Here is a 210449-nt window from a genome sequence, read left to right as displayed (position 1 = left end):
TAAAATAATTAGCAAAATCTGAGAGAACTCGTTCAAACATTTCTGAGACTTCAGATATTTTGGCTGCAAGACCCATTGAATACAATAGTGTATATATTTGTTCTGCTTGAGATTTAGTATTTAACTTTTAAGCAGACCTATTTTCTCCTAGATGTCCAATCTTGTGTTCTGTTTAGCTTATTTATGACATTAAATCTTGATCGTGATGTCATGATAATGGATCAAAACTCTAAAGTATCATGGACATTGTTAACTTCTAACTCCAAAATGTGTATGTGTATTTTTAAGAAAGTAAGCTGCAGCCAAAAAATGACTACAGATGTAAATTCAGTCGCTGTCTGGCAAAGTCATGAGTGGGACCCATGTGTTGTAGAATGTCTGGGAAATCTCAAACAGAAACAGAATTATTACAGAAAGAGATAATAAAAGAGCTGGTCCAAACCTTAGCAGAAAGAACACCTTGTAGAATATTTTTGTTTTGGCCTTCCAGGAATACACAGCGAAGGGCTTAAAAACTGATTGCAATATTAATATATGTGTTAACAGTCGAATATCCTAGTGTGTGAGTTGGTGTGCTGTGAGTTTCACAGCTCTGAGAATAGCCATCCAAAAATCCCTGCAAGCAAAGAAAGAGAAAAAGATTTTTCCTCACTTTTAGTGGTGCCAGTCAGTCACTATTGAAAGGAATCGGACCGAAAGAGTTTTCATCAAACTACAAAGCTAGGAACCTCAAAACTAGCTGTTTAACTTACAGCCCTGGCAACGTCCTTTCCTACTTTTATCTTTTTACACTTGCATCTTATTTCTAATCTGTGTGTACATGAATGGCTGTTTCTTCTCGCATTTAGTAATTAATAAACTCAATCTTCTTGTTAATTCAATTAAGCCTGGTTAAATTAGCTCCTTTAAAAACATAAGTTTATTTAGGTCTAAGAGAAAAATATTCACAAGAAGAGGGAACATTTTAAAATTAGCCTTAATGTGAACTTATTTTGCGGGCAGGTGAATAAGGGAGGGTGAGCCAGTTCATGACCTCACCACTCAAGGGCTTGAGGTATCCTACTTGGAAGTGATTTATTGATTGAATTATTGTTGTCATATGTACTGAGATACCGTGAAAAGTGAAACAAATTAGGGAATTTCACCCAGGTATAGGTCATAACAATGGTAATATTATTTCTTCTGCCAATTCTCCTCAATGTGGTTATTATTCTTATTACAGTCAGTTCTCCTATAACACAATGATTGCGTTTTTGTGCAACCCCTTGCTATAGAAACATCACACTTTAGAAACAGTGCTTAAAGAATTGGTCCTGTAACCGCATTATAGGAACACACATTTTAAAGGTTTGCACTTTAGAAACTGCGTTCCCAATTTGTCAACCGCATGACAGTGATTTTGCATTGACGAAAGGCGCAATATAACAGAACGACCTTACTTTAAAGCTATTTTTAAATCTGTAATATCTCAATGCTGTTTGTTCTACTTCCCTCTGGGATTTAATGATTTAGTAATAGATAAATGCTGATGGCTTTTAAAGCTTGTAAGCTTGCATCAATGAAAGCTGTTTTAATTCTCTTGCCTTAAAGTCTCTTTAAACTTGGGGCTTAAGCACGGTGGCTCAGTGGTTAGCATTGCTGCCTTACAGCACCAGGGTTCCACTTTCGATCCCAGCTTCGGGTGGCTGTGTGGAGTTTGCACATTCTCCCCGTATCTGTGTGGGTTTCCTCCAGGTGCTCCGGTTTCCTCCCACAGTCCAAAGATGTGCAGGTCTGGTGAATTGGCCATTCTAAATTGCTCATAGTGCTAGGTGTATTAGTCAGAGGGAAATGGATCTGGATGGGTTACTCTTCGGGGGGTCAGTGTGGACTGGTTGGGCCAAAGGGCCTGTTTCCACACTATAGGGAATCTAAAAAAAAGCTATGTTGTAATTTTTGCTTTGTCTCCAAGCCTTTAAATGCTGTATTAATGCAGTACTATTACATTTCATTCTAATAAAGCTTTGAATTATGTATATGACGGTACTGGAATGGTTTATTTCTTTTAAGTTTTATTTTTTTTTAATTGCAGTAAGTTATCTCTGTGCTGCTCACTGGGGATTTTCGCACTTTTGTCCAGATCACATTGATTTTCTACCTTCTGAATTCCAGCCTTCTGTAGCCAAGATGAATACTGCTCGCTTTTTCACAGGCAAACTGCACGTTTTCCTCCCTTTAACAATCTAAAACACAATGCTCACTCCCCTCGCAAAAATTTTTTAAAACAAATTCTCTGGCTGCAGCTTTATAAACGCAGCCACCAAAATCGCAGGTTAATTCGTACAATCTTAAAATTTGTCTACCTTCCTCTGTTAGAATTTTTCTTCAAATTCTTTTATATTGGCCTTTAGCAATCCAATACAGTGATCTCTATACAACTTACTCCTCTGGATATTGGAGGAGAAAGTGAGGACTGCAGATGCTGAAGATCAGAGCTGAAAATGTGTTGCTGGAAAAGAGCAGCAGGTCAGGCAGCATCCAAGAAGCAGGAGAATCGACGTTTCGGGCATGAGCATGATTCCTGAAGAAGGGCGCATGCCCGAAACGTCGATTCTCCTGCCCCTTGGATGCTGCCTGACCTGCTGCGCTCCTCTGGACATTGCTCTATCTACTGAGCTGTGCATTGTGGAGTCTGTTCACGTGGCAGTGATGATTGTTTTGATAAGCATGCACTTCATTTCATTTTCTATCCCTGCCAGATGGTCTTCAGCGCCATTACTGTTTGCTTATTCACGTTGCCCATAGGTATTTCTAACTTTATTCATGGACCCATGAATTTCTACCACAAGGCTGGTTAGATCTCATGTTAGATCTCATGGAATACAGGGAGAACTAGACATTTGGATACAGAACTGGCTCAAAGGTAGAAGACAGAGGGTGGTGGTGGAGGGTTGTTTTTCAGACTGGAGGCCTGTGACCAGTGGAGTGCCACAAGGATCAGTGCTGAGTCCTCTACTTTTTGTCATTTACATAAATGATTTGGATGCGAGTATAAGAGGTACAGTTATTAGGTTTGCAGATGACACCAAAATTGGAAGTTTAATGGACAGCAAAGAAGGTTACCTCGGATTACAACAAGATCTTGACCAGATGGGCCAATGGGCTGAGAAGTAGTAGATGGAGTTTAATTCAGATAAATGTGAGGTGCTGCATTTTGGGAAAGCAAATCTTAGCAGGATTTATACACTTAGTGGTAAAGTCCTATGGATTGTTGCAAAGAGACCTTGGAGTGCAGGTTCATAGCTCCTTGAAAGTGGAGTCACATTGAAAAAGGCATTTGGTATGCTTTCTTTTATTGTTCAGAGTATTGAGTACAGGAGTTGGGAAGTCATGTTGCGGCTGTACAGGTCATTGGTTAGGCCACTGTTGGAATATTGCGTGCAATTCTGGTCTCCTTCCTATCGGAAAGATGTTGTGAAACTTGAAAAGGTTCAGAAAAGATTTACAAGGATGTTGCCAGGGTTGGAGGATTTGAGCTACAGGGAGAGGCTGAACATGTTGGGGCTGTTTTCCCTGGATCGTCGGAGGCTGAGGGGTAACCTTATAGAGGTTTACAAAATTATGAGGGGCATGGATAGGGTAAATGGAATAAAGTCTTTTCCCTGGGATCGGGGAGTCCAGAACTAAAGGGCATAGGTTTAGGGTGAGAGGGGAAAGATATAAAAGAGACCTACGGGGCAACATTTTCACACAGAGGGTGGTGCATGTATGGAATGAGCTGCCAGAGGAAGTGGTGGAGGCTGGTACAATTGCAACATTTAAGAGGCATTTGGATGGGTATATGAATAGGAAGGGTTTGGAGGGATATGGGTCGGGTGCTGGCAGGTGGGACTAGATTGGGTTGGGATATCTGGTCAGCGTGGGCAGGATGGACCGAAGGGTCGGTTTCCATGCTGTACATCTCTATGACTCTAAATTAAGTTGCTTATTCCCACTACATTTCTGGTAAATCTCCTCTGTACAATCTCCAAGATCATGGCAGCCTTCATAAAGTGCAGTGCCCAGAAGTGGACACAATAGTCCAGATGGGGCTCTCGCCATTCTATTCCTAAAATAATTGCTTTCACTTACTTTGATAATCAGCAGAACAAGTTATATTCCAGATATAGGGAACACTAATACAAACAGAATGGTGTAAATACTCAGCAAGTCTACCTAGATCTGTGGACTGAGTTAAAATTTCAACTGGAACACAAGTCACCTTGTGTAGTGATTGTAACGAGGTCAGCCAGGTGGCCCTCCTAGAATGTCAGACATGATTGAATGGCGGAGTAGACTCGATGGGCTGAGCTGCCTAATTTCTGCTTCTGTATCTTATGGTCTTAACATGGGTTCCTTGAATAGGGCTGTTAACCAGGTCCAACCAGGAGCCCTGGCTGACAGATAAAAACAGGAGTGTCAGATTTTCTGTTCACTCTGAGAGCTGGCACTGAGGGAGCTGGATCAGTGTCAGGGAACTCTCCACGTATAAGTAAAGAGTGATTTGATGATGGGATAAAGCCTCTGAGAGTTATTTCACCTTGGTTCTGAATTTTTGCAGCATTTTCTGTTTTTATTTCACATTTCTAACCACTCCTAGTATATGGCTTTTAGGTATTTTCCTAATCAACGTGTTGAGGTAAGTTATTACACAACTCTGTAGCAGATGGCACTTGAACCCATACACTACCATTACACCACAAGAGCCCTCAGTGTGTTGTTTTTATCATAGGAAGTGCAAAGTTCATTTTGGACTCAATAACCTGATTTCTGGTAAGAAGGTGTGACTGCATCACATTACTGCTTTAAATCAGAGCTGGAATTACAGGATATATCATCAATGCGAAAATACAGAAACTGATTTTACTTGGTTTTTGCAGAAATGGAAGTTTTTAAAAATCAGCAGAGATTGAATTCAGCAGCAGAGTGGATACAGATCTAAATCTAGATGGAGAAAGTTTTGATTCAAATCTCATCAGTATTCAAACTGCAGCCTTTGTTTCAATATGGCTATGAAAAGGGCAGTTCCTGACTCCAAATCTTATCACTGTTCTGTCTATGGTTTGTTTGTCTAAGCTAATGTTTCGATGCATTATGGTTCAAAAGCAGCCTCCAGAATTCAATTAGAGAATCTAATCAGCAGGACAAAACACAGAACCATGAACTAACTAACACTGTGTAAATGGATAAAAGTTTACAGGCATAAGCAATTTACATTGCTGAATATGTACTTAAAAGTCCATTATATTTTTGCCAAATGACAACCAATATTCATAGGAATAAAAGTATCCATCTTTATTCTGCACTGTGTTGCTTCTACATTTACCAATATTGTTCATTGCAGGGTTTGAAAGGTTTTGTCAACACAAGGTGCGCTGTAACACTTTGCCAAGGTTGCTTTGACAGTACCAGGCAAACCTGCCAACATCAGCACCTGCAAGTTCCTCTCTGAGTCACAACTATTCTAACTTGGAAATCATTGCTCCCTCACTTCAAAATCCTGAAACTCCCTTCCTAATAAAGCCGTGGGTGTATCTACACTCTAGAGTATACAGTTATTCAAGAAAGCAGCTCAACTCTGCTGTTTCAATGGCAATGAGGGATGAGCAACAAATCCTGGCCTGGCCAATGACAACTGCATCCAAAGAACAGATTTTTAAAAACTAAATCAATTGAGCTACTCTTTAACAATCACTTACAGCTGTCCATTAAAAACATCCAGATAATGTAATCACCTTGGAGGTTCTATGTTAGCAGCACAGGTATAAATTGATCATAAGCATTCGAAGGTGGATATTGCAATTCACTTTAATAACAAAGAAGGACTCTATTGCCAGGGGACAAAGGTAAAAATTGTTTTATGGGTTAAACACTTAACACCAAATTTGCATTATCACTTACAGGCATGAAAATTGGGTCTGTCCATTTCATTAAGAAAATCTATTCCACTCCCATTTGCTCTTTCTCTTCTAAAGTTTGTTCTGGTGACAGCTGTTTACTTTAAGATTCTAATACTTGTTTCCAAATCCTTCCAAGGCCTAACCTATCCCAAAAGCTGGGATCTCTTCCAGCCCTGTAACCGTTGGAGATCTCTGCAGCTCTCCACGCTAGTCTCTTGTTTATCCCTGATTTTCATTGCTCCACTTTTAGCAACTGTGCCTAAACCTTAAGCTACCTAAATGTCTCTTCCTCTCTCTTTTCCTTTCAGATACTATTTAGGAGCTACAATGTTAGAAATGTGAAGTCACACATTTTGGTAGGAGTAACAGCAAAACAGATTATTACTTGAATGGTAAAACGTTGCAGCATGCAGATTTGCAGAGGGATCTGGATGTCCTTGTGCATGAATCGCAGAAGTTTGGTTTGCAGGTTCAACAAGTAATTAGGGAGGCAAATGGAATTTTGTCCTTCATTGCTAAAGGGGTTGAATTTAAAAGCAGAGAGGTAATGTTACAGCTGTACGAGGTGCTGGTGAGGCCACACCTGGAGTACAATGTGCAGATTCGGTCTCCTTGTTTAAGAGAGGATGTACTGGCACTGGAGGGGATGCAGAAAAGGTTCACGAGGTTGATTCCGGAGTTGAGGAGAGGCTGAGGAGATTGGGTTTATATTCATTATAAATCAGACAAATGAGGGGGTTATCTGAGAGAAAAATATAAAATTATGAAGGGAATCGATAAAATAGAAATAGAGAGGATGTTTCCACCAGTAGGTGAGACTAGGACAAGAGGGCAATGCCTCAAGATTAGAGGAAGCAGGTTTAGAACTGAACTGAGAAGAAGCTTCTTCACCCAGAGGGTTGTTAATTTATGGAATTCCTTGCCAAGGGAAGCAGTTGATGCTACTTCAATAATCGCCTTTAAAGCAAAAGTAGATACTTTTTTGAAAAAAAGGAATTAAGGGATATGGTGAAAACATGGGTAAGTGGAGCTGAGTCCACGAAGAGTTTAGCCATGATCTTATTGAGTGGTGGAGCAGGCTCGAAGGGCTGGACGGCCTACACCTACTCCTAGGTCTTATGTTCTTATGTACCTCATTGGCCAGGCTTTGGTTATCTGTCCTAATAGGCTGAATTTTACATCCACTAAAGCAGTTGGGTTGGACACAGTCTCCCACTCTGCCTGAACATAAAATGAGGGTTGCAATATGTCATCATCCCAGTCTTCAAAACCATGGTTAGCAATTGGACACTGAATTGCCACTTTTTGAAATGACTAATTACAAAGCTTGTCAATAATCCAACCACCTGCAATTTCCCCTGATCACTGCATTATCTCGGGCATTGGATGTGAAAGGTTTCAATGCATTTTCAGAAGCCTGTGATTAGGAAGAACGAGGGCAGCAGAAAAGGCCCTGTTGCTAGGACCACAGCACTGTGTAGTAGGAGGTTCTGTTGGCAGACGAGATAAAATCTGTTCATATCTCTAACTTTGTGGATCTAGCCGTATGAAATTACGAAACATTTTAACAGCAGGGAGCCTTTGCCATTCCAGCCCATTCACTGTACACCTCTTCAATACATGATGTCCTCCCTCCATCCTCCCAGCTCTTCTAATTGACCAGTTGGTTAGATTCCCTACAGTATGGAAACAGGCCCTTCGGCCCAACAATCCACACTGACCCTCCGAAGAGCAACCCACCCAGACCCATTACCCTACCTCATATTTACCTCTGACTAATGCACCTAACACTTTGGGCAATTTAGCATGGCCAATTCACCTGACCTGCACATCTCTGGATTGTGTTAGGAAGGTGGAGCACCCGGAGGAAACCCATGCAGATCCATTGCCTTATCTTAACAAATTTGCCGCGTTAGCTATCTACCAAACCCCTATTGCACCTTCTCACCCAATTCTAGCCCCTTTGAAATATTTACTATTCCCAGAACAACTTGCCACTTACTGCACCTAAAACCTCTGCCTGTGCTGGCTGCTCCTCAAATCTTGCTACTGCTGTACGAGGACTTGCCATTAGCTCTCATCCTAATGTATCCACCATCATTTTGCCTAGGAATCAACATCTCACTAGCAGTTGGATGCATGATTCTTGGTGAAAATGAACAAAGCAATTATTCAAGGTACTATTGTTGAAGAGGGGTGGTAGGACTAAACCAGGAAACTACAGATCAGTGAGTCTAAGTCTGTGGTTGGGAAACTATTGGAAATGATTCTGAGGGACAGAATTGATCTCTATTTGGAGGGGCAAGGATTAATCAAAGATAGTCAGCATAGCTTTGTAAGGCAGAGATCATGTTTAACAAATTTGATTGAAATTTTCGAGGAGGTGACTAGATATGTAGGTGAGGGTAATGTCGTTGATATAGTCTACATGGATTTCAACAAGTGTTTTAAAAAATTTCATATAACAGACTAGTTAAGGAGCTGAAAGACTATGGGATCCTAGGTAATTTGACAAATTGGATCCAAAATTAGCTTTGTGGCAAAAAGTAGAGGGTGATAGTTGAAGAGTGCCTTTGTGACCAGGAGCCTGCGTCTAGTGGTGTACCACAGATTCGGTGCTTGATCCCTTGTTGTTGTGTTCTTTAATGAACACAAAAGATATGACAGCCCCTCCTTAACTGAACCAAAGACTAGCCCCTACTCAGTTTTCAATATGAATGGACGTGCATTGCATTTGCCATGCAGGTAGCCAGTACATGTGGTAGATGTAAGATTGATATCTTGATATGCCATAGACAGCAAGAGTTCACCCATCCACCAGATAGATCCCTGCTGTCAAGCTGTCTGTATGTTTGTATGTTTTCATACAAAAACACGTTAATATGGCAGCACTGATGGACTTTATAGGCTTTGGCTGAAGAATCAATCGACTAACAGGAAAGGCAAGGCTGGATGCTGTAAGCGTAGAGGTAGGCACTAAATGAGTGAATGTAAAGAGAGCTAGTAAGAAACCCTAAGGTTCAGCCTGGTATAATCTGTGAGCTGGCTGCCTGTCTCTACATACACTGGCCTTTCAATTCTAGTTGATGGTCTGCCTGGAAATCAGATCTTTGTAATCATCCTACAAACAGATCAGAGATGTGGACAAAGGTACGTGTGGTTGATACTCATGGATCTTACTCTGAGATGCTGTTTTGCGCTGCTCAGCATGGAAGCTCTTTGCAGTAAGCTGATGTTGCCAGGTACCCACTGGTCTATGGTACAATGGTAAGAATGTTGGAGTCTGTACCATAGCTATCCACAGCTCCAGACCTCAGCATCAAGGTAAAAACTGCATGTTGCAACAGCAACTCAAACTCCTTGAGTGAATTGCAACACATGCCAGATAAGCACGAGTGATAGTGGAATAGAAGCATATTGTGATGAAGTAAATAGATGGAGCGAGATATACGTGGAGTATAAACATTAATACGCAGTCAACTGGTCTGTTTTTACTAAGTAATCCTCTGTAGTAGTTTGATTTGACCAACCATTTTTTTTGTCATTTCTACCTTTCAGTTATGTAGGAGAGGACAGTGTCCTTATACTGCTCATTTGTTTCACTGTTACAATGGGGAGCTGGCCCCAGGAGGTGTGGTGGTATAGGAAATCCAGCAGAGAACACAATGGGCAGGTCTAGCTCCCTGTGTTTACCATTCCAAAACTAGCTCATTACCCTGACAATGAAATCATAGAACAAGATGTACATTTGGAACAGGTGAGTTTGGCTTGTTTATACTGTGGACAGAGCTCAAGAATATTCATAACGTATTTGCTAAGCTCAGGTAACTCACTAATGTGCTTCGACAAGGTTCATTTAAAGCATTATGTGTAAACAAGTTAATACTAATGTTGCTATCTGCTGCAAAATTAAAAACAAACGTGGTTTTAATAAACATTGATTGCTGAACCTATTCAGATAAGGTGATCTCAGGTAGATCCAGAAAAGCTGATATTACCCAGAAAGCTAGTCACACACCCTTCTCTGTGCTATAGGCTGGAGTGTGTGTCCCTCTGAGTGTGTTTGTCCTGTTTATGCTGCCTGGCAACTCTACAGCTGAATCTATTTCAATTGTGCCTTTTTACTTTTGTTCATAGGCTCTATTTCTACAATATGTGTTACAGAGAGTTAACAAACAGAAACAGGCCATTCAGTCAACATATCTACATCACTGTTAAACTCCACAAGTATTCTCCATTGTATTAACATTGTCTCACTCTATATCCTTATATTTCTTTTCTTGTCACTGCCTTTCCAGCTTCCTAATTTACACTTCTGTATTTGAAATAAATCCAGAGAGACTGGTATCCTGTCACCAAGTCACCTGTTATTTTCACGTGGAGAGTCCTTGACACTGATCCAGCTCTCTTAGAGCCAGTTCTCAGAGTGAACAGGATGTCTGACATTCCTGTTTATTTTTTATTTTCTTTTTTTGTTTTTTCTGCGGTAGTGCTTATTTTTTCCCCACATTCCTGTTTATTTTTTAAATTTTTTTTTCTTTCTTTTTTTTCCCCTTTTTTTCTAACCCCCACACTACCACCTAAGTGCGGTAGTGCTTATTTCACATTCCTGTTTATATCTGTCAGCCAAAGCTCCCTGATTGGACCATATTAACAGCCTCTATCAGGGAACTCATATTCTATGAGGTCTACTTGGCTGACCTCATCACATTCATTACATCCCTCCTGCGCTGAATCTGAGGACATAGGCCTGTTCATTTTTTTGTGGCTCCTCCTGGGGTGTTTTAGCACCGGGTCAGGTTTCTCCAACTCTACCTCTGCTACGGGTGTGTATAACACCTCGCCTCATGTACCTGCAACGTCTCAGAAGAAATTAATTCTCCTCTTCAGGTGGCAAAGGCGTCAAGGCAGCAACATCCACCATGTCTATTTTAGATTCTGAGGTATCTTTAACGCTTGATGGAGACGGAGAACCCATGCGTTCTGGAACAGTCAGAAAGGCAGTCGAGGAGCCTGGCACGTTTTGCCCCTGCACTGTTTGCAAGTTTGCAGCTTTCATATGGTCCATGTGCTTGTTCAGGACCGTCACACCTACCTGAACTTTATATGTCACTGGACCTGAGCTCACACCGACTATGCCTCTTACTCATGCAGGGCCACTCCCGTAGTTCCTACATCCTCTGAAGTAAATTGTCTCTCTCGGTTAGCAGAGTCTTGTGTCTGGCATTGGTATTCCTAATGCCATTTCATTCTCGTCCCCAGGTCTGATGGAACATCAGATTTAACCTGATGCAGGATCCTTTCCCCATTAGTAAGTCTGTTGGAGATAACCCCATATTTGCATGAGGGGTTGTCCTATAATCAAGTAGGAACTGGGACAGTTTGGTGCCCAGTGAGGCTGTAAGCTTTTTCTCTAAGACTGCTTTCAAAGATTGGAGTGCTCTTTCTACCAGACTATTAGATAATGGATGGTGTGGAGTTGTCCTTATATGACAAATACCATTTGACTTTTTTTTCATATTTTATATAATATATTTTTATTAAGAAAAAATAGATTTTTAAATATTACAACAAATACAAAACAATGCAATTCAAAACAGTACAAAAATAGTACAAAACTAAACCCAAATAATAAGAAAAATTCCCTAACCCACCCTCCTATACGAATGTATAAACATATATAGAGAAGTATAAAATTAAAAAAAAACCTAAACTAGCTCTTTAACTAACTAAATAAATACCTAACAACAAACAAATTAAATAGTAATAACTCATCCCAGCCAAACAAAACACTCATACATTCACAGTTCCTCCTCCCTGGATATTAGACTCATGAAACACAATTGTTACAGCTATATAAAAGCCCTTGTTAGTGTGGCAGATAAATCTGTGTCCAGATATTTCAAAAAGGGTTGCCATATCTTGTAAAAATTCTCAGTTTTGTGGTGTACCATATTTGTGAGAAAATCCAAGGGAATATGCTCCATAACAATCTTCCGCCAACCCGACAGGCCTGGGGGGGGTTTCTGATATCCAACCTAGCAAGATATTCTTACTTGCACAGAATGTAAGAATATTGAAAAGTTTTGCCTTATGTGACTCTGCAGGAAATACAATAGGTAAGCCCAAAAGGAGCGAAATAGGGTCCTTCTCCACCCCTACACCTAAAATCCTCTCCATTGCACCCACCACAGCGCTCCAATATGTTTGAAGCCTGTCACAAGACCAAAGACAATGGGTAAGAGTACCCGTACAGACCTTGCACTTGGGGCATGCTGAAGATACCCCTGGTTTAAATTTTGACAAACGGTCTGGAGCTAAGTGGACCCTGTGAAGAATCTTCAACTATAAAGCATGGGTCCTACAGCAAATTGATATCTTCCTTGCATTCTCCCAAATCTCCTCCCATGCCTCTGAAGAAGCTTCAACACCCAGCTCTCTTTCCCACATCTTGCAGAGTCGATCAGACTCATCTGAGGTGGCACCCCCCAATTGGTGATATAGAGTACTGACAGAGAGTGTACTCTTAGCCCTTAGTACCCCTATTTCTATGTCAGATTTGTAGGGATCAGTCAAAAGTGTGGTCTTTTTTTGAATAAAATCCCTAACTTGAAAAAAAGAAAGATAACTCGTACTTCCGTACTAACTGATCGAAGGACATCATTACATCTCCCTCAAATAAATCACCCATGCAAGATATACCCCTAGCTGCCCAACGTTTAAATCCTGAATCTATCATACCTGGTTGAAAACTCGGCATACCCACTAAAGGTATAAACAAAGATGTTTTGCCGATATTACCTTCCCTCTGCCGAATTGCCCTCCATGCTTTAACAGTATGATGACTATTGGGTTATGGCAATATTCCCTAACTGTCCTCACCTTGTCCAAAAACAGCAAACTGGTAAGGGGGCACCTTGCCTGGGAGACCTCGGTATCTAGCCATATTGAAAGAGGGTCCCCACAAACCCAATCACTTACGTAGGTCAAAAGCGAGTTTAATTGGTAATTTTTAATGTCCGGAAGGTCTATTCCCCCCAATCTGTGAGGCAACTGCAGTTTGGCTAATTTAATGAGGGGCCGTTTACAGTGCCAGATAAAGGAGCTGAACCAACTGTTCAGTCTCCTGAGTGTTTGTTTATTGAAAATCAGGGGGAGCATCCATATAGGTTATAGCAAACAAGGGAGAATATTCATCTTAATAAGCGCTATCCGACCCAACCATGAGACTGGAAGTGCCTCCCGTCTTTGGAGATCTTGTTTAATTTTTTCAAATAATTGAGTAAAATTGGCTTTGAACAGCCAATCCAGAACTGGAGTAATGAATATGCCCAAATACACAAACCCCCCCTGTGACCACCTAAATGGGAATCTATAGTCACTCTCAAGAGCCAACTCTTTCGTAAGACCACCCATAAGCATAGCCTCTGATTTAGCAAAATTAATCTTATACCCTGAAAAAGCGCCAAACGCATGAATGCATTGTATCAGGCAAGGCACTGAAACTGCTGGATTTGTCAAGAAAATTAGAACATCATCCGCACACAGCGAGATCTTATGTAATTTTGACCCCACTTCTGGAGCTGATATATTGAGATCCCCACGAGTGGCCTCTGCCAACGGTTCAATCACCAACGTAAAAAATAATAGTGAAAGGGGACAGCCCTGCCGGCTGCCCCTAGAAATATTAAAATTGCTTAATCATATCCCATTGGTAATGACTACAGCGAGAGGTACATTGTACAGAACCTTTACCCATCTTATGAAAACTTCGCCCAGACCAAACCGGTCTAGAATATAGAAAAGGTATGGCCACTCAACTCGGTTAAATGCCTTCTCTGCATCTAAAGAAATCACCAATCCCTGTATTGACTGCTGTTGGCATGCTTGAATTACGTTAAGCAGCCTCCTAACGTTATTGGAGGATCTGCGACCCTTTATGAAGCCCATCTGATCCTCTTTAATAATAGAAGGTAACACAGTCTCCAGCCTTAACGCAAGAGCCTTAGAAAGGATCTTAAAGTCCACATTTAAGAGCTAGATGGGCCTGTATGAAGCACATTCTTCCGGATCCTTCCCTTTTTTAAGGATAAGTGAAATATTGGCCTCTCTCAGAGATGGTGGGAGACAAACATGACTGTATGAATCATTAAACATATTCAGCATCGGGCCTGACAGTATACTTATAAATTCCTTATAGAATTCACTGGGAAGACCATCAGGACCGGGTGCCTTTCCACTCTGAAGCTGCCTCACAGCTTCCTACAATTCTTGCTCTGATAATGTTAGAATCACATGTTAGGTTCCCAGACCCTTCCCTAATTGATGTAATGGTTTGTGGGGCACTTCTCTTTCTGGCAAGGTATGCTAAGTATTTGCCGGGCTTGTCACCATGCTCACATAACCTTTACTTTGCAAAACCCAGCTCCTTCTTTGCCGTCTGCGTGAGCACAGAATTTAGTGCAGACCACAGTGATGTAATCCTCTGTAGTTTGACCAACGAGGGTCTGTCAAAATAGGCCTTCTTCGCTGCCTTCAACCGTGCTTCAAGGAGACGTTACTGCTCACCCTTCTGCCGCTTCCTACTTGTGGAATATGGAATAACTAACCCTCTGGCATAAGCTTTGGCAGTTTCCCAGAGAACAGATGAGCTATCAACTGAGCCTATGTTGATGTCTAGGAATGCCCGAAATTCCCTAGAGAAATATTCCACAAACTTGCTGTCCATGAGAATAAAGGGGTCCATTCGCCAGTATCTTGAATCCACTGTAACATCCTTAATTTTAACCATGAGGTACACTGGAGCATGATCAGAGATGGCAATATTACCAATCATACAGGATGCCACCAGATCCAGGGTTATCGCAGGGGTCAGAAGAAAATCAATCCTCATGTGACATCTGTGCGGATTGGAGAAAAATGTGAAATCCCTACCTGTAGGGTGGAGACACCTCCAGACATCCACCAATCCTAATTCCCCACAGAAACCCAATAACTGTTTAGTTTGTGCAGAGGATATCAAGGGATCTTTAGGCAAACTGTCTACTGTGGCATCCATGAGGCAATTAAAATCTCCCCCTATAATGATGTGCCGAGACTTGAGACTTATCAGTTTAGAAAAAGCATCTACCAAGAATTTAAGAGGATGAGCTGGGGGACAACAAACATTTAAAATGCCATTTTCTTCCCCATTTATCAAGGCTTTAAGAATTACAAATCTCCCGTATGTGTCTTTAACACATTCCAACAATTTAAATATAGCCACTCCCCTATTTCTGGTATTAAATGATGAAAAATAAACTCGGTCAAAGCCATTCTGCTGTAATTTCAGAAGCTCCTTGTCATCCAAATGTGTCTCCTGTAACAAAGCAGTATCCACCTTCTCCTTTCTAAGACTCAAGAGTACCTTCTTCCTCTTAATTGGTGAGTGACTTCCCTTGATATTCCAGGTACACCATTTAATCAAATCATTAGCCATAATCTTCTGCAATTACATTTAAATTCCAGAGAGGAGGAACCCAAACCACAAATTGCTGAGCCTTAGTGTCGCATGATCCACCAAATATAAAAACTACATAAACTAAAACCACTACATTTAACAAACATACAAAATTATTAAAAATAAAAAACAACAAAAACCATAAAACAAACCAACATATAAAGCGCCAATAGCGCTGAGTAGGGGAACTCACCCCCTTCCCGGAGGGGGCAACTACCCATCCTGAACTGCCCATAAATAGGCATCTAACCATCTCAACCACCTTCACTTCTCCCAGCTAGAGCCACATCGCAAGCACAAGCTAAAAAGAATAAACACCCCATAGAATATCAATATGAATAAAAAAAAATCCTTTATTAAAAAAAGGGGGAATAAATACCCCACCCATTCTTTGGTATGTCCTAACTTAGAAATTTAAAATGTACATCTTAACCACCGCCAGACATAGTTTGAACCAAATTATTATCAATAGAGGAAAAAAAAGGGGAAAAACAAAGCTCCAACTGAATTTCCTCCATTTCTTTTACAGAATGATATACGCATGCCCAAGCAACAATATTTATACATACTACAATTGTTTAACTTAGGTTAGTTTGTCCACAACGTCTCTTGCCTTCTCCGATGTGTCAAAGAGATGCATGGATCCATCTAAGGTGATCGGAAGCACTGCTGGATATCTCAGGGAGTACTGAATCCCAAGCTCCTTCAATCTTCTCTTGACACCATCATACGATTTTCGTTTCTGGATCACCGCCGCTGAAAAGTCCTGAAAAAACATGATCTTAGACCCCTCGTAAATTAGGGCCTTTGGATCCTTCCCCTGGAGTCTGGAAGCCTCCATGACTCTCTCCTTATCCCAGTAATGATGGAACCGCACCAGGAAAGGACGAGGGCGTTGACCCAGACGCGACCTCCGTGCTGCGACCCGATGAGCCCTCTCTATCTTCAATCCTCTCATGCCAGTCTCCAAGTCAAGGAATTTTGGAAGCCAATCTTCAACAAATTCTGCAGGCCGCTCACCTTCCTTACCCTCAGGCAGACCGATGATCCGAATGTTTTTTCTCCTGCCCCTGTTTTCAAGATCATCCACTTGGTCACGCAAATTTTCAGCTGTCCAGAAATGCCTAAAAAGGGAGGAGGAGCATCTGAGGCTGGGCCTGCAGTTCAGCCTGCAGCAGCCTCAGAGTAGATTACTCTCCAGGTAATGGTGAACCAGCTCTCGAAATCTCGCGAGATGTTAGGGAAACAGATTGAAGAGAAGCTGGTTCCAGTCTCTCTCCTGCTGCAGAAGCATGAGCAGCATCTGGGAGACCTGGAGAAGAGGACGGATGAGGTGGAGCACAGGGTCACAGTGGTGGAAGCTGATGCCAATTCATCCAAGGAAGAGATCCAAGCCCTGAAGACGCAGGGCTTGGATCTCTTCCTTGGATGAATTGGCATCAGCTTCCACCACTGTGACCCTGTGCTCCACCTCATCCGTCCTCTTCTCCAGGTCTCCCAGATGCTGCTCATGCTTCTGCAGCAGGAGAGAGACTGGAACCAGCTTCTCTTCAATCTGTTTCCCTAACATCTTGCGAGATTTCGAGAGCTGGTTCACCATTACCTGGAGAGTAATCTGCTCTGAGGCTGCTGCAGGCTGAACTGCAGGCCCAGCCTCAGATGCTCCTCCTCCCTTTTTAGGCATTTCTGGACAGCTGAAAATACAGGTAAGTCAATTTTTAAATGTTTCTTGGGGCTCCACAATCTTTCCAATGCCCCAAGAAATCCTGATGACCTGGGTTGGGTGGGTTAAAGGACCGTCCTGCTCCTGCTGCGATGCGAAGCTCTGCAGTGTGATCTTCTCAGATCGTCGCCATCTTAGATCCCCCCACCATTTGACTTTAAGAAATACTCAAACTCCCCGCTGGTAAACAATGGTCCGTTTTCTGTGACAAATACCTCTGGGAGTCCATGTACTGCACAAGATATGCACAGTTTTTGTATCATTATCCCCTTTTGACAAACTCAAGGCATGTCCAGCTGTTTTGAGTGGGCATCCTCAATGACTAAGAACATTGAGCCCATGAAAGGTGTAACCAAGCCCAGGGTTTACTTGGCCATTACCATGAATGTGGGAAGCTGCTGGTGGTAATGTTTGTCTTTGTTGGCACTCTGAGTACTGCCCCACCAATACAGCTATGTCTGCACTCAATCCTGACCACCAGATATAACTTCTCGCCAACATCCTCCTGCAACACCCTGGCAGAGTTCAGCCAGTACTGTGATCTGGTTTCTCTGTGTCCAAAAGGGTTTCAATTCTGGTTGTGATGGCCCTTGACCTGGGGTAGACCTTGTAAAATGTTCTCCATCATCTGCTGAAAAATTGCACAGGCTGACTATACCCCAATTGGCAGTCTTGTATCTTGGTACAAACCCTTATGGGTGTAATTAATTTTAACAGACATTTGGGAATCCTCATCTAATTGCAAATTCAAGCATGCCTGGCACATGTCCAGCTTTGTGAAGAACAGCCTCCCTGTGAGCTTTGCGTATAAATCCTCTATGCGAGGGATTGGGCATTTATCCAGCTGCAAAAAGCTGTTTACTGTCTGTTTAAAATCCCCACAAAGGCAAACTGACCCATCATTCTTCACAACTGGTACAACTGGTGCTGCCCATTCCACAAAGCGGACTGGATTGATGATTTCTTCACTTTCCAGCCTTCTCATTTCTGCCTCTACTTTTGCCCATATGGCAAATGGGACTGGGTGGGCCTTGTAGAATCGTTGAAGTGCTTCCTGGTCAACATGTGAGGTGACCTTGGCTCCTTTGTTAGTCCCTAGACCTTGCCGAAAAACTTCCAGATATTTAGACAACCATTTTCTAAAGGAAAAATGTTGAGCCAATCAAGGTGAATCTTTCTCCACCATCAAGCACTGACCTGAGCCTTTTACTACAATCAGTTGGAACTGAACCAGCTGCTTCTCATAAGGGACTGGAATCAAAGTTTTACCCTTAATCTGTAAAGGTTCCCGGCATAGATACTCTGTCTGGCTGAGATCTTGTGCAAACTTAATGATTGAAGTTAGAGCAAATTTTGTTAAAGCCTGGTTCTGCGATTACTGAAACATTAATACTGGGTGACCATTTAACCAAATGTTTATTTTTATTGGCTCTGATTTGGATGTTGCTAAGCAATGTAACCGTTCCAAGCCAGATGAATGTGGACCTTCCAGGGTCTGTGCTCTTCTGGATACTGGTCTGAGTTATTTTACTCCATTTAGGTTTAGTGGGACTCTTTTGCTGTCTTGAGTCTGCATACCACCAGCAACTACAATGGCTTACTGGCCCAAATCCTGAAGAAAATTTTAACCATTTGCCCAAGGCTTGGCTTTGTTTGGGGTTTTGCTGTGTGCTGACCTGGAATCCCTCTGTTCAGGATCTGTCCAGAATGAGGCTATGCAATTGCATTTACACAAGTGCCTTTACCCAAGCACTGTCGGATTGGAGAGGTTGCCCACTTTCATCAGAATACTCTACAACTCATACGTGCCATTTGCCACTTTTTCTAATGATAAAGCCAGTTGCAGTGCCTCTTTGAAGTTGAGTTGGGCTTCAGCTAGTAGACACTTTTGCAGAGTTACATCATTAATCCCATATATCAAACAGTCTCTCAGCATTTCATTAAGGGTTAAAACAAACTCACATGTCTCTGCCAGTCATCTTAAACCTAATCAAAAATCCTAATACGGATTTCCCCAGTTCTCAAATTGTTGAGGAAAACCTATAGTAACTCAGAATTCAAGGAGGCTTGGGTTGTAATAATCCTAAACTAAATCTGTCAACTCTTGAAAGGTTTTTGTATCTGGTGCCTCAGGGAAAGTTAGGCTCCTAATACCTAAAAAAGCTGTGGGTCCACAAGCTATCAGGAGAATTATTCATTCCTTTACATCTGCCCCAATGTTATTTACCTGGAAATGGCCACACAATCTTTCCACATACTGGGCCCAGTCTTCGGTGGTAGGATTGAATGAGTCAAGCTTCCTGAATAATGGCATGATGCCAGAAATGCTTACCCCAACTCAAAGATGACTGTTGTGAGCGGATTTCTTCAGAAGTATGATTTTCTCTCATTGGCACTGAAATAACTCCACAAAAACTGGTATCCTAACAGTTGCCCTTTATTTACAAGTGGACACTGATCCCACTCCCTCAGAGCCAACTCTAAGTGTGAACAGAACCTCTGACACTGCTGTTTATATCTGTCAGCCAGAACTCCCTGATTAGACCACAATTACACTGTCAATCAGGGAATTCATATTCTATGAGGACCATCTGGCTGATCTCATTACAATCACTATAGTATTCACCTCAACTACTCCACATTCTCACCATTGTCTGGGGCAAGAATTTTCTTCCTAAATTTCCTATTGGATTTATCAGTGACACTTGTATTTATGGCCTTTAGTTTTAGATTCCCTGACAAATGGAAATATTTTCAAAGTCTATCTTAAACCTTCAAAATATTAAATTGTCCTATCAGGTCACACCTTGGTCTTCTCTTTTCTAGTGCAGAGTCTCACCCTATTTATTCTTTCCCTGATATTTTATAACATCATAGAATCTCTGCAGTGTGAAATCAGGCCATTCAGCACATTGAGTCTGCACCGACCCTCCGGAGAGGATCCCACCTAGACCCTACACTATCCCTGTAAACCCTGCATTTACACTGGCTAATCCACCTAGCCTGAACATCTTTGGAGTGTGGGAGGAAACTGGCGCAACCAGTGGAAACCAGCGCACCCAGTGGAAACCCAGACAGACACAGGGAGAATGTGCAAACTTCACACAGTCGCCCAAGTGTGGAATCAAACCAAGTCCCTGGCTCTGTGAGGTAGCAGTGCTAACCTAATATCTCCATTCTGGTATTATACTTGCCAATCTTTTTTACATCTTCTCCAGTGTTTCTACATATCATTTATATAACTTAGAACAATGATCCCTCCAAGCCGCACCTACAAAATGCCATATAAATTCAAGGTTTTGTTGTAGCACTGCTTCTAATATTAACCACACCCAAAGCAGCAATGGATAAATGCATCAAGTGATTTGGAACTGAGGCAAGCAGAGATTCATGGTTACAATCTGTGAAGACCTCATTGCAAGTATGCACACACCAGAGCATCTGCTGAAGTTATTACAATTTACTGCCTGCAAAAGCTATTGGGATATTCCTGTAAGACATAAATCCTACTCTTAATGTTTTCCTATTTCTGACAGAAATGGGGCACTAATGGGCGTCACTGGATTCAGCTTCAATGACTCTGGAGGAAAGGGTCAGCCAAGTTATTTGCTTTATTGACCAAAACTTTTTCTCGTTATGTGTTAGAAAGAAAGAATTACATTTATAGAGCACCTTTCACAACCTTCAGAGTCTCAAAGTGCTTTACAGCTAAAAAAGCAATTTTGAAGTAATGCTGGAAATGTGGTAGCCATAATGGTAATGTTGCTGGACTAATAACCCAAATGACTAGGTTCATGTAATGACCATCTGGATTAGTGGTGCTGGAAGAGCACAACAGTTCAGGCAGCATCCAAGGAGCAGCGAAATCGATGTTTTGGACAAAAACCCTTCACCTCATGTAATGAGCAACATAAGTTTAAATTCTACCATAGTAGTTGAATTTCAATTCAGTCAATAAAAATCTGAAATTAAATGACTGGTTAGCAAGGTTAGATCTCATGGAATACAGGGAGAACTGGTCATTTGGGTACAGAACTGGCTCAAAGGTAGAAGACGGAGGGTGCTGGTGAAGGGTTGATTTTTAGACTGGAGGCCTGTGAACAGTGGAGTGCTACAAGGGTCGGTGCTGGGTCCACTACTTTTCATCATTTATATAAATGATTTGGATATGAACATAGGAGGAATAGTTAGTAAATCTGCAGAGGACACCACAACTGGAGGTGTAGTGGACATTGAAGAGGGTTACCTCAGATTACAATGGGATCTTGATCAGATGGGCCAATGGGCTGAGAAGTGGCAGGTGGAGTTTAATTTAGATAAATGTGAGGTACCGCATTTTGGGAAAGCATATCTCAGCAGGACTTATACACTTAATGGTAAGGTCCTAGGGAGTGTTGCTGAACAAGGAGACCTTGGAGTGCAGGTACCTAGCTCCTTGAAAGTAGAGTCACAGGTAGATAGGATAGTGAAGAAGGCATTTGGTATGCTTTCCTTTATTGTTCAGAGTTTTGAGTACAGAAGTTGGAAGGTCATGTTGCAGCTGTACAGGATGTTGGTTAGGCCACTGTTGGAATATTGCGTGCAATTCTGGTCTCCTTCCTATCAGAAGGATGTTGTGAAACTTGGAAGGGTTCAGAAAATATTTACAAGGATGTTGCCAGGGTTGGAGGATTTGAGCTAAAGGGAGAGGTTGAATAGGTTAGGGCTGTTTTCCCTGGAGCGTCGAAGGCTGAGGGGTGAGTTTATAGAGGTTTACAAAATCATGAGGAGCATGGATAGGGTTAAGGACAAAGTCTTTTCCCTGGGTGGGGGAGTCCAGACCTAGAGGGCATAGGTTTAGGGTGAGAGGGAAAAGGGATAAAAGGGATCTAAGGGGCAACATTTTCACATGGGGTGTGGTGCGTGTATGGAATCAGCTGCCAGAGAAAGTGGTGGAGGCTGCTACAATTGCAACTTTTAAAAGGCACCTGGATCAGTATATGAATAGGAAGGGTTTAGAGGAACATGGAGAAAGTGAGGACTGCAGATGCTGGAGACCAGAGTTGAAAAATGTGGTGCTGGAAAAACACAGCAGGCCAGGCAGCATCCGAAGAGCAGGAGAATCGACGTTTCTCTTGGTCCTCGGATGCTGCCTGGCCTGCTGTGTTTTTCCAGCACCACATTTTAGAGGAATATGGGCCAAGTGCTGGCAAATGGGACGAGATTAGTTTAAGATATCTGGTCAACATGGACCGAAGGGTCTATTTCCATGCTGTACATCTCTATGACTCTAAAAGCAAATTTCAGTCAGGATGAACAGGAGACTATCATCAACTGCAATAAAAACACAATTGGATCACTACTGTGCTTTAGAGAAGGAAACCTGCTTCTCTTAACTGATCTGGCCTACATATGACTCCAGAACCACAGCAAAGCCACGCAATTCTGGTGAAATTAGTGATAGCAACAATGGTCAGCTATGCCTACATCCTGGAAAAGAAACAAAAGAGGTAAAGTCACAAATAGTAACATAATAAAGATCAGATATTCTGTTTTGCTGGTATTAAATCATGAATATTGACCAGAATCTCAGAGAGAACTCCCTGCTCTTCATTAAAACAGTAACACGGAACGTTTTACATCCTAATGAGCAGGCAGCAGGATGTTTGATCTGAAAGGCAGCGTCTCCGACAGTGCAACACTCCCTTCATGATGCATTGGTGTGTCAGCTGAGATGTTGTTTAAAGATAACTTTTGTTTCTTTGAACCGAAGATTGAAAAATGGGAAGATATAATGTTTTGAGCCAAGGAAACTGTGGAAATGATGTTGCAGTTTTACAAATGAGTTAATGGAATTTAATGAGTTGTGGCTGTCCCGTTGCCTTATTCAAGCAGTTGGGGCTAGGGGTTTGGGCAGGGGTAGTGGGGAATGTTAGACGGAATGACACTATGTGGGTGCCTTCTGGACAGCTGTGCCCAGGAACAAGTCTTTTGGTTCATTTTTCAATTGAACATCTGTATGGGTTGAAAGGGACTCAGTATAGTAAAATGGATGAAAGATGGCATTGATGGGCAATCAATCTCACCTCAGCAACAACAATGTCCAATCAATTAAAGACTGGAATTAAGATTCTTATGATGACCATGAATCCATTGTCAATTGTCAAGAGAACCATCTGGTTCAGTTTTGGGAAGGAAACTTCTCTCCATGCCTGATCTGGCCTTCATTTGAACTCAGACTCACAGCAATGTGTTTGAGCTTCTCCTGCCATCTGGTTAATTGGGATGGGTAACAAATGCTGGCCTCGTCAGTGATGCCCACCTCCCATGACACAATAAGAAAATGGAAAGAGGAAAGCAAAATGGAAGCAGCTAAAAGTAAAATATCGGATCAACTCCTATTTTCCAGATTGGTCCTTCTAGGATTAGAGTCACAGAGTCAGAGTGATATACAGCACCAGAACAGACCCTTCGGTCCAACCCGTCCATGCTGACCAGATATCCCAACACAATCTAGACCCACTTGCCAGCACCCAGCCCATATCCCTCCAAACCCTTCCTATTCATATACATATTCAGATGCCTTTTAAATGTTGTAATTGTACCAGCCTCCGCCACTTCCTCTGGCAGCTCATTCCATACACGTACGCCGTCAGCTTGAAAAGGTTGCCCTTTATGTCTCTTTTATATTTTTCCCCTCTCACTCTAAACATGCCCTCTAGTTCTAGTTCTTCCCCACCACAGGGAAGAGACTTTGTCTATTTATCCTATCTATGCCCCCCACAATTTTATAAACCTCTATGAGTCACCCCTCAACCTCCGAAAACAGCCCCAATCTATTCAATCTCTCCCTATAGCTCAAAACCTCCAACCCTGGCAACATCCTTGTAAATCTTTTCTGAACCCTTTCAAGTTTCACAACATCTTTCCGATAGGAAGGAGACCAGAGTTGCACGCAATATTCCAACAGCGGCCTCACCAATGTCCTGTACAGCCGCAACATGACCTCCCAACTCCTGTACTCAATACTCTGCCCAATAAAGGAAAGCATACCAAATGCCATCTTTCACTATCCTGTCTTCCTGTGACTCTATTTTCAAGGTCTGAACTTGCACTCCAAGTTCTCTTTATTCAGCAATGCTCCCTAGGATCTTACCATTCGGTGTATAAGTCCTGCTAAGACTTGTTTTCCAAAAATGCAGCACATCACATTTATCTAAATTAAACTCCATCTGCCATTCCTCAGCCCATTGGCCCATCTGGTCAAGATCTTGTAATCTGAGGTAACCTTCTTCGCTGTCCACGACACCTCCAATTTTGGTGTCATCTGCAAACTTAACAACTATATCTCTTATGCTCACATCCAAATCGTTCATGTAAATGATGAAAAGTAGTGGACCCAGCACAGATGCTTGTGGCACTCTACTGGTCACAGGCCTCAAGTCTGAAAAACACCCTCCACCACCACCCTCTGTCTTCTACCTTTGAGCCAGTTCTGTATCCAAATGGCTAGTTCTCTCTGTATTCCATGAGATCTAATCTTGCTCACTAGTCTTCCATGGGGAACCTTGCCGAGCGCCTTACTGAAGTCCATATGGATCATGTTTACTGCTCTGGCCTCATCAATCCTCCTTGTTTCTTCAAAAAATGCAATCAAGTTCATGAGACATGATTTCCTACGCACAAAGCCATGTTGACTATCCCTAGTCAGTCTTTGCCTTTCCAAATACACGTAAACCTTGTCCCTCAGGATTCCCTTTAACAACTTGCCCACCACTGATGTCACGCTTACTGGAATATAGTTCCCTGGCCTGTCCTCACCATCTTCCTTAAACAGTGGCACCACGTTAGCCAACCTCCAGTCTTCTGGCACCTCACCTGTGAAGACCCATGATACAAATATCTCAGTAAGAGGCCCAGGAATCATTTCTCTAGCTTCCCACAGAGTTCTAGGGTACACCTGATCAGGTCCTGGGGATTTATCCACTTTTATGCATTTCAAGACATCCAGCACTTCCTCCTCTTAATATGGACATTTTTCAAGATGTCACCGTCTCTTTCCTTACATTCTATATTTTCCATGTCCTTTTCCACAGTAAACACTGATGCAAAATACTTATTTAGAATCTCTCCCATCTCCTGCAGTTCCACACAAAGGCCACCTTGCTGATCTTTGAGGGGCCCTATTCTCTCCCTAGTTACCCTTTTGCCCTTAATATATTTGTAAAAACTCTTTGGATTCTTCTTAACTCTATTTGCCAAAGCTATCTCATGTCCCCTTTTTGCCCTCCCGATTTCCCTCTTAACTATACTCCTACTGCCTTTATATTCTAAGGATTCACTCGATCTCTCCTATCTATACCTGATTTATGCTTCCTTCTTTTTCTTAACCAAACTCTCAATTTCTCTTGTTATCCAGCATTCCCTACACCTTCCATTCTTTTCTTTCACCCTTCAACAGGAATATACTGTCACTGGACTCTCGTTATCTCTTTTCTGAAGGCATCCTATTTTCCAGCCGCCCCTTTACCTGCAAACATCTGCCCCCAATCAGCTTTTAAAAGTTCTTGCCTGATACTGTTATAGAGTCATAGAGACATACAGCATGGAAACAGACCCTTTGGTCTAACTTAACCATGCTGATCAACATCCTAAATAAATCAAGTCCCATTTGTCAGCATTTGGCCCATACCCCTCGAAACCCTTTCTATTCATATATCTATCCAGATGTTTTTTAAACATTGCAATTCCATCACTTCCTTTGGCAGCTCATTCCATACAAGCACCACCATCTGCCTGAAACATTTGCACCTAGGTCCCTTTCAAATCTTGCCTCTCTCACTTTAAATCTATGCAGTCTAGTTTTGGACTCCCCCACCCTGGGAAAAAGACCTTGTCTATTTACCCTATTTATACCCCTCATGATTTTATAAACCGCTGTGAGGTCACCCCTCAGCCTCCGAAGCTCCAGGAAAAATAGCCCCAGTCTAGTCAGCCTCTCTCTATAACCCTCCAATCCTGGCAACATCCTTGTAAGTCTTTTCTGAACTCTTTCAAGTTTCACAACATCCTTCCAATAGCAGGGTGACCAGAATTGCACACAGTATTCCAATAGTGGCCAAACCGATGTCCTGTACAGCCACAACATGACCTTCCAACTCCTATACTCAAAGCAATGACCAATAAAGGCAAGCATACCAAATACAGCCTTCGCTATCCTATCTACCAGCAACCCCACTTTCAAAGAATTATGAACCTGCACTCCAAGGTCTCTTTGTGCGGCCACACTTTCCAGGATTTGACCATTAAGTGTATAAGTCCTGCCCTGATTTGCCTTTCCAAAATGCAGCATCTCAGATATATCTAAATTAATCTCCATCTGCTACTCCTCGGCCCATTGGCCCATCTGATCAAGATCCCACTTTACTCTGAAGTAACCTTCTTCATTGTCCACCACACCTCTAATTTTGATGTCATCTGAAAATTCACTAATCATACTTGAACTGTTTCTCCTTGATTTGCCAATATTTCCCATCCTTCATATCCTGTCTATTTGTGTTTCAGTTTGTTTGTATATCGATGTTTCCAAATGGGGTAGATTTCAAGCTTTAGTGTTCCTTTCTGGTTAACTAAAACATGTGGTGTGCATATTCTGTTAACCTGATTTAGACAGTTATGTAAAATTGAGCAATCTGATGATATAATCAAATTTTCACATTTGTGATGACTCTGGACCTCCAGCAGACAGGCCCAGTGGTTCATGAGAATTGAATTTAAATTTCTGCAGTGGGATTTGAACTCACAACCTTTAGTCCAGGGCCATTAGAATCAAGTCAGGTTTTACAATGATGAATCAGAACCCCAAAATATTTATAGACGTGTTATTCTTTTGATTTCAAACATTGTTTATTTTTGAAAAGGACGGCTACAGAGAGGAAAAATAAAATTGTATATCAGTTGATTGTCTGGCAAAATTGTGTGTGAAGCCCATGGAATGTTGTACCTGCAAAGTGTCAGGGAAACTTCAAACAGAGAGAGTCACATTCTGGCATGGTGGCTCAGTGGTTAGCACTGCTGACTCACAGCACCAGGGTCCCAGGTTTGATTCCAGCCTTGGGCGACTGTGTGGAGTTTGCACGTTCTCCCTGTGTCTGCATGGGTTTCCGCCGGTTTCCTTCCACGGTCCAAAGATGTGCAGGCCAGGTGAATTGGCCATGCTAAATTGCCCATAGTGTTAGGTGCATTAGTCAGACCGAAATGGGTCAGGATGGGTAACTCTTCGGAGGGTCAGTATGGACTTGTTGGGCCAAAGGGCCTCTTTCCACACTGTAGGGAATCTGCTCTAATCTAAATTGCAAGAAGAGATAATAAGAGACTCACTGTCCACCTTTTCATCAGAAAGTCACCTCCTGTCAACTTGCCTGTTTTAATCCCTCAGAAATATGTAAAAATACAATATTAAAAATTAACTTCAGCAATATGTCTATGTGTTATTATCTGAACATCCTAGTGTCTGCATTACAGTGCTGTTGGGGTGGGGGGGGGGGGGGGGGGGTGGTGGTCACAGCTTTGAGAACATCCATATTAAATACACCTACACTGCAGGTAAAACACTGCAGGGGAAGACACACTCCTACCCTGAATATTGGAATTCAGTCATATTGAAAGGAAGCAGATCAACAGAATATCTACCAACTTGCAAAACAAAAATCTCAAAACCAACTGCACAACTGCCAACATCAACACTACTGTGCCATCCAATAATGACTGAAATATCATTGTACCTGCTCTACACAAACAATTCAGACTCATACCATTTCCTTCACAATTATCTTCTTGGACTCGGTAATCCAAGATGGAGGATGGAAAAACTCTCTGGCTGTAAGAGCTGCTCCTTTTTTGAGGTATTTTATGTGTTAGAAGTGATTTCCTCTAATTTCAGGAGCAGCAACTACTGTTTTATATGTTGTTGCATTGTTTTGGAACTTTGGAGAGAAAAAAAAAGTCACAGCAACAGCAGTTATAAAAGGGAGAAGAACAGACAAAGGAAGTGCATGGTAAGGTCAGTGCAGGAGAGAGAGAGAGAGAGAGAGAGAAAGATACCCACATTGCTAACTGACAGAGCTAGCAGTTACTGCCTTTGTTGCTGAATTCTTGTATCGCTGGACATCGGAGAGTATCTGGGAAAATTACAAAACAGTGAAATTCACAACTGATCTTAGAGGAACCTTTCTGGGTGAGGTCACAGCACAGAAGCAATTAAGTGGAATTTAAAGCGTGGGCTTAAAATAAGTCTGCTGAAGTGAGTCGAGCGGGTTCTTTCTTGATTACATGTTTTATTGAGCCATGTCTCTTGATTAAACTTAAAATATAAGCGATACATACTAATTTAACCTGGAGTAGTTTTTGTACAGAAATAGGACAGTGCTATTTTCTGGGTCTGTAGAGTGAAAGAAGCAAAAATGGCCCTTAGTAGAGTGATATGCTCTTCTTGTCGGATATGGGAGTTTAGGGAGAGTTTATGGGTTACTGAGGTTTATATCTGCAATAAATGCTGTTGGTTGTGAATCCTATCAGATCGAATGGATCAGTTGAAGAGGCAGTTAGAGGCAATGGGGAATTTACAAGAGCAAGGGGATATGATGGATGGCAGTTTTAGGATGGGGGAAAGTCTCAGATACAGTCACAGTGATGAGTTAACTCCAAGAAAGATAAGAGAGGAAGGCGGCTAGTGCAGGATTCTTCTGTGGCTATCCCCATTTCAAACAGGTATGCTGTTTTAGAAAATGTAGGGATTGATGGATTCTCAGAGGAATGTAGCACAAACAGCCAGGTTTCTGGTATTGAGACTGGCTCTAATGTAATGAGAGGTTCCAAGCAATCGATTGTCTTTGGGGACTCTCTAGTCCGAGGTACAGACAAACGTTTCTGTGGCCAGCAGCAAAAAAGCAGAATGGTGTGTTGTTTCCCTGGTGCCAGGATCAAGGATGTTTCAGAGAGGGTGCAGAATGTTCCCAAGGGGGAGAGGGGCCAGCAGGAGGTCATTGTACACATTGGAACCAATGACATAGGAAGGGAAAAGGTTGAGATTCTGAAGGGAGATTACAGAGAGTTAGGCAGGAATTTAAAAAGGACGTCCTCGAGAGTAGTATTATCTGTATTACTCCTGGTGCTATGAGGTAGTGAGGGCAGGTATAGGAGGATAGAGCAGATAAATGCATGGCTGAGGAGCTGGTGTAAGGGAGTAGGATTCACATTTTTGGATCATTGGAAGCTGTTTTGGGTTAGAGGTGACCTGTACAAGGAGGACGGATTACAACAAAATTGGAAGTGGACTAATATACTGGCAGGGAAATTTGCTAGAGCTGATCAGGAGGATTTAAACTACTAAGATGGAGGGGGTGGGACCCAAGGAGATGGTGAGGAAAGACTTCAATCTGAGGCTGGTAGAGTTGAGAACAAAGGCGAGTCAAACAGTCAGGGCAGGCAGGGACAAGGTAGGACTAATAAATTAAACTGCATTTATTTCAATGCAAGAGCTGAAAAATGTGTTGCTGGAAAAGCGCAGCAGGTCAGGCAGCATCAAAGGAGCAGGAGAATCGACGTTTCAGGCATAAGCCCTTCTTCAATGCAAGATGCCTAACAGGGAAGGCAGATGAACTCAGGGCATGGTTAGGAACATGGGACTGGGATATCATAGCAATTACAGAAACATGGCTCAGGGATGGGCAGGACTGGCAGCTTAATGTTCCAGGATACAAATGCTATAGGAAGGATAGAAAGGGAGGCAAGAGAGGAGGGGAGGGTGGTATTTTTGATAAGGGATAGCATGACAGCTGTGCTGAGGGAGGATATTTCTGAAAATACATCCAGGGAAGTGATTTGGTGGAACTGAGAAATAAGAAAGGGATAATCACCTTACTGGGATTGTATTATATACACCCTAATAGTCAGAGGGAAATTGAGAAACAAATTTGTTCGGAGATCTCAGTTATCTGTAAGAATAATAGGGTGTTTATGGTATGGGATTTTAACTTTCCAAACATAGACTGGGACTGCCATAGTGTTAAGGGTTTAGATGGAGAGGAATTTGTTAAGTGTGTGCAAGAACATTTTCTGATTCAGTATGTGGATGTACCTACTAGAGAAAGAGTAAAACTTGACCTACTCTTGGGAAATAAGGCAAGGCAGGTGACTGAGGTATCAATGGGGGAGCACTTTGGGGTTAATTTTAAAATAGTGATGGAAAAGGATAGACAAGATCTAAAAGTTAAAGTTCTAAATTGGAGGAAGGCCAATTTTGACTGTATTAGGCAAGAACTTTCAAAAGCTGATTGGGCGCAGATGTTCGCAAGTAAACAGATGGCTAGAAAATGGGAAGCCTTCAGAAATGAGATAACAAGAGTCCAGGGAAAGTATATTCCTGTCAGGATGAAAGGAAAGGCTGGTAGGTATAGGGAATGCTGGATGACGAAAGAAATTTAGGGTTGAGTTAAGATAAAGAAGGAAGCATATGTAAGGTAAAGACAGGATAAATTGAGTGAATACTTAGAAGAGTATAAAGGCAGTAGGACTTTACTTAAGAGAGAAATCAGGAGGGCAAAAAGGGGACATAGCTTTGGCAAATAGAGTTAAGGAGAATCCAAAGGGATTTTACAAATACATTAAGGACAAAAGGGTAACTAGGGAAAGAATAGAGCCCCTCAAAGATCAGCAAGGCGGCCTTTGTGTGGAGCTGCAGAAGATGTAGCAGATACTAAATGAATATCTTGCATCAGTATTTAATGTGGAAAAGCAAATGGAAGATATAGAATGTAGGGAAATAGATGGTGACACCTTGCAAAATGTCCATATTACAGAGGAGGAAGTGCTGGAGGTCTTGAAACGCATAAAAGTGGATAAATCCCCAAGACCTGATCAGGTGTACCCTGGAACTCTGTGGGAAGCTAGGGAAGTGATTGCTGGGCCTTTTACTGAGATATTTGTATCATCAATACTCACAGGTGAGGTGCCGGAAGACTGAGGTTGGCTGATATGGTGCCACTGTTTAAGAAGGGTGGTAAGGACAAGCCAGGGAACTATATTCCAGTGAGCGTGACATCAGTGGTGGGCAAGTTGTTGGGGGGAATCCTGATGGACAGGATGTATATGTTTTTGGAAAGGCAAGGACTGATTAGGGATAGTCAACATGTCTTTATGCATGGGAAATCATGTCTCAGAAACTTGATTGAGTTTTTTGAAGTAACAAGGAGGATTAATGAGGGCAGAGTGGTAGATGTGATTTATATGAACTTCAATAAGGCGTTCGACAAGGTTCCCCATGGGAGACTGGTGAGCAAGATTAGATCTCATGGAATACAGAGAGAACTAGCAATTTGGATACAGAACTGGCTCAAAGGTAGAAGACAGAGGGTGGTGGTGGTGGGTTGTTTTTCAGACTGAAGACCTGTGACCAGTTGAGTACCACAAGGATCGGTGCTGGATCAACTACTTTTCATCATTGATATAAATGATTTGGATGTGAGCTTAAGAGGTGTAGTTAGTAAGTTTGCTGATGACACCAAAATTGGAGGTATCATGGACAACGAAGAAGGTTACCTCAGATTACAACGGGATCTTGTTCAGATGGGCCAATAGGTTGAGAAGTGGCAGGCGGAGTTTAATTTAGATAAATGTGAGGTGCTGCATTTTGGGAAAGCAAATCTCAGCAGGATTTATACATTTAATGGGGCGGTCCTAGGGAGTGTTGCTGAACAAAGAGACCTTGGCATTCCGGTGCATAGCTCCTTGAAAGTGGAGTCACAGGTAGATAGGATAGTGAAGAAGACATTTGGTATGCTTTCCTTTATTGGTCAGAGTATTGAGTACAGGAGTTGGGAGGTCATGTTGCAGCTGTACAGGACATTGGTTAGGCCACTGTTGGAATATTGTGTGCAATTCTGGTCTCCTTCCTATCGGAAAGATGTTGTGAAACTTCAAAGGTTTCAGAAATGATTTACAAGGATATTGCCAGGGTTGGAGGATTTGAGTTATAGGGGGAGGTTGAGTAGACTAGGGCTTTTTTCCCTGGAGCGTCGGAGGCTGAGGGGTGACCTTATAGAGGTTTATAAAATCATGAGGGGCATGGATAGGATAAATAGACAAAGTATTTTCCCTGGGGTGGGGGAGTCCAGAACTAGTCGGAATAGGTTTAGGGTGAGAGGGGATAGATATAAAAGAGGCCTAAGGGGCAACTTTTTCACTCAGAGGGTGGTACGTGAATGGAATGAGCTACTAGAGGATGTGGTGGAGACTGGTAGAATTGCAACATTTAAGAGGCATTTGGACGAGGTATATGAATAGGAAGGGTTTGGAGGGATATGGGCCAGGTGCTGGCAGGTGGGACTAGATTGGGTTGGGACATCTGGTCATCTTGGACGAGTTGGACTGAAGCGTCTGTTTCCATGCTTTACATCTCTATGATTCTATGACTTAGCTCTTATTTATAATGTGTGTGTGAGTTTCTTCTCATGTTCAATAATGAATAAACTTATTCTTTTTGTTAATTCTGGAAAGCCCAGTTAAATTAGCTTCTTTTAAAACAAAGTTACTTGAAGTTCTGGGTGAAAGACATCCACAAAGTAAAGGATCTTTTAAAATGACCTTGTTTTGACCAACTGAAGGGGAATAACCAAGAGGAGCAATTCATCCGTCCTCATCCCAGAGCTTGACAATTTGATGTGCCCCATCTGGAACCAAAACAAATTGGGGAATGTCTCATGAGGATTCATCATAACACTGAGGAGAACAAAACAAGGTAGCTGCTTGTTTTCCAGGTTAGAGTGAACCTACTGACTCTTCCAATGAATACTGATTCAATAGCAAGCTAACATCTTCCTGGTTGGGATGGAGATACATTATTACCTGTGGAGAATTGTGTGCCCAGTACCACAAGTTTATGTTGATGAGATTTCCTGGATTAGTTTTGATCATTTAAAAGGACCAGAGAAGAGTTTTTCAGGTATCCCCTCCCCCAGTACTGCAAATTAGTTCATCTGATTTTCTTCTCTATATTCACTACATCTCTTAAGATATTACAAACTTCTAAGAGGTTAGTTGTAGATGGTGACAGTACTCTTTATGAAAGGCAGAGCCATCACAATTATATGTGGATGGACTAGTCGCTCTGATCATGTCTGATGTTACTTTGAAATGTGTGTTTATTGGGATGAGAGTGTCACCCATTTGTTGTCCATCCCTAATAGCTCCTGTGGTGAGTGAGCTGCTTTCTTGAATCATTGCCCCCTATGTGGTGTAGGGACATCCACAATGCCAAAGGGAAGGAAGTTCCAGGATTTTGATCATGAAGGAAAGGCCCAATTCTTTCCCCACAAGATGTTACCTAGATGTGCACTTCCTTAGTACTGCACTGCAGTGTAAGCCTATATTTTGATGCTCAGGTTTCTGGAGTGAACCTTGAACCCACAGCTTGGAGGGAACAGTGTTAACCACAGTGCACTAGGAGTGGCTCAGAATTGAGGCAGGACGAGAATGGAGCAAACTCAGACCAAGAGTGTGGGACAGTGTCGAAAAGAGAACAGGGACAGTTTCAAGGGGAGACAGAAAGAGGAACAGTCTCGGGGAGAAGGAGAACAGTATCTGGGGAGAGAGTGGGAGAGCCATTGGCAGGAGAGAGTGGGACAGTATCAAGGTGTATAGAGTGGGACTATCTGACAAGGAGAGAGTGGGACAGTCATGGGGGTGAGAGGGGAGAGAATTGGGTAGTAGGACCACTTGAAGAAAATGCTGAGAAATTGAATCTTAAAGCCACATGGTAATTCTTATTTTAGTTATCTGGATTCCAAGATTGTTATCATATCATCAGCTACAGTCCAGTTAGTTTAAGCAATTATTGAGTAATGAATTTTCGATTGCCTTACTTCAGGAGTTTATATGTCTGATTATTAGTGTCATTGCAGACACAGAATGCACATCAGAAAGGAGGAGATACCGACATCCCATATTGAGGATAAATATTATTGGGTTCATTTATCCTGCTATTGCTAAAAGGTACATTAAATACATTTTAATTCTTGCAGCAACTATAGGGCATCATTTTCTTAGATTAATTGATATTCATTTGTTTTGATTTGACCAAACATCCACGAAGCTAATAGGTAGAAAGTGGCCTGGACCACTCTGTCTGCAAGCAGTCTAATGGATTGGCACCTCATTCAGCATTTTCAAAATTCACTCCCTCCAATGGGTGTGCAGTGGCAGAAATGTATTCTGGATCAGTGGTGCTGGAAGAGCACAGCAATTCAGGCAGCATCCGAGGACAGGCAAAATCGACGTTTCGGGCAAAAGCCTGTCCTCGGATGCTGTCCTTGGATGCTGCCTGAATTGCTGTGCTCTTCCAGCACCACTGATCCAGAATCTGGTTTCCAGCATCTGCAGTTATTGTTTTTACCCAGTGGCAGAAATGTAAACAATCTACAACAGGCACTGCAGCAACTCACCAAGGCCCCTTCAACAGCTCCTTCCATACCTTCCAGGATTTTGATCATGAAGGAAAGGCCCAATTCTTTCCCCACAAGATGTTACCTAGATGTGCACTTCCTTAGTACTGCACTGCAGTGTAAGCCTATATTTTGATGCTCAGGTTTCTGGAGTGAACCTTGAACCCACAGCTTGGGTTCCATACCCTTCCATACCCATCTGGAAGGACAATGACAGCTGATACATGGGAACTCCAATACCTTCAGGTTCCCCTCCAACCTACACACTATCCTGGCTTGGAACTATATCTCTGTTCCCTCACACTGGCACTGGGGTCAAAATCCTGGAACTCCCTTCCTCCAGCACCTTTTGATGTACCTGGGCCACATGGACTGCAGCAGTTCAAAGCACCACCTCCAGGGCCATTAGGGATGAGCAATAAATGCTGGACCAGGGAAGACAGTCTCCCATGAGCCAATAAATTGAATGAATTCAAGGCTGACCTTCTGTCTCAACCCCACACCCTTCAATTCCCCAAAAATCAACTGATCGCAGTATTGAATAAGTGAAACCATTCCGAAGATTCACAATCCTCTGATTTCTCATCATGTGTGTGCTAAATGTCTGACCTTTTACTCTGACCCGATGGTCTATGTACCCTAACTAGGTGAAAACCAACCTCAACATCTACCTTGGTAAATATTTTTAGCAATAAAAGAATTTACATTTGAACACGGAGTTTTAAAAAAAATTAATCCGTGCAGAGCATTGCATTGCAGCTTGACAATGCCATTCTCCCTCTGAGGCCATTTCTGTCAGATATAAATACTCAATGCCAGTTTTTCTTTCCAGTCACCCCTTTTCTCGTGCCCTAGCCTGGCACTTACACGGAATGTAAAGAATTTGCTGAGATCCAGGAGCAGTCAGTCTTTCGGGGACACCCCGTGTCATTATCGGCGAGATTTTCTCCAGAGCTGGAGAACCTGTTTCTGGGCTTCAAGATTCCCCCACTATGTTGTGAGTTTGGAAGTTATTTGCAGATTGCTGCAGGTACAGAGGAGGCTTGGGAAAGGTTTGGGAAGGGGAATTGCTTAAATGACAAAAGGGATGATGAAGGTTGAATTCTTACTTACTGAAGGCATGCAGAATGTTATTTTGCACGAAGAGACTTAGATGCACAGAAAATAACACATTTAAAGAAAAAAAGGGCACAGATGCGGGAAATTGCCGCACCCTGTTATTGCTGTGTTACGTGTGAATACTGCAGCTGCTGCGTGTGTGTGTGAGAGAGAGAGAGAGACTCCGCCTTGTTAAATCTCCTTGCTTTCAACTCTAGTCTGCACAAAGGGAGGAGGATCATCACTATCTGCTACCCTCTCAGTCCTAGTTGCAACGTTGAGTGCCCCTCTCTTCTCTGGGTGCCCTTTCTCCCTCTCTCTTTAAACCAGCCCCACCTCTCCCCCCCCCCTCCGCCGCCGCCTTCTCTGGTCCTGCCTGGTACTGACGGCATGTTTTATGAATGAACATTGGACCTCGGCAGAAGCTCAGGGCTTTCAAGTCACCCCGGGAAGCTGCTAGCAAAGGAACGGGCACGATATTTTTGAACAGGAACAAAAGGGGGAAGAGAGAAAGAAACTTGAGCTGGTGCTTAGCTTGTTACCTGGCTGTGTGTGTGAACCTGAAGGAGTGCCTGCAAGGTAAGAAACAACGAGAGAAAAAAAACATGGCCAGGCAATGTAAATAGAGACTTAAGTACCTCACCTGTCCTCCTGCCTATCAGTTACCTTTTACATGGGCATTATTTAAACAGTAAGATTGTTGTATAAATGCTCATGACTGGCGATAAGACAATACCCTATTCTGTTGGCGCAGGAAGGTAAATCATCTCCCACTCTTGTTGCTATTTGACCAGAACAGCAACGTTAATAATAAAAGAATGATGGGGTAAAAGAGCCGAAGCCGGCACCTGTTCAATGAAAATCAGCCCCTCACTTCCTTCAGCCTCTTGAAGCAAGATCATGTCTCTAAACAAAAATATCCTGAACCCACAAGGCGCCTAGCCCCCCCCCTCCCCCGCAAAAAAAAACTACTTAAAAAACGAAAATGTATAATTCCTTTCTGATTGTTAAATGTACACTTCTTATATTGCTGTATGTTTACTAAGCTGTTCTGCCTGCCCTTTCTCTGAGATGAACGTTGCTTTTTTTCAAAAAGAACTCGTGTTGTTTTTTATTATTTGGCCATGTTTCCTAAACTCAGTCTTGCCCTCTCCTGGATCTACTGGAGTGTGACACCTGCATATGTTGTTTTAGTAAATGTGAGATTCCTGATTCAGTGAGTTTGAACCTTCAAAACCCCCGTTCCTCTGGTGGAGAAAATTTTTCTCCCTGGTTACGAACCCGCAGGCGGCAGGATCCCCACCCTGTACCCTGTAGCGTTAACCTTCTCCCCTCCTGGATCTCAGACTTTCTTAAATTCTTATCAATTGTTCACCTCCCCTGTCCTTTGGCTTGGTGACCCTACATTAAACTGCCAGGTCTCAAGCTCCAGTATTCTGTTTTAAGAGTACTTAAAACCTGCCTCTTTGATCAAACATTTGCCTCTCTGTTTTCATGTCTCCTTAAGTAAATCACTTGTCAAATTTTGTCATAGACCATTCCTGTGAAACGTCTGGGAATGTTTTCACTATGCTCAAGGCACTATATACTGTAAATGTGAGTTGTTGCAGGTAGTCGGACGCAGTGTGTTAAAAGTAAGTCCTATAACAGAGTCCTGGAGTTATACAGCAGAGAAACAGACCCTTTGGTCTGACTTGTCCATGCCAACCAGATATCCTAAATTAATCAAATTATTTGCCAGCCCATATCCCTCTAAACCCTTCCCATTCATGTTCCAATTCAGATGCCTTTTAAATGTTGTTATTCTACATGCGCCACCCTCTACGTGAAAAAGTTGTCCTTTAGGTCCCTTTTAAATCTTTTCCCTCTCAGCTTAAGCCTGTGCCCTCCAGTTTTGGATTCCCCTACCAGTGGAAAAGACTTTGACTATTCACCCTATCCACGCCCCCTCGTGATTTTATAAAGCTCTGACGCTCTGAGGAAATAGCCCCAGCCTGTTCAGCCCCTCCCTATAGCTCAAATCCTCGAACCCTGGCATCACCCTTGTAAACCTTTTTCTGCACCCTTTCAAATTGAACTACATCTTCCCTATTGCAGGGAGACCAGAATTGAATTGTGTCTGTAATAATCTTTGATAGAATGGAAAATAATATATACTTGTGGTTTGAGCCTAAGGGAAAGTAGCATGGAAAGAAGTTAGTGTAATGGACTGTTTTCATCATTGTAAATATGTTATAATGAAGTTACTGCTTTAGAGATAGCAGTCTTTGAGAGAGATTCAAGTTATTTCAACCAACAACACAATATTTTCAGATTTGCATCCAGTTGGTGATGGCAATGAGGTCAGGAGGTTAAAATTGTCATGGTTTATAGTCCTGATGAGTAACCAGACACTCCTACAGGAAGTGTGCATGAGGATGGCCTGGGCCTCAGTGGTGTAGCAGTCACACTTGTATGGTTGGCAGGTCTGTGCTGAGACTGAAACCGGAGACATGAAGACTTAATCTGTTTCTCTGTGGAGCTGAAGACTATACTAGAGTCCAGAAATTCAAGAATACCGGCAAGGAAAATGTTTGTTAAAAGTGAGTGGGTGCAGCAGACGTGATCACTAGGGCAGTGGACGTAAGAGTGCCTTCTCTTTATTTTGATGAGAGATTGCCCCACATATCAAGAGCTTAAAATGAAAGCATTTGTAATGCTAATCTAAATTTGTGGTGGCAAATCATCTAAAATGTAATAGCCAACCGTTAATCCTGCAGTATAAACTCCAAACGATTATTGATATACATCCTATGCCCCACCTTCTTTAATCCAATTTCAAAGAACGTTAATAGGAAGTGTTGTAATTCTAATTTCAATGTAATGGATACAAGACTGATCCTTCTCTCCCCTTGCACCAATATTATTAATTTGAAAAATTCCAGAGATGCAGGACTCTGTCTTGTACAGTTCTTGGAATGCCAGCTCTGATTAAGTGCTCCATTTCTTGGAGCTGAACTTGGATGGTTGAACTTCAAATTCACAGGTTAGCAGAGAATCGGAGTGTGAATGTGTACGGAGGGGGCATAAAATTTGACTTGATTCAAAAATAAGCTGTAGCACAAATCAATTCCTCTCTTCCCCTCTTTGTTAAAGTTAAACATTATGTCATCTTATGAGGATAAACTGTTCAAAGCTATGCATTAGTTTATGACAATATTCTTCAAACAGTCTCAATTTACAACCTCTCAACCTTGTTTTCAATCCACTCTATGTAGTCCCCTATTTCTTTCGCCTCCTCCAGTCTTAAAACTCCCCAACATATCTGCACTACTCCAATTTTGATTCAATGTGCATCCCAGATTTTAATTTCTGCACCAAAGGCAGCTGCATGTATTGCAGACTGGGCTTTAAGCTCTGGACTTTACTCCCTTCACTTCTGTCTTCTTTCCCCCTTTTTGAATAGCCCCTAAAATCTACCTCTTTCATCAAGCTTTTGGTTGTGTATCCTCCTAGCTCCTTATGCAACTTGTCTTACATTTTGTTTGATTAATCATGCTGTGAAGTGCCTTGGGATATTTTGAAAAGCATTCTTGCATAGGGGATGGGCAAAGCCAGCATTTTTTTTTTCTCCCAATTTTAAATGCTTTGCTGGGCTATTTCAGAGGGCATTTAAGATTTAAACACATTGTTTTGGATCTGGAGACATGCATATATTTCCTTTCTTAAAGGACATAGTGAACCAGGTGGATTTTTACAACAGTTGGTGATGCTTTCACAGTTAGCACCATTGAGACAAGTTTTCAATCCCAGATTTATTGACTGTATTTAAATTCCACTGCTGCATTGCAATTTCAACCCATGTGACCAATGCATGAGCTTTGCCCTCTTGACTTCTAGTCCAGGGATATTACTATGATGCCATCCACTTTCACTGCCCATCTAATAACTTCAAAAGGTTCTAAATAAATAAAGGTTGTTGCTGAAACTGATCATTGGGCAAAAACAAAGTAAAAGCCCCTTTTCAAGCAGAAGATAACTGTATGGCCATTTGTTGCTGTTATGTATTATCTAATGTATTAAAAATGAGGATTTTAAAAATTACCTTGTTTGTAGTCTGTACTGTGCCTTCTCACAGCTAGTGGTCAGGTCAACAGAGTCAACTGCATTTCGCTATTTCAGGAACTGGAGCTGTTGCAAAGCTCCAAAAGGATGCAGCAATGACTTTTAATCAACTGTCTGTCCTGTGGGTGGAAGATAATTATCATATTTTACTTAATGCACACTACTGAAGCTATTGTGCTAAAGATCATTTAGATGTCTTTGAACTGTTAATGTATGGATGAGAGAAATGGGCTAAATAAGAAGATTGAAAGTTCGCCTCGTCTGGGACTGTTGTGGACTAATTGCAAGAAAGACTGCTTGCTATGATTAGTCAGTAAAACTGTTCTATCATGTTGTATTCAAGATGATAGAAGACAAACAAGCTGGGTCTTGACCTTTTATCTTTGAGCAGTGTCTGTAAATGGGCGTATGTACTCAGACAGTAATGTAATAATTCAATTTGTAAAGTGATCTTTAAGGACTCAGATGACCAGAACTGCAAAATCATGTTGCAATCCATGAAATACAATTGCACATCTTTTTATTTTGCAAAATGTTTTTGTTTTTTGAATCAAAGTAGTTGTACCTTGATGTTTGTCCATCTTATATCTCCCTTTGTTCTTACTTGGAGCCAGTGCATGTTGTCCACGTGATAGATCTAGTTTACTTAAGTATTTCTGCACAGGCTTTTGGTTTTTCATTGAATGTGAGCATTGGTCCAGCATTTCTTCTGCATTCCTAATTGCCCTTGAGAAAGTGCTGGTGAGTTGCTTTCTTGAATAGCTGCATTTCACGTGATGAGGAGTGGAAGTTCTAGGATTGCACTCAGTGACAGTGAAAGAATGGCATTATACTGTACTTTCTGTGGTATTTCCCAGATGACCACTCCTAGTATCGTGAAAGTATTTGCAATCATCAGGATTCCTGATGAAGGGCATGTGCCCGAAACATCGATTCCCCTGCTCCTCGGATGCTGCCTGACCTGTGCTTTTCTAGCACCACACTCTCGACTCTGATCTCCAGCATCTGTAGTCCTCACTTTCTCCCTGCTTATGATAAAGGAGAACGCAATTATGGATGACTAATCGACCAATAAACTGAAAAAAAAAATCAGATCGGCGGTAATATCCTGGGTGAGGAGTTCATGAAATATTTTGAGATGATTTTTTTAGAATAGCATAGTAGCTGTGTGGTGAGCACTGCTGCCTCATAATATTAAGGATCTGGGCTCGATTTCTCTTTCAGACGACTGTCTGTGTGGGTTTTGCACATTCTTCCTGTGTCTGTGAGTGTTTCCTCCCATAGCTCAAAGATGTGCAGGTTGGGTGGATTGGCCATGCTGAATTGCCCGATGTGCAGGAGGGATAGGGTGGTGGAATGGGTCTGAGTGCGATGCTTTCTGAAGGGTTGGTGTAACTCAGTGGGCCAAATGGACTGCTTCCACATGGGAGGGATTCTATCACATTTTGGAACCAGCCAAAGGGCAGGTCATTTTCTAAGTACTCTGTCAGATATTATTATGTGCCTCTGAAGCAGGCGGGACTTGATTTCAGGTCTCCTGGTCCAGAGGTAGGGACATTACCATTAAACCACAGGAGCAGTTCATATTAGAATAAGGGCACAGAACTGTGGATGCTGAAAATTTGAAACAAAACTGGAGAATACTGGATAAACACAGCAGGTCTGGCAGAATCTGTCGAGAGAATGCAGAGTTAACACTTTTGAGTCCAATGACATTTTTTTAGAACTGATGACAACTGGGAAAGGTTGAGTTTATGCTGATGACAGTGGGAGGGGAGTGAATAGAATACTTGGAGATAGAACCCAGAAAGAGAGAGAATGATAGACAAAGAAAGAGCTGATGATAAGCTAAGAGAGAGATCTAAATGCTAAGCAAGGTGCTAATGAGATGTGTGAATAGTTAAAAATGGTTTGAAAATTGTCCATCATTGTGGAATGCTGATGGTATGTGTTCGTGGTTATCTCACTGAATCTTTGCTGTGGTATTCCTTCAGCACAATACTAGTGAATGCTAGCACAGTCTTGGTCAGTCTGTCGCTCTTGTCAAATTTGATTGAGCCTCTGTTGGCTTGCTTCTTTGCCATATCAAATGTTTCTTTCACACCATGGTAGATAATCTCAACAGATTATTTCTAAAACAAAGTATAAGAAACCCAATGAAATCTTCTACAGGTTGCCTCTTATCTAGTTCTTTGACAAAGATTTACTTCTGGATCAAATTGTTCTTTGGAAGGTAGTCAAACTCCAAATCTCTGAAGGAAGTTGAAGCCATGATATGCCTGCAAGTTCAAAAGTGAAGTTGATTGATTGAAAACAACATAGACATTTCAATTGTCTTAGTGTTGTCTTCTAGTGTAATGTAGCATTCTAATACTTCGAAGTTATTCCATGGCTGAGCCATGGAATCTCATCTTTGTAAGCTATAACTGCTGCTTCAGCTATGGTAATTGGACTGATAGATAGTGATCTTGACATTGATGTCAAGCTTAAGTTTAATAGGCTGTCTATTGAGATAGGAGAAAGTGAGGACTGCAGCTGCTGGAGATCAGAGTGGAGAGTGTAGTGCTGGAAAAGCATAGCTGGTCAGGCAGCATCAGAGGAGCAGGAGAATTGACGTTTCGGGCACGAGCCCTTCATCAGGAATGAGGGATGTCTATTGAGATAAACAAGTTCTGTGAATCCCAGGATGCTAGAATCACTAATTTCTGCTATTACTGTCTTGGTTACCTTTTTTGAATGAGATTGCTATTCTATAATAAGGTTTTTAATATGTGTTCTCCTCCATTCGTTTCACTCTCGGTGGGCTTCTTCTGGACTCAGTATTTGACTTTGGGCATGAGTTGAAAGTGCCCGTGTTGGACTGGGGTATACAAAGTTAAAAATCACACAACACCAGGTTATAGTCCAACAGGTTTAATTGGAAGCACTAGCTTTCGGAACGTCGTTCCTTCATCAGGTGGTTGATGGAGTGGTGCTCCATAAGCTAGTGCTTCCAATTAAACCTGCTGGACTATAACCTGGTGTTGTGTGATTTTTAACTTTGATTTTAGGGAAATGCTGTGTCTTTAGAAGTCTCGCCTCCATGAAGCCCAGTCTGGTGTTTTGTATGGTTGATTTTCTGACCTTGAGTATGCTAGGAATTATATCTTTTTCCATTTCTTAATGGGCTGATTAATCCCAGTAAGCTGTTTTAAATCTATCTGTATTATCACAATATTATTTGTAATCTTCTATTGCTTAAGCTCATCTTTTATATTCACAAATGTTTTCTATTGGTGTCAAGCTTGCAGCTTTGTGCAGCTTTCCCTTTATCTGTCGTCCTTTTATTGTATTTTTGTGTGACCATGTTAAATTCTTCTATAAAGTCTTAACTTGTAAAATTGGGAGTTTTGCAGTGATTTACTGCTGTCAAGTTTTTTAAAATTTCATTTATTTATCTTTTGATACTGTGTTTCTATTATGCTTATTGGATTTCCCTACCTTTATAATCAAAATGGTGGCTGCCTGATTCTTCTAAATGTTTTCCACTTTCTACAGCCAAGTTGGAATTTTCCCACTTCTTCCCTGATGAAATGGTGCTCTTCTGTCTCTTAATGGTCCAAACCATCAAACATTCTCTGGCTGCGATCATCATAAATCTTGCCCAGCTTAACTACCAGTCCTCCTTAAATCTTGAATTTTACCTGACTCTTCTAGTGCTAGAATCATTTGATTGATTTCTTTTAAATTTACTTGTTTTCAGCTTAAATTCTGAAGCCTTCGTGATTCTGTAGCCCTGGTCTAAATTTCTTTTTTGGCTCTTTCACCACTACTTGCAGCTGCACCTTGTCAATGTCTATGACACTCCTTGTGAGATCTCGGTTTCACTCCTTTGCTTTCCCATTCTGATCTTTTCCCTTAGTCATATAGATAGATAGATAGATTGGGGAGTTGGGTGGAGAGGTAGTAGATGGAGTTCAGTCCGGACGGGTGCGAGGTGATGCATTTTGGAAGATCCAATTAAAGAGCGAACTATAAAGTAAATGGAAAAGTCCTGGAGAAAATTGATGTATCGAGAGATCTGGGTGTTCTGGTCCATTGTACTCTGAATGTGACAACACAGGTCGATAGAGTGGCCAAGAAGGCATACAACATGATTTCCTTCAGCAAATAGGGTATTGAGTACAAGTGTTGGCAGGTCATGTTCCAGTTGTATTAGACTTTGGTTCAGCCACATTTGGAGTACTGCATATAATTCTGGTCGCCACATTACCAAAAGGGTGTGGATGCTTTGGAGAGGGTGCAGCGGAGGTTCACCAGGATGTTGCTTGGTATGGAGGGTGCTAGCTATGAGGAGAGGTTGAGAAGAGTAGGATTATTTTCATTGGAAAGAAGGAGGTTGAGGCCTACAAAATCATGAGAGGTGTAGACAGATTGGATAGCAAGACAGTTTTTCCCAGAATGGTGGACTCAATTACTAGGGGTTACAAGTGCAAAGTGAGAGGGGAAAGGTTTAGGGGAAATATGCGTGGCAAGTTCTTCACACAGAGGGTGATGGGTGCCTGGAACGCGTTGCCAGTGGAGGTGGTAGGGGCGGGAATGATCACGTCTTTCAAGATGTATCAAGTCATGATGGGCAGGGAGCAAAAAGGGGCCAAAGGTTTGGTGCTGGAGAGGCGCGGCCGGTCGGACAGCATCCGAGGGGTGGGAGGGTCGACGTTTCGGGTAGAAGCTCTTCGTCGGGAATGAAGGAATCTTGGTGGGGGGCTTTTGCCCAAAGCGCTGATCTTCCTGTTCTTCAGATGCTGCCTGACTGGCTATGCTTTTCCAGCACCACACTCTTGGCTCTAATCTCCAGCATCTGCAATAATCACCTTCACCTTGGGAACAAAAGGATACAAATCCTTAGAAAATAGGTGACAGGTTTACTTAAAGGAACTGGATCTTTGCATACTTGAAGAGCCTGTTCCTGAGCTTTAATGTTCTTTGTTCATGATCTCTAACATCGCCTGCTGGAGTCTCCTGTTGCTTTCTACAGAGTCTCCTTGGTGAAGGCCTCTGTATTTTCTAAGTGTACAAAGTTAAAGATCACACAACACCAAGTTATAGCTAGCAACCTGCCGAAGGAGCAGTGCTCTGAAAACTAGTGCTTCCAAATAAACCTGTGGCACCACAACCTGGTGCTGTGTGATTTTTAACTTTGTCCAACAATGGCACCTCCACATCATTTTCTAAGCTTGCTTTTCGGTCTTTGTTTTTTGCCTAGCACACACTCTTAACCCAATCCATCTTAGAAGCTTCTGGATGAAGTTTCAGATTTGGATTGAATTTGCTGGACTTGCATTTTTTTTTTGCTGCTCCCACAGATATTGTATTTCAGCTGCAGACTGTCAATGTAATCCTAGAATAATTAAATTCACTGGTTTGAGATTTTTCCCTTGTGATTTTCCTGGTTTTCTTGTGGTGGGAGTCAGACCTGCAGCATTGCAACCATGTGCTGTTTCCCAGATGACCACTGCTGACACCTGAGGAGTTTGATACCTTTACTAATGTGTGGAAAGGACTGTTTGTAGTACTGTAGTTTGCTGCAGTCAATTCTCCTTTGTCATGGGCCTATCTAGTGACGAATGGATAAGAATACATCACGTCTTTTAGGAGTCATTTTAGAAGTTGTTTTTCTTAAACAACAAGGTGCATTGCACAATAGCAGAACAAATAATTGCTTTTTCATTCGGCTTAATTGCTAGGACCTTTGGCAACTAATCAAGATATGTCTCCTTTCTTCAAAATCTAGAGTAGAAAACCTCTTCTTGATAAACAAACTAGCAAAACATGAACATTGTGATTTTTAAAAGTTGTGCAGTTTTGGGTGAGTGAGTTCCCAGTAGGTGAAAGGAAAAACTTGTGTTTTTATTGCAAGTTCCACAACCTCGGCATATTCCCAAACTGTAGCCAGCAAAGCACTTTTTAATTTAGTTTTTAATTCTCCTGCTCTTCAAAATAGTGGCTGTGGGGTACTTTGCATGCATCCAAGGACAGGCCTCAATTTACTGCCTCTTCGTAAGGATGGCATCTCCAACACTGTCGCTCTCTTCCCATATGGGATCTGGATGTAGGCTGTCTCATATGATACAATATTTACAAATGATGATTGCAAGATCTGGAACTTCAAAATTTGATAAGTGTTATTGATCTGGTTCTGATGTTTCCACGGGCTATAAATCCTTGTAAAGATTGGACAGATTTCTTGGCTAGAATTTGACATCAGAAAAATGGGAACCCTTTCAAATTTATACTTGTATGCTCACAGAGGAAATGCTGGGCCGTGAGATTAAACTGCAGTAAATAGTATTCTATCTCGTACTATATTCCATTCACCCTCTCCTGAACTTACTGAATTACATCAGTCCTCATAACTATTATTTTGTTTCAGCCTAGTACAGTCACTTTAAATAGTTTCATTTTGTAATTGTACATATTAGCACTGGCCTGGCCAAGGAACAGATTCTTTACAGACCTCATGCCTCCACCCACTCCATCCTGCCTTATGGTCTGTTTTGACCATTTTCAATGGGCAAGGGCAGGTGATGGAGAAAGTGAGGTCTGCAGATGCTGGAGATCAAAGTTGAAACTTTATTGCTGGAACAGCACAGCAGGTCAGGCAGCATCCAGGGAACAGGAGATTCGACGTTTCGGGCACAGGCCCTTCTTCAGGGGAGGTGATGGCCAAGTGGTATTATCGCTGGACTCTTAGTTCAGAGACCCAGATAAAGTTTTGGGGACCTGTGTTCGAATCCCACCGCAGTAGCTGGTGTGATTTGAAATCAATAAATAGCTAGAATTCAGAGTCTTATGATAACCAGGAAAAACCCATCTGGTTCACTAATGCCCTTTAGGGAAGGAAACTGCCTCTCGGCAATTAGAGGTGGGCATTAAATGCTGGCCTATCCAGCAACACTCTTATCCCCTGAATGAATAAAAAAAATTCCAAGCACTCAGACAATATAAAAAGAGACATTAGCAATGAACTATCACCTGGTTTGGGTGAAAGACCCTTTAATGCTGAACTGAATATAGAATCTATAAAGTTCAACATTTTAGTCCTACAAACTGAACAAAACTTAAACATCATATTAATATTTTTTAAAGAATATTGTGTTACATTCAGAGACCAAAATTTTTAAATTTCTTTACTGTATTTCTTGTTTGACGTTCGTTAATTTATTTATGGGGTTTGAATCATGGAAGTAAAAGCAGCAGCTTGCAACGAGGCTTATGAAATGTAACCCTAAAGCAAATCTTTGCTGTAAAAAGCAGGTTAAATAATGTCAATACAGGTTAATTGGAGAGGAACGATGGACCAATATATTTTCTCACAAATTAACAAGACTATCGCCATATGTATATGATATGGAAGCTTCAGTTGAGGGGCAGGTGCAAGGTTTAACTGTGGATGTTCTAATGTATTTGTCCAATTTTTGCACCTTTCCAATATCTGTCTGCTTCACATAAACTGCATCTTGCTTTTATAATTCCAATTTTTTTAACAGGCAAATTGGTTGTATTTGTCCATTAGTTGCTGCTCAGACATTAGTGAAGTTAGTAATTATCATGCAAGTAAGTGCCTTTATATTAATGTGCTAGATGTTAATTGCTGTCAGCCAGCTGTCATGACTCTGAAAATGATTCTTTACAAATGTTAAAAAAAAACAGGTTTTGAACCTTCAGGGAGACATTTAAAAAATGCCATTTTTAAAATTAAAATTTAATGTTTCTCTCGCTCATCTTTTGCTTTCGTTCTCCATGTCCCTCTGAAGAGGTTGTTAGTTCAGTTCCATAGATAGCCAGTATGTAGTTCAGAACAACATTAACATCATGGATTCAATAAAAACCAACAATAAAAAACAAAAACAGAATTTGACAGAGAAACTCAGCAGGTCTGGTAGCATCTGTGGAGAGAAAAACAGAGTTAACGCTCTGAATCCAGTGACCCTTCTTTAGTTCAGATGTTCTCAGATCTGCTGAGTTTCTCCAGCAATATCTGTTTTTGTTTTCTTCAGATCTTCAGCTTTCAGAGTTCTTTGTTTTGTTATCATGAGTTCAATTCCTGCTCTGTTGATGTTGATTTAGGATCTGTCTCCTTGCCCTCTTCCCTGAGATTGGAAGAGGGTGGCAAACTGCCACTGATGAAATTTGCCAAGAAAAACAGTTCAGGGTGAACCATCAGCCAAAGACCAGCTTTTTGGCAGAGTGCACACAGAATATAATTCTTCCTCTTATGACAGTCTTTGTTTCCCTTTTGGTATTTCTCGTTCTTATATTGAATTGAGCCTCTTGAATTCGCTATCTTTCTCAGACTTACAGTCATAGAGATGTACAGCACGGGAACAGATCCTTATGTCCAACTCGTCCATGCCGACCAAACATCCCAACCCAGTCTAGTCCCACCTGCCAGTACCCGGCCCATATCACTCCAAAACTTTATTTACGAATCCTCCAATCTCACTGTTAAGATGATGACCTGTTGCTTGCCTCATTCATTCTCGTCTTTATGTCCTATTACCCTCACTGAAAGTGGGAGCTTATAATGAAGCAACCTTGGGGGCAAATATTTTTTGAACTGAGAGATGCAGGGGCAGTTCAAACTCATTGCAATTTCTGCTGAAATGGGGGCCCATTCTGTTATCAGATGCTCCTAGTGCCTCAAATGCACGTAAATGTTGTGTGGTTTAAGTAAGACATGCCTTTGATTTGTTTGGATAGTCAAACTCCAATGTTTTTGTTTCCTTGATGTGCAATGTACAGAACCATTTGTAACTATGTATGTATAAAAAGGTTTTTTATGAATAAATTATAATTTTGAAATTAAAAACATCATTAAGCACCCTGTTATTGTGTAAAACTGGCCTATGTTCATGTAAAGAAGTGACTGAGGGGTTTGTCTTCTTTGTTTGACAGTTGATAATGTGAGGATTCCAGTTGCATGATGAGTAGCAGCAGCTTTCAATTTGTATGTTCACCTGTAGGACAGTGCAACAACTGAAATCAACTTTGGAGTGTGGTTAAAAGATTGGTCAGATCTCTTACCACCTCCACAAATAAAAGCAAAATACTGAGATGATGGAGATCCAGAATAAAAACCAAGTGCTGCAGAAACCCAGCAAGTTTGGCAGCATCTGTGCTGAGTTAATGTTTCAATTTGAATGTGACTCTTTTGAGGTTCTGAGTTCCAGGGTAATTCAAAGAAAAGCTGCAAGAAATACTGAATTGGCTCACAAACTCTTAGCATTTGCCTGTACCTGTGTTTTAGTTTTTGCCGCTGTTTACCTATTTAGTTACTTATCTATGCAATTTAACTCTGTGATCTGCCTGTATTGCTCGCAAGACAAAACTTTTCACTGTGCCTCTGTACACGTGACAATAAATTCAATTTAATTCAAGGCTGGAAAGGTATTTCTTTGGTTTCAGGGGAAGGATTCCTATGAACAGATGTTTAAAACAATCCTATCTTCTGTCTCAAAAGTTTTGACTGATACCCCACTCCGTGTTGACCAGAGATGATTGAGTGAGGAGAGACATTGAGATTTCCATTAATCTTTTATGTGAAAAAGTGTCTTCCTCTTGTTCGTAAGTGACCAATATCTAATTAGTACATTTGGCCCTTTTGTTCTTGATTTCTCCACTCACTGAGACAGGTTTTCGGTACCTATCTTACTTGAATCCCTTTATCATTTTTAATCATCTCAACTTGTAAACTTGAGAACAAAAGAACAATGTTGTCTAGAAATTGTTGTTAACCATAACAAATCAATGCAATCATGAGGCATTCTCTTGTTTACAGTCTTACTGGAGACATTAAGCTGTTTATCTACATTTGTTAATGGCCTATAAATGTGCTAATGTTTTCTGTCATCAACAAATGATTTGGAGGTGCTGTGTTGGACTGGGGTGGACAAAGTTATAACTCTCACAATACCAGGTTATAGTCCAACAGATTTATTTGAAAGCTAGTGCTTCCAAATAAACCTGTTGGACTATAACCTGGTGTTTGTATGATTTTTAACATCAACAAATGATGATGCATTTGTGTGACGCTTTATCAGAAAATGAGCTCAAGGTCTTGTTTAGATGCCACTTATCCCTCTTGACACAACTTAACAATAAGGAATTTAAAATCATTCTTTCAATGCAGAAAATTTAAGCAAAAAAAGCTTCTACCTGCTGAGGTTGGGAAGATTAAGAGATGATTAGATTAGATTATCTTCAGTGTGGAAACAGGCCCTTCAGCCCAACATGTCCACACCGACCCTCCGAAGAGCAACCCACACAGACCCATTCCCCTCTTCACTTAACACTACAGGCAATTTAGAATGGCCAATTCACCTAACCAGCACATCTTTGGACTGTGGGAGGAAACCCACACAGACACAGGGAGAATGTACAAACTCCACACAGACAGTTGCCCAAGGTGGGAATTGAACCCAGGTCTCTAGCGCTGTGAGGCAGCAGTGCTAACCACTGTGCCACCGTGCCAACTTGAAGCACGTGAGACTCCAAGAGATCTTAACAGGGTACATGAGGAGAGAATGCTTCCTCTTTATAGGAGAATCAAGAACTTGGTGTCACTATTTTTAAACCAGAGGTTGCCTGTTAAAACAGAGTCTGTGGAAATCCACATGGTAGAAGCAGAATCCATGAATACTGTTAAGCAGAGATGGATAGATTCTTGTTGAGTAAAGGGGGTTGTGGTGAAAGGTTATTGAGGATAGGTGGGACTATAGAGATTACAATCAGAACCAGCCATTGTCCTTTTGCAGGCAGAGCAGCTGAATGGCTTTTTTGTGTTCCTTGTTGCTATCCCATAGCACTATTTCAGGGCACAATATTTATTCTTCTACCAACGTCATAAAAAAGAACATTTTCAGTTCATCATATTATAGTTTGGCACTAACTGTACAAATTGTGTTTTCTACATAACAACAGTGACTACACTGGCAAAAGATATTTCACTGGCTGTAATCATTTTGGGATGTCCTCAGGTTACGAAACTTCAGAGTGCTTTGGTGCAGAGGGATCTGAGTGTCCTTGTGTGTGACATGCAGAAAATTAATATTCGAGTACAGCAGGCGATAAAGAAGCTTTGGAATTTCTGGCAGAAAGGATAGAGTTTAAAAATAGAGAAGTGTTACTGTAATTGTACAAGCCTACCTGGAGTATTGTGTACAGTTTTGATCACCTTATTGAGGAGGGCTGTAGTTCCATTGGAGGCAGTTCAGAAGGCGTTCACTACAATGATCCCAGAGAAGAGGGGTTTGTCTTATGAAAAAAGATTGAGCAGGTTAGGCAACACTCTCCAGGGCATAGAAGCATGACAGGAGATCTAGTGAGGTATATGAGATGCTAAAGAGGATTGACAAAGTAGATGTGTAAAAAATGCTTCCTTTTGTGGGGCAGTTCAGAACGAGAGGTCCAAGTTTCAGGATAAGAGATAGCAGATTTAAAACACAAATGATGAGATATTTGCCACCAACTGTTCCATCTTATGTTCATATGCAAGGTGCTATATAAATGCAAGTGTTTCTTTTTGTGATATTCTTATCACAACTTTGTACATTATACAAGATGTCAGTTTGCAAGTTTACGAGACCTGTCGAGTGGTTAGGTACTAACGAAAGGAATTGGACCCTGTGAAGTTGCGTCCCAAATTTGTGGGCAGCTGCTGGGTGGAAGGAATTTGATAGTTAACGTTCATTTTCCAGCCTGGAACAAATCACTTAGATAAACTGAAATGCACTTTAACCTTGCTACTGAGTGGAAAGAAAAATCGATTCTTCATAAACAATTTTTGTTTTAAGTGTCAACATCACTACTGATCATAGATATCAGGCTGTTTCATGAGGGACTAAAAATGGGAAATGAATAGAATTTTAAAAATGTACATAAAAATAAATGGAACAAAGAACAACACAATGGAATTTTAAAATGTTGAGTTCAAGAACATTTAAAATTAAATTGTTTGAATGTTGGCACTACTGGCTAGGCTGGTATTCATTAACTGTCCCAAATAGCCCTCCTCGCTAAGTTAGTGGTGAGCTGCTTTTCTTTTTCAGCTATGTCAGTGAGGAAGTTTCATGATTTTGACCATATAATAGCGAAGGAATGATGATCCAGTTCCAAATCAGGATCGTATGTGGTTTGAGGAGAACTTCCATGTGCTGATATTTCCATGCATCTGCTGCCCTTGTGTTCTGGGTGTTAGAAGCCATGAGTTTGGAAGATGTTCTCAAAGGAGCTTTGGGGAATTGCTGTAGCATTTCTTGTGGAAGGTGCACATTGATGCCACTCTTCTAGTGGTTATGCTGCATTTTGAGATGATTGAAGGATAAACATTAGCTAGGACACTGGTAGATGACATCCTTGTTCCTCTTTAAAATAGTGCTGTGCGCTCTTTTAAAATGCACCCGAGATGGTGGACATGGTCTCGGTTTAACACCACAACTGAAAGACAGCACCTCTGGCAACATAACGATCAGTCAACACTGCTCCAGGAGCATCATTTTTGATTTTTATGCTGAAATCCTGAATCCACATCCTTCCAGGTCAGGTAAGTATGCTGTCCATGGAGATCGAGCTTAGAACTTGTTTCCTTGTCCTATAAGCTATTTGTAAATGATTACATGGTGGATTGACAATATTTGCCTTTTGTTTAAAATGACAGCAATGAACAAACTAAATTACTATAGACGACTTTGTCAAGCCTCTCAAACCTTAATAACTTATTGGAATCGATTCTGAGAGACAGGATAAACAGTGACTGAAAAGGCACGTGGGTTAATCAAGAAATTTTAATTTTATATGAGCCCTCTGTACTCCTGCTCATCATATTGTGTGAAGTGTGTTGTTTCTCATTATAAGACAGATTTTATATCATCTTCCTATTGGAGGGATCCACAGGATTCGATTCCTTTCATGTATTAGAGGAAAACCACTTGTACTCTCATGAGACAAGGCTCTTGTCTTCAACTAGATTCAGTTCATTGCTTGATAGTTACATTGTGGTAGGCCATTCACCCCTTTGAGTCTGCTCCTTCATTCGTGAAATTGTGGCTGAGCTGATAACCTTTAACTCCACTTTTCTTCCTTTTCCCCATATCCCTTGATTCCCTTTCTGATTTAAAAATCTTTCTATCTCTGTTTCTCTGAGGGTAGTGAATTAATGGAATTCTTTAGCAATGAGGACTGCAGAGTCTCAGTCATTCATATTCAAGGCAGAGATAGAAAGATTTTTAAATCAGAAAGTCCTCCTCATCTCTGTCTTAATTGGGTGATCTCTGAGGGTTCACCCTGTGGTCCGACTCCCCCAGGGTGAAACAACCCATCCACATCTATTTTGTCAAACTCCCTGAGCATCAGTGAGGTTTAGGGTTGGAATTAGGTCCCGTGCAGCTCAAGTCACAGCCTTCTACAGAAATGTAATTTAAAGTTGAAGACTCTTGAGATCAGGATTGGAAGAGAGTAGAGGTGTCAGACTGTTAGTGCTGGAGGAAGTTATAAGATAATGTGCTGCAAGACAATGGAGGAAGTTGTCAGTGAGCACTGCAGTGATGAATGACTGGAACTTGCGAGTCAGGACATTGGCAGGTTAGATGGTGGCTGAGTTAACTTTCAGAGGCAGAGGCTGCAACATTAGCACCTCAAAAGTTGTTCACATCGAATAACCCCAATAATGAAATTAAAATCAACTATGGCAAGATGAATTGTTGCCATTAAAAAATGCGCCAGGGTAGAATTACTTTCTTAAAAAAGTGTTCACTTGGAAACTTTTTAAAATTAACTTGTATAGACATAGCTCAGTCTATAGGGATTTATTAATACTGAGCAAATAGGTGTTGTAACTATGAAATTAAACAAAAATTCTGTTCGATAATTACTTTCGTGGACTCTGTGTTGACATTGTATTAGTTCATGACAGCTGAATGAATAATACTTTGACTCTGGGGAGGCAAGATAGACTGTATGTATTATAAGGTGGATAGTAGAACAGTATGGGGCACATAACAAAAAGCAATGCTAAGCCAAGATCTTTCTTTCCCTTAGATTATCAACTTGAACATTCCCTTTCTCCACCACCGACAACAGTGTACCAGTTACAAGATGCACTGCAACAGCATGTCAAGCATCCTTTAAAAGCACTTTCTAAATCTATCAGCTTCATGCCCTCTATCCTGCAGAGTAAATGCTGGAGAGTGGGATCTGGTTGGATGACATTTCTTGGGTGATAAAGACATAATAGGTCAAATGACTTTTTTTTTATGCCGTAAGCTTTTGGAGAATTTCAATGGGAATGATAGTTTGACAATAAAACAACTCTTTTACTGTTTCCTGCAGATTTGGATTTGATGCAAAATTGCACAGAGATCTCAGCTGTGTAAAATTGTAAATGCCTTTGCAAAGCCACCAAGCCACTGACAACAATATTAACATAGCATCTTTAACAAGATACTTGAAGTAGCAACTGTCAAATAAGATCCAACATTTAAAGTCAGTTATAAAAAGAGAGAGTGAGATTTAGGAAAAGCTTAGGGTTCAGGCAGCTGAAGGAATGGCCATCAGTAATGGAGCAAATAAAATTGAGGATAATCATGGATAACAGATGGATGGGAACACCACAACCTACAACACCTTCACACTTTCTCTCTCTCTCTTTTCACCCCCCCCCCCCCCCTCCCAATAAAAGATACACACTGACTGCCTTGGAACCATATTGCTGTTCTGCGCTGCCTCTGAGTCAACATCCTGGGACACCTCCCAAACAGCACTGTGGGTGTCCTGACGTCACATGGACTGCAGTGGACTTTTTGAGTAGGGCTCACTATCATCACCTTGAGAGCAAATCCGGATGGGCAACAAATTCTGGCCTTGCCAGTGACATATGAAAAAATTTAAAAAATCATACTGAATGATGCTGTGGTTCTGTTCGCCGAGCTGGAAGTTTTCGTTCCCTGTCTAGGTGACATCCTCAGTGCTTGGGGGCCTCCTGTGAAGCGCTTCTGTGGTGTTTCCTCCGGCATTTATAGTGGCCTGTCCCTGCTGCTTCCGGTTGTCAGTTTCAGCTGTCCGGTGTAGAGGCTGGTATATTGGGTCCAGGTCGATGTGTTTGTTGATGGAGTTTGTGGATGAGTGCCATGCTTCTAGGAATTCCCTGGCTGTTCTTTGTTTGGCTTGCCCTATAATGGTAGTGTTGTCCCAGTCGAATTCATGTTGCTTGTCGTCTGTGTGTGTGGCAACTAGGGATAGCTGGTCGTGTCGTTTCGTGGCTAGTTGATGTTCGTGGATGCGGATCGTTAGCTGTCTTCCTGTTTGTCCTATATAGTGTTTTGTGCAGTCCTTGCATGGAACACCTGATCAGCGGATCCAGACACTCTATACAATCAACACAGGAATTCTTGGAAATCATCAGAAATATACACATGGACAAGGAAGAAACCATGGTCTCATTCGACATAACGGCACTGTTCACCTCTATTGACAAAGCCCTAGCCAGAGAAACAATAGCCAACCTGCTGAACAGACACAACAGACAACAGGACGTTGAACCCATCAACAAAGACGGCATACTTAAACTACTGGACTTGTGCCTCACAACACACTTCACATTCAACAACCAGATATACGAACAAATCAACGGAACACCCATGGGCTCACCGATCTCGGGACTCATAGCAGAAACAGTAATGCAAAGGTTAGAACAAACAGTCTTACCACAAATTCAACCCAAACTCTGGGTCAGATACGTTGATGACACCTTTGTAATCATTAAAACACGGAAATAGAGAAAACACACCGGATCATCAACTCCACACTCTCAGGAATCCGATTCACTAGAGAGGAAGAAAAGGATAACCAACTCCCATTTCTAGACGTAATGGTACAGAGAATACCGAATGGAGAATTCACCACAAAGGTATACAGGAAAGCCACACACACGGACCAAGTCCTGAACGATGAAAGCAACCACCCCAACACACACAAACGAAGTTGCATCAAAACACTATTCAAAAGGGCCACAACACACTGCAGCACACCAGAACTGCAAAAAGAGGAAGAGGAACACCTATACAAGGTATTCGCCAAAAACAGATATCCTCGCAATTTCATCAACAGATGCCTAAGGGAAAGACAACGGAACGAGGACATGCCGCAACCCAAAGGACTAGCCACACTACCATACATCAAGAACATCTCTGAAATGACAGCCAGACTACTGCGACCACTAGGACTTAGCACACAAACCAACAGCCACACTTAGACAACAACTCACCAGAACAAAGGACCCGATACCCAGCATGAGCAAAACTAATGTAGTGTACAAAATCCCATGCAAGGACTGCACAAAACACTATATAGGACAAACAGGAAGACAGCTAACGATCCGCATCCACGAACATCAACTAGCCACGAAACAACACGACCAGCTATCCCTAGTAGCCACACACGCAGATGACAAGCAACATGAATTTGACTGGGACAACACTACCATTATAGGGCAAGCCAAACAAAGAACAGCCAGGGAATTCCTAGAAGCATGGCACTCATCCACAAACTCCATCAACAAACACATCGACCTGGACCCAATATACCAGCCACTACAGCGGACAGCTGAAACTGACAACCGGAAGCGGCAGGGACAGGCCACTATAAATGCCGGAGGAAACACCACAGAAGCGCTTCACAGGAGGCCCCCAAGCACTGAGAATGTCACCTAGACAAGAGACGAAACGTTTGCAACAAAAACTTCCAGCTCAGCGAACAGAACCACAGCAACGAGCACCCGAGCTACAAATCTTCTCACAAACTTTGAATACGGAGGGTCCAGAGAGAGCAGGGCGGTTGCTTGTTGGAAGTTCAAACTTTCCAAGCAGTTGCCATGGAGATCAGTGCATCAGGATACCCATGAGGCTCCAAAGCAGATCTTTGGTCGTATTTGTTGTGTCCGATGATCCAGAGTCCAAAAGGTGCAGGCCACTGTTTTTGCTTAGACTGTGAAGAGGCTGTGCCAGTTCCGGAGTGTGTTGGGGTGCAAATGAATTGGCTGAGCCTGTTCTGTACAGAATGGAAGCTGCAATGTGTTCTCACTGTGGTGTGGGCAATACTGGGGAGAATATTATCCCACATACAGGAATGTGGCAGCCGCAGGCAATTCGCAGTGAGAATTGACGAAAAAATATCTTGCTGCAAAGGCAAATGATTAATAGCATGGGTAGATATGTACAGCCTTTTTGTTTTTGCATTATGGTTATGAATGTTGCTATGTTCAACCTCCAGTGACATCATGTATTTTGCATCAGATCTCATCTCTTGCACAAAATAACACATGCTATTAGCTGATTCCAGGACTGCCGATTTAAAAAATAAATTAGTTGTTTCTTGGCTTCTGTCTCCGTGATATTTGTACCTGATAGGACACAGTCCCAGGGCTACTGGCAGTCTTCTAGTAGTTCCAGTGACCATTGTATTTATATTAACTGAGTCAGTGAGTGATGGGCAATTCATCAGGGTGGGGTAAACGACTGGGCCCTATCTCTCCCTCACTCCATGTGAACTTTAAAACTGAAATCACTACACAGAACTTGGAGCACAGGAACAGTCTATTTGCCTGATCCTCTGTATAAGAGGTGTCATACTCCACAGGAACCTTTTCCCCTTCATTGTTCATCCAACCCCATTGATATCTGGATTTTAAGAAAAAATCTCTTTTGCATGTGTTTATCTGGCTTCCTCTTAAATGAATGATTCCATTAGTAAGCAATTCAGATCATTCTCCTGAGGCTCCTATTGGGATTTATTATGGACGATTTTTTTGGCTACTGGGTCTGGTTTCCTCTTCAAATGACCATATCAAATTGCTTCATGATTTTAACAGCCTCGAGCAGCTCTGCTTTCTCTCTCCTTTCTATAGAGATGGGAAGCAGCCATCAGTTCAATCTTCCTGAGTCAGTGGGTCACATTGTTGCCTCTGAGTTAGAACCTTGTGCATTAAAGCCCCACTCCTGAGACGTGATCGCATCTTTTATCTGACCCCTGCTGACACATCCACCCACCCAGTTCAACACTGTTGAAGGTGCTGCCTTTCGGACATCGAAGATCCCATGTTACTATTTTAAATAGGAATTAATGAGTTCTCCCTGTTGTCCTGATCAGAATTTATCATTTTGTACTTGTTCGTGTGCGATAACTGGCCTGGTTCATTCCCTAATTCCTCAGCCAGCATCAAAAAGCCTACCTACCTGTTACCACCTTGCTGCCTGTGAGTGTTTGCTGTGTCATAATTAGTTCCCATCATTCTTACATAATGAAGTGACTCCACTTTAAAAGTACTGTATATGATTGGCTACAAAGTTCAATGGGGATGCCTTCTCGTAGAAATATAGAATCCCTAGAGTGCCTAGGTATCTCATGATTACAGGTGCTTTTTAAATGCAATTCTTTCTGCCCTCTCAGTATCCATGTGGGGGATTACTTTGTTTGCTTAATTGCCAGCAGACTAGGCCGCTGAAACCTGCCTATGGATATTGGCTGCTAATATTCACAGTTGGGATGCTATTCTATACCAGTCAGTATAGCATGAATCTGCTGACTAGCTTTTTGCACAATGATTATTTTGTTTTAATAGAATCCCTACAGTGTGAAAACATGACAATGCTTCTAGTCCCTGGATATATTTCCACCTGGTTTCTGCTTACCTAATCCTCTTACCTATCCCTATTACCTAATGCTACCCACCGTGACAACATATACCCTACGATAGAGATGATTGGGCATTTTCCCTGTTAATTGCACTTGGAGATACAAAGACCAGCAGGAATTCATCAGTTTGGCCTCTTCTCATAGGTAATTGTACAAGAAACAAAGCAAGGAGTCAGGCTGCGGACAAAAGCCTTTCTATGCAGTTTGCTAACTGCATACTGAGTGCTTTATGGGTTGCTAACAGGTGGAGTTTGACAGTGAAGTAATGTGAATCCACTATGATAGTTCTGTTTCTGAGAGAAGTTTTGAGAATTGTAGAATAATACAGCACAGAATAAGGCTGTTCGGCCCATTGATTCATTGTTGGGTGTTTTGAGCAGTCCAGTTAGACTCACTTCTCCCTGTTTTCTTTTTCTCATATCACTAATTTATTCTGCTGTCAAATATTGAGACAGTTCCCTTTTGGAAGCTATAACTGAATAAATTTCAGTCATATACCAGTAATCACAGCACTTTGCAAAGTAATTTTTTTACAAAAGTAATATTAAATATTCAGTGTAGACACCTAATTTCATTATTATATATGTGTTACTGTTCACTCAGACCCCAGGATTTGTGGCAAAATACTGAGGATGCTGGAAATTTGAAACAAACTCAGAATGCTGGCTAGCTTTATTTTGTAATAGTCCAGGTCGACATTTCCTTACCTGCTATGAAGGGGGTGGTATAAGATGCATATGGATGTCTGAGGCTATATTGGCTATGGGATCAACTTTGTTGCTTTCTAATCCATTCATGAATAATCTACTGGGTATTTTCAATCATACGTGATTGAAACAATTTACTTGGTGCTGACTAGGACTCCAGTTGCATTGCTGTTCTTGTTTGCATGTGAACCCTTCCTCATTACTGTAAGTGTGCCTTTGTCTGTATATGTTTGTGAGTTATGGTGCAGATGGAGCTGTGGATAATGAATTCTGGTGCATACTTTTCCACATTCTGCACTGTCCAAGGTGCAATAGGATTCAAGTGAGATACCAGTGCAGTGAACTTCTTTATTCTGTAATGTACATGGTAAATCTTGGACTTTAGTCAGTTAATCTTCCTCACCTTTGAAGGAGAATTTTGACATTTTATTTCATCTGTTTTCAGTGAGCCTTGAACTTATTTTTTCTTTACCATTTTATTTAACTATAATTTTTTGGTCAGCTTCTGTTTCCAATATGTATTAATTAATGCTAATAGCCCACAGAGTATGTTTCTGATGACCCTCTTGTGTGTTACTGTCAAGGTGTGGAGATTACCTGGAGCTCATTTGCTTTTCCAATTGGCTTACCAAGCTCTAAGTTGAATAGTGCCTGTGGATTGCCTCTAATTTCACTTTGGTGTATGAGAGGTGAATTAAATCATGCTATGTATGTAGACAGATTTTTTACACATTTATTCTGGCAGGGAATAAATTTGAACATTATGTATGACATTCCATGCTGCAAGTCTTTTTGAAGACTTTTACGTTAGTTGATCTAGCTACAGCTTCTAGAAGAGTTTATACTATTCTTTAGTATGCAAGGTATAATCTTTTAACTTGGAAGCAATTTTCTTTCACTATTGCAATTTTGCAGAAAAACCTCATGAAAAGAAAAATAGTTCTTGCTATCTGGATCTATCTGTTGATTATAAGGTGCTGTGGGAAGATGCATGAGGCAAAGCAAGCATATGTTGTTCTTGATATTTAAACAGTCTTATTTCCTTTGGTCATTCTGGCTGTGTTGATATTTAAATGCCACTTCCAAACAAACACCAATCTCATAGGGCTTATGGTTGCAATTTGTGCAAAGGTGGTTTTTATCTACAGATTACCTTGCACTTGACCATCAGGGTATTGTTAGTTCATGGCAGCTAATTTTTCTCTTTCAGATAGCTTGAAGGAAAGAACATGTGTTCTCCCTTCTCCCTCTGCTTTGTGGAACTATTTGGAGTGCTTGTTGAGGATAACATGGATATATCACAGGACAAAGGTGAATAAATGCATGAAAAAGAAAGGGATGGAAGGGCATACTGATGAGATACAGTGGAGTGAGGAGCTTCATGTTGAGCATGAACACAGCATAGATGAGTTAGGCTAAGTGGACAGGTTCCTTGTGTAAAATTCTATGCTAGTTTTAGTTTAGATTTTCACACTTTCCTGAAGAGGCTGACATAATGCTCAGGTGTACGTCTGTTTACAGCGACCATCCTCACTTACAATCTTATCCAAGTGGTGTGTTGTGCAGACAGTTCAACTATAGAAATAATCTTGGCCTAACCTGATGTGCGGGCAAAAGTTACAGCAGACCAACCTGTGTGCTGATTCACTACATAGGGGGAAAAGGTAATGGGTGCAAATGTAATGAACACTGTGTCAATTATGTAATTCAAAATTGATCAGTTTTATTTCATAAACATTTGCATTTATGAGCTATCGTATCTCAAGCTGTCTTAATATTATAAATTAGAGCCAAACATGCAATGGTTTAATTCTTACCTCACCATTCCACTGAAAGCACATTTAGCATGATGGCGTTTTGTGTGTAGAAGTGTTTTTTTTAAATGAACATTTCTGTTCCCAACCCATGCCTAGTTTCTTGTGTCGAATTAATTATTATGCTGTCCAGGAAATTAATGCTTCCTTAAGGTGTTGTTATTTTAACTTTAATGAAGCGATAATTTCTGGGGATATTGGTGAATTCTTCTAATTCTGTGTCTGTGTGAATAAAAAATTTCCCAAACACCAATGCAAAATATTGTTACCAAATGATTCTGCCACCTAATATAGAGGGTAGTAAGACTGTGGAAACGTGGCTGCAAAAATCAATCCGCAACTCTCAAATTTCAAAAGTCGTGGAGAGAGACAATATTTTGAGCTGTCATGTGGTGGTGTATGTTGAGGGACATATTAATAGAAGTACAATTCTGATATCATCATCTCTCAAAAGGGTTAGTTCTGGAGATCCTACTGGATTTTACATTGAGTTTTGTCAATCATTTCTTTCCCTAAATGACCTCCTAAAGTTATGAAGTGTTCCAAATTGTGAATGGTTGCATTGGAGTGAAATAAGGAAAACCTGTTTCCGTTGGTGTCAGGATTGGTAACCAGAAAACACTGATTTCAAATAATTGGTCAAAGAACCAGAGGTGGAAATAAGAAGGGGTGTTCTTTTTAAACACAATGACTTATGATCTGAAAGGGTGGTGGAAGTAGGTTTGATAATTCCCTTCAAAAGAGAAGCAGATAAATATTTGAAAAATTAGACATTCATTGAATTATGGGGAAAGAATAGGGTTTCTTTAGGATTGATTGGGTAGGGGTCTATTCAGGTACAAGTGCTGAATGACACATGAATCTCCTGACCACCACAGATTGCAGACTTATTGTGCTATTTTACATTGCAACAGTGATTTACACAACAGAGATACTTCATGGACTGCAAAGTGCTTTGGGACAACTTAAGGTTGTGAAAGGCACTGTATAAATACATTTTTTTTCTCATTTTGAATTGCTGAAAATATAATCTGGAAGAGGACCAACAGGACTTTCCTTACATTGTAATGTAGTATGTGGTTCACCATTCTGACCAAAGGCCCTTCTATGTGGTAAAATAGTTTGTGAAGCAACTGTACTAGACCGAGTCACAGCATGATTGATTTTCTTTACTGCTTGTTCTGCAGCCTACTGCCTGGGGTTAGGTCACTTTCTTCACAGAATTGGTTCACAGCATTTCGGATTCTCGAGTCTCCTTTTAACAGGAGAGCCATTTGAAAGTTGCTGTGTTCTTTCCTTGGCGTCACACTTGACTGTACATTTGTTCTGCCAGCAACCGCCCCCAGAAGGCAAGAGCCACCATCTTCATGAGAGGAAATTTCATGTAGGAATTGACAGCTGGCACCAGGGGCAGCAGAGCCAATACAGCATGTTCTGCTTCAGTTGACCTGTTTTACCCAGGAGCTGAGAACTGCTGTTCAACCAGGCTCAGGGGCTACCACACAAATGAGGTCAATATTCACCACTGGGAATAGCCATCTTAGGAACCAACACAATGTGGCTGGCTTTCTATTTTGGTGCATAATGGGTCACACCCTCCACAAAAAACATCAGTGGCTGAAAGATAATGAAGCACTCGCATTGATACAGGACTTCTTATATCAAAACCTGTTGACATCACCTGAAATCCTATTGTCCATATGGGAACATTGTCCATGCCCTACAAACTGGTGACAGTCCTAGCTGTCCATGACACACTTCTTGGTTGATTACAAACATAACTAACTGCATTCTGGTCACTGGCCCAAATGGTGATGTCTCAACTTTCAAACTTCTGTGGAAAATCTGTACAGCCACTTCTGGACAAGCCAGGGAAGATGTGTCTGCAAGTGGACGACAAGAAACGCCTCAAAATGTGATTGTGGACATTCAAGTCAGACCTTTGCATCACAATCATTCACACTGCATCAGCTGAAACCCAGCAATAGGTTGTCAAACAATATCGAACGATAACTGTTTCTCAGCGATGCGGATAAAAAGTAAACAACATGGTGAATGAGCCAATGGGGAATGTCTGATGGAGACTGGTTAGAAGTAAATTATCCTTGATGTAGTTAAGTGCAGTCCCAGAGCATATGGACAAATCCCAAAGCATCTGGACAAATGTGCTGACCTTTGTTTCAGGTTGCAGTGCGAGGCTAATGGGAGTTTGAGATTAGGCCATTCCAATATTTTTTGTTATATTAGCCTGTCCAACAGGAACAAGATCAATAGAATAATACTTAGTACATTCGTAGCAACCCAGTAATTTTGGATGTGCACAAATTAGCTAGTTTTTGCCACAACTTAATGGGCCATTGCTTGTGCTGCACGCTTGGGCTGTATCTCCATGTATCTCATCCAGGCCTTTGTTACCTCTAGATTCAACTGTTCCATTGCCAGCCTCTCTCTCCGCACTTTCTCTTCATGCTTTAGTTCATTTCAAAGCTCTACTGTCTGAACTCTGACTTTCACCAAGTCTCACATACTCCTCACCCTCTGTTTTCACTGACTTGCATTAGTTGCTGGTCTAGCAATGACTCAATTTTAAAAAGTTAATTCCTTGTGTTCAAGTCGCTCTAAGGTCTCACTTCCCTATCTCTACAACTTTCCCCAGCCCCAACACCCAGCAATTCTGGCCTGTTGCCCATCTCCAACTTTAGTTGTATTATCATTACTGGCAGTGCCATTAGCTGTCTGGCAACTAAACTCTGGAATTCCCTTCTGAGACCTCTTATACAGTCATAGAGCTGTACAGCACAGAAACAGATCCTTCAGTCCAACATGTCCATGCTGACCAGATATCCTGAGCTAGAAATGTGTTGCTGGAAAAGCGCAGCAGGTCAGGCAGCATCCAGGGAACAGGAGAATCGACGTTTCGGGCATAAGCCCTTCTTCAGGAATGAGGAAAGTTTGTCCAGCAGGCTAAGATAAAAGGTAGGGAGGAGGGACTTGGGGGAGGGGCGTCGGAAATGTGATAGGTGGAAAGAGGTCAGTCAAGGTGAGGGTGATAGGTCAGACTGGGGTGGGGGCGGAGAGGTCGGGAAGAAGATTGCAGCTTAGGAAGGCGGTGCTGAATTTGATGGATTTGACTGAGACAGGGTGGGGGGAGGGGAAATGAGGAAACTGGTGAAATCCGAGTTCATCCCTTGTGGTTGGAGCGTTCCTAGCCGGAAGATGAGGCGTTCTTCCTCCAACCGTCGTTTTGTTGTGGTCTGACGATGGAGGAGTCCAAAGACCTGCATATCCTTGGTGGAGTGGGAGGGGGAATTGAAATGTTGAGCTACAGGGTGGTTGGGTTGGTTGGTCCGGGTGTCCCAGAGGTGTTCTCTGAAACGCTCCGCAAGTAGCCGGCCTGTCTCCCCAATATAGAGGAGGCCACATCGGGTGCAGAGGATGCAATAGATGATATGTGTGGAGGTGCAGGTGAATCTGTGGCGGATATGGAAGTTTCCTTTGGGGCCTTGGAGGGAGGTGAGGGGGGAGGTGTGGGCGCAAGTTTTGCACCTCCTGCGGTTGCAGGGGAAGGTGCCGGGAGTGGAGGTTGGGTTGGTGGGGGGTGTGGATCTGACGAGGGAGTCACGGAGGGAGTGGTCTTTATCATCTATTGCCCTGCACCTCCACACATATCATCTATTGCATCCTCTGCACCCGATGTGGCCTCCTCTATATTGGGGAGACAGGCCGGCTACTTGCGGAGCGTTTCAGAGAACACCTCTGGGACACCCGGACCAACCAACCCAACCACCCTGTAGCTCAACATTTCAATTCCCCCTCCCACTCCACCAAGGATATGCAGGTCTTTGGACTCCTCCATCGTCAGACCACAACAAAACGACGGTTGGAGGAAGAACGCCTCATCTTCCGGCTAGGAACGCTCCAACCACAAGGGATGAACTCGGATTTCACCAGTTTCCTCATTTCCCCTCCCCCCACCCTGTCTCAGTCAAATCCATCAAATTCAGCACCGCCTTCCTAACCTGCAATCTTCTTCCCGACCTCTCCGCCCCCACCCCAGTCTGACCTATCACCCTCACCTTGACTGACCTCTTTCCACCTATCACATTTCCGACGCCCCTCCCCCAAGTCCCTCCTCCCTACCTTTTATCTTAGCCTGCTGGACAAACTTTCCTCATTCCTGAAGAAGGGCTTATGCCCGAAACGTCGATTCTCCTGTTCCCTGGATGCTGCCTGACCTGCTGCGCTTTTCCAGCAACACATTTCCAGCTCTGATCTCCAGCATCTGCAGACCTCACTTTCTCCTCAAAGATATCCTGAGCTAACCTAGTTCCATTTGCCAACATTTGGCCCTTATCCCTCTTAAGCCCTTCCTATTCATATAACCCTCTAAATGACTTTGGAAAGCTGTGATTGTACCAGCCTCCATCACTTCCTCTGGCAGCTCATTCTATACATGCACCACCCTCTGCATGAAAAAGCTGCCCCTTAGATGCCTTTGTAAATCTTTCCTGCTCTCCTTAAATCCATGTCCTCCAGTTTTGGACACCTCCACACCAGGGAAAAGACCTTGGCTATTCATCGTATCTATTCCCCTCATGATGTTATGAACTTCTATAAGTTGATCTATCTTCCTTACTGTTCTGCTTGTGAGGCACTCCCTAAGACCCATTTCCTTGACTAATCTTTACATCTCTTAACGTGGCCATCTCTTTATGCTGCTTTAGTGTCAAAATTGGTTTCATAATACACTTATGATGCACCTTTGGGATATTTTACCACATCAAAGGTTCAGTATAAAGGATGTGACATGAGTTTATAGCGCATAGATCTTTCTAGCCAGCAAGAAGCAAACAAGATATATTGATTTAGCATTTGCAAATATCCCACAGAGGTCCGGCTACAGGGGGTTCTTAAAGTGTGATACGTGGACCACTGATGATCTGTGTGGCGTTTTGGCAACAAAATAATGAATAAATAATCAACCTTGTTTTGCTTGCCTAGAAAGTGGACAATCATTGTGAATTTTCATTCCTTCAGGTTGTGAGTGTTTTTGAAGAGGTTTAAAATGTCAAATAAAGGGGAAGAAACTTGTTCACACAGCATACCAATTCTAAGTTTTAATAAATTTTAATTCAAGTGATGTGGTTAGTCCAGAATTTATTGTCCATCTCTAATTTATTGTCCATCAGAGAAGGTGGTGCTGAACTGTTGTCTTGAATCGTTGTGGGTATGTTCGCTGAGCTGGGAAGTTGATTTGTCAGATGTTTTGTCCCCTGTTGAGGTGACCTCTTCAGTGCTGTGGAGCCTCCTGTGAAGCACTGCTGTACTATCTCTTCTGGAATTTATTTGGTTCTGTTCCTGCTGCTTCCAGCTGCAGGTATCAGTTGTTTGTTGTAGTGGCGGGTGTATTGGGTCGAGGTCAATGTGCTTGTTCATGGAGTTCGTGGCTGAGTGCCATGCTTCTAAAAATTCTCTGGCTGTGCTCTGTTTAGCTTGTCCTATGATCGTTGTGTTGTCCCAGCCAAATTTGTGGACCTTGTCATCTGAGTGTATGGCTACTAGGGACCGCTGGTCATGGTGTTTACTGGCAAGTTGGTGTTCATAGATGCCGATTGCTAGTTGTCTGCCTGTTTACCCTATATTGTGTTTCGTGCAGTCTTTGCGTGGAATTTGCACATGATGGGTATAGGGTCCTTTTTATCTTGGTGAGTTGTTGTCTGAGTGTGGCTGTCAATTTATGCACTGCCGTGGATCCTAGTGGTTGGAGAAGTCTGGCTGTCAGTCCCGAAACCTTTTTTATATAAGGTGGAGTGGCTAGTGTGTTGGGTCATGGCATGTCCTCATCACGCTGATTGTCTGCTAGGCATCTGCGGATGAAGTTGCGGGGATATCCGTTCTTGGCGAGTACTTTGTAGAGGTATTCTTCTCTTCGTAGGTCGGGAGTGCTGAAATATGTTGTAGCCCTTTTGAACAGGCTCCTACTGCAGCTTCTCTTGTATGTATTTTGATAACAAGTGTCACCTACGTAGGTCCTACAGGGACAAAACCTCTGCAAATCAACTTCCCAGCTCAGCGAACATAGCCAAAACCATGACAACCAGCACCCGAACTACAGAACTTTACACAAACCTTGTTGCCTTGAATTTCTGCACACCTGCAGTTCTGATAGGAAGAGAGTTCCTGGATTTTGACCCAGTCACAGTGAAGGATAAGTGAGTATAGTTCAGTCAGGATGGTGTGTGACTTGAGGGGAACTTGCATGCATTGGCTACCCTTGTCAATGGATTACTTGCCTAGTCCATGATGCCACTAGATTGGAGTCTAAAATCAGTATGATGAATGATGACCTGTGCCTGAGAGCCTGATGAGTAATTTTTATGAAGTGCGATGACCTGTGACCTCTGACGTGCACTCTGATACTCCACTGACGTGTGATGTTGTTCTCTCTGGGCCTTACACACACGTCAGTCTGCGTATACCCTGGAGAGTAAGCATTTGCAGATGGTGTTCCTTTATCCTCTAACTCTCTTAGAAAATGTTCGGAACCTTTTTGACCTTAATTAGATTGTACTTTCTAAAAAGACACATCTCCTATTTTGACACGAGAGAAACTTTACAAGATCGTGGCTTCATCAAGCTTTTATTTTACTTTGGATCAATTTTTCCTTAGAAATTACTTTGTAAAATTAAATGTACTGACTTGGAGTGTTGGAGAAACTGAAAGACCATTCAGCTCCTCAAACCTGTTACACCAGGAGCTTCTTGGATGCTTGTGATTACAAAGTAAACACCAGTGGGTCAATATTTACCAGCCCTCTAGGAAAGGTTTGGAGATGGGGGAGTATGGAAAACAGCCATGGATGGTAGAGGTGGAGTAGCCCCCTGTTCCATTGCAGTACTATCTCACCATCAGTGGGAAAGGTGATGGATAGGTCTCCTGCTCAGAGGCCAGTTGAATACTAATGGTGTTTGATCCACTGAATGGGGACACTGTCAGATAAAGCTCAAAGGTCTTATCATTCACGTTTTATGAGGGGTTATGGTAACGATTACCTTCCTATTAGGGTACTTTACTTGAAACAGTCACTCCTATGGCAACGGTGCCACCTATCCTCAGTGAAAACAGTACCCAAATCAGATGATTTGACTGACAGGCTCTAGCATTCCCCAGGTCTCTATCTATCTGGTTGAGTGGAGACTCATTCCAGTGCAGATCTGTACCTCTCTGATCCAGCTTCTGACCTCATGTTTGACCCAATATCTCCACATGTGGCTTGAGGTCAAGTTTTGGTTTGATAATTTTCTCAACTTCTTTATATATAGGAGTTAGTCCAGACTCTCAAAATTGACTCTTTCTCTCTCCACCTGCTGATGCTGCCAGAATTTCTCCAGCAATCTGTTTGTTTCAGATTTCCAGCATCTGCAGTATTTTGCCTTTACGTTCTTTCTTAGTCCATGGTCCAAAAATGAAAGAAATAAAAAGATGCCTTTCCAAATTTTTGTATTGAATGACTGATTCGCGAATTACAAAAATGTGGATATATTAACATGTGCTGATTCGATCTGAGAAATACCAAGGGGCAGAAAATGATAGTGGAGTTTGTAAATAGACATCCATAGTATAGTGGTAACATTGGGGAAGACATTAAGCAGGAAATTGGAGATGCAAGCAATAAAAGTACAGTTATAATTATAGGTGACTTTAATTTGCATACAGGCTAATTAAATTAGATCAGTAACAATAATATAGAGGAGGAATTCCTGCATTGTGTACAAGATGGTTGCTCAACATGTTGATCCAGGCGACAAACTGGAGGACAGACCATCCTAGACTGTGTACTGTGTAATGAGAATGGAATAATTGGCAGTCTAGCTATGCAAGACCCCTTAGGGATGACCCACAATATGATAAAATGCTTTAAAGATGGTGATGACATAGTTGATTGTGAGACTAAGGTCCTGAATCTAAATAAAGGATACTAAAATAGTATGAGATGTGAGTTGGCTGTGATAAATTGGGGAGTATTACTTAAAGGGTGATAATAGATAAGCAATGGCAAATGCCTACTGAGTGCATGGAGGACCTGGAAAAATTGTCTATTCCTGTCTTGCACAAAAATAAAATGGGAAAGATGGTCTGGCTATGGCTAATAAGGGAAATTAGGGGTAGTATTAGACCCAAGGTAGGGGTGTACAAATTTCTGTAACAAAGCTGGAAAGCTGAGAATTGGGAGTAGTTTAGATTCCAGAAAAAGAACACAAAGGAATTGATTAAGAGGGGAAAAATAGAGTATGAGAGTAAACTGGAAACATTCAAATTGATCATAAAAGTTTCCAAAGGTATATGAAGAGAAAAAGAATGGTGAAGACATATGTAGGTCCCTTTACAGTCAGAAACAGGGAATGCCATTTATGGAAATCAAAAAAAAAGGCAGAGCACTTCAATGCTTATTTTGGTTTTGCCTTCACAAGGGAGGACACCAAGAACATGCCAAAAATTTGGATGGTCTAGTGAGGAAGAAGAACTAAAGTAAATCAGTATTAGTAGGGAATTAGTGTCAGAGAGATTGGGGGAATTCAAGGCCAACAAATCTTCATGGTCCAGTAATCTACGACCAGAGTATTTAAGGAAGTGGCCCTAGAAATAGTTGATAAAAGATGACCACCATTGCAAGTATGTATAGATTCTAGAACAGCTCCTCTGGATTGGTGGGTAGCTAATGTTAATCCTACTGATATACTCGGCCACAGAAAGTAATTGAGGACAAAACATTAAATGTTTTCAAGGAGATTTATAAATATCTGAGAGAGATATCTCAGGGCTAAAGGGATTAAAGGGTATGGGGTGAAAGTGGAAATAGGGTACTGAGTTGAATGATCAGCCATGATCCTATTGAATGGCAGAGCAGACCTGAATGGCCAAAAGGCTCGCTTCTTGTCCTGATTTCAATGCTTCTTTCTAGATTTAGAGGTTAAGGTGATCATAGGTTTATTTTGCAGACAGGGATTCTTGTTTTGAAATGTCAATCCTTCACAAGTCAAGCAGAGGAAGCATTGGATTGGAGTTTCCAATGCTTTAATTCCCTTTGCATTAGTCAGTACTGCTTCTGAAAAATCTCTCAACAGTTGTGAGAAGGAACGATGATTAGGGAGATGTTCATACCTGCTCAGTGAGCAGGTCGGGCCAGGCAGTAATAGACGCGCTGTGCAGTGCAAGAATATTTGCAAATGATGCATGACAAAACCGCTTGGAGCACAGCCAAGCAAAATTGGCATCTCTACTTCCACCTGGAACTTGTCTGTCTCCACTGTCCAAACCTGTCACTTCAAAGTTTTCCAAGCTTGCCTTTGGCCTTTTCCCATATTGCTCTCGAGTGCACAGGAGTGTTCATTACTTTCCTACAAGTGTAACTACATTTTTAACAAGTACTTCAATTGGCTACAAATCACTTTACCTCCTCTAGTGCTTTTGATAGCCACTGAAGAAATGCAAGTCTTTAGTTTTCTTAAAGGTGCCACATAAATGAAAGTTGTTGCATGATACTTTGGAGTCTTAAAACAAAAGGGAGAACTGCTTTGGTGTAAGCAATTTCTTTTCAAATCATTTTGAAACCATGGGAAAGCCCATTTCGATGCATCCTCAAATATGTTATTGATTCTCATGTGTTCTGGTAAGTCTTGACTTCTCTGGTCATGACAACTTTAGGACATGCATAAACTTGCATTACGTTCTGCAAAGTTCAATTTTTTGGACTCGTATTTAGCTCATCTAATTCCCTTATATACTTACTTCCCTTTTCAACTTTTATTTTTTTCCCAACTTTGTTAGAAGCAAACTGGACAATCAAGACTAGCTTCTGCATTTACTTTTGCAGTCAGATTGAATACCTGTCACACTTGCTGCCAGCTAAGCACCTGTGTTAAATAGGGGAGCCGAGAGTGGAGCTGTTCCAGAAGGTGTTAGTGGAAGATCCAGTAAAATTACCTGGTTATCACCCCCTCACAAAGTTCTCCGAGTGCTAATTGCAACATTCCTTGTAACGTTGATTGTAATGTTGTTTTTTGATTGGTTACTGATATCCCTAAACATGGGGAGGGGCCGATGGATAGCTTCCATTACTGACCTGTAATTGTCACCTGTGGGTGTATTCGGATGTAGGTTTTCTTTCTTTGGAATAATGTTAATATTTAACGTACAGGAATTCTGGAACAAAAAGAATAGAATTGAGTATATCCCTTATGGCTAGATTGCCTTATGTTGTGTTTTGCTTTTGTTAAAATTATATATTGTATATTCAGGCAGGACCATCTGCAGTGAGATTCCTGGAAAGCCTGAGATAAATGGCTTGCTCAATGTTTTGGGACGGTAATGTATAACTTCTGCGGGAAACATTTTGCATTTCTCAGGTTGATTGTAGAAAGGAATGATGTAAATCCACACAATTGTAATGGGAAAACCTTGTGCGTTTTTCACCTGTGCTGCAGTAGTGAGATGTGTGTTTTGGGTAAAATGTTTTTTTTAGTACTAGAATTATTTTTGTGTTAGATTTTTAAGGAGATTCGAAGGCTTCTAGCTAGCTACCAGTTTGTCTCCTAAATGGGCACAGCATAGACATTAATAAGACCATAAGATGTTGGAGCAGAATTAGGCCATTTGGCCCATTCAGTTGCTTCTGCATTTAATGAGATTGAGGTTGATCTGATGATTCTTAAGTCCACTTTCCTGCTTTTCCCCTATAACCCTAGATTTCATTGCTGATTTAAAAATTTGTCATACTCAGTCTCCAATATTCTTCTTGACAACGTTTTGCTGTAAAGAATTCTATAGATTCCATTACCATGTAAAATAGAGAATTCCTCCTCATCTGTCTTAAATGGGAGACTTAAGTAACTTCTCCTATCACTATTCTGTATTTTGTCTCGAAAATCTTCTAGCAATTCAACAGCTACTGGCATGACATAGCACCTTTTAATGTAGAAATGTTTTCAAAGCCAAGTGTTCTCACAGTGGGCACATGTTGTCTCTTCTTGTGAAAGTCTTGTCTTTGTAACCATGGCAAAAAACCTCCATCAATTCTAAGCATTTTTTCAACAAAAATAAATCTGTGTTAGTTCTTCAGTGCCAACGTCTCATAAACCCAGATGAATTTTGGTTTTTACCCTCAATGAATTATCTTCCATTACTAACTTTTTCGTCAACTTTTTGTATTCCTGTTCTGTAATTTCTAGGTTTTCATCTTGTGCTGTATTCAGTACCCTTCAAGACAGACAAATTTGCATTAATCATAATTTCTGCCTCAATCCACTCAAGTGACTGTCAAGATATTTTACAGAGTATCTCTGCATATGTTACAGGAAAGAACTGAGAGGGTTTCCTCAAAGAAAAATGAAGGCTGACGGTTGACCTAATGGAGGTCTTTAAAATTAAGAAAGGTTTTGATGGGGTGGGTACAGAGCGAATGTGCCCTCTTGTCAGGTAAAGTATGACGAGAGACTGAAAATATAACATAGTCACCAAGTAGTCCAAAAGGGATTTCAGGAGAAACTACTTTATTCAAAGAATGATCAGAAGTTGGTTGAAGGTAATAATCATGATTGATTTTATGGGGAAATGGGATAAACTTCTGAGGGAGAAGGAGAGAAAAGGTTACAATGGTGGATTTAGATGAATACTGGTGGAAGAGGGTCGAGTTGATCCTAAATGCCAGTAGGGACTGTTTTAGTTTCAGTGACCTGTTGCTATGCTAGAAACTTATACTCCTGAACACCCCATCCTTCTGAATAATAAACTTACAGGTAATGAAAGCATTGGTGTTCTGCCTGCCTTTTGATTTGCAGCTTCTGCAAACTTGAGTTCATTCAAATTTCCGCTGCCCATATCCTAACTTGCAGCAAGAGTGTTCATTCATCGCCCCATTAATCTGTTTTGGTTCCCAGTTAGAAGTGACTTCCTTGTTTTTAAAATCCTTCCATTGCTTCACCACTCTCGATCTTTGTAACTGCCTCCAGCCACACTACCTACTGAGCTCTCTAGACTGCTCCAATTTCGGTCTTTACTGCATCTCTGGTTTTAATTGCTGCATCATTGGTGCCATGCCCTCTGTCACCCAATCCCTAATCCCTGAAGTTCTCTTTTTGAATCTTTTACAACCCACTGCCTTCCTATCTCCACATTGAAGACACTCCTTAAGAAGCTACCTTTGATCGCCTATCCTAACATCACCTCATTGTGGCATTCTTTCAAATCTACTTTGGTGTTCTTATGAAACACTTTAGGTTGTTTAACCACATGAAAAGCACTGTGTACATATATATTGCTGCTGTTCAGTTTTGACCATGGGGAGGTTGGGTCATGTATCAGCTCCTGTGTTTACGCCAGATTACCCCATTGTACACATGGGAATTGTCATATACTGTAATGTGATCCTTACAAGCGACAACGTGAAAAGTGAAACCTTTAGATTCATTCTGTCTGGGCCAATATCAATACCTGATGTTGACTGCACAAGGTACAAAGTGAGGACACCATTGTGGTAGGAGCCAGTGCTGAAAAATGCTACCATAAAATTTATTGTCTGTGGTTCGATTGGGATTTGCAAAGCTTTAACATGGGTCAGGATTCAGATGACTTTCTGACTGAACATTGGTCAGTTTTTGAGGTTTGATAACATCTTATGCTGTGACCTCTGTTGCAATGTTCAAACTCCAAACCTGGCCTCATCTATTTTAACCCTTTCATTCCATCTTTTTACTTAAATGCTTATATTATCCAAGGTTTTGATGTGACTAAATTAGAAGAAACTGTTTTGACTAGCAAGAGAATTGTGACAAACTTAAGACCATTGAAAAAATAACCAGTGAGGACTCAGGAGAACAGGGAGAGGCTGAATAATCTGGGGCTGTTTTCCCTGAAGTGTTGGAGGCTGAGGGGTAACCTTATTGAGGTTTATAAAATCACGAGCGGCATAGATAGGATAAATAGACAAAGTCTTTTCCCTGGGATGGGGGAGTCCAGAACTAGAGGTTTCGGGTGAGAGGGAAAATTTTAAAAGGAACCTGGGGGTAACTTTTTCAGCTTCATTGCTGGCCATGCTCTCTGTCACCAAATCCCTAATCCCTGAAATTCCCTTTCTGAATCTTTTACAACCCACTGCCTTCCTATCTCCTTAATCGTCTATCCTAACATCACCACATTGTGGCACTCTTTCAAATCTACTTTGATGTTCTTATGAGGGTGGTGCATGTATGGAATAACCTGCCAGAGGAAGTGGTGGATGCTGGCACAATTACAATATTTAAAATGCATTTGGATGGGTATATACATAGGAATGGTTTAGAGAGATATGGACCAAGTGCTGGAAAATGGGACTAGATTATGTTAGGATATCTGGTCGGCATGAACAAGTTGGACCGAAGGGTCTGTTTCCGTGCTGTACATCTCTATGACTCTATGACAGGTTGGGCAATGGAAGCAGATTCAAAAGGGAATTGGATAAATGCATTGACTGAACATTTTAAGCCCTTGAAGGGGGTTGGGGGCAGTTGATTGGATAGTTATTTTTAAGAGCTTAAAAATGTGTTGCTAGAAAAGCGCAGCAGGTCAGGCAGCATCAAAGGAGAAGGAGAATCGACATTTTGGGCATAAGCCCTTCTTCAGGAATGAGGAGGGTGTGCCAAGCAGGCTAAGATAAAAGGTAGGGACGAGGGACTTGGGGGAGTGGCGCAACGCCCCTACCTTTTATCTTGGCCTGCTTGGCACACCCTACTCATTCCTGAAGAAGGGCTTATGCCTGAAACGTCGATTCTCTTTCTCCTTTGATGATGCCTGACCTGCTGCGCTTTTCCAGCAACACATTTTTAAGCTCTGATCCCCAGCATCTGCAGTCCTCACTTTCTCCTAGTTCTTTTTAAGAGGCTGACAACGGCCCAAATGGCATCCTGTGCTGTATCATTCTAATCAGTATTGAGTGTTTCTGATAAGGTTTATGTTTTTTCCATTATACTTCAAATACTAGAATGATTGCTGTGTTAGGGTTTTATTTGGAAGTTGAGTTGGCGTATTCCAGTGAGAAGATTGATCAGGCCCATCCCTAACTCTAGAAAGCAGGAACAAAGTCCCCATGATTTCTAATAGAAATTGATATTGTAATGAATGAGAACAAAGCCTTGAACTGTATCACAGCATAAGTTACGTCAGGTGTTGGAAAAAGCAGGTAAGGAAAACAATTATATAATCTCCAATTAGGATAATTCTATGAAGGCAATAAATTAATTTAATGCTATTTAACTTGATGTGAACAGATTTGAGTGTGGTTGTTTGTTTGAAATTGCTCTTCAAGGTCCTGGGAAAACTCTGGTGAGGCTCACCTTCCACCAGTTTCAATAGGATTTTGAGTGATTTCTCCCAAAACATTTTATATTGAGGGTTTAATTAAAATAAATTATTGGTATGACTTGTCAGCTGTGACTCAATGGGTAACATTTATGTCTGTTCCCCCCCCCCCCCTTGTTAGAAAGTTGTGGGTTTGTAAACATTGTTCCTGAGACTGGAATACCTAACCTAGGCTGATACAGGCAGTGCAGAGATGAGGGGGTGCCCCACAGTTGCGGTGGGTGGTGTTATAATTTTGGAAGAGGTAGTGAGCCTAAGGCCTGCCTGCTCTTTCAGGTGGGTGCAGAAGATTCCCCAGCCCTTATTTGAGGAGAATTAGGAGAGGTTTTCTGGTTTTTCCAGCCTATGTTGCACATTATTGTTAATGGGAGATTGCTTGTGCAGACCGATTACAGCATTTCCTACTTTACAACAGTAACTATACTTCAGAAGCATTGAATAGGCTGTGTTGTATTTTGGAGTATGAAGAGTACTAGTACAAGTCCTTTCAATGTCCGTTGTTGGGGCAGACTTGGATTTTGCTGTGATTTTTATTTTAAACAAAAGCCTGGTTGCAAATGTCCCTTAGTATTTTATGGGATTTAAGTTTTCATGTTCTGACCTAAATAAATCCAATGCAGCTTTGATAATCTGGATTATGTAAGATTGGTATATTAATATCTGAACTTTACACGTATGCACTGAGCTAGCTAATGTTCATGAATGTGGCCGAGAGCATGTGTCTGCTCTGAGGAATTTGAGAGAATATTAGCGCTGGAAAGTGAAGCAGGGTGAAAATGTATCTGTGAAAGATGCCATTCCTATTGCTTTCATTTTGGTTATGGTCTTGAAGTTAGGTAAATATCTATGGCTCTTTGTCAATACGACTTTAACACAGACAGTAACAGTGCTATTTATATTTTGCCCAAGCTAGTAAAACACCAGGGAGCCAATTAGAATGTGAAGCATTATAATTGGCAATTCCACCTTGTTCTTAACTGTAATCCATATGCCAAGCATATCCTCCAGGGCAAGCTGTTGTATTTCCATGCCCCTTTTACCCACTAGATAGAGCCAGTGAACCCTGTATTGACAATAAGGTGTGTTTATAAAAACTGTTAAACAACAGGAATTCTTTCATAACTTCCAACTTTTTTCAAAGTAAACATTTCAAGAACAAATAGTGAGGATTGGTTGAGTGCACAGACCTCCATTAGACTATTGAAACAGCTGAACCCCAATTGCTGACAGACAACTCTAGCTCTTTGACCTCCTCTGTCAACTGCATGAAGTCTATTTATACAAGTTAGAGGTTTCGAGCAGTAATGGATTGTGCTATTGATACATGATGATGTCAATCACGAAATTTGTATCTTTGCATTAAGGGTCTGTGGAGACATGGAGATTGAATGGAGGGGCAATCCTTAATGTGGGAATTATGAACAGAGATTACGATAATATGGTCAACTTCCAGTCTTTCAGCCCTATGGTGTATTCTGGGGACATAGCTTGGCACAGGGGTTATGAGAGGGCATGGGCAGTGTTTTAAGGGATCAGGAGATGTTAAGGGTGAATGTAGGAGGGCCCTAATGTTTTCATTATAACTGCAATGAAATGCCACAGTATCACAAACCTTTTATAAATAACTGGCCTTGGCATCCCAGCTCTGTGAATGCTTCTGAACTTTTACCGCTGATGGGACAGCTTGAACCCAGTCCACCATAATGAAGATCCTAACCTTGCAGGCACCTTCTTCTGAGGCAGAATGGTTAGTTTGGGACATTTCCCATTGCCTGCAAGCTGACATGGTGAAAATCCAAGCCGTAAATGCACCTCGCATAAAAATCTGATGGGGAAAGAATGGGGAGTTTGGGAGTAAACTTAGTTTTAACCAGGTTATTTTTTTAGATTAGATTAGATTACATTACAGTGTGGAAACAGGCCATTCGGCCCAACAAGTCCACACCGACCCGCCGAAGCGAACCCACCCATACCCCTACATTTACCCCTTACCTCACACTACGGGTAATTTAGCATGGCCAATTCACCTGACCCTGCACATCTTTGGACTGTGGGAGGAAACCGGAGCACCCGGAGGAAACCCACGCAGACACGGGGAGAACGTGCAAACTCCACACAGTCAGTCGCCTGAGGCGGGAATTGAACCCGGATCTCTGGCGCTGTGAGGCAACAGTGCTAACCACTGTGCCACCGTGCCGCCCACAAATGTGTCAGTTATGAACTGACACATTCTTAAACAGGCAAAATTATACAGCTGAAAGACTGGAAGTTGACCATATTATCGTAATCTCTGAGTAGTCAGTGGAGGGTGTGAGTGAGAAGGCTCTCTGTTGGTAAGTTTTTAATCTCAGACAAAGTGCATTATTATTTATGTGATTTATGCTGTAAATTTTAACTAATGTGTATACCCTCTGCATTACATTTCTAGTGCTTAGTGTGTGTTTTTAACATTGATCATGTGGATCTCTTGATCAAGTGGAAATTTTAATCAACTGGCACAGTCCTGTTCAAGTAGGTGCCAGTTAATGATAAGCAGAGCAGTGTCCAAAATTAATCCGTTTTGCATTGTCTCGACCCAGTAGCCTGTTCTTGACTTCTGTGATTAGCAGTGCATAGCCAAATTTTTCATGAACTCAGAAGCTGTGGTTTTGGAATTTAATGGAAAAGTTAGTGTTGGGATTGCAGGGTGAGATGACTCCATTGGTGTAATTTCCAATAGTAAAATTGTAGCACTCTTATTGCAGCAGGCAAGTGTATTAAGAGGTTCTTTCAATGTGATTAAAATGGTTGCAGCAAAGGAGAATTGGCCTTGGCACTCTTTGTTCTGTTAACAAATGTATTTGAATGATTTCTTCAGTAAATATTGAAACAAGTCCATTAGATATGAAACTTGTTTATAAATGCATTACCAATGGCTGTAATCGTTTACAACACTGTTCTCAACTTCTGTCAAGCAGTTGTGCCCCACCCATACTTCAGGTTTAAGATAAAGTGAGGAATGGTACAAAGGTCAATTGTTGATTAACTGTGGCTTTTTATTCCCCTTGTGGTTCTTAGTCCATTTGTCCCAGTAAGGGTTAGTACTGTCATTGAAAAAGTGGCAAAGAATTTATTTTAAGATTCACGCCAAGGCCTTTTTTTTTTATGTGTTCTCTCTCTCTCTGTCTCTCTCTCTCTGTCTCTCTCTCTCCTCCCCCTCCCCACCCCCCCCTCTCTCTTACCCATCCCCACCACATTCTGAAGCATATATAAACTTCTGTTTAATAACAATTTGTCTTCCATGCTTTTAAAATCATTATCAAAATAGAACTGTCAGGCATCCAAACTTCACAAAGGCCTGCTCACGCATCACCCCTGTGCTCGATGGCTTACGTTGGCTTCCAGTTAAACAATACCTGGATCATAAAATTCACATCCTTGTGTTTAAATCTCTCTATGACCTCCCCTCTCCTCATTTCCTCTGATAAAATGGTCCATTACATACTCCTTTGTTTAAGACAGGAATCAAACAAGGTTCTGTCATCACCCCAACGCTCTCTCTCTTTTTCAATATTCTTAGCTATCACACTCAGACCAGAACAAGCTCCCTGCTGGAGTGCAACTTAGTTATCAAATAAGTAGTAAATTATTTAATCTCCGACTGTGTGTGTTTATTTGAAGGTTTCAACATCAAACGTGTTGTACCACCCAGTCATGCTCCCTATCTTACAGCATGGGGGAGGTGAAATGTAGGAAGTGTACAAGGGACATGTCTGGAATTATTTCGTCATTGTTGTCTGTAAAAGATACTACATACCAAGTGGGAGAACAGATGCAGCAACATCATGTCCTCTCGTAAGCAGGCACAGAGGCTACAATCATTTCACCATTAGTATCATTGCATTGGTCATACATTTCAGATATCAGATATCAGATATCGGGCTTCCAAAGCTTAGTAGTCTTCTCCCAGCTCAGTCAGGGGACATTGACCAAAGGGCACCAGAATCAAGCAAAAGATATGCTGAAAGTATGCAACGTTGGTATCTCCTGGGAGACTGATTCCCTGGATTGAACTAGATAGAGACTGTGTATGTGGGTCGGATGTAGACATTTTGAGAACCAAAGATGACAAAATGAAGAGGGAAGGTAAAGGGCAAAAAGAATCTTTTTGGATTCAGTAACACAGGATAATCTCAAAGATGATTCTTTTCTGTAACGATTGGCTCACCACCAGTCAACATATAACAACACACTTCTCTGAGGTAGCACGATTCTTCAGATTAAAAATAAGTTGAAAGAAAACAGTAGTTCTGCATCAGCCTGCTCCCTCAGAAGAAGAGATATTGCCATGCATTGTCATCCAGGGAATCAAGCTGAATCTCATCATGCAATTTAACTATTTGGGGGAGCATCGTTTCATTTGATGTGCCATAGACCCAGAAGTTGACAGTAGACTATAAAGTAAACAGTGTATTTGGCAGACTCTGTACAAATGAGTGTGCACTACCCACAAGTTTGCAACACAGAACAAACTCTTAAGCATGCAAAGATGTCGTCCTCGCCACCCTTTCTGTGTGTTACTGAGATATGGTTCTGTACCACTGTCATATGTGCCTTGCAGAGCATTTTCACCGGCACTGGCTCCACAGCATCTTCAACATCCACTGCATCACAAACATTGAAGTCTTGTGAACCACTAAGTTCACTGGTATCATGACCATTCTCCTACGAATCTAATTATGTTGGGCAGATGACATGACCTAAGACAATAAGAACAAGGAGCAGAACTAGCCCATTCAACCCATCAAATTTAACCATAATTCAGTGAGCTCATGGCTGATTTGATAATCCTCAACTCTACTTTCCTGCCCTTTCTCCATAACCCTCGGAACAGGCCCTTCCACCAATCAAGCCTTTGCCGATTCCTATTCCTTATTACATACTCTACTTATTGTCAAGGCTGAGATAGCCAGATTTTTAATGACGCAGCTCAACAGCTCTCTGTAGTAAGGAACTCCACCGATTCGATGCCCTTGGGCAAAAAAAAATTCTCATCTTTGTCTTAACTGTGCAGCTCCTTACACTGAGATTATGCTCTTTGGTCCTAGGCTGTCCCACAGAGGCAAGAAAACTTTCCAGATCTACCCAGTTGAGTTCTCTAAGAATCTTGTATGTGAAAATGATGTCTCTTCTCATTCTTCTCAACTCCAGTTGATACAAGCCCAACCTTTTGAACCTCACCTCATAAGACAGTCCCTCCATTCCTGGGCTCGGGTCCGCAAGCCTTGCCTGGATTGCCTTTAAATCCCGTGTCTCTTTTCTTGGATATGGGAATGAAAATTGTTCACAGTATTCCAGATGTGACCTGTGTCGTTTCAGCAATTCCCTTTGAAATAAAGGCCAACATTCCACTTGTCTTCCCATTACCTGTGGAAGATGAATGCTAACCTTTTGTGATTCATGGAAAGGACTTGCAAATCCCTCTGCTCTGTAGTTTTCAGCAGTCTTTCTCCATTTGATTAATATTCAGCTCTGTATTCTTCTGTATTCAAAATTCATAACCTCCCATTTTCCCACACTTTATTCCATCTGCCAAGTTTTTGCACCCTTGCTTAATCTGTCTGTATCTCTCTGTGGACTCCTTTTGTGACATCCTCACCACTTGCCTTCCCACCTTTTTTTTTATCATTTTTGTGTTCCCTGGATAGATGATGGTTGTCTGCTCAAGCTTGTATGTGCAGAGGGCTGAACAGTAGTGAATGGAATATGAATGCCCCATGCAAATGTTTAAAGGACATCCTTAGGAAGTTCATCTGTGTGACCATTGACCATCGCCATTGGGAAGGACAAACCATTGATTGTGTTGCTTGACACTGCTGCATCAGGAGTGCTACAGACACTGTGTGTGTGTGTGTGTGTGTGTGTGTGTGTGTGTGTGTGTGTGTGTGTGTGTGTGTGTGTGTGTGTGTGTGTGTGTGTGTGTGTGTGTGTGTGTGTGTGTGTGTGTGTGTGTGTGTGTGTGTGTGTGTGTGTGTGTGTGTGTGTGTGTGTGTGTGTGTGTGTGTGTGTGTGTGGAGAGGATAGATCCGCAGGGTGTGGTCAGCATGACCATGGAAGGTTTTGAAGCAAGGATTGTAATATGCATGGAGTGATGAAAGACCGGGATTTAGAGTCGTGGAGATGTACAGCACGGAAACGGACCTTTCGGTCCAACGCGTCCACGCTGATCAGATATCCTAACCTAATCTAGTCCCATTTACCAGCACTTGGCTCATATCCCTCTAAACCATTCCTATTCATATACCCATCCAGATGCCTTTTAAATGTTGCAATTGTACCAGCAAACATGTAAGAGTTTCTAAAGTATGCAAAAAGGAAATGCTTGGTATAGACAAACATAGGCCCTTTTCAGTCTAGAATGGGGGCATTGATGATGGAGAATAATGAAATGGTAGAGTAATTAAACAACTACTTTTCTTATTTGTCTACAGAAGTCACAAAAAGCTTCTTGAAAGTGCTAGCCAAACTCCCCTCTAATCTGCCTGTGTGTGCTCCGAGGGTCTGTGCACTGTGGTCAGCATGCTGACCTCATTCGCAGCATTGATCTTCCATTCTGGAACTCATTGGTCTGTGTGGTCCTTGGAGGTTTAGAAAAGAAATAAAGGAGTGGGTACGCTGGTGCTAGGGTCCTTCGGGAAGAAGAAATTTGAAGAAAATTAATATCAGTGTAAGAATAAATCAGGGCTGGAGAAATAAACGGGACTGAAAGCCGAGAAATCCCCAGGGCTTGATAATTTACATCCAGGGTATTAAAGGAGATTGCCATCAGTTCAAGAACAAATAAGTCCCAGCTTATTGGTGGTTGGCGATTGTAACTTCTGTTTATAAAAGTAGGGAGACACAAAAAACGGGAATTATACTGCAGACCTTAAAATTAGTGATAGGAAAATGATGGGCATCTCTTATAAGGATGTGAGAACAGGACATTTAAAAAAAAACCCAATGGTATTACACAAAGTCAATGGATTTAATAAAGGCAAATCATGTGTGACAAATCTATTAGTGTTTTTTGAGGACATGACTGGCAGAATAGGTAGGCAGAGCCAATGGATGTGTTTGGATTTTCAGAAAACTTTTAATAAAATCCCACATTCAGAGGTCGTTGCTCAAAATCAGAGCTCGCGGGATTGTTGGTAATATGCTGACATGGATTGAGGGCAAACAGAAAACAACAGTATGAATAATGAGCCATTTTTTTGTGAGTGAAAGACCATTACAAATGGGGTACTGCAGGGATTGCTGCTTCGACCCAACTATTCACAATATATTTTAATAATTTGAATAAGGGAAATTGTAATATTTTCAAGTTTTGCTGATGATACAAAACTGGGTGGATTTGTGGGAAGATTTCGTGGTGACTTAGTCAAGTTGAGTGAGTGGGCACATACCCATTTGATGTGGTACAATGTGAGTAAATATGAAGTTATATGCTTCAGTGTGAAAATCAGAAATTATTTTAACCGCTGAGAGGGAGAAGTTGATGTGCGTAGTGACTGATGTACAAGGACATTCAGATCACTGAATGTAAACTTGCAGATGTAGCAAGCGGTCCAGAAGACAACAGGTTTGTTGGCCTTCGTTGCAAGAGGGCTTGAGTACAGGAGCAAAGAAGTCTTACTGCAACTGAGCAGGGTCTTGGTGAGACTACGCCAGCAGCATTGGGAAAACTTTGCAGGTCTGAGAGAAAGAAGTGGGCACTAATTGGATGGCTCTTTCAAAGAGCCAATCCAGGCACAATAGGCTGATCGGCCTCGTTTTAGACTGAATAATACAATGATTCAGGCTTTCCTGACTAAACCAGACCCAGAAGTGGTACATATTACAATGTGACAGCTGCAATATTCTTATCATTTCAGCATGACCTGAAGGGAAATGGAAGCAGCTGGATCAGGGGATAAGTTTCCCTGTTTGGTAACCTAATATAAAATTCATCAATAATCTCAGATTGACTAAGGGAGGTTTTTTTTTCCCTCTTTCATTAATGTAGTAGATATTCTTTAATTAGTTTGGAGATTGTGGTGCCATATGTACTTCCTGATGCTTTCATATTCACAAATGTTGAGATGGATTTCTATTGTGTCATTCACTACTTTGGTGCACTCCATTGCCTCACCAGCCAGTGATGTGCTTTTGAAGTATAGTCACCATTTTATTGTAGGAAATACAGCAGCCAGCTTGTGCACAGCATGGTCCTGCAAGCAGGTTGGGTGATGCTGACTGCATCATCTGTTGTTTTCTTTTGTGTAATGTTGGTTGAATGATAAATATTGGCCAGGAAAACTCCCCTGCTCTTCACCTACACAGAGTCATAGAGGTTTTACAGCTCAGAGAGAGTCCCTTCGGCCCATGGTGTTGCGTTTGAGCCAGTTTTCAAACGTCCATCTGCTTTAATCCCATTTTCCAGCACTTGCCCCACAACCTTATGTGCAGTCACATTTCAAGTGTCTGTCTAAATCATTCTTAAATTTCTTGAAGGTTCCTGCCTCTCCCACCACTTTAAGACAGCAAATTTCAGATACCCACAACCCTCTATGCCTGGTTATTAACCCCTCTACTAAGGGTAAACGTTTCTTCCCATCTATCCCATCTATGCGCCTAAGAACTTTGTACACCTCAATCAGATCACCCCTCAGACTTTCCTGTTTTAAGAAAAACAACCCTAGCCTGTCTAGTCTCTCTTCATAGCTTCAGCCCAAACAACATCCTGGTGAATCCCCTCTGGCCCATCCTTTCTACAGGGAGTCACCAGAAATGCACACTGTACTCTAGCCGAGGTCTAACTAATGTTATATACAGCTACATCATTGCCTCCTTGCTCTTGTATTTGATGCCTTGACTATTAAAGGCAAGTGTCCCATATGCTGTTTTAACCATCTTATCAACCTATCCTAATGGTCTTGAGAATTTATGCATATCCACATGATGACCCTCTTTACTTCCTCGGGTCCTACCATTTAATACGTATGCCTTGTCTTGTTAGACTAGATTAGGTTAGATTCCCTACAGTATGGAAACAGGCCCTTTGGTCCAATAAGTCCACACCGACCCTCCGAAGAGTAACCCACCCATACCATTCCCCATATTTACCCCTGACTAATGCACCTAACACTGTGGGCGATTTAGCTTGGCCAATTCACCTGACCTGCACATTTTTGGATTGTGGGTGGAAACTGGAGCACCCGGAGGAAACCCACGCAGACACTGGCAGAATGTGTTAACTCCACACAGACAGTCAGTCAAGGTGGGAATCGAACCCGGGTCCCTGGTGCTGTGAGGCAGCAGTGCTAACCACTGAGCTACCATGTTAGTCTTCTTAAAATGCATTACCTCACTTTTTTTTTCACGATTAAATTCCATTTGTCATTGTTCTGCCATCTGAACAACCTATCCATACCATGATGTAGTTTCAGGTTCTCCTCCTCACAATTTACCATATCACTAATGATGTCAGCAGAATAGGGACCAGGAAATTCTTGCATTCACCCAAAAGGACAGACATTAGCTAAACATTTACCAAACTTTGTGAGGTTCTTCACATTTTTAGTCATGATTGGTTGATCTGAGATGGAATGACACTGTTTGTATGCCTAGGATATTTTTCATGTTGTAAGTCAGGAAACTGTAACAGTAGTAATGCACTGGAAGTAGTCTAGCTTTAGTTTTGTGATCCAGCCTTGGGAGTTGGTCATGATCCTACAATCTTCTATCTTCATAGATAAGAATGTTATCCTCTAAGTCTTGGCTGACATCTAATATAAATAGACTAAACTTATGATGTAAGTTTGCTTGCTGAGCTGTAAGGTTCGTTTTCAGATGTTCTGTCACCATACTAGGTAACATCATCAGTGAGCCTCTGGTGAAGCACTGGTGGTATGGCCCGCTTTTTAGTTATGTGTTAAGGTTTCCTTGGTGATGTCATTTCTTGTTCTTTTTCTCAGAGGGTGGTAAATGGGATCCAAGTCAATGTGTTTGTTGATAGAGTTCTGGTTGGAGTGCCATGCTTCTAGGAATCCTCGTGCGTGTCTATGTTTGGCTTGTCCTAGGATAGATGTGTTGTTCCAGTCAAAGTGGTGTCCTTCCTCATCTGTATGTGTAAAGATACTAGTGAGAGTGGGTCACGTCTTTTTGCAGTTAGTTGATGTTCATGTATCCTGGTGGCTAGTTTTCTGCCTGTTTGTCCAATGTAGTGTTTGCTACAGTTCTTGCAAAGTATTTTGTAAATGATATTAGTTCTGCTTGTTGTCTGTATAAGGTCTTTCAAGTTCATTAGCTGCTGTTTTAGTGTATTGGTGGGTTTCTAGGCTACCCATGATGCCAAGACGTCTAAGTAGTCTGGCAGCCATTTCTGAGATGTTTTTGATGTAGGGGAGAGTGGCTAGGGTTTCTGGACACGTTTTGTCTGCTTGTTTGGATTTGTTGCTGAGACATCAGCGGACTGTGTTCATTGGGTACCCGTTCTTTTTGATTACAGTGTGTAGATGATTTTCCTCTGCTCTTTGTAATTCCTCTATGCTGCAGTATGTGGTGGCTCATTGAAATAATTTGGAGATGCCGGTGTTGGACTGGGGTGTACAAAGTTTAAAAATCACACAACATCAGGTTATAGTCCAACAGGTTTAATTGGAAGCACACTAGCTTTTGCAGCATCACTCCTTCATCAGGTGATAGTCGAAATATTAGAACATTGAAATAATGTTCCAATGCAGCTTTGTTTGTGGATGTTGGGCTGATTGCTTCTGTAGTTCAGTATTTGGGTACGCAGTGAACACAGTCTGTTGAAATTGTGGATTTTCATGAAGTGGTTGGGGTCTAGTGCAAATTAAGATTTCCAAATTAGGATCATGAGAACCTGAAGGGATTTGAAAAAGGTCATGTGAAATTTAATGCTTTATTGGATTGACACATTAGGAGGGTGAGGGAATCTCAACTTTGTTTCCATACATTTCCTTTAAAATAGCAAAACTTTCCATATTACTTTACAGGAGTGTAATTGAACAATGTTTGACACAATGCTACATGAGTTAATTGGAGTGTTGCAAAAACATTTGGTCAAAATGGTAGATTTTAAAGAGAATTCTAAAAATGAAGAGAAAGGTGGAGAGGTTTAGGAAGTGAATTCCAAAGTTTAGGACAGAAGTAGCTGAAGACCAGCTATCGCTGTGAAAAGATTAAACGTGGGGATGCTCAAAAGGTTAGAAATAGATGTGTGAAGATATCTTGGAGGGAGTTACAGAAAGGGGGAGGGGTGATGCCATTGAGGGATTTGACAAGTTTAAAATTGTTCAATTACGTCTCTGTGAGCAAAACTTGCCGCTGGATGAGATATACATGAGCAGGTTTTGAATTAGTGTGATTTCTGCGGGGGGTGGGAAGAATCGGAGGACTGTGACAAAGACCTCAGCAAAGTTGATGTTGCGCAAACAGAATGCATAGAATGTAGGGTCTGAAGCTCAATTTAAGGTTGAACGGGATACCAGGGTTCTACTGATTCAGACCACTGTGTAATTGGGAGTTGAGGTGGATGGAGCTGGTCAAGCAGTAGAGTTTATCATTAGAAAGGATTCAGTGAAGAAACAGTGCAACGTAAGAAAAGTGCATGGTCAGAGCCTTTCCAGGCCCTGAGCCTTATGGGAGATGAGTGGTAGATCCGGGTGAGATGGTTGGCAAGGCTCATCTTGATAAGATTATAGAATTCATGCAGTGCATAAAGAGGCCATTCAGCCCCTCAAATCTTCAAACAGTATCCCATCCAAACACAGCACCTGACCCTATCCCCGTAATCTCACATCTAACCTGCACATATTTGGACAGTGGGAGGAAACCCATGCAGACAGCCAGAATGAGCAAACTCCAGGCTGGAATTGAAGTCTGATCCCTGGTGCTATGAGGCAGCAGTGCTAGCCACTTTGCCATCTCGTTGTATCTTGCTCACTGTTTTCTCAAGTAACATAGTGAGATTCCTCAGGAGAAGTGTCAGGATCCATGCCAGGCAGCTTCAAACTGACAGTGCTTGTTCGATGCACAATGCTTAGAATGCAGGTCCCTCCCAAGATCTCCCAAGCATTGGCGGGTTGCTCCAGGAATGGTAAATGGTAAGGTAGGGTGCAAATCAGACTTGATTCTGACCAGGGGGAGTTGAACCCTCAAGTAACGTGGTGAGAAAATTCACTTGGCAGGAAGTATTGTTCACCAAATTCAATGCGACTTGCACTTTGCCAAAAATCTGTAAGATTCAGCACAATGTGATGAATGAGAAACCGATGAGCTTTTAAGCAAACTTATGGATAGTAAGAAATGGCCTTTACATTTCACGTGCAGCATAATCTCACCAATTTCCCAGGCTAATAGTTACTGCAACTCACAAAAAATTTGAATGCTGTTAAGTGTTTTTGCAAGCTGCCATCTGCTCTGTTCTCTTTTCCCCAGCCCTCTGCCCCACTTAACAATCACGGTCAAAAGAAAATTGTTCCCTACAGTTGATATATCAATGTTCTGAGACCTACTTAGAATAGGAATATATGATTCTGGGAATTTCTTTTGAGTCTTTCTTTTAAATTTTACATGTCTATAATAACCAGACATTTGAGGACACACCACTAAAAGGAAACATTTTCATAACTATTTACCACTGAGTTATAGACACTAAGCCAGGCAGGATCCAAAAAAGCCACATTGCCTTCCAAATTTGTGATGGCCAACTGCATCATGGTTTTCTCATTTCCAATTGCACCAGTCCTTTTAAATACCCCAGGCATAGCCTGATTTATTTCTCCGAAGACTAACCTATTGGCTGTGCTGTGATCATTTCATGTCTGGTGGGAAAAATGAGAGAAAAAGATGCGTGTTTCTAGTATATCTTTCACTTACTAGGACATTACAAAATGCTCTACAGCTAATAAGGTACATTGAAATGTAGGGTCAGTGTTTTTTTGATTGTTAGAAAGAAGCCATTTTAAAAATTGCAGATGTGGAACATAAAACATAGAACTGTACAGCACTTTGCCCCACCATGTCTGTGCCAACCAGTATGCTCTTCTAAACTAATCCCAATTACCAGCATATGGTCTGTGTCCCCGCATGTTCATGAGTCTGTCTAACTGCCTTTTAGACTTTGCTACCATATCTCCTTTTACCACCTCCATCGGCAGTGCTGTCCAAGCACCTACTACCTTCTATGTTTAAAAAAGAAAGTTTCTTCACATGTCCTTTTAAACTTTTCCACTTTTGCCTTAAACCTAGGCATCCTGGAGTTTGACATTTCTACTCTGGGAAAGAGATTCCAACTATCCACTTTTTCCATGTCTCTTATAAGTTCATATACTTCTACCAGGTTACCCATCATTCACCAACACTCTGGCAAAAAGAATCCAAGTTTGTCCAACCTCTCCTCCTTTCTAGCTAATACACTCCAATCCACTCAACATCCGGTACATCTCTTCTGCATCTTCTTCAAAGCCACCACATTACTGTTATGACACTGGGTAAACCCATCTGCTAATTTAAACCAGCAATATAGAAAAGATTCACCCCGTGCTATAATCTGTTAACATTCGAGAGGGAAAGAGCTATCCCAAAAGTCACTATTTAAAGTAAGAATTAACAATTTTATTTTTTTTAAAAAGTCTAACAGCGAATAATTAACTAACAACTATTTACAACTCCTTTCTCTTAAACCTATCTTTTACCTCCCCGATTATAATACTAGTCCGATAAAATTTCCAATTACAATTTACAAAAAAAAACTTTCAAAACCAGGCAGCTTTGCCAAATTTCCTCTCTAGATTTTCCTCCGGTCTTCTTTTCTTCTTAAGGATTCTGCTTCACAGGTCTTGGTCGATAAAGGTACCTTTAAGAGAACAGATCTTTCAACAAACAGTCTCTGTAGTTTTTGGTGCTGGCTACTCTTTGCTGCTCTGGGTAACTGTTAAAAATGTCTGATATTTATACTCCAAAACATTGGATCATTTCATTGGTTTTAATGTTGACAAAATACTAAATTCAAACTTGATTGGAATTTGGTATCTTGGGGCATAATTTAAACTGATTGGCCGAAATTGAATTTGTTTTTGTATCCAGGCAACACAGCTCTTAGCTAGTTATTTTAACCAAATGTTACATTGTTACCTTGTAACGGACCCTCTGTGCTTCTTTAAGTCCTTGCTAGCTTTTTCAACTCTTTTTTAAAGGTACAGTACCCCTACATCTTCATAACATTATTCTTATAGTGCAGTGACCAGCATTTCAAATGTGGCCTGACCAAAGGCTTATACAATTAACAAAGTTTGTATTTAGTGTCCTGACCGATGAAGACACGTATGCTACATGCTTTCTTTACCATCTTATCCATTTGTGTTGCCACGATGGAGCTATGAGTTTGGACCGCAAAATCCTGTTGTATATCAATGTTCCTAAGGGTCCAGCCATTTACTGCACACTTTCTTCTTAAATTTGACCTCCAAAATGAGTCATTCCACACTAGCTCGGATTAAATTCCATCTGTCATTCCTCCATTCAGCTTTTCAGCTAATCTAAACCCTACTGGATCCTTTGATTTCCTTCCTTCCTATCCACAACTCCATCAATTTCTGTGTCATCTGCAAACTTTATTAAGGTTAGAGTGATGCTGGAAAAGCACAGCAGGTCAGGCAGCATCAGAGGAGCAGGAAACCGACATTTTGGGCAAAGGCCCTTCATCAGGAATCGGGCTTTTGCCTGAAATGTCGATTTTCCTGCTCCTTGGATACTGCCTGACCTGCTGTGCTTTTCCAGCATCACTCTAATCTTGACTCTGATCTCCAACATCTGCAGTACTCACTTCTCCAAACTTATTAATCAGACCACTGACATTGGCATCCAACTCACTTGTATATTTTACAAATAACAGAAGTCCCAGCACTGATTCTTGTGGAACATCATGGTCGCAGACCTCTAGTCAGAAAAACACTCCTCCGCAATTACCCTCTTTCATCTATGGCCAAGCAAATATTGTATCCAACTCAGCAATTCACAATGAATTCCATGATCCTTGTCAAATGCTTTAGTAAAGTCATTATGGACAACATTCAATGCCTTGCCCTCATAATCATATTTGTCACTTGCTCAAATTTCAGTCAAGTTTCTGAGACAAGACCTCTCCTGCATAAAGCCCTATGGACTATCCCTAATAAGTCCCTTCTCCTCCAAATACAAGTATATCAACTCTACTGTGAAACAATCCCAGGCTGCATATTGGCTGACTCTGTTCACAGATGTTATAAAATGCTCGTCCTTGGGACCTGTGCTTTCAATTGCTTTGATAATTACTCCAAGAGAGAAGCATTCAATCAGATTATAATCTACAACGTTGATGTTTATATCTTTCAATCCAAAGCAATGATTCTTTATTTGATGAACATTGATCTCCAAATGGCATGGAGCCAGTGTTAGAGTGGACCACTATCCTAATGTATACTGTACTGGCTCCTGGTCCTTCAAAGCCTCAAATGTAAAATTCGCTTACAGGGTGAACCCCATATCTGCTGAATCCTTTTCCGTGATTTCAGTTACCCATGGTTTACCATGGCTTAAACATATTGTAGGGAACCTTCCAGAACCAGGGACTCGGGGCTGCTGGTAAGGTAAATTTCCCATTGAAATGAATGGGTTCACTCCTATCCACAGTTTCGGGTTTCCACGGTGGGTCTTGGAACGTAGCCCAGTGAGTACAAGGGGACTACTGTACTTGTCTTCCCTCCATGACCTTACCCCCTCTGATCGCTGTAACCTCCTTCAACTCTACAACCCTTCCAGGGATCCCTGTGCTCCTCTGGTTCTAATCCTTTTTCCATCCTTGATTTTATTCTCTGTGTTATTGGTGGCAATGCCTTCAGCTGCCTGAGTCCTTAGTTCTGAAATTCCCTCCCAAAACCTCTCCTAATTTGTGAGGGGGTTGCAGGGAGCAGTTAGCTCAGTTGGTGAGATAGTTGGCATGTGCTTGAGAATAGCTGTTCTAGTGAGGGTAGATCTGGGCCTGAAAGTGAAATGTAATGGCAAAAAGAGGCTCTTTCTTTTTGACCATCTTTAAAGGCTGCATTTATTAGATTAGATTAGATTACTTACATTGTGGAAACAAGCCCTTCGGCCCAACAAGTCCACACCGCCCCGCCGAAGCGCAACCCACCCATACCCTTACATTTACCCCTTACCTAACACTACGGGCAATTTAGCATGGCCAATTCACCTGACCTGCACATCTTTGGACTGTGGAAGGAAACCAGAACACCCGGAGGAAACCCACGCAGACATGGGGAGAACGTGCAAACTCCACACAGTCAGGCGCCTGAGGCGGGAATTGAACCTGGGTCTCTGGCACTGTGAGGCAGCAGTGCTAACCACTGTGCCACTGTGCCACCGTTATGTCCACTGCAACTGCAAGGCATGCACACACTTACCATTCATGCAGTCACAGTGACTGTAGCAACACTTGCAACAATGCAACAGTGAGATGCCTGTGTCAATGGATAGGTGTAATAAAATGAGTGTTTTGCAAATATCTTAAGTGAATTAAATCTAGGATTATGATGTGTCTTTGCAACAAAAAGTGTCTGGAGAGAGATGCAGGAGTCTGTGCTTTACGGCTGTTCCCTGGGACGCACACTAACAAGCATGGACTGCACCTGGAGGACCACCAACTTGGTGAAAGACGCTTTTTGGTCTCCCTGAAACTTGTTGATCTAGTGCAAGAAGTTGACCTCGACCAAGTGTTGCACATTCCAAGGTCCAGGACTACATACTGAGAGATGCAATAAAGCTTTGGACAGTTGCCACCAAGGCACAGTGGGGAAAGACCACCATCTTTCTGCCAAACTACAATGGGAGACCCTGCCGGTGCCTCAAATATGTGTAAATAGTATCTTGCACGAGTAAGAAATGCCTGGGGTTGGTTTGTTGGAACTGTTGGGAAAGTCAATCTCCAATGTTTTGTTTTGTTCTCCATATGCAAAGACGGTACTGAACAGAACTGCATTAGTGACTATGTATGTACGTAAGTTTTTTTTTAATAAACATAATTTGCTTAGTGTCAAACACTTGACTGCCTTATCCCTTTCCCTCTTCACTGCTTCCCTCCTGCTCACAACCCTTTTGCCTCATTGTTCACTGTCCCTCGGCGTGAAGGAGGAGAGAGGTAGCGAAGGGGTGAGGAGTGGACTGACCAGGAAGGGTAGCAAGTGGAGCACTGAATGGGGGAGGGATGGTGCTGAGTGAAACGGCGAGAGAGGTAATAGGAGGATTGAAGCTGAACTCGGTGAAGTGACGAGTGCAGCACTGAGCAGATGGAGGGTGGCAAGGGTTCCTTGGGAATCAGTAATATCATGCAAGTGCATATGGGTGGAGTTAGCATCATCGCCTCGCTCTCGATTGCGTCTGAGATGTCAATACCACTGTCAGTGCAATGACAGGAGTTACTCAGACCCTTAAAATCTACCTCTGTGACCATATGTCATAATCTCCTCTTGACAAATTTTGTCTTTTAATGCTGCAATGAAGTTGGCATGTTTTACTAATCCAAAGGTGTGTACAAGTGTAAGTTGCTGCTGAAGTCATTAAAAAAACAGAAGTTACGGGAAAAGCTCAGGAGATCTGGCAGCATCTGTGAAGAGAAATCCATAGTACCTGAACTCTGACTTCCCTTCACAGATGCGGAAGAGCTGCTGAGCTTTTCGAGCAACTTCTGTTTTTGTTTCTGATTGACAGCATCCATAGTTGTTTCAGTTTTTATTATTTGCTGTGGAAGTCATCCATTTGATCACATTTTTGGCCAGCCTTCCGCCTTCATTTTCCTTCTGCCCCTGTGTAGAACCTCCCCTGATGAACAGGTTTCAGGAATATGGGGTTGTGGCTGCTGATGCTTTCAGGCTCCCCCCTGAAGGCAGTGGTGTTGCTTTAAAACAGCTTATCGCTTCAAGATGCTATGAGAGGAAGAAAAACAGACCTTCCACCGATCCTGTCCAATCTGCACTTGTGAATCAACAGAAGGCTCCAGTGTGAATATGCACTGAATGCCTAGATAGTACCTGGAGTTTTGAGATGTCACAGTGTAGCAGCCCAGCTGCCTGACTCTGTCGACAGTGATAACAACCCAATGTAAAAGCAATTAAAAGTGTATTTTCGGTTAGTGCTGATGAATTTCACATTAATCAGGGTGGACTTTGAAAAAGGCAAGCCACTCATTCTGTGCTTCATCAGATTTCTTTTAACACATTGTCTGTGCCCTCTGGGAAAAGCTTAGTGTGATTGCATACATGCAGTGAAAACTGGGTATGTGGAAGAGCACTTCTTATTGTGATAGAAATATGTTTTGGTTTTATAGTTCAGCAATGAATTTATCAGGTACAATCCTTCAATATCTTAGTAAAATAGTAAAATTACCATTTGCAGGATGGAAGGGGAAAGAAGTAATTAAATGGCTAATTGTGAGAGTGTGGCAGATAGCAACAGATCCTAATACGCATAAAAAGAAAATTAGTGTTTTCCCTTCATATTGGAGGCAGATCTTCATTTTGTTGTAAATACTCAGCAGAAGAAACTTAATGTGACAGGCACATTTTGCTGTTTGAGGTTCCTGTCACCCAGATGAACTGAGCTGAGATTATGCATGATATTCCACACAAGTGTTTGCTAATGTCATAATTATATTACTGGACCAGGAATGTACAGTCTGTCAGCACGAGTTGAGATCCCACCATGGCCAATGAAAAATTTGAATTTAATTCATTAGTAAATCTTTGATGGAACTTTGCAGGACAGGTTGGTTTGGACACAGACATGCTCTAAACTCCATGCCATGCCATTGTCACCATGGTCAGAATCCACCACTATGATTTTAACCAGAAATGGACGAGGGATTGGCATACCCATGGGCCACCCAATTAAGGTCCTGGAGGTCATGGTACCTGCAGAGGAGGAGATGGACACCACCACCACCACGCGAAACCCGGTGGCAGAGCAAGGGTGTGTATTGCCTCTCTTTCCAGCCCTCTATGCCCATTGGGGGCCACCCCAAAGGCTGCTTACTCAAGAAAGGTGTGGACTGGGATCTTTTAAAATCATGAAGAAATTTGTTAGGGTAAATGTGGAGAACTGTTTTCATTTGTTGGGCTGATCTGATCCAGGGGCCATAATTATTAGATATTCACTTGTAGAAGCAACAGGGTATTCTGGCACAATATGCTTACCCAGAGGGTAGTGAGAATGGGGAACTCATTACCATGGGGAGTGGTTAAGATGAGGAGCATATACCTTTTAAGCTGCGTAAACTCTTGAAGGAGAAAGGAATAAAAGAACGTGCTGCTGGGGTTCAAAGAAGGTTGGAACAAGACTCATTATCCAGCATAAGCACAAGTATAGAATTGATGGGCCAAATGACCTATTTCTGTAACTTCTAATACTTTGTAAACTTTTGGAAGATTTTCTCACCCATTCCTTTGACTCCTCACTTGTCTCCTGGGGGGATGACCTTTTTGCTTCTATGGTTAGGGTTTTGAAGACACATCTAAGACAATTCCCTCCTCACCTAACTACTTTTGCAGCTGGAGAATGGGTTATAGACTGAAAATTATCTATAGTATTTGTTTGGGGACTGATTTAGCTGATTAGTGAGCATCTCACACTCTCTATGCAGAGTGATTGCGGCTTTGAATTTTGGCAGCAGGCTTAACAAATGTCTCCACTTTACTGATTAAAGTGATTATGTGAGTGCTTTTAGATTGTCCAATCACTTTACAGTCTTCTGGACTCCAAATTGAGTTGAATAATTTGACATTGTAACCACTCATTCCAATTCTTGGGCTGCTACGCTATTTGTATTTCCTCCAGACATGTCTTTGATTCTTTTCATGTGTCCCATTGCTGTCTATCACTTCCTTCTTAAGAACATAAGAAATAGGCCATCTGGCTACTCTGCTACTCAATAAGATCATGGCTGATCGTTCTGTGGCCTCAACTCCACTTACCAGTCCTCTCATTGTAACCCTTAATTCCTTCATTGTTCAAAAAAAGCTATCTTAATTTTAAAAGCATTTACTGAGGTAGCGTCAACCACTTCCCTGGGCAGGGAATTCCACAGATTCACAACCCTCTGGGTGAAGAAGTTACTTCTCCATTCAGTCCTAACTCTGTTCCCCCTGATTTTGAGGCTATGCCCTCTTGTCCTTGTTTCACCTGCCAGTGGAAACATCCTCTCTACCTCTATCTTCTCTTCAGAATTTTATATGTTTCTATAAGATCCTCACCTCATTCTTTTAAATTCCAATGAATATAATCCCAGTCTAACTCAGTCCTCATAAGCCAACACCCTCAACTCTGGAATCAACCTAGTGAACCTCCTCTGCACCCTCTCTAGTGCCAGTACATCTGTTCTCAAGTATGGAGACCAAAACTGCACACAGTACTCCAGGTGTGGCCTTGCACCATGATCCATTTTTTGCTATTTAATCTCTCCTGATTTGCAACTGTTGCAGGTTTTACGTTTTTTGTTCAGTCCTCCCCTGCCCATTACCCTGCCTGTCAAACTTTGTTACTTCTCTCTCTTTTCCCAAATCTGAACCTTAACTCTACTCCTCTCTCCATACAGGCTGCCTAACTTGAGTATTTCTAGCACTTTCTGTTTCAATTATATACCCAAACACTGATTGTGGACATTTATAGATGATTTAATTTTGATTTTTGCAGTGACAGGTCTTTAATCTGGAAAATAACATAGTAAGAATTATCAACCGATGCTGCTATAAAAATGCTTAAGAACAGGAAGAGGGTGTTAGTCAAATAAGCCTGTTCTGTCACTTTGTCAGGTATTGTAGATATGCCACCTGACAGCCATACCTGCTTTTGACCCATATTCTTAAATTACTCTGCATAACAAAATCTTGCCAATCTCTGATTTAAATTTTACGGATAAATCTACCATTCATTGCTATTTGCACAAGAGAATTCCAAACATCTTCCACCATTTGTGCTGTGTCTGTCATTTATAATCTCATGATATATCCTATTTTAGTGTCAATAATTTTAGTTACTGGGGGCAAGTGTTCTGCACAATGTTGAAAAATCTATCTTGTCTGTTTCAGGATTCTGAAGCTGATGACCTTCTAGAGAAGACTTGTTTAATCCAGTCAACATCTTGAGCCTTTCTTGGTCAGGCATTACGTTGGACAGCTGCGTCGCTGGGATTCCCCAAATTGGAACAATTGCAAGGTTTGCTTTTTTTTTTCATTTGATGAATCTGGTTCATTGACATGTGTCAGCTCTATAAAATTCTCTCTAACTTGTCTTGCGGGCTAATTGTAAAATTCTTTCTAACTTGTCTTGCCAACTCTCCAGATTGCCCTGGAGTTTCTAGGAATTAGTGAGCAGAACATAGTTAAGACGAGAAGTCACAGGGCATTGTGTATTTTCTTTTAATTTTCTTTGTTTTTGGAACCAAAAGAAACATCATCCATGGTGAGCAAACAAGCCAGCTAGAAGTAAAGAGTTGTCTGATTGGTCACAGGAATGCAGGGCAAAGTGAAGGAGGTGATAGCCTAGTGGTATTATTATTGGACTGCTAATACAGACACTCAGGTGGTATGCTGGGGACCTGGGTTTCACAATGGAATTTGAATTCAATAAAAAAATCTGGAATTAAGAGTCTAACGATGACCATGAATCCATTATTGATTGTTGGAAAAACCCATTTGGTTCGCCAATGTCCTTTTAGGTAAGAAAACTGCCATATTTACCCTGGCCTGGCCTACATGTGACTCCAGACCTACAGCAGTTACCCTCTGGGCAATTAGGGATTGTCAATGAATGCTGGCCCAGTCCTATGAATGAATTAAACAAAAAGGGACACATTGCGTGACCTGTAGCATGTGTGGAGACAGGACATTTAGAGGCACAGGTCATATGATCAAGCCCCCAGAAGTGTGGCCAAGCAAGAATTGGTAACACTAGTGCGAAATGAAGCAGCAAAATTTGACCCCTATTAGAAGGACCTTGATCATAGCTTGAAACCGAATTAAAGTAATGTACTCTGTTGAACATAATCTGCACCGAATAAAACATATTTTTGGGCAGGACTGTGCAATTTCAGATTATATTTCACTGTGTATGAATTTCAAGTGGAGAACCAATATTGACCTCTGTACTTCGGGTGCCTGTGTTTGAATGCATCTCCAAGCTGTTGGGCTGAGTGTCCTCTCTCTTTGTGAGCTGTAAGCGTGAGTTTAAGCATTCTAAACTAAACTTAGTTGCAAGGCATAGCGCTGGAGATGAAGAGTTGAGTGGAATGTTTGGATTGTCTCTGTGGCTATGACATTGTCAGGGCTGTCCATGAACAGGGTGAACATGGTGTTCATTAGTAGGCCTGAGGCCTTCTGTAACCATAGGCCCAGAGTGAGTTTATCAGCATCAGGAATTACACCTCAATTTAATTTGCTAAGTTTTTTTTTGTTTCACTCTGGTTTGTTATTAATTTTGATCTTTACTAAACGAAAGGGATTTTTTTTTCTTAAAACAGAATACTATGAATGAGGGAAATCCACACTAAAAACGTAACGTTCTTGAAATACTTAGATCAGGCAGTGGAGACAGAAACAGGAGTTAACATTTCAGGTCTGTGACCTTTACTGTTTTCTGTTTATATTTGATAATTTTCTTTTCTGCTGGTGACATTTTTGTTATCCTTATTGGCATTTTCTTGGGAAATCCTCAGAATGAAGGGTTGAATACAAGATGAAGACCTGATGCCAGGTCTCACTGGCCAGTCTGTTCTCGCTCACCACCACCTCTCATGGCCGCTTTCTGTCACTTTATCATCAGACCACTTATCTGACATTCAGTCCTGGATGATCCTTGATTTGCTCTAGTTAATTAATTGTCAGACATTGCAAAACTGTTTGAATGAGATAAAGTGAAGGATTCATAGAACAGAATCACTGAAGGCCATCCAAATCATGTGGGCTGTGTTCGCCGTTTTGAAAGAGCTATTGAGCCACTCTACTTGTGTCCAGACCTCCCTTTGCCCTTTCCTCGTTGTCGTGCAATTTTCTCCCCTTCAAGTATTTATCAAGTTCCCTTTTGAATGTTACTATTGGCTCTTTGCCCACAGTCCTTTTCAGGCAGCACATTCCAGATCACAATAACCTGCTGTGGAACAATAAGTTCTCCTCATCTCCCTTCTAGTTCTTCTGCCAGTTTCCTTAAATCTGTGCCCTCTGGAAATGTGGTTTTCAGGAGTGCATGAGTCAAACAAGGAGGCAAAGGGTGTATTTGTTAAATCATGTTTTAGAAATTCCTTAGAAGCGGCTGGGCACTTCAAAAGACAGAGCAACAAATGACCCATATTTCAAAGTTTTAAACCATATTCTGAGATTCGGTGGTAGATTCTACCTTTCAATTTATCAAGCTTTGTCTAATTTGCTTACCCTAGGATGAACAAATTGGCACAAGGGTCTTAGCCTTCACATTGGGCTAGTCTGAGGAGTTTTGACAAGTTTATTGTTGAGGGTGGTGATAGCTTAGAGACAGAAATAATGATTTCTAATTTCAATGATTCTTTGTGCTGTGCGTGTGTATCGATTCCAGGAAATGCTGTGCTATGCTGGCAAGTCCTAACTTGATTTGACATGATGGGTGATGTAATGACAAGTTGACACATGGTGCAGGAAGCAGCCATTTGTCAAGTGGTATGATGTGATCACTGAAGTGGGATGGGCCAAATTCCCCCTGCTCAGTAGGAAAAATGCAGCAGCTAATTTTTTTTGGTAATGTAACAACTCACCCTTTCCTTATTAGGATTCAGGATGCATGATCCACCTCTGTGGTTTCACAAAGACCCCATATCTCATTTGTTGTCCCCCTCGTGTCCAGATTTTCCTATGTAGTCTTCCCACTTGGGAAAGGAGTCTTGATTCAATGTGGATTTCCCTCAGAAGGAGTGGATCTCATGGAATTGGATTTAAAAAGTGGCTAAATTTCATTGCTGTCCAGATCCTAATCTCTTGAATTCCGTCTGTAAAATGGCTTTAAGATGCACCCTACAATTTTACCTAAATTTTGATCACCTGCCCTAATCTGTGACTCAATCTCGCATGTTATTTGACATGCTGAACCTTTTACAGGTACACAATCCTTTATCCAAAATCCTTGAATGCCAGTTTTTGTTTTGGATTTCGGAAATTTTTGGATTTTGGAATAAATGACATTTTCACAGTGAAATTAAAAAAAAATCTTGCTGAACAGCAGACCCACATGTGAATAGTACGAGTGTTGAGAAACAGTTGGCACCTGCCAGTGCTGGGCCACGCTGCCATGTCACATCTGAGTGGGTGCGGAGTTGGGTTACCTGTTTGCACACCAAACAATCTTGTTTTGCAAAAAAAAACTTCACGACCAAGCTTTGGATTTCAGAGCTTTTCGGATTTCAGATAAAGGATTGTGTACCCATACTACATTAGTGGCCCGATGAAAATGCAAACTTATAAATGTAGAGATTTTGGGCTTGACCTCAGCCAGTGGAATGAACACTGTCCTATTACTCCTCTTGCCCCGCCCTCCATTGTTGCATTGTGATGGGATAATGCTTTTAAGTAGACACTTATTGTCCACTTAAGGTTGTCAGTATACCCAATGGTGTGCAGGCTGCCTGACAACTCAGACCCACCCCCACCCCCAATGTCGTCTTGTTCCTGTCCACTGTCTGCAGTAACATGAGTTGATAGGCTACCTATTGTATTCCATGTGGGGGTGGGGGGGCGGTCATTTCATAAAAAGTCAGCCAAATGTACAAAAAAGCCTCACAATTTCAGTCTGTCTGGCCTAGTTCTTTTTGTCAGGTGACGACAGCCTGTTTTGTTCTGGATTCCACCAGCAGAAGCAGTTTCACCATATATACTTTTATCACGTTGATAATGGCGGGGGGGCTAGTTTAGTTGATTTGTAAGGCAGAGTAAAGCCAACTGTGTGGTTTCAATTCCTGCACTGACTGAGGTTATGACGACGGACCCTCCTACTTAGTCTGTCTCCTCACCCGAGGCGTGGTAACCCTCAGGTTAAAGCGCCATCAGTCATCTCTCTCTAATGAGAGAGAAGCCCGATGCTCTGGAAAGTCTATGGTGTCTTAACCATTACATTCTGATAAATCTGTCTTGTCAACTCTCCAAGGCTCATGTTCTGAGCTGCTGGTTACAGAATGGTGACCTGTCCATTACCCATGGCTATAAAATCTAGGCAACTAGATATTTTTTTTGAGGTAGGTATTCTCCACTGCCAGTTAGCTCACTGTGTAGATTTCCCCATGAACAAGGTCACCTTACCACAGGAGACCTCCGCATGTCTGAGACATTGCCTTTAGGAATGGACAGGTGTGGTATGGCACAGTTCACATTCTTTTAGTGAAATGGTAAGAGGGCAAATTTAAAATACACTGAATTACCCTCACCCCGACTGAAAAAGCAAAGTAGGCACAGTCTGGCAATGGTCCAAATTGATTGAACTTGTCGAACCAAAAGATTACTATTTAAGCAAAAAAAAGGCTGTGTTGCTCACTGTTCAGTGTACTCGGTTGTCATAGTTACAAGTATCGAATGCAGACTGAGGATGAAACAGTTATCGGTGATCTGTGATCTGGAATGACAAGCGGTTCCCATCTGGCCAACTTCAGCCTGCTTGGTCCAACTTGAAGCTGGCAACTTTTTTAGTTTTACTTTCAACATGTGTCAAATTATCACTCTGCGATCAGAGGTATTCGAAAATTCTTCAGCTGATTTTGTCGAAGGGGGTGCCTGCAGCATTCCTTTCCTCAACTTGCTATTGAGACACTGTTTCGTAACTTTTGTTGTGAATAGTTTGGCTCTATCTAAAATTTAATATGGAGTTTGATAAGACAATTGCAACAGGGATAATCACCCTGGAGAACCAGAATTGTTTTTTATTTCAAAAGTATATTTAAACTTAAAAATATTTTTTGTGTATAAATGCATAGTCACAAACACAAACACATTCTGTACAAATGTGTCTCAAGGAAACCAACAAACATTGCAGTTTGACTCTATTCAAACAAATCAAAGGCATCTCTTACATGTACAAGACTATATTAACATGCGTTTGAAACACTAGAAGGGTCTGATAACTGAATGGACCCCCATTAACTTCAGCAGGAAGATCTCAGACAGTGGTCTTTCCCCAGTGTGCTTTGGCAGCAACAGCTGCCCCAAGCTGTAGTGCGTCTCTCAGCACATAGTCCTGGACCTTGGATTGTGCCGATCTACAACACTGGGTCGAGGTCAACTCCTTGTTCTGGAAGATGTTGTAAACCACATCCTCTGAAAGTTTGTTTCATAAGTTCTGGCAAAACCTGTTGCCCTTTATTTCAGATTCTTGTTCCCTTTTACTCATAGTGACTAATTTCTGTGAATTACAAAATGGAAGCCAATTATTTTCTTTTCTTCTTGACCATCCCATGTATTCTGAAGTAAGTTGAAATACATTTATAGGATAAGGAACAGTTACATTAATGTTCCGCAATGACTTTAAAACAATAATAAAGAGTTGCCTTTACGTTTCACAACCACTGGACACACAAAGCTAACAAAGTACTTTTATAAGTGTAGTCACTATTATGCGTCAGCTAGTCACACAGAGCAAGCTCCCACAGCAATGACCAGATCAGTATGTTCCACTAATATTGTTTGAGCATTGGCTGGGTCGTTGGTGAAAGCACCACCTTCTCTTTGAATTAGTGGCCATGGGAACTTGTACAACCACTTAGGCAGTCTGGTAGGATCTCTGAATTGACATTTCATCAGAAATACGTTGCTTCTCAATGTGGCATACCTTCAGTACTGGCACTGGACTGACTGCCTCAATGTTTATACTCTAGTCTAAGAGTAGAATGCCAAGGGGAAAAATGCTACTATCTCAACATCGGCTGATACTTTGATATAAGATGACCTGCGAGGGAGAAAGGAGTATTTTGCATTTAACACATTGTTATATCAAGTGGAAAAGAAAGCCTTGCAACTCCATGGCATCTTTCACCACCTGAGGGCATCGCAAAGCTCTTTACAGTCAATGATGTACTCTAGAGATGCAGTTCGCTATTGTAATGTGGGAGATGTAGCAGCCAGTTAATGCATGATATTCCACAAACAGCAATGTGATAATACTGGATAACTTAGGGGTTTCTTTTTCCAAGTGTAAGTTGAAGAATAAAGATCAGTCAGCATGACATGAAAAACTCTGCTGTTCTTCTTTTGTAAGTGTACCATGAAAATGCATGTCCACTAAAGAAGATGGCCTTGGTTTTGCAGCTCAGCTGAAAGATGACCCCTGTAGCAGTGCAGGCATTCCCTCAGTACTGGTACCGGGAATGTCAACATCCACGGTGTTTTCGTGCTTCTGAGTGGGTCTCAAATTCCAAGACTTCTAGCTTTGTCAAAAGTGCTAGGCAATGCATCATGGTTGTCAGCATTAACTATAATAATACTGATGTGGAATGTTATGGTTGGGAGCTTCTATTCTCTCCAGTGTCTCCAAGAGAAAGTTTGTTTGTTTTTAACTCCCTCACAAACAAAGGTCCTTTCTTAGTTGAACTACAGTTATCATGGAGACAGAGAAAAGAACACTCTCCAGTATAAACTGACACCATCTGCCTCAAATAAATGTAAAGATCCCAGGCATGACAATACTGTGACTTCAAGACCTGTGTTTTGTCCTGGGTTTTGTTTTGAAGAGAGGTTTTAAGGCAGAGGTACTGAGTAGACACTGGAATAAACTGCTTTTGAGGCTTTAGGGTTTGGTTTTAAAGTTGGAACAACAGCAGCAGCCTGGATGGGTGTGGTCAGGCTCCTGCAGAACCCGATCTTTAGTTTAGCTTTCAGCTGTTGCTGTTTGGGGTTTAAAGTGGAAACTGTTCTTTCCCCTTCTCGATTACAGCTAAAAGCTGTGCGTTCTCTTCCTGCTGGTGGAGTTGCATGAGAAATAATCTGTCTTCCGAATTTGCCTTTTGCCAAGGGTGTGTTTATGGGATATTACTATGTTAGAACAGTTAATTATTTATTGAAACTGGGTCTACTATTCTGTTAGGTTTTCCAATAGATTAAGTAATTCAGATTTTTCAGTTCTATCGTTATATTTTAACTATAGTGGATGGATGAAGTGTGTTTTGCTTAAAAGCTGGTAGTTTGACCAGTTGAATTGCATCTGGAATGCAACACCTTACATTTACCTTTTAAAATAAGAAAAAGTTAGGGTTTAGACGACCTTCTAAATATTTTGAGAGGTTTAGTGTGGTCCAAAACTTATGACAACTATTTTAAATAGGGCAAGGGAGCTGTGTTCCTAGCGTTCTGCCCAATAGTTATCCTTCAAATCATTGATCTGTTCATTATCATATTGATGTTCATGGAAGCTTAACATGTATGAACTAGTGCTGCTTTTCTGACTGACTGAGAACATTGACTGCACTTTAATAGAACTTCATTGGCCAAAATCTAGTTGGTATTCTGCACTGGCGGACTTTGCTTCTTTAGTATAGACAAGTGATTTTGATTCCATTGATTGATTGGTTCTTGTGAAGTCTGTTTAATGGTAATTTTTTTTGTATAGCTTCAAGATTGAAGAAATAATATTTGCTTACCCTTTGCTGAAACTGGACCCCTCTTCCTTCAGTATAAATGTGGTGATTAGTCTAGTTTCATGCCCTTTAAAGACACTGAGGTAGGGTTCTGGATTGTAGCTGACGTAAAACAGATTCTTTCTCCCCTGCTTGTGAAGGAACAGAAGAATGCAAATTCCAAATTTACAAGACTGGTAATACGAGAGTTTATAATTATTCATAACTTTCAAATGAACAAGTCCAGTTTCTGCCTGTTCCCACATGACAACACACTTTCATGCATGAGTTGATTTGCTCCAATCCTTGAACATTAAAGTTCATGTTGTGCTTGCCTTACTGACTGGTGCACAGTAATTTAAAACTTTCTTGGGGGTGAGATTGATTGACATCAGGCACCAGAGGCTCTTAGCAAAGCGGCAGATGATTCTGTTCACTGCATAAGATTTTAATTTCCATTGACTCAAGAAAAATGGCCAAGATTTCTAATTTCAAACAGAGTAAGAGCAGTAGCAAGACAAGAAAACCAATTTTCAAAAGGAATCTGAACTAGCATTTGATGAACCTTGAAGGAAAGACACAGCGTTCTTATTCAACAATTGGCATGAACCAATTGCACCCGTCTCACTTGTAGGAATTTTCTGGCCTTAGCTGTCACATAGTTTGGAAGCACTCTTGCCTCTGGGTCACAAAAGTTTTAATTCGAGTCAAAGGTGGCACACGGACTACTGCTCTGTTCGAGGTCCTGTCTCTCAGATGACATGATGTCTCTCAGGTAATCAGGAAGGCTAATTGAATATTGGCCCTTATTTCAAGGGGTTAGACTATGAAATGGGAAAGTCTCCCTGCAACTGTACAAGGTGCTGTTGAGAGCACATTTGGAGTACTGTGAGCAGTTTGGTCTCCTTAATTAAAGAAGGATGTCATTTCTTTGGAGGCAGTTCAGCGAAGTTCATTAGGATGATTTCCAGTATGGAGGGAATGTCTTAGGAGCATAGATTAAACAGGTTGGGACTCTACTCACTGGAATTTCGAAGAATGAGAGGTGATCTGATTGAAACCCACAGGATTCTTAAGGGGCTTGACAGAGTAAATATGGGGAAGATGTTTCCCCTCGTGGTAGAGTCTTGGAGAAGAGGGCATGTTGGATTGAAGAGGTGCCCATTTAGGACTGAGATGAGGAGGAATTTCTTCTGAGGGTTATGAGCCTTTGGAACTTCTTGCCACAGAGGGCTGTAGGGGCAGAGTTCCTGTCTATGTTTCAGGCTGAGATAGATAGGTAAGAGTTCCAGGAAAAGTGGATGTGAGGCGTGTTGGATTAGTCATGATCCTATTGAATGGTGGAGTAGCTTTGAGGGGCTGAATGGCCTACACCTATTTCTTATGGTTTTATGAAATGCTGAACAGAAGTGTAATCTGCCCTGTTGGACAAGTACAAAAAAATTCACAACTGTGAATTTAAAGAAGAGCAAGGGAGTTCACCCTAGTCCTGTTTATTCCTCAGCCAAACATCAATGAAACAGATTATTTATGATTTCATTATCATTCATGGGTGTTGGCTGCTGTATATCCTTTATTACCGCATTGACTACACTTCAGAAGTGCTTCATTAGCGGTAAAGTGCTTCGGGATTCTCTGAGCTACATAAGTAATTTATTTTCTTTTGGAGGCTGTGTTTATATTGTAGCTATGATCCTCCTGTTCATAATCAACAGGATAATTCTCACATTGCTCAATTCTGCACCAGTGTTTCAATTAGAGAGATCTGTTTGTGGGAACTTATCTACAGGAGCAGAGCTCCACTCCAATTAAGCATTTTCCAGTAAGCAAGCAGGAGCATTCTCTCAAAATATTTAAAATAACTTTGCTTTGTGAGTTCCTGCAGTATCTAGAGGTTCAAAAGGCACATAAACTACTGCTTAAACTATGTTCATCATTGCCTGGAAAATGAACTATGCATGGTGGCAAACCAAAACTAGTTTTAAAGTTGCAACACAGCTTGAAATGATACTTCTTCCAATTGCTGTTGATCGGCAGGTTTAACTGTTATTTCGTGAAAGCACAACTATAAACAGTTATGCTGTGTGAAAATCTTTGAATGACCTCTCTCATAAAAGTTTCAAAATGAGACCTGTTGCCCCTCTGTTTGAAGCTGTGAAAGAGTTAGCTCTTGATTGGATTCAACCTTTGCCAACTTAAAGGTGTAACTGGTTAGACCAGCATTGATTATCTATTCCTAGTTTCCCTTGAGAAGGTGTTGGTAAGGCACCTTATTGAACCTCTGCAATCTTTTGGGGTTATTTGGACACCCACAATGCTGTTAGAAAGGAGACTGATTAAGTAATAATGAAGGAACTGTTACAAAATTCCAGGTCAGGATAGTGTGCAGCTTGAGGGGGTCTTTCGGCTAGTGATGCTCCCATGCATCTATTGGCCTCATCCTTCCAGGTGGTAGAGGCCGTGGATTGGGAAGGTGCTGTTGAAGTTGCCCGCAGAGAATCTTGTTAATGATATGCACTGTGCAACCTGGTGAATGGGGTGCTAGCCAAGCGGATATCTTTGTCCTGGATGGTGTTGAACTTCGAGTGTTGCTGGAGCTGCAGTGCATCCAGGTAAATGAAGAATATTCCATCACATTCTTGCCATGTACCATGAAGATGGTGGACAGGCTTTGGGTGACCTGCTGTTGCAGCAGATTATTGTGTGGTGTGGAGTTAGAATATTTCCCAGTTCAGATGTGGCCATTAAGAATGCACCTGGAATGCTATGTCCAATTTTGGTCTCCATATTTCAGGAAAATGTACTTGCAGTGCAACGAAGAAGTACTAGAATAGTCACTGGGATGTGTTGTCCTTTGTTGAGAGACTGAGCAAATTGGGCCTATATTGTTTTGAAGCTTAAAAGAATGGGAGGCAATCTTGTTGAAACAGGCAGAATTCAAATGAGGCTTGATGGGGGAGAGGCCGGAAGCATTTTTCCATTGTTTGGGGAATCTAAAACATGGAGGCACAGTCTCAGAGGAATGGGCCTGTCAACAGCAGAGATGAGGAGAAATGGCCTCATTCAGACGGTTGTGTAATTCTCTGCCCCAGAGGATTGGAGATGTTTCATTGTTAATAAATTCACGGAGGCCATGGATAGATGTTTGGTCTCTCCAGGGAATCGAAGGATATAGGAAGTGGGCAGGAAAGTACAGCTGTCACTCAGGATTAGCCTTGATAATGAAACTCAAAAGGTCTGGCAGCAGCTGTGGAGGGACAAGTAGACTTAACGTTTCAAGTCTGGTGTGACTCTCCTTTGTGTTTAGAAGAAGTCATACAGGACTTAAAATGTTAACTCTGTTTCACTCTCCACAGATGCTGCCAGACCTCCTGAGTTTCTCTCGCATTGTTTTTGTCAGATTTCCTGCATCCCCAGTGTTTTGCTTCTATTTAATTCTCAGTCATATTGAACGATAGAACAGACTGAATTCTCAGAAGGGTCACTGGACCTGAAACATTGACTGATTTCTCTTCATAGATGCAGCCAGACTTGCTGAGCTTTTCCAGCAATTCCTGTTTTTGTTTGTGCAGGAACTTATTTCTTCTGTTCTTTTGCTGACTTGTTGAAAGAACTATTCATTTAGTCTAACTTCTCAGTTCTCTCCCTTTTATATTTTTGCCCTTTTCAAATACATATCTAATCATTTTTTTTGGAAGTTCTTGTTAAATCTGCATCCACAGCACAGCATTCCAGATCACAGCTGAACAATGTGGAAGAATGAATGATGTTTGTTTTTGCAGCCTCTGGTTCTGTGCAGTATCAGAATCAGTGTAGCCAGCCAGTGATGTGTGATGTGTTTCTGGACTAGTGATAAGATATTGCTTCTGGCAGCAAATATGGAGTGCATCACCTACAATTAAGTCATAACTTTTGACAAGATAACTCAGGCTAAGAATTTCTGAAATATTTCTTCTGGGAGGTGAAAATAATACTCGACCTTTTTTTTTGAAAGAAGCAAGTTTTGAACTTACCCAGTGCTTTTCATGACACCGGACATCTCGGTGCTTTACTTTCACATGCAAACTTCTGAAATGCACTCCCTGGTTGCGCAGTCATGAAAACAATGTAATAATGGCCACATAATCTGTCTTTGATATTGGTTGATGGTTTAAAAAATGAGCAGACCTCTGGGAGAGAACTCCTCTGCTTTTCATTGAAATAGTGCCACATAATCTTTCACACCCTTTTGGGGAAGTAAGTGGGGACTTGGTTTAACATCTCAACTGAAAGGAGGCCATTTAACAAGTGAAGCTGTCCCTTAGTACTGCACTGGAGCATTTGATTAAGACTTGGTGCTTGATCAGTGAAGTGGAAGTTGAACATAGTACCTTGCATTTTAAGGACAAGATTGTTGCCAACACAGCCACATTTGGCAACAAAGAGTAGCATTTCGGACCCATCACACAATATAATGTTGGACCAAGAGTAGGCCATTCATGGCTGATCATCTGCCTCCATTCCATTTTCACACACTATCTCCATATTTGTTTAATGTCATATAGTCATGAGCGATGTAGAGCATGGAAACAGATCCATTGGTCCAACTTGTCCATGCTGACCAGATATCCCAACCCAGTCTAGTCTCATCTGCCATGACCTGGCCCATATCCCTCCAAACCCTTCCTATTCATATACCCGTCCAAATGCCTCTTAAATGTTGCAACTGTACTAGCCTCCACCATTTCCTGTGGCAGCTCATTCCATACACGTACCACCCGGTGCATGAAATGTTGCCCCTTTTCTATCTTTCCCCTCTCACCCTAAACTTATGCCCCCTAGTTCTGGACCCCCACCCCAGGGAAAAGACTTTGTCTATTTATCCGATCCATGCTGCTCATGATTTTATAAACCTCTCAGCCTCCAATGCTCCAGGGAAAACAGCCCTAGCCTATTCAACCTCTCCCTATAGCTCAAATCCTCCAACCCTGCCAACATCCTTGTAGATCTTTTCTGAACCCTTTCAAGTTTCACATCTTTCCAATAGGAAGGAGACCAGAATTGCATGCAATATTCCAAATGTGGCCTAACCAATGTCCTGTACAGCTGCAACATGACCTCCCAACTCCTGTACTCAATACTCTGAACAACAACAAACGCCTTCTTCACTATCCTATCTACCTGCAACTCCACTTTCAAGGAGCTATGAACCTGCACTCCAAGGTCCCTTTGTTCAGCAACACTCCCTAGGATCTTACCATTAAGTGTATAAGTCCTGCTAAGATTTGCTTTCCCAAAATGCAGCATGTCGTCATTATGTCAAAATGCAAAATGTCATTAATAACTAGAATCTCTATCTCTGTCTTGAATTTATTCAATTACTGAATTTTCAGAGCTCTCTATGGTTGGTACAGAATTCCAAATTCACCAGCCTCTGAATGATGAAGCTCTTGTTTTGCTCAATCCTAAATAGTTTGCCTTTTTTATTCGGAGACTGTTCCTTGGCCCTAGCTCCCATAGCTAGGGAAAGCATCCTTTCTGCATCTACTCTGTCTATTTCTTTAAGTATTGTGTAAGTTTCTGTAAAGTCACCTTTTATTCCTCTCCAGGGAATATGGGAACGGTCTCCTCAAGCTTTCTTTATTAGACAGTGCGGCCACCAGAATTCAAACTGGTGACCTGCCATGGCAATTATATCCTTCCTTAGGCAAGGGGAAGCAGAACTGATATGACCTCCAAGTGCTGCCTCAAAGTGTGTTCTATATAATTGAAGCAAGACTTCTTTGTTCTGATAATCAAATCTTCTGTGATAAAGGATTAATAACATTTGTCTTTCAAACTGTTTGATGCACCTATAGACTAGATCATGGTGACTTATGAACAAGGACATCCAGGTCCCTTTCAACATAACGCATTCTAAACTCTCTCCCTTGAAGAAATACTCTGCACTTTCATTCCTCCTATCAAAGTGAATAATGCCACACTTAGGCCATGCTCCTGCTCACTCAGTCAGTGTGTCCAAATTTCCCCAAAACCTCTTTGCATCCTCCTCACAGTTCACAATCTCCCAAAGATTTGCATGATCAACAAACTTGGAAGTTATATAATTGACTCCCATCTGCCAATTCAATTCATTGATACCTGCTGGACCCAAGCACTAACCCTTGGGGTTTCCCACTGGTTATAGCCTGACAACCTGGCTACTTTCTGCCTGTTGATCATTCCTCAATCCATGCTAGTAATTTGTCAGCCCCATGCATTTTGTTTTCTGATTTCTTGTATTGGAATTTATTAAAAGCCTTGTGAAAGTCCATTAACTCTCCCTCTTATTGACTCTGCTAATAACGTCCCCAGGAAAAAAAAACTCAGGTTTGTCAAACCTGATTTTCTCTTTCAAAAATCCATGTTAACATTCCTCAACTAGACAATTACTTTCTAAATATCCAGTAATTCTATCCAATGTAATAGAGTCTAGTATTTTGCCTCCTGGTAAGGTCCTGGGGTATGTTGCTGAACAAATATGCCTGGAGTGCAGGTTCATAGTTCCTTGAAGGTGGAGTCACAGGTAGATAGGATAGTGAAGAAGGCATTTGGTATGCCTGCCTTTGTTGGTCAGTGCATTGAGAATAAGAGTTGGGAGGTCATGTTGCAGCTGTACAGGACATTGGTTTGGCCATTTTTAGAATACAGCATGCAATTCTGGCCTCCCTACTTTAGGAAGGATATTGTGAAACTTCAAAGGGTTCAAAAAAGATTTACAAGGATGTTGCCAAGGTTGGAGGGTTTGAGCTACAGGAAGAGGCTGAATAGGCTGGGGCTATTTTCCCTGGAGCGTCAGAGGCTGAGGGGTGACCATATAGGAGGCTTATAAAATCATGAGGAACATGGATAGGATAAATTTGACAAGGTCTTTTCCCTGGGATGGGGGAGTCCAGAACTAGAGAGCATTGGTTTAAGGTGAGAGGAAAGAGATTTAAAAGGGACCCAAGGGACAATTTTTTTCACTGATGATGGTGCGTGTGTGGAATAAGCTGCCAAAGGATGTAGTGGAAGCTGGTACAATGGCAACATTTTTAGATTAGATTAGATTCCCTAGAGTGTGGAAGCAGGCCCTTTAGCCCAAACTCTCCACACTGACCCTCCGAAGAGTAACCCACCCAGACTCATTTCCCTACTTTTCCCCCTGACTAATGCACCTAACACAATTTAGCATGGTCAATTCACCTGACTTGCCCATCTTTCAGAATGTGGGAGGAAACTGGAACACCCAGAGAAAACCCATGCAGACACGGGTAAAATGTGCAAACTCCATACAGACAGTTGCCCAAGGCCGGAATTGAACCTGGGTCCTTGGCGCTGAGAGGCAGCAGTGCTAACCACTGAGCCACCTTTTTAAAAGGCATCTGGCTAGGTATATGAAAAGGAAGGCTTTAGAGGGATATGGACCAAGTGCTAGCAAATGGGACTAAGATTAGGTTAGGATACCTGGTCAGCATGGATGAGTTGGACTGAAGACTTTCTGTGCTGCACATCCCTATGACTCTGTGACTATGATTAGTCATTGATATCAGGATGATGTCAGGAAAACAGGTCTGTGTGCAAGCTTCTTCAAGAATTCAAATAGAACATCAGTGAAAAGGCAGCATGACATTACTTCACTTTCTTCCGTTTTGGTGTTGCTTAAAAACTTACCTTCTCAACCAGTCTTTGGTCACCTGTCCTAATATCTCCTTTTGTACTTGTCAGAATTGGTTTGATAACTGCTCCTGCAAAGCACCTTGGATCTTTATACTGTATTAAAGATGCTTTATAAATGCTAGTTGATGTTGTTAAAAGTTGAGCTCTGTACCATTCCATTGTTGAGTATTCATGAGGTAGCCTCAAGACAGATCAAAGGCAGAAATGGAAATAGCGAGGGGAGATTTAAAGTAATCAAAAAGAGTGAAAGGAGTTAGAGACTGGGGAGAATGATTCAAAAATAGAGCTGTTAAGAACTTTTATGATGAAGACAATCAGAGTAGATCAGGAAAAACATTTGCCATTGGTAAAAGAGAACATAGAGAATTCTGATTTGAGGGGAGTGGCAAATGAGCCAAAGGCAACTTGAGGAAAATCAACAAATGGAATCTGGAATGTGACTGAGTGTATGCCACCCTTCAACCCTGGCAACATCCTTGTTAATCTTTTTTGAACCCTTTCAAGTTTCACAACACTCTTCCTTATAGCAGGGACCACAGAATTGCATGCAGTATTCCAAAAGTGGCCGAACCAATATCCTGTACAGCTGCAAAAGTGAACTGGATGATCATAGAAAGTGAAAGGAATTTTTGGGCAATGGAGAGAGGGAAGAAGTGTAGCACCAGTTGAGCTATTCTTTGAAGAGAGCTGGCATGGACACAACAGGCTGAATGGCCTCCTCACATGCAGTAACCATTCTATAGTTCTATTCGGTAATACTTAAATTGATGAACATTTTTCTCCAAATAAATCCTCTGTCGTCATATTGAGTCCACATGGATCAAGGGGAGTCTGACCTGTCCTGAGTTGGTGAGATTCTGCTGGATACCGCAGGTGTGAATCCACTTAATCCCAAAGGAATAGGACCATGGATTGGCAAAGTTATCCAAGGTCCCAGCTTTTAGTGATCTCTTCAGAAAACAAATGTTGTATAAGTCTGGAATTGGGCTAAGTCCAATGCTGTTCATGGGTATTTAGCTGTGACTTCGTGGTTGACACAATTACCTCAGAGTTAGATATCCCAACCCAATCTAGTCCCACCTGCCAGCACCCGGCCCATACCCCTCCAAACCCTTCCTAATCATAAACCCATCCAAATGCCTCTTAAATGTTACAATTGTACCAGCCTCCACCACATCCTCTGGCAGCTCATTCCATACAAGTAGCGCTCTGTGTGAAAAAGTTGCCTCTTAGGTCTCTTTTATATCTTTCCCCTTTCACCCTAAACCTATGCCCTCTAGTTCTGAACTCCCCGACCCCAGGGAAAAGACTTTGTCTATTTACCCTATCCATGCCCCTCAATTTTGTAAACCTTTATATGGTCACCCCTCAGCCTCTGACACTCCAGGGAAAACAGCCCCAGCCTGTTCAGCCTCTCCCTGTAGCTCAGATCCTCCAATCCTGGCAACATCCTTGTAAATCTTTTCTGAACCCTTTCAAGTTTCACAATATCTTTCTGATAGGAAGGAGACCAGAATTGCATGCAATATTCCAACAGTGGCCTAACCAATGTCCTCTACAGCTGCAACATGACCTCCCAACTCCTGTCCTCAATACTCTGACCACTAAAGGAAAGCATCCCAAACGCCGCCTTCACTATCCTATCTATCTGCGACTCCACTTTCAAGGAGCTATGAACCTGCACTCCAAGGTCTCTTTGTTCAGCAACACTCCCTAGGACCTTACCATTAAGTGTATAAATCCTGCTAAGATTTGCTTTCCCAAAATGCAGCACCTCGCATTTATCTGAATTAAACTTCATTTGCCACTTCTCAGTCCATTGGCCCATCTGGTCAAGATCCTGTTGTAATCTGAGGTAACCCTCTTCGCTGTCCACTACACCTCCAATTTTGGTGTCATCTGTAAACTTAATAACTGTACCTCTTATGCTCGCATCCAAATCATTTATGTAAATGACAAAAAGTATAGGACCCAGCACCAATCCTTGTGGCACTCCACTGGTCACAGGCCTCCAGTCTGAAAAACAACCCTCCACCACCACTCTCTGTCTTCTACCTTTGAGCCAGTTCTGTATCTAATTGGCTAGTTCTCCCTGTATTCCATGAGATCTAACCTTGCGAATCAGTCTCCCATGGGGAACCTTGTCAAACGCTTTACTGAAGTCCATATAGATCACATCTACCACTCTGCCCTCATCAATCCTCTTTGTTACTTCCTCAAAAAAACTCAATCAAGTTTGTGAGACATGATTTCCCATGCACAAAACCATGTTGACTATTCCTAATCAGTCCTTGCCTTTCCAAATACATGTACATCCTGTCCCTCAGGATTCCATCCAAAAACTTGCCCACCACTGACATCAGGCACACTGGTCTATAGTTCCCTGGCTTGTCCTTACCACCCTTCTTAAACAGTGGCACCACGTTAGCCAACTCTAGTCTTCTGGCACCTCACCTGTGACTATTGATGATACAAATATCTCAGCAAGAGGCCCAGCAATCACTTCTCTAGCTTCCCATAGACTTCTAGGCTACACCCGATCACGTCCTGGGATTTATTCATTTTTATGCGTTTCAAGACATCCAGCACTTCCTCCTCTGTAATATGGACATGTTTCAAGATGTCACCATCTATTTCCCTAGATTCTATATCTTCCATATCCTTTGCCACAGTAAATACTGATGCAAAATACTCATTTAGTATCTCCCCCATTTTCTGCGGTTCCACACAAAGGCCTCCTGATTTCCCTCTTAAATATACTCCTACTTCCTTTACACTCTAAGGATTCAAACTATCTCCCCTGTCTACACCTGACATATGCTTCCTTTTTTATCTTAACCAAACCCTCAATTTCTTTAGTCATCCAGCACTCCCTATACCTACCAGCCTTCCCTTTCACCCTGACAGGAATATACTTTTTCTGGATTCTCATTCTCATTTCTGAAGGCTTCCCATTTTCCAGCCGTACCTTTTACGTGCGAATATCTGCCCCCAGTCAGCTTTTGAAAGTTCTTACCTAATACCGTCAAAATTGTCCTTTCTCCAATTTAGAACTTCAATTTTTAGATCTGGTCGATCCTTTTCCATCATTATTTTAAATCCAATAGAATTATGGTCGCTGGCCCCAAAGTGCTTCCCCACTGACACCTCAGTCACCTGCCCTGCCTTATTTCCCAAGAGTAGGTCAAGTTTTGCACCTTCTCTAGTAGGTACGTCCACATACTGAATCAGAAAATTGTCTTGTACACACTTAACAGATTCCTCTCCATCTAAACACTATGGCAGTCTCAGTCTATGTTTGGAAAGTTAAAATCCCCAACCATAATTACCCTATTATTCTTGCAGATAGCTGAGATCTCCTAACAAGTTTGTTTCTCAATTTCCCTCTGACTATTAGGGGGTCTATAATACAATCCCAATAAGATCATCCCTTTCTTATTTCTCAGTTCCACCCAAATAACTTCCCTGGATGTATTTCCGGGAATATCCTCCCTCAGCACAGCTATAATGCTATCCCTTGTCAAAAATGCTACTCCCCCTCCTCTCTTGCCTCCCTTTCTATCCTTCCTGTAGCATTTGTATCCTGGAACATTCAGCTGCCAGTCCTGCCCATCCCTGAGCCATGTTTCTGTAATTGCTATGATATCCCAGTCCCATGTTACTAACCATGCCCTGAGTTCATCTGCCTTCCCTGTTAGGCCCCTTGCATTGAAATAAATGCAGTTGAATTTATTAGTCCTCCCTTGTCCCTGCCTGCCCTGATTGTTTGACTCGCTTCTGTTCTCATCTGTAACCAGTCTCAGATTGATCTCTTTCCTCACTATCTCCCTCGGTCCCAACCCCCAACCCCCAACGTACTAGTTTAAATCCTTCTGAGCAGCTCCAGCAAAACTCCATGCCACTATATCAGTCCCCTTCCAATTTTAGTGCAATCTGTCCTTCTTGTACAGGTCACTCCTACCTGAAAAGGGATTCCAATGATCCAAAAATGTGAATCCTTCCCACATACACCAGCTCCTCAGCCATGCATTCATCTGCTCTATCCTCCTATTCCTGTCCTCATTAGCTCATAGCACCGGGAGTAATCCAGATATTACTACTCTTGAGGACCTCTTTTTTAAATTTCTGCCTAACTCTCTGTAATCTCCCTTCAGAATCTCAACCTCTTCCCTTCCTATGTTGTTGGTTCCAATGTGGATAATGACCTCTTGCTGGCCCCTCTCCTCCGTGACAACATTCTGCACCCTCTGAGACATCTTTGATCCTGGCACCAGGGAAGCAACACACCATTCTGCTTTTTCTCTGCTGGCCACAGAAATGTCTGTCTGTACCTCCGACTAGAGAATCCCCTAACACAATTGATGTCTTGGAACCCGACGTACCCCCCATTGCATTAGAGCCAGTCTCAATACCAGAAACTTGGCTGTTCGTGCTACGTTCCCCTGAGTATTCATCACCCCTTATGTTTTCCAAAGCAGCATACCTGTTTGAAATGGGTATATCCACAAAAGACTCCTGCACTAGCTGTCTACCTCTTACCTTTCCTGGAGTTAACCCATCTATGTGACTGTATCTGAGACTTCCTTCCCTCCTCCCTCCCCCCCCCCCCTCTTCCTGTAACTGCCATCCATCACAGACTGTTGCTGTTGTAAATTCCTCATTGCTTCTAACTGTCTCTCCAACCGATCCATTCGATCTGATAAGATTCGCATTCAACAGCATTTATGGCAGATATAATCCGCAGTAACCCTTAAACTCTCTTTAAACTCCCACATCCGACAAGAAGTACACATCACTGCAAAGGCCATTTTTGCTCCTTCACAATCTACAGAACCAGAAAATAACACTGTCCTATTCCTCTACAAACACTGCCCCAGGTTAAATTAATAGTAATGCCTTATATTTTAAGTTTAATCAAGAGACATATCTCCAAAAACAGTTCCTCCGAGATCATTTGTGAATTTCACTGTTTGATAATTTTCCCAGATGCACTCTGATGTCCAGTGATACAAGAATTCAAACTTCAAAGGCAGTAACTGTGCAGTTATCTCTCCTGCAATGACCTCACCATGTGCTTCCTTTGTCTGTTCTTCTCCCTTTTAAAACTGCTGCTGTTTTGACTTTTTTTTCCCAAAGTTCCAAAACAATGCAATAGCATATGAAACAGTAATTGCTGCTCCTGCAATTCAAGGAAATCACCTCCAGCACCTAAAATACCTCAAAAAAAGGAGCAGCTGTTTCGACCAGAAATGTTTCCCATCCTCCATCTTGGATTACCCAGAATCCTCTCTCTTCCAATGCAGCAGTGTAGGGGAGTGCTGCACTATTGAGGTGAGGTTTCAAATTAAGGTCTTGATTGTCCTCTCAGGGATAATCGCTAACAATCCCAGGGCACTTAAATTGAGGAAGAACATGGAAGTTTTTCCCAGGGACCTGGTCAATATTTATCCCTCAACTCACACAATTTAAAGCATCAGATGGATTAGGTATTCTCACATTGCTATCCTTTTGGTACTTGCTGTGCACATATTGCAGCCATTCTGGGGTGCAGAATTAAACACATTTCAAAAGTACTTCACATCAACATTTAGAGGTGGTAAAAGCAGCTATACAAATGCTCAGGAGATATATGCATCTATGTGAATAACTAAATAGACAAATTAGGCAAACAATAGGTTCTTGTTTTTCCCAACAAAGGAAAATTTGCTTGGTAGTTAAGAGGTAGATTTTGAGCAGGGCCTCTTGCCTCCTGAGTGATGTTCTGCATTTCTGAACAATGTGTCTCTAAGTAGTTCCCAATAAACACAGAGGAGGCCACCTATTCTCACCAGTCCTTCACAAGATCTGAGCTGAGACTCATTACAGTTTTCTGATAAATGAAAAGAATTTGGAAAATGATCTGACAATGGTAATTTGAGATACTCAAGTTTTAAATACTAGCCTGTTGCGCAGGTTTTGATTTAATGCTTGGTTTATTCTACTTTCTCCTGAATGATGGTTTCCATCTGCTATGGAACCAAGTTGAGCAGTTGCACTGTTCGTTAATTCTGTTTGTTTTGAGTGCATGAGGTGACCTTTGAATTATCATATGTAATACAGAAACATCCAGGTAATCTCAAATAAGCATCACTACCTTTGTTCGGCTAGTTAAGAGGAAGTAGGGTTTGGAGGGATATGGGCCGGGTGCTGGCAGGTGGGACTAGATTGGGTTGGGATATCTGGTTGGCATGGACGGGTTGGACCAAAGGGTCTGTTTCCGTGCTGTACATCTTTACGACTCTATATTTGTCCGCTGAGCTTCCCAGCACTTTGGAGTGTGCAGCAATTCCAGTTACCTTGTTACTCGAGTGATAAGTCTTTATTTAGATAAGATATGTTTATTAGTCTAACATTGAAATGATGCATTTACGTTGAATCATAAAATAATAGTTACCATGACAACTAAAACACTGAATAGAAACAATGTCTCTCGATAATTGATGGACTTTAACATATCCTCTTGAAGGGAGTGCGAGAATACATTTGTTTTTACTTTTCCAACCGTCTGGAAGTGCTAATTTGTTTATTTGACCAGACAGTTTCACACCTTGGACTCCTACAACTTTTCCCACCCCTGTTGCCTACCTCCCCTCAGAGCAAGGTCCATTGGAAAGCTTTCAAAGAGAGGTAGTTAAGACTTTATAAAAAGATATTAAGGAATATGGAATTAAGTTAGATCTATGGGAGTTGAGGTGCAGATCAACTGAAAGACGCTGCAGACTTGAAGGGCTGAATGACCACCCTCCTGATCCAGTGTTGCTTTTATGCAAATGGAAAGGGAGAGGAGCAATCTTGGAGTGTGCAGAGTTAACTTTAATATACCTTTATTATCTGTAATCCTACCAGCCAACTGAGAAGCATAGATAAGGTGAATGGCAAAGTTCTTTTCCCTAGGTAGGGGGTGTTCAAAACTAGGGGGCATATTTTTAAGGTGAGAGGAGAAAGATTCAAAAAGGATATGAGGGATAACGTTTTTTATACTGAGTGGCTCATGTATGGAATGAACTGGCAGAGAAAGTGGTGGATGCAATGCATAGTTAGTGTTTAGGACACATTTGGATAAGTTCATGAATAGGAAAGGTTTGAAGGGATTTGGGCCAAGCACAGATAGCTGGGACTAGTTTAGATTGGGAACATGGTTGCCATGGGCTGGTGGGACTGAAAGGACTGTTTCCATGCTTTATGACTCTATGACAGTGTATGCTTCATGTTGCTGTAAATCTGCTGAAAGTAATCCTACTGAGTGCAGTTAAATTTGGAATGAATGTATGAGGGAAATTATACTTTGAAATTCATAAAATCAAAGAAATCAACAGCATCATCTTGATTCTGCAAGATATTTTTGGTTGTTAAGCTGGCTTGACATTGCTTTAATTTCTTGCAGGACTCAAATAAGAATGGATAATGTCTAAGAATTGATGAAATAACTTTTAGAAGTGCAGTTTCTGCTGCTGACATGTACATACCAAGATTCTACAAACAGCAATATGATGATGATAGACACTCTGTTACCTGTTGCTTGAGGATGAATATTGACTGCGACATGGGAGAGCTGTGCTTCTCAATAGAATCTCTCCTGCTTCCTAGGGCAGATGAAAAGATTGCCTGAACACTTTTTCGAAAAGGAGGATACAGGGGTGTTCTTCCCAGTTTCCAGGATAATATTTATCCTTTCTTTATCTGATCATTGTCACATTGCACAGCAAACTTCTAGAAAATGCAAAATTGGCCAGCACATTTCTTAGAGGAGAAAGTGAGAACTGCAGATGCTGGAGATCAGAGCTGAAAACGTGTTGCTGGAAAAGCACAGCAGGTCAGGCAGCATCCAAGGAACAGGAGAATCGACGTTTCGGGCATAAGTCCTTCTTCAGGAATTAAGGTGAGAGGAGAAAGATTCAAAAAGGATATGAGGGATAACTTTTTTTACACTGAGTGGCTCATGTATGGAATGAACTGGCAGAGAAAGTGGTGAATTCCTGAAGAAGGGCTTATGCCCGGAACGTCGATTCTCCTGTTCCTTGGATGCTGCCTGACCTGCTGTGCTTTTCCAGCAACACATTTTCAGCACATTTCTTACAACATCTCAACTTCTGAGAGGTGAATCAAGATTGTGAAAGGCCCAGTATAAATACAATCTTTGTTACTTTACATCTTTGTAATCCTATTGATTTAATCATTTTGTTGTAGCATCTCTTAATTTGTTTTTTCCTTTTATTCTTTCTTGAGATGAGCATAGTGCTCTGGATGGGGGGGAAGGGAAGGGGTTGGTGGTAATGGGGACAGTTTGATGGGTCATATCTTAGCTACCACCAGGTTCTAAGGATTATGCAACACAAAATCTTTTAAAGGGTCTTTTGGAGAGTGAAGGCCACCACTTCTACATTTCTAAAATTGCAATCATTGTCATGCCAAAATTCTACAAGCCATTGCTAATGCAAATAAGCTTCAACAGTAGCAGCGTGAGCAAGCGTGTAATTGTGGCTTGCCAGCTCTTTCTGTGGCATATGGACCTATGTATCTGATTACATGAATATCATTTCATCTTAATAACAAAGGCAGCTGGCCTCTGTGAACATGGGTCATTTGCAGCTGAGTGAAGGTTGCAGGCATATTATTCGAGGATCAGCTTCTTTTTGACCTTGCTGCTTTGAAGCAGATCTTTGAATTGTTGAACTTGCCCAAAAATGATTGTCGACAGATGAGAAATCCTAAATGCCAAGCTGCAGGTTTCTTTCTGACCTCTCTCTCGCTCATCCACTTACTGTGCTCGTACATCGGCACTATATCCTATTCGATCCTTTGATTACCCAAAGAAATTATGCATTTGTGCTGAACATTCATTGTACTTACAAAGTAATTTTCTTCATAAAATGATGCATGAAAAAGCAGCACCTCTATCAGTTTCTTCCTTAAAGAATTAATTCATTTATTTGTTAATATATGCTTAACACATCAGCTGAGCTTATGTAGAGACGTACAGCACGGAAACATACCCTTCAGTCTAACTTGTCCATGCCAACCAGATAACCCAACCTAATGTAGTCCCGTTTTCCAGCATAAAGTACTCACCTTCTCAGCATCTCCCCTTGTCTGAGGTGTGGTGACCCTCTAGTTAAATTCCCCATTAGTTATCTCTGTCTACCGAGAGAGCAGCCCTGTGGTCCGGTAGGACAATGGCAACTTCCCTTTTATATGCTTCCGAGAAAATACCTTTTAACTGTAGCCTGTTGTTCATATTTCATTCAACATCTTTTGGACCTGAGATGGCTTGGCATTTTTCTTATTTTGAAAGTTTCTTTATTCATAAAAATCTGTACACACATACATAGCCATTAGAGCAGTTTGATCCTGTACAGTCTTTTTGTATGGAAAACAAACAAACTGAAGGCATTTCTTACTGGTACAAGATTAAATATATAGAGGCACTGGGACGGTCCAATAACTGAACGGTTCCCCATTTAACTTCGGCAGAAAGACTTTAGATGATGCGTCTTTCCTTACTACATCTTGGCGGCAGCTGCCCCAAGCTTTAGTATGTCCCTCAGCAAGTTTTCCTGGATGTTGGAATGTGCCAGGCTGCAACACTTGGTCGAGATGAACTCCTTGCTGTGGAAGACCAAGTATTTTCGGACAGACCAAAGAGTGTCTTTCACTGAGTTGAATAAGTTTGCAAACTAACAATGTCAACTCATTGTTGCATATAACATCAATAGAGAAAAAAAAACACTTTACAGCCAACCAAATCTTCTTGAAATATAGTCATGATCACAGTGTAGGAAGCACTGTAGCCAATTTGCACACTGCATCCAATTTGCAAACAGTGTACTCCCACTAACAGCTATCTGATAATGACCTGATAATCTGCATTTTAGTAATACTGTTTGAGGGATCAATATTTGCTGCAATACCAGAGAAAAATTGCCTGTTGTTGTTGCAATAGTTAAATCTTTTATGTCCACCTTGGAGAGCAGGCAGGGCATTGGTTTGACATTGATCTGAATGCTGCCATCTCTGACACCCCAGCCGTCTCTTGGTACTGCATTGGAATTGTCAGTCTCGGTCTTGTGATGTAGGAAGAAGAATAGCTCATTACGTCCAACGAACCTTCCCAATTACTCAATATGATCATAGCTGATCAAACACTTCATTGCTCCCCCATCCCCCTATCCCTATAACTGTCGGTAATCGGAAATCTATCAACCTCTATCTTAAATCTGCTTAAAGACTGAGTTTCCACCATCCTCTATGATAAAGAATTGCAAAGATATTCAAATCTCTAAGTAAAAATAAAAGCTCCTCATCTTTGATCCAAGTGGCATCCCCTCTATTTTTAAATGGTGGCCCCTGTTTCCAGGCTCCCCTAACGGGGGAGTCATCTTACCTGCATCCAACCTGTTTATTCCTTTTAAATATTTTGTAAGTTTCAATGACTGCACCTCTCATTCTTCAAAACTCTGAAGAACACAAATCCAAATTTCCTAATCTCTCTTTGTAGGACTGTCCCACTATCCTGGGAGTAAGTCTGGTGAACCTTCATTGCTCTCCTTCAATGGTAATATTATTTTTCCTGAGACAAGGCTAAAACTGCAGACACTGCTGTAAGTGTGGTCTAACTTCCCACTCATGGTCTTCCTAATTTCCTGTGCTTCACCATTAATCCCTATGCCTTCAGCTGCCAGGGCCCTAAACTCCTCTGTTACCTTCCTTTAACACATTCTCTGCCTTTTAACATGCCACTTTCAGTGACATTTGGTCACCTGACTTATGTTGCCTCTGACTGAATAAATCTCTCACCATCTCAATCTTAAACAATCTCCTTCTTCTGAAACTGTGCCTAATCTACTCAGTCTCTCATCAATCCCAGGAATTAATCCAGTGAATCTTCACAGCATCACCTTCGAGACAACGATAGCCATCGTTGGGTAAGCAGACCAAATCTGTGCACAGCACATGAGGTGAGGTGTCACCTCAGCAAGAGAGTTTGTTGGTAAAAACAATGACTGCAGGTGCTGGAAACCAGAGTCCAGATTAGAGTGGTGCTGGAAAAGCACAGCAATTCAGGCAGCATCTGAGGAGCAGTAAAATCGACATTTCGGGCAAAAGCCCTTCATCAGGTATTCCTGATGAAGGGCTTTTGCCCGAAATGTCGATTTTACTGCTCCTCAGATGCTGCCTGAATTGCTGTGCTTTTCCAGCACCACTCTAATTGGGAAGAGAGTTTGTTGGACAGTATTTGAAAGGATCAAAGAAAGAAACATTTGAGGAGGGCAGTGATCCATTTACTGTGCATAACGCAATGAAGACATGTTGCTGTCTTGTTGAGAAAATTCCAGTTTGATCCCTGACGTGTGTTGAATTAGATTCTCTTGGCAGTGGATTACACTGACTTCTCCAGAATAGGGTAAAGGATAAATATCTGGGATTCCCACTTCTGATTGTCATCCAGCAAACTCTGCTAGAAATGTGTGCCATTGGACATCATGAGAGGGTTGGACTGATGTACCTCCATAATTTTAAAAGCTTGCCTAAATTCACTGCAAAGGTCATATGTGCCCATGGCCACTTGGGTGAATTGATGGAACAATAAGAGGCCATTAATCCCCTCCTATATCTCTATTCGCCAGACCAAATTGTTCAATCAGCACCAAGTCACTGATCTTTTCCATAACCCCGATTAAAAAATATTTTATGAGCAATTGTCCATACATCATTTGGAAAGTTACCATTAATTTTTTTTCCCACCAGCCTTCCTGGCAAATTCCAAATCATAGTATTATAATTCCCTACGCAACTTCATTGTTTCCTTTTCAATATTTCTTGTTTCATCAAGCACCTTACATCTGTGTCCTTGAGTTACTGACCCCTCTGTCTCTGGAAACAGTGTTTCCTTGTTTACTCAGTCAAAGTTCTTCATAATTTTGAACATCTCTATCAAATTCTTCCAGGCAACATTCTCAACTTGCTCTGTCATCTTCAAATACTTGTATAAATTCTTAGGGCTGAGAACTGAGACTGTCTAAGAAGGCACAGTGTGAGAGGAGCTAGTGCCTTTGAGAAGAGTGATAGAAGGAAAGAGAGACTTTATAATGAGCATGGTTGTGTTGGAAAGGGACTCAATGCTGAATATGAGAGAGAGAGATTGCCTATCGGATAGTGAATGTCAGTGAACAACACAAATGTAATGTTTCAGTATCTTAACAAATATTAGATTCCCTTTTATTTTTAAATCTCTAGTGGCTGTATGAAATATTTTGAAAGCTTACCTTTTGAATCCTAGCCTGAAAGTTGGAATATTTCTTATGGTCACAGAGATCCTCTTGCACTGAAGTCACAGTTTTTGAAGGAATGCCATTCTCTGCATTGCACTAGTTTATCTTTGGTACAGCTTTTCTTATTAAGTTACGGTTTAATGACCATTGTAAACATGTCTTGAGGTTGAGGTTGGTATCTGATGAATGTTTGACAGTGTGGCAAAGTTTACCTGTTTGCGTTCCAACTGAAAAATGACAGCCCCTGGGAAAACCTGTTGCGATTAGGTCACCCGGTACGTTCCCTGACACGCTGAGCATCAGTTTCAATCTTGTATAATTCTAACTTGTGTTGATTGCAATTAAGTGAGTCATTTGTGATGATTTGCAAACATTTACTTGGGGTCAGTTGATTGATAGGATGTAGCTCAGTGGTTAACACTGCAGCCTCACGGGACCCGGGTTCAATTCCAGCATCAGACGACTGTCTGTGGAGTTTGCACATTTTCTGTGTTTGTGTGGGTTTCCTCTGGGTGCTCCAGTTGCCTCCCACAATCCAAAGATGTGCAGGTTAGGTGGATTGGCCATACTGCATTTCCCCTCCTGTCTAGGGATGTGCAGCCTAGGTGGGTTAGCCATGGAAAATGCAGGGTTACGGGGGTAGGGGGAGTCTGGGTGGGATGTTGTTTGGACTGCCGGTGTGGACCCAATGGGCCGAATGGCCTGCTTCCACACTGTAGGAATTCAATGATTCCGTTGTGTGAGATGTATATACAGTAGTTGATAATGACACAGTAGTTGATAGTGGGTGGCACGGTGGCACACGGTTAGCACTGCTGCCTCACAGCGCCAGAGACCCGGGTTCAATTCCCGACTCAGGCGACTGACTGTATGGAGTTTGCACATTCTCCCCGTGTCTGCGTGGGTTTCCTCCGGGTGCTCCGGTTTCCTCCCACAGTCAAAAGATGTGCGGGGCAGGTGAATTGGCCATGCTAAATTGCCCGTAGTGTTAGGTTAAAGAGGTAAATATAGGGGTATGGGTGGGTTGCGCTTCGGCGGGTCGGCGTGGACTTGTTGGGCCGAAGTGCCTCTTTCCACACTGTAAGTAATCTAAAAAAAACCCTGATGGCTGCTGATAATATTAATGAGGACATTATACTTTGGCCACTGTTAGAAGTTAGCTATTAGAGGAACACACTATTTTATGATTAAACTGTAATTTATGAAGAGATTACTGGAGAACAAAATTTACAACAATTTGAGTTTATGCAGTTAATCAGTTAGACAGTGATTCGCTTTGGACTTATTATTGGATAGTTGATGTGGAAGAGAATTTATGATGCATTTCTGGATATCTTTATAACATGAATAAGAACACTTGCATCATCACAGGATATCTCAAAGGTTATTTCTAGTGAATAAAATATTTGAAGTATTGTCAGTATTGTAATGTAGCAAGAGCTGAAAATGTGTTGCTGAAAAAGCGCAGCAGGTCAGGCAGCATCCAAGGAACAGGAGAATCGACGTTTCGGGCAGAAGCCCTTCTTCAGGAATGAGGAAAGTGTGTCCAGCAGGCTAAGATAAAAGGTAGGGAGGAGGGACTTGGGGGAGGGGCGTCGGAAATGCGATAGGTGGAAAGAGGTCAAGGTGAGGGTGATAGGTCAGACTGGGGTGGGGGCGGAGAGGTCAGGAAGAAGATTGCAGGTTAGGAAGGCAGTGCTGAGGTCAATGGATTTGACTGAGACGAGGTGGGGGGAGGGGAAATGAGGAAACTGGTGAAATCCGAGTTCATCCCTTGTGGTTGGAGGGTTCCTAGGCGGAAGATGAGGCGCTCTTCCTCCAACCGTCGTGTTGCCATGATCTGGCGATGGAGGAGTCCAAAGACCTGCATATCCTTGGTGGAGTGGGAGGGGGAGTTGAAGTGTTGAGCCACAGGGTGGTTGGGTTGGTTGGTCCGGGTGTCCCAGAGGTGTTCTCTGAAACGCTCCGCAAGTAGGCGGCCTGTCTCCCCAATATAGAGGAGGCCACATCGGGTGCAGAGGATGCAATAGATGATGTGTGTGGAGGTGCAGGTGAATTTGTGGCGGATATGGAAGTTTCCTTTGGGGCCTTGGAGGGAGGTGAGGGGGGAGGTGTGGGCGCAAGTCTTGCACCTCCTGCGGTTGCAGGGGAAGGTGCCGGGAGTGGAGGTTGGGTTGGTGGGGGGTGTGGATCTGATGAGGGAGTCACGGAGGGAGTGGTCTTTACGGAATGCTGATAGGGGAGGGGAGGGAAATATATCCTTGGTGGTGGGGTCCGTTTGGAGGTGGCGGAAATGACGGCGGATGATACGCTGTATATGGAGATTGGTGGGGTGTTAGTGAGGACCAGTGGGGTTCTGTCCTGGTGGCGGTTGGAGGGGCAGGGCTCAAGGGCGGAGGAGCGGGAAGTGGAAGAGATGTGGTGGAGGGCATCGTCGACCACGTCGGGGGGGAAATTGCAGTCCTTGAAGAAGGAGGCCATCTAGGTTGTACGAATGTAGCAACACAGCCGAATTACATGCAGCTAGCTCCTACAAAGGGCAATGGGATAATCCATTTGCATGATATGACTTGGGGATCAGAATTGGGTTAACATCCCCTATGCTTCTTTGATAGACTGCCATATGATCTTTTACATTCATCTGAAAGGGCAAGCAGTGAGATATAGTGAGTTTCATGGACATTATGATGTAACTGGTCACATGATTTTGCCCGTCACTGAGAGATAAGGCACCAATCTAAAATGAGCATATGAAAAGAGGGAGATCATAGACATTACACCAGAGAGCTATATTTGATAACCCATGATGACTGATGTAACATTCCTTTATTTTCAGAACATTGCAAGAGCTTTACTTAGCGATAAGGAGCAAGCAGCCTCTTGGACAATGTATGTGCAGACACCCACAGTTGGAACTGCTCCAAATTAGTATTTTCTCTGTATAGGTAGCAGTATTGACTTAAAGCACAAGCCTCAACTGTGTCTCATATGAAACTGTACCTCAGACAAAGTAGCTGTCCCTCAATACCACATCAAAGTGCCAGTCTTCGTTTTTGTGCTCAGGTCCTGGAGTGGATATCTAACTCAAAATGCTGACTCTCCGGTGAGAGTGCTATGCCCACTGAGCCATAGCTGATATAGAAAGCAAGGTTGTTTTCTATTGTTCAAGGACTCCTTTACATAAAGTGGATTGATTGGTGCTTGCTGATCAATTGGGACTGAACCATGCCGGAGCAGGGTATCTCAATGAGTATCCTGCTAGACTTTTTCCTGTACCCTTGAACTCATTTCTGCTGTGAAGCTTGCTTGAAATTGGTTTTAAGGAGCATCGTGAAGATGGATGGGGAATTTCAGTAGTAAGTCGTTGCTGGACTGATTGCTAACCTAGGGCAGCAAGCACAGAGGTGAAGGCTGAATGGACTTGGTGTGAGCAGGAAATGGACAGCAGAGTTTTTGATAAGCTCACATTTAAGCACAATGGAAGGTTAGAGACCACCCAGGGGAGCATTGGAATAGTCATAGATTAGAACATAGAATGGGAACAGGAAAAGGCCGATTAGATTTTTAAAAAAAATTCAGATGCTGGAAATCTGAGACAAAAACAGAAATTGCTGTTTTTGGTCTGGCAGTATCTCTCGAGAGAAAGTAGAATCAAAAATTTAGGGTTCAGTGACCCTTCAGAACAGGCGAATCAGATTGCCTTGTTTATCCCTCCATTGAGCTAAATGATGGCTGATCTCTGTTTTAATGTTCTTTACCCACCCTTTTACAGGAACATGAAAATTAGGAGCAGCAAAAGGCTACTCAGTCCCACGGAGTCTGCTGTGCCATTCAATAAGATCATGACTGATCTGATGACTCTGCATTCCATATTGTTTTGTAACCTTTAATACCCAATCCCTCAATCATCGTTGTAACATTTCGGTTGGCTTCTCCACTTCCCCCCCCACCCCAACCACAGCCTCAAAAATATTTTGAGAGAGGGGAAGGGTGTTCAGATTTCCATAAATCTGGGGAAGTGCTCCCTGACATCATGGCTAACTGTGTTTTTGTACATGGCATATAACGGGTGCATTTAGGATTCCTTAAGGATTAATGTGCATGAGCAGTTTTTTTTACCAAATAGACTCAATTTCAATCATTGCACAAATTTAAAAATTGTATGTTTTATATGCATGATCTAGTTGTTAAATTATTTCTGCTTATTATTGCAGAGATTGATTAGTACAAATTTATGCAAATGCATAATTTAATGAGTGGATTTACTGAGCAGTTTGATTAGCTCTACATTTAGCATCAGAATTCTGTAGCATTTGAAGTTTATTGTGAGATGCCATATACCAATCAGTGATTCAGGTGGGAATACTTAAAATCACATTAATGTCTCACCAGGATTTTGAGATACTTTGTTATAATCCTATTAAAGATGTTCAAAATAATCACTGCTATGAGACAATATAGTGAGATGTGATAAATAAGAAGGCATTTCCAAAGTTAGAAGGTGATCCATGTTACTCATCGATAGGAGCAACTGCTGTATTTTGACTATGGTGACCCAAACTACAGTCGGATCCAAGATTGTTGGACTACAGACCTTCCAGCTGCCAGTGGGAGATAGATAAAGAGATATGTAGTCAGATTCTGGAAAGATGTAAAAATAACAGGGTTTTTGTGTGCTGGGTGAGTTTAACTCCCCCCCCCCCCCCCCCCCCCCCAAATTGACTGGAACTCCCATAGTGCTGGGGTTTGGATGGGGAACAGTTTGTTAGGTGTGTCCATGAGAGTTTTTAGAAAGAGTATAACGACAATGCAACAAGGGGGAGGGCCATACTGGACCTGGAACTGGGAAATGAACTCAGCCAGGTGACCAATGTTTCAGTGGGGAAGCATTTTGGGAATAGTGACCATAATACTGTAAGTTTTCAGATGTTTATGGATAAGGACAAGAGTGGACCCCGGATGAAGGGAATTGAGGGAAGGCATACACCAACCGAATTAGGCAAGAATTGGAAAATGTGGATTGGGACTGGCTGTTTGAAGGCAAATCCACATCCGACACATTGGAGTCTTTTTAAGAACCTTTGAAAGTCTTCTGGAACCTTGGATGACAGCTTAGCCAAAAAAAAGCATTCCTAATCAGTATTAAAAACAGATGAAGTCATTGAAGAATATAAAGAGATTAGGAAGGAGCTCCTGGCGTGTTAGGGGGGGTAAAAAGGGCTATGAAGTGTCCTTGGCTTAGCAGGGTTATGGAGATTTCCCAGGCATTTTGTACATATATTAGGAGCAAGAGGGTAGCTAGGGAAAGGGTAGCCTCACACAAGGATAAAGGGAGGGATGTTACGTCTGAAGTCAGAGGAAATGGTTGGGATCCTTAATGAATACTTTACATCGATATTCACCAAAGAGAGGGTAGTGAGGAATGTTGAGGTTAGGGAAAGATGTGTGACTACTGTTGAGTAAGTCAACGCAATGAAGTTGGCAGTGTTGCAAATAGTGAGGAGGATTGTCAAAGGCTGCAGTGGAATATATAGATAGATTGCAGATTTGGGCAGAGAAGTAGCAGCTGGAGTTTAATCGGGACAAATGGGAGGTGATGCATTTTGGGAGATCAAAATCAGGTACAAATTATAAAATAAATGGCAGAACCCTTGGGAGCATTGGCATAGAGAGGGATCTGGGTGTACCAGTCCACAGACTCCTGAACATGGCAACACAGGTGGCTAGGGTGGCCAAGAAGGCATACAACACGCTTGCCTTCATCAGCCAGGACATCGAATATAAAAGCTGGCAAATTATGTTACAGCTGTATAAAACATTTGGAATATTGGATGCAGTTCTGGTTGCCACACCCTCTGAAAGATGTGGATGCTTCGGAGAGGGTGCAGGGAAGGTTTAGCAGGATGTTGCCTGGTCTGGAGAGTTTTAATTATGAGGAGATATTGGATAAACTCGGGTTGTTTTCACTGGAAAGATGGAGACTGAGAGGTGACCTGATAGAGGTCTCCAAAGTTATGAGAGGCATGGATAGGGTAGATAGTCAGAGGCTTTCTTCCAGCATGGAAAGGTCAAGAGGACACCGATTCAAAGTGCAAAGGGGAAAGTTTAGGGGAAAAGTGCAGGGAAAATATTTCACAGTGGATGCCTGGAAAGTACTGCTAGAGGAGGTGGTGGAGCAGCCACATTGGCAACGTTTAAGGCATACTTTAATAGACACGTGAATGGGAGACAAATAAAGGGATAGAAACTATGTATGGGCAATAAGTAGTGGACCTAAATAATGATTAGGAATTAATGTGGGCTTGGTGGGTCGAAGGGCCTTTTCCTGTGCTGTTTTGTATTGTATAACCTAAGACAAAGGATCTGAACTTATTCTCAACTTTATTGTCTTGAGTCTGCTGCAGCATTCAGTAAGATCATGACTAATTATTACCTCAATGATATCTTCCGTCACTACCCCTGGAGGTGCCTAAATATTAATAAATTTCTGACTTGAATATAAAAGATTAATTACTCTTGCAGAGAGCCAGCATTATCACGATGGACTGACTTGATGGTCTCATTCTATACTGTAACCATTTTATGATTCAGCGACTATGAATCAATCCATATCCCTCTGCGATGGAGAATTTGTAAAACTCCCCATCCGTCTGAAGAAATCTCTCCTTACTTCCTGTCCTGAATGGTTGGCCCCTATTTCTGAGACAATGACCAGAAATCTCCATCTCTCTTGTGAGATATTTGAAGACAGGAAGGGGTTTGAATAAGGCAGCATGTTGGTGTACACAAGTTCCACTACCTCCTCTATTCTCTGCCCCACTCCCCCAAGTTAAAGAGACTCTGTGCTCAATTGAAACATCCTCATTCCTGTTGTTCCAGCAGCAACCACCACCTTTCCAGTGGCGCTGCTAAGCAAAGGAGCTGCCAGTCTCTGGTTGGCCTGCTGTCCTCATTAGGTGGGACCTCACCCCTCCCCCTGGGGAGTCTCTGCTTTTATATTTTAGCAAGAACTTCTCATTCTTAAAATTCTCAAGGGTATATCTCAACAACACATTAATTAGAATTTTTAATAATTTTAAAGTTGTTTTTTTTCTGGAGCCTACTGTGCCATTCACTATGTTCATGGTTGATCCTGGGCTTTAGCTCAAATTTCCTGCTCACTCCCAATATTCCTTGAATCCCTGTAGCACCAAAGATTCACATCAGTCCAATCTACTCGGTTTCTATTCATAGACAATGTTCTCATCCCAGGAGACAATCTCGTGAATCTTTGCACTTGTCCTGAAGGTAAGTATAATATTTATTGAGAAAGGAGAAAGTGAGGGCTGCAGATGCTGGAGATCAGAGCTGAAAATGTGTTGCTGGAAAAGTGCAGCAGGTCAGGCAGCATCCAAGGAGCAGGAGAATCGACGTTTCGGGCATGAGCATGATTCCTGAAGAAGGGCTCATGCCCGAAATGTCGATTCTCCTGCTCCTTGGATGCTGCCTGACCTGCTGCGCTTTTCCAGCAACACATTTTCAGCTATTTATTGAGAAACCAAAGCTACACACTGCTCTCCAGGTATGGTCACAGTAAGAATCTCTAACTGCATCCTCTTATAATCTAGTGTCTTTGTAGTAAAGACTAACATCCCATTGGTTAGACATGAGTTAACCTGATACAAGGTGTTGAATAATCCTGGCAGATCTTGGAGAGATCTTCAGGAGACAATCAAATGTGTCCATCATTTTTGACAGAGGTGATGTTGTTTACAAAATATTAATAGCTTTTACACAGGTTCTGAGATGGGCAAATGGAGTGGTTTTGGGAGGACAGTAGGGTAGGTCTGTGATAAAAGGAAGGTTAACACGATGTAACTTTCTTTAAAAAAAGCAGTGATGGTGCAAGGCTAAACGAGGGTGAAAAAAAGCAAGTAAACAAAAAATGGGTCTGGAAGTAGCGTGAATGACAACAGAAAATTAGAGCTGTGGTTATGATCTGGTGAAGGGTAATCCTATGTTAGAAGTCACAATAAATAGCTGAAGGAAGCAAACTGCTGCACTCAAAGTTTGCACCTATTTAGTTTGTTTTAGAAAGCATGTTTCGACATTTGATTTGGTGTTGAATGCAATTCGTCAAGCTTTGCTTTAAACATATGCAATTTATTTTCTCAGATTTGCACTGGTACTTAATGTCTGATTGTTTCCAGTTCTTGAACACAAAATGTATTTGTCTACATTCAACTGTCACGAACACGTGGCCTAAACAGAAACCAAACTTGGGCACAGAATACAAAACCGGTGTTTGCGATTGAAGACCTTTTGATTGGCTGGTAATATGAATCTGAGAAATAAATAGCAGTGCCCAATACAGATGAAAGGTCTCCATAGTAGCGGCACATGGTAACTTAACTCATTACGGTTTGGATAGAAAGTAGTTCTGAAGCACAGTTAAGAGAAATGGTAGCTTAACCCAGAATCATCGGTTGACCTCTGAGAGCAGTGTAATCTTAAGGTGTTTAGAATTCTAGCACAAGAGGAGGCCACTCAGTCCATTGTAATATTGTTGGCTCATTGAAGGAGTTATTCAGCAGTTCCACTCCCATGCTCTTTTCTCCAAGTCGTTTAAAATGTTCCCTTTCTGAATTCCATTTTGAAAGTAATTATCAATTGTTTCCATTGCTTTTTCAAGGCAGCCCGATTCAAGTCATAAACTTGCTGAGTTTCAAAAACAAATCTTCTCCGGTTGCCCTGATACTTCTGCTGACCCTCTTAAATCTGTGTCCTTTCATAATGTACAATTTTCCAATGTTTGCCTGAATGTTATATCCCTCGAGATAAGGAGCTGTTCAGAATGAGTTAAATTCTCACCCAAACTAAGTAATCGAGTCTCCATGATGGGATTGTTTCAGGAAATGAAGTCAAAATCTGGAATCTTTAAAATGTAGAGTTGGTTAAAACTAAGCAAGTCTCACATTGAGTGCTAATCTAGTTTGTTTAGTCAAGCGTTGGCTATTCTGCTGTGTATTACCTGCATTTTCTAGTTCAATTCCTGATTTTCAGTATTTGTCATAATTTCTTGGAGATTGACGTACAAATCCAGACTAACTAGTGTTAATGATTTGTCCCAAAATTTGACTTTTTGTTTTGTGATTTGAAGAAAAGCGTGGGTGATTAATCTTGGGATGGGAAGGGGAAACGGAAAGATTCTCCTTTTCTCGGAATACACAAGTTTTTTTTTGTTGTCTCGCGTAATGCTTTTAAAAAAATGTAGTGTTGTGTTTTATTTTGTTGTGAGCTAAAAGCTTGTTAGAACAGGGACCAACACAAAGTCAAAATTTATTAGGCGCTTGGGCTAAGGGAATGGCAGGATAGCATGTAACCACTTCTCCTATTGTATTTCCTGTAGTTAGCTCAAGATATTTCCAGTATTCCTTAACCCCCCCCCTCCCTGAGCAAAAAAAGCTATTAACTAACAGAATGATTGCACAGCAATCCAGGCCTTCAAGCTGAAATGCTATCAATGATACAGCAACTTAAAGTAAACATTTATTTCTTTATTCTTTCTTGGAGTATGGACTTCACTGGCAAGGGCAGCATTTATTGCCCATCCCTCATTGCCTTTGAGCTGAATGGCTAGCTAGACCATTTCAGAGGGTAGATAAGAATGAACCATATTGCTGTGAGTCAGGAGTCACATGTTGGTCAGACCTGGGAAGGATGACCAGTTTCCTTTCCTGAAGGACATTAGTGAACCAGATGGGTTTATGCAAGATTTGGTGGTGGTTTTGTGGTCACCTTTACTGAAACTAGCTTTCCACAGATATTTTCTAGCTGAAAATGTGTTGCTGGAAAAGCGCAGCAGGTCAGGCAGCATCCAAGGAACAGGAGAATCGACGTTTCGGGCATAAGCCCTTCTTCAGGAATTTCTAGATATTTTCTAATCAACCCTGTTCAGAGATTTTATTTCTGGAGTGGCTGGGACTTTGAACACCACTTTCCTGACTCAGAGGGAGGGACACTACCACTCCATCGCAAGATTTCAGATTTTGTAGTTGAATTCACATTCTCTGGTTGCCACAATAGGATTGGAACCCCTGGTCCTCAAAGCTTTAGTCTGGATTACTAGTTCAGTGACTTAGCATGCATCTCTACAATGCAGATTGACAAAGTATTTCGGAGCAGCAGAAATTAACTTGGTTTTCCATATTCAAAACAGGTTATCATTTAATTTCATCTAAGGGCTAAGTACACAAAACCTGTTTTGCTGGTGGGTAGTGTACTCTCATGTCTGACACCAGGCTCCAAATAATTGATCTAAACATTGTTGCTGCAACGTAGTCCAGAAGGACCGAGGAAATGTTTTAGGAACATTTTTCAAAGCATCCCTACAGACGTCAGGATCCTCACTGATTTTGCCACGCATCTCTGCTTCATGGTCAGCTAAAGTAGAGAATTAGCACTCCGGAAGATAGTAGGAACCTTGAGAGGCTTTGAAGTGCTGAGGTCAAGCCTGGGTAGTGAAGAAACATCACTTCAAAAACCAATCATGCCCTACCCCTCCATCCTCCCATTCCAATCTACCAATCCTTCAAACGTCCTACCAGTGATCTGATCATCAGATTACGTATTGGACTCACTAACCATATTAAAATCCATTGAACTGGAATGGGAGGAAGTCATCTTCAATCCTGAGTCAACCTAAGCATAGATTGTATTAAATTGCATTTAGTTTTGGGACATATTGTTAGTCAGCTCGATTCATCATAGACTCAGAGTCATACAGCACAGAAACAGACTCTTTAGTCCAACCGGTCCATGCTGAACATTATCCCAAACTAGTCTGACCTACCTGCTCCTGGCCCATATCCCTACAAACTTTTCCTATTCACGTACTTATCCAAATGTCTTTTAAATGTTGCAACTGTGCCCATGTCCACCAGTTCTTATTTAAATCTCACTTCCCTCACCTTAAAGATGTGCACCATTCTCTTGACATTCCCCATCCGAGGGAAAAGACTCATACCACTAATATTATCTGTAGCCCTCAAGATTTTATAAGCTTCTACAAGGTCACCTCTCAATCTCTTACACTCCAGTAAAAAAAAGGTCCCAGCCTATTCAGCCTTATACCTCCAAACCTGACAACATCCTGGTAAATCTCTTCTGAACCTTCTCCAGCTTAATTATATCCTTCATATAACAATTCTCTTCCCTAATATGGATGGTTAACAGTGCTGACCATTCCATATACAGTATCTTGATTTGACAACGCGACACATTGCCATTATTCCCTTCTGCCCTGGTGAGAGTTGCATCCATACCCACAGAACATCAGCATGAACCTTTGTTTAATTACTCCATTGACATAACTACAACCTCCTCAGTGTGATTTATGGTGTTCTGCTATCTTGCAGTGTGCTGTTGGACAACAGCAAATTGTATGTGACTACTTCAGTCCATGAGCAGTATTTGGCTATGGATGTTCAAGGGTTGTTAATAGTTCCCTTGCTTTCTCTCACTGCCAGTGACACAACACAAGAAATGAGATGCAAGGGTGCTGAGTCCTAGTGTGTCTCGGTGTATGAATAAACTGGGTATGTATCCAGGACTCCTGGTGAAGGAAATGTCAGCTGTAAATAATGGAAGTAGTTAACCCTTCAGGTATTCCTGATGGGAATTGCAAACTGCCCATATTAATGTCCAACACAAACAAGAACAGAGATTGATGGAAAAACACAGCAAGTCTGGTTGCATTTGTGGAGAGAAAGTAAACATTTCAGGTCCAGTGACCCTTCTTCAGAGCTGATTGTAGTCAGGAAAAGGTTGATGTATCTGCTGAGGATGGGGTTGGGGGAGGGGGTTGAGGAGTAAATAGTAGAGTCAAAGAGATGTACAACACAGAAACAGACCCTTCAATCCAACTTGTCCACGCTGACCAGATATCTCAACCTAATATAGTCCCATTTGCCAGCACTTGGCCATATCCCTCTAAACCTTTCCTATTCATATACCCATCCAGATGCCTTTTAAATGTTATAATTATACCAGCCTCCACCACTTCCTCTTGCAGCTCATTCCATACACACAACACCCTCTGCATGAAAGCGTTGCCCCTTGGGTCCCTTTTAGATGTTTCCTCTCTCACCTAAATCAATGCTTTCTAGCTCTGGACTCCCACCCCAGGAAAAAGAATTTGTCTATTTACCCTAAACATGCCCCTCATGATTTTATAAACCTCTAGAAGGTCACCCCTCAGCCTCTGGTGCTCCAGAACCTGGCAAAGCAGAGCATGACATCAGTCATCCTTGAATCCAAGGGAATGCCTAAGAAAGAAGGGAGGAAGGAGAGGTAGATTGAGCACGTTTTCCTCTTCAGACAAATTAAATTTCAGTCTAAAATGTACAATGACTTTGTTCACCTGAATGATGAGAATCCAGAGCTCCACCCAGTTGAAAGCACAGACCAGGTTTCACACGTGTGTGATCCTATCTGTCTGCTTTGCCTGAGCTGCTCTGCTTTGTTCAATGGATTGTGTTGCCAAAGAACCATGCGCAATGAATGTGAACACAATGTAAAAGGAGCTGCATCTTTGCTGAATATTTCATCTGGAATTTTGTTTTCTTTTTAAAGAAGTGACTGTTGGTCACTAAAGCAGTAAGAATGAGTATTTTGCTTTCCTGGTTTAACAGTTTTTGTACTGTTTCTCTGGAGAAGTGGAGCTTGAGTTTTCTGCTTTTAAACATTTTTAAAAGGCTTCCCACCACCACCCTTCCCCAACACATACTCAGAGACACTCGCGCACACTCGCACTCTCTTGATGTGTAATCTTATGTACCAGCGTCCAATGATCAGCGGGGTAGTTTGCAAATCTAAAATCACCTTTGTCTTCCTAGTGTTCATTCTATTTGATGTGACTCATTTGACATATTTTATAATTATACATTTAGACAATTAGCATTGCTTTTTGAGACCTGGTCTTTTGTCCTAATCCCAGTTTGATCTGTCCCTGAATGAAACTACCTCCTTTTCAGCATTTCCTTCATGAGAGTGCTTGTGGGTAGCAATGTTGGCCATTTAGATGTATAGAAATGATTGGCTATCTAATTCAATTTGTTATTTAAACAGAGATTGCTCAACAGGTTGGTCAGCCTCTGCAGAGAGGAAGAACCTCCTCTTCCTCGGAACCTGAACATTTTAGCAAAATGTAACAGGTCGTTAATCTAGTACAGAGACAGGGCAAGAATTGGGAAGTGAGGAAAAGAATGCAATAAGTACCTATCACCTCCTCCCTTTCTTTATAATTTGCCTCTGTCAGCAAGCTTTTGATGATTTGACCTAATGTCAACGAATGTGCTTAAGAGGCAAATTTTGCCCAAGTGTTTTCCTGTGAGGACCTTAATGATGTTGAAGGTGCTGTAGGTGCAAGTTGTTTTAATCTATATTTGGAATTTTCCTCATGTGATGGCCTGACTATTACCAAAAATTTGTTTTGTTGGGGAGTCGCATTGTCAGCTGTGTGCTGCTTTTCCTTACCAACCACGGTACCATGAATCTCTGCTCCTTCTTAACAATATGGCAGAGGATTGCTGAAAGCATTGAGTGTGTAACCATGCTGGGTCCATGAGAGCTTTAAAACACAGCCTTAAAATGTTTGAAAAATTTCTGTTTTTCTGTCTGCTTATTTCCTGACCAAAAATTGGTTTGTTATGAACAGATGAGATGCGCTTGAAAAGCTGAGAGGTAGTACTTAAAGTGTTAGAAACCACAAGTGAGTGTTGATTAAATGTAATATGTGATAATTAAACATAATGTGTTTGAAGCGCAAATTAAATCTCGAGGCTAAAAGGAGAAATTTTAATTTGGCAATTTAGCTAGATCATTATCGGAGACGCCTTTCCTTGATTCATTTAGTGCAATTTTGTGACAGATGCCACATTCTTTGTTTTGTATCACCTCCTTCTGGTTCTTAAAAATTAAACTGATCAAAAGACACAGTTAAATACCAAATGATCATCTGACTGCCAGGGCTAATGTTATTTTTTTGCCAAAAATGCAGAAGGCTGCAGCTTTATAAAAACCGTAGGCTGATACTTTAATCGCAGCATCATCCAGGACAAAGCAGCCACTTGATTTGTATCATCACCTTCATTATTCACTCTTTCCCCCTCTGCCAACAACTGGCATGCTGCAGTGTGAGTGTACACTATTGGCAAGGTGTCTTACAGCAATTTATAAAGAATCCTTTGACACATCATCTAAAGAAAAGGCTTCTACCACCTAGAAGAACAAAATAAGCAGAATAATAGGAATACCACCATCCATATGTTCCCCTTCAAGCCACACACCATTCTTAAAACTATGTCACCACTCCTTCACTATCGTTGGGTCAAAATCTTAAAATAGCCTCGCTAATAGTACTCTGGCAATAGCATCACCACGTGGACTGCAACAGATCAAGAGGGTGACTCATTACCACCACCTCAAGGGCAATTCGGAGTGGGCAATAAATGCTGGCCTAGCCAGTAAGATACACTTCTATCTAATGAATGAAGAATTAAAAATGTAGTGGAGGGCGACAGTTTCTTTTTCCTGCAGTGAGCTGTGTGATTTCCCTGATATTGTATTATTCAGTAATGTGAATTCAGACAATTCAAATGGAGAAAAATTTTAAAAAGATACATGGGGCAACTTTTTTTTTAATACAGAGTGTTTAGTGTATGGAATGAATGTCGAGAGGAAGTGATGGATGCTGCCATGTTTAAAAGACATTTGGATAAGTACATGAATGAGAAAGATGTGGAGGGATATGGGCAAGTGGGACTAGATAAGTTTGGGATTATGGTCAACATGGACTGGTTGGACCGAAGAGTCTGTTTCCGTGCTGTATGACTTTATGACTCCAGCTCAATGCAAAATTCAGAAACAACGTTAACCTTGAAGCTGATGACAACTCAACTGTTTATTTTTCCCAGTCACTCGATTGAATGATTCAACATCGTGGATTGGACATTTATTGCTTTAAAGAAACACTTTTTTATTGACAAAAAGGTCTGTTGTCATTATGTTTGTGATTATTGGACTGAATTTTAAGATTTTTGTCCTGCAGCTCCACTTACTTGATGGATGTATGAGACCCCATTGCATGTTCAAAGGGCAGGGGAAGTTCTTCTGCATGCCTTGAGCAATATTTGTGCTGTATCATTAAAAGTAGATCAACTGGTCACGTCAGTGCTGTTTGTAAGATCTTGCTGTACATAAATTGGCTGCCTCGTTTCAGAACTTCTAAAGGTACCTCAGTGGCTGTAAATGTTATTGAATATTCAGAGATTATGAAAGGCACTGCATGAATGCAAATTCTTCCTTTCTTTCGGCACGAACACTGGAAACAGTGCAGCATAAAAACACCCTTACCTGGTATTCTGTTAATATTGTTTGTTGGACTTTGTGGTATGTCTTGAAAACTATGTTTCTTACATTGCAACAATGCTGAGATTTCAAAAAAAAAAGCTACTTGACTGGCTTTGAAGCTTGCTCTTGACTGAAATATATATAGGACGGATGTAAGTCAAAAGAAAGTGAAGAGGTTAATTGTGGAATGAGTCTAAAGAGAATGATTATCTATCATGAGTTTTTATAGTAATGCCCAAAGGTAAAGAGGTATGTCCTGATATACTGAAGCAATAGAATAAAGCAAACCTTTTAGCTCAAGAGGGAAACGGTTTATATTTTTTCAGCATGATTTGTGCTTAACCCATATAAACACAGTAGCTACAAGAGCAGGTTGGAGGCTAGGAATCCTGCAGCAAGTAACTCACCTCCTGACTCCCCAGAACCTGTCCACCATCTACGAGGCACAAGTCAGGAGTCTTATGGAATACTCTGCACTTACCTGGATAAGTGCAGCTCTAACAACACTCAAAAAGCTTGACACCATCCAGGACAACACAGCCCACTTGATTAGCACCCCATTTACGGCCCCCTTGATCCACAAGCGTCATTCCTGATCAAGGGCTTATGCCCGAAACATCGATTCTCCTGCTCCTCGGATGCTGCCTGACTGGCTGTGCTTTTCCAGCACCACACCTTTTGACTCTGATCTCCAGCAACTGCAGTCCTCACTTTCTTCTAGACACTCCTTCTAGCATTGGCGCTCAGTAGCAGCACTATGTACCATCTACAAGATGCATGGCAGAAATTCACCAAAGATCCTTAGACAGCATCTTCCAAACTCACGACCACTACCACCTAGAAAGATAACAGCAGCAGATACACGAGAACACCATCCAGACCTGTGGGTTCCCCTCCCAGCCACTCACCATCCTGATCTGGAAATACATTGCCATTCCTTCACTATCATGGGTTAAAATCCTGGAATTCTGTTTGTGAAAGCACTGTGTGTCTACCTATAGCTTGTGGACTGCAGTGGTTTTGGGAAGGCAGCTCACCACCACCTTCTCAAGGGCAGCTAGGGACAGGCAATAAATGCTGGCCCACATCCCATAAGTGAATTAAAAAGAACATAACAATGTTTCAAAGGATAAATGTGCATTAAATCTATGTTTTATATAAATCTGACTAAGCTAACTCTCTCTCACTTTGTTTTTTTCTTTCACATACTCTGGCATGCAAGCTTAGTTTGGAACATTGTTGCAGCATTTGTTTAGAGAATTGCTTCTACCCTCGGAGAGTGATAACTTTGATTTTGCTTTGTGTATTGTGTAGAATGGGCCAATGCTTTCATGAAGCAATCTGAACAGCAGACAGAAGTATTGTCAGCATTCAAGGACAGAGCAGCATGCCAGTTTGGAGTAATTAGATTTACCTTCTTTTAGAGTTTGCTACTTGCATAACTGCATCTTACCCAGTGGGTCAGAACCTCTTTTATGTAGGGTGACCTTAAACCTATTGCAGCAGCACAACTTCATACTTCAGAGCATGCGTGTATCTGTTCATAGATGGCTCTGAGGGATGCAAGCAGCACAGCTATTGTACATTTCTGTCGTGCCTTTCACCGGGTGAAATCATCTTAAAGTGTTTTAATGTCACTGAGGTACTTTTGAACTCCAGAGACTGTCATTTCCTCTATTTGCTTTCTATTTCAACATCAATAACTATCTCCGTGTAGATCAAAGGTATTTTTCTTCACAAATTTCTCACGTAGTGTCCTTGAGACCCTTCAGCAAAAGGAGAGGGTGGATTCTGTTGGGTGGTTCCCTGAGCAGACTGTCAAAGTCACTTGGCAGAATGTCTCATTGCCAGAACTTTCAAATAAGCACCAGGACATGGCTTGGCTGGTGGTGAGAAGGGCTCTGCCTGTGAGATCCTTTATGCATGCCCGGACTCTCTGCGCCACTGCACGCTGCCCTCGAAACAGCTGTGGATGAGGATGAGACTGTCAACCACCATCTTCTGGAATGGGCCTATGCAAAGGAAGTCTAGAGAGGAATGCTGTGTGTTTGTCGAGGTTTGTCCCAAGCAACTCCGTGACACGGGACTCCGTGCTCTACGGTCTGTTCCCAGGACGCACACCAAGACGAACATTAACTGTACTTGGAGGACCATCAACTTGGTAAAAGACGCTCTTCAGTCTGCCTGAAATGTGCTGGTTTTCCAGTTAAAGGAGTTAACTCCGACTGAGTGTTGCAGACTGGCACATTCCAAGGTCCAGGGCTACGTGTTGAGGGATGCGCTGAAGCTTGGGGCAGCTGCCGCCAAGGCGAGATGGGGAAAGACCACCGTGTAAGGTGCCTCTGCCAAAGAATAAGGGAGGGGCCCATTCAGTAATTGGGCTTCACTGTCGCCTCAGCTATAAGCCAAGGTCGTCTGTAAATATAGAGTATGGTGGACATCAAAGACTTAATTTGTTGTCTGTAAGTAAAAAGAGTACAGATCTGAGCAGGTTCATTAACTGTCAGTCATAGAGATGTACCACACGGAAACAGACCCTTTGGTCCAACCCGTCCACGCCGACCAGATATCCCAACCCAATCTAGTCCCACCTGCCAGCACTCTGCCCATATCCGTCCAAACCCTTCCTATTCATATACCCATCCAGATGCCTTTTAAATATTGCAATTATACCATTCTCCACCACTTCCTCTGGCAGGTCATTCCATACACATACCACCCTCTGCATGAAAAAGTTGCCCCCTAGGTCTCTTTTATATCTTTCCCCTCTACCCTAAACCTAAGCCCTCTAGTTCTGGGCGACCCACCCAGGGAAGAGACTTTGTCTATTTATCCTATCCATGCCCTTCATGATTTTATAAACCTCTATAAGGTCACCCCTCAGCCTCCGACGCTCCAGGGAAAACTGCCCCAGCCTGTTCAGCCTCTCCCTGTAGCTCAGATCCTCCAACCCTGGCAACATCCTTGTAAATCTTTTCTGAACCCAAAGATTTATTTTCTATGAAGAAAGTATATTTTTGAAATAAAAAATAACTATCTCAGTGTAGATCAGGAATAATATCCTTTGCGTCCTGTTACTGTTACTCCTCAAAGAAAATCTAAAACAGATTAATTCAGGTCATTATCACACTGATGTTTGTGGGATCTTGCTGTGTGGATATGGGTTGCCTGTTTGCTACAAGAGTGACTACACTTCTAACTGCTGTCTGGGAGATTCTGAATTCGTGATATTTGCTATTTCAGCACAGCTTTTTATTTTTTGTCTTGTACCACCTTTTTATCTCTTGCTTTCTCTTCCCTCTGTGCTTCGCTCTATCTCCCCATCCATGCCTCTCCCCCTCTTCCTCATCCACCTCCCTCTCTCTGCATCTCCCTCTCCCTCTGCCAATCCCCATTCTCTTTCTCTCTCCCCCATCACTCCTTCTCTTCCTCCATCGTCTGGTCTCTCTCCCTCTCACTGTCACCCCCAGCTCTCCCTTTGCTGCTTCCCTTCCCTTTCTGCCAACACCCCCCCCCCCCCCCCCCCGCCACTGTCTCTCTGTCTGTGTCTCTCTCTTCCGCTCTCTGCCGCTCTCTGCCGCTCTCTGCCGCTCTCTTCCACTCTCTCTTTCCCCCCCCCACCCGCCACCCCACACTCTCTCTCCCCCTGCCCGCCACCCCACTCTCTGTCTTTGCTTCTCCTCTTACGTTTCCTGTTTTCATTTTTCTCTTTCTGTCCTATTGTTTTACTCACTGTCTTCATTTCTGTTTGTTTTTTTCCTATTTCTCACCTTTTCCTTTTTGTGCTTTGTCTCAACATGTAACTCTCTGACTTCCAGGGACATTTCTTCTTTTACCTCATTTTAAGAAGTGATTATTTTGGGAAAAGCGGTGGCCAACACTTTGCGTGGTAAACAGTGGAATGATGCCAGTTGCACCAGAATGCGTCATTGTGTTGCTGTATGCGATAAGACTAGCACAAAGCTCTGAACTGTTTGTCATTCCTGAACAACAAGGTTTGCCAGAAAATTTCATCATGAGGCCAAATGTTTTTTCATAATGAATGCATTTTTTATTTGCTCAATTCTATCACATCATTTCGAAGTGGACAGCAACGAGTCTGTGCTCCGAGGGTGACCTGTAATTTAGGCTCAAATACATTCCATAGGGAGACAGAGGCTTTCTTTTTGCATCTCTATCTTCATCTAACAACAATTGCATTAAAGTTGTGCCATTAGTATACCAAATAACCCCAAGGCATTTCTCCTAAATGAGTACCAAACCTTTTAGGCTGCAAAAGGCATTTGGTTAAAAGTTTGATTAACGATGTAGGTTTTGAGGAGAGTCATAAAGGTGGAGAGGGATGTAGGGAAGGCAAAGATTTCAGGAGGGAACTCCCAGAGTTCAGGGCTGAAATAGCTTTGGTATGACAGCCAATGATGGAGAGATAAGAATTGGGATATGGGAGACCAGAATTGGAGGAGTGCATTGATCTTTGGAGGTTTGCATGGAGAGGGTTATAATGATAGGGACAGCTGTAGAGGGGTGCATGTAAAAGACCTGATGGCAATAATTTGAATAAGATACATGAGGGATATTTGTCATTTACATTAGGGATATTTAAGCGACTCTTGGATAGGCATATGGAAGTTAGCACAATGAAGGGTATGTAGGTTAGTCTGATCTTAGACTAGATTCCCTACAGTGTGGAAACAGGCTCTTCGGCCCAACAAGTCCACACCGACCCTCCGAAGAGTAACCCACCCAGACCCTTTTACCTCTGACTAATGCACCGAACACGATGGGCAATTTAGCACGGCCAATTCACCTAACCTGCCCATCTTTGGACTGTGGGAGGAAACCGGAGCACTCGTAGGAAACCCACACAGACACAGGGCAAATGTGCAAACTCCACACAGACAGTCGCTTCAGGCTGGAATTGAACCCAGGTCCCTGGTGCTGTGAGACAGCAGTGCTAACCACTAAGCCACTGTGCCGCCCCCAGTAGGGTAAAAGGCCGACACAACACCGAGGGCCGAAGGGCCTGTACTATGCTATACTGTTCAATGTTCTAAAAAGAGTATGGTATCCTGACTAGCCTTTATCCTTTAACCAACATCCCAAGGAACAGATTATTGTCCATCTCACAGCTTGCTGTGTACAAATTGTTGTGGGCCAGTTCAGAAGTGGTGTCATGTAGATTCAGATGTCCACCTTTCAAGTCTAATAAGAACCTGTTGAAGTAAACAATATGACATTAATTGTATTAATGCAGTTTTTTACATGCCTCATGAATATGACCAGTAGAGACCGATAGAGCACATCATCCTCAAGTCTGTCTTTCACAATTGCCTTCTTTGCTTTAACCATGTTTCCCCAGTAGGTGGTGTTTATTGTACTCATTCACACACTAACCCTTCAAACTGATGTAGAACAGTCTTATCTGCGTAGTTATAGTCAGAGAGTCATAGAGATGTACAGCATGGAAACAGACCCTTCAGTCCAACCTGTCCATGCTGACCAGAAATCCCAACCCAATTTATCCCACCTGCCAGCATCTGGCCCATATCCTTCCAAACCCTTCCTATTCATATACCCATCAAAATTCCTTTTAAATGTTGCAATTGTACCAGCCTCCTCCACTTCCTCTGCCAGCTCTCCTATATAATTATTGTGACACGTTTCTCTTTCATGGACATTACTGCCCATCCCTGATTGCCCTAAGGGTGGTTGAGAGTCAACCACGTTGCCGTGGGTCTGGAGTCACGTCAAAGTCAGATGGCACTTTTTCTTCTTCATGAACCTGATTAGCTTTTAGTTCCAGATTTTGATTGAATTCAAATTTCACACCTTCTTTGGTGGGATTTGAATGCGCATCCATAGAACATTTGCAAGGATTGCTAGTTATCATCCCCTCTTCTATCTACCCCCACAAAAAGGTCTTTTAAATTTACAAATTTGGGTGATCTTGAGGTTTTACTATTTTCACCGATCATGTTAAGACTGTAAGATGTCACAGAAGTAGGCCATTCAGTCTTCTGAGTCTGCTCTGCCTTTCCATGAGATCATGACTGATTGGCTAATTGTCTGCTCCACTTTCCTGCCTTTTCCCCATAACTCTTGATTCCCTCACTGGTTAAAATTTTGTCCATCTTGGCCTTGAATATACTTAATGACTCAGCCTTAACAGTCCTCTCTATTCTGAGATTATGTCCTCTCCCATAAGGAGAAACAACTTTTCCATATCTACCCTGTAAACTCTCTGATTAATTCTGTATGCTCCAATAAGGTCACTTCTCATTCTTCTAACCTCCAGTGAGTACAGGCCCAACCTAATCAACCTCTCGTCATAAGACTGTCATTCCATACCTGGTATCACCCCAGTGAACCTTTTCTGGACTGCCTCTAATGCAAAAGTGTATGTTTCCTCAGGTAAAGAGCTCAGAGTAGTTCACACTATTCCAGTCATGATTTTACTTATGCCTGATATATAGTTTAGTATAACCTCCCTACTTTTATACTCCATTCCCTTTGAAATAAAGACCAGCATTCCATTTGCCTTCCCTGTTACCTGCTGAACTTGAATGCTAACTTTTTGTGATTCATAGCCAAGGACTCCCAAATCCCTTTGTTCTGTAACTTTCTAATATCTTTTTCCATTTAAAAATATTCAGCTTCTCTAATCTTCTCACCAAAGTGCGCAATCTCATATTTTCCCACATTAAATTCCATCTGTCAAGATTTTGCCCATTCCCTTTACTAGCCTAAACCTTCTGCAACCACTTTGCGTCATTCTCTCAATGTGCCTTCCCACCTATCTTTGTGTCATCTGCAAACTTGGTGATAGTCTATTTACTCCCATCATCCAATTTATTAGTATATATTGCCCCAACATTGATATTTCTGGAATTCCACTACTTGCAGGTTGCTACTCTGAAAATGCCGCCCTCCTCATCCCAACTTTCTATCTTCTGTTAACCAATCCTTTATTTATTCAAGTAAACTCCCTCCAACTACCATGGGCTCTTATTGTCTTAATAGAAATGTGGAAAACTGTAGCAGAAGTAGGCCACTCAGGCTTTCCAGTCTGAAGAGGTGACTAATGTAAATTGTTGTGGATATTCTGTTTTAGTGACTTAAGTTTACTCCTATCTTGCAGATGTCATGGCGGCCTCAGTTTCGCACGTCAAAATTTCGTCATGTGTACGGCAAGCCAGCCACAAAGGAGAATTGCTATGATGGGGTCCCCATCACTAAGAGTGTTCAAGACAACTATTTCTGTTCTGTGAATCCAAAATTCATTGCGGTAGTGACTGAGTGTGCAGGAGGTGGAGCTTTCTACATCATTCCCATTGGCCAGGTACGAATTTCAGCCTTTTGACTTGAAAATGAAAAATGTTTTTGGTTTATTAATTACTTATTGTTTAACACTGGTGTTCCAATAACCATTACTCATTAGTTGTTCCTCTATTATCTCCCAAGATCTCTTTTCTATATTAGATTGAATCTATTTGCAAAAAATGAATGTGATTAGTAGTCCAGATGAAGACTCCTGCCTCTGCCTTTTAAAACTTATTTTGCTGGGTTCTATAGAAATTAAGTCCAGAGCATAAAACAAAACCATTCAGCCCAACTAGTCCACATTAGTGTCTACATGAGCTTTCTCTCAACCTCCTCTCTCACCTTCATCTTTTACCTTTTATCCCTCCTGTTTATCCAGCCTCTGCTTAAATGCATCTACTGTATCCTATTTATCTCAGTTACTCACCTGCTGTGTGGTTAAAGGAGTCGGCGTTGAATATTATTAGATTATTGAAAGAGAAACAAAATAGTCTGGATACCCGAGAAACAGAATATTTAAATGTGCTGGGAAAACTCTGCATCATCTGTGTAAAGGGAAACCGAGTTAACATTTCAAGTTGAATGTGACTCCTTTCAGAGGTGAAGAGAGATGGAAAGTAATGGGTTTTATGTTTGGACAAAGTTGGGGAGTGGCTAGAGGGATAGAATGGTAGATCAAGGGAATGTGATAGAATGAGGGAGATTCGAGGTCACAAGTGGCACGAGCAAAAGGCAAAGGGAATGGTCATGATGAACGACAAGACGTAAATCCAGTATAGGTGTTAACAGCAGAATTGAAGCCAACTCTCACTGATGGCAAAAGAGAAATAAGATACAGACACTCGGCGGGTTGGTGGAACATTGTAATGGAGGACACGGTTCATGGTCTGAAAGTGTTGAACTCCATGTTGAGTCTGGAATGCTGTGAAATAAGGTGTTGTTCCTGCAGCTTGGGTTGGACTTTTCAGATGAGTTAGTAAGTTTCTATTTGAGGTCCTATGTCAATGTGAGTGCTTCATTAGTTATCAGCAGCTGGTGGTCTTTGAGGAGGGCATTTTCCTGGGAGCCATCAGGGACTTCAGTAGGTACTGTCTTTCTCCATTTAAAAACATTCAGCTTCTCTAATCTTCTTACCAAAGTGCGCAATCTCATATTTTCCCACATTAAATTCCATCTGTCAAGATTTTGCCCATTCCCTTTGCTAGTCTAAACCTTTTGCAACCACTTTGTGTCATTCTCTGAATGTGCCTTCCCACCTATCTTTGTGTCAGTACAGAACGTCACTTGAGCTCTACTGGTCTTGACAAGGTTTATTGGTGAAGAACTTATTTTGAGGAGGTCTTGTTGAACTGGGCCAGAAGTTCCAGGTTGAAATCCCACTCCAAATGTTGATGGCCAAGGAAGGCATATTGATAACCTGGTCAAACTTACATATCCTTCCAACACGCACCTATGGGTGGGTGGTAAGAGTTGGCAGATTCCTGGTCACTCGAGCAATGGAAAGAATGTTTGAGCCTCTACCATCTCTATTCAAGCTCCAGACTACAACATGTATATATTTACCCATGGCAACCCCGATTCACTGTAGCAACTGCAACACAGCATCTTATCTTTATGACCTTTTAGTTTTGGTCTCCAACTGGAAATGTTTTCTTTGTACCTATCCTATCATCAGCTTTTTCATTATTTTAAGGATATCTAGCCAGTCAGCTTTCCACTTGCTCTTTTCTATGTTTTAACTCATTTGAGTTGCAGATACAATAAGACTGATTATCGGCATGACGACAATGAATGCTAATGTACATTGATCTGAATGTTCCTTTCACAGTCTGCAGTTAAATAGATCCGTTGAAATGTTTGACATACCATATGACGTAAGTGTGCGATGATGAGGGGAGTAAATTTGGTCTTTCAAAGTTGTGTGAATTGGACTCCAAATGAATCAGTAATTGGGACGTGCAGCCATTTGTCCACAATGGATTAAAGATGTTGTTACTGTGTCAACATTTCAATGATCACCTCACTGATAAGAGCTGATACTTAAATAACAGGGGAATAGGTGAGGTGATTAGTGTTTAAAGAATGTTGGCTAAGCATGTGAGGGAGAAAGGTCAGAAAGATATGCTGATGGGATGAGATGAAGAGGGATAGGAGTCCTGTATGGAGCATAAACTCCAGCGTGGCCTGTTTTTATGCTGCAGGTGATGAAGGAGCTCTGCTGTGATAGCTAGTGCTTCCAAGTAAACCTGTTGGACTATAACCTGGTGTTGTGTGATTTTTAGCATTGTCCATCCCAGTCCAACACCGGCCATCGACATCCTTCTATGTTTACATACACCTGACTGCAAAAGGGAAATCTCTTTCAGGTGCAATTTTGTATGGGGTATATTGTGGAGGAATAAGAAACACTGCCTGAGTGTGTCTGTTGCAGATTCCATATTGGATTTCAAAAGAGTATTTGATCATTATCAAAGAAAGAAAAGTTGCAGGGCCACAGGGGGACAAAAAATGAAGGAGTGGGGTTTGCCAAGGTGCTTTTGCTCCAGAGCTGGCATGGATATGACTGGCTGAATGGTCTTCTGTTCTATAATCATTCTTCGATAATTCTGTTACTTTGGCCATTTTGTAAGTCTTAATTTTTTTTTCTCTTTGCTATTTAGTGATGAGGAGTGTACCCCTCTTTTAAATATTAAAAAAAAACATTAATGTCAAGATTCATTTTGACACGCTTCTGTTTTTTTTTTAAAGAAAACGCAATACTGTTGGGTTTGAAGTAAAGAGCTTACTGTCCATGTTTAAAATGAGTGGTGTTGGAAAATTTATATAAATCTTGTAAACAATAATTGTGAAAGTAACACTTGAGGAAATGAAAATCATGAATTAGAAAATGACTGATTAGAATTTAAGTCATTGGTTTTCATGCATACTCTGTTTCATGTTGTGCTTTTTGGTGGTTGGACATCTAAGGTCTATTTTACTGGAAGTTAAATCTGTAGATTTTTCTGCTGACCATTAGTTGCTGTCAAAAAATTTGTACTGAAAGAAATTTGCGCCGATAAAGAAGTAGACATAACGTGCCTACAGAATGGAGTGAAACAGAAAAGAGATTGGGACAATTTCGTCAACTCTGATAGAAAAGCAAAATTCCTTGCATTTTGGGAATCTGAAATGAAAACAAAGTCCTGAAAATGTTAAGAAAAACGGGGGCACCATCTGCTTGAGTTGGAAGGTGGGAACAAATGGAGAGATAACCTTTTGGGTGGGCACCTCCAACAGCCCCAAATACCTGCAAAAGGGTTTCCCTTTTTCTTGCCTGAGACCAACTCCTGCAGCTAAAGGTGCCAGACTTCTACCCAAGGCATGGTCCTCCCGGCCATCTCTACGGTAGCCATTAATTGGTCACTTGAGGTTGTCGATAATCCCCAGGTTAAGTGTACTGTCCAAAGCTTCTTCCCCACCTAGGTAATTTCTTGACAGATTGGAGTCAAATAGAAACATGGTGGGTGACCACTCTCTAGATTTTATCTGCATCTCTCCCCACATCCCATTAACATTCCCATCACCTTCAAGCTCGCCAGTAAAATCTGGCCCATTGACTCTGTCAGGGCAGGCTGTGGTGAGGGAAACATTCTGAATCTTTCCAGCCCTTTCTACTTTTACTTGGATTCTGATTTGATCTACGTGATCTTTAGAACTTCCACTTGGTGGAAACTCTGCCTCTGAAGGCTAGACCTAATGATGAGGGTATTCTAGTAGAATCAGCAAGAGAGGATGTGAGGGGGACACCATTTGACTGATCGAGTCTGAGCAAAATTCAAGTTGCTGTCAGTCAAAGGCTCCTCAAATGGCTGTGTGACCACACTCCTGGTTTTGGGTCAGAAAGCCATGAGTTCAAGTCCCACTGCAGTAATATGAGTATGAAATCTCAGCTGAAGTTCCCAATGGAACACTGACGGAATGTTGGCTGTCACTGATGATTTCTTTTGAATGAAATGCAAAATGAAGGCCATGTCTTTGTCCTTAGGTGGATATAAGACAACATTATTTCCAGGAGCAGGGAAAATCTTTAGGTATTCTCAACGTTAATTTCAAATAGTGTTTCCATAGACTGATAATCTGTGCATTTTACCATTGTTGCTTGTGGGACATCGCAGCACATACTTTGGCTGCCACGTTATAACAGTGATCACACTTTAAGAAGTGATTCATCAGCTATAATCTGCTTCGGGATGCTGAGAGATTATGGATAAAATGTACAAATGCAAGCCTTTTGATGTTAATCTGGAGTTATGTTTATACTTTAACAACTTGTCTTCTTTTAACGTCCCAATGACTCTGATGTAAACATCATAAATAGATGTGACTTGCTTAATTACTATGGAGTTTGGCATCAACAGGAAGCGAACTCAACCATATAATCTACGTTCAAGAGGATCTTTGACTGACCCCGTATTGAGTTGTGTTTATTTAGATAAAAGTATTTTAGACTGTCATTTGTGGTGGTTGTGGGCAAGTCATTCTACCAATTCATGCTGCTGAGTGCTCTGAAGTTTCCTGTAATGATTCATGACCAATTTATTTCTTCCCCTTTGATCATGTTTCTAGGTGATGTATCCTAAATTTGTTAGGGTGGTTTGACTTGAGCACTTACTGTGTTTCGCTATGGGGTTTTGAACGGCAAAGCTTTTAACATTAATATCGTTTTGTTAATAGACAGGAAAAGTAGACCCACTTCAGCCAAAAGTCTGTGGTCACAGAGGAAATGTACTGGACATCAAATGGAATCCATTTGACGACTACATCATTGCTTCTAGCTCTGAAGATAGCACAGTAAGTCACTAATTCCTCACATTTCCTTCTATTTCTGTCTGCCAGGGAAAGACAGCCAATAAAATCAACAGTGGCACCATTTCTGATTTTGTTTACCTGGAGTCCCAGAAGGCTTTTTGATTAAAGTTCCACACCAAGCTCTTACTAAAGTGAAATGCACGCTGAGAATGCAGGACGTAGTATGTATTCTCAAAGGTGTAAAGAAAGACAATGAGATTGACATATAGAATAAAGGAGCTAGAGGGAGAATGAGAGCCGAGATGCTGTGCCATCTCTGATCGTTGATATAACTTTTCCAGGCTCTGCACCTGCCAAGCTCATTTGCTTAAATCCACATCCATGCTTTTGTTACATCTAGACCTGCCTATTCTAATGGCCCTGGGCCAAACTACCAGCCCATATAAATTTCAATGTACAAACCTCTGCCTGTATTCATCAAATCCCAATCACCCATTGTTTCTGTGCACATTGATCTCTTTCAGCTCCTGTTCTGGAAGTGGTTTATTTTAAAACAGCATTTAAAAAGGTATTTCTTAAAGATAAAGGTTACACCAAAGTACGGCTTTTGGAAATAGGACATTAGCACAGATTGAGGATTTGTTACAGACAGAAAATAGTAGCAATAAATGGGTCATGTTCAGGTTGATATGTAAACAGTGGGCTATCAAAAGGATCAGTGCTTGAGCCTTAGCTATTTTCAATTGTCAACTCCGACAACTTTACTGACATCCCAAAGCTAAATAAGAATGTATGCCATGAGGAGGATGCAAAGACACTGCAAAGGGATAGGTCTACTGAGTGGTGTTATGACCAAATCCTGGATAAGTTTCCCTAACCTTTCATGGTTACAAGCTCTGGATACCCTAAGTTACTAAGCTCCCAGGTGAGGAGGAATGTAGTATCACTCCTATTTTTCTTTGTTGTTGTTATCCATTTGTTGCAGCAGGGTCCATTTGAAAAGGATGTCTTCACTTGCAGATACCTTTCTCCCAGAACTAGGAAAATTATGTTTTAAAGCAAGCCAATTTGATTAGGCTTTCTTGAGTAAATATAAGGGTGCATTAATCAGTTCACAACGTAAGATAAAATAACACATATACAGAGATTGGGAATAAGAAATGAGCCCTCAAAAAAACATTTTTTTAAAAAGAAGGATCTGACTCAGTATTGTAGTTGTTACAGTGGTTATTAGTAGTTGTATGGATTTTGGTAATTGAACAGTTGACTTTTGTGATTTGTGGTTTTGCAAGTTGATTGAAATTCTTTTATACTCTCTGTGGTTAGGCTTTTCTTGCTCAGAGTGAGGTACAGTTTTTTGACTTTTTTTTACCTGCAGTGCTGGGGTGTTTAATAGCTATTCCAAGCTGTGATCCTCAAAGCACACTATTTAACACACTAGGGCATCAGGCCACTAACACACAAAGGGCATGACCACACAGAGGCCAAAGTTGAAGCTTGCTTTTAACCCTTTTTTCTGGAAGGGAAAAATTACAGGCAAGTCTGTAGGAAATGGTGTTTTGCTGAGCAAGGGTAGGTGTAATCACCTTTTTATTATCTCATTTTTAGTCTTTCTGTTTGACATCTCCTTGACTCTATAGAATGTGACATTCCAGATTTCCTCCCCAAAGCAGCAACAATTGAATTTGCATCTGCAGTCATCATGACTTTATCAGTCCTCTTCTCTTTAAACAAAATCCTGTGTTAAAAGCTTGATGTGTCCACAGGTGTTCTGGGATGATGATCCATGCTCATGGCAATAGTTAAGAAAATCACAGTTTGAATATAATATGAAGTTATCCACTTTGGAGGGAAAATAGACAAGTCAATTAAAGTCAACAGGCTGGGAAATTAATTCAGATGTGTTTGGAGTGTCCTTGAACATGAATCTTAGGGATGGACAGATGGTCTGTTCACTTTTGTTATGAAGGGATTTGTGTGTGTAAGAGTGAAAAAGCTTATTGCAATTATGATTTATCTTGGTGAGGCCACACTTGCAGTATTGGGTCCAGTTTTGTTCATCTTACATGGAGAACTGTGCCTGTCAATCCCACCACTCTGTCTATGGCCTTCGAAATCTGGAGCTGGGAAGCTCACTGAACTTGACAATTTATTAAATAGTATAATCTGCAAACTATTAAATTATTTTCCCCAATCACTTTACTTTACCCAAGCCCAGGCACTGTTTGCCCTTTACTGATGCTTGGTGGCTGGCCTTTTATTTATCCATGTTTCTCCAAGAGAAGATATATATACAGTATCTGCTTACAGGCAGAGGGAAATCGTAGTCGTTACTTAACAAAGTATAATGGGCGATCTGTGAGACACAGTTACCATGGAGTAGAAAACAGCCCAACCCTCAAATTTATAAAATTATAATGGGGGCACCACCAGATCGGCTGAACCCAATGCTGAAAATAATTAAGATCAAAAGCACAGACCAGAATTCAATCTCCGACTGAGTTTTACATCACTAAATTGACACTTCACCGCCATGCTTTGTGGTAGCAAAGGAACTAATAGATTAAGAAGGAAATGTAAATTAGAATGAGTGAATTCAATGTCAAGTCAGATGCACAAAAACAAACAGAGGGAGAATGAAAATTCTAAGGATAATTAACAAGTGACAAAGTGGGACTCCACACTTGCGAAAATAGTGCCACAGAGGCTGTTTAGGAGCAATTAACACTTGTAATTGTGCTAAAAATACACTTAGCATTGAATGGACAATTCTTATGTTTCTGCAGTGAACTTAGTTTATATCTACCTCTCAAATACATGCCACAACATTGGCTGCATGAAGCATTCAACAAAATGCTGAAACCTGTGCAGTGACTTTTGGATAACAATATATTAGCCTTTTACCAAAAGTTAAACAATTGTACATATGTACACAAATCACAGCAAGCACTAGTAGTCTCTCTGTAACTGTGACTATTAGTAGTTTGTTGATAATGCTGGATTAGTAATCTAGAGACGGCTCAGTGGTTAGCACTGCTGCCTCACAGCACTAGGGACCCAGGTTCAGTTCCACTCTTGGACAACTATCTGTGTGCAGCTTGCAGGTTCTCCCTGTGTCTGTGTGGGTTTCTGTTGGGTGCTCTGGTTCCCTTCCTCAGTCCAAAGATTTACAGATTAGATAGCCTGGCCACGCTAAATTGCCCATAGTGTCCAGGGATATGCAGGCTAGGTGGATTAGCTATGGCAAATGCAGGGATGGTGGTGGGTCTTGGTGGGATGCTCTTGGGAGGGTGGAGTGGGCTCAGTGGGCTGAGTGGCCTGCTTCCACACTAGGGATTCTATGAAATCTCTGGGGACACCAGTTCATATCCTGCTGGGGGAGGTTAAACTCACTTAATAGATATGTCAGGTTCAAAACCTATTTAACATAATGAAACTTTAATGTCATTTAAAGACCTAGCTGGTTCATTAATGTTCCTTCCTTCCCCCTTACACAGTCTGGCCTGCATGTGACTCCAGACCATAGCAATGTGTTGGATTCTTAACTGCCCTCTGAAATGGTCTGGCACTCGGTTTGTGATTCAAAATTGGAACAAATACTGGTCTTTCTGGTGACCCTTTCATCCCATTTTATAAAAATCTGCGTCGCAGTTGGGTCATCCAGAAAAGGATGAAGGCTGGTTTTCCTTTTTTTACAACTTTTTCACTTTAATAGAATACCGTTTCAACTTCTTCTCTTCTGGACAGGTTAAAATATGGGAAATTCCTAAATGTGGCGTCTTAAAAAACATAACCAACCCGAGGCTGGAGCTTCAGGGTCACTCAAGGCGGGTTGGACTCATCGAGTGGCATCCAACAGCCAGGGATATTCTGTTCAGTGCTGGCTACGATTACAGGGTAAGGAAGCCATTTCCCGAAGACAATCTTCAGGAAGATATTTCCGGTTATTTCATCCAGGCTGTAAATCACAAACTTTAAATGTAAAATGAATCCCTTTAAAAATTGTACATGAGGTTTTATGTATAATAAGTATCTGGCAATTGCACAGTAATAATGTTCCTTTTGGATACTGATAAATGCCTGCACTGTGTTGCCATTGCTCTTCACATCCGCTTTATTCCAGGCAACTCAGTGTTTAGCCTCTCTAAACCAACTCTGTCAAACTTGATCACCCAAATCCATTGATAGCACTTCCTTAAACCATTTTCTCTTTTTGGTGTCTCTCACTTGGACAGGCAAATGACCTCTTTGCGTTAAGTGGATGGTCTAAAGTGTGTCTGCTGATAAGGAGGAAACATTAAGTCGTGACGCTTGGTTACAAAGTGACTAAACAGGGCAGACCATGTGGACCATCTGGCCATTATTATCCATCATTTACAAATGTTTATATTTTTGGTGAGATTTTGCTGGTATTCTGCCAGTCTCTATTAGACAGAAATAAGAAGGGCTCAGAGTTGGATTGATTCATAAATATGTATATATTCAGTCCTGTTTTTATTTTGTTTTTGTTCATCTGGGAGCTGGAGACCGGATAGTTTAGGCATTTCAAGCCTAATTTGGTTAGTCCTTTGATGTATCAATACCTCTTTTATTTTCCTCACTTACCTTCTCTGTCCCCTGTCCCCCCACCTCCTTTCCCCCTTTTCCCCAACTCTATCCCCATTCCCTCTCTGCCTGTATCAGGGGACGTGGCTGTGTTTTCTAGATTGGACAGTAGAGGGAGAATTTGTGTAAGTAAAGAAGCAGTTACTGTATCGAATTTCCTGGGCTGAGTCTGCAAATACATTCTCAAGATCAAGGATCTAATATAGCCATGTTGGGCATGAATGGCCTTTCAGCTATGCTGTAGATATCCTACTAATGTAATTGAACTCCTTCATTAACACTGTGAAGAAGAGGTGATGATGTGTTAAATACATTTCTTACAACCTTTCACTGTCATTCCAGGTTATGATTTGGAACCTGAATTCGGGAGAGCAAGTGATTCATAATCCAGTGAAAATCTTCGACTGCCACAAAGATGTTGTTCTCTGCATGTCTTTCAACACAGATGGCAGTCGCTTCGTGACTTCCTGCAAAGATAAGAAAATACGAATCATTGATAGTCACACAGGAAAGGTTTTACAGGTAAGTACAGAGAACAAGAATGCTTGTGATGAGGAACTGTTCTAACTAATGTATCAATTAGAAAAGAAAGGTACATTTGTATAGCACCTCTCACATAATCGGGATGTCACCAAACATCTTACAGCCAATAAAGCATGTTTTGAAATGTGGTCACATTTGGTAAAGGTGGGAACACAGCAGCTAATTTACATGTAGTAAGTTCTCTCAAATAGTGATGTGATATTTTCATCAAGGGCCAGGGGTCTTCTACAGATTTGGTCACATAGCTTACCTCTTTTAGTGGCCTCATCAGAATTCAAATAAAATAAATGAAATCTCAGTAGTTTTTAGATGTTGATCTGTTATGCAGTGGAGTCCAGGAGATTAATATTTTAATTCTCAGCAATTTCAAGGCAATCCATCAAGAATCTGTAGTAATCCCCACAAACTTGTTTTCCAAACTCTTCACAACTTTGCCTCTTCTCTCCACTTGTTCCTCCTCCGAACCCCTCAAATTTCTGTGATCTCATCCAGCCCAATGCTCCTCCAAGATTTCCAAGCTCCTCCAGTTCTGACCTCTTGCCCATCCCATTTTCATCACTCTAATGTTGGTCACTATATCTTGAGTTGCCTGGGCACTAACCTCGGAATTCCCACTCCACCTCTCTATCTCTCCCTCCTCTTTTAAGACACACCATTAAACCTACCCCTCTGACCAAACTTACGGTCAGCTCGCCCAACATCATCTCATGTGGTTTGGTGTCAGAATGCTGTTCAACAATTGCTCCTAAAAAGTGTTTACGGAATATTTTGTTCTGTTAAGGAGCCAAAATTGGAGAAACAGTGTGATTTTTGAGCATTATTGAAACTTGAGATTGCAGGCATATGGACAGGCAAGGTCATGAGGGGTTTGAAAACAAAAATGAGTGTTAAACTCATACTGTACAATATTATGAACAATATTTAGGAACTGGAGCTGTAGTAAATCATTTAGCTTGCACCTGCTCCTCCATACATTACGACCTTGGCAGTTTTGCAACAGGCATCTTATTTGCTTCTTTAAATATTAAACGTATGTTATATGTATGCATATTAAACTTGTTCTACTGTACATTTTATATCCAGTCATTAAGATGTGAATGACTCAGCCTAATGTGTTGATGATTCAATGCACCTTTCATCACTTCTGAGTTCAAGTCTGTCTCTTGCTTTCTTCACCAAATGGTATGCTTATAATTTGCAGGAATCCAACTCCAAGTCCCACAAGACCAACAAAGTTCTGTACCTCGGCAATTTGAAGATGGTGATGTCCACTGGCTATTCCAAATGGAATAATCGACAAATTACCCTCTGGGATGAGGTAAATGAAGATGGGTGCTAGTTTAAAAATAGCAAGCATGTTAGAAACCTTATAGGGAAATCTTGTACATTTATAGTATGGCTACAGCACAGAGGGAAGCCAGTGAGCCTCTCATTTCCATACTGACTGTTTGCAAGAGTAACCCAACTAGTCTGACTTCCATGCCCTTTCTTTGTAACCTGCAAATGTGCTTCAAATATTCATTTAATTCCCTGTCAAAGCCTTAACTGAAGATGTTTTTACTACACATCTCCATTCTGGATCCTACCCATTTGTTGCTTAATAAATAAAAGTTTTTTCTTGTGTTGCCAACTACCCTAGTGCTGTATCCTAGTGCTGGTTCTTGACTTATACCAATGGCAGCTTCTCTCTATCTACTTGTACTAATTTTTCTATCAAATCTCCTCTTAGCATCTCAACTAAACTCAACAGCCCTCTCAACTCCAGTGTATCTAGGTCCACGTAACGAGAGTTCTTTAACGCTGCAAACTTCTCATAAACCTTTTTTCCACTTTCCTTTAATGTCTATCTCTAGTTGCCGTTGAGAAGGTGGTGTTGGCTGACTGCCTTTTTGAACCACTCCAATTCATGCATTGACATGTATTCAGTGTTGGTTATCAATTTAGTGTTTTCTTGTACACTTCCCTCCATGCCGACATAACATTTAACTGATTTCATTTAACATGTAAATCTTCCAAAGTGCTCCTTAACAATTCCATGAATTGTTGGTTGACTTAAACCAACAATTAACATGATGGGAAACTTGGAGAAAGCACCGTATAACTAATTAAAAGTTTTCTTAAACTTAGTCTTTCACATTACCTTAATTAAGTAATTTTGAAGCACATGAATCTTAGCCAAATGAAGTAGAAATAAATGTTGCCACATTGCATTTTTATCTACTAAATAAAAGCTTGGTGGGAGCAGCTAATCAGTTAATTTGCCTGGTTTGAATTGAAGTGGAAACTTGGCATTAGTATACTCCATGACTGTGCCAATCAGGGTTTATCTGCCAACCAGTCAGTACACTTCTCTTGTGCAGCATAAATTATTCTCTCTGTTCAGTTTTGGTAGTCTTCTGATTCAGACCTGAAGAGTGCAAGGCTTTGACGGTACTTAAGATTCTTTTCAGAAATAGTCAAATGAATTAATTTCTGCATGTGTAAAAATGTATTAGCTCCTTTAAAAGCATTTCACATTCAAGTTGCTTTTGCGGAATATCCACTGTTATGTTGGCGCAGACTTCGCACAGCCAAAGTCTCACTAACCCTGAAGATGATACACTTTTGGTGAGTCTATTTTTTGTCGCGTTTGTGCACAAAGAAGGTGTAGCACTGAGAAATTTTGATAATCTTTTGTATAAATGCCCTTGACCTCTGGTTTACTCGAACCAGCAGGTGGACACTGTGGGTTAACATGTCTTGACTAAAAGACAACATCACTGATTCAGAAAAAAAAGTCTGTCTTAAATGAGCCAAATTTGTGAAATGATTTCCTCCTCCCAGCCAGTTAAGTTGCATTCAGCACCACATTCTATCTTCTACAATAATTTTCAAAAAGTTAATTTGTAGGATGTAGGTGTCACTGATGTTTTATTGCCCAACTTCAATGTTGTGAATGTCTTGAACCATTGGAGTCTATCTGGTGTACAAACACCCACGGTGCAATTAGGGAGGGGCTTCCAGGATTTGGACTCAGTGATGGCGAAGGAAGAATGATGTAATTGCAAGTCAGGATGATGGGTCGCTTGGAGAGGAACTTTCAGATGGTGGTGCTCTGTACATCTGCTGCCCTTGTCCTTTTAAGTGGTCGAGGTCATGGGTTTGGGAGTGCTGTCAAAGAAGGCTTGACAAATTGATGCACTTATTCATGAGCATCAAAGATCAGGATGTAGACAAACCCTGGAACGATGTCTTCTGTTCATATTGGCAGCCACAACGCCTAGTGACATGAAGCAAGTCTGATTATTATGAATAATCATTACAGTATGTAAATATTTCAATGGATTTCATACTGTTAACAGTAAAGGAATCTTGGTGTTAAATTGTAGCTATTGTTTTCTAAGGATTTCAACTTTGAAATTCCATTCCTAAAATGTTTTTTTCTGATATTTTGAAATTGCATCAATAATGTAAAAATGATCCTTTTTTTAAATATTGGCTAATGGAATATCAGGATGCAGTGAGACCACCTGTTCTGGGATTTACTTGTAATTCATGGTTCACTGGCAAGGCCAGCATTTATTGCTCCTCCCTGAGAAGTTGTCTTCCTGATCCACTGCTGTCCAGTGTGGTGTCCTCTCTCAAGGGTAGAGTGGACCTCAGTTTAATTGAATCCTAAAAAAAAAGGCAAAAAAGAGTACTTCTGTGAAAGAGCTTGCTGAAGTAAACTGTCGGCAACAGGCCTATATTTTCCAAATTAATTCACTGTGTCAGTGATTGTGTGCCAGAAATGTTAATAGGGCAATGCTGCCCTCTTTTGACTGCACTCTAAAACTCCTTGATTCCTCGTTCTTACAAACCAATTTCTGTGGAAAATTCCAGTTCCCAGTTTTATAATCTCCTTTGAAAGAAAATTTTAATTCATCTTGATATCCTGTCATTGATGTGGATTGTTTCTGTTGGTCAATTTACCTTGTTTTATTTTCAGGTTCATACTTTCTTATTTTCCTGTGACCTCTATCAGTCAAGAATCAGAATCCCTACAGTGTGGAAACAGGCCCTTCGGCCCAACAAGTCCACACCGACCTTCAGAGTAACCGACCCACACCTATTACCCTATCATGTATTTGCCCCTGACTAATGCAGCTAACCTACACATCCCTATGGGCAATTTAGCATGGCCAATTGACCTAACCTGCACATCTTTGGAATGTGGGAGGAAACAGTTTCTTGAAATGGAGAAAGGTGACCAGTGGTGTTTCACAGGGGTCAGTGTTAGGGCCACTGTTGTTTGTGACTATAAAGCTATTGGATTGCTAACATGTTCACTCTTCCTTGGCTTCACAGGATACCTGCTGCCCTAATCCAGTTTGTCTGATACTTAACTCCAACAATGTGACTAATTCTCAACAGTCCTCTGGAATGATCAATCAATCATATCAAACCAGTACAAATAAAAAACACGAAACTAAACTGACCTAGGTATTAGATTTAAAAGCAACAAAAATAAGAAAACCCTGCGAAGTCCATAACTGCATAACCGATAGTAACCTATTGAATGAGGTTGCACCGTTTGCCATATTTCAGTCCAAGAAATGCCCTCTTCACCCCAAATTTTGTGGTTTGCTGTTCAACCACCGATGTAAAATTGGGCAATTTTCTTTAGTTCCTCATTTTTTAAAGCAACAATATAATTTTTTAAAAACCATTTTGTGGCAATCTTGTCCCCCTTTCCAAGTACAATGATGTGATTTATTCTAAAAAAGCTGAGATCTTTACCATCTGGAGGGATGTGGGCAGCAAAGACCTCTTTGCCTTTCTTTCGCGTTTTCACTTTCAGTTTTTTTCATGCATATTCCTTCAAGGAGTTCTGTTGAGTTAGACATGACTAATAAACTTAAATATGATACCTTATTTTTTAAGTGATTGAGTCAGCTGCCTTTTCTTCTCCTTTGCATTAATAAGCACTCCTTCTTATTAATTCAGGATGACCTATCTGTGCCTTTACGGGAGGAGGATCTGGACGGGTCCCTGGGAGTGCTTTTTCCATTCTATGACCCTGACACACACATGCTGTACTTGGCAGGAAAGGTAAGATCGCTGGCCTCACATTAAAGACAAGCTTTCGGGTAGATTCTTGCCAAGTCGATGCAGGGCAGTTTCATTAACAGGCAAGGTGATGTAGAATCGTATAGAACCTAGATGATAGTTTCCCATTGAAACAGAGATGACAGAAGTGCTGGAGAGAGTGAAAGATGAGGATTCTAAAGCATGCAAATGGACCTCTTCCCCCAAGTTATTAGCTTGGTAATAAAGACGATAATGATCCCATACTTCTTTATTATTCAGTGTCAAAGTGAACGCCATTCAGAATGACAGCAACCTATTTGCTTCCACTGTAAATACTTATCTTCAAGCAATCCATTCCACCTTGGCCAGGTTTCCAATGGAGGCTGCTAATCACAATGAGTTATTTGAGCAAACAATACAGGCGAGGTTGAAGTCAATGTCAATGAAAATCAGAAGAGGTGTGCAATCTCAAATCTGTTGAGATTTGTTTTGTTGTTGTTGGGTAAGGGCACTGAGGTTATGACTATAATAGTAAGTAAATGGGGTTAGGATGCAGATCAGCCATGATCTAAAGGACTGGGGCTAGAACAGCCTCAAGGGGTTGAATGGCCACCTTATGCTCTAATTTTGCACCATTCCTAAGGGGAATAGGCTGATGCAAAAATGCACCATTTACCATTTAGCTCCATGTCAAAATACACTCCTACTGAATGTTTAAGAACATTATTTCTAGACTGTTCATTCCCTTCTCATTAATTCTTTATCCTCCCTCTGCGATGGTTTACAAGTATTTTACATTTTAAGGTATCTTAAGTATTTCAGGCTGCCATTGGCATTATGCCTGTTTCAATCATGACAAATGTGAGATGAATTAATAACTGATTTCCTCTAACCTGTGTGAGAAACAGCTAACTAAACACTGCAAAGCATGTTAGTAATTTTCTTTGAACAGCAGTCAGATATATTATCATCTGGCATTGTCCCAGTGGCAGCCTTGGTGTAAAAGCTGGTTCTGTAAAAACACAGGGAGAAGAGGAGACTATACCGACCCTTGAACCTTTTCCACCATGCAGCAAGGCATGGTTGATCTGTGACCGAATTCCATCTTTCCACCTTTGCCTCAGATCACTTGATTTTGATTTGACAGCCAAAGGTATTATCAGTCCTGAGGTCAAAGTTAACAGATGATCTGACATTTACTGTCCTGTTGTGGCAGAGAATTCCAAATTACTACCACCTTGTGTGCAGAAATCTTTCCTAAATTCACTGTGACAACTCTGCGATGCAGACATTCCCAAAGAGATGACATGGTTTATTTCCAGAATTGTTTCTCTTTGTGTCTTGCTTCCAATCTTGAGCTGGCCTTTTAAGTTCCCTGAGCTGCTTTGTCAAATTCTATTCTATTGTTTTACCCCCGATATCCTTTGAGTGTATGGAATTATGGAAATATTGAGTGGGTGGCAGGAGACTTGCTTGTCTATCAAGTCTGTCTCGCACCATCCCCACCTCCGAAATATGTTTATACTAACTTTTTTTCTACCCTCCCAGCCTGTCCCCAGATGGGGCCAGGGTATGGAGTGTTCTTGTTAATTTTTTTTATATACATAAAACAGCACTTCCGACAGTGTGGGGCTAGATTATCTGCTTGATCTAGATTCGGACCCTTGCTGACCTGACCACAAGAGTAATATCTCTGCATGAGGCTGACCCTTTGCTCTGATGCATTTTACATCATTAATTTAAGGGAGCAATTATTCTGACATCATCCTTGTCTATCTGAGATTACAGTCTGTTAGAACATTTTCTGTATTGAAAGCTGCAACAATTACACACACCTCTCGTTACCTACTTTCATCCTTGCATTTTTCTAGGGTGAAGGAAATATCAGATATTATGAATTGAGCTCTGAGAAACCTTATCTACATTTCTTGATGGATTTTCGCTCATCATTTCCTCAAAAAGGAATGGGTATGTTTGCCTGGCTTGAGAGAATTTATTTAAAGTGATAAAAATCTTATTTTTTTTAAATGGTAAAACAATGTAAACCAGCAGTATTTATGATTGAGATGTAATTAATTACCAATGTCCAGTGAGTGGGCAATGATGATAATTGGCTAGTTAGGAAAAATAGCTTCCATTGGTGAATGGATAAAGACCTGAGGATCATAGGTTCAATATAATTGGTCAAAGAATCAATGAATGGGGAGGAACTTTTTCACGCAGCGAGTGCTTGGGATTGCAAGTGTATCGCCTGGGTATGTTGGAGGTTGGCTCAATTAAATTATGTAGGAGGGAATTGGATTAATTTTGGGGGAGGAAACCTTTCCAGAGCTAAGAGAGGGATGAGGTCAGGAAATGGCAGGGGCAATTCCTCCGTTGGCATTGACAGAATGGACCGAATGGCATAGTTCTGTGATTGTAGAGGTATTACCTCACTCCTTTTAGTGACGTTTGAAGAAATATATTGCCCTTCAATGTAATATTTCTTCAATGTAGGCACTGTTGAGGGATAAGGTGATGTAGCAAAGGAAGAGGTTATTTGGACCAACAACCTGCCAGCTCTTTGAAAGACCTACCCAAATCCCTGTGCATTGTGTATCAATAAGCACAAATACGAAAAAGAATTATTCTCATCCACCATCACATACAACCCTCCCCCCACCACCAGATATACACATAAACCTCTCATACCTCACATACACCACATACAACCATACAGACCACACACCCACGACCACCCCCCACCCTTGCTGCCACCACCCCCATGACATACACACACAGACTTCATACACATCACACACATGCACAAACATGCAGACCCGATATACACAACACACACAGACTATATACTCACACACCCTCTCCCACCATTGCTTACACATCACACACACGCATGCTTGCTACACCACACAGGTGCACACACATGTCACTGCTGCAAAATGCACATCCCCAGCTTCTCCAGTTTCTCCAAATAACTGCAGTTCCTATCCTAGATGCCATTTTGGTACATTCCCTCTGCACATTCCCCAGGCCTAGACAATCTGCAAACACGTGAATCAGTCATGGACCCTGGTTGCACTTGAGCTGTTGGCTGACTGGCCTCCTATCACATTGGACTTTATCACACAATGACTTGAATCATAGCAAATTCCAGTATTTGAGCATGAACAATTTTATTTTTTAGGAATTGAATCCATTCTGCGTATGTGTGGTACAATCAAAACAAAGATAATCTGTTGCTTGAGATTTTAGAAAGTGCCTGTTTTCATTAGAGTAATTACAGTGTGGAAACAGGCCCTTCAGCCCAACAAGTCCACACTGACTCACTCCCCTACATTTACCCCTTCACCTAACATTATGGGCAATTTAGCATGGCCAATTCATCTAACCTGCACATCTTTGGATTGTGGGAGGAAACCAGAGCACCTGGAGGAAACCCACGCAGACACGGGGAGAATGTGCAAACTCCACACAGAGAGTTGCCTGAGGCGGGAATTGAACCCGGGTCTCTGGCGCTGTGAGGCAGCAGTGCTAACCACTGTGCCACCATGCCGCCCAGATGTGGAGAACAGTGTCATTCCTCTGTGATTGCAATTCCACCCTGTTCCCTGCCTTTCTCCTCCATCTTCCCAGAAGTGTTCTGTTATTGTTAAATTATTAAGCTTGTGGCTAATATTTAACATTTGTTCACAAATCCAAGAGAGAGGATTTTGCTTCAGTTTTAAGTTCAAACTTCTCAAGGGCTTAATTTTTTTTCTTCCTTCTAATACTTCTGCAGCAAAACAGAAACGTGCCTCAAGCAACAAGGTGCATTTTAATTTCCCCATTAACACAATAAAATGTCCCAGTGAACTTTATGTGCGTGCTAACAAGTGAACCTTGACTCTGATCCATATGGGGAGATATTGTTCAAGAGGTCGGTTTTAAGGAGTGCCTTAAAGAAGGAAGGAAGTTAGAGAAGTGGGGAGGTTTTAGGGAGGATATTGGGGAGCTTAAATCCCAGGTAGCAAATGAAATCAGTGAAGGTCAAGGCCTGAATTGATCTTGGAGGGGTGTCTGGCTGAAGTTTGCATGTTTTCAGACAGGGAACCAATGAAAGTCAGCAAGGGCAGTGGCACAGGCCAAACCCGGGTTTGGTGTGAGTTGGCGTACCATGTCTTGGATGAGTTTGAGTTTATGGAAGCTATAAAGTGGGAAGCTGTCTCAGATGATCATTGAAACAGTCAGATTTAGATGTAACAGGGGCATATAGGTGGGGATTTCTGAAACAAGTCAGTGGAGACCGGTGCAGACGCAGTATGATTTGGTTACAGCATTGTGCTGTTTATTTTATATCTGAGTTATGCAGAGTTGATGCCCATCTCGGAGTGTGTACCAGCTTTTATTCACCACATTTTAAAGTATCTATTCCATTCTTCAGGTCCAGCTTTCTGCTCTTTTACTTTGCTGAGTCCATATGCAGTCTCAACCAATCAAGCACAGTGAGTCCCAATAGCAAACTGACCCTAATAATCAACACAAAATCAATGAGCCCACCACATTAAATGGATCTAAGCAACTTGATAGCCAATTACTTACTGATAGAGTATAACCCCTTCTTTGGGTGAGGAGAACTTGCAGCAACAGGAAGCTGCAGTCAGTGTTGGATGTGAAAGCCTACCAGCACTGGGTATAATTTTTATATTAATTTTAATTTGCAGGTGTAATGCCAAAGAGGGGCCTGGATGTCTCGATCTGTGAAGTCTTCAGGTTCTACAAATTAGTGACAATCAAGAGCCTTATTGAGCCCATCTCAATGATTGTACCTCGACGGGTAAGAAAAACATAGAAATACTGCCCAACTGGTCAGTGCTGGTCTCTATCCTACTATGAGCCTCTGCTACTCCTAATAGCCTTTCCTTCTCTTTCTCTCTCCCAAATGTTCCAAAGCGTCTCACAGGAATGTTATTGAGCACTGAACCATGTAAGGGGATTTGTTTGTTAGGTGACTAAAAGCTTGGTCAAAAAGAGGGGTGGCGATCGCACAGAGATTACCATTCCAATCTTTTTTTTCTTACATTATGTAGGAGCTCCACATTTCTGTCTTGTGGCTCTGATTACGGCTCGTCCATAGATGCCAAGCCCATAGTCTACATCTGATTGGTACCTCATAGTGCGGGATAGTTGGGGTAAAGATAAACCACTTTTTCACATCAGTCAATTGCAGTATTCTGTAATTTAAGTGTCCAGCATCATAGACAGCCACTTTGACAGCTCTTCTGAAAAGATATGTTTGTAAAGTAAGTGTCGGGGTACAAGTGGCAAGGAAATCAGATAAGTGATTATGGTATGTCAGAGTGAATAGGAAATATCTGGGTAAAGAGGGGTTATGTCCCAGGAAAGGATATGAAGTCTTGGGGGGAAGCCTTGGGCTTTGAATCCTGGGGCAGGGAAGAGTCTCCAATCCAGCAGTGGGGTGTGTTGGATCTTGGGTGCTGTTGGGTCAGGGTCTGGGTTGTATAAGGGTCCTGGAGAAAGTGTAATGGAGGAGGATGTGGTAAGTTGAGGGTCAGTTTAATTGTTATTCAGGAGTTAGACCAGCTATTTAACTTTTGCTGAGTAACTATTTTGTAGCCTTTTGAATGATCCGACTTAAATCGGGACTTTGAGGATTCCAGACACAAGGAAGTTGCCCAGCAGAATTGTCATTTTGAGTCATAGTCATGCAGCATGGAAACAGACCCTTGGGTCCAACTTGTCCATGAACTAGTCCCATTTGCCTGAGTTTGGCCTCATAACCTTTCATGCCCTGTCCAAATGTCTTGTAAATTTTGTAATTGTACCCACCTCTACCATTTCCTCTGGCAGCTGGTTCCATACAGGCATCGCCCTCTGTGTGTAAAAGTTATCCTGTAGGCCCCTTCTAAATTATTCCCCTGTCATCTTAAATCTATTCCCTTTAGGTTTTGAATGCCGCTCCAACCTGGGGGAAGACCTTGGCTATTCACCTTATCCATACCCCTCATTTTATAAACCTCTATAAAATCACCCCTCAGCCTCCGACGCCTCAGGAGAAAATGTCCCAGCCTTTCCAGCTTCTACTTGTAGCTCAAATCCTCCATTCCCTGTAACATTCTTGTAAATCCTTTATTGCAACCTTTCCAGTTTAATAGCAGCCTTCCTATAGCAATATTCCAAAAGAGGCCTCACCAATGCCTTGTACAGCCTTAACATGATGTCCCACCTCCTGTACTTAATGCTCTGACCTGTTTCTGGGTTAGAACCCTGTGCAATTTCTGAATGAGGAGCTTTCTTGGAGAGGAGAAAGTGAGGACTGCAGATGCTGGAGATCAGAGCTGAAAATGTGTTGCTGGAAAAGCGCAGCAGGTCAGGCAGCATCCAAGGAGCAGGAGAATCGATGTTTCAGCCATGAACCCTTCTTCAGGAATGTGGAAAGTGTGTCCAGCAGGCTAAGATAAAAGATAGGGAGGAGGGACTTGGGGGAGGGGCGTTGGAAATGCGATAGGTGGAAGGAGGTCAAGGTGAGGGTGATAGGCCGGAGTGGAGGTGGGGGCGGAGAGGTCAGGAAAAAGATTGCAAGTTAGGAAGGCAGTGCTGAGTTCGCGGGATTTGACTGAGACAAGGTTGGGGGAGGGGAAATGAGGAAACTGGAGAAATCTGAGTTCATCCCTTGTGGTTGGAGGGTTCCTAGGCAGAAGATGAGGCGCTCTTCCTCCAACTGTCGTGTTGCTATGGTCTGGCGATGGAGGAGTCCAAGGACCTGCGTGTACTTGGTGGAGTGGGAGGGGGAGTTAAAGTGTTGAGCCATGGGGTAGTTGGGTTGGTTGGTCCGGGTGTCCTAGAGGTGTTCTCTGAAACATTCTGCAAGTAGGCGGCCTGCCTCCCCAATATAGAGGAGGCGACATCGGGTGCAGCGGATGCAGTAAATGATGTGTGTGGAGGTGCAGGTGAATTTGTGGCGGATATGGAAGGATCCCTTGGGGCCTTGGAGGGAAGTAAGAGGGTAGATGTGGGTGCAAGTTTTGCATTTCTTGCGGTTGCAGGGGAAGGTGCCAGGAGTGGAGGCTGGGTTGGTGGGGGGTGTGGACCTGACAAGGGAGTCGCGGAGGGAGTGGTCTTTTCCAAACGCTGATAGGGGAGGGGAGGGAAATATATCCCTGGTGGTGGGGTCCATTTGGAGGTGGCGGAAATGACGATGGATGATACGATGTATATGGAGGTTGGTGGGGTGGTAGGTGAGGACCAGTGGGGTTCTGTCCTGGTGGCGATTGGAGGGGTGGGGCTCAACGGGGGAGGAGCGGGTTAGAGTGGGTGAGAGGGGTGGAGAGGTTGGACTAAGGGGGACAGGACTGTGTCGAGGTATACAGAGATGAGTTCAGTGGGGTAGGAGCAGACTGAGACAATGGGTCGGCTGGGTCCCCTCTCACCCACTCCAACCTCTCACCCTCAGACCCCTCTCACCCACTCCAACCTCTCACCCTCGGAACATGCAGCCCTCCACTCCCTCCGTTCCAACCCCAACCTTACTATCAAACCGGCAGACAAGGGAGGGCGCGGTAATAGTTTGGGCGTACCGACCTTTACACCGTTGAGGCTAAACGCCAGCTCGCGGACACCTCTCAGCCGCATCTGCTCCTTTCAAAGCTTTTGGATGCTGCCTGAACTGCTGTGCTCTTCCAGCACCACTAACCCAGGAGGAACAATTCCAATACCGTACAACCCAGATGGCCTCCTTCTTCAAAGACCGCAACTTCCCCCCAGACGTGATCGACGATGCCCTCCACCACATCTCCTCCACTTCCCGCTCCTCCGCCCTTGAGCCCCGCCCCTCCAATCGCCACCAGGACAGAACCCCACTGGTCCTCACCTACCACCCCACCAACCTCCATATACATCGTATCATCCATCGTCATTCCCGCCACCTCCAAATGGACCCCACCACCAGGGATATATTTCCCTCCCCTCCCCTATCAGGGTTCCGAAAAGACCACTCCCTCCGTGACTCCCTTGTCAGGTCCACACCCCCCACCAACCCAACCTCCACTCCCTGCACCTTCCCCTGCAACCGCAAGAAATGCAAAACTTGCGCCCACATTTCCCCCCCTTACTTCCCTCCAAGGCCCCAAGGGATCCTTCCATATCCGCCACAAATTCACCTGCACCTCCACACACATCATTTACTGCATCCGCTGCACCCGATGTCGCCCCCTCTATATTGGGGAGACAGGCCGCCTACTTGCGGAACGTTTCAGAGAACACCTCTAGGACACCCGGACCAACCAACCCAACCACCCTGTGGCTCAACACTTCAACTCCCCTTCCCACTCCACCAAGGACATGCAGGTCCTTGGACCCCTCCATCACCAGACCATAGCAACACAACAGTTGGAGGAAGAGCGCCTCATCTTCCGCCTAGGAACCCTCCAACCACAAGGGATGAACTCAGATTTCTCTAGTTTCCTCATTTCCCCTCCCCCCACCTTGTCTCAGTCAAATCCCTCTAACTCAGCACTGCCTTCCTAACCTGCAATCTTCTTCCTGACCTCTCCACCTCCACCCCCACTCTGGCCTATCACCCTCACCTTGACCCCCTTCCACCTATCGCATTTCCAACGCCCCTCCCCCAAGTCCCTCCTCCCTACCTTTTATCTTAGCCTGCTGGACAAACTTTCCTCATTCCTGAAGAAGGGTTCATGCCCGAAACGTCGATTCTCCTGCTCCTTGGATGCTGCGCTTTTCCAACAACACATTTTCAGCTTTCTTGGAGAGGTGAAGATACTGGGCTTGGGGAGAATTCATTGGAACATTCAGTTAGCACAGAATCAGCTGCATCAGGGATTCCACATGGTCCCAACAAAGAGCCCCACTCTGTATGGCTGCAGCAACTGTCTGACCATTGGAATATCGGGACCAGCATTCCAGCCGTGGCCAAACCAATGTTTGATGCAGGTTCACCAGAGCGAAATTATCCTTTTGACTGGTTTTCTGCCTCTCCCAGGAGACAACTTGACAGCTCATTAATGAGGTGAAGGACGATCAGAGTCATGATGTTTAGTTGCACCAAGACTTCTATCTGATGCTATTTTTGTGGTTTCTCAGATCTTCCTAAATGTAAGAACTAACTTAAGTGACTGTGACCACAAAACTATCCTCAGTTCTTATACTAAAAAAAATCCATCTCATTCATTCGCGTCCCTTAAGGAAGGGAATCTGTCATTCTTACCTGGTCTGGCCTACTTGTGACTCCAGACCTACAGCAATGTGGTTGACCTTTAACTGTCCTCTGAATTGGATGCCAGCCCACCCATACCCCATTAAAGCACTAGAACATATTTTCTGTGCTTTTGTGACAAATATTAATCCAATTTTGCAAAATGTAAGCTGCACTTCTTGTTCCCACTCAAATAAGTCTAGATTAGTTTGGATGGGAATAAGTACACTACATTTACCAAACTTTCAGTCTAAAGAAATCTGAGTCTCTCACTGTCCACATTTGAGATTTTGCAATGAAAGTTTCCATTGCTGCTTGTACATGTTTTGTTGATTTATAACATTTCAGGTCAGTACTTGGAAGATTTCTTTTGAAACAACCATTGTCTCTCCTCAAGAAAATAAATAGATTTTGATTGTTTCCGTTGGCGTAGTTTTTCTCTAAATAATAAACTGATGCCAATAAGCAATTTCCCACAGTGTTATGAATGAAGTAGCTCACTGAGCCCCCATTCCAAAGCACAACAACCTTTACCTGTAATCCCACCCGAGCCCTACCCTGAACACTTGCCGAACAACCATCTCATAACCCTTCCCATATACTCAGGCTGTGCACATTCCCTATTTCAACATACCTCACCCTCACCTCATCCTCTAATCCTTCCTTCATCCTACCCCAACCCCCTCATCTTCATCACTGTTCACCCTCACCCCCTGCACATTGTCCAGTTCAACCAATACCCCATCCTTACCCATTTCCCCCACTCAATTCCTCCCCTCCCCTCCTCCCAGGATAGCATAACCTAGCTTATCCTCCCCACCTATCCTATTCAGCCCCTGCTCATTCACTCTACCCTGTTCACATCCATGTACTCCCTCCCCATTTATCCCCTGCCACGTCAAGGCCTTTCTCCCCATCTCCCCATGCTGCCCCACTTCCTGTACTCCACCCCCAACCCCCCACCCTGGTGAAGGCTCTTCTCACCCTGTCCCCGTGCCTTGACTGTGCCTCTGCTGCACCACCCCGTCTCCCCAGGTCAAATCTCTTTTCCCCAAACCAAAAACTTTGTCAGACAATTGTACACAAATTGGTTGTTCATGCTATATAAGTAGCTTCATGTATTTGAGCCTGGCCCTGTGTCAAAGTTAATTTTTCAAAGACTACTTTTGTGATTTTTCAGGGACTACTTTTTCGATCTCACAAACACATTTGTTAGTTGATGCAGAAGAGTAGAAACACTACCTTCAGTATTTGTTTTACATATACAGTATTTCAACTCTTGCAGAAGCAGAATTTGAAGAACTCATCAATATCTTCAATTATCCACACTCGATTAAGTGTTATCCAGAAGAAACAAGGAAAGCATTAATTTACTACATAACACATTATTTAAACTAGCACCTTGCATAGCCCTCACCACAGTGTTTCCATCATTTATTCATAAACCTAGAACTTTTTTTATAGATATTTTTATTAGAAATTTAACACTTTTACAAGTTTACAAAAATAAACAAAACTCTCAAATATAAACATTGATATACAATTAAATCAAATATACAATAGCCAAAATTTAACAAAAGAAGAAAATGCCAAAAAAGAAAAAAAAACAAAACTCAACTGTCTACTAATCTAACCTACAACTAACCAGGGTGTATATTTAAGTCTCTTACATGCTCGGAATGTGTTAACATCAGATGTAATAAAACCCGTATTCGTGCGGGATTCCTCTCCTAAGGGGCCGTGGACCAGCCAGGTTTGTAATCTCAATTAAATAAAAGCCCTTGTTAGGATAGCCGAAATATCTGTATTTATGTAATTCAAGAAGGGCTGCCATATTTTATAAAATAATTCGGTCTTTCGGTGCACCATATTTGTAAGGAAGTCAAGGGGAATACATTCCATAATTAATCTGTGCCAATTTGAAAGTCCGGGGGGCCCTCAGCCACCCAGTTCACCAAAATATTTTTCCTTGCACAGAAAGAGAGAATAGAAAATAGTCTCTTCCCGTACATGTCCAGGGAGGGAAAGTTCGAAAAGCCCAAAAGGAGAGATACAGGGTCCACTTTAATTTCCGTTCCTAAAGTTTCTGTCAGGGTACTTGCTCCTTTAGTCCAATATATACGGATCTTATGACAGGTCCATAGGCAATGTACAAGAGTACCCACCTCTATTTTGCATTTGGGACACATTGGAGATGCTCCTGCTTTAAATTCTGCCAGTCGAACCGGTGCTATATGGGCCCTATGAAGTCTCTTCAGCTGGATAGCCTGGGTTCTGTTACAGATAGTAATTCTTCTAGTGTTTTCCCAAATATCATTCCACGTTTCTATAGAGATTTCTAGTCCCAGATCCTGATCCCATGTTTTAAGCAGATTATCCATATCTCCCGATACTTCATCATGTAGTAAATGATAAATAGTACTGACAGAAGATACCCCCATTGGTCGTAGGACACTACATTCTCTGTCTGATTTATAAAGAGTATCTAATAACGTAGTCTTCTTCTGTATATAGTCTCGAATTTGGAAGTATCGAAAGGGGTCACCATTAGGTAATCCGAATTTCTGACGCAGCTGTTCAAAAGACATCAGGACCCCATCCTTAAATAGGTCCCCTGGACATGAGATACCCCTGGATCTCCAGAGTTTAAAAGTGGCATCTGTAAACCCCGGTTGGAATCCCCATGCTCCCACTATCGGTGCATAAGGGGATGTTTTATGTGAATTACCCTCATTTTGCCGCATTATATTCCAAGCCTTAATTGTATTTAGTATTAATGGGTTTTTACAGCGATCTGTAATGATTTTCCTCTTGTCTGAAAATAAAAGGTTAATAAGTGGGTATTTTACTTGAGAGGCCTCGATGTCCAACCAGATTGATTGTGGATCAGACAAGATCCAATCAGCTATGTAACTTAATAGGGAACTTAACTGATATTTCCTAAAATCTGGGAAGTCCAATCCTCCCCTTGTCTGTGGAAGCTGTAGCTTCTTCAGCTTAATGAGGGGCCGTCTATGATTCCAGATAAAGGAACCCAGCCAGCCATATAATTTACGTAGAGTCGTCCTCGGCAGCATCACCGGAAGCATTCTCATAGGATATAAGAGACGGGGCAGGACATTCATTTTGATTAGTGCTATTCTACTCGACCAGGAAATTGGAAGGTCTCCCCATTGCTGGAGGTCCTGCCTTATCCTTTCCAGTAAATGCACAAAATTAGCTTTATACAACTGACCAAATACTGGAGTAATAAAAATGCCTAAATATAAGAAGCCCTCCAGGGACCAACGAAAGGGAAAAAGGGATCCGTCCACTAAATGGGGTGTCATAGCAAGGCCACCCATTGGCATAGCCTCCGATTTTGAAAAATTAATTTTATAGCCTGAGAATGCGCTAAATGTATTAATAACTTGGATTAGGCGAGGTATGGACATCAGAGGATTACTGAGGAATAGAAGAACATCATCTGGATAAAGGGTAATTTTATGTTTACCTGAACCAATCCTCGGGGCCGTTATATTAGGATCAGCTCATATAGCTTCTGCTAGGGGTTCAATTATTAGCGTAAATAACAATGGCGAGAGGGGACATCCCTGACGGCAAAAAACATATCAATTCTGGTATGACATTTATGTGGATTGGAGTAGAAAGAAAATTCTCTGCCCTGTGGATGAAGACATCTCCATACATCTACTAATCCTAATTCTTTGTTCAGATCCATCAATTGTCTAGATCTGGGAGATACTCCTGCAGTACTCTTGGGAATCCTATCTATTTCCGGATCCATAATACAATTATAGGGGGAGACTTTAATTGTATGACGGGCGCCAAAAGCCATCAATTTTGAAAAGGCTTCTGTTATAAATTTAAAGGGGTGTGCCGGGGGGGGGGGGGGGTGGAGTACAAATTTAAAATCCCATATTCCTCTCCATTTATGAGGGCTTTAATCAAAATATATCGTCCAGATTTGTCTTTTATCTGCTTTAGGATTTTGAAAGGGAAATTCTTCCGAGCAAGAATAACAACTCCCCTGCTTTTTGAGCTAAAAGAAGAAAAAAAGGCCTGATCAAATCCACCCTGTCATAATTTCAAGTGTTCTTTATCCAACAGGTGTGTCTCCAGTAGGAGAGCTATATCAACTCTTTCTTTCTTAAGATTTGATAATATTTTCTTCCTTTTGACTGGCGAATTACTCCCCTTGACATTCCAGGTGCACCACTTAACCGACTGATCAACCATAATCATCCGGGCAAATCCGAGACCCCTCGGGATGGGAAACCCTATCCAGAACATCCTGAGCGTAGAGCATATAAAATTTACAAAAATAAAGGCTCTCTAATACACTCACAACAGTATAATAAAAAACTATTCCTAAATAAAAAAAAATAAAACGTATCTAAGTGGAGGTTTTCCCCCTTGTTCTGGGGGGTGTCACTTCCTCTCCAAAAGTCCATCATATCCTCTCCCAACCAATGCCCCACCCTTGACCCAGGCGCTCCTCAATACAATGAGGAGAATTCAGATATAATACAAAGCTAGAGTTAACAGTGAGCACCCTACCCCCACCCATACCAACACCTGGATATATTTGGTAATGTTAATACCATATATAAACATATAACTATAAAATTACAACCTCAACAAATAATAATTAAATATACTAATACAAACTAACAAAGGAGAAACAACCCCGCTCCTAAAGACAGAGGTAAAATAAAATAAGGTAACCACCTCCCCCCACCAACATTAACCAAACCCCCCAGCTTATATATACATACATACATATACATACATCCCACATATATACATAAAATAATAAAAGAAAACAACCCCAAGGGGTGGGAGAAAATCAAATCCCTCTCCCCACCCCCCATGATATTATTAAACAGTAAGGTGAAAAAAAAGGGGGGGGATATAAACCAAAGCGGGGGGAAAGGCAAACCAACATCCATTATCTCTTACAGTTTATCTAAGAGAGTCCAAGAATTCCTTAGCCTTTTCTGGCGATCCGAAGTTATACACGGATCCTTCATGGTTAAAGCATAGCGTCACTGGGTAGCGTAAGGAGTACTGAATATTTAAGTCCCTAAAACGCTTCTTCGCCTCGTCGAATGCCTTCCTCTTTCGGACTAGAACTGGGGAAAAGTCCTGGAATAACATGATCTTGGATCCTTTATAGATCATGGCTTGGGGGTCTTTTCCAAGATTTCTAGAGGCTTCTAGGAGTATCTGCCTCTCCTTGTAGCTCTGCAGCCGGATCAGGACCGGGCGTGGGCGCTGGTTCGAGCTGGGCCCGCGTACTGCGACCCGGTAGGCCCATTCCACCCTTACCTGGCCTGATCCAGCCTCCAGATTTAAAAGCTGTGGCAGCCACTGCTCGAGGAATGCTGTAAGCTGGCCTTCCTCTTCCCGTTCGGGAAGGCCCAGCAAACGAATATTTTTTCGACGACCTCGATTATTGAGGTCGTCAATGCAATTCTCTAAGGTCCGGACTCGCTGTTCGAGAGTCCAGACCTGATCCACGGCCGATGGCGCTGTAGTTTTGGAGTTCGCGGCCTTTAGCTCCGCCCCTCCGACTCGGCGCTCAACTTCTTTAACGTCTCGGTCGTGCTTCTGCAGCGCGGCCGAGAGTGAGTCCCATCGATTTCGGGATTCTTTGATGAAAGCGTCGATCTTCGCATCCAGTTTGGAGATCATTTCTACAAGGCTTGTCACCGTAGGTAAGTCCCCCGGGGCGGCTGTGGACGCCTTAGCTGCAGCTGGAGAGGGTGGGGGACGAGTTCCTGCTTGCTGAGAGCTGCGGGCTCCCTTCCCTTTAGTCATTTTTACTAAAGATTAGATTGTTTAAATTTAATATTAAACAACTAATTAAATTAAACAGCTATTATAAATGATTTGGTGAGTGTGGTGGGGGTGGGTGATCCACTTTACCCAAGTCTTGGGAGGAGCACTGTAGACTCAAACTTGCTGGGTCGCCGCCATCTTGGATCCCCCCACCTAGAACATTTTAACCAGGTAGTTACTAGCTTTTTTGCTATGTTTTTGACCTTGATCATAGATCTAAATGAACATTGTTCATTTTTGTAGCATTGATTACATTTTCCCAATATAGTAGCTTCTGAACATAATCTTAAACTAGAAATTCCACACTGATTTGCAAGGAATGAATTCCCTCAGTGATTTCAAGTTTTGCCGCCTCCCAGTGAGGTCCGTGTTCTGCTTTTGACTGGTTGAAACTGTTCTGTCTCCTTTGTAGCTTCCTTCTGTTTAACATTGCAGTGGCTGCCCTCTCCCTGACACCTTGTAGTCTACCTCTACCTGACTTGCAACCTCCTTCTGTCCGACTCTCCAACTTGCAGCTTCCTCCTTCTCTCTCTCTCCGTATATTCTTCTCTTTTGCATCCTGTGTAAAATGCAGCCCCCTCCAGCTCACCTATGACAGCAAGGAGGCATTGCTCAGACACAACTGAGAGTAACCTCTAGATCCGTCTTCTGGGATCCAGCTATGTTCTGGCTCCCAGAGGCAATCATCCAAGGTCTGAACCTGACCAAACATAAATGCAGTGACTTGCTCTCCTGGGCTATAAGACATAGGAGCAGAAGTTAGGCCATTCAGCCCATCAGTCTGCTCCGCCATTCAATCATGGCTAACATGTTTCTCAACCCCATTCTCCCACTTTTCCCTTGTAACCCTTGATCCCCTTGATACTCAAGAACCTGTCTATCTCAATCTTAAATGTACTCAATGCCCTAGCCTCCACAGCCTTGTGGCAATGAATTCCATAGATTCACCACTCTAGTTGAAGCAGTTGCTCCTTATCTCCTTTCTAAAGTTATTCCCTTTACTCTAAGGCTCTGTCCTTGGGTCTTAGTCTCTCCTAACAATGGAAACATCTTACCAACATCTATTCTCTTCCAGGCCATTCAGTATTCTTTATGTTTCAATTAGATCCCTCCTCATCCTTCTAAACTCCATTGCATATAAACCCGGAGTCCTCAAATGTTCCTCATATGTTAAGCTTTTCATTTCTGGGATCGTTCTCATAAACCTCCTCTGAGCACACTCCATGGCCAGTATATCCTTCCTGAGATATGGGGCCCAAAACTGTACATAATACTCCAAATGTGGTCTGACTAGATCCTTACAGAACCTCAGAAGTACATCCCCTCTTTTATATTCAAGTCTTCTCAAAGTAAATGCCAGCATTGCATTTGCCTTCCTAACTACTGACTTGAGAGAATCCTGGACTTGAATTCCCAGTGCACTTCAGACTTCTGAATTTTCTCCTCATTCAGAAAATATTACATGCCTCTAATTCTTCCTGCCAAAGTGCATGACTTCAAACTTTCCCACATTATACTCCATCTTCCGTTTCTTTGCCCACTCTCCTAAACCGTCCAGATCTTTCTGCAGCCTCCCTGGCTCCTCAATGCTACCTATCCCTCTATCTATCTTTGTATCATCTGCAAATTTAGCCAGAATGCTCTCAGTTCCTTCATCTAGATCGTTAATGTAAAAAGTGAAAAGCTGTGGTCCCAACATTCAGCCTTGCGGAACACCACTGTCACCGGCGGCCATCCTGAGAAGGACCCTTTTATCCCCACTCCCACACCCCCCCCCCCCCTTTCTGCTAGACAGCCAAGATTCTATCCATGCTAGCACCTTGCCTCTGACACTGGGCCCTTATCTTACTCAGTCGCCTCCTGTGCAGCACCTTGTCGAAGGCCTTCTTGAAGTCCAGATAGATAATATCCATAAGTTCTCCTTGATCTAACCTTGCTTGTTACTTCCTCAAAGAATTCTAGCAAATTTATCAGGCATGACTTCCCCTCAATGAAACCAGGCTGACTTTGCCCTAATTTATAATACCCCTCCAAGTCTTCGGAAAACTCATCCTCCACAATGGATTCCAGGATTTTACATACGACTGAGGTCAGGCTAATTGGTCTGTAATTTTCTGTCCTTTGCCTTACTCTCTTTTTAAACAGGGGTGCCATATTAGTGATTTTCCAGTCCTCTGGAACATGCCCTGATTATAATGATCCCTGAAACATCACCACTAATGCCTTCACTATCTCTTCAATTATCTTCATTAGAACTCTGGGGCGTGGTCCATTTGATGTGAGTGAAGGCTAGGTGATAGGCCATCAGAGACTTGGATAAGCTCAGGTCTGTGGCAGGTGGAAAGTGGGAGACCATAACAGGTAAAATTGGACTTGAAAAGTATTCTAAAGAAGCCAGAGATTGCATGCAATTGTTATGATGGACAAAGGATACTGATGCAGATGCAGCCAATACAGTCATTCTATATCCCCATGTATCTTGCAGTCTGAATCATACCAGGATGATATCTATCCAATGACAGCCGGAGCACAGCCAGCAATGACTGCACAAGAATGGCTCAGTGGAGCCAATAAAGGTCAGTCTTAGACATGTTTTACTTGGCTAAGTCTTCTGAAAAACATTAACTTTAACGATGTCGTCATCAAAGCACGTTTATTTTCTGGTCTAGGCCAAGACTGCCCTTTTAGAGCACATGACATTAATGATTGTAAAAGATTCTGACCACCTTAGACCATGGACATGGTGTGTGAGGTTGACAATGTGGAGAGCTTGATCGTTCTTCTGAAATTTATTGTTCACTTTGTTAACTCTAAACCTTACTGATATAGTGCGATGATGCACCCCCCTGTTACCCACCTTGCTGTCAGGATTGTGGTGTTGTACCATGATGTTGGTCATCTGTGCTTTTTGTGGGGTCTGACTTGTACACGTGCCCCATGTCTTCTGGGGCCACCTAGTTTACAGATTTCTAGAAAAAGCTGGACAGCTCTTGGTAGGTGCAAGCAATCACATCAATTATAGATCCTCTAGGTTTGATGCTGCTTGGTGACTACAGCAATAGTTGAGAGCACAAAAAAAATACATAATTTTTATTGGCTTGCTGCTATCGTTTCATACTTGTGTCCTGTTTCAAGTAATGTGTCAACTGTGTGGCTTTTTCCTTAGCCCAAAGATCCTTCCTAAAATCCGCAAGTCTCTCACCATCACCAGCACACCATGCAAGACTCCCCAGCCAGGGAAGCAACCTCTCAACATCTTCTTTTTCTGGATAACCTCTAAACTCCAGCATCTCAGTTTCATTTAGTCTGTCAGTCATCCCACTTGTGTTCTACAGGGAAAGGTAGTGTTCTGATGTATGTCACTTATTAGAAAACTCAACATTTGTTCAACACAAAGTCTATTTGTACATGATTACAGAGTACATATGGATCTGGGAAGCTAGGGAGGAGATAGCAGAGCCTCTGGCTTTGATATTTGAGTCGTCATTGTCTACAGGTTTGGTACCAGAGGACTGGAGGATTGCAAATGTTGTGCCCTTGTTCAAGAAGGGCAGTAAAGATGACCCAGATAATTGTAGACCAGTGAGCCTTACTTCTGTTGTAGGAAAGGTTTTGGAAAGGATTATAAGAGATAAAATTTATAATCATCTAGCAAGCAACAATTTGATTTCAGATAGACAGCATGGTTTCGTCAAGGGCAGGTCGTTTCTCACAAACTTCATTGAGCTTTTTGAGAAGGTGACCAAGCATGTAGATGAGGGTAGGGCAGTTGACGTGGTATACATGGACTGCAATAAAGCCTTCGATAAGGCTGTTGGATAAAATGCAGGGGCATGGAATTGAGAGTGATTTAGCAGTTTGGATTAGAAACTGGCTTTCTGAAAGAAGGCAGCGATTGGTGGTTGATGGAAAATATTCAGTCTGGAGTCCAGTTACTAGTGGTGTGCCACAAGGATCTGTTTTGGGACCACTGCTGTTTGTAATTTTTATAAATGACATAGACACAGGCATAGGGAGGTGGATTAGTAAATTTGCAGATGGCACTAAAGTCGGTGGAGTAGTGGACAGTGTGGAAGAATGTTACAGATTGCAGGGGGACTCAGATAACTGCAGAATTGGGCTGAGAGGTGGCAAATGGAGTTCAATGCAGCTAAATGTGAGGTGATGCACTTTGGGAAGAATAACAGGAAGGCAGAGTACTGGGTCGATAGAAAGATTCTTGGTAGTGTGGATGTGCAGAGGGATCTTGGAGTCCATGTACATAGATCCCTCAAAGTTGCCACCCAGGTTGATAGAGCACAGCAATTCAGGTAGCATCCGAAAAGCTTCGAAATCGACGTTTCGGGCAAAAGCCCTTCATCAGGAATAAAGGCAGAGAGCCTGAAGCGTGGAGAGATAAGCTAGAGGAGGGTGGGGGTGGGGATAGAGTAGCATAGAGTACAATAGGTCAGTGGGGGAGGAGATGAAGGTGATAGGTCAGGGAGGAGAGGGTGGAGTGGATAGGTGGAAAAGGAGCTGGGCAGGTCGGACAAGTCCGGACAAATCAAGGGGATCATGTTGCTGGAGGTTAGAAACTAGGATGAGGTGGGGGAAGGGGAAATGAGGAAGCTGTTGAAATCCACATTGATGCCTTGGGGTTGAAGCTTCCGAGGCGGAACAGTACAGACTACAGATTCAAAAACACCAGCAACAGTTCTCCTTCAAGATCCTCCGCTCCACGCTTGCAGCAATGCGCCGGCACCTAACCTCTCTACAGTCTGCCCTACCTCAGCTGACGGCCACACTCTCTCAGAATTGCAAAGGACCCACTCTGTACTACATCCTCAGGAGAATCCATACTCTCAACAAACAGTATTTCAATTCCATCTCAAACATCAAAAGCTGTAAGTACAACAAACTTTTATCTACCCACCTCCATAACCAGCGCTCCTCAAACAATCCAGAAGATTCCCCTGGCCTCGGAAACACCATTAGCCATGCGGCTGATGCAGCTACCACCCCCATGCTGATTGATGATGTCACTTCTGCCCCCATCATGGCCACTCCCACAGCCACTTCCGCCCCTCACATCATCGCTGATGCCACACGCTCAGTGACTTCCACCACCCCTACTGCCGTGTCTGCCACCACTTCCACCCCCACCAGCGCCACTCACCTGCATTCTGCTGACACGCCTCCCACAGACCCCACTGTCACTATTCCCACCCCCCAGAACCCCGAGGGGAACACTACCCCTGCTCATGACTCTACCCCCATTCCCCACCATCATACCCACTCCAGGTACTGGCTCCGACCCCACTCCCAGCTCTACACCCACACCAGCTCCCAGCCCAGCCGAGTTTTCACCATCCCTCCAGACCTCCCCCTCACTGAGGACGAACGATCAGTCCTCAGCAAAGGACTCACCTTCGTCCCCCTCCGTCCACGCATCAATGAATTTAATACACGCCGTGACATCGAACAATTCTTCCGTCGCCTCCGCCTCCGAGCTTACTTTCACAATCAGGACTCCCGCCCACCTTCTGAGGACCCCTTCGCCCACCTCCAATGCACTGCATCCACCTGGACACCCCGCGCTGGCCTATTACCTGCCCTCGACCTCTTCATTTCCAACTGCCGCCGGGACATTAACCGCCTCAACCTGTCGACCGTCCTCCCCCACTCCAACCTCTCACCCTCACAACGCGCAGCCCTCCAATCCCTCTGCTCCAATCCTGACCTCACCATCAAGCCAGCGGACAAAGGGGGCGCAGTGGTAATTTGGCGCACTGACCCCTACATCGCTGAAGCCAAACGCCAACTCGAGGACACCTCTTCCTACCGCCCACTTGACCATGACCCCACCCCCCATCACCAAACCATCATCTCCCAGACCATACAGAACCTCATCACCTCAGGAGATCTCCCACCCACAGCTTCCAACCTCATAGTCCGGGAACCCCGCACTGCCCGGTTATACCTCCTTGCCAAGATCCACAAGCCTGGCCGACCCATTGTCTCAGCATGCTCCTGCCCCACTGAACTCATCTCTACCTACCTCGACACTGTCCTATCCCCCCTAGTCCAGGAATTCCCCACATACGTTCGAGACACCACCCACGCCCTCCACCTCCTCCAAGACTTCCGTTTCCCCGGCCCCCAATGCCTCATCTTCACCATGGATATACAATCCCTCTACACCTCCATCCGCCATGACCAGGGCCTCCAAGCCCTCCGTTTTTTCCTCTCCAGACGTTCCCAACAGTACCCCTCCACCGACACACCCATTCGTTTGGCCGAACTGGTCCTCACCCTTAACAATTTCTCCTTTGAATCCTCCCACTTTCTCCAGACCAAAGGGGTAGCCATGGGCACACGTATGGCCCCCAGCTATGCCTGTCTCTTTGTTGGCTACGTAGAGCAGTTGATCTTCCGTAATTACACCGGCACCACTCCCCACCTCTTCCTCCGCTACATTGATGACTGCATTGGCGCCACCTCGTGCTTCCGCGAGGAGGTTGAGCAATTCATCAACTTCACCAACACATTCCACCCTGACCTTAAATTTACCTGGACCATCTCTGACACCTCCCTCCCCTTCCTGGACCTCTCCATCTCCATCAGTGACGACCAACTTGACACTGACATTTCTACAAACCCACCGACTCCCACAGCTACCTGGATTACACCTCTTCCCACCCTACCTCTTGCAAAAATGCCATCGCGTATTCCCAATTCCTTCGCCTCCACCGTATCTGCTCCCAGGAGGAGCAGTTCCACCATAGAACACACCAGATGGCCTCCTTCTTTAGAGACCGCAATTTCCCTTCCCACGTGGTTAAAGATGCCCTCCAACGCATCTCGTCCACATCTTGCACCTCCGCCCTCAGACCCAACCCCTCCAACTGCAACAAGGACAGAACGCCCCTGGTGCTCACCTTCCACCCTACCAACCTTCGCATAAACCAAATCATCCGCCGACATTTCCGCCACCTCCAAACAGACCCCACCACCAGGGAGATATTTCCCTCCCCACCCCTCTCCGCCTTCCGCAAAGACCATTCCCTCCGTGACTACCTGGTCAGGTCCACGCCCCCCTACGACCCACCCTCCCATCCTGGCACTTTCCCCTGCCACCGCAGGAACTGTAAAACCTGTGCCCACACCTCCTCCCTCACCTCCATCCAAGGCCCTAAAGGAGCCTTCCACATCCATCAAAGTTTTACCTGCACATCCACTAATATCATTTATTGTATCCGTTGCTCCCGATGCGGTCTCCTCTACATTGGGGAGACTGGGTGCCTCCTAGCAGAGCGCTTTCGGAACATCTCTGAGACACCCGCACCAATCAACCAAACCGCCCCGTGGCTCAACATTTCAACTCCCCCTCCCACTCTGCCGAGGATATGGAGGTGCTGGGCCTCCTTCACCGCCGCTCCCTCATCACCAGACGCATGGAAGAAGAACGCCTCATCTTCCGCCTCAGAACACTTCAACCCCAGGGCATCAATGTGGATTTCAACAGCTTCCTCATTTCCCCTTCCCCCAACCTCATCCTAGTTTCTAACCTCCAGCAACATGATCCCCTTGACTTGTCCGTACTTGTCCGACCTGCCCAGCTCCTTTTCCACCTATCCACTCCACCCTCTCCTCCCTGACCTATCACCTTCATCTCCTCCCCCACTGACCTATTGTACTCTATGCTACTCTATCCCCACCCCCACCCTCCTCTAGCTTATCTCTCCACGCTTCAGGCTCTCTGCCTTTATTCCTGAAGAAGGGCTTTTGCCCGAAACGTCGATTTCGAAGCTTTTCGGATGCTGCCTGAATTGCTGTGCTCTTCCAGCACCACTGATCCAGAATCTGGTTTCCAGCATCTGCAGTCATTGTTTTTACCCAGGTTGATAGTGCTGTTAAGAAGGCATATGGTGTGTTAGGTTTCATTCGTAGAGGGATTGAGTTCCAGAGCTGCAATATCATGCTGCAACTATACACACGCTGGTGCAGCCTCACTTGGAATATTGTGTACAGTTCTGGTTCCCCATATTTCGGGAAAGATGTGGAAGCATTGGATAAGCTGCAGAGGAGATTTACCAGGATGTTGCCTGGTCTGGAGGGAAGGTCTTTTGAGGAAAGGCTGAGTGACTTAAACCTGTTCTCAATTGCAAGAAGAAGGCTAAAAGGGGATTTGATAGAGACATACAAGATGATCAGAGGATTAGAGAGGGTAGACAGTGAAAGTCTTTTCCCTAGGATGATGATGTCACCGTGTAACAGGGGGCATGTTTTAAAAAAATTCTCAAGGTCAAGGACCAGGCTCGCAGGAAAGTAGTCTGACACAGAACAAACAGCCAAGAGGCGAGTCTGCTAGAATATAAGTGTTTTATTCCCCGCAGCGTCGCCACAACCAGGTCTCGTACTTACAACGGGTCTGGTTTATACTCACTCTACGTGTTACCGGAACTGGGAGCCGTCAGTTCTCGTAGAGCGGTTGCCAACAACCCACGCTCGGCGGTTAAACGCAACCCCGGAGCAGACTCTACCGAACTGGAGACTTTTCCCGCTGATATACTCTTTTCCAGATATAAACATTCATGTGAACAGCAGAGCAAGGCTAAAAAACACATTCCATTCTGGTTACATACAGATAAGAAGATTCACACGGGAAGGTGTATAATAAGATTCACACGGGTCTAAGCGACACCTTCCATTTTCGGTTAGATTCACACATGTATTGGGACACAATTTTAACCCTTTCACCACATTCCACTGCTTGGCCCAATACATGTGTCGCATTATGATTCACACATGTATTGGGACATAATTTTACACCACATTCCACTGCTTGGCCCAATACATGTGTTACATTATGCCCATATGTATTCTTTCTAACAAGCGCCTACGTACACGCCAAATATACAAGCAAGTCAGGACATTACAGCATGTTAAAATCACCAGGACCGCTACCAGGATCGACAAGGGTGGGAACAGGAATGTCCCCGCAGTGGAGGACATACCACTCAATATGTCCCACCAATGATGAGCTGACTCCACGTCCACTACACGGGCAGCATGTACTACCTCCTGTCCATGTATAAAGGTAGACACCGTAACCTTGGTGACATTGGTTTGATGCTTTCGTAATATCTGCTTAAGCTCCTCGGATCGGTCCAATGCTCGCTTAAACCGATCCAGGGAAATGTTCCAAGGATTCATCAGCACTTTCCACTGCACCTTGGTAAAGTGGCGAGCACTGCTATAAGTGGTCAACAAATAGGTGTGATTCTGCCAGTGCCACTGATAGACATTTGAGAGGCATCCCGAGAACGGTGCTGAGGGAAGCATAGGATGTGGATTATTGGTAGCCACACAGAGCGTGTGTGGCCCAATCTGCCACATCATGTCCCTTGGAGTCTCAACAGTCCATTCGCACAGGGCCGTTCCCTTAGTCAAGCAAGGGTCCCGATACCTGTCCATCAGTAGGCAAGTTTTCCCCTGATCAGTCTGTTCACAAGCGGACAGATCATAGGTAATATTGGTATCTGGGCTAAACCACTGTCCCCTTGTCTTCAGAAAATAATATCCAGAAGATGTAATCACTGGTAATACATAATATCGACAGACCGTAACAGTGTGGGTTACATTCATGGTAACAAAGTATCCGTTACACATAGTTGCGTTACACCATGTTCGCTCTGGATGGGTTATCATCCACAATTTCTCAGATACATTCCATATTCCCCTCCACGCTTGTACATTGGGGGATGTTACCACACGCAAAAAGCGTTCTTTCTGTATTTGAGCATGCAACATTTGAATATGACAGGCAGTCCAATTTAACTGAGCCGTAATGTTCTCAAACAGTTCCTGAGTGGCACCCCAGACATCCAGTTCCCATTGCAGAGATCGTATCATTATTTCAGCTGTCTCTCCTTGAGTCATCATTACGGATGGCATCCACCTTCCAATAGTATGTAGTCCTTGTGAGGTGGCCTGTCCCGTGTTAGATAATTTAGTACGGGTCACCTCAGAGTCAATGGCATTCGAGATACCCATAACAGTTCCTGCGCCTCCCAGCAGGGTGTCGTACCACGCTCGTCGCCGCCTTTTGGTATGACACTCGGGTATGAGGGGCAACTGTACCCGCCAATGAACATCAGTGTGCAGTACCGCCCGGGCCATCTGTTGACAAGTTGACATAATAGGGGCCAACTGTGTTCGATGCGACCGCACGCCCCCCATGGCTGGCCCGCCCCGCGTGGGGTTTAATAACGCCTCAGACGGGGCGTTCGTCGAGGGCAGTACCATTATTAACCACATGAATCGATGACGATTCCGAATATCGGTGGCATTGCGCAGCCACAGATCTTCCCCCCGAGCTGTGACGCTCCAATGAGTCCCCGTTGTCCCGCATGTCTGGGTGCGTCGGTCCCACAAACATGTCTTGACTTGGGCATTCACCACCAGGGTGCAATTAGGCGGTATGAACGATATGTCATATTTTTCCCCATCCCGGCGCATGTAGCACTGTGCACACGTGTACAATTGACAGTCGCTGGTGAGAGTCAGAACAACGCACTGCTGACCGGGTTCACATGTAAAATTGTCCTGCGTCCGTCGCTGGCTACTGGCCTCCCACCGCACCTCATGGCGGGCGACCGGTACCAGCGTCCAGGCCGTGATACCGATGCCCTGGAGTGGCCATCCGATCGCGAACATCGCCAATAGGAGTCGCAATCCCCATGACCACCCCATGTTCAAGGCGGAGGGCCAGCCTGCGGGTGCATAGCAATTACAACATTATTTAGGTCTCACATAAGTAGCACTGGTTCGCCGGGACGTTTGCCCAGGTCGGGTCCCCGGGGTACATAATGGTGACCAGACTGTCCTTCCCCTGTGCTATGATTTCGGCCGGCCTGGGGGGGCCGGTCGTCTGGCGCACCCATACCTTGGCCCCCTTAGTGTCAGTAGACCCAAATCCCCCCGTCCCACGCTCAGTAACCGTAACGGGAGCTCCCGTCTCTTCCACCGTTGTAAGGTTACATGGCTTAATGACCAATTGCGCTATTCTGTCCCCCTTCTGTATCACGTAAGGTTCAGCGGTGATGTTGACCAGGATCACCCCCAACTCCCCTTGGTAGTCCGCGTCAATTACGCCTGCCATCACATCAATCCCCTTTAGTGACAGTCCCGACCGCGGGAGGATATGCCCATAGGTTCCAGGGGGACAAATCAATCCTAATCCGGTCTTAATCACCGTAGGTTTCTGTTGGATCAAAGTCTGGGCAGTTAGTGCTCGTAGGTCCAGTCCAGCCGAAGCCGGCGTGGCCCTTACGGGAATATCAGCTTCCTCAGCGAATTTCCACATTTTAATAGGCTGAGTCTTTGGGGTATCACATACTCGTATCATCCTATTCAAGGGTGTTACCCCATTTCCTAATGGGCGGTTATTAATTTGTTTCACCACCCGAATTAGTTGCTTCTTCCAACCTGTTAAGTCATTGCAACCTCCTGCTTTTCGTAGTGAGGACTTCAGAAGCCCATTCATTCGTTCTATAAGTCCCGCAGCTTGTGGGTGATAGGGTACATGATAAACCCATTCCACGTGTTTATCGTGACACCACTGCTTTACCGCCCTTCCTGTGAAATGGGAGCCATTGTCACTCTGGACCTGTATGGGCAATCCATAAAATTGTTCAATCAAATCTAAACATCGCAAGGTAGCCTGTTGATTGTTGTGACGACAGGGATGGGCTACCAAAACCCCAGACATAGTGTCCACAGCTGTACATATGTGGTTACATCCTTGTGAGGAGGGTAAGGGACCCACAAAGTCCATTTGCCAGCTCTGTCCCGGACCATCCCCCCGATGGATATGTCCCATCATGTGTTGGGGCACTCCCTGCCGCTGATGTTGACACTGCTCACACTGGTTTACTGCAGTCTTAACATCATCTACCATAAGATCTATTCCTCGGTCTCGAGCCCATTGCAAGGTTCCTTGCACTCCCCAGTGCCCAGCCTTAAGGTGTGCCCATCTAGCTAGGTCCACTGAGGTGCCCCTTTGCACCATCATGGTTCGGACGATACCATCCACATATCGGTTATGTAGAGCTTCCACATCATTTCGAGATGTATGGGCATCTACGTGGGTGATGTATATGACCAGGTATTGAGCTTTCTCCCATATATCTTCCCATAACTGTTTACCCCATACTTCCCTATTCTGGATCATCCACTGATTGGCCTGCCAAGTTGGCATCCATTGTGTCATGCCGTTAACCACTGACCACGAGTCAGAGAACAAACAAACTCCCATGACCCCTGCTTGCATGACTACCATATGCACTGCTTTTAATTCTGCCCACTGACTACTTTTTCCCTCCCCTAATTCTTCTAGGGTAGTGCCTTGTTTTGGGTTAAAGGCGGCAGCTTTCCATCTACGCTGTCCCGCTTTCCATTGGGCTGACCCATCTACGAACCAAGCCGTGGCTTGTTCATCCGGGGTCAGTTCATCATACCGTTTTCCCATCTTAACGGGTGATTCCTTGTATTCAATCACCTCAAACCGTTTTTCCCCTTCCTCAGGGGCCTCCGCCACTTGCTCATGTAGGACTGACACTCCTTTCTGTCCAGTCCGCACTCTCTCCGACACATACCATTTCCATTTAATGATGCTGCTCTCTTGGGCAGTTCCTATTCGGTGGGTAGTGGGGTCACTAAGTACCCACGGAAGAATAGGGATAGCTGTTCTCATGATCACTTCATGTCCAATGGTCAGGGCTTCGGTTTCCACCAAGCCCCAGTAGCATGCTAATAACTGTTTCTCAAAGGGGGTATACCGTTCCCCTGCCGGGGGTAATTTTCGGGACCAAAATCCCAGTGGCTTACGGGTTCTTCCCTGTTTTTGCCATAAGCTCCAATTGGCATAATCCCCCTGTGCTGAGACTTGCAGTTCTACAGGTCCTGACTGTATCTTTCCCAAGGATACAGCTTGCTGTATCGCTTGCTTGGCCATTTCAAATGCAGTTTGATGGACCTCCGTCCATTCAAACGCTGCCTTTTTCCTCGTAACTCGATACAAAGGTTTTAAAATTTGTCCTAAATGGGGAATATGCTGTCTCCAGAATCCGAATAACCCAATAAATTGCTGCACGTCCTTCTGGGTGTGAGGGACGGCAAAGACCTGAATCTTATTTTTAGCTTTCGCAGTGATTTCCCTTTCCCCCTTGTTCCACACGATTCCTAAGAATTTTACCGTTTGTGAGGGACCCTGGATTTTGGCTGGGTTGATCTCCCACCCATATCCTCGCATATGTTGAACCAGTTGGTCCAGCAATTCCTGAACCTGCTTCTGACTTGTCCCCTGTATCATCATATCGTCAATATAGTGCGAGATCATCACTTCGTCAGGCACTTTAAAGGCAGCCAAGTGTTCTGCAACTATCCGGTGGCAGATAGTAGGGCTATGCAGATATCCTTGGGGCAATCGCGTGAACGTGAATTGTCTACCCTCCCAAGTGAATGCGAACTGTTCCTGCCTATCTTCGGGAATAGGAATTGTGAAGAAGGCATTAGCCAAATCAATTACTCCGTACCACACCCCTGGATGATGTTGGATTCGTCCTATAATAGTGACGGCATCCGGGACCGCTGCCGTCAAGGCCGGAGTGTGACGGTTTAGTTGCCGATAATCTACCGTCATCCGCCATGACCCATCGGCTTTATGTACGGGCCATAAGGGGTTATTCCACGCCGTGGTGCATGTCCTAAGCACTCCCGCTTCCAAATAATCCTTAATTGTGGCGGATATTTCTTTATGTCCGCCGGGAATCCTATACTGTCTAAGACTTATTACGCGATCGGCGATCGGGATGGGGAAGGGGTCCATTTTAACCTTTCCCACTAACACCGTCCTACAGCGCAAAGCCATTTTCGTGATTCCAAATTCAAACTTCCCTTGTTGGAGGTGAAGTGTTAAACCGGCCAGAATGTCCATTCCCAGGATCCATTCTCTAACCGGTGTAATGATAATTGAATAAGTTTTAATGGGCATTGTACCTATCTTTAGGGGCAATTGTACTGTTTTTCCTTCAATCAGATTACCTCCCAGCCCAACCAGCATGACTGGGGTTCCTTTAAACTTATGGGGCGTCCCATAGATTAAGGTGGCCTCCGCCCCTGTGTCCACTAGAGCCATAACGGTTTGGACGGATTTGCGCCAATAGATAGTCAATGATACATGAGGTCGAATGTCGTCTGCTGACCATTGGCTCGTTCGTGGGCAAACCCTTGGGGCTTGGCCCGATTCCTATTGTTCCTCCCATTCATCTTCCCCAGACAGCACTGGGTAAAGACGTTTGCCTCGCCCTTCTTTGTTCTTGCCTTTCTTACTAGGTTTCCGGCCACGCCTATCCACTTTATAACACTCTCGGAGGGGAGGCCGTACCTCCTCCTCCTCCTCGTCCTCCGAGGATTCCCACCGCTGGGAAGTGGAAGTTCTACCCCTTCGAGGCTCATTAACAACCGGACCCCGTGTCTGACATTTTTGTGTTAGTAATTCCACTAGGTCTTCCATAGTGGGTCGGGACTCCGTCTCTACCCGGGACACCTTCAGTCCCTTTCGTCTGCATAAGTCTTTTAATTCCGGTGTAGGTAGGCCATCAATCTCCGATGCTGGGACCTGCGCCCGTATCAAAGCTTGCCACAAAGCACGCCGTGAGGGGCCTTGGTTACTTCCTTGATTAGGGTTTACTTTTCCCCCTGCCCGAGCCTCAGGGCGACGCCCCTCCGTGCCCCCCTGAGAAGCACGGGTTGTGGGTCCCCAATCCCCCAAACCACCCATCTCCCTCATCATACTACGGGCATCTCCTAGGGTTTCTCCCCGTCCACTCAACATTATGGTTAATAACAGTGGTTTATAATGGGGGGGGGGGCAGTCTTCACTAGGTGGTCTCTAGTCTGTCTACTAACATTTGTGTTATCTACCTCGTCCAGCACTCCCAGCAACAGGGCATCCCGCACACACAAACTGGTTAGCCTCTGAACCCCTTCCTTAATTGTTGTCCAAGTTCCTTCCAAGGGGGGCCAATCGGACGGGAAGGGATACTGTTCGGCCACTGCCCTGGCATACATCCCAAATAAGGTCCCCATACTGCGATCTATTACCATATCCTTGGCTTGTCTGCGGTACCCCAGGTCTATGGCAGCATCCTTTGCTAATCCACCAAACTTGGGAGCATCCTGATAGTCTACCTGCACTTGTTGCCCCCCTTCCTCGAGGAGCCGAATTAGCCATAGCTCTAACGGCTCCCCAGGATTACGTCGGGTTTTCTGGGTGATAAACAGCACCTCATCGGTAGTGAAGTCTTCCATTAATTCAGAGAATTCTGCAGGAGGCTGAGCCCGCGGTAATTCATGCATAATTGCCTCCCCTTGTTCATTCCGTATAGGGTTTCCTTCCTCATCTAACATTACCTCCCGTTGCACTGGGAGACGTCTCTGAACCTGCTTTCTCCTAACCACTGGTTTAGCTTGGAGTACGGGTGGGTCCTCTTCGTACTGATCATCTGAATCTCCCCAAATGTTCCCATCCCAATGATCGATATCCCACCGATCCCCGTTATTTAACTGGGCTACAAACGCCCGTACTTGTACCGGGTCCGGGGTTCGAGGGACCTTCCTTTTCTCTTTCCGTTTCTTAGCAGACAGATACATAATAGTTCGTCCTGCTAGTTCAGTTAATGCTGTCAATTCAGCTTTTAACTTCATAATTTCCTGCCTCAACATAGAGGCATCTCCCGAACTGAGTCCCTGCTCATGTTTCAGGAGGGCTAATTCTGCTTCAGCTTTTTGGCGCTTGTCTGACTGTTGTCTACAAGCCGCCGCACAGGCCCACATCCTCCGCTGTACCCCAGGCAAGGGGTTCTTCGGCAGGACTGGGATCCTCTCAAGGGTGGACAGCAGCGACCCTGGGGTTCCTACGCCCTCGGCCTCCCAGTTCTCCGGTCGCCCCCCACCATTTCTCAAACAAACTGCCACGCCATGCCACGGTCCATGCCATCCCGGGACGGTCGGGACCTCCACAGTTTGTTCCTCTGGTTTCTTAGCCTTTTTCCAAAACATTGTTCTGTATCAAAATCTTTCCTCAATTGCGATTGATCCTGCCGACTACGCCAAAATGTTTTTAAAAAATTCTCAAGGTCAAGGACCAGGCTCGCAGGAAAGTAGTCTGACACAGAACAAACAGCCAAGAGGCGAGTCTGCTAGAATATAAGTGTTTTATTCCCCGCAGCGTCGCCACAACCAGGTCTCGTACTTACAACGGGTCTGGTTTATACTCACTCTACGTATTACCGGAACTGGGAGCCGTCAGTTCTCGTAGAGCGGTTGCCAACAACCCACGCTCGGCGGTTAAACGCAACCCCGGAGCAGACTCTACCGAACTGGAGACTTTTCCCGCTGATATACTCTTTTCCAGATATAAACATTCATGTGAACAGCAGAGCAAGGCTAAAAAACACATTCCATTCTGGTTACATACAGATAAGAAGATTCACACGGGAAGGTGTATAATAAGATTCACACGGGACTAAGCGACACCTTCCATTTTCGGTTAGATTCACACATGTATTGGGACACAATTTTAACCCTTTCACCACAGGGCATAACTACAAATTGAGGGGTGATAGATTTAAACAGATTAGATTAGATTAGATTAGATTAGATTAGATTAGATTAGATTAGATTACAGTGTGGAAACAGGCCCTTCGGCCCAACAAGTCCACACCGACCCGCCGAAGCGAAACCCACCCATACCCCTACATTTACCCCTTACCTAACACTACGGGCAATTTAGTATGGCCAATTCACCTGACCCTGCACATCTTTGGATGGTGGGAGGAAACCGGAGCACCCGGAGGAAACCCACGCAGACACGGGGAGAACGTGCAAACTCCACACAGTCAGTCGCCTGAGGTGGGAATTGAACCCGGGTCTCTGGCGCTGTGAAGCAGCAGTGCTAACCACTGTGCCACCGTGCCGCCCACTAATGCCACCCACTAAAGAACCTGTCAGAGGCAGGTTCTTTACGCAGAGTGGTAAGGACATGGAATGCCCTACCTGCTAATGTAGTCAACTCAGCCACATTAGGGAGATTTAAACAGTCCTTAGATAAGCACATGGATGATTTTGGGATAGTGTCGGGGGACGAGCTGAGAATAGTTCACAGGTCAGCGCAACATCGAGGGCCGAAGGGCCTGTTCTGCGCTGTATAGTTCTATGTTCTATGATAAACTGGGAATGAGTTGCACTTCTTAATTTCTCTTTAGGAAGAGATAAACTTGATTCCTGTAATATCTTTCTTAAAATTACTAATCCTGGTTTAATCGCATCACCAAATTAATACTCGACTCATTGACAGTAGATGGGTTAGTGTTCATGAGGTTGGATGACACATTGGTAGACTGCTGGGAATCTCAATGAGCAGATTGCCGCATTTTGTTGCCGTAATGATTGACGTTCAGCAGACTTGTGTTCTCCCCGGGGCCTTGCTGAATTGTCTTACCGTTTAAAAGACTCATTTCAGGCGTCAGGGCCTCCATTTGCCGAGAGGTGTGAGGGAGGAGCGAAGGACTTCTGGGAAGGTTTTTAAGTAGGTGAGATTTCTTTGTTTTTCCTTCTTTTGTTTAGTTCTGTGTGGGCTATCAGAGTAACGGGTTATGGACGTTAGGGCAGTTGCATGTTCCTCCTGCAGAATGTGGCAGGTGAGAGACACTTCACATGTCTCTGCCGACTACATCTGCGGGAAGTGCACCCAACTCCAGCTCCTCGAAACCGGAGTTAGGGAACTGGAGCTGGATGAACTACGGGTCATCTGGGAGGCTGAGGGGGAAATTGAGAGGATGTACAGAGAGATGGTCACTCTCCAGACACAGGATAAGGACAGCTGGGTTACTGTCAGGGGGAGGAAAGGGAACCGACAGTCAGAGCAGGGATCCCCTGTGGCCGTTCCCCTCAGCAATAAGTATACCGTTTTGGATACTGCTGGTGGGGACAGCCTACCAGGGGAAGCCATAGTTGTCAGATCTGGCACTGAGTCTGGCACTGTGGCTCAAAAGGAAAAGTGGGAAATAGAAAAGCACTAGTGGTAGGGGACTCAATAGTTAGACGGATTGACAGGAGATTTTGTGGTCAGGAACAGGACTCCTGGAAGGTATGTTGCCTCCCTGGTGCCAGGGTCTGGGATGTTGCCGATCAGGTTTTGCAAGATTTTGAAGGAGGAGGGTGAGCAGCCAGAAAACCTGGTACATATTGGCACCAATGATATAGCCAGGAAAGGGACTGAGGATCTGAAAGGTGACTACAGACAGTTAGGTACAGAACAGGAAGCTGAAGAACAGGACCAGTAGAGTAGTGATTTCAGGTTTGCTACCGGTGCCATGAGATAGTGAGATGAGGAACAGTCAGCGAAAGCAGCTTAACACGTGGCTGCGAGGCTGGTGCAGGAGGGAGGGCTTCAGATACCTAAAGCATTGGGATACCTTCTGGGGAAGGTGGGACCTGTACATGAAGGATGGGTTGCACCTGAACTGGAAAGATACAAATGTCCTGGGTGGGAGATTTTCTCGTGCGATTCGGGAGGGTTTAAACTAATTTGGCAGGGGGGTGGGAATCAGAGCCACATGTCTGAGAGGGGGACAGTTGCAGACGTGTCAGTGACAGGATATATTGAATCTAAAAGGAAGGTTTCTCACGCGATGAAACAAAGGGATCGGTTAAAGTGTGTATGCTTTAATGCAAGGAGTATCCGAAATAAGAGTGACAGACTTAGAGCATGGAGCAGTACTTGGGACTACGATGTTGTGGCCATAACGGAGATGTGGATTTCACTGGGGCAGGAGTGGTTGCTTGATGTTCCAGGGTTTAGAACGTTTAAAGAGAACAGGGAGGGTGGAAAAAGAGGAGGGGGTGTAGCATTGCTAATCAGAGAGTGCATCACAGCTACAGAAACGAAGGTTGTTGAGGAAGTTTTGTCTACTGAGTCAGTATGGGTGGAAGTCAGGAACAGCAAGGGAACAGCCACCACATTGGGGGTTTTCTATAGACCACCTAATAGCAGTAGAGAGATTGAAGATCTCACAGGCGGGCAGATTCTGGAAAAATGCAAAAGTAGCAGGGTTGTTGTTATAGGTGATTTCAACTTTCCCAATAGCGACTGGAACCTCCTAAGTGTAGATGATTTGGATGGAGCCAATTTTGTCAGGTGTGTTCAGGAGGGTTTCCTTACTCAGTATGTCGACAGACTGATGAGGGGAGAGGCCATTTTGGATTTGGTGCTCGGCAACGAGCCAGGACAGGTGTCGGATCTTGCGGTGGGAGAGCACTTTGGTGACTGTGATCACAACTGCCTCACATTTAGCATAGCATTGGAAAGTGAAAGGAGCAATTACCGAGGGAAGATATTTAATTGGGGAAAAGGAAATTATGATGCTATCAGGCAGGAGTTGGGAAGTATAGACTGGGAGCAATTGTTCCACCGGAAGGGCACAGTAGACATGTGGAGACTATTTAAGGAGCCGTTGTTGCAAGTGATGCACAAATTTGTTCCTCTGAGGCAGGCAAGAAGAGGTAAGACTAAGGAACCTTGGATGACGAGAACAGAGGAACTTCTCATCAAAAGGAAGAAGGCAGCTTACGTAAGATGGAGGAAGCAAGGATCTAGCACAGCTTTAGAGGATTACAGGCTTACTAGAGAGGAACTCAGAAATGGACTGAAGAGAGCCAGGAGGGGGCACGAAAAGGCTTGGCAAGAAGGATTAGGGAGAACTCAAAGCCATTTTACTCTTACTTGCGGAATAAGAAAATGATCAGGGAGAAGGTAGGGCAGATCAGGGATAGTGGAGGGAATTTGTGTATGGAGTCTAAGCAGATAGGGAAAGCCCTAAATGAGTTTTTTGCTTCGGTTTTCACCAAGGAAAGGAAACTTGTTATAAATGAAAACTTAGAGGAGCTGGGATACAGTCTTGACCAGATCAAGATTGATGAAGTTGATGTGCTAGAAATTTGGAAAACATTAAGATTGATAAGTCCCCAGGGCCAGAGCAGATTTATCCTAGGCTGCTCTGGGAATCGAGAAAGGAGGTTGCTAAGCCGCTGGCAAGGATATTTGCCTCCTCACTCTCCATGGGAGTCGTACCAGAGGATTGGAAGGAGGCAACTGTTGTTCCTCTTTTCAAGAAGGATAATAGGGAAATCTCTGGCAATTACAGACCAGTCAGTCTTACGTCTGTGGTCAGCAAAGTTTTGGAAAGAATTCTGAGGGATAGGATTTATGACTATTTGGCAAAGCACAGTGTGATTAAAGGCGGTCAGCATGGCTTTGTGAGGGGCAGGTCATGTCTCACAAATCTTATTGAGTTCTTTGAGGAGGTGTCAAGACAGGTCGACAACGGTTGAGCAGTGGATGTGGTGTATATGGACTTAAACAAGGCATTTGATAGAGTTCCTCATGGTAGGCTCATTCATAAAGTTAGGAAGTATGGGATACAGGGAGATTTGGCTATCTGGATTCAGAATTGGCTGGCTGACAGAAGGCAGAGAGTGGTTGTAGATGGAAAGTATTCTGCCTGGAGGACGGTGTTGAGTGGGGTCCCGCAGGGCTCTGTAATTGAGCCTCTGCTCTTTGTAGTTTTTATAAACGACTTGGATGAGGAGGTTATGGGGTGGGTTAGTAAATTTGCAGATGACACAAAGGTTGGAGGTGTCATTAATAGAATAGAGGGCTACTGCAGGCTGCAGCGCAACATAGACAGAAGCAGAGAAATGGCAGATGGAGTTCAATCTGGATAAATGCAAAGTGATGCATTTTGGAAGGTGGAACTCAAATGTTGAAAATAGGATTAAAGACAGGATTCTTGGCAGTGTGGAGGAACAGAGGGTTCTGGATGTGCAAGTACATAGATCCCTCAAAGTTGCCACACAAGTGGATAGGGTTGTTAAGAAAGCATACGGTGTTTTGGCTTTCATTAACAGGGGTATCGAGTTTAAGAGCCATGAGGTTTTGCTGCAGCTCCACACTTGGAATATTGTGTTCAGTTCTGGTCGCCCTCCTATAGGAAAGATACAGAGGCTTTGGAGAGGGTGCAAAGAAGGTTTACCAGGATGCTGCCTGGACTGGAGGGCTTGCCTTCTGAAGGAAGGTTGAATAAGCTCGGACCTTTCTCTCTGGAGAGATGGAGGAAGAGGGGAGACCTGATCGAGATGTACAAAATAATGAGAGGAATAGATAGAGTCAATAGCCAGAGACTCTTTCCCAGGGCAGGATTGACTGGTACGAGAAGTCATAGTTTGAAGATATTAGGAGGAAGGTATAAAGGAGACGTTAGAGGTACGTTTTTTACACAGAGAGTTGTGATTGCATGGAATGCGTTGCCAGCTGTGGTGGTGGAAGCAGAGTCATTGGGGACATTTAAGCGACTGCTGGACATGCACATGGATAGCAGTGAGTTGAGGGGTGCGTAGGTTGTTACTATATTTTACATTAGGATTAAATCTCAGCACAACATCGTGGGCCAAAGGGCCTGTTCTGTGCTGTACTTTTCTATGTTCTAAGACGAGTTTCATGCTCTGGTTTAATGATCAACAAAACAGTGGCCAGAGTGGCTGGTAGCAAATATTCAGGCACAAAAATACTTGGTTCTCCATTCAAGATCATGAACATTGTGGTTGAAAATCAAGAATCTATTTTCTCTGTAAATCTAAGAAATGAAGATAGGATCGAAAGCAATAGGGCCAGGAAAGGGATGTCCTGGAATTTGTGACATGGTGGCTTCGTGGTTAGCACTGCTGCCTCACAATGCCAGGGACCCGGGTTCAAATCCAGTCTTGAGTGTCTGTGTGGAGTTTGCATGTTCTCCCCATATCTGCATAGGTTTCCTCCGGGTGCTCTGGTTTCCTCCCACAGTCCAAAGATGTGCAGATTAGGTGGCTTGGCCATGCTAAATTGCTCCATAGTGTTAGGTGGGTTAGCCACAGGACATGCAGTGTTATAGCAATAGGGTAGGTGGTTGGGTAGGATGCTTTTTGTGGACTCCATGGGCTGAATGGCCGGTAGGGATTCTGTGAAATCCACTTCTAGACGTGTTTTCCACATTCAGGTGAACAGGAGTGCTATCTCCGGCTTTTCCCCTTGAATATTTATTGATCTTTCCCCTGTAATGCATCTGTGCTCTTCCCCTCAAGTAATCAGCAACCTTCAAGTCAATGTGGTTAATTATCTAAGACACAGGGCTTTGGCTATTGTTGGTAATATGCTAAAGATTGTGAACAGACGATTACTGCTGTAGACTCTCTCACTATTGGACATATTAACCTCAGTCAGGCATGTCCCCAATCTCAGAGGTGATTATGCTGCTATTACATATTTGCTGAAGCATTTTCTGGCCTCTTTCAGCTCAGTTAGCTGACATGGTTAATAGAAGAAGCTTGGCATCTTTATCCCTATTACCTTGGAAAATGGGAGAATAAGGAGAGGTGGTGGCATTGTGGTGTTGCTACTGAGTGGTAACCTTGAGATCCTGGCTCTGGGACAGGGCAGCTTGTGAAATTCAAATTGAATAATTTTAAAAAATGCAATATAAAGCCAGTCTCAGTAATTGTAACAATGACAACTTTCATGGATTGTTATTCGAAAACAATCTCACCTGATTTACGAATGCCCTTGAGGGAGGGAGATCTGCTGTATTTACCCGGTCTGTCCTACATGTGACTTCAGATCCAGAACAATGTGGTTGATTCTTAACTGACCCAGCAAGCCACTTAGCTCAAGAGCAATTAATATGGAGGAAAAATGACATCCCTATCTCTTGAAAAGATAAATAAAAAAAGTTCCTTTTTAAATAAACCCTGAATATCCTTGATTTGATTATGTTTGCACTCTCTGTGGCAGAAAATAGGTTCAAGTCCCATTCCAAAACTTGAACACAATAGTTTAAACTGGATGGCATGTTGGTAGACTGCTGGGAATCTCAATGAGCAGATTGCAGCATTTTGTTGTCATAATGATTGGCATTCAGCAGACTTGTGTTGAAGACAAGTTTCATGCTCCAGTTTAATGATCAACAAAGCAGTGGCCAGAGTGGCTGATAGCAAATATTCAGGCACTGAGGGAGTGCTGCATCATCGGAGCGGCCACCTTCCCGATGAGTTGTTAAACCAAAACTGCATCTGCTCAGATTGATGTCCATGTGACATCAAGAAATGGTTAGAAACATAGAATACTGCAAAGGTTATGGGCCCTGACAACATTCTGACAATAGTACTGAAGACTTGTGCTCCAGAACGTGTCGCTCCCATAGCCAATGTGGAGAATTGCCGAGATATGTCCTGTGTGTAAAAAGCAGTACAAATCCAACTCAGCCAATTACCAGCCCTCCACCTACTCTTGATGGAAGGTGTCATCAACAGTGCTATCAAGCATCACCTGCTCAGCAATAACCTGTTTACAGATGTCTAGTTTGGGTCCTACCAGGGTTACTCCGCTCCAAATCTCATTAAAGCCTTGGTTCAAACATGGACAAGAGAGTGAATTCCAGAGGTGAGGTGAGAGTGATAGCCCTTGATCGAGCTGCATTTGACCATGTGTGGCATCAAGGAGCGCTAGCTAAACTGAAATCAGTTGATGTCAGGGGGCAAATTCTCCACTGGTTAGAGTCATACCTGGCACGTAGGAAGATGGTTGCAGTTGTTGGAGGTCAGTCATCTCAGCTCCAGGATATCTCTGTAGGAGTTCCTGAGGTTAGTGTCTTAGGTCCAACCATCTTTAGCTGCTTCATCAACGACCTTCTCTTCATTATAACGTCAGCAGTGGAGACATTAGCTGATTGCACAATGTTCAGCACCATTTGTGACTCCTCAGATACTGAAGCAGTCCATATTCAAATGCAACAACGTCTGAATAATACTTAAGCTTGGGCTGACAAGTGACAAGTAACATTTACGCCACACAAATACCAGGCAATGACCATTTCTAAGAATAGGCAATCTAACCATCACCTCTACATTCAGTGGTGTTACCATCACTGAATTCCCCACTATCAAAATCGTGGGGGCTACCATTGACCAGAAACTCAACTGGACTTGCCACATAAACACTCTCTGGCTACAAGAGCAGGTCTGAGACTAAGAACACTGCGTCAAGTAACTCACCACCTGACTGTGCCCAAAACCTGTCTACTATCGACAACATACAAGTCAGGAGTGTGATGGAATACTCGTCAATGCCTAGATATGTGTAGTCCCAACAACGCTCCAGAAACTTGAAGCCATCTAGAGCAAAGCAACCCGCTTGATTGCTCAGTAGCAGCAGTGTGTACTATATACAAGATGCATTGCAGAAATTCAAACACCACCTTCCAAACCCATGACTACTTCCATCCAGATGGACAAGGGCAGCAGTTACATGGGAACACCATCACCTTCGAGTTCCCCGCTAACCCACTCACCATCCTGATTTGGAAATATATCGCTGTTCCTTCACTGTCATTTGGTTAAAATCCTACCATTCCCTCCCTAAAGGCATTGTAGGTCAATCCACAGCAGGTGGACTGCAGCGGTTCAAGAAGGCAGCTCACCACCACCTTCTCAAGGGCAAATAGGGATGGGCAATAAATGCTGGCCAGCCAGCGATGCCCACATCTTGCGTAAATTAATGAAAGAACAATACAGATTTCAGTGGTTTACGGCTAACAGTATTTTGTTGCCTTGTGGAATCCATGTACTATGTTTATATTGGTTTTGGGTGATTTCTGGTTATTTGAAAAACCTGTTGTGATTTTGGTTGCAGTTCAGCCTTATGTTCCCTATCTTTGGGCATCTGGTGCAGTGGGCTGTGAGCAAGTCAGAGGATTTTCTCATTGGTCTGCTCCTGGGCCTGGACAAGTTGGGTCAGGATAGGCTGTGCGAAGGGTCTTAAGTCACTTATTGTCTGCCCCTCTTCCATGGCTATGTTCATGCCTGTGTGTTTTTGGAGAGGGAGCATGCAATATTCACTGATACTCTCAATGACTTTTCAGAAAGGAGGGCATGCAGGGAATGGGGGTCCTTTATTCCTCCCCCACCCCCTTCCTACTATATTTAGATTTTGCCCCCTACCTCTCCCTCATCTTTGGTGGTCTGTATTGTCCTTGCTTGGCATTGCCCATAATTTGATTAATTGGAAAGATTTGTGACTCAGTGCTAAAGGGTGATTTAGTGATGGAACAAAACATGTTCAGTTGGGTGTGAGAGCCCTTCCAGATGTGAAAAAGAAGAAAATATAAAGGGTGCTGGGAAGGGGGGAGGGGGGTTCGTGATGGAGTGGTTGCGTTCCTACATCTGAGCCAGGAGGATGGGTTTGAGTCCCACCTGATCCAGAAGTATATAATAACACCTCTTAACAGGTGGATGTAAAAAAAGAATGGGGTGAGTGGGAGGCAGCTGAGGCACTAATGTTGTCAGGAGAGAAATGCAGAACTGACCAATCAACTTCCTCTACAAAGGAAAACTTTCCATCTCGCCAAATGAGAATCATTTAACAAATTAACTTCAATTCCAAAAGAATTAGAGTTAGGTTTTATTGTCATGTGCACTCAAGGTACAGAAATACAGGAGTATAGTGAAAAGTGTGTAATGTCACCACACTCAGCACCATCTTCAATATAAAGTACCTAGTTACAAATCTAAGGTAAAACAAAAATAAATACTAAAGTAAGCCACAGAAATGGAGAAATAAAGAAAACGGCTAAAAGTTCTACATTACAGTTCTTCCTAGTACAAATTAGGGAAAATAAAGAAATAAAGTTAAACGTTAAACATTGCAGTTCTTCTATGGACTGCAGTCACTCCATGCTGGAGGCTTTCCACATGCAGTCTCACTAGCCCCCTCACTGGGCCAACCCCAGCTGGGCCTGCAAGCTACTGACCAGCATCTGTGACAGGCTGATCGCCCAATAACCATCCCGAAGGTGCAGCACACCCTCAGCACTACACGGGAAAACTGTTTGAAATTTTCGGTTCAACTCCCAGGAGTGACTCTTAAACTCATGCCTATCTGATTCAGAGGCCCAAATCTGGCATCTACCCATGCATGTGACAACTTTGCATCTCAATAAGTTTGCTCATTATTCATTGTCTTAACTCCTTTCCTTTTGGTTCATATTTTTGGTTCAGTCACATTTTTTCTCTTCTGTTGTTTCAGATCCTATATTCATCTCCTTAAAGCCTGGCTTTAACACCCCACAGTCTTCCCCTCTGAAAACGGGAAGTGAGCAGTGGGACCCATCTAGACACACCAAAAAAGAACAAGTGACAACGAATACATTTCCGGACATTCAAGAACAAAGGAATGCAGAGAAAGTACAAGATCAGAGGAAGGGTTTCATCACAAATGGTTATGATCTGTCACAGTGTCCAGTTCCTAAAACAGAGAATGAGGTATGATGAAATAAGAAGCAGAAAAAGATATATTTCTTTTTTGTGTTTATGTTATTCCAGCTAAGAAACACTTTCTCAAAAATATATAGAATTATAAAAGCCTATATTGAATTTTGTTTTCTCAACCTAATGCTGGACTATGCCTTCAGATATCTACAATCCTTTTCTAGTCCCCGCCCTGAGTTTCTGAGAGTATCTCCTCACCATTTGCAAAAAAACCTGATTGGACCTATTCAGGAGAGTTGGCCAGTAGCACTGGAGTCTGTGCAATACACGTAAATATCTAAACACTGCTGTAATATCACGAGAGTTTCTGTTTCAGCTACCCTTCCAGGCAGTTAGTTCCATACTCCAATCACCCTCTGGGTGAAAACATTTCACTTCAGTGCATTAACTGGACTGCATGCAGTACTCCAGGTGTGGCCTAACCAGAGTTTTACACAGTTTCAGCGTAACCTCTCTACTCTTGTATTCTACGACTCAGCTAATAAGGGCAAGTATCCCAAATGCCTTTATCAAACAGCCCTCCTTCCTTCAGGGATCTATAGGTATGCATGTTAAGGTCCCTCTGATTGTCAGTACTTTCCAGGGTCCTACCATTCAGCGTGTTGTCCTTGGCTTGTTAGCCCTCCCCAAATGCAGTACTTCACACTTTTCCAGGTTGAATTCCATTTGCCGCTCCTCTGGCCAGCTCACCATTCCATTGATGTCCTCCGCAGTTTAAGGCTGACCTTACTAATTACCAGTTGATCAACTGGGGGGTTTGATCAATTGTCATGTGACCTTCTGAAGGTTACAAACTTCTTGATTGTTTAAGTCCGAATGAATGTACATCATAAACAGGAAGAGCTCCAGCACTGAGCCCCGTGGCAGCCTATTGAAATACAGCTTTCCAGACACAGAAACATTTCTCGTAATACAATCCTGTCCTTCCTACCTCTCTGCCAATTTTGGTTCCAACCTAAAGCTTTGCCCTGGATTGCATGGGCTCTTGCTTTCTTGATGAGACAGCTTATCAAAAGCTTTGAAGCAGTCCATATAAGTGATTATCAAATGCATTACCTCATTAATGCGTCTGGTTTCCTCCTCAAAAGATTCAATTAAATTCGTCAAAACATGACCTTCCTTTCACAAATCAATGCGAACTGTCCCTGATTAATCCATACCTCTTGGAGTACAGATATATTCTGTTCCTCTGAATTATTTCTAATTCTCATCCCCATCACTGAGATTAGATTGACTGAGCTGTAATTTTCTGGCCTATTCCTTCCTCCGTTTTTTAACAATGGGTCAACATTAGTAGTCCTTTGGTACCTCGTGTGACCAGCGGGCATTTGAAAATTAGAGCCAAAGGCCCCTAATATCTTGCCTCCCTCAACAGCCTCCGCTACATCGCTAATAGGCCTATGGATTTATCCATTTTTGAAGCTGCTTAACCAGCTACTCTTCTCTCTCTGTTAATTTCTTCTTATATTTCACACCATCCATCCTGAAATCTATACCCTCACTGTCCTTTTCCATCGTAAAGACTGATGCAACATATTTTTTAAGGATTCTGCCCACTCCTTCTGGGTCTACAGCATATTACCTTTGTGGTTCCCAATGGGATCTACTCTTTCAGATTTTGTCTGCTTTGTCCCTTTTCAAGCAATCCAGATCATCATAACTCACTTTGTAATTTACTTTCCCCTTGTGTTATATCTGCTTTTTTTTGCCAGTTATTTTAAATCTGTGCTTTCTAGTTACCAACTTTCTTGCCATTTGAAACAGTTTGTCCTTGTCTGTTGCATGTAAGCATATGAATTTGGAGAAGTACCATATTTGACCCCTCCTAGTTTGCTCTACAATTCAATAAGATCAGAACTTCAACTCCATATTCCCATCTAATCCCTATCATCATAGTTTGTCTACCTCTGCCTTTAAAGTGTTCAATGACTCTGCCTCCTTCACTCACTAGGGAAAAGAATTCCAAAGACTGTCAAGGACTGAGAGGAATGAAAATCCTCCTTACCTCTGTCTAGAATGGAGGATCCCTCGTTTTTAAACCATGTGCCTAATTCTAGGGCCTCCCACAAAGGAAGCATCTAACATGTCAAGTCCCTTCAGGGCCTTGTATTTGAATAAGGTTACTCTTCATTATTTCTAAAGTCCAATAGATACAAACCCACCTGTGCTTGTATGATAACACCCCAGCCTACCCCAAGTATTGGTTGAGTGAATTGTCTCTGAACTGCTTCTAATGCATTTACATTGTTTGTGAAATAAGCAAACCAAAACTCCACATGGTCCTCCTGTTGTGGCCTCATCAGCACTCTCTGCAACTGTAGCAGAATGTCCTTACTTTTATATTCCAGTCCCCTTCCAATACACGTCAACATTGCAATTGTCTTCCTAATCACTTGCTACAGCTGCATACTAATTCTCTGAAACGTACTGTCCAAAACCCCTCTGTGTTTCATTCATTTATGTATGCTCTGCTGTGAAGCAGGTCCTCAGCTCATTCACTGAATTATTGTCTTGATGGTTTTAGTCACTGGTTGTTTGACTTTGCATTCCCATTTCCTTGGCCAACAATGCTGCATAATACCCTCTGAGGAGGAAACGACTGCCTGCCTGTCCTTTAGCTAGTCATGTATTCAGTCACCAGCTCTCCCTCAGTTTTGCTAATAAGCATTTCCTGGATCAGCCACTTCAGGCTTTTCTAACGTAACCCTTGAAAGATTTAATCAAAGCAAACAAAGCTTTCCAATTAAAAATGGTTTCTCTTGAGGGAAAAAACATGACTTCTGGTTTACTTTTGTCCAGCTTCTGCAGATGTTTTACCGACAACAAGAAGAGATTCGAAGGCTACGTGAGCTGTTGGGGCAAAAGGAAATTCGAGTGAAACAGCTGGAGCTGGAAATTAAGAATATACGCTTCACCCCCATCAGTTACTGAAGAGGAAATGTCGAGTTGTTTTGGTGGACGGGGAGGGGAAAGGATGTGGAAGGGAAAGAACAGTGTAAATGCAGCTAGCCGATATAGCAAAGCTACCCTGAGAACTTGAAATAATTATATTTTTATTGAAAAAATTAATTTTTAAAACTGTACTTGTACAGGGTGCACATTTTTGTTTTTTATTTATCTCTTTATATGATGGTGTATATACACTAATTTTTTTTAAAAGCATACAGTGGCTTGAAATAACCTTCTGAGCTTGTCAATTGTAACATGTCTCATTTACTCCAGTGGCTAGGGGTTGGTTAGCTTGGATGGCTGGTCTGCAATGCTGAGTGACGCTAGCAGTGTGGGTTCAATTCCTGCAACAGTTGAGGTTACCATGACACTCCTTCTCAACCTCTCCCCTTGCCTGAGGTGTGGTGACCCTCCCTTTGAAACCACCACCAGTTGTCTCCTTGTAATGAAAGAGTAACCCTGAGGTCCGGTACAACTACGGTGACTTTATCTTTTCACTCTGGTGATTACTGTAGCTTTTTTTGTGTGGACAAAAGATGCATTTCCTTTTCATGGGCACCATCCAGATACTGATTTGCACATCTGGTGGGGCTACTGTAAGGAAAGGAAATGCACCAAATAGCCAGAATGATGTAAAAGATTGTGTTGGATTAAGCAAACAGATTACTGCCATGGAAATTAGTCAGCCTTTTTATAGAAATATATACATAAAAATGATTTGCTATATTGTTTTTAAAAAAAAGAATCAAGGGTTATATTAACTCGGAAGATTAGCTTGGCAGTTTTTAGGCTGAAACATTGTGCATAGCATATCTGTCCGTCCTCGTATTCATTCATTCATAATTTTAACTGATTTTGCTTTTGTTTTTGCTTTGTTTGTGTCACTAGCGTTTCACTATGGAGTCTGTTCTCCAGCACTGTTCTTAAGCTGTGTGCGTGGCTGCCAGAGACGTGCACAATTTTGGAAGGTGCAAGGTTTATTTAAAACAAACTTGCTGGAAATTGTGAACATACCTCAGTCCTCCTTATGTTCAAGATTACTTCACTTCAATTAAGGAAACTATGAATAAAGCAAGCTTTTTAAGGAAAGAAAAAAGTTTCAAAATCCCTTTTCACCCACTTCAAAGGCTTTTGGGGAAGGTTGCAAGGGACTTTGTCAAACCTATCTTTCCAATGAGATATAATGAAGTTTAGGCAGTGCTGATCCAGAGCTGTCTTCCAACTAATGCATAATACTGTTGATGCTGGAAAACTTGACATTAAAGCAGAAAATACTGGAAAAGGCTTAGCAGGTCTGGCAACATCTGTAAAAAGAGAAACAGAGTTAAATTTTCAGGACTTTTGTGACCTTTTCACTGTGTGCTATCAAAAAAATCTCATTCAAAAATTTCAAATTATTCCAATTTGTTTCATTTTATGTTCTCTTTGCATGGGTCATTTGAAATATAATTGAAACAGAGTTTTGCTAATTATTTGCTACAAAGTTTTGTACACAATGAAATTGTTATGCATCTTTTTCAGAACCGGGTTGATCTAACTCATTCAAACAAATTGTTAAAGTTGTCTTTTATTTTGATTAATTTTATCTTGCTGTAAGTTTTTTAAACTTTTCAGATTTTGATATCTGCCAAGAAGAAAATAATCAATTCATACAACCCAAAATGTTGTCCATTTTAATTTAACAAGTATATTTTAAAGATGTATACACCTCAATTGGAATCACAAATGCTTCTATCTCAGCCTCTGTAGACTTTGAGTTGTGGATCAGCTTTCTATCTTTTGATATAAATAGATTAAACAACAAAGTCAAAGGCAAATGTTTCTACATTGAAACCAGTTTATTCAAAGCAATTTTGTACTTAGTGGCTCTAATGCCACCCCTTACCAAAAAGCAGGATTTGGATTCATGAAAAACCTTTTCTGCAAATGTTTTGTGTTTGAAGTCAGTTCTGAGGGAATAACAACTTGCACTTGCATAGCATCTTTAATAATGCATTAGAACATTTGAGGCACTTTGTCGGGAAAATACAAATCAAAACTGCAACTAACATGGCAATCATTAAGGAAAATTGTGAATAACTTCATCATCAAGGTCAGTTTTGAGGAGCGTTTACAAGGGAGCGAGAAGTAGAAGTATTTAAGGAAGGAAAGTTTGGGGCCTAGGCAGCAGAAGGCCTATTCACCGATTAGTGCATCAATTAAAATCAAAGCTGCTCAAGAGGCCTGAATCAGATCAGCACAGATATCTGAGAGGGTTTCTGGGTTGGAAGCGAATACATCGGAAGAATTTGAAAACAAAGGATGACAACTTTAAAATCAAGTCATTGCTTGACCAGGAACGTGATAACTGCTACTAAAAATGGATGTTTATATTGTCAAACCGTGCCAAGCATTTCTTGATCAATAACGTATCAATTATCTCCATCCATTTTCAATAACTTATCTTCTTTGTTTTCCTGGGGGATTATCCATTTTTGAAGTAGCTGAAGGGGAAATAGCACATTCTTGAAAAAGTCATATCAATATGTTCTAGTTTCACAAACACAAGTTATATTTCTGACTCAGGCATGAGTGTTCCCATTTGGTGTAATGGAATGTTGTAGATCAGATTGAAAATCACCTCCCTTGTCCTGTGCCTTTGCTGTAAAGATGACAAGTGATACTTGCACATATTGCCTCCAAAAACTAAATGATAAAGGGTTTTACATTGAATTTACACTACAGAAATAGGCCATGCAGACCAAAGTGTCTACACAAATGTTCACACATCACAGGAGCCCCCTCCCATTCTCCTTCATCTTGACTTATTAACATAGCCTTCTGGATCTACCTCCCTTGTGTGTCTTTATCTAGCTTCTTCTGACAGGCACCTGTATTATTTCATGACTATTCGCTTATTCTTGCAGACAACCCCTTTCACTGTCGCAAGTGAGCTCATCTATCTCTGCTTTGATGAGGAATCCTGTTGCCATGATAGTCATATAGATAATCACAGAGTCATACAGCATGGAAACGTACCCTTCGGGTCCAACCAGTCCATGCCAACCATAGCCCCAAACTAAACTAATCCCATTTGCCTGCACTTAGCCCATAGCTCTCCAAATCCTTTCCTATTCGTGTACTTATCTAAATGTCTTTTCAACATTGTAACTGTAACTGTACCTGCATCCACCACTTCCTTTGGATGTTCATTCCGCTTCTGAACCACACTTTGTGTAAAACGTTGCCCCTCATGTACTTTTAAAATCTTTATCCTCTCACCTTGGGGAAAAAAAGCCTCCTCGTCTTGAAATCCCACACCCTAGGGAAAATATACCTGCCACACACCTTATCTCTACCCCTCATAATTTTAAAAACCTCAACCTTTTATGTTCCTGTGAGAAAAGTCCCAGCCTATCTCGTCTCTCCTTATAACTCAAACCTTCCATTCCCAGCAAATCTTTTCTGAGCCTTCTCCAGCTTGGTAATAGCCGCCTTATTACAGGGTGACCAGAAGTGGGCACAGTACTCCAGAAGAGGCCTCACCAATGTCATGTACAACCTCAACATGACTTCCTGACTCCTTTACTCAAGGGTTTGAGCAATGAAGGCAAGTGTGCTAAATGCCTTCTTAACCACCCTGTCTACATGTGAACTGAAAATGTGTTGCTGGAGAAGCGCAGCAGGTCAGGCAGCATCCAGGGAACAGGAGAATCGACGTTTCGGGCATAAGCCCTTCTTCGGGCATAAGCCCAAATCGTCGATTCTCCTGTTCCCTGGATGCTGCCTGACCTGCTGCGCTTCTCCAGCAACACATTTTCAGCTCTGATCTCCAGCATCTGCAGACCTCACTTTCTCCTGTCTACATGTGAAGCAAACTTCAAAACATTATGTACCTAAAACATAGATGTCACTATTCAGCAACACTACCCAAGGCCATACTTTTAATTGTGCAAGTCTTGCCCTTTTTTGATTTACTAAAGTACAACATCTCACATTTATTCAAATTGAACTCCATCTGCCACTCCTCAGCCCATTGACCCAATTGATCAAAGTCTGGTTGTAATCTTCGATAACCTTCAGTGTTCACTATGCTACCAATTTTGGTGTCATCCTCAAACTTACTAACAACACCTTGTATATTTTCATCTAAATCATTTATATAAATGACAAACAAAAGCGGACACAGCACCAATCCCTTT

The 210449-nt window shown here is 42.5% G+C and overlaps 1 protein-coding gene across 3 annotated transcripts; it reads left to right on the top strand.

Moving 5' to 3' along the window:
- Positions 1-35909: 35909 nt before the first annotated feature.
- Positions 35910-209912, top strand: LOC122563055 (coronin-2B-like). 3 transcript variants are annotated; one of them, XM_087995936.1, is made up of 14 exons: positions 35910-36294; positions 96602-96728; positions 98032-98126; positions 146641-146841; positions 151536-151652; positions 155358-155507; positions 156558-156737; positions 157960-158076; positions 161724-161828; positions 163679-163775; positions 166508-166620; positions 179348-179438; positions 203078-203313; positions 206119-209912. In XM_087995936.1, the coding sequence occupies exons 4-14, from the start codon at positions 146641-146643 to the stop codon at positions 206248-206250; spliced, it is 1539 nt and encodes a 512-aa protein (XP_087852062.1). In that variant the 5' UTR covers positions 35910-36294; positions 96602-96728; positions 98032-98126; the 3' UTR covers positions 206251-209912. The 3 variants fall into 3 exon arrangements, with proteins under 3 accessions (XP_087852062.1, XP_043572341.1, XP_087852068.1); XM_043716406.2 differs by lacking the exon at positions 98032-98126 and having other exon boundaries at positions 35911-36294; positions 206119-209911; XM_087995942.1 differs by lacking the exons at positions 35910-36294; positions 96602-96728; positions 98032-98126 and adding an exon at positions 125591-125678.
- The last annotated feature ends 537 nt before the right edge of the window (positions 209913-210449 follow it).

Source organism: Chiloscyllium plagiosum, unplaced genomic scaffold (assembly GCF_037043375.1).
Source record: "Chiloscyllium plagiosum isolate Xiang-an unplaced genomic scaffold, Cpla_swu_hap1 HiC_scaffold_2, whole genome shotgun sequence".
NCBI lineage: Eukaryota > Metazoa > Chordata > Chondrichthyes > Orectolobiformes > Hemiscylliidae > Chiloscyllium > Chiloscyllium plagiosum.
The sequence above is the reverse complement of the archived record's forward strand: the minus strand, read 5'-3'. Positions and strand labels throughout refer to the sequence as shown.

Coding starts and splice junctions, on each gene's coding strand:
- LOC122563055 (XM_087995936.1), top strand. CDS start 146,641: ATGTCATGGCGGCCTCAGTTTCGCACGTCAAAATTTCGTCATGTGTAC. Junction 163,776..166,507: donor ATTTCCTCAAAAAGGAATGG/GTATGTTTGCCT, acceptor TTTAATTTGCAG/GTGTAATGCCAAAGAGGGGC. Junction 166,621..179,347: donor CAATGATTGTACCTCGACGG/GTAAGAAAAACA, acceptor TGTATCTTGCAG/TCTGAATCATACCAGGATGA.